At 45.1% G+C, this 288,358-nt stretch overlaps 7 protein-coding genes across 13 annotated transcripts; 1 reads left to right on the plus strand and 6 right to left on the minus strand.

The window, feature by feature from the left end:
- Positions 1 to 4,424: 4,424 nt before the first annotated feature.
- Positions 4,425 to 72,066, minus strand: bmpr1bb (bone morphogenetic protein receptor, type IBb). The gene is made up of 14 exons (XM_010895666.5): positions 71,846 to 72,066; positions 68,066 to 68,130; positions 40,271 to 40,428; positions 27,444 to 27,711; positions 10,063 to 10,222; positions 9,250 to 9,352; positions 8,833 to 8,935; positions 7,463 to 7,559; positions 7,210 to 7,348; positions 6,822 to 7,014; positions 6,413 to 6,710; positions 6,101 to 6,276; positions 5,710 to 5,840; positions 4,425 to 5,576 (listed from the first exon to the last, which is right to left on the minus strand). The coding sequence occupies exons 4-14, from the start codon at positions 27,535 to 27,537 to the stop codon at positions 5,451 to 5,453; spliced, it is 1,620 nt and encodes a 539-aa protein (XP_010893968.1). The 5' UTR covers positions 27,538 to 27,711; positions 40,271 to 40,428; positions 68,066 to 68,130; positions 71,846 to 72,066; the 3' UTR covers positions 4,425 to 5,450.
- A 1,799-nt stretch (positions 72,067 to 73,865) lies between these two features.
- pdlim5b (PDZ and LIM domain 5b) lies at positions 73,866 to 129,837 on the minus strand. 6 transcript variants are annotated; one of them, XM_020053342.3, is made up of 15 exons: positions 129,721 to 129,837; positions 123,674 to 123,779; positions 103,591 to 103,742; positions 87,713 to 87,746; positions 86,777 to 87,366; positions 82,842 to 82,883; positions 82,655 to 82,681; positions 82,175 to 82,329; positions 81,205 to 81,235; positions 78,070 to 78,236; positions 75,559 to 75,742; positions 74,782 to 74,962; positions 74,499 to 74,619; positions 74,286 to 74,401; positions 73,866 to 74,176 (listed from the first exon to the last, which is right to left on the minus strand). In XM_020053342.3, the coding sequence occupies exons 2-15, from the start codon at positions 123,770 to 123,772 to the stop codon at positions 74,087 to 74,089; spliced, it is 1,989 nt and encodes a 662-aa protein (XP_019908901.1). In that variant the 5' UTR covers positions 123,773 to 123,779; positions 129,721 to 129,837; the 3' UTR covers positions 73,866 to 74,086. The 6 variants fall into 6 exon arrangements, with proteins under 6 accessions (XP_019908901.1, XP_010893964.1, XP_019908902.1 ...); XM_010895662.5 differs by lacking the exon at positions 86,777 to 87,366 and adding an exon at positions 85,173 to 85,225 and having other exon boundaries at positions 129,721 to 129,836; XM_020053343.3 differs by having other exon boundaries at positions 86,777 to 86,907; positions 129,721 to 129,836.
- Positions 129,838 to 142,292: 12,455 nt separating this feature from the next.
- opn4xa (opsin 4xa) lies at positions 142,293 to 180,361 on the minus strand. The gene is made up of 10 exons (XM_020053195.2): positions 180,296 to 180,361; positions 159,903 to 160,050; positions 150,906 to 151,039; positions 150,604 to 150,807; positions 149,023 to 149,194; positions 147,923 to 148,084; positions 146,427 to 146,534; positions 145,992 to 146,166; positions 143,400 to 143,543; positions 142,293 to 143,128 (listed from the first exon to the last, which is right to left on the minus strand). Exons 2-10 carry the CDS (start codon positions 160,046 to 160,048, stop codon positions 142,754 to 142,756), a joined length of 1,620 nt encoding a protein of 539 aa, XP_019908754.1. The 5' UTR covers positions 160,049 to 160,050; positions 180,296 to 180,361; the 3' UTR covers positions 142,293 to 142,753.
- A 20,414-nt stretch (positions 180,362 to 200,775) lies between these two features.
- Positions 200,776 to 209,550, plus strand: gdnfa (glial cell derived neurotrophic factor a). The gene is made up of 3 exons (XM_010895695.3): positions 200,776 to 201,595; positions 202,638 to 202,862; positions 206,139 to 209,550. Exons 2-3 carry the CDS (start codon positions 202,664 to 202,666, stop codon positions 206,723 to 206,725), a joined length of 786 nt encoding a protein of 261 aa, XP_010893997.1. The 5' UTR covers positions 200,776 to 201,595; positions 202,638 to 202,663; the 3' UTR covers positions 206,726 to 209,550.
- A 2,777-nt stretch (positions 209,551 to 212,327) lies between these two features.
- Positions 212,328 to 253,334, minus strand: LOC105025156 (WD repeat-containing protein 70). The gene is made up of 18 exons (XM_010895659.4): positions 253,231 to 253,334; positions 252,657 to 252,710; positions 252,464 to 252,547; positions 252,314 to 252,383; positions 252,004 to 252,196; positions 251,122 to 251,181; positions 250,636 to 250,769; positions 248,165 to 248,318; positions 247,286 to 247,362; positions 239,797 to 239,971; positions 230,449 to 230,548; positions 229,402 to 229,486; positions 229,063 to 229,201; positions 218,196 to 218,296; positions 217,801 to 217,880; positions 215,565 to 215,681; positions 214,242 to 214,404; positions 212,328 to 212,568 (listed from the first exon to the last, which is right to left on the minus strand). The coding sequence occupies exons 1-18, from the start codon at positions 253,310 to 253,312 to the stop codon at positions 212,481 to 212,483; spliced, it is 1,956 nt and encodes a 651-aa protein (XP_010893961.3). The 5' UTR covers positions 253,313 to 253,334; the 3' UTR covers positions 212,328 to 212,480.
- Positions 253,335 to 254,836: 1,502 nt separating this feature from the next.
- On the minus strand, positions 254,837 to 272,658 carry cplane1 (ciliogenesis and planar polarity effector 1). The gene is made up of 43 exons (XM_029125221.2): positions 272,100 to 272,658; positions 271,835 to 271,970; positions 271,624 to 271,743; positions 271,289 to 271,521; positions 271,075 to 271,181; positions 270,810 to 270,966; positions 270,579 to 270,682; positions 270,292 to 270,474; positions 269,464 to 269,716; positions 269,126 to 269,302; positions 268,263 to 269,038; positions 267,949 to 268,139; positions 267,786 to 267,866; positions 267,543 to 267,707; positions 267,285 to 267,452; positions 266,947 to 267,178; positions 266,727 to 266,857; positions 266,403 to 266,620; positions 266,104 to 266,268; positions 265,804 to 265,945; positions 265,618 to 265,727; positions 265,347 to 265,499; positions 265,121 to 265,232; positions 264,651 to 265,002; positions 263,569 to 264,559; positions 263,295 to 263,449; positions 262,648 to 262,999; positions 262,484 to 262,542; positions 261,178 to 261,403; positions 259,568 to 261,091; positions 259,248 to 259,452; positions 258,930 to 259,156; positions 258,742 to 258,832; positions 258,465 to 258,650; positions 257,462 to 257,521; positions 257,047 to 257,080; positions 256,804 to 256,935; positions 256,540 to 256,720; positions 256,397 to 256,452; positions 256,104 to 256,271; positions 255,834 to 255,994; positions 255,601 to 255,705; positions 254,837 to 255,497 (listed from the first exon to the last, which is right to left on the minus strand). Exons 1-43 carry the CDS (start codon positions 272,178 to 272,180, stop codon positions 255,193 to 255,195), a joined length of 9,765 nt encoding a protein of 3,254 aa, XP_028981054.2. The 5' UTR covers positions 272,181 to 272,658; the 3' UTR covers positions 254,837 to 255,192.
- A 10,205-nt stretch (positions 272,659 to 282,863) lies between these two features.
- LOC114840878 lies at positions 282,864 to 286,546 on the minus strand. 2 transcript variants are annotated; one of them, XM_029125267.2, is made up of 12 exons: positions 286,257 to 286,546; positions 285,758 to 285,871; positions 285,584 to 285,605; positions 285,405 to 285,493; positions 285,229 to 285,306; positions 284,965 to 285,061; positions 284,776 to 284,831; positions 284,530 to 284,621; positions 283,809 to 283,922; positions 283,451 to 283,563; positions 283,147 to 283,347; positions 282,864 to 283,061 (listed from the first exon to the last, which is right to left on the minus strand). In XM_029125267.2, the coding sequence occupies exons 1-12, from the start codon at positions 286,389 to 286,391 to the stop codon at positions 282,919 to 282,921; spliced, it is 1,254 nt and encodes a 417-aa protein (XP_028981100.2). In that variant the 5' UTR covers positions 286,392 to 286,546; the 3' UTR covers positions 282,864 to 282,918. The 2 variants fall into 2 exon arrangements, with proteins under 2 accessions (XP_028981100.2, XP_028981099.2); XM_029125266.2 differs by having other exon boundaries at positions 285,755 to 285,871.
- Positions 286,547 to 288,358: the final 1,812 nt, after the last annotated feature.

Below are 288,358 nucleotides of genomic sequence, written 5' to 3' on the forward strand. Positions count from 1 at the left end.
ACAATGCTAATTGCTTTAGGCGATTATACAGTAACATACAAGTAAAATATAATGCCGTCCAGTTGTACAAATACGATGGGAAGAGGATTGCAGCCTCTGGCATGATGCGTTCATATTTAAATAGCATGGCGCGAATAGGACACCATCAAGGATCATTAACAACGTTGCCTGGAGTTGACAGAAATTAAAATAACGTTTTCCGGCTAAACAAGATTGATTCCGAGGAAGTTGTATATGGACAGATGGAGTGTGTGGTACATACGAAGAGAAAAGACAAAGGAAAGTTAAGATGGCCGAGAAAGGACAACAATCGAAAGGCGGGAAAGGAGACAATCATAATGGACAAAGATTCATTCTGTTTGACCACCTGGCTGACTGACAGTAGTCTCAAGATGGAGTCTCTTATGGGATCCTGGAATCATGGACGATAGGAACTGATGTGAGCTTTCATAATCTTTGATTCAGAGTTCTTAAATGTTTATTTCCTAATATTTATCGTACCTAACCATTAAATGAAGCTGGAGCTTATCAAGGAAACCTGATCACCTTCCTCGGTAACAGCCAAGCTTATTTAAATGAATATTACATGTAGTTCGAAAACTGTTTTGTTCTGTCATACTTGAACGTGTTTTAATGGGTATTCAAGAAATAACCTGTTTTGTTGTGCTTTGTCATGTGTACTTATGTAGTCAAACTTATTTATTGCGTTGATGATAATGTTTAAAACCGTAAGGCTTCAAGCGGGGTCTCATGACAATGTAGGTAGGCCTTAACCAAGGCCCACCACGTGGTACCTGTCTGTTGCGTGCTGAGCTGTTCGCTAGCACAAGTGGGTACGTCTGAAACCTAGTGATGAATTCGAATTTGGTACAATGATTTTCTAAGCTGGTAAAATAGTCTCATGGTTGTCTTACAAAAGGTTAATGTATTGTGTTTTCTCTCTCCTTATATATTGTATAAGTGGTAAAATGAAGAATACACGTGGTGATAGTCTAACGTTAAAGAGACACGCTGTGTCCCATGAGGACTGAATTTGAATCCAATATAGTCATAGCCTTAAAAAAGGGTAATACAGATAAAGCGAGTTTACTGCCCACAATACAATTAGATGCTAAATTGAGTTTGGTTAAATAATACAGTTTCTCTTATAGTTACCAATGAAAACTGGGATAATACTTGTGTTTTAAAACCAATGCCTGATACTTGTTAATGGAGTTTAAATTCTAAAATGGTAAATTGACTAATGAACAAATAGGGTATTGATGTAACAGTGTTTAAGGCCTACATTGAGTTTCCTTTGGATTATTTATTGTACCTTGATTTTGGTGACGTCATACATCTGTTTTCTGTCTGGATTGCCATTCTTAAGTGTTTTCTTAATTTCCACCCTAATGTTGAGTTTTATGTGTAAATAATGATAAGCACATTTTTACAAACTGCAAAAGTATTAGATGGTTTGGACTCTAAATCTAAATATTCAGTTAATGAACAATGTCGGCTAAATTGGATAGTCTGAGGACCATATCAGATTTTTTATGTGTGGGAATTTAAATCTCATATACTTTACAAACATGTGGCCTTTTTAATGGCTCACCATATGTGGGTGGAGCTCAGAGCTTCAGGAAGGGTGGCAGACCCACTGGGATGGCCTCTACCAACCTTTCCCATTACATCAGAGTAGTAACCCTATTACTAAGGGTTAAATTTGAGTGTTCAGACTGGTCTCATCTGTGGTAATTTTACCAACACAAGCATATTCAGTTTTGGGATAATCAAACATTAAGTGAAAGCTAAATATATTTTCCTCTCATTAGCTTCAATGTTGAAATTTATGATTTTGAAACCAACTGAAGTGAGGGTAGAGACCTAAAGTCATCCCCCATTGTTGATGATAAAACAAAGAAAATGCATAATGTTGTGATTTAGGGTTTGGCTGACCGCCACTATTTGGAATAAAAATGAATCTAACTTTGCGAGTTCCCTAAAATTTAGGAGGTTAATCAAGACACTGTTTTTCATGAGGCAGTTTGGCCGTTGCCTATAAAAAATGCTTTTTTTTGCGCAGCTTATCCCCTGAGGGCCAAACAATTTAGTTAGGCATGTGCCAAGAAACTACAGGATATTGTAAATGCATGATAGCCAATTTCACCTGTGTGATGGTGCTGTGGTAAAGTCAAATTTGAGAGCTGACAAATTTATCTTATCGAATGGATTATAGATCCATCCCTATTACCAATTCTCTGTTTTTTATTTCTGTCCTGAAAAGATGGCCAGTGCGGGTACAGGATGGCGCCTCCTGTGGCTGTATTTGTCATTGTTCTGCATTCACTCATGGTGTCATTTTCCATTGACTTAATGAAGTGAAGGCAGGGGGGATATATAATATAATTGATTATGATTGGAAAGAGTTGAGCTTAGGGCTCAAGGCAAATCAAATTGGTATTTATAAGGAGCTACGTAAAAAAAAATAAGTTTTTTGATGTAATGTCTAACATTTTAATGGTTGAATAGAATAGATCTAACCATTTCTGATTTGGCTAAGCAAAGTCAAGTCTGACAATCTTATTCCACTGCTAGTTGCTATCAGGCATTAATATAGCACAAGGAGTCAAACAACAACCATACCCAGTGGATGAAAGTCTGATGGACTGTTGAACCACACTTATCGTTGTTTTGCAGATATACTTTCAACAGATCAGGACATCACAACCCCTTTACTGATGATACATCACGTCACTGACTGGACACAGACAACTGAGTGTGTGAGTACCAGCAACATGTTCAAGAAGGATTTCTACAACCACACTGGTCAAATCTGTTCCAAATCTTCCTGACCACTCACATGGCAGAACGATGCCAGGGTCAGATCACTTGGCTTCACACTCCATTTATAGATAATCATCGACAGCGAGATGAGAGGACAATCCACCTGAGTCCTGAAGGACTCCACATACTACAAGTCAGAGTACCACGGGCCAGTTGACTGGAAAGGTCACATGGTCCCAACACAGTGGAAGACACTGTTGTGGTGTTAATCTTGAATTAGTGAAGTGTTGGAAACTCACTGTTCCATTATACACTTACACTGACTTGTTAGGACAACCAGGCAATTTACTGGGTCCATATCACACTGACTGCAATAACTGATATTGGAACTTTAATCACTGATGCAAGACAAAGAAAACTGAAAACATGAACTGAAGGACACTTGTTGGAAACTAACTTCTTTCCTTACAATCTAAGATTTTCCTAAATTAACTGATATGGTGATTTCGTATGTATGAAGGTTTGTTTCTTGCAAGACAGGTGGGAAACTCTGTACGATGACAATCCCAGTATTGGACTTTGGCGTATTTGTAATGATGCTTAATGATCTACATTATGATGGCTATCATGATATGCTTGGACCGTGAATTGTTTCCTATTATAGATGGTTCCTGTCAAAGGTACATGTTTTCCCTATTTAAAGGTAGAATCTTTCACAGGTACAACAGGATATGCATACATCTTTTGTATGATATTGTAGCATGGATCATGATATGGACAAGGGGGGTTTTGATTGTTCAATGGACTTTGGGGGAAATGTATTAATCATGATGTCAGATTTTCTGCTGAACACCGTTAACACTGATAATAACCTGTTGATGTCAAAACATTTCTCGACCCTTATAATCTGAGGTGGGGACGGGTTTGATGACTGTCATACATTGAGTTATGTGTCAGAGTGTGGTGTGTAAATTCTCTTGTTTACATTCATTTTCATTAGAGGAACAATAAGACCTGATTGGTCAGATACTCTTTTTGTTGTTTCATCTTAGTCATTTGTAACATAAGTGTGTGGGCCTTTTCTTTTCATTAGGAATTGAATTGTCTTTGTAATGTTTTATCACACGTATGGTTTTTCTTTAAATGTTTGATAGGGGGGGAGTGTGGAATCTGAGCATTAACAATGACAATATGAATGTACGTTTCATTGGAAGTGCATGTGATTAATAATGAGACAACAAAAACATCTCTGTTTAGATTATCTCTCTGTAGGTTGCGCTCTGATAACCACAGGAATGTTTACAGTGACCATCTGGCATGGGGGGTTAACTTCTAGAAACATGATCTGTGCTAGGTAGAAAGGCCCTTAATGTACAGGCTAGCTGGCAACTAACATTACAGTGAGAAGATAATGGAACGTTCACCGAATGACATCTGTGCTGCAATTTTCCAATAAACGTGAGCGAACTTCTCCCTCGATTTGATACGGGTTCTACATTATTTGACCACTACCGCTCTCTTATAACCGCTGATTTCTAACACCACTAACACTAAAAGTCCCCACCCTGATTCCACACCTAGCAATACCACAAACACTAACCCTGGTTTTCCCTGCTTGGTCTTTTCGTTCTGGGTGTGAAAGCATCTAGAGACACATGGAGACTGACAGCATTTTATTGGGGAATGTCTAGCTGGGCCACCCCCTCTCTTATACACAAACGTACAGATTAAATAAGGCACAAGCCATAGTGGTGGAGGGACGGCTGGGGGACATTCTGTACAAACAACCAAAACACACATTTAACATTGTTAGTGAGTCGCTCATTATCAATACATTTCAACATATATATTTACAATGCAAGAAATGTTGACTATTACAGTAGCAAGACAACCACGAGCAAAACCCTCTTATTGACACGACCTCACGTAGATTATCCACGAGAATAAAACTCATTATTTTCTATGTAGTCCTAAATGCAGAGACATTTCAGGCGATTTTGACTGACTCCTTTGGACAGCTAAATGGTCCCAAAAGTAATTTTGTCATGTATTAATAATAACTATAGCCAGGGTTTCTAAGGAAGTGATGCAGCAGCCTTGTAAATCTGGCTCTGAACAAAAGGACAATGGGGCTAGCTGCTACAGCACAACATTTTGTTTCAACTAGCCACCACAACGCTGTCATAACCCTACACAACAGTGCTGTTAACATGTAATTACACTTCCTGAACACTGACATTGTTCCGCAGGGTTTTGAAGGGGTTATACTTCGAAAATGTTAAAGTGAAGATGAACAAACAATACTGTTTTATGGCTTCAGATGGACAGAGCATGAACTCCATTCTCTCTCCCTCTCTTCGTCACAAGGGACGGAGCGTCTCCTCTCCTGTAGAGGGCGCTGTCTGTCCTTACGTTTCTCCCTCAGACAGCCACTCCGCTTTCACAGAAAGCAATGCCGGACCAGACCGGTTCAAACCAGACTAGAAACTGCCCACTGGGACTCTTCAACTTGACAATGGCACAGCCAAAGAGAAAACAGAACCCCAAACCTGACAAAACATATCTCTCTCTCTCTGTCTCTTTATCTCTGTCTGTAATTTCCTTCTGTCAACCTTTCTCCTGGCAGTGGCACGGACACGTCTCCAGGGGATGAATGTCTCCAGGCGGCGGACGGCCACGGTGTGTCACAGCTTGATGTCCTGAGACTCGGACATCTTGGCCAGGGTCTTCTTCACTCTCAGAGCGGTGAGACGAGACGCGGGGTTGTGGGCCCAACACTCCGTCATCAGCTTGCCCATCTGTCTGAGACACTAGGGCGACACACAAACACACAAGGTCTTAAACCGAGTGGCGTATGCGCGAGGAGTGCACCGTGTTAGCACCGTGTTAGCACCGTGTCAGCACCGTGTTAGCACCGTGTTAGCACCATGTTAGCCTGCTTACCTCATCACTGCTCCAGCGGTTGGCAAACGAGGGCCTCTGTCTCCTGATGCACACCAGGTCCCTCATGTCCTCATAGGAGGGGTCAGAGGGCACCATGTCATGGTAAGGCAGCTGGTACTCCTCTACAATGCCTAGACGGAGAGGCAGAGACGTTACACACCTCCTGCGTGCTACACTGGATCTCATAGCCAAGGGGGGGGGGGTCTAAGATCAAATGCCAAATGTTAGTGTATAAAATAAAGATAAAACTGGATTCCCGACAAAAATCCTCGTTAACAACATGGAATGAGAATAGTTTTTTACATCGGACCTGGATTTGGTCAAGGTTCACATCAGGTCAATTTACATCTAGATGATATCTGACACTGTGAACCAGGACACGGTGTCTGACCTCCAGAGATACAGCGCCGGGCAATCTCCCAGAGGATGAGGCCAAAGCTGTACATGTCGGCCATGATGTAGGACTGAAAGTGGTTCCTGTTTAGGGTCTCGTCCAGGACCTCGGGGGGCATGTAGCGCTTAGTCCCCACCCTGGTGTTGGGAGGGATGTCTACCTCGTTGGTGTCACTGTGGAAACAAGTAGGTGTAGACCACAATTTGAATACTTGGCATTTGGATTTTTCGGTTAAAAGGAAGGAAACATCAGCTCCATGAGCACGTTTCGTATCGCGACCTTCATACTTCACATCCGTTCCCTTCCTACCTGATGAATTTAACGGCCAGACCCAGGTCGGCGATGCAACAGGCGCCGTTCTTCTTCACCAGGATGTTCTTGCTCTTCAGGTCCCGATGAGCGATGGCCGGCTTGCCCTGTGTGCCGAAGATCTCTGTGTGGAGGTGACACAGGCCTGACACGGAGGAGTAGGCCAGCCGGAGCAGGGCCTTGATGTCCAGCGTGGTGGACTTGAGGTAGTCGTACAGGGAGCCGCTCTCATGGTAGTCGGTGATCAGGTAGAGCTGGGTCCACGACCCCGTGCCCTTGATGTCAGCCGCTATGAAGCCTGGGTAGGGAGGAAATGGAGATGAGAACTTTGTGGAGATGCGAACATATAGAGAGCTGCACGGATGCATACCGACACACAAACAACACACACACTACTTGCTGTCCTCACCCAGGATGTTCTGGTGTCTCATGAGAACCGTCTGGTAGATCTCCGTCTCTCTGAACCAACTGGCCTCCTCTGTGGTGATGAACACCTTGACCGCCACCCTCTCTCCCCGCCAGCGCCCCATCCACACCTCCCCGTAGCGGCCTTTACCAATCTGCTTCACCATCTGGATCTGCTTGGCTATGGTCCTTTGCACCTGAGCACAAGAAAACCCGCCATCCTCATAATCATAAACTGCAGCGTTTTTTCCACATCCTGTTTCGTTTCACGTCGTAATCCTGAACGTCTTATTCAACACAGAGAGAGTGAGGTGTCACTGTAACAATCTGTTCCTGCACTGATTGCTCTGTTGGTTCGTTGTGTGTGCGGTTTGTGCTGTGCAAGGTCTCACCAGCAGGGGGAGTCCTGATCCTGATCCAGAGCTCTGGGACTGCTCTATCAGGTCCTTTAGGGACTCTCCAGGGGGGATGTAGGTGTCGTCCTGCTCCAGACCAATGGTGTAGCGAGGCCGCGACTCCTGTCGCCGATACCTGGAAGACAGGCAGACCAAAGCCCTCTGTAAGACAACGCTACCGTTCTGCTGGAAGCATCACACTGGCATTTTTGTGTCATCAATCTGCCACGGGGTTGTTGGTTTTTTTCACCTGAAGTAATAGAAGACGATGACGAAGGCCAGGATGATGATGCAAAATGTGACCGAGATGACAAGAGCCATGTGGTGGATACTGCTGTCCACATAATCTAGAGAGAGAGAGAGAGAGAGAGAGAGGGACAGAGAGTAACAGACAGAGAGCAGCCGATCAGTCAGGTTAACCCTACCACTGGGGTCAACTCAACAGCACCAGGTTCCCATGTGTTTTTTCCTAACAGTTTGCTAACACACCCTGCTACAGATGGGGACAAACTCGTTTTCCACTCTCTGTCCCTTCCTTCTCCACTACACTGTGGCCCCTGCCTGCCCGCCCCCCACCCCCCCCCGCTCTGTGTGATCGATCGCATATCCTTCCTGTATCCCACAGATCGGATGTCACACTGACATCGCCACAGCAACCCCGAGGCCCAGCGCTGCTGTGGAGCTCTAGCCTTTCTGGCAGCCTGCTGTCATTCATTTACGCACACATAGACAGACACACAAACACTTAGACACACAGGGAAATTCTCATTTTACAATTTGACACGTTTGACAAATCAATTTGTCTTTGACTAATCTTCTTGATAGACTTGACACACACAGAGCACAGCAGGTTTTGGGCCCGTTGTGTGTGTGTGTGTGTGGTTGGAGTTGCCTAGCTAGCAGAGTGACAGATGGACAGATATCTCACATCCACTGTGGGGCAGGAAACTCAAGCAGGCCCTGGGGAGACGCTGTCCTTTTCATTAGAGGGTGAGAGAACATGCCAAGCCTGCCAGCTCCATTTCACCTGCCTCCCCTGTCTCTCCCCTCCCTCCCATGACTCCCCCTGTCTCCCTCCTCCCTCCCATAACTCCCCTGTCTCTCCCCTCTCTCCCATAACTCCCCTGTCTCTCCCCTCTCTCCCATGACTCCCCCTGTCTCTCCCCTCCCTCCCATGACTCCCCCTGTCTCTCCCCTCCCTCCCATAACTCCCCTCTCTCCCATGACTCCCCCCCCGTCCTTCCCCTGCCCCCTGTGACTCCCCCGGTCTCCCCCAGTCTCCCCCTACTTTCTCCATCTTCCCCTGACTGCTACGGTCTCTCCCCTACCTCCTCCTGCCTCCTCCATCTTCCCCTGACCGCCACTGTCTCTGCCCTAACTCCTCCTGACTCCCCCATCTCCACCTGACATCCGGTCTCCCCCCTGCCTCCCTGTCTTCCCCCAGGCCTAGGGCCGCACGCTCCACTTCAGCCAGAGTTATGCTGTGGTTGGTTAACACTTCGCTGCAGCCAGAGGGAGCCCACTCTGAACACTGCTCACGCACACCAGGACAGTGTATCACTGTTGACTGGGTGGAATTCACTGTGTGTGTGTGTGTGTGTGTGTGTGTGAGTGTCTTACCAGGTGTCCTCAGTGGTGGTAGTGTTGGATGCAGGTCTTTATTGCAGTAGTCCTGGTCAGTACAGCACTCTAGAGTTCTCCTCAGACGGGCATTCCCTGTGTCCTGTCACCACAAACAGACGTTTACATCTACACAACTCTACTGACCAGACACGGGTTTGAACAACCTTATGTTTTTCTACAATATTGCGTACCGACCGTGATTATTCTGTATTGTACACGAGGCTCTAGCATGCCACTTTCATTTTACAGAGGCAGAAGGTTTGTGAGGTCTCATTTTAAGAGACTCCTCTGAGAACCACAGTGACTCATAGAGGGTTTATAAGGACTTAAAAAGAGCTTATAAAGCTGACTTAACTGTAGCCCTTCACTGACCGCCAGCCTGTCACATTAACACCACATTGACGGCCACCTTACCCGACACTGGAACTCAGACCCCGTCATCCCCAGACATCCAGAGGAGAACATAGGAACACTGCCCTCTTCTTCCTCCACCATGGTGAAACAATAACCATCAGTCCTGAGGAGATACCATCATCATCATCATCATCATCTGGGACCATCTGTTCCATTGGTAATAATCATATTAGATATTATGAGGAACAATATGAATAATGACACAATAGATGGTGCAGAGAAGGTTATAGCTAAATCTACTGTAATAAATAGTAATATATCAGTTAAATTAAGTGTAATAAACACAAATACTAGATGCTGTTATTTCTAAATGTACTACAATGGATGCTAATATATTACAATACATTTTTTGTAATAAACAAATGAGGTGGACAAAAATAAGTCTGTTATTATGTTTATTTAAATATCATCTTCATGCGGTCCCAGGTAATAGCTCATCATCTACAGTGACTAGGACACACTGGATGGCGATTTCCTGATATATCCACCAATTTATTTTAGATAATTAGTGTTTAACGAGATATGAACAGATAACAGTAATTGCCATGGCTACATACCAATGACTGCAAGGTAATTCGTTTCTACAGTTCAGATATGGCTGATTTAAAGACAGTCTGAACACAGTACAAACCCAGTACTATTTGTGTATGTTTACAGTATGTGTGCGTGTGAGAGACTGTATGTACAGTACCAGTCAAAAGTTTGGACACACCCATTCAGGTGAATGCAGAAGTATGTTCAAACTTTTGACTGGTCCTGTATGATCATGTGTGCCGTGTTTAAGTACTCTGTGTGTGTGTGTGTGTGTCCTACCAGCAGGTACTGTTGATAGAGTAGTCAGGACAGAGAGGGGAGCAGTGACACCAGATGATCTTCTGTGCAGGTCCGGGGGCTGCACTTCCCCCCTCCTCCCTCCTGCTGTCTGGGCGCTCTCTCCCCGGGCTCCGGAGCAACATGCTGTCCAACACGTTGGCTACAGGGACGGAGACACAGGAAGGGCAGGCTTAGACCCAGGACACCACAGTACAGTTCATAATAAGGACGCCGTGTCCCGTAAGTGGCCGGGCCTACCCGCTAGTAAAACCTAACGGCACACATAACTGAGGTAAATTACAGTTGAGGGTAAATCAAATCCACCAGTAGTGATGTTTGCTCCACTCATCAACTCACCCTTTCCAGGCAGACTTGAAAAAACTAAATGCCTTGGCACTGTCGCCATAGCAACGTAGCCACAGAAACGGTGAGAGCGCCTGGTGAAAGCTACCCTGCTGTGCTGTTCTGGCCTCGACGCTGTGTACCTGGCTGAGACTGGAACAGCCCAGCAGTGCTGGAGATACACTTAATACACTCACATCAACACTGGAGAGCTCGGACAAGAAAGACCTTTTTGTTTGTACAAGTGAGTGTTTGTGTGTGTGTGTGTTTATGTGTGCGCACAAGTGAGTGTGTGTGTGTGTGTGTGTCTCTTGAGAGCAGTTCTGGAACAAGTGCCCTGTAAATTTCCGAGGCCATATATCTCACAGTGGTTTGGCAGAGGAGCCTGGGTGTTTGTGCGTTTCAATGTTTCGTGACAATGTGTTTACGATGGAAGTCATCTGAAGTGCACGTACAGTCCACTGTCAGTGGGAATGGTATCTCCAACACAGTAATGAACACAGCCCACAACGGCTCTTAAAACATTCCCCGTATTTACACGGCAGTCAATGTTGTTAGAGACCGCCTCGTCAAGCTGCCAATGCACCTGCACACGGCCACTGTAATGTTTCAGCACAACACGAGACTCATTCATACGAACTCACCAGAGAGAGACACGTAAACCGGCCGGAAGCAGTTCTCTCACACACACACACACACACACACACACACAGTCATCCCCAGTACAAAAGCTCAGCACAGGTCAGAGACTCCTCCCATGCGCTTTACCAGACAGCATTGCCTTTTTCCTTCCCAAGAGTTTGACCCATCCAGCCAGGGTCACCACAGAGCCAGGCAGATGGCTGTACGCTCAGAGAACCTGGGCGGGTCGCTGCTCCAACCTTGATCATTAAGAAAGGATTACGCTGGCATAGAAGTGCCTTAACACAAAGATGCCTTGACTTGACACCTGAATATGCAGATTTGTTTGTTTGGTAAAGTAAAACAGCTGCCATTATAAATTCAACAAGCATGACAAAGCAATATTGCCAAAGCATCAATGTGACTCAGTAGTGTGTATGGCCCCCACGTGCCTGTATGCACTCCTGACAACGTCTGGGCATGCTCCTGATGAGACGGCGGATGGTGTCCTGGGGGATCTCCTCCCAGACCTGGACCAGGGCATCAGGGAGCTCCTGGACTGTCTGTGGCGCTACTTGGCGGAGTCCGATGCACTGACACATAACGTCCCAGAGGTTCTCAATTGCATTCAGGTCTGGGGAACGTAAGGGCCAGTCAATGGCATCAATGCCTTCTTCATCCAGGAACTACCTACACACTCTGGTCACATGAGGCCGGGTATTGTCCTGGACCAGGAGGAACACAGGGCCCACTGCACCAGCATAAGGTCTGACAATGGATTTCATCTTGGTACCTAACAGCAGCCAGGATACCGTTGGCTAGCACATGGAGGTCTGTGCGACCCTCCAAGGATATGCCTCCCCAGGCCATCACTGACCCACCGCCAAACCGGTCATGCTGGATGATGTTGCAGGCAGCATAACGTTCACCACGGGGTCTCCAGACTCTTTAAAGTCTGTCACGTGCTCAGTGTGAACCTGCTCTCATCTGTGAAGAGAACAGGGTGCCAGTGACAGACCTGCCAATTCTGGTGTTCTCTGGTGAATGCCAATCGAGCTGCACGGTGCTGTGAGCACTGGTCCCACTAGAGGACGTAGGGCCCCCATACCACCCTCATGAAGTCTGTTTCTGACAGCTTGGTCAGAAAAATGCACACCAGTAGTCATTTTTTAGGGCTCTGGCAGTGCTGAGCTGATACCGGTCATGCTGCTGGGTTGATACCCTTCAACAACAGACAATTAAACACAAAACTAGAGAAGAATAAGTCAGGATGGATAAGGAGAGAGGAATTGTCTGATCACCATCTGCAAAACCATTCCCTTTTTGGGGGTAGTCTTGCTGCCTCTCCAGTGCACCTTTTGTTACTTTCATTTGCACCAAAACAGGTGACACTGATTCACAATCACTTATGCTTCCTAACTGGACAGACTGACATCCCTGCAGTTGAATTGACTGTGATTATGATTCCTAACTGGACAGACTGACATCCCTGCAGTTGAATTGACTGTGATTATGATTCCTAACTGGACAGACTGACGTCCCTGAAGTTTAATTGACTGTGATTATGATTCCTAACTGGACAGACTGACGTCCCTGCAGTTGAATTGACTGTGATTATGATTCCTAACTGGACAGACTGACATCCCTGAAGTTTAATTGACTGTGATTATGATTCCTAACTGGACAGACTGACATCCCTGAAGTTGAATTGACTGTGATTATGATTCCTGACTGGACAGATTGACGTCCCTGAAGTTGAATTGACTGTGATTATGATTCCTGACTGGACAGATTGACGTCCCTGAAGTTTAACTGACTGTGATGACTATGGGTTCCCTTGATGTTTTTGAGCAGTGTCTCTCTTTTCTGAAATGACTGAAAATGTTGTGACGCGTGGCTGTCTGGTATTGTTTTTCAATAAAACATTTAAAAACGGACTCAAATCACTCAATTGAAGATGGCAGTGAAGGATAACTACGACCTCAAATGAAAGCGAAAATGTTTACCTTAAAAATTATTGACCTGTTTCGATGTCAATGGAACTATCCTCAGTTCCCGGCCAGAGAGGACAAATGTGTGTCTTTTTACAAAGGCACTGACAACTTTTGCAAACAATCCCCGACCAGCCATGCCAATAGCAAACAGCACCTGGTCAGCATTGCAGCCAAGCGAGTGGCAGACAATCTGTCTTCAGGGCCCTTGGTTTCATCAGGAATTTAAATACAGATGCCCATTGGGTGATTGCACGACATAACCACATACCTAGTAACTGACGGACCAGATGTATTTGGTTCTATGTTGTAACACTGATAAATGACAACTTTTGGAACGAGGGACAGTAAAAAAAAGTATATATATTGGGCCACTAATTGAATGTTAATGTTGAGCCCTGATGTTGAAGGAATAATACATTGTTAATGCATTTTTAGTATTGCATGAATGAAAATGAATGCACACCAACTGTTCTTGTAGACATCAATAAGGATGCTACTCTCTGCTACTGGCAAATTGGCCAATATTTCAGCAAGAAACATATTTAATTTTGCAATGTTAAAGAGTTAGCCTCCATCAATAGGTTATACTGTACCTTGTAGAGCTTATATGATTAAAGATTGGATCAAATGCCAGCACACCCAGCAGCTCTCCAGATACGAGGGGCTCATATGTTTTTATACAGTAGCAAAATGTCACAATTATTGTACGTGAGAGCATAATTGTAGGAGATGGTAGAACTATGGGATCAGAGACCAGCAACCTTGTATTTACATTTGCATGGGCTAATAGACATTGCCAGGTATTGTGGTACGTTGGGGGTTGACATTTATGAGCAGCGACACCCTGGTCTAATAGACTCACTAGGGAAAAGGCAGCTCCTGCATTTATTTCCAATTCAAGCACAGTCAACAGTCTACAATAAAACAAAAAAATATTTGAAATGAATGTGTGTATTTAAACCTATTCTAAATTAAAACAAATCAAAATTTTTACACTTTCTAAAATTGCTATTAATCTCAATTGACTACAGAAGACAATGCGACCAATCACAATTTATTTTTTGAGTTCAATCATTTGACAACACCAATGATTCCTTCCATTAAATGGTAATGTTTTGTGCTCTATGATAATGCTATTAGGAGGAAGAGGAAGCTCAGACCAGACCATGAATTACTGCACCACATGCTTCCTTCTAGAGCCCAAACCAACACCTCTACTCCAACCAGCCAGTTACTGTCACAACTGTATTCACTTACACTGAGGTAAATATTGTGTTTCACACTACATCAACCCTGAAAGTGTTAACAGAATAGCTTACAGCTGTTATTTTTTTTTGTTACACAGCTGCTCATACCCAAATCGAATCAATCCAGTTTTGATTATGAGAGATTTCCAGTTCTATGTGCCAGTATTATAGTCTTCGGGGTTTGCTTCTCGTCCTGAATAGACACCAGACAGAAACAAAATCCAAATCCGTTCTTCAACATTTCCCGACACAATTAAATACCACTTTGTTCTATTGTGTATCAAAGCCCATTATTGTACTGAATCGAAAGTACACCTGGACCATAGGGGAAAGAGATTTCTGCAAGTTTGCACGCACGGTCCAACTGAGATTTGGCTTCCACATTTCTCTCCTGTTAATTGGAGATGTGTGGGGAGCAATTACTGCTCAGAGACAGAATGACAAATCTTCCATGTTGCCAGTTAAGGGATTTGATCTGGCAACCTCTAATTTACTGGTTAGATGGTCTAACCAGTATGTTTATAGCAATTCATTACTTTGACCATTACTCTGTCACGGCAATTCATTACTCTGGTCAATGGCAGGGTAAAGAGTCAAAGGAACACTTTTGAACACCATTTTCCCAAGTCAGTACGGTCGTAATGTTTCGTAAACAGGTAACTGGATGAACGCCAGTCCACATCAGTGCTGTTGAACAACCCCCACGCCCAGGATGTTGTGCCTTAAAGACTAACTGGAACCGTTGAAAGCAGCTCGTAAGTGTTCCAAAGTGTGTGTGATTTGTGAGTGCTGAGTCAGAGCAGACACATCCCGACACATCTTGCCAGTGTGTTCATTTAAGAGCAGTACACTGCGTCCACGCTAACCGACCAGCCCAGTGAGAGGAGGGCCCTTGGCCTGGGGGTCCAGCCTTGGCTCCTCCCACTGTCACACATTCCTTTTCATGTGTGTTTCAGTTGTGCGCATGCGGAAAAACACATAAGAAGGGACCCTTTCACCAGTTTATCAGTGGTGTAGTTCTGTCCAGATCGTTTATTTTTTCAGGTTTTATACAAACTTATGTAAAGGCAGAGAAAGGGGGAGGAGCCGACTGAACCCAGGTTCCTTTTTTCCACATCAGCGGGCCAGGCTGCAGGAAAGCTCCATCCATTCCAAGTCACTGTTGTCATTTTTCTTGGTAGGGAAAGAGAACCCCCCACCCCACCCCCACCCAATAAAAAAAGGGAAAATCCCAGACGCTGGGGCCAGAGCCATATTGTAAATCCAGAAGTTGGAGAGCTGCTTATTCTCATTAGAAGACAATCATTAGAACACCACATCTCCCCATGTAGACCTAGATCCTCTCAAGCTCCTGGACTCGGACAGGAAGACACAGCACACCGACCCCTAGCTCCCTAACCAGCCTCGCTGCCCTCTGGGATACACTGCTCTGTCCCCATACAGCAGACCCTTGGCCGGGTACGAGACAAACTGACTCAGTACCATAAAGGGTCAAATGTTTGCTCTCCCGGCCTCTGGTGTAGTTCATCGACAAAGCCGGTTGAGTCTGGTTCACCTCGCCTGGGATCATCAGCAGATGGAGATTTGTATTTTGCATCAGCTGTGTTGTGTAGGTATGTTTATCACTGGTCACTGTAAGAGTGTTGAGCCCCATACGAGCTGTTAACACAGCAGGGGGGTGGGGAGATTCCATCTCTGTACGCACTAAACTGTTTTAAAACACACTCCGCTAACAAAGACCTTTTTCTTCCAGCACATCGTTGTTTTCACACATGCTTATAGTGTACGACAACTGAGGGAACCCAGAGTCTTCTGAGCACTAACAACTAATATCTCAATGTGTTCATACCGGTCCATCTAACACCTCAAAGTGTTCATACCGGTCCATCTAACACCTCAAAGTGTTCATACCGGTCCATCTAACACCTCAACGTGTTCATACCGGTCCATCTAACACCTCAACGTGTTCATACCGGTCCATCTAACACCTCAATGTGTTCATACCGGTCCATCTAACACCTCAACGTGTTCATACCGGTCCATCTAACACCTCAACGTGTTCATACCGGTCCATCTAACACCTCAACGTGTTCATACCGGTCCATCTAACACCTCAACGTGTTCATACCGGTCCATCTAACACCTCAACGTGTTCATACCGGTCCATCTAACACCTCAACGTGTTCATACCGGTCCATCTAACACCTCAACGTGTTCATACCGGTCCATCTAACACCTCAACGTGTTCATACCGGTCCATCTAACACCTCAACGTGTTCATACCGGTCCATCTAACACCTCAACGTGTTCATACCGGTCCATCTAACACCTCAACGTGTTCATACCGGTCCATCTAACACCTCAACGTGTTCATACCGGTCCATCTAACACCTCAACGTGTTCTTACCGGTCCATCTAACACCTCAAAGTGTTCATACCGGTCCATCTAACACCTCAACGTGTTCATACCGGTCCATCTAACACCTCAAAGTGTTCATACCGGTCCATCTAACACCTCAACGTGTTCTTACCGGTCCATCTAACACCTCAACGTGTTCATACCGGTCCATCTAACACCTCAACGTGTTCATACCGGTCCATCTAACACCTCAACGTGTTCATACCGGTCCATCTAACACCTCAATGTGTTCATACCGGTCCATCTAACACCTCAACGTGTTCATACCGGTCCATCTAACACCTCAACGTGTTCATACCGGTCCATCTAACACCTCAACGTGTTCATACCGGTCCATCTAACACCTCAACGTGTTCATACCGGTCCATCTAACACCTCAATGTGTTCATACCGGTCCATCTAACACCTCAACGTGTTCATACCGGTCCATCTAACACCTCAAAGTGTTCATACCGGTCCATCTAACACCTCAACGTGTTCTTACCGGTCCATCTAACACCTCAACGTGTTCATACCGGTCCATCTAACACCTCAACGTGTTCATACCGGTCCATCTAACACCTCAATGTGTTCATACCGGTCCATCTAACACCTCAACGTGTTCATACCGGTCCATCTAACACCTCAAAGTGTTCATACCGGTCCATCTAACACCTCAACGTGTTCTTACCGGTCCATCTAACACCTCAACGTGTTCATACCGGTCCATCTAACACCTCAATGTGTTCATACCGGTCCATCTAACACCTCAATGTGTTCATACCTGTCTAATACCTCAATGTGTTCATACTGGTCTCTAATACCTCTCTATTCTGGTAGATCTAATACCTCTCCGGCACGCATGCAGGTACCCTGTATGTGCGTTTGTGTTTTCCCCTCCTGCCGTTTCCCCAGGTGTCCCTTATGTTCCTGACTGTACTCGTTGGTGTTTCCCACCTGGCAGCCATGAGTGCATCGCCTGACTGCTGAGGTGGAACAATCAGTGGACACTCCTCCTAATTGCACCACCTCATCCTTTTTTCCTGTACCCAATCACATCACACATCCCTGGTTTAAAAACCCAGTCAGTTGGTTCTCCCAGAGAGACTCTTTTGCTTTACCCCACATAGACACTCTTGAGATACATACACTTTTGATAGACAAACACTTTGTTCATTCAAACATCACTTAGTTTAGCACATACATCTCACTTTGTCCTGTTTCATGTGAGTATGTATTGCTGTGGTGTTTTGTTTGGTGTTGTCTAGTCAATTGGGTGATGTTTAGTACCTGTTCAACATGTGTTTTGTTTGTCCCTGTGTCCCTGGGAATTAGTTTTTTAGCAAGTCGCCCTTGGGCATAGACAACCTGTAGGAAAACGTTGTCTAAAAACAACGGTTAGAACTGAGCGGACCACCCACTTTATTTTTGTATTGGTTAGTAGTCAGCTAAGCGGTTCTTGAGGCAGGCAAGTTCAGTTTAGGCATGTTTGGACTATATTATTTCATTTCTTGGGTCCCGCTCAGCCCCTTTTCCCAACCCCTTTACTGTGTGTTTATAATAAACGTTTTATGTTTGACGGTAGCTTTGGTTGTCTGTGTCGTTTGTTCTCCCTGTGCCTTTACACTACACTATTTTGCATGGGTTTTGTTACGGGTCTCTGTACTATCCACCCTAGACTGCTTTGGCCACAGGGTTCGTAACACAACGTGGGGGCTCGTCCAGGATTCGAACCGGGTACATCTCGTACCCCAAGCTATTCTGGTAGATCTAATACCTCTCTATTCTGGTAGATCCAATACCTCTCTATTCTGGTTGATCCAATACCTCTCTATTCTGGTTGATCCAATACCTCTCTATTCTGGTTGATCCAATACCTCTCTATTCTGGTTGATCCAATACCTCTATATTATGGTAGATCCAATACCTCTCTATTCTGGTTGATCCAATGTATTATCCACATACTGTTCTCTACAGTCATGATCCGTCTAATACCACGTGTTCATAATGGGATGATAGTCACAACAGGTTCTCAGTAGACTTCACTCAAAACTCCAAACTCTGACCTAACAGAAGCAGACAGTAATAAAGGTTGAATACAAATACATTTAAAGTAGTTCATTCTTTCACACACACACACACACACACACACACAACAAAAGTCTGTTTGTTGTATCAGCCGCGAGCCGCTCCCAAGGTCACCCCGAAACTTGATCTGCATCCCCCACACATTCCAGAGTCTATTCCTCTAATGAGATACACACACACTAACACTTTAACTCACATCCCCACTGATACACATACATACCCCAACACTTAATACTGCATTACACACATACAGACTGACAAAGACACAAACACATAAAGTTTTACTAGCAAATGAAACGTGCTCAAGCCTGCAGCCATGCTGTTATTTGGTGTGTGGTGCTTTATTACAAGCAAAAGTCCATACGAAAGGCTAATGAAGCTAATGATTCCCTTTCTTTACAAACATTTATTTGTGATTACGGTTCTGCTTGATCGTAGCAACTTCCAGCAGTCTGGGGATAGTCCAGTTATGTGTCTTTCAAAGCACATCCAATGCGGTTTTGGTTCTTATCACGCTGCTTGCTGCACCGGAATTCTTACATGCCAGAACAATCACCCTCTCTGGACAACTACCTTGACTGAGCTCACAGACGCCCAAGCCATCACAAAAAGTCTCTAGAGACAAATTTGATTCATAGCATACAAAAACCTGAAATATCAAACAACATCAAACATATTTTTACCTCCTTTAAAAGCCCTTTTTCTCCCTTTCCAAATTTCCCAAACGATACGGGTTGAAGACTGAAGCAAGCCATGCTGTGTTTTCTCCACCCTGCCCTTCCAATCTGTCAGAAGTGTCAACACGCAACCATCTTTGCAGATGACTAAACTGCCTGTCGGAGGCGCTAGAGAATGAAGAGACACAGAAATCTCTGTTGACAATGCCTCCCCCAACCCTGGGCAATTCGTGTGCCCCATGCCACTTGTCAACCAGCGGCAAGTCAAGGCTGGAATCTGAACTCTGAGCTTCAGCTCGGGATCCTTTGTCTTTCAATGTGACAATTGCCAGAACAATCTGAGACACCTAAAATATGTCTGGCCGCTCTAGCATGAAAATCACCCAGTGAACAAGACAGACAGACCAACAGAGAGACCCTGACTGAGACCGTTGCAGAGAGAGAGAGAAATAGGATACAGTACAGAGAGTGGGAGAGCGGAGACAGAGAAAGATAAGTTCCTCCAGGTGGCCATAGTAAATTAGCTCCTCAAAGGAGCCATCTTCATCTTCCCTTGTTTTTCCAGAACGCCCTCTGACCCCGTAGGGGGCGGGTCACCAACGCACGGCTGCGCTGCCACACTGTCATACATCATCCTGATCCCCCAACCTTCAAGCCCATCCGCCTCCTCTTAAAACCCTAACCTCTATCGGCTTCAGAAGGATCCTGACACAAACCACAGTGGAACGACATCAAACCCTGCCACGGTATCACGGTATTCTGGACCCCCACGACCTGCCCCACCTCCTCAGGGAGTGCCGTTTCCATGCCTGATGTATGAAACCTTCCAGAATGGAGAAAAGAAGAGCATCCATTGCACACCCATGTGTTTGGGCCTACCCAGAGAGAAGTTCCACCCAGGGACTAAAGGGACTGAAGGGACTAGAAAGAAATGAGGTTAAAAAGGATTGGAAGGACAAGAAGGTTTACATTTGTGAATAGAGTTGTTAGTGTGCTATGTGTAATCTGTGCAGGTCTTGGTGACTAGCTCCATCAACATCCTGATCCAGGTTGGTCCCTCATGGAAGACCAACTTTCATTATGACACCGCTTTGGCTGAACCGTCCAGGTCTTTGCATGTATGCGTGACACCATCTCAGCCATGTTTTCCATTTCCCACTCAAAACAAAACTGGGAAACGGGCTGCTTATCACACAGGAACACCTGTAGGCCGAGGCCAGGGCATAGCCCGTAGCTATCTCAATGTCATGGACAGAAACCCACAGACACACACACACACAAAACACCTGTACCCAGAGGCCAGGACACAGCCCTCTGCTATCTCTCTGGACAGAAACACACACACACACACACACGACACCTGTACCCAGAGGCCAGGACACAGCCCTCTGCTATCTCTCTGGACAGAAACACACACACACACACGACACCTGTAGCCAGAGGCCAGGACACAGCCCTCTGCTATCTCTCTGGACAGAAGCACACGCAGTAACTGATGTTGAGCCATGTGGCTCTGATTTATCTGGTGTTGACTAGTGAATGACAGTAAAGCCCCATCTGATAAGAGCGGTGAGTGGCACAGAAAGCGGTCGGTCAACAAAGCCCAAGCCTGTCTCAGTTTCCCATTGACATGCCACTGTGACAGTAACCATGCTAACAACAGTAACAGGACAATTTACCTACCTAGCTCCGCCTGGACAGATTTACCGTTTTCTAGATGATGCCAGATATCGATAAACCGTTCACATTTATTCAAGCAAGTAATCAATTGAGAAAATAATGTAATTTACAGCGACGAGACGGCCAAAGGCGTGAAGATAGTAAGACAGCACTCATCTTTAGATTACTTTAAAGAATATTGTCAACGCCAAACCATTGCTGAAAGGGAAAGAAATGTGAAGAGCACACACACAAAAACAAAAGCAGACACATACATGAAGACACATACCCTGGGAACCCAAGACAAAGCCCCATGGTTTCCTAACATGCCAGCTACAGACCCACCTGTTTGTCAGTGTGTGGACTCTGTCTATTTGAGGCCCATGTGGTGTGTGTGTCTTTCTGTGTGTGTTTGTGTGTGAGATCCAGATTTTGTTTTTTATATGGGCACCCCGAAGACCCCACAAATATAGTAAAACCTGACAGTTGCGTCTCCACACATCTTTTTGTTGCTAGACCCCACAGGGATAGAGACTGTTTAGGTTTAGGGTAGGATTTACAATTCCAGAACAGACCACTAGACTTTCCTTTGGTTTATATTAATCTCTCCAATATCAGAGAAGAGGCTGTACTGTTACAGATCATTTTGAATTAAGTTTAGATAATAATGACAAGCAAAGTGTTCTGTTCCTCCCTGTTTCTTTCTCTCTCTCTGTCTCTTGGTCATCCTCTCTCTGTCTTCTTTCTGTCTAAACTGTCATCCCCTTCTGTCCCACTCTGTCACGTCCTACCTGTCTTTCTGTCTAAACTGTCGTCCTCTGTGACTCTGTCCCACATTGTCATCCTCTATCTCTTTGTCTATACTGTCATTATCTCGCTGTTCAAACTGCCATCCTCTTGAACCCAGCAATCACTCTAACATTCCCATCCCTCCCTGACACTTCCTCTAAAACCACAGGTGCAACCTTAAGCCTCATTTCCCTCCATCAAAAGCTCACACACACACACACACACACACACACACATCCACAGCCGATCTCTCTGTGGTTCCTAGTCTCATGTAGTCCCACCTCTGTAGCAGCACATCTGTTCTAGGATCAGGTTCAGTGTGAGGAACATAATACACATCCTGACAGGAAGCAGAGAGGGACAGACTTGTTGCTGAACCTCAGACTATATAGAACTATAGTCCTACCGCTGGACCTCAGACTATATAGAACTATAGTCCTACCGCTGGACCTCAGACTATATAGAACTATAGTCCTACCGCTGGACCTCAGACTATATAGAACTATAGTCCTACCGCTGGACCTCAGACTATATAGAACTATAGTCCTACCGCTGGACCTCAGACTATATAGAACTATAGTCCTACCGCTGGACCTCAGACTATATAGAACTATAGTCCTACCGCTGGACCTCAGACTATATAGAACTATAGTCCTACCGCTGGACCTCAGACTATATAGAACTATAGTCCTACCGCTGGACCTCAGACTATATAGAACTATAGTCCTACCGCTGAACCTCAGACTATATAGAACTACAGTCCTACTGCTGAACCTCAGACTATATAGAACTACAGTCCTACCGCTGGACCTCAGACTATATAGAACTATAGTCCTACCGCTGGACATCAGACTATATAGAACTACAGTCCTACTGTTGGACCTCAGACTATATAGAACTACAGTCCTACCGCTGGACCTTAGACTATATAGAACTATTGTCCTACCGCTGGACCTCAGACTATATAGAACTATAGTCCTACTGCTGGACCTCAGTCTATATAGAACTATGGACACTGTACTGCAGAATAGAAAAAGGTTGTTTATGTGTAATCAGGTTGAGCTGTAGCTCTCCCATACAGTAAAGCAGTGGTTCTCAATCATAGGGCCTGTGCCTCCCGGGGTACCTGGCCCAAATACAGGGGATACTTCATCGGTATTCCAGTCAGAGCATAATGTTGATGGCGGTAGAGTATTGAAAAAGGGTTGACACGGAAGAACCCCTACAGTACAGCATGGAAGGTGGGATCTAGGATAGGGAGAGGGTGTGCTGACCTTGTTTACATTGCTGAGTCTAGATGATTATAACGCTGGTACTTTTCCACTACTTGTGGCCTTGTGCCGTCTCCCCACCATCTCTAATGGGATTTGCTATGTTCTGTTTATCTGAAATGGATATGTTTTTTTGTGACCTCAGTGCGGCCATGTCTTTCACCGACTGGCTTTGACTTCTATCCTACATGGCGCCTGAGGACTCAAGGACTTTCAGCAGTCATGTCACAAACACTGTCCACTATGGAAAAAAAAAGATCATATAAAGTGCCGGGCCTATTCAGAAAATAGCCAAGCATCATTACTGGCTGTAAGAAAGAAGTATGTCCATCTATTCTTTGAGAACTTTACATCAGTCTAAATAACAGGTGGCAAATTATCCACAGTGTGAAGATTTATGAGTGACCTCCCATGTGTGGTACCGTCATTTAGAGAACCATGCCTGATCCGTACCAGCAGTACTGAGAGGGAGAGAGTAGAACAAGAGGGGGAACAAGGGAGAGGGTAAGCTAGCACATAACTCTGTCTCTCTGAGACACCATACCCAAGTAGTCTTCATTCACTGCTCCTACTAAAACATCAGTTTGGGTTGGCAGGGCCAGTGTTTTAAACATGACTGGAAACGAGAAGCAGCTGGTCTCCTGTCCTCCCTGCTTGGACGCCACGTCTGTCTCTCTGTCCGTGCAAGCTTCCCCTGTGCTTGAGAAAAACTGGTGCCCACACGATACACAAAGTTGAATGTTTTCACTGTTACAGAAAGACAGGGACTGACTGACTTTAGGGTATAAGGGTTCACTGTCCTGCAAAGTCAGGTGATACACCTGATAAAACTGGGTAGATGTCTCCAACTACAACACTGATCAGAAGCCAGACAACCTGCATGGATTTGGCTTCATCCGGCCACTACTACAGCTTGTGTTGGCTTTCAAGTCTGGCCTTGGTACTTTATAAACACTGTAGCCACCGAGTGTCAGCCCTTCATCAGTCCACAGTATCAGAATCAGAAGCTCAGTGGGACCACTCTCTCCCTGCCAGAGACGCCTGGAACATTCCGTGGAGTCCAGGGACTTACAGTGTCAGCCATTCAAGGCCATTATTGCTCAATCTGAAAAAAATGATGGATGTTTATAGGACATTTCTCCAGAATGTGGACAAAATAGGTACACCCCCTGGAAATGTTTCCTTTTTTTATTTTTTTTACAATTGATATGTATATATACACATTCCAACTACATTAATTGTTAAAGGGAACCCAGTTTCACAAACCAGACAAAAGATGTCTAGAATTAAAATCAGTGGCACCAAAATCATTAGAGCGTTAGAGACTAACTTGTGAAGGTTCATTCTTCCATAAAGATTGGAAACTTGGTCAGGTTGTGGTAACACATCATGCCAAGATCAAAAGACCTATCTAAGGCCCTCAGAAATATGATTATTGAAGCCCCTGAGTCGGGATGGGTTACAAAACCATTTCCAAGCAATTTGAAGTACATCATTGTATAGTAGATCATCTATAAATGGTGAACACTCCAGACCACTGGCAATCTACATAGGACCACACAATAAGCCCCACCCGAAAGACGCTCATAGAAGTCAAAAAGAAAGAGAGGGTTATGGAATGGTCAAGTCAAAGCCCTCAGTGCTATCAAAATACTGTGGGGTTGTTAAAGCGTGGTCATGTAATAAGACAGCTCTTGAACATGACATTTGAAACAATACTGTGAAGAGTGCACAGAAATATATCAATGTAAAATATTGATAGTTACAAGAAACAGCATTAAATTATTTCAGCCAAATGATTCCAAATTATAATCTTTCAGCGTCATTTGTAAATGTTAAATATTATTATGTAAGTTGCAAAATAGCCTTATTGATCCTAAAAGCATTTCACAGTTTGCATCGGATTGTGTCTCACGTGATATTTAAATATGTGCCGGGGGTGAAGCCTCCTTCAGCCACTATGGTCCAGTCCTTTGAAACAGCCTGCCTGAACATTTCATTTAAAGAATAGTGAAGTAGAAATACTAGACACTTCTAAGAAGGCTATTGAGATGCAGCTTTTCATCCTCACTTTCACACAGTGTGATTTCATTTTGTTTTATTTGATGTGTAATTTGTATTTTGTTTGATGCTTTTTACATTACATTTACATTACATTTTATGTAGGAATTGTGCTTTATGAAATAACGACTGATTGAAATATGAAAAAGAATATATGTAAGAAAACAGTCCAGGGTGAACTTTTTCACACAACTGTATTTCTGCTCCAGAATCCACATTCATTCATTCAAGTGAAAGATAATATAGTATGAAATATAAAGGCTGGGCTGATTACCTATAATCCCCCCATTTGCGATGCAATGCCAAATAGCATGTGGAAGGAACACACAAAAACTACGCTGTATTTAGTTATCTTTCACATGAGAGGAAATCCAGTCCCAGGAGCCAGAGAGGGAAGCAGGGACTTTACAGACTGTGATTACACCCCCCATCCCCACAGGCAATCATCTTCTTTTTATCAAGACGGTCACAGCCATTTTAGATTTGCGAGTGTGAGCGTGTGTGTGTGCCTTTTGGGACAGAGCGATGGTTTTACCACTTGACACCCAACAGTGCTCGTCAACTGTGTGATGACGGAGCCCTTCCACTCAGGTCAACCCTGCTGTATTTCAAGGCTTTCAATAGTAGCCTTTTAGCAGATGTTCTTATGCCAAGGGATTTCCATTAGAAGTTAGGGTTAAGAGCCTTGCTCAAAGGCACAGTGACACATTGTTCAGCTTGAAAGGCTCTCCATTCTAACCAGTCTCAAAATCCAACACTCAAATCAATCAATCAATCAAGAAAATGCATTTTATAAATCTCTTTTTACCACAGCAGTTGTCACCGAGTGCTTATACAAATAGTCCAAAGAGCAAGCCACAAGGAATCGATTCCATATCATTACATCCACGGAACAAACAACAGAAGTTCTATGGCCTAAATAAAAGAAAGGCTTCCCATACAAAAGACACAATCTATAGTAGAAGCAAGCACATGCATCCATTATGTAAGCCAGGTTTGCTTCAAGTGATTGACACGTGTTGTTCTGTGCAAACAATTGCAAATATCCGGGACTAACTCCACATAATCAATCTCTGTCTCGAAGCTGAGAGCCTTTGAAAGCGCGGTGATGATAGAGAGTGGTATCTTCGTCTCTTCTAAACCTCCCCTGCAGTCCATTACAAAGGTTCTGGAGCACCAAGGCACTGTGGGCCGTTCATTGTGGAGGACAACTGGCTGTCCATCTTAAAACAATTCAAAACATGAGATGTGGGGGGGGGGAACTAACACTCACATGCTAGGCCCAGTGGATGCAGATGATAATAGCTTTGCCCATCATAAATACCGCTGGGCAAAAAATAGATCCACCACCAACCACCCAGTTTGTTCCTGCTCTTCCTTGCCCATCAGTACACGCAGTAAACCCACATGCAGTTATGGGGGAGAACCAGACCTGGCTCTATAAATCAAAGTGACTAACACTTGAGCCCTGCCACTAATTTTGCTGAGCATAAAAGATATAAACAGTATGTATGTTATCCATCTAAATTCATAGAGTGAGATTATTTTAAGTGTGGGCAGCAGAAATATCTATCATTCACATTTATTAGTTATCAAACAGTAAAGCCATCTTTCAGATTATAGAACTAAAAAGCTCATTAAATACAGACGGCAGGGAGTACTCAGGTAAATGCAGGCTAACATCATTTTGCAGAAATAAACGTTCAATGAACAGAAAACCTATTTTTTCACACAACTAAGTCCCCCCCACCATTATTTAGAGAGTTTTACCACTACATTTGTATATGCCGACCATGCTGAAGTTTCGGCCACACAGCAGCCAGACAGACAGGCAGGTTTTGGGGTACTCAACCTCAGTTACACAGCAGATAGACAGACAGGCAGGTTTTGGGGTACTCAACCTCAGTCACACAGCAGATAGACAGACAGGCAGGTTTTGGGGTACTCAACCTCAGTCACACAGCAGATAGACAGACAGGCAGGTTTTGGGGTACTCAACCACAGTCACACAACAGACAGACAGGCAGGTTTTGGAGTACTCAACCTCAGTCACACAACAGACAGACAGGCAGGTTTTGGGGTACTCAACCTCAGTCACACAGCAGATAGACAGGCAGGTTTTTGGGGTACTCAACCTCAGTCCCACAGCAGATAGACAGACAGGCAGGTTTTTGGGGTACTCAACCTCAGTCACACAGCAGACAGACAGACAGGCAGCTTTTTGGGGTACTCACCGTCAGCTCCGGGGTTTAGCGAAGCCAGTCCAGTCACCAGCAGCACAGTTCTCCAGGCCCATCCCCACGGCAACCACACAGTCACCATCTCCATAAACTGCGGCACACCAAATCCCTGGCTCCGCAGCCTCACACGCTGGCAGGTCTGACCGCGTGCGTTTGCCTCTACGGTGAACAAGTGCCAGTCCCCCTCTCTCTTCTCCGCGATGTCAGGAACTCCCCAGTACACACAGCCACCCTGCAGCCTCCAGCGCTACACACTGACAGCCTGGTGGAGAGGCAGAGAGACGGAGGGAGGGAGGGGGGGGTTACTCAGTTTCTCTCCCTCGCAGTGTTTTTTGGCCGGCCTTCTCTCGGAACACCCTCGTGGGGTGAACAACAAAACAGCTGAGCCCTGCCTGGATCCCACGACGCGCACACTCACATGCACGCACCCGCACGCGCACTGACACACGCAGGCACACATACACTCCCGCTCAAACAGAAGGACCCTGGCAGAAGAGCAACGGTAGGCAAGAGGAGGCAACGTTGAGCGAGGGCAGGCGGGAAGGGACCTGAAAGCGGGCACACGGGACACCGGTCTGACCTCTGATGCCAGGTACATAGAGGACACACAGGGACAACAGGATGTGTTGCAGTGCAGTTCAGAAGTCAACCACAAGCAGCATTCAATTAGCTAAGTCAGTGCTAATTCAGCATCCTAAAAGAAGGCTCAACTTTAGCACAGCAATAGCCCTCCTATGTCTGTGTGAGTGTGTGTGTGTGAGTTGTGTGTGTGTGTGTGTGTAAGAGTTTGTGTGTGTGAGTTTGTGTGTGTGTCTGTGTGAGTGTGTGTGTATTGGTAGAGAGCGGAATGCAGAGTGTAAAAAAAACACAGCCAGACACGCGCGCACACAGACACAGGCACAAAAGCTCTTCACACGTCAGGTGATTACGCCCCACACCTCGGGGCAGCAACACGCCCTCTCGCTGGAACACACACAACCTCACAACGGGGACACATTCCAGCGGGGAGCACAATCCATTCTGTGGGTTCCAACCTTAAGAGGATTAGACCAGCTATTACCAAGATTACGTCAAGTTTGCTAGAGTACCCCTCAAAACAGTTAGCCGTGGTGCAACCGGGCAGAATGACATACAATGACATACAATACTGTGATTGGGCGAAGGCTGTGTGAGTGGCAACCGGCTTCCAAATGGTAGGAAGCAGATGAGAGGCAGACCAAACAGAGACAAAACAGCTGTGAAACTGTCCCGATGGCAGTAAAACAATGAGTGGGTAGAGCTACAACAACAAAGTGGAAACAAACACTAAGCCAAATGGGCTTCTCCTCCACCTGTTCCTTCCCCATTTGGGACTACGTCAACTGCTCCCAGAGTCCGCGTCCTTCCGCCCCGGCCGGGCCAGAGGACGAGGGGGCTTGGGGGGGGGGGGCTTGGTTTTGGTCTGGCTCTCTGCAGGGCCGGGTGTCAATCTGTCACTCCTGATTTGCGCCGTGCTCCGGATTAAAGGCGAAAAGTCGGCCTTCCCCGGAGCACGAGTGCATGGGGTGAGCCGAGAACGGTTCATCGCTCCTCACACACCCCCTCTGAGCAGCATCAAACGCCCAGCAGGGGGTCCCCCTGCCCTGCTCAAGCAGCCACGGAGACCCGGAGAGATGGGGGGAGGGGGTGGTGGCAGGGGCGCAGCGGGTAGGGGTGGCTGGTAGGGGTCTGTCCGGGTGGATAAAGGGGTTGTCGAAGTGGGGGTGGGCAAGTCAACCGGGGGACTTTGTGAGGTGGTTCAATTCACCCCATACGCCCTGAGCTCCCACGTTATCGGTTGCCCAGGTTCCTCTTTGTGAAAGAGCTGCCGACTGTTGGGCTCCACACCCCTGAGTGATCTAACACAGCTTCTGTTGATTGGCTTTCCTGACGCTCTCCAAGCTAAACCGGAGAAACGGGAGTGTTCGTGACTCACTTGGCTGGTACTTGCTGTATTTGTGGGTTATCACTACCACCCACAAGTGTGCTGTGAGAACAAATTCTAAAAAGCTATAATGTGGCACAGAGATAAGCCACACTCCCTTGAAAGGTGAAGGACACCTTTGAGGCGAAGCACCTTAAATCGCCCTGCCGGAGAAATTGCGAAGGATGGCGGCCGAAACCGCTAAGCCATGAAACAAAAGGCCGTGACAACAACCCAGATGACGAAATTATTAATGGCCAGTTAAGGAATGCGTGTCATGACAAATGTTCCGCCGTTCTGTGAGAAACAGTGGGAATTTGAGCAGTTCAGCGGGTAAACCTGCTGTCACAGAACCTTGGATAGAGGGCCATTTATTACCGTGGCAACACAGCTGCCTGGAGCAGGAAGCCCAATCAGGGAGTACAGGGGTGGAGAAGACCGTGACATCATGTTTATCCCCAGGCCAGACAGTGAGATGCTCTTACCCCTGTGTGGAGTGCTCATCAACTTCCTTATTTCACATTAGGAACACTGACATCTTTCTCACAGTTAAATACACCCAGCTCTCCCTCCCAGCAGAGCTCATGGCTCCTCTAAAACATACTAAACATGAACAATCTCCTCAGTTAGCTACCAGGAAACAGCTCAGTGAAGGTGCAAATTAACAAACCAACAGTAATGTTCATTGTAAAACCTTTCCAATGGCTTTGGCAGTTGGACACGACACTGAAGCCATTTCTGACCAACCACTCTGAATAATTACCTGAGGACAGCACCATATACAAGACCCTAATAGCACCACACAGGTTCAGATCTCTATATAACACCATTGAATCGGTGTCAAACCATTTGACTGGTACTGTGTATATATCTATAAAATGCCCCCCCAACCCCCACAGCGTGGGACGGTACCTTGAAAAGTCCAGAGGAGCTGATGCCTCTTTTCTAGCCCCTGACTCTCCAGCAGTCTCCTCCAGAGGAAGAAGAAAGAAAGAAAAAGCCTTATGAATATTCAATCTCCCCACAATGGGACAGCTCAGAGATTTTGTTCCGATATAAAGCTTTGAAGTCCAGAAGAATGCTGAACGAGTCGAAAGAAAAGAAAAACTTTATTCAAGGAGAGTAAAAGACTGTCACAGCAAGGTTCTCTCTCCCTGTGACTCCGTGTGGGAGGCGAGACATGAGCAGCTGAAAGCACTGGGACGCACTCATTTCTATTGCAGCAGATGAAGATGGATAAGGATCATTAAACAAGATAACAATGTTAACCAGCTTTAATTCTGAGACTCTGCATACACCCATTACAAAAGAAAAACACAACAGAGTTTAGGAGAAAAAAGGTCTTGGTATTCAGTATTTAATTTTTTTGATAATAAACCGTAAAGCCACAAACATTAAGTACAACTCAATGAACTGGTTACAGAGAGGAAATAAACCTAATCGTAAACCGTTGTGGTATATCAGATGAGAGAGCAACATGGTCAACATTTCACAACACGTCTACAATTTGAGATGGAGTCTGATACGGCACGGTCCAAACGACAACACAATCGAGGATCTCTCTGTGCTCTCCACGGATAGAATCTACCTGTCACTTAATGGCATGTTTAGTGACATCCATGAAGATGTGCAAGTTCGGATGAACTGAACAGTGCAGTCAGTGCTGACAGACAGACAGACAGACAGACAGACAGACAGTCAGACAGACCGTGCTGATCCTGGAGGCTGGGTGTCTACATGCGGTCTTACGTTGGTTGGTGACGCACATTAACATCTCGGCTGCACACACACTGACCCTGACCGTACTCCTTATACCTCACCAAACAGGCGTCCGGCACCAACACTGACCCTGACCGTACTCCTTCTACCTCACCAAACAGGCGTCCGGCACCAACACTGACCCTGACCGTACTCCTTCTACCTCACCAAACAGGCGTCCGGCGCCTACACTGACCCTGACCGTACTCCTTCTACCTCACCAAACAGGCGTCCGGCGCCTACACTGACCCTGACCGTCCTCCTTCTACCTCACCAAACAGGTGTCCGGCGCCAACACTGACCCTGACCGTACTCCTCCATCCTCACCAAACTGGCGCCTGGCGCCAACACTGACCCTGACCTTACTCCTCCATCCTCACCAAACTGGCGCCTGGCGCCAACACTGACCCTGACCTTACTCCTCCTTCCTCACCAAACAGGCGTCCGGCGCCAACACTGACCCTGACCTTACTCCTTATACCTCACCAAACAGGCGTCCGGCGCCAACACTGACCCTGACCGTACTCCTCCATCCTCACCAAACAGGCGTCCGGCGCCAACACTGACCCTGACCGTACTCCTCCATCCTCACCAAACTGGCGCCTGGCGCCAACACTGACCCTGACCTTACTCCTCCATCCTCACCAAACTGGCGCCTGGCGCCAACACTGACCCTGACCGTACTCCTCCCTCCTCACCAAACAGGCGTCCGGCGCCAACACTGAGAAAACCAACACAGGCTCACCCTTTCACAACTGAGTAAGCGTTCAGTAAAGGTAGAGGATGTTGGAAGTCATTTCAGCAACTTATCAACGATGCCACAGGGAAAGTGCTATTATGAGTTACATGTTTGTCAAAGGTCTTTCACTGGAACAGAATGGGTTTCACCACGGCAACCAAAAGATTGAGCAGATCCTGGCACGCTGTGGTTTTTTTCTGTTCATCTGTGTAATTTTATTTGTGGCTCCAACAATAGTTGGAATACGTAATGTTTGGTCAGCGTTATCAACATTCAAGGGTACACTGTGTGTATGGCAATATGCTGGCTGACAGATTTCTGCAGCCCAGGACAACACAGTCCATGGAGTCAGACTGTCTCAGGCTGTCTCTGTAGGCAGTAGTGTACGTGGGCAGCTGTAAAGAACCTCTGGCGTGGCCCAGTCTACTGTGAATTATGACACGTCTGCATCTCCTGGCACTTTAACAACACACCTACATTTGAGTTAACTACGCTACTTAAATATCTTGATTAACAGACATGTCTGGGTCGTAAAGGCTCTGCTATTTTTGGGCAAATACAAACATAACTTCAATAGACAACTTTACTAAGACTAAGTCAATAAATACAGGGTGTCATTTTATTTGGGGGAATTTCTCACTATTTTTTATCAAAAGGTGCAATTGTTCCATGGTGTGACGAATCCAAGTAGTGTTGTGGAAGAGTATATTAATGAAAAGACAAATAAAAAGATACCTTGACCTACTCTTATGGATATTATGACTGTATATTTGTTTTTGTCATTGTTTTAAGAATCAATAGCTCCAAAGTTCATTCATGATATTTCACAATAGTTCTGATGCACTACCATCCAATTGCGCATCAAACATCAAGCAAGAATTTAGCAAACATCACGCGGGGGAGTGTTCTCTGTTACAGATGAAACACATTGCCTAAACAGATTGTAAGCTTTGTCAGAAATGTTTATCAAAGTATCAGACTTCCAAATCACTTTCATAAATCGTGTGGAACTTTTGAATCCATTCATGAAAATAATTATTTCTTACAAATCAAAGAATAAAAAAATACATTAAATGTGTGAAATTAAATGTTATACTGTTAACAAGTGAGGTCCAAAATGGACCACACAACCTGAGATGTCCAATGTTAATAGTTCTGGCCCTAGGTGTAATATGTAAATGGTGATACAGGGATGACAAAACCAATTATTAAACTTTTCCAGACAAATATTTCAAAGTCATTTTTCAACAAGTAATTATTATTAAGTAATTAGATCATAATTAGACCTATTGCATTGATCATTTGAGTTATTCTGTCTGAACGGACTTAGCCACCTGGCATGGAGCATGGCATGGCTCAGCACAGAGGCCACACTGGTGCCATCCTACCACAACCTGGTGTCAGAGATACACTGCGTTTGTAAGACCTTATTGGCTGTCTCTGTCGTTAATTATGAAAAACGTTTGTGGTGAACCTTTGTGATGTTTCTGAATTAGCATGTGTATCAAGGGTTTTGATTCAGGATCAGAAGTCTAAGAAATGGCCACACCCAAGGAAATCAGCAAGTCCCAAAATTCCCTTCTGATTTAGGGAGGCAGTGATGAACAACCACAATAAAGTACTATTTTGAGACTAATTGAAATGAATACACTTTAAATCCCAGGTATATTGTTAAACATGAGGCATGTTATCATGTCGGAATGTTTAAAGTCTACAGAAAGTATAAAGAGCCCGACCCACAGGATATCGGAAATGAAAAGTCCCAAGTCTGTGTGTGTTAGAACAACGTATTATTCCATAATTTGCTCTCCATTTGTTTACTTGTCCATTTGTTCAGGAGGAATGGGTTTGTTGTTCCAAGACTGAGGAAACTACGGAAGAGTGAGACGAGTGGAAGATGGAAAGGGGAAGTTATTTCACATTGAGCTGACAGTAGTGACATTCCAGTCCTTCCAAACACTGACTCAGGAATTCCTCAGAACAAGCTGTCAATGAGCCCTATTTCTCAATCATAAACTGTTGTTATTCCATGGAGTATAGCCTAGATACTAAACGAAACAGTATGTCACACTAAAACATTCAGTTGGTTTGAACGGTCACACCACAAATGATCTAAATCATTTGGATATGTGAGGTGTCAGCTGATTTTGTCAGCTCTCTCGAATTCCCCAGCCACCCAGCCCCCCACCCCCCCCAACAAGGTAGTCGTTTATTATTGCTGACCACTAATCTATCAAGCAACTGAAAAACTATAGGTCACTGGATAATAGTAACGAAAAAGGCGATAGCTACAGTAGTTAGACAAACAAACATGCCGCCAATCTCCTTATCTCGGCATTGAGCTCCAGTGAAAGGCTGTTATTGTAGTGCCGTACAAGGTCTTTTCACTGGATCTACTAAACCACAGCGCACCTGAAAGACACCTGTGTTGTAACACCTTGGTTACAGCACAGCCCAACAACCCGGGTGATGGATTTCATCTACCCGGTAAAAAGTGTCACTGGCCTCTTAAGGTGCCCGGGAAATCTTGTGATTTTCCATGGCCAAGGCCGGCAACCCCAGGGCACTGGCCAAGAACAGCACAAATGGCTCTCTTTCCCTGCATCTCTCTGACTTTGCCCTCTCTCTCTGTCAGCGTGTCCTGCCCACAGGGCCGGCTCCTGCTTGGAGCCTGGGTCTTTCCACTGAGAGGGCCGCCTTGTTAGTGTCAGCGGCAGGCCTGCCAGAGGGTCATACCTCAGCCCCCTCCCTCTGTAACCATGCCTACATTCAATCCAAGAACACCTGATTATTTCCCACCGGTGCCGTCTGCAAGGTATGTACCCTGTACATCATCCAATCAACTAAGGCGAAATCTGCCTACAATTAGAACACAGAGCACATCACCCTGTCAAGCCAGTAGGAGAGGACATGTCTCGCAGTCATGGGTAATGAGAAACCTACAGTAAGTTCAATTAGCCTCCAACATTCTGATAGAGACCAGAGGCTACGGGACAGGAACCTCTGAATAGCTTTTGGGCATTTCCACTAAGACCCAGGAGCACCTACATGTTAAGTCCATAGGAGCACATCCAATTTGGTGTCAAAGGAAAGCTAACAGTCTGTATGTTTTAGAAATTAAGGCAAACAGACCCCTTTCCATACTGAACTTAGGGATTTCATTTCTAGCTGAATGGAAAAGTGTGATCTAGTTAGGAGGCCAATGCCTGGCTCATTTGAATAACAGCCAATATTTGCTGAACATGCATTTGTCTAGCCCCACCCTGAATCTCTTCAGGATATATCACAATAAAACCTAGTATCTACAATTATGCATTTCTATGAATAAAAGATCAGGACCTCTTATCCACTCAGTAGAAATCGAAGACTCTGTGTTACTCTGTTATGGAACTGTTTTTATCTACACTAGATGTGCAGAATGTTTAACGTAAAACCTCACATCCATTATTGACTAAGAGAGCAATGCCAATCCCATATAACCAAACTGTACACTTAATGTCAGGGGTTGTAGTGAATCCGGGATTGCTTCGGAGCCAAGCTGTGCAGAGAGGAGGACGATGTGTCTATAGGTTGAACACTGTAGCCTAAGTTGGTCAGTTCACCCTAAGCCTTTCATTAATCGCTGAAACAGACTGAAACCCAGAGGATCCTAGGAGCCGTTCTTCCACACACTTGGAAAACAATTTTGCTGAAAAATTTAGCAGTCAACACTCCCTGTGCGCTCAACCACGTCTCTCAAACCTGCCACGGAAAACTTGGCGGCGCCACCAGGAATACTGTACAAGACGGGGAGAGCAATTTTCAAACCAAAGAGAGAAAGTCCTTCAGCACTAATGACAAACCTGCCAAGAGGAGCTGAACATAAATAAATATTTGGACTGTAGCTGAGAACAGGTGTTTTCAATTAAAACAGAAGAATTAAGAACCTGGGAAGTTCCTCACACGGTTGTTGTGAGGACCGGCTGCCTTGCCAAGTCAACCAGGAGCGTTTAATGAAGGGCTCGTTGCCGATGTCAGGGCTGCAGTGTGTTGGGCTGACTAACTGAGTGGACACTGGAAAGGCTCTAATTAAGAGGCTCCTCTGACGGTCAGACAAAGTTGAGCTGACAGCAGGGGTCACTACACTGGCCCACAAACCCCCTGTGACCCCCACACCTGGCTGTCTGTATTAGCCCAGATGTGACCAAGTGATGTAGACACCCCGAGTCTGAGACATGGGTAATGATTCTACCTACCACACACCGGACCTGCAGTACTGACACCACAATACCTACCACACACCGGACCTGCAGTACTGACACCACAATACTTACCACACACCAGACCTGCAGTACTGACACCACAATACCAACCACACACCGGACCTGCAGTACTGACACCACAATACCTACCACACACCGGACCTGCAGTACTGACACCACAATACCTACCACACACCAGACCTGCAGTACTGACACCACAATACCTACCACACACCGGACCTGCAGTACTGACACCACAATACCTACCACACACCGGACCTGCAGTACTGACACCACAATACTTACCACACACCAGACCTGCAGTACTGACACCACAATACCTACCACACACCGGACCTGCAGTACTGACACCACAATACTTACCACACACCGGACCTGCAGTACTGACACCACACTACCTACCACACACGGGACCTGCAGAACCGACACCACACTACGCAATACTGACACCACACTACCTACCACACACCGGACCTGCAATACTGACACCACAATACCTACCACACACCGGACCGGCAGTACTGACACCACACTACCTACCACACACCGGACCTGCAGTACTGACACCACAATACTTACCACACACCAGACCTGCAGTACTGACACCACAATACTTACCACACACCGGACCTGCAATACTGACACCACAATACTTACCACACACCAGACCTGCAGTACTGACACCACAATATCTACCACACACCGGACCTGCAATACTGACACCACAATACCTACCACACACCGGACCTGCAATACTGACACCACAATACTTACCACACACCGGACCTGCAGTACTGACACCACACTACCTACCACACACGGGACCTGCAGAACCGACACCACACTACGCAATACTGACACCACACTACCTACCACACACCGGACCTGCAATACTGACACCACAATACCTACCACACACCGGACCGGCAGTACTGACACCACACTACCTACCACACACCAGACCTGCAGAACCGACACCAGACCACCTACCACACAGGACCTGCAGTACTGACACCACACTACCTGCACTGTAGTGGACCTACTGTGCAAAAAAAAGAAAAAAGAAACTGCAGTGGTAATATCCTCACAATACACTTTCAACTTCAGTCTAAATGACTAAACTGAACACTGTAGTGAAACTCTGTCCCAGACACCTGGATCTCCTAAATCAACCGTGTTCTCAGACAGACAGAGGCATGTTTTGTCTGGGCTGTTTGGGGTTGGTAGCAGCGCTGCGTTGTACAAAGAGCCTTGCCACTCGTTACAATAACAGAAGCTTAGTGTGGCCTGCGAGGGGTCGGGGGAGGGGGCTCTTCTCTGGGCGAGCCGGGCCGGCCTGGTGGACTGGACACAGCAGCGTCAGGAGTTCATGCCCTCCCCGGGGCATTCACACAGTAACAACAAAGAGATCACACAGGCTGTGTTAGCCAGCCCCACGCTAACGAGGCTGATCGTTACATGGTGGCGCCACCTGTCTCCCTCCTCCAATTAGACCCAATAAGACTTAGGTGCTAATCAACTGGATGTCCAGTGGGGAGGGAAGAGGATAGAGGGCACGGGAAGAGGGGGGGGGGGGGGGGGGGGGGGGACAGCGCAAACAATAGGATCAAAGAGAAGAGAATCAGAGAGAGAGGGAGAGAGAAGGGGGGAGAATGGAAGAAAAAGAGAGGAAAGGGGAGAAAGAGAGAGAGGGAGAGAGAAAAAGAGGGAGACTGGGAGAGAGACTGGGAGAGAGACTGTGAGAAGAGCCAGGACATATTTACAGACACCTTTTTCTCTATTCACAGTTCCGGGCAAACAGCGAAAACATCCAAAGTTCAAATGTTTCATCATGAAATATGTAAGTACCACTGAAGTAGGCCAGACCTGATTGGCTCCCCGGTGGACGAGCAGATAAACGGTCCAGTGAGAGCAGGAGGAGGTCGAGAGGGGAGGGACAAAGCAGACCGGCTGCAGAGGAAAGGGAGCAAGGCGCTCACAAGGGCTGGGTGTTCTCTGAGGTTCACAGAAGCTGTAATTATGGAAAAGACGGGTGTGTTTACAATATCACACTCTTCCTAACAAGCACTAATTGCGTGTGTGCAGTGAACGCGTGTAGGAATGTCTCAGCACAGCCAGAGTGCAGATAGAGTTCAGTGAGGAGTCTGGTCAACGGACGACGTGGTTTGTGTCAAACCTGTCAAAAACAATATACACACCGACATACTTTATAAGACTGGGGCCATCAGAGCTTGTTAGAACACCCGGATAAATAAAACAGAAATTGGTTCAATTTTCAAACACTTCAAGTTGTAAACCAATTGTAACAATCAGGCTGAAGAATAGTACTGCGGCCCAAAATAACTTCTAATGAGGGAAACTGGCTCATAAAGAAAATTACTCCTAATGAGGGAGAGCAGCTCAGCAAAATAGTTTTTTTCGGTTGGTAAATGCATTCATATCCCGACAAGTAGTGTCTAGATGTATGGATGGGACTAAGCAAAAACAGAGATTGAGATCGAGTGACTGTCCTGTAAGATAGACTGACATATTAAGATTAAGAAGAAAAAATATGGAGAGAATGAGAGCCAGAGAGAGAAACAGAAAGCGAAAATATTCCCAATATGGCCTTGCTATCAAGAAAGGCTGCCAAAGGCAGACCTGTCTCTCAAAAAGACATGATAGGCGCATAGTCCACAAAACAAGGTGGAAACTGAGCTGCACCGTCTAACCTAATGCCATGTTCGAACACATTAAGGACACTTTTTATTTTTCAGATCATACTGTTCAGAAATACTGATAGACTTCCAGACCTTTACCTATATGTTCCTTTGTCATCTTAACGATTTTCAATTTCTTTACAACACTGTACATAGCTTATAATTGTTAAAATGTTCCTTTTAAAACATTTCCCATTCTGATAAAGCCCTTTAAATGTAATTGAATTGAGAGGCAATACGATAGAGAGGCAGAGAGAAAATTACTTTCTGCACCCGACCACAAAACAGTCTCATCCCTGTGGCCTAGTAGGTGTACAACTGTCCATCACGCTTGGCTTCCCAAACACAGTTTAGCCTCTGTCGTTTAAAAAGGACACTAATATCTCTGAGCAACAGCCTTGCCCTACAACACAGACTGGGTCCTGTCCTTCTCTCTCACCAGACATAGTCTTTGTTACAGTGGCAGCTAACACAAAATAAAAAAGTTTAAAGTGCGAAGTAAAGCTTTACCCCAGAAAACCAGAATGTTTTGATGTCATCTGACACCATTAAGGGGGCAGCAGGACTAGCGTATAAACATCTCAACAGTACAGCCGCTGTCTAGTCTACCTCCTCAGTCTTCCTCCCCGGCCTCGGCACCGTAAAGGCCGTGCCTTCGCCAAACACAGGCCGGCCACAGTCAGAAGGACTAGTCCACATCCTCCGTATATAGCTCTGACTGGCAAACACAGACAGGTGGAGTTTAATGGCACATTAAGTAGCCGTGTACTCTGTCCCGCGGGGAAGAAAATGACCCATTCTTGAAAACAGACAAGGCGTTGTGATTAATAGTGTTTTCACCCATTTGGTTTTATGGCTCTGTAATGTCTATGGTATTAATAGGCCACATCCTACAGCCAGCCAGTGTGGAGAGACTATGTACTTGCTGTATGTTATGTGGACTTTGATTGAGGGGGAAAGCCTGGGGAAAAGAGTCTCCTGTGACTATTCCTGCATGTTCAGCGAGCTGAACCACTCCCTCCCTCCCACTGCCAATCTGAAGCCCTCCCTCCCTCCCACTGCCAATCTGAAGCCCTCCCTCCCTCCCACTGCCAATCTGAAGCCCTCACTCCTTCCCACAGCCAATCTGAAGCCCTCCCTCCCTCCCACAGCCAATCTGAAGCCCTCCCTCCCTCCCACAGCCAATCTGAAGCCCTCCCTCCTTCCCACAGCCAATCTGAAGCCCTCCCTCCCTCCCACAGCCAATCTGAAGCCCTCCCTCCCACAGCCAATCTGAAGCCCTCCCTCCCACAGCCAATCTGAAGCCCTCCCTCCCACAGCCAAGTTGAAGCCCTCCCTCCTTCCCATAGTCAAGCTGCTGAAAGCTCCTCTGTGTGTTAGTGGCACAAAGGCCACAGTGATGTTGAGTTCCTACACCTTACCTCCTTGACCGCTCGTTGAATTGTTTTGTCTCTTCACTACACGACTCCACCGCTAGTCCCCTATCCTCTGTAGAGCGAAGACAGAGAGTAGAGTTCACGGTCCGTGTAGCTTCCAGCTACTCCACATGACCCAGATGTAGAACGTGGGTTCCAGTCAACTGCCCAGAACGAGAGAGAGAATATGACACTTCAGAAATGATAAAGCCATTTATCAGAAGTTCCTTTTTGAAAAACAAAGTAATTCAATTCAGTCTTAACAGGTGTAAAACCAACTGGGACAGACAGCAGAGGGAAAGGGGGAGAAGACAGAGGAAACCCATTCAGAAGACAGAGGAAACCCATTCAGAAGACAGATGAAACCCATTCAGAAGACAGATGAAACCCATTCAGAAGACAGATGAAACCCATTCAGAAGACAGAGGAAACCCATTCAGAAGACAGAGGAAACCCATTCAGAAGACAGATGAAACCCATTCAGAAGACAGATGAAACCCATTCAGAAGACATAGGAAACCCATTCAGAAGACAGAGGAAACCCATTCAAAAGACAGAGGAAACCCATTCAAAAGACAGAGGAAACCCATTCAAAAGACAGAGGAAACCCATTCAAAAGACAGAGGAAATCCATTCAAAAGACAGAGGAAACCCAATCAAAAGACAGAGGAAACCCAATCAAAAGACAGAGGAAATCCAATCAAAAGACAGAGGAAACCCATTCAAATGAAAGAGGATACCCATTCAAAAGACAATAACAGACAGTTCAGGTGCCGAACAAGCAGAAACTCAGTTGCTGACAACTATCATCAAGTCAAACAAGACACACTTAATATTTTTGAACAATCCACTTGATTCCCTGCTCTTCCAACGAGAAATTTTTATTTTTGTGTTAGATGCGGCAATAAGGCCATGTTTGAACTGGGCCCGACTAACATGGAAGGGCAGTGAAAGAGAGAGAGCCAGTGGGACAAAGGAGGAAGTATATTTAGCATGCGCTGCACATGACCGACTGTCACTTGCTAAAATAATGATGTGCCATAAGGTATGGTTCTGTTTTCCATGGCTCTGGCCTGGACTAACCCAGCTGTTGTGGCTTTGGCTGTGTGACACTGTGACAGACACTTTATCACGACAACACCAGCTAGAAATGACAGAGGAGGGAAAAACTGTGTTCTGGCTTGTTCCCTTTTCATCAATCAAGCGACAATTAATCAATTCCATTTCATATTTCATCTAACACCTTTTTCAGATCAGCTTCTGACATGTTTTTCTGTTGTTTTTTGGTTTACAGTAACCTGAGAGCTAGCAGAAGCTGCTCCTTCTGATCTCATCCGGTCATCACTCACCTCTCCAAACCACAGTAAAGTCACAACCTTAATGGTCACTTAACCTCTGACACGTCCCTGTCACCCTGACCTCAATGCGGAACCACCTTAATGACTAAAAGGTGACAGGGAGCAGACTGGCCTGACCAAAGACACGACTGATAACACCCCTCATTCCTTCTCTGGAATCCGGCCAGAAAACACAGAGATGGACGATGAAGATAGGACCATTCCGCTGTGTGGCCGTGTTGTTTCGGTTTGAGCGAGGATTACGGACACACGGCACATCTCCCAACACCCCACGGGGGTGGAGGGAGGTCACAGTCCTTCCTGAATTTTCCCAGCTGTCCCCAGGCTCTCTCTCGGCAGAGCAGAACCTTCTCCAGGTCCGCAGCTTGGGAGCCCTGGGGCTCATTAGATCGGGCCACAGATAAGAGGCCTGGCCAGGGCTGCCTCAGAGGTCCATCTGCTGAACTCCTTCTGAACCAAGCAGCGTGAACCAGCCCAGCTCCCTGGAGGATGACAAAATCAACAAACACACTCTGCGGCTCGGTATTGACCAACCCAGCAACAGCACCCTAAGCCTAATGTTACTGTATGTCGTCATCCCCATCTTGACTGAGCAGTACACCCCTGACTCACGCCTGCTCATAGCTCCCGTTGAGTGGTTACTGCTGTGGTGGGCGGGGGTGAAGCTTAGGGCTGTGTACAAACAGGTTAGGTAACCATCCCCGACTCACACCTCTCCCCTGCCCGCTCCGCAGACCCTGTCTCAGTGTTAAACCATATGTTGCAGTGTTTGCTTAAAAGGGAAGCCTGTGGGCTCTGTAATCCTGGCAGGGAAACCCAGTCTCCGGTGCCGCTGGCTGACTCACGGCTCATTCATCAATCAGACACTGCTTTCTTTAATTAGGAGAAACAGTCCAAGGGTTCTGGGGTCGGGCCCCGGCCTTCCATTTGGAAAAGATGTGTTGTCCGTACATCAAATCACAATAATTAGTCCTGAAGTCACAGCTAATATGCAGAGTTGTCAGCACGAAAAACAATGAAGTCAGCAGCCTACAGCCTCTTAACAGAGATATTGTCAGTCGCTGCCTGCTCTGGCCCAGTCCTCCAAACTGTCTGAACGAAAGGACACATGGTGGAAAAACAGACAGCTACTCTCCGGCGTACGTTCACCAATAAACAATGTCGGCCAGCAGCGCTGATCTGAAACGGAACAAATGTTTGGCAACAATTATAACAACCCTCAGCTCAGATTATTTAGACATTTTACAATTCATAACTCCTCACAATTTCAAAAAGACATACATTAAATAGTAATGAAACCACAAATGGTTCAGTGCAGCAGACATCAGGCATTGTCTTAGTGTGGTATGTCCATAATTCAATTAGATTTCTGTACCCTTCTGAGGTGAATTGCTGGGCATCTACATAACCCAGTGAATGACTTTAAGCCTGCCATCCTTTGAAATATATCATCCATATCCTCACCATCAAATTGTGATTTGTTTTAATTTAGAATAGGTTTAAATACACACATTTATTTTAAAGAATTGTTTGTTTTATTGTAGACTGTTGACTGTGCTTGAATTGGAAATAAATGCAGGAGCTGCCTTTTCCCTATTGAGTCTATTAGACCAGGGTGTCGTCAACCCCCAACGTACCACAATACCTGGCAATGTCTATTGGCCCATGCAAATGTAAATACAAGGTTTCTGGTCTCTGATCCCATAGTTCTACCATCTCCTACAATTATGCTCTCACGTACAATAATTGTGACATTTTGCTACTGTATAAAAACATATGAGCCCCTCGTATCTGGAGAGCTGCTGGGTGTGCTGGCATTTGATCCAACCTTTAATCATATAAGCTCTACAAGGTATAGTGGGGAGAACAAGTATTTGATACACTGCCGATTTAGCAGGTTTTCCTACTTACAAAGCATGTAAAAGTCTGTAATTTTTATCATAGGTACACTTCAACTGTGAGAGAATCTAAAACAAAAATCCAGAAAATCACATTGTCAGATTTTTTTATTATTAATTTGCCGGAATTCTTACTGGTTGGTAGGTGATCAAATACTTATGTCATGCAATAATGACATAAGTATTTGAACACCTACCAACCAGTAAGAATTACGGCTCACACAGACCTGTTAGTTTTTCTTTAAGACTCATTACACTCATTAACTGTATTAACTGCACCTGTTTGAACTCGTTACCTGTATAAAAGACACCTGTCCACACACTCAATCAAACAGACTCCAACCTCTCCACAATGGCCAAGACCAGAGAGCTGTGTAAGGACATCAGGGATACAATTGTAGACCTGCACAAGGCTGGGATGGGCTACAGTACAATAGGCAAGCAGCTTGGTGAGAAGGCAACAACTGTTGGCGCAATTATTAGAAAATGGAAGAAGTTCAAGATGACGGTCAATCTCCTTCGGTCTGGGGCCCCATGCAAGATCTCACCTCGTGGGGCATCAATGATCATGAGGAAGGTGAGGGATCAGCCCAGAACTACACGGCAGGACCTGTTCAATGACCTGAAGAGAGCTGGGACCACCGTCTCAAAGAATCCAGAGGAGGAATGGGAGAAGGTAATGTGGTCTGATGAGACAAAAATATAGCTTTTTGGTCTAAACTCCACTCGCTGTGTTTGGAGGAAGAAGAAGGATGAGTACAACCCCAAGAACACTATCCCAACCGTGAAGCATGAGGTGGAAACATAATGTTTTGGGGATGCTTTTCTGCAAAGGGGACAGGACGACTGCACCGTATTGAGGGGAGGATGGATGGGGCCATGTATCATGAGATCTTGGCCAACAACCAGTAAGAGCCTTCCCTCAGTAAGAGCATTGAAGATGGGTCGTGGCTGGGTCTTCCAGCATGACAACGACCCGAAACACACAGGCAGGGCAACTAAGGAGTAGCTCCGTAACAACCATCTCAAGGTCTTGGAGTGGCCTAGCCAGTCTCCAGACCTGAACCCAATAGAAAATCTTTGGAGGGAGCTGAAAGTCTGTATTGCCCAGCGACAGCCCCGAATCCTGAAGGCTCTGGAGAAGGTCTGTTTAGAGGAGTGGGCCAAAATCCCTGCTGCAGTGTGTGCAAACCTGGTCAAGAACTATAGGAAACGTATGATCTATGTAATTGCAAACAAAGGTTTCTGTACCAAATATTAAGTTCTGATGTATCAAATACTTATGTCATGCAATAGAATGCAAACTAATTACTTAAAAATCATACAATGTGATTTTCTGGATTTTTTTTTTTATTCCGTCACTCACAGTTGAAGAGTACCTATGATAAAAATTACAGACTTCTACATGTTTGTAAGGGGGAAAACCTGCAAAAACGGCAGTGTATCAAATTCTTGTTCTCCCCACTATAGGTATGTTTTTTTTGTCTGTAGGTAAGTTGTGGAACATGAATGCTGAAATGAACAACACTGTTATATGTCTTCATATTCGTCAGGCCATTTTGACATAACAGATATACAGTGTTGGTCACTAAAGTTAAAGAGCTCCTTCTCCCCTGGCTTCATAGAGGAACAGTGCCCTCTGATGCTGTGCTTTAACACTGATTCATGTCTAATGCAGGCCTTGCTCCTAAATCACTGGCCACAGCTAGAAATGGCCAAACCATGCATGAACAAAAAAAGAAAGTCCCCTGTGCAAATCACAGTGACGTGTGTCTTCATCAGTCAAAGAAAGCTGTCAGCTAAATGTAGAATGGGTCAGACGGCCAGCGTGGTATGAATAACGCAGACACACTTCCATGACCAATAGATCATGAATTATAACAACAGGCTTTAACTACATTTTTATTGGATAAGAGTGTGAGGCTGAACCGCATGTGATCAGGTGAGATCACGGGTTCACACCTAAACACCAGGGGCAAAAATTTGATATCAAGTTTGGAGGGGACAATTACATAACATTTTCTCAAGAGCAATTTTTGAGGGGGACTCCAAAAATATTGCTGTAATACTGTTTAAGTTTGCACCATTGGTTTGCATACTACAGTAGCTCTGCAAATTCAGCTATTGTGTGTGAACCCTACCAACATAAAACACATTTATTGGATTAGCCCACGTTAGCTACGTGCACTGAGAGCCTTTCAGACGGCAGACACGAACACTGTCACCTGCCAGCTAAGGAACTATACACACACTGGAAGCTTCTCTCAGTGACTCGAATTCAAACAGCTGCAAAAGCTGGTTGATGTTACTGCAGCTTGCTAGCAAACATTAGCTAACCGCTAGCTAACATAATGAGTGACCTGTAATTCAAAGCAGAGAAAATGAACGCTGGTGACGGTTAGACATGTTTTTTTTATTGTATTGAGTAGTAGAAGTAAAGAAATGTATCCTTTGTTTGAATTACTTACTGAAAGTCAGCCACCAATACTTACTTACTGAAAGTCAGATTCACATACATGCACTATACCCAGGATTGCCAGATTTTAGTGACTCCATACTGCACAATTTCCTGCTACTCAACAAAAACCCACCCAAATGGCATTTTTTCTATATAACCCTATCTGTGAATCAACCCACCCAAGCCAATTTTTGCCCGCACACTGTCATAAAAAATAGCCCAATTTTGCGGGAAACCGCCTCATCTGGCATCTGCTGAGGACTGGGGGACAGTAGATCAAACCAGTGTGCGGCAAAGGGCGGGGGTATTGTAATTTTTTAAAACTTAAACGCGCTATTAAATGTCTATAATAGGCATAATTGCTTTCATTGCGTCTTATTACTATTATTGAATGTACATAGTTATGTTTACATTTATATATTGGGGGGGACAAATCATACAGGAAACCTTGTGTCAGTAGACCCTGGATGTACACCTAGACACAGAAGCCGATTAAGCTATCAGCTACCAGATCTCTGCCTTGTTCCACAACATGATTTGACATCATGCGTGTGTACACAAAGGGGTTATTTGTAATGGCTGTTAGTAAGTAAGTAGTCAGTTGAACCTGTTACATCCAATGTTACTGGAAATAAATACTGCAAATAAGGGACCATTATTTAACACCAAAAAAATTATCCAGGACATTTTCTTCTCATCAGAAAGGTATGTAGGATGTATGGAGCAAACAGAGATAGTTTTTTTTTACACAGTATTCACGTTACAATCTACTTTTGCAATCTACAGGCCAAACATTCCAATCTCAATTTTCTAAAATGTTTTGCACTTTGGCAAGCAGACCCATTCCCGCCATACGATGGAATATTCACAAGAATTCAGCATTAGATGCACTGTTAATTCTCCTCCTTGGGGATGGTAATGCATTAGGCATGAAGCCATCAGTAGCTTTTCCCCCTGACAGTGTTGTTTGCTCTCTCCCAATGATAGCTCCGATGAAAACACAGGAAGTGGGCTGCATGGCGTTGGAGCGCCCATCGATCGGTAGGCCTGGTTGTCTCTCTGTATAAGCTGTGTGATTCTTTACTTCCTTCCCTCCTCTCGTTCCATCCCGTCCTTCCCTCCTCTCCCCCCCCCCCCCCCCGGCCGTCAAGATCCTCTGCTGCTAATGTATATCAATATGCCCCCGGCACAGTTCACCTCGGCTTGGAGCAGTCGATAAGTCCTGGAAATGTTATCCATCTCTGTAACATCACTCCTTCACTTACTGTAAGAGCGCATCACTGTGGCCAGCACTCCTCACATTGCTGACATGGAGGAAGAAAAAATACAAATTCAGCCAGCCCAGTTATCTGGACGGATCAGATACAGCCAGCCAACCACTGGTCTGGTACACTTCAACCGAAGAAAGGTCCCAGAGAATGTGCGCCTGGATTCAATATTTCTCATAATATAGGATATGACATACTGTAAGCTGATCATTAACGTTGACAAGCTCTATCCAATCCCAGCTATCAATCAGAACCCAGTACATCTTTTCTGTGGAAAAAAATTATGCTGCAAGTTGATTTATAATGGCTACTGATACTGCTTAAACTGACTGACACAGACTGATACAGGGTAATGCAGGTGGTTTAGCATTCGGTTAATTTGACTCCCTTTTAAAAGTCCCATTTAGAGTCATTGAATTTCACTACCTTTCATGATGGGTAAACCTAGCTATCATGAAATGCAATCCACTTTCAGGAGAGATTTAGGTATTCTTGATGGAATACACTACTTCACTGAGCTAAAGTATTTCACATTTAAAATACACAATAACTGGAAGCAGGTGAAAAGACCCGGGTCATACAACTTTAAACTGTGAAGGGCCTTTGTTCAGGCTTTTGTTTCTTCTTGGCATTTCATTGATTAGTCCTTGCAGGCCAACCTTAATTAGTGGTCAATTAGAATGTACACAGCAACAATGACCGGAGCTGTGCTCATTTCCTGGATTATCGTTCTAGTGTAATTTCAATTCTTGATTTTATTACTTGTTTGACATTCTACTGCACTGTACATTTCATGCTAAACTGTGTACTTGGTTTCCTCTGCCCCTCCTCACACAAGGAACCTTTCAATCACATCATTTTATAATTTCTTTACCATTATTTTACTAAGTGTGCTAAGAACATGTTCCTATTTACCAACAGCGACCTGGGAGTTAACAGGTTTGCTCAGAGGCAGAAAGTCCGGGTTGGGGATTAGAAAAGGGAACCTTCCGCTTACTGGCCCAACGCCCTTTACTACTTGGCTACCTTGCTGCCACAAAAAGATGAAAAGGGACATGATGAGTGAAACATAACGTGATAACCAGCACTTGAGAAACAAATCCCATTCAAGGTAAATCCCATTCAAGGTAAATCCCATTCAAGGTAAATCCCATTCAAGTCAACATAAGCATTCTTCACGCGTGTTCAAATCTTCCATTAGATGAGATACTTTTGTAACAGTGCCTTGGAAGGAACACCAAAAAAGGTCTGTGTCAGACTTATCTTTAAACTGCTCACACGGTGAGGAAACCAGCATTGTGTAATTTGGGTGAACAACCCCTTCATTGGAGGTTAGCAGCTTGCGTTGGTTTGACGGTTTCTTGACGTTTCGACAGCAAGGCTGTACAGAAATTAGATTAAAAGACAAATGCCTGTGTCTGTTGTGCCATGTGAGAACACAGCCCACAGGCAAAATGCTAATTGCATTAGCATTGACATTTCCCCACGGTAGAGTGAGTGTGCAGCAGTACAGAGGTCTGCCTGGGCACTGTTTACAGAACCTGGGTAATTATTCTGTCAAAGACTAAATCAGTCACAAAAGGACAGACAGAAATACGGACGGACGGACAGAAGACCAGGTAGGAGAGCAGGTTTTTCCAGTCTAGAAGTCAACCACTTCTCCCTTCCGCAGTGCGCGGCCGAACAGGCAGATCAACCAACTAATAAAACAACAATAAATCCATAGAACGATGTCATAAATCTCTCTATGGCTGTTATCAGGTTACCCCACCGCCGTCACATGCCCCCCTCCTAACACTGCCTCTATTGTTCTAACACATTCTTCAAGTCGGTCTATACGTCATCCTAACTTTCACTTACTTTTAACACTACTGTCTTGCTATTGAAATGACTATGTCATTGTTTCACAAAGGCATCTTGGTAGGAATTAGGAAATGATATGCTTTATGTAATGTTTGAACACACGTTGTTATATATTTGAAAGGTTTCCCGCTAGGTGGTATAGTGTGTGAAAACTAGATAAGTTTCAAGTTTGCTTTCTCTAATACTCTGATCAACCTCGGTTAAATGATCAAAACCTGGCAAGCATTTTATATAAAGTCCCTTGACAATGCCACTGTTTCTGAGAGCTTTTTCCAAAACAGAACCTCCTATTGGTGTGCTGTCATGGCAATCCAGTTCTGACTGACACCTTTCTATTGAAGTTCACCTCTCTTTACCTCTGGTTTTGGCAGAATCTCTCCCCAATCCAGGCACCACTTGAGTGAGTACGTGAGTATGGGTGCTTTGAGTCAGGAATACTCGTAAACCCATTCTGATTCAATGGAAAACTGTTGAATTTCTCAAAAATAATTGTTTTCTGTTGTTTTCTGCACTTTCGACTCAGGCAGTTGGCTGTGATGGCTGGAAAATGGCTGGCATGAGCGTCTGGTTAATTTCTCTATACACCACCATGCATGCTGAATTATAATGCAACACAAAGCCAAGAGCCCACAGTATCCTGCTGTGTCTGTGTTTCAGCAAACAACAACGTTACAGGAACATGTGAAGAACCTGTATGTTCACAGAGGATTTGTACTCTTCTGAAAGCCACTGTGAGTGCACTTCAGGTAATGTTTCAGACAAAATATCTTGGCCTTGAAGGAAACAAGACGATACTCCAAATCAATATGAGGCAAAGATATATATATATTTTTTTATCTTTCTGCATTAGGAGCAGCAGAGAGTAAGAGAGTAGTGGGAACCGTTACAAATGCTAAACATATGGTCCACGGTCATTTTGTCCACAGTTCTCTTGCCCATTACCGTACAATCCTTCGCCCAAGTTAAAGAAAAGTGCCGGCACTGAATACTCCCATGTGTATGGAAAAATAACATCAAACTGCAGGTATAGTAACTTGGAAGAAACACAAAGAGGTTCATTAATAAATCAATACAATGAATGGCGATGTGAAAACATATGGGAACAAGCTGTCTGAACGTTGCACTGAGTTTGTCTACTTCACACAGCTCTCTGTCCACCCTTCCCTTACAATCTATCACAGAGCAAACCCACAGAGGACGCCTACTGCAGGGCCTCATGACAAACAAGTTGTATCTCACGTACGGAACAGCATGGGCTTTTGACAGATATGGGAGGATCCAGTCTAATCTTTTATTTTTATTAAAATAATGAGGAAAATCTGACCAGACCCGGTGCAGCCAGGCAAGTACCGACCTGTAAGGGAATGCAATGCTCCTGTAGACAATACACAGGCCCTGTGAGTCAGGAAGCAGACCCAACCACATGGGCAGGACAGACCCAACCACATGGGCAGGACCGTAGGACAGAAGCAGACCCAACCACATGGGCAGGACCATAGGACGGAAGCAGACCCAACCACATGGGCAGGACCATAGGACGGAAGCAGACCCAACCACATGGGCAGAAACAGACCCAACCACATGGGCAGGACCGCAGGACGGAAGCAGACCAAACCACATGGGTGGGACAAACCCAACCACATGGGCGGAACAGACCCAAGCACATGGGCAGGACAGAACCAAGCACACGGGCCGGACAGAACCAAGCACACGGGCAGGACAGAACCAAGCACACGGGCCGGACAGAACCAAGCACACGGGCAGGACCGCAGGACGGAAGTAGACCCAACCACAAGGGCGGGACAGACCCAACCACACGGACGGGACCGCATGACGGAAGCAGACCCAACCACCTGGGCAGAAACAGACCCAACCACATGGGCAGGACCGCAGGACGGAAGCAGACCAAACCACATGGGTGGGACAAACCCAACCACATGGGCGGAACAGACCCAAGCACATGGGCAGGGCAGAACCAAGCACACGGGCAGGACAGAACCAAGCACACGGGCCGGACAGAACCAAGCACACGGGCAGGACCGCAGGACGGAAGTAGACCCAACCACAAGGGCGGGACAGACCCAACCACACGGACGGGACCGCATGACGGAAGCAGACCCAACCACCTGGGTGGAGCAGACCCAACCACATGGGTGGGACAGACCCAACCACATAGGCAGGACCGCAGGACGGAAGCAGACCGAACCACCTGGGCGGGGCAGACCCAACCACATGGGCGGGGCTGACCCAACCACATGGGCGGGGCTGACCCAACCACATGGGCAGGACCGCAGTACGGAAGCAGACCCAACCACCTGGGCGGGGCAGACCCAACCACCTGGGCGGGGCAGACCCAACCACCTGGGCGGGGCAGACCCAACCACCTGGGCGGGGCAGACCCAACCACCTGGGCGGGGCAGACCCAACCACATGGGCGGGGCAGACCCAACCACATGGGCGGGGCAGACCCAACCACATGGGCGGGGCAGACCCAACCACATGGGCAGGACCGCAGGACGGAAGCAGACCCAACCACATGGGCTGCACAGACCCAACCACATGGGCTGCACAGACCCAACCACATGGGAGGGACAGACCCAACCACATGGGCAGGACCGCAGGACGGAAGCAGACCGAACCACCTGGGCGGGGCAGACCCAACCACCTGGGCGGGGCAGACCCAACCACCTGGGCGGGGCAGACCCAACCACCTGGGTGGGGCAGACCCAACCACCTGGGCGGGGCAGACCCAACCACCTGGGCGGGGCAGACCCAACCACATGGGCTGCACAGACCCAATCACATGGGCGGGACAGACCCAATCACATGGGCGGGACAGACCCAACCACATGGGCGGGACCGCAGGCTAGATGAGCAGAAGTGCCAATGGGCAGGAGGCTGGCACTCCCGGTTCCCATAGGTACGGTAAAGCTCAGGTGCCGGTCAGACACAGTGTAAACCTACATATGATGTGTTATTATCATCAGGTGTTCACACAGAAATTGTGATTGAAATGCCGTCAACACTGCCGATATAATACAGACTGCCGCCACGGCGCTAAGGCCTCGCAGTACAGATCCCGGGCCTGACTCTCTCACACCTCCTCCCCATACTTGTGTCACGCCTCCTCTCACCTCTCCTGTGTTGCCATGGGAGAGTTCCACTGCGTCTACAGTGCCCACGTGAATGCCAAACCTAACCCGCCCTAAACGTTCCCTTACAGGAGAGCTCAGCCAACTGGTAACCGCAGAGACCCCAACTGCTGTGGCCAGGACATACCTCCCTACGCATCTGCCCCAAACCATGATCTCATGGGACATAGCTAGAATGCAATCAACCGCTCTGACTCAGTCCCCAGTCACAGTCCTGACATTGTCCAGCCCCACCCCAATCTCTGTCTCTATCTGCTCATCTAACAGGATCTACAGCCAATCAGCTGTTTGGTCCATGCACAAAAAAAAGTAAGTGAAAAAAAAAACACTACTGATTGGCTGTTTTAGGTCTTCATCAATAGGCCGTGGGCCACAAAGTTATTGTGCAATTATGCCATCATAAACCCGTCAAGGCGGTGACAGCTCCTTCTGACAGGACACCCAAGAGGAGCTCCCTGAAAGACTCCTCTCTCTCCTGACAGACTTGTCGAGTGACAGGCAGCAGTTGAAGCTGTAAGCCGGCGGCGTGTTTGATGAATCAGGCGCTACTCCTGCACCGAGCAGAGCACAACACTCGTCCTACCTCGTGGAAACGGGAACCCCGTCAGAACCTAAGGTACACACAGGCTCTGACCCAAACACTCCAACGCACACTTCACGTCAGGTCTCCTCAGTGTCTGTGTCACGTGTAGCACCGTCACGTCCCTGTTACAGCAGCCCAGAGCCTCAGCCCCCCCCCCCCACCACCACCACCCCAACCACACCCAAATCGCAAACACCGGAGGCGTCCTCAAACGCCTACAGTTAGTGGGTGGAAGTCATTCAGCCTCTCACCTAACAGTGTAACTAGTGGATAACCAACCCCTCAGCACGGCTCCGGTCCCCAAAACACCCCTATCAGGTGTCGATTGACTTTCAAGAGGGGGGGGTGGATGAACTGGAGCACGGGTTACACCGGAGTCTGACTGAGCTGGATCTGAGTTACTGACAATGAAATACCAGGTCGCTCCCTCCTGTAAGTCTGTCACCGCCTCGCTGCGCACATCACGGTTTCCTTGGAGACACCTTGAGATATGTTTGGTGTGTCGATGCGTGTCTGTGTCTGAGCCTGCATGCTTGCATGGGTGTTAATGTGCGTGCTTGCTTGTGTACGTGTAGATGCGAGTGTGTGCATGTGTGTGCGTGTGATCGCGTGAATGTGGATCTGTGTCTGTGTGCGCGTGCGTGCGTGCGTGTGTGTGTCAGATTACACCAGTGAGACTGGACACTATGAATACACAGCAAGGGTTAGGGTTAGGCCCTGCCTCTGTTTGACAACACTGAGGAAGAGGTTGACTCTCTAAACTCCTGGGTCTCTCCCTCGTCTCTAAAGCACATTACTGACAGAATGATGGACTGAAGCCCAGGGGCCACCTCCATCTGCCTGGTGCACGTCTGGAGCTGGGAACAGAGGTATTCGGATATAACAGGACCGAGCAGTTATTAATGGCCCCGTCTAAGGAAAACAGAGTCCTAGAAAAGACACCTGTGTTCAAAACCTATACTAAAATTAGGGGTTCAACAATTGGGTTATTCTAAGATCTTCACAGGTCCTTGAAGAACGTTACGATTCTTGGCTCTAAAAATGCCCTCGAAAGGTTTTTCAAGAAGTGGGGTTCATTAAGGAAACCCCATAGCTGCCAGGGGTTCTTACAGGAACCAAACAGCCCAACTGACAATTTGTTTTATGCGAAATGGACAGCAGGTGCAGGCAAATAACTGAACATGTAATGATTTAAATGTTAAGAGATCTCCTTGTTTTATGATCATATAATTTTTTAATCCCTTTTAAATACTGCAAATGGCAACATACCAATTATCAGTAATAATAATATCAATGAGCCCTGCATGGAGCAGTTAGCGGTGTCATTGTGAGCTCAGGATTTAAACACTGCTCACAGATTGGCCCAAGGGCCCCTCAGAGGGCTGTGCAATTGGTCAACACCATCTGGGTAGCAGGGGATTGTATATCAAATGTATTTGCCCTGTCAAGAGACTCCTTGTGGCAGCATGGGCACCTGTAAGCATTCCTTCCAGCACAATTCCAGTCTAGATAACTGGCTTAAGTAAGCAGCGTGATGAGAACCCGAATGGCATCAGATGTTCTCCATAGGACCCTCGACTTGTCTAAGAGTAGCTGCAATGAAAAAGGGCATGAATCATAACTTGAATGGGGTGAAAAACAAGCTAAAAGTAATTTGGTCTGCTTCATAACGTAATGCAGATCATTACAAATTAATTTCAATTAATGTCTTATCTAAAACCTTATAAGTCAGAGCAGCCATCCCTCTCTCCCAGATGCCTCTACTGCTGTATTTCACACAGGATACAGTATATTTATGGCATCACAGCAATACATCAACAGCTGGAAAGACTGTAAAATCACCAGAAATTAAACAGAGAGTAATCATCATCTCCACAAATGAAATAGTAGAAATTGTGTGTCAGTGTAATAAAGATATACAATTATGTTCAAATATAATCTCTATCTGTACTAATACTAATTACGTTTAGAATTAAGTTTCGGCCCCCAGGCCATTCGCTTCGACCACAATGGGCCCATGGTCAAATTTAGTTACCTATTGCTGCATGAAAGGTTCCATTATGAATATTTAGATCTCTCTTTCACACACACACACAAATCAGACATGCTTTGTTGATGCAATAGTTCCATTCACACATCTAATCATGAGATGAGGCTCAATCATTCCATACTAGCTGGTTCATAGATGCAACATTTGGATTCCATTACTCCCCCGGGGCCATCCCACCCTGCCAACATGATGATGAATTCAGACATGGACCAGCAGTGAAACTAGCATTGGTTTTCCATTCTGTTTTAATACGCTGTTTTCACAACATGTAGTGACAGTTATTAGACTGTTCAAATCCAGACCTTCATGGAGTCACTTCTCTGTTGTAGTAGCTGCCCTGCTGGACCTTGATGAAGTAACTTGTAGGATGTGCTGGTGGGAGAGGAGCACTTCCTTGCATGGTTTATGAAATCTCTTTGATCCCGTTCCAGATCACTGCGCTTTTCGCTTGACAACCGAAAATAAAAACACTCACACAAACACGGACAAGTAGAAATGATGTAATCTTTTTCAGGGGGCCCTCCATGAGAAACACAGAGATAGAAACATTAACGCACACACACACACACACACACACACGCGCGCGCATGTAGACACGCGTAGACAGTCTTTCAGGCTAGTAGTAACATAGGTCTCAAAAAGACTAACTGGCCTTCCATATGATACAGTCTGATCTTGGCTCACTAATCCCCAGCCTTTGAAATCATAACACTTGCAGACTATTGGGATCAAAGAACACAGCTCTATCAACACATCATTACAGAGCCAGTGCGGTGAGACAGGCAGCAGTGGTTCTCGGCAGACAGACGGGCCGGCGGAGGTTTCAGGCAGACAGACGGGCCGGCGGAGGGCTCAGGCAGACAGATGGGCCGGCGGAGGTTTCAGGCAGACAGACGGGCCGGCGGAGGGCTCAGGCAGACAGACGGGCCGGCCGAGGGCTCAGGCAGACAGACGGGCCGGCGGAGGGCTCAGGCAGACAGACGGGCCGGCGGAAGGCTCAGGCAGACAGACGGGCCGGCGGAGGGCTCAGGCAGACAGACGGGCCGGCGGAGGGCTCAGGCAGACAGACGGGCCGGCGGAGGGCTCAGGAAGACAGACGGGCCGGCGGAGGGCTCAGGAAGACAGACGGGCCGGCGGAGGTTTCAGGAAGACAGACGGGCCGGCGGAGGGCTCAGGAAGACAGACGGGCCGGCGGAGGGCTCAGGAAGACAGACGGGCCGGCGGAGGGCTCAGGAAGACAGACGGGCCGGCGGAGGGCTCAGGAAGACAGACGGGCCGGCGGAGGGGTCAGGCAGACAGACGGGCCGGCGGAGGGGTCAGGCAGACAGACGGGCCGGCGGAGGGGTCAGGCAGACAGACGGGCCGGCGGAGGTCCATTCTTTCCAGGTCTACCCTCTAACCCAACGCCCCTGGGAAACTATGCCACGCAGGGCAACCTGAAACCCATGATGTCATCCTCAGGGGGGGAACACTGGCCTAACGGCAGTCAGTGAGAAAGCGTCCCAACCCCAAAATCAACATCACACAATTACTGGGGTTAACTGTATTTACAGTACAGCAGCTGGCTTGGATTAGGAAGTCCACTGATAGAGTAGGAGAGAAGTGCAGCGTGGGTAAAAGACCTAACGTGACATGCGCCCGGTGAAGAAGTGTGGGGGAGGTGTGTGGGAAGAAAATGCAGGGACTGTATGGAGATAGGGGCCCAGCTAAAGGGGGAGTGTCAATGTCAAGGTTTGACTGAAACACCACATGTTCCATAAGCTCACTGCACCTTCTACATCCTCTCATGTTACATCTGCAATTAACGGAAAATATCTTTCCAGCCAGCCCATGCCTACGGGTTCACTTGATAAATATTATTATATATAATTGTCTCTCAGCCTCTCTCTGCTGGCAGCTATTTTCTGAAATGTTCATGAGGTAATATACAGTGCACACATTTGCTCAAAAACACAATGGCCAAAAGACGAGCCACGGAATGGACAACTGGTCGAAGCGTTCCTTTTCTCAGGAGCACAAAGCTGTTCTGTTGATTTGATTGAGATGGTCTATAAGCCGGTTGGCTGGCTGAGCCCATTCATTTTTCTGCTCCCACATGTGTCTGTGACGGAGCTGGAGAACAGAGCGGTGTCATGGTCATCATCAGATCCAGGAGGGATCCTCTGTACTCCACAAAGCTCACTGAGCACTGTTCTATCAATCAGCCAACCAGAGCAGGTGTCAGACCGGGAGTTGAGCTTGACGGTCATCCAGATTGACCTCTTATGAGCTCTCACCCATCTTATAGCGGAGCGTTAACAACTATACACCGATAAGCCGGGGAGGAGATGGGTCTTTACATTATAAAGAGCAATGGTTAAATTTGGAGAGTGGCTAATTTTAGGCTTTATACTTGATAGTAAACCAACCTTTAGTAAACCAACCTTTAACCGTTTAAAAACTCAAGCACACGCAAGTATGCTCCATCACTAAATCAGCCACCGCAGCCAACCCTGCACCCCTAATGGACAGAGCGGGGGCGATCAAAGGCGTCCCAAATCCCTCCGTGATTACCCCGTGGGTCGAGTGTCAGCCCGACCCTCCTGGCCCAGTCAGTAAAACTAAACACATGACACGCGTTCTCCACGCCCAACACGTTACACGCAGACAGCCAGCCCAGAGCAGAGCAGTATTCAGACAGCCAGCCCAGAGCAGAGCAGTATTCAGACAGCTGCCCCTCGCCCTGTGTCTAATGCTCAAAGACAGCGGAGGATGAACCGATTGGATGCACTGAGATACGCCTCTGTGTCTGATGGGGGGGGGGTTAGCTTGTCAGGACCACAGTGACCCCGCTCTAACCGTGCCACATACGTGCCCCCACATCAGGGGAGATGGGTCGGTGGCGAGTCAGGGCACTCGGATTACTTCTGCAGAACATTTAACGGATCAGTTGCTCGGTCTCCACAAATGCCCCATGTTCTGCAGCCATTCATCCATTTACAAAGTTAGGGGTTCTACAGTTTGGCATTTCCACTTCCTAATTTCTCCTAGCAAGTAAAAATGATTCCAATTTCCCAATGCTGATGGAGTCTAAAATGTCTGACCACAATACGAGCGTGACAGCTGGGAATGGGGTTCCTTTGGAAATACACACACAGGAACATATACAATCACATACCAACAGGAGTGATATTCCAGATCTGTTTACACAGACAGGCTAGGAACCCAGTACCAGAATCCAAGGGGGTTTCAGTAGATAAAAGAGGTAGATCCACCTCTACCTCTTTTATGCACCCCATTCCGCAGGACCACAGAATGGAGGTAACATTTTAGGCTTGCGCTCCATTTAAATCCCCCAGGACTATCTAGTCAGGCTCAAGACCAAGTCACAGTTAGTAGACATCTTGGCTGGCTGGTTCACAGGCTGGCTGGTTAGGAGTGAAGGAGGCTTGTCGGTTGGATGTTTCGGAGGGAGGCTGGCTGACTGGCGGGGAGGGAGGGAGGCGGGCTGGCTGGTTGAGAGAGAGGAAGGGAGGAAGACTGGTTGGCAGGTTGGATGGGAAGGAGGCTGGCTGGCTGGTTGGAAGGGATGGAGGCTGGTTTGATGGATGGGAAGGACGCTGGCTGGCTGGGAGGGAGACTGGCAGGCGGGTTGGGAGGGAGGCTGGCTGGTTGGATGGGAGGGAAGGCTGGTTGGGGGACCGTGTCCACTATTTACAGAACTGGTGGACTCTTTCTCCAACTGTGGCCCACAGGTCCTAGTGGTTCCATGCAGATCATTTGATAGAATATTGGAGTTTAAACAGGCAGGGTTGTGGGGTCAATACACACAGGGGGCCAATACAAAAATGGCAAACTGCAAGTAGCTCTGGATAAGAGCATGCGTAAAATGACTTCAATGAAAATGTCTTCAAGAACCACCAACTGAACTCATTGTTGTTGTAGCCTTTAGGCAAACACACCTGACTTAACCACTCAAGGGCTCAACGATGAGCATTTTCCCAGGCTACACTACTTGAGGTCAAGGGTTGTCAAGCTGCCAAATACGGCCCACTGACCAGCAGGGGACTTTAAATCGTTCAAACACAAGTCTAGTCAAGTTAATACATTATGGAGCCGGGCATAAGACACACAAGCGGGCTCCTTCCCCAAGCCCAGAATAACACCAGCACCCACCAGCACCCACCCATCATAAGGGCAGACAGCCCATTCCAGTACAGTTCAGCCGAGTGCAGCCCTCCACCTCCCGCCGCCGGCCTTGTCAGCAGTGACTGACGCCTTAAAGCCTGTGATGAATGACCAGGTTTCAGTAAAGCGCTGTGCTTTTCTACAGCGGACACGTGTTGGCCTTCAGACACGAGGGGAGGGCGAGTGTTCTCCCTTGTATTTAGTTAACATTATTCTTATTATTTCTCGGGGTTTAAAAGTCTGACCAGCCCAGCTGCTGCTCAGGGGTGTGGAGGAAGCGTGCCCGCGGTTGTGTTGCGTGCGTGTGTGTTCTCGAAATGTTGCGTGTGAGTGTACCCGTGTGTGTGTGTGTGTGTGTGTGTGAGAGTTTGTGTGTTTGCAGCCTGGATCGGGGAGTGGTTTTTCCATGCTCTCAGTTGTCCAGGTATGTATAAGGCTTGTTTTGAAAACCCTGGGAGTTCCACTCATGCTCACATTGGAGGCTTTTCTGTGGACCTCAGCCCGACCCATGGCCCTCTCCCCATCCCCTCACCTTGCCTCCCACTCTGCTCTGGTTCCAGGGACCTGCCCAGCCCAGCTCAGTTAGGGCATCATTTGGGAGTGTGTTATAGATGTAAAATAATGAACAGCCACCAGATCCTGTCCAAAGTGCCTTAACACTGAGACAGCCCCTGACACCTTAACACTGAGACAGCCCCTGTCACCTTAACACTGAGACAGCCCCTGTCACCTTAACACTGAGACAGCCCCTGTCACCTTAACACTGAGACAGGCCCCTGTCACCTTAATACTAACAAAACTCTGTAAGTGGGGGGGATAACACATCTAATGGCAGCAGTGTGTGTGTGCGTGTGTGTGTGTGTGTGTCGGTTCAGGTACCCAGCTCAAATGAGAATGAGGAAACCAATAAACCCACAGAATGTTGGCCCTTTGACACAAAAGCAGCTTATCCTCCAATTTCCTGCCAGCGAGACTCCCAGGCCCAGCGCTGAGATGCTCATTAATTGAAGCTGATCTTTAAGGAAAGTACAAGAGGACTACTGTACTGCAGCCCTACGGTGCTGCAGCCGGAGCTACAGAACGCAGGTGGAGGGAGAGGGCAGAGCAGCTGTTCAGACACTTCCCCTCCACACTTAACAGAAACACAGCAGAAAGCCAAAAGTTCCCAGGTGATTCCTTTAGGTCAGCGGCTCCCAACTGATTTTGTTTTGGGCCCCGAATGTAATAAGGTATCCCCAGTCAAGACTTATTTTCTTCTTCTTTTACAGAAATACTATCTGGAACATAATGATATGCTATATTGACTGTAGCAATTTTATTACACAAGTAAACCATATTCCCACTTTTTAAATAATTCCATTTGCTCTTATTCTTGATTAATTTTAGCGAAGGTATGCTGCTTGGGACCTCAAACTATGCTAAATGCCATTGCTAATACATGTAGCTCTACATCGAAAAGGAAGTTAAAGAAAATGTTTTTCAGAGAATTCATTGAATTAAAAATCCTAATAATCAAAAAAATGCAGAGACCATAATCAAGTCTAACGGTTGTGTCACACAAAACTTTGTGAAATAAAAATGTGTCACTTTTTTACTTTTACATTATCAGTTAAGAAAAAAATATCTCCTTTACTTGTGAAAACCAACACTTTCTGAAACATTCTTAACTCCTGTAGAACACTATTATAAGCAGAACAGATGTAGAACACAGTAGGAGTTGCTAAGGACGGCTGTCATGGTAATCTATGATAATGAAGTGACACCCCTCTTCAGCGTGTTTCCAGTAGGTGATCAGTGACATCTCGCGTCTTCCACATGAGTAGACCAAACACATTTCCCAATAGATCAAAATCACAACTTAAATTACTATTCTTTTTCAAAGACCACAACAGTGATATGAACCCCATGTAAAAGAGTGTATTTCTCAGCTGTATCCTGATGTGTCACCTGGAGTAACCAGCCAGGCTTCAGACTGTGCCAGCCATACAGAATGTGAGTCATACGTAATCTGAAACCTGGCTCCTATACTCTACCTAGGCACTCGTACGGCAGTCCAGCAATCAGAGAGAGAGTGAAAGACAGAGAGAGAGTGAGGGAGGGAGAGAGAAAGCAGGAGAAGAAAGGCCAACTGGCACAGCTGGACGGAGGATTAGTACGTGGTAGGAAAGTACAAAGACGTAACGAAAGACAAATGAAGGATTGATCTGGTCAGCTTGGCTCCTAGCTCTGAATCAGCGAACATGCAGGTGGGGAAGATGGGTGGATTGAGAGACAGGCAGACAGACATAAATGAGGGAGAGAAACACACAGGGGGACGCACTGCTGTTTAGTTGGTGCGTCATGCGGATTTGTGTTCCAGGAATATGATGATTGGGGATTATTCTGTGTTACTGTAAGAAATATCTGAAGCTTTATAGCTTCCTTTCCTTCAGCCCTGGCAAAGAGACAGAGAGACAGAAAGAGACCGAAAATAGAAACATAAAAGGACAGCCTCTATGATAAATGGGGCTAAAAAGCAGCCAAAGAACATCTCAAATCTCAGGCAGCAGAGATACCACTTTACTTGGAGCGTGTCAGTAGGGCCTAATCGCAAAAGAACATGACTGTCCTTTGGTACTGGTCACAAGGCCGTAACCACACTTAAGGGGTCATATGACTTAAGGACAGTCATTAGAGTGTCCATGCTGGACTGTAGGCAAGACACACTTGTCTTTTTACTCCTTTCCTGGTTGCCGCCACACACACCACACATGCTTGACACCATCTGAACCAAATAAGTTTATCTTGGTCTCATCAGACCACTGGACATGGTTCCAGTAATCCATGTCCTTAGTCTGCTTGTCTTCAGCAAAGTGTTTGCAGGCTTTCTTGTGCATCATCTTTAGAAGAGGCTTCCTTCTGGGACGACAGCCATGCAGACCAATTTGATGCAGTGTGCGGCATATGGTCTTAACACTGACAGGCTGACACCCCACCCCTTCAACCTCTGCAGCAATGCTGGCAGCACTCATACGTCTATTTCCCAAAGACAACCTCTGGATATGACGCTAAGCACGTGAACTCAACGTCTTTGGTCGGCCATGACGAGGCCTGTTCTGAGTGGAACCTGTCCTGTTAAACAACATCTTTATGTAGAGCAACAATACTTTTTTTCAGATCCTCAGAGAGTTCTTTGCCATGTGGTACCATGTTGAACTTCCAGTGACCAGTGAGAACGATAACACCAAATTTAACACACCTGCTCACGATTCACACCTGAGACCTTGTAACACTAACGAGTCACATGACACTGGGGAGGGAAAATGGCTAATTGGGCCCAATTTGGAAATTTTCACTTAGGGGTGTACTCACCTTTGTTGCCAGCGGTTTAGACATTAATGGCTGTGTGTTGTGTTATTTTGAGGGGACAGCAAATGTACACTGTTATACAGGCTGTACACTCACTACTTTACATTGTAGCAAAGTGTCATTTCTTCAGTGTTGTCACATGAAAAGATATAATCAAATATTTGCAAAAATGTGAGGGGTGGACTCACTTTTGTGAGATACTGTATACGTTTTATGATTTGGTCAAATGGTCATCAGAATCAATCTTGTCCTGATATTGCTCTCTCATTAACCCCTCCTCCAGAGGGAATAACTTGGACAACAGCCGTTTAAAGGTCAAATCAGAGATCCTTCCACAAAAAACAAGCTACCTCACAAGCAAGCATATACTCCAGTTTATTGGCAGCATTGAAGACAATATAAAAAAATACAGAGGATCAAGTGGCCTGGCCCCCTACCTACTGACACAGACCTCTCTCCCCAAACTCATGTGAGATCAGAGGGCATAGGAAACCTTTCCATTTCATTATTACATTTTGTGAAATTCTCTGTGAATTGTGCTGCTCAGCCTCACAGCTGTCAAGGGAAACACTTCAATGCTGCAACTAGAAATTACTGTAGTTTAAAATGCATTAACATATAAAATGTTTATACCAAATAGTTATAAATCTACCCCATTTAAACTACACCTTTTAAAAGTCTAAAACATGTCAACATTTGCCAGGGCCATAGCTAACATGGGGAAAGGTGGGTATGATTCACAGATCCCATAGCTTGGGGGGCCCCAAAGTACATAGGAATATCAAACCTGACTATACACAGACAATATCAATGTTGTCTATATGTTAGGGGGCCCGGACAACAGCCTTGTATTCTGAAGGAAATGTTGGTAGGTAAAATGATGATTTTAGTTTTCAGTTTATTGTTCACCAGCTGTGGGTCAAGGGGTGCTCTGGGCATTACTGATTCAAACTAATGAAATCAGTCGAAGGATCTGTGCTTTCCACTGAACGACTCAAAGATCTGAGACAGGAAAAACAGTCAAATTTCCCATCACTAGTCCTTACCGGCCAGGCTGAATTCTACCCTGCCAAAGGACAAGGCATACTAAAACGTAAGATAATTTCTCAATCAACCCAAGGACAAAACACTGTTCTCTACAAATGTATTGCTGTAAATAATATTTGTTTTCTTGTCATACTTAGTTTACTTAGCTGGTGAAACAACTGTAAATATGTGCTCTATTAGGTGAAGGCATCATTTCATTGTCAACAAAAAGAAACTGAGACCCAATGATAGTAGTCAGAACATCTTAAGAAATCTAATAAAATGTATGTTCACAAAAATTCAGGAAAGTGTTTCCAGTTTGGAGTGACATGAGGAGACTCATGGATAGAGTGATATCGGGACAGTGCCCAGGTTAGAGAGATATCGGGACAGTGCCCAGGTTAGAGAGATATCGGGACAGTGCCCAGGTAAGAGTGATATCGGGACAGTGCCCAGGTAAGAGTGATATCGGGACAGTGCCCAGGTTAGAGAGATATCGGGACAGTGCCCAGGATAGAGAGATATCGGGACAGTGCCCAGGTTAGAGAGATATCGGGACAGTGCCCAGGTTAGAGAGATATCGGGACAGTGCCCAGGTTAGAGAGATATCGGGACAGTGCCCAGGTTAGAGTGATATCGGGACAGTGCCCAGGTTAGAGTGATATCGGGACAGTGCCCAGGTTAGAGTGATATCGGGACAGTGCCCAGGTTAGAGAGATATCGGGACAGTGCCCAGGTTAGAGTGATATCGGGACAGTGCCCAGGTTAGAGTGATATCGGGACAGTGCCCAGGTTAGAGTGATATCGGGACAGTGCCCACGTTAGAGTGATATCGGGACAGTGATATCGGGACAGTGCCAAGGTTAGAGCGATATCAGGAGTGTACTTAAATTAGTGGATTAAATTACCTGAACGACACACAGACACCTGAACACCTAACGACACACAGACAGTCCTCTGATTACACAGAGACCTGAACAACTGACAACACCCAGACAGTCCTCTGATTACACAGAGACTTGAACAACTGACAACACCCAGACAGTCCTCTGATTACACAGAGACTTGAACAACTGACAACACCCAGACAGTCCTCTGATTACACAGAGACCTGAACAACTGACAACACCCAGACAGTCCTCTGATTACACAGACACTTGAACAACTGACAACACCCAGACAGTCCTCTGATTACACAGAGACCTGAACAACTGACAACACCCAGACAGTCCTATGATTACACAGACACCAGAAAAACTGACAACACAAAGCCACCTGAACATCTCCATCCCACACGTTAGCCGAGTAGAACTTTCTATAGGGTTGCATATCTGGGTGTGTTTCATTCTGCATTGTTAGTAACCAGCATTGAAGTCAGGCTGTGAATAATAGATTAACCAGAGCAGACAGGGATAAAACGGACGGTGAACCCGAGATAGCATCCATGCAAAAGCAGCTCTCTGGGTCTCCTCCAGAACAGAAGAGCGGGAATGGACTTCAGTATGCAAACCTTTGATGTAGGCACCCTTCACATTTCAACGCAGAAACCCGTGGCTCAGGTCACCCTAGACCCTGTATCTATATAAAAAGCACACGTGAAATCCATTTGGTGTCATCAAAAACAGAGAGGTTTGGCAGGCGAAACAACATGAGCCGGGGTGAAATACTGTAGATGTTATCTGTTTTTCCGTCCACTTCAGTCAGAATGGCACTTGCTGTCAAAAGCAGTTAGCGGACAAGCGCCGGGGTCGGTTGCAACTACAGCCCAAGACAGTGAGGAATTTAGAGCCGTATTGGTTCTTCAAAGGCCGTTCAACGTCAGACGTGATGCATGTGTTTTCAGAGGGGGGAAATCCACAGGAATGAAAAACCTTCCCAGTCGTGATTTGAAAATAAATGAGGGAAGTCAAATCTTCAGGGTGGGGGTCGGTGTTTGTTTAGGGGGGTGGGGGTATGTCAGATAAGACACAAGCTAAAAAATAAACACAAAACATATCATGGTATTTCTGATATGTAATGATTAGACTGAAATAACAGTGTAGGGTTACAGCCGGGTCCATCAATCCTACTGAAACAACACAGAGACTTTAACAGCTCTTCTCCAGTTGCAATTTAAACAGGTGCCCTGAAAGGTGGTCACTGTCTGTCTGTCTGTCTGTCTGTCTATTTCAATAACCCACTGAGTTAGAGCATATATAAACAAAGTGTGTGTGTGCGCAATTCAACATCAATTAAATCAATCTCAATTTGACTACCGTCACTTTCTCCTTTGCCCCAGGTCTCTCAGATACAGCTGTCTCCCATTTGCCATGATCTACCCACAGATAGAGATGCAGTGTGAACTTTAACACACAGATTCCTGGCATTCTTAAACGCTTCACCGCCACAGCGCACTTTGCTTTCATGACACCAGGTTCCTCTACCGGTCCAATCTGCACCCCACAGCCTCTCAGCAGCGACTGTCACTTAACTGACCCCGGATCAGATCATGACAGTTGGAGCAGCGTCTTGGTCCACACCCCACAGCTGCTCACCGACACAAACAGCTATTGTCTCTTTAAAGACTACAGAACAGAGTCTGACTGCTGGATCGCTGTCAAAGGGTTGTCAGCACATTGCGTTGTTTACGACAGTTCTGTAGCGGCACGTCTCGTTGCTTAAGGAATGCTCATTAAACTCCACGGAATCAACAAGTGTGCAAATCAAGGAGAGAGAGGACATTCAGGCCTGCACTGTCAAATACAGACATATATTGTGTTGGTTAAAGGCATATGAAATAATTGATACCATTAGCGTTAAACCTTTTTTTGCGCTGAGCTACGGCGGACCATTAAGTGACATGTAATCCTACATCCAGCTGTTCTGGGAGCTCCATACAACCCGCAACGGAACTGGGGCTAGCTCAGCGACCGGTTCAACTAGCTGGTGCTAGTGGCTCAACTGTCAACGCCATGTCACCTTCTGGTCAGTCACGCCAGTTCCCATGGCGGGCTGAACTCTAGACAGAGGGTCAGCTCACACCCCTCCATCACACAGCCTGAAGGATCCATCTGATCAGCAGTGGAGCCCGGCTGCTATGTATTTCTTTTTTTTTAAATATAGTTTGTGTTTTCTTAATATTGTCCAGTGCTCTATTCAAAACAACTTCAAATAGCAGTTATATCATTTTAGAATGTATCCATAATGCCACAGTGTGCATAATGAACCGGTAAAATGTAGACTGTAATAGAGGTAAAAAAAACAATAGAGAACGGTGAAACATCACAGAGACTTTCATAGCAGGCGGCCTTAACTGAAATATTCAGACAACATTACACAATACTATTGAATTCTTTTTTTTCACTGGGGATGTATTGTCCTCAAAGATTCTATTGCAGAGAAATATAGAATTCACAAATTGACACTCATGGCATGATCAATCAGTAAGAGTAATGCTTTTAAATACAGCATCCGGTGCGGCTCAACTATTGACAAACTCCACATGCTCAAATAGACCACAGGCTTGTTGTTGCGTCAGGTCAATGCCCAGCTCAATCAAGCATTCAAAATGACCAATGTCTCACGTCAAAACACAACACGTCATGAAGTCACACTAAAACGTACACTCTGAAAAGCAGATGATGGCACACTTGTCTCAGATTAACATATAGCGCTGGGCCCTCTTCAACCTGAAACTGTCTTCATGGTCTTCTCTTAAGTGTGCGTTTATCAGTCATGATTCCATGCCCTATGGGTTCATCTGTGCTCATTCTTCCACAAACTGCCTTTTTTGTTTTAAGTTTGAGAACTGAGTGACACACGTCACTCTACTGGTGTAGCCACAGCCTACGCCATTTAAAAAAAAAAAAAAATGTTTTTGACATTGTCCATTCATTGTTTCAGCCCTAAGTTCAGTAGCATGTCAGAGAACCAGACACCAGGGCTAGTTGAAGACCAGACACACACTTGTTCCCCACCCACATTTTTTCACCATCATTGCAGAAAGAGTTCCTAGGGGAAACACTGGCCAGAAACAGTCAGCCCTGTGTTAACGCCACAAACAGCTGGTCACACAAACGGAAACCCAGCGAACAACAGACTGAGCAGGATTGTCCTTGGAGCATTGATCTGCATGACTGTGGAACTGCCTGCCGTGTACACAGAGCTGGCTCCATGGGCACCGCTGGGGTTTCTCTTACATCCTCATCAATATGCTCAGCTGTTAGTCAATTAGTTGCTTCTCTGGAGGGTGATCAATGAGCTTTCTATACTTACCACCCAAATACGACACACGGCACCCAAACACTAAACACGCCACCCAAGCACAACAAAGGGCAACCGACCGCACCACGCAAACACTAAATACAGCACCTAAACACTACAAACAGCATCCAGAAACTACAAGACCCAAATGTTACACACCCCCCAAGACAACATCCCAACAAGACAACATCAAAACAATAAACTCACCACACTTACATAAAACCACACTAATAAATTACAAACCAACACCTAAACACTACACACCAACCAATTACAACAGAGCAAACCAAACACTAAAAACCTCACAACCGCAACACACAGCAACCAAATTACTACAACACCCAACTTAGTAAAACAAAGCAGAAAAATACATTCACATCTGACTCACCATCCAAGAAGGGGACAGAGTACTGTCTGTCCTCATGGTCATCCAGTCACTGCTGCTCTTCTCTCCTGGAAGAGAATGGGACAATTCATACAAAAGACTTGCATTTTCAGATATTCCCAATTTAAGCCTAGACGTTTTATACACTTTGTCAGAATATATGCAAAGCACAAGACAGTTCCCCACCAGGGATGTCAACAAATGCCTCTCCCTTCGTTCCGTCATCATCAGTTACTTCATCAATAAAAAGAGGATTGTTTCTCTCAACGTGTTAAATATCTTCCAGCCAATGAGCGCACTGCAAGCAGCTTGAAGTAATTCCTCCTTCCCTCCTCCTTTCATTAATAACAACAGAAGGAGAAAGTGAGGGAGAATGAGGAGACGGAGAGAAACAGGAAGGAGAGACCGAGAGAGACAGAGAGAGAGAGAGAGAGACAGCGAGAGGGAGGGAGAGAGAGAGAGAGAGAGAGAGAGAGAGGGAGAGAGAGAGAGAGGGAGAGAGGCTGGAAATCTTCACAGTGAAACTGGGGGGTGGAGTGGATTACTACTAATTATCAAAGACCAACTTGAACCTAAAGGAAAGGAGAGGATTACTAGAAAGTGGAACAAGATGAGGGAGGCCTCCTCTTCCCCCCAATCTCCTCCCCAACCTACACCTCCCCTCTCCTCACTGCTGATCTGAAGCAGACAGAGGTTGACCAGAGACCATAAGGCTTTCCTTCAGGAATACTAGTATTGTCAATATTACACCGGTCCAGAAACATTCATTCAGCGCTGATGTCCACATCTGAACATTTCAATGACCCGATGTAGAAATCTCAGTCATCCAGACAGGACAGATGTCACTTGCAGGAATCAGAGGGGATTTAAGTTCCTCCACAGAGACTAACAGAAAGGCAGGAGAAAGTGAAGCTGAGGTTTCTGTCGAAGCTAAGTTCTTTACCTCCTTGTCCCAATAATGAAACTCAATGCCTTTCATTTATCTGTCCTCTTCTCTATGTCCAGCAGGCTCTTAGAGGTCCTGTGGGAGGACAGTCTGGTGCAGACCAAGGCGGAGCCCAGTATCATTGGGCTTGGGACGTGACATGGGGAAAGGAATATTGTTTTTCCTTCACATTGTCTGGGGACTAAAGCCAGCAACAGTATTGGCGCTGAGAAGGAAAAAGGATTGTGGGATGAATGGAAAAGCCATACCTGCGTAAAGCTTCGGTATCAAATGCTCCTGAGCTCTGAAGTGTGTGTATGCGTACGTGCATACTCGCACAAGAGATACATTAAATCTACTCCCACACCCCTCGTCAACAGCAGAAAGAGCAGGAACTGAGGGGAATCGTAAAGACACTGTGATGTTTCAGTGGCTGGTAAAGACATTGAAAGAGGCCTGATATCGTCCTTCACCTTCTGCTGTCCTCTCCTCTGAGACATAGCAGCTCAGGAAGCTGTATGGCCTCTGTCTGGCTGTCTGGACCCCTGGCTGCCTTACACAAAAACCACGGCACAACACACAATCAAATCGGACTTTCTCTGTTCAAAACATCCGGAACACTTTTATGCAGTAGCCTAGTTATGGGACCAACGCGTATGTCGCTCTATAACCTGACACTCCGAGATGACCACCGGTTGAACACATTTCCCACCCCCTCTCCCCATCTCTGTCAAAGACAAGCAGCTTGTTATTATGCGCCCAGGAACTCATCCGATTGGCTGAGCTCACTTCCTGTAATTATAAGAGAGGAAGTCAGGGTGAGGGGTTGCAGCGTGCTAAGCTTAGCCCTAAGGACAGACCCGAATTCAGACCCACGACTACCATATGTGTGCGGTGGAGGTTTTAATGGAACAGGGTTTGTATTAGCCCAGACACTTGGGAATCTGTCGAACAGTATTTAGCACAGGTTATTGTCACACACAGGCTCTGCAGACATCCATATTAACAAAGTTGACCTACTTCTGTCTTATACGGCATAACAGTTGATTAGATGGGAGACACTAATCAATTAGCCTACAGCGTGTGGCCATGAGACACTATGTAAATCAATCTTTCAGCTTAACCGGACAACTGCCTCCTCATCATCCCTTTTCCTCCACAGGAAATACATGTAAAACAAATCCTGATCATCACCGCTGTGGCTGTGCCATTCAGCCTGAATCGCTCTGTCATTTTCACACGGCAGTCCACTGCCTTTATAGGACAAGACCTCCCAAGTTAAACTCCAGACACACACACACGCACACGCCAGAGTCCAACACTGAAACACTCCCAGTCTGTGGTAGGCCACAAAAACACAGGCTTGCCAACGGCCCTCCAGCTCTACATCTACATAGGCTATTGGTGTGTGTGTGTGTGTGTGTGGGGGGGGGGGGGGGGGGGCTGCCAGTCTTGGGTGTTGGTGGGATCTTTGTGGCTAGCCCACACACATTCACACTCACTCAGCACTCCATCAATGACCCTCTCTGTACAGAATGAGACTGTATTCTGGCTTCCAAATGGCACCCTATTCATTAGAATGGGCACTACTTCTGAAGAGACCCTTTTGGGCCCCAGTCTACAGTAGTGTACCACACAGTGAACGAGGCGGCGTTTTGAACGACCATCTCCAAGGTGAAGGGAAATATGAAATCTAAGGCTGGGCATGGATGGCAGAGCTGGGTGTTCTGGCCCGGCCCAACATCAGGAGCCGGAGGCCTATGTTGTAATGACATCCGATCTGATCCAGTGGCGTCCTCTGATAGACTGGAGAACAGAGAAAAGCACTGTGGCACAAACTTTGCCTTTGAAAAGGGTTTCAGTCCAGTCGAATATTACCTCTGACCCTGTGCCACTGTGCTGACAGTGTACCCAGACTACAGCCTCACGGCCATGGCAGCGGTTCACATGCAAACATAACACGCAAACGCACGCAGAGACACACAAACACCCACACACAGACACACCCATGCATGCACATGCTGTGACCAAACAGTAGAGTTGGCCAATATCCTATCCTAAAGCCGGGTCCACCCTGTTTTAGTCACTCAAGCCTTTCTGATCTAACCATCAATATCAGGCCGTTTCAACATCACAAAGTTCATTTGTTAGCACACACTTTGAATGAGACAGTTAACAAGGTGTATATTGTCTACTGGCACTGTATTTTACTAGAGAAGATATATAACAAGGTGTGTTTATGGTCATTGAAGAATGAGTGTTTGTAGACAGCAAACAAGATCACAGATTAACCACAAACACCCAATAAGCTCTACACATCTATGGCCATGGCTGGTAACTTGTCGTCATAATCATTACCATCAAGATGACGCATAGATCAAGTATAATTTTGCGTTATTTCTTTTCTAGGATTGCGGTTCTATATGTATTTAAATAGTAGGCCATTACATCACGCTATATTTTCATAGTTTGTGAAATTCTGTTTGGTTTGTCATAAATGAACGTCTGAGTTGTTTTCCAGCGAAACTTGGCTATCTCAGTAGATCGTAAGTGGCATTTAGATTTATTGTGCCTTGATAATTGAACCAATTGCTGATAAGCATCAACAGCTCCGGAAAACTCGGAAACAGAGGAAGCAGACAAATCAGTCAGTCGGTAGCGAGTGATGGAGCAAAGCAGTGTCCCTTAAACAAATCACAGAATACGATCTGAGCATCTCGACCGAAGTAAATTAACCACAAGCGTAACGCCACTTAAATTCTGATAGAAATGATGGAAACTCGCGACCATAAGAATTGACGCTGCTAAAACTTCGCGCTCTCTACAATAGCCTACCTAGGTTTTCTAAACACACCTACCTTTTCCTCGCGTTTAAAGTGAAATGGCAGGATTCCGATGTGATGAATTGCTCACAAAACGTCTGAGAAATACATCTAGGCTTCGTAAATTGTTCTACGTGTGTGTTGTTGTTTCCGACTTCTGACTTTTTCAAGTGAACGAGGTCTGCCTGTTCGCTGCGTCTTTGCAGTCCCGTATAGGGCTCCCACCTCCGACGTCTTGGAGAAGTACAGGGCCCCCGCTGCTCCAAGTGTCCCTTCAAATTTTACTTCTAATATCTACCGATGGAAATCTTTATTGCATAACAAGAAATCACTTGACATTTTACACTATAACCCTTTTCAGTCATTGTTTATTCAAAATACAAATTCTATTCCGCACTGTTGAAGTTCATAAGCCCACCTAATTGAGGCGATTCGTTATGTAAATAAGCTGTCATCATTGGAGACAAGACAGGACACTTGAGAGGTGTTGTCGGCCGATCTCCTTGGAGACTGTATACTTTTCCCGCTTACAGTAGGTGAATGTGTGCGGGTGCAAGATCGTGCCTGTCTGCATACTGTAATAGAACGCATCATTGTTTTTTATTGTATGCTTATTTTACCACGTAAGATGACCGAAAGGCATTTTCATTTCCAGCAACCTGCAATGAACTGGGAACAGAACAGACTTTTCACCGACCAGGTTTACAATTCGATATAGGAACTGGTGGGGCCTGACGTGCACCCACCCTTTTGTAAAGATACATTTGGCTTAAATGCCAACAACCACGACTGAACATCTTATTACTACCAAAACTTTGATAAAAATGTACTGTATGTCCATCCCACAGGTCTTTTTAACCTTTCTTGATTAACACCATGGCAAATATGATGGGAAATTAAATGAATTATACCAGTACACACTACATTGAAAACCAATTTTTTGGTAGAAAAAGCTAAATACATTTAAAAAGCTATACCCCATAATGACAGCTGTCTGTCCTGACCGACTTTGTAAGGGAACCACTCAGTGCAATAGCCTGTAGAAAGCCCCAAAAACTGTATACCTCTATTCCCAATAAATATACTAGCAGGATAAATACCCTCACACCTGACCCAAGCACAACAACAAAGAGACAGATAGGACAGGAAGAGCAGGAGTAAAAGTAAAAAGGATCTGGGGAGCCATTTTCCAAACAGGTGTTTAATTGATTTTAATCCGTCCACCAATTTATGCTCATTTAATGAAGCCCTCATATATTAAAACAACACACATTGGATTTTAACTACATACATTCTAAGACATATTGGATTGTCATTTGTTGAATTAATTCTTAGACATCTACAAGAGAAGGCATGATGAGCAAACATGTCCCCTGGCCAGCGACTTGAAGATAACACTACCTTCTACATTCACACATGTAGACCATCCAAATCATATCCTGGACGTCCCTTGCTTGCTAGGGAGAAACCTTAAACATCTCAATCTCATGAAATGTACACCTCCCTTCAAGTCAACATCCTATCTCCCATCATACACTTTACCTAACCTCCAACAAATGTTTTTAAATAACAACCTAAATGGTAGAAAAGCCCCTAGTGCCGTTTTCATACCTAAATATGAGCAAAATATGTTTTGCCTTATACGTCACAAGCAGTGAATAGTAAACTAACGTACACACTCTGTCAACACACACACACACACACACACACACACAGTCAACACACACACACACACACACACACACACACACACACACACACACACACACACACACACACACACACACAGTCAACACACACACACAGTCAACACACACACACACACACACAGTCAACACACACACACACACACACACAGTCAACACACACAGTCAACACACACACACACACACACACACACACACACACACAGTCAACACACACACACACACACACACAGTCAACACACACACACACACACACACACACACACAGTCAACACACACACACACACACACAGTCACACACACACACACACACACACAGTCAACACACACACACACACACACAGTCAACACACACACAGACACACTGTCAACACACACACACACACACACACACAGTCAACACACACACAGTCAACACACACACACGAGAAAGTCTAGCTTAAACCCCAAATACCAAATCTCTGATAAACATTTATCAGATAAATCTTTTTTTTTTTAACAACCCAAAATATCAACAACTGATCGGGTAAATTCTTTCGGCTTTCCTCTGTCTGTGGTTCTGGGGGTGGGGTCAGATCTTGACTGTGTTCGCGTGCTTCTTGCACAGAGCCTTGTCCTTTTTAGAGAAGAAGGCCTGACCCTCCAAACTTGTGCTGCAGACCTATAAGGAAAGACAGCAGATTAGTGCCAGTGGGTTACAGTCCTCCTATGTTGTGTTTGACTCCATCTCTCCCTTCTTCACTCGCTCCTTGGGGAGGGGTCTGACTCACAGCACACACGAAGCAGGTATCATGCCAGGTGAATCCCAACGCCTCTAGGAACTTGTCCCCGGCCTCAATGGGAAAGTCACAACCATGGCAACTGGTACCAAAGAGTTGGTAGTAGTCTGGGTGAAAAAAATAAAAATAAAAGAATGGTATCAAAAGACGTCAATCATTTCAGAGTCACCTTCACTCAAACACCTTGCTTCCAATGACCCTCACCTCTTTCACAGTATGGCAGACCGTCCTCCATGTGGAACGTGTTGTTTCTGATTGGCTGGCGGCAGGACGCACACAGGAAGCAGTTCACATGCCAGGTTTGCTTCAGGGCATTGATGACTTCCTGTAAGGACATTAAGAGATAGTTAATTGTATTACCCTCACAATGTCCTCATTTGCTTGCAATTTGTCTGTGGATTTGAAAAGAAAGATACCAGGGGATAAGATAATGTTGCAGAGTGGACAAACCCAGATACTATATTACGTCCTGAAGTAAGAAACTCACCCCCAAGACCTTCTGCTTGCAGCCGGTGCAGGTAGGAGCAAAGAACTCCTCATAGCAGTGTGCACAGTACACAGTCCCCCTCTCCTCCACAAAGCCTGACTCCACCAGAGACGTGCGGCAGTGGGAACAGTTGAACTCCTCAGGGTGCCAGGACATGCCCATGGCCACCAGGAATGGACCCCTGGGGAAGGCAAGAAAGGTCACAGGTCCAGATAAGCAACACTAATTAACTTTCAACTCAACTACTGCTGGGACTCTTCCCAGCAGTAGGGCCTAATCTTAAGTGAACCCTTAAGATTAGGCCCAAAATGCCCAATACACTGGTCATGGTGTCCTATACTGACCATAAGGCAATGTAATGGAGTCCTGTACTGACCATTAGGTAACATCATGGCTTCCTATACTGACCATAAGGCAATGTAATGGAGTCCTGTACTGACCATTAGGTAACATCATGGTGTCCTATACTGACCATAAGGCAATGTAATGGAGTCCTGTACTGACCATTAGGTAACATCATGGCTTCCTATACTGCCCAGAAAGTAATTTCATGGTGTCCTATACTGACCACAAGGTAATTTCATGGTGTCCTATACTGACCACAAGGTAATTTCATGGTATCCTATACTGACCACAAGGTAATTTCATGGTGTCCTATACTGACCATAAGGCAGCGTTATTGCTGGCTTCCTATACTGACCACAAGGTAATTTCATGGTGTCCTATATTGACCATAACGCAACATCATGTTTCCTTATACTGACGGTGGCTACTGACCTAATGACCTTATCACAGTGGCCACACATGGGTGTGCGTGTCCCTGCGGCGATATGTTCGGCCCGCTGCACCAACGTATCCTGGTCCTTGGGGTGAGCCTGGGGTGTGGGTCGGTCAGGACCTTTGGGTACCGGTGCAGCGTTGCTGATTAGGCCATAAGAGGGCGCCACTCCACCTTTAGGACCTAAAGCAGCGGAATATACAGAATATATAGTTCATCACCAGCCGGAGATAAAGAGAAACACACTGAGCTGTGTAAAGAAGACACCCCCAAGCGGATGTATCATGTGATCTAACACAGACAGGGAAAATCGCAGAATGGTCCTGGTCGGATGGTGGTCAATGAGAACCGGGGCTGAATCCACTGGTGACTACCTCACTAGCACCCTAACCATAAACACAGCCCAGCTCAGGTGTGACTGGACCACAGAATGCATTGGTGTCCTCCTTGTCTTCATAATAGGCCAGCTGTATCAGGCACATCCACTCCACACCACCCAAACAAAGGATAAATTTTTCCCACTGGGATTTTTTCCCCCTCATTCCCAAGGCAAGAGGAGACACCTGGCAAAATAAACCACCCCTATCCCTCCCTCTTTTCCTCCCAGAAAGACACAGCCCCCCCCCCCCTCTCCGGCTGCACAGATACATCCATAGGGGAGGTCAAAGATGGTGGCCTTCAGAGTCGGGGGAGGGTGGGGGGGGGCAGTGAAAAGGAGCACTCGAATCAAAGACTGGGGGACTGAGGGGTCAGGGAGCAAGCGGCCCTTCGATTTCCTCGTAACTGAGAGCAAACGAGCTGAATAAACAGGGCTGGGGACTGGCAGGGAAGTGAGAGGAGACGGGAGAGGACATCCATGGGAAAGAACGAGAGAGAGCAATAAAGATGAAGACGGAAAGACGGAGAAAGTAAGAGAGGAAAAAGAAACAGAAAGACAGTAGACAGAGAAACCGAGAAAGACGGAGAGAGAAAGAATGGAGAGAAAGACAGAGGAGAGAGAGCTGAAGCAGGAAGAGCAAGTAACTGCATATGACATTGTCACTGTGGGTTAGCTCTGTACTCCAACTAACCACTGAAAATGCTTTGGGCAAGAGAACACTGGAGATCTGGATCTCTGTTTCACTTGAACCGCAACTGGGGCTGCCAATCAAGCAGCCCATCAAACGCTTGCTGCACCCTCTGTAACCTCCGGCTAAGTTGGTATTTTTAACGTCCTGCCGAGTAAGTCGAGGACAGTAGCGGTGGGCCGGGCCGCAGGGGTTGGGGACAGGAAGGCATGGAGAGAGGGAGGCTGGAGAAGTCATTACCCCAACACTCCTCTCTGGCTGATAAACATCTAGGAGATGTATCCGCTTCTGTCAGCAGGACTCCCCGGCTTTTTACACAGATCGCTTCCAGTCCGTCTTTCATCATTACTGATACGTCACCCCACCCCCGAATTCACAAGAGAAGATTTCCAGCCTCTGTCTTCTTCAATCTCTTTCACACGCTCGTTCTTTTGCTCTCTAATTCCAATTGAATTATCTTTGGGCCAGTGACGGCCAGAAACACACACAGTCACCTGGAACACACCACCAAACCTCTATATTCAGCTAAGGGCAGACAGACCCAGACAATCTCCCAACCGGCTGCCGTAAAAAATAAGAAATGTTTCCAAACTCAACAATGCACTATCAGTGCTAGCAAAGGGGGAGACACAGACACACACACACACACACACACACACACACACACACACACAGAGACAGACAGACAGACACACCCGCACAGCATGAGCTGTGTGTTTGTAAACGCCGGGTCGAGTCAGTGGAATGCTGACACTTACAGTGTATCTAACAGAGAGCTACCTGTGGTCTCTCGTACGCCTTTTAGCAGCTCCCACTTAAGAGGTCCCCAGAGGCTGTAGGTAAGCACAGGAGCCCTTTAGTGCACACACTGCTGTGTAAGCCACGTTTATTCATATATGTATAAAAGCATACTGCCGTCTCAGTAACGGCCCCCAACCTGAAGGCCGTTCAGAAAATATTTACACGGAGACAGCTACAGTTGTCTCAGTGTAAACCCTGAACATAGTCCGTCTTAAAGACTCTCGTGTGTCATTTTCAATTTCACCATTTATTTTGCTCAGGAGCCGCGGAAAAGTGAAATTTTTGCTAATTGGCTTAACGGCACTGGTCATGCAGACGTGAGAATGGAAAAAGGGCGCTGTGGAACTGAGGCGTTATGCTGCTCTATTGAAAGCACCGGTTCCAATGAGCAACAGTGGTCACCTGCCCCCTGCAGGTCAAAGGAAGCTCCTACAGATGCCAACACGACGGCCTAGCCGTGTACATTCAAGCTTCCATTGAAGAGACGGTTGTATCTTATCACCAGGACACATTGCAGAAACAAGCAAAATATGAACAGGGTGTTGAATGCTGGGTGAAACCAGCCGCAGAACCCTGACAGGAAGACTGAGTGGGTACCGTCAGTGGGGGGTGGAACAGGAAGGAGGGTAGGAACAGGAGTACCTGCGGGACCTCCTCCAGCCGGCCAGGAGGGTTTACCATGGGCCGGGGGTGTCTTAAACGTGGGCGGTGGGACACTGTTGCCATTCCTGGGGCCTGCAGGGGCTTTGACCATGGTCTTCACTGATGTTGTGTTGTGGGCAGCGGGCAGGGCCTCCTCAACGACCTCACTGGAGAACCGAAAAAACAGATTAGAGATCATTTTCACAGACACACAAGCATGCAGCGAAATGCAGCGAAAACACACAAAGAACCCCCCCCCCCCCCCCCCCAAACACACACAATCCATGCTTTGTGGGGGCACAAAAAGTTCCTCCCGTTATTCACACTTCATCTGGATTACCAACAATCTGGGGTTGCTCGGTCACACCAACACATCGAGGAAAAAGGCCACAGCTCGGCTCGTAATGAGCTGGCTAGCACTGACGTCCCTTGGGTCTGGGAGTGCGGGGTCACGATGACGCTGCGCCAACCTCACACAGGCGCGGGCCGTCCGTTGGGTCAACCCGGGTTCAGAGGGACGCGTCTACGCTGCTGAAATGTCATTCAATCTCAAAACACCTCACCACTAAAAGCTACCCACCTTCTGCAAAGGTTCCTTCACATCCGCATTGTCGCCACTCCATGTCCTCAATATAAACTGTAATCCCTCCGTTCCACTACATATTATACCACATGAATGGTTGGAAGTACCAGTGTTGTATTGGCATAGCTGTTTTAAAGACGTAACACCAGGCTGAGCATGATACTCATGTCAGGTCCAGCCCAGACACTAACCATTACAATCAATTAGCAGGAAGCTCAGTGACACACTCAACCAATCAGAACAATTAACGGGACAGCTAATTGGAAATAAAGCTGTGTGTGATGAAAACCATGGCCAGATTGATCCAATAAGGATACGTGATACAACCCAGTGTCCAGATGGCACATCAATAAGGGAAAGGGGAAAGCAATTAGAGTTGGCACAGCTTCTCCCCCCACCTCTCTCTCTAACCCCCCCCTCCCTCGTAAAGGCTGTTCAGGACAAGGTGGTCAGGTGTCTGTTTTGCACTGTAGATAAAGTATTTATACTACAGATGTCATTGACACGGACATGTTAGATGGTTCTATAACTGGATTCACTGGTAAACAATGCTTACAGTGTGTCTGCGCAATCAATTGCCATCATCTATCTGGACAATCAACTACAGTCAGTAAGGAAACACTGTTTTTCAAGCCACTTCTAACCCCAGGGGAGAATCCCTTGCCTGAGCTTGGATAATTTAGGGAATTTGATTTGACCCAGGTCCTGTCCAGTTGTATGAATGCATGTCAGCTACACTGTATTACACATTGTTAGAGAACACTGCCCTCTACTGGTAGAAATATAAACTACTGTATGTCAAGCAGAACATTACTTTGAGTGGTGCGAAGACATTAGCAGCCACTTTGTGCCCTTTCTCCAAACAGGGATCTCTAGTTTTTAGATCATTTCTGAATCCACAGGAACAGACCAAGGAGAGAACAGGAAATAAAGAACAGCTGAGAGAAAGGAAAACAACTTTATTAAGCATCAAGTAGTCAAACAAATTGTGTTAGTGTATAAAACAAAACAGAATGAAGGTAAATACAAAGACAGTTGTGGAGAAGGACAGTGACATCACAGAGTTATGGGACAGTGAAGCAAAGGAAAATAAAATAACCAAATAAACACAAAAATAAAGAAAACCTATGCTATATTCATGAGAGTAAAGCCATTTTATATCAATGTGACTGAAATCCTGAATGCTGATTGGCTGAAAAATGTGTTTTATATATGTATGCCACATGTATGACATCATGTCACGATGTACAGTTCTAGTTGTGTTAGTAACCAGTGCATGATAGCAATAAGGCATCTCAGTGGTTAGGAGAATAATGTCAATATCACTGTGATGCTTAAAAACAGCACGTAGCAGAACTGTGGTATACGGGTCATATTTCACACACCCTTGTCTTATTGGTTAAATCTACACATATCAAATATATTACAGAGACGTACAGCAGAAACAGGAAAGATCCGTACAGGAGAGATATGTAAAGTAGAAACAGGATAGATACGTACAGTAGAAACAGGATAGATACTGCAAGTTGTTAAATAAGGTGTTAAGTTGTTTAACTCTTTAGCAGTCACACACACCGTAACATGTCATTTAGGAGTCATTCCTGTACGTAAGTGTGTGTGATATGGGACAGAAGAGGTGAGTCTGGAACCGGAGACTCAGAGAGACTAAATAACCCACAGACAGACACAGTCTACTGGACGTTGAGAGTGCGTGCTGAAACACCATGGTGCCAGTCTCGCAGCTTGTTGTACTGTTGTCCCACAACCTCTGGGTCCAGTTTATGGCCCCTGACACACCCCACCACAGGCACAGAGAAGGAGTAAAAGGGAGGGAGGGAGGTGGACAGGCAGGAGGAAGAGGGAGAGTGGAGGAGGGAAGTGGGGGAAAAAGGAAAAGAAAGACATTGGAAAAAGTAATACACAAGAAGTGTCAATGGCATACAGGAAAGGTGCTGTACTAATGTATTCAGTGGATTAATGGGCCCTAGAGCTCTGTGCCTCAGTGTGTTCTGTCTGTCTGAGGAGGGGGAGAGTTCTCTTGGCAGGCCATGATTACCCATAATCCCATAATAACCTACGATCCCACCATGACTTTCTGTTTGGCTGGGTCTTTAGACGGGAATGGAGGGGGGGGGGGTCCTGAAGATGAAGATGAATGGAAGCAAAACGCAGAACTCAGATTCCCAGATTCTCCTGCTCTGAAGGCAGGCCAGTCATGCCTGGATAATCTGGACTGAGGTGCTTGCATTAGGGTTTCCATCACTAAGAACTCCCTCTAATGTGGCTTCCAGTAATGGAGCCTTAAGCTAAGCGTGATACTGAGCATCTCACGGATCAGGAAGTATGGGCTAAACACAGAACACAAGTAATGAGAAACTCCTGGGACAGGCGAGACACGGATACATGGTGCACCAGAAAGACAACATAGTAACAGTAACAACAACAACAACAACAACAACAACATGGCACCGCACAAACACACACACACACACCATGAAACTGGCACCACACCAGATCACACAGGACCACAATAATGAACGGCTACTACTCACTTCTTTACAGGGTTGTTCTCCTGGGCTTGGTCTGTGAACAGAGGAGAAAAACAACAACCCATGAACATCGTTGCGGAGATCGTTTGGGGTATGTCTAACAATTGGTGAGGACGGCCATGGAGTGACCAGCCAAAAAACTCCCCATTTTAATGAAATTCACAGCTATGAATGGAACTATAACTCGACAAGCAATGTTCCACAATGGCCCTCCTCCAGTAGCAGTGCTCCATGTGAGGGCTAGTTGACAGGGCTGAACAGTATCACATGGCAGATATCAACCCTGCCGGCTGACCTCAGTCCTGCAGGGAGCTACGGCCTTTCATCCACCTCTACAGCTGTACAAAGCTCCCTCTAGAACCATTTGCATAAGATCAACAGTATTGCATGTTTTAAACACAGTAGATGTAACCAAATCCTCTGTCTGGAGCGAAGGAAGGCCTTCTAATGCCCAGACTCTTGTCTGCTCCATGTCAGCTAGCGTTAGCAGAGCCAGTCCAACACAAACACATTTCATTCATTTATTTATTCATCCAACCCTTTTTAATCCAAAAGGTTGACACATAGCTTAGGTGATGACAAAGAGATGGATGCTGAGGCCCAAAACAGAACTGCGCCAGGGGGACCAGAACATGGACACAGTGCTGCACCACAGGGAGGAACATGCAGCATGGTTTGTATTTAATATTACTCTCCTTACTTGTCATTCAGCGTGCGCTCTTATCCAGAAACATAGGCACACACTACTTTAAGTCCCTCCAACATTTTTGTACGAGCACCAAGGTCTAAAAACTGAGCCACACAAGATACAAAGGGAAAACTCAAACGGTGGCTTCACAGGGATACAGTAAGATGTACGTGTGATAGATTTCTACTTCCTGGTGACTAGTGGCTCTGCGTGTGTTAGCCCAGCATGCCAGTCACTAGGGTGTCATTATGGATCAGTGTACAGAGGGCGAGAGGGGGAACCCACCATTCTCCGTGCCGGTGATCTGAGCCAGGATCCGGAAGGACCTGGACTGAGAGGTGCCAGTACGAGGGTGCCAGTCCTCCGTGTCCTCAATCAGACGCTTCTTACTGGCCTCGCTGAGGGGTGAGGGATGGGTCAGCTCTGGTTCCATCCTGTTCCTGAGACCACACAGGGAGAAAGGGGCATTACTACCATCACTGACTACCAGCATTCATCTTGTTCATCTACTCAGATATTATTCAGATTCATTTATGAAGTGACTTTAATATGTAGACACCCTCTCTCACACCAGGTCATACTATGACACTTACATGCAAGTCATTTAGCAGGAGCATTTATCCAGGGCAACATTCCATACTTTTTCACACTAGATGAGCAAAAAGCACCATTTTGCTCGAGCCAAACACATATAACACACATTCCCTCAGTTTGGGGACACACACATTCGGTCAAGTGTCCCCTACTAAATCCTTTGTACTGTACCTCCGGGGGGCAGTCTTTGGGGGGACTCTGCATACAGAAATGAGGAAGGCAAGGAAAATAGAAGAACAGAAGAATCAGACCGTTGAAATGATTGAGAGTAAGAATGGTGTACCCCCCCAGGCACTAAACCATACGGAAAACTATTTGGATGTGAAGTAAGAGCATAGCTGTCACAGATTATACTTACTTAAGAATTCTGGGAGGCCCACTATCAGAAACAGCAGCTACACTAAAAATGGCAGAACAGCAATCAGCTACAGCACCACACGACGAACGGCATTCTGGGACGTCAGGGAGATTTATTTGTATTCAAATGAACTGCACTTATCATTTCCACAGGCCGTGAAGAGAACATTACTCAGTCGGGGTATTAACACAGCAAGACAATGACATCATGCTTTTCTACCAGGCCAAATAGTCTTTATGGATCATTGATCAATTGTTGATGTTGATTAGGCTATGGGGAATTGACCGCACACTTTATTAAATAATGATGTTACAAGATTAATACATTATATACCAACGTGAATGCTACCATTTCTCACCACAAGAGGGAACCAATGCAGCTCATACTACAGTAAGCTCAGGACCAGAAAAGATCCATCGCTTGTATTCCCGTCCTGAATAAAAACCAATGTCGACACACATCTCAAGATGTATTTTTATTGCATAACAAATCTTTCTGAACCTGAGGCAGATGGAATGTGTGCTGAATAATGTGTGTGAGCTCTCCAGCCAATGTCCTGTTGTGTTATACTGCGTCTGCGAGAGTATTCTAAGTGACGTTCCGATTACTAGAGCCACAGGGGAGTAACTGGCTGGTAATGAATTAGTGACCATCGGTAAACAGTGTTCCACACATAAAGACAGAGAGGGACAGTCAAAGGGGCCAGGAGCCCGCTGAGTAGGGACAGGTCTAGCCTGGAACCTGAGGCATTTCAAATAGAAGGGACCCTTTATAATGCCTATAGGGCTCTTATCAAAAGTATTTTTGACAGAAACTGAGGGTTAATAAATGAGTTAACATGTAGACCAAGCTGGAAATATTAAGCGGAAAGAAGTATTTATATACTACTATCTGTTGCTGATATTGCCTTTATATTATTATGCTTATATTATTATTGTCAAATGTTAATATAACTGCAGCCACTGTATAAATCATTCATATTATTTTTGGTAGAAACCTGCAAGAAAGTATGTTGCAGTGTAGTTTACCTTGTGTACTGTGAATATGACTATTAAAAGGTAAAACACTTACAGGCTGTTGTCCATGTGTTTTATAACAGTGACTTTACGGGCTGCTGTATGTGTTTTATAATGGTGTCTTTACATGCTGTTGTCTGTGTGTTTTATAACAGTGACTTTACAGGCTGCTGTACGTGTTTTATAATGGTGTCTTTACATGCTGTTGTCTGTGTGTTATATAACAGTGACTTTACGGGCTGCTGTACATGTTTTATAATGGTGTCTTTACAGGCTGTTGTCCGTGTGTTATATAACAGTGACTTTACGGGCTGCTGTACGTGTTTTATAATGGTGTCTTTACATGCTGTTGTCTGTGTGTTTTATAACAGTGACTTTACGGGCTGCTGTACGTGTTTTATAATGGTGTCTTTACATGCTGTTGTCTGTGTGTTATATAACAGTGACTTTACGGGCTGCTGTACATGTTTTATAATGGTGTCTTTACAGGCTGTTGTCCGTGTGTTATATAACAGTGACTTTACGGGCTGCTGTACGAGTTTTATAATGGTGTCTTTACATGCTGTTGTCTGTGTGTTTTATAACAGTGACTTTACGGGCTGCTGTACGTGTTTTATAATGGTGTCTTTACATGCTGTTGTCTGTGTGTTTTATAACAGTGACTTTACGGGCTGCTGTACGTGTTTTATAATGGTGTCTTTACAGGCTGTTGTCTGTGTGTTTTATAACAGTGACTTTACGGGCTGCTGTACGTGTTTTATAATGGTGTCTTTACAGGCTGTTGTCCATGTGTTTTATAACGGTGTCTTTACAGGCTGTTGTCTGTGTGTTTTATAACAGTGACTTTACGGGCTGCTGTACGTGTTTTATAATGGTGTCTTTACAGGCTGTTGTCCATGTGTTTTATAACGGTGTCTTTACAGGCTGTTGTCTGTGTGTTTTATAACAGGGACTTTACGGGCTGCTGTACGTGTTTTATAATGGTGTCTTTACAGGTTGTTGTCCATGTGTTTTATAACGGTGTCTTTACAGGCTGTTGTCTGTGTGTTTTATAACAGTGACTTTACAGGCTGTAGTCCTTGTTTTATAATGGTGTCTTTACAGCCTGTTGTCCATGTGTTTTATAATGGTTTCTTTACAGGCTTTTGTTAAAGTGTTTTAAATGGTGTCTTTACAGTCTGTGTCTGTGTATGCTAATTAGTGCTGTGAGATGAGCATGCTAAGTAGGTGAGTTGATGTTATTGTACTGTGGTTATCACGCCCAGCAGCACATCCCTGACCGTCACGTCATCACTGCAGAGCTAGCCTAGCTTACAGCGCAACAAATGACGGGGGGAACACTAACTTGGTCTCTTCCACTTGCCACTCCTACAGAAAGAGAAGAAGAAGAAGCAAAGGACAACTGCAAGATGAGAGCACTGATTCACCTTGTTCCTAAAAACACAGATGTTTCTGAGACGATGTGCAAGCAGACAACCAGGGAAAGACAGACACATACACACTTGTATTACTTTACCTGTGAGGAACTTTAGGGGACCATAATTACTACCATTACAAACCCCTTTTCCTTTATTCATAATGCTAAAACTAACCCTAACTTTATCTGAACCTCACCTTTTAACCCTAAACCAAACTACTAACCCCAAATATAACCCACTAACCCTAAAATAGTCCGGAAAAAGGCCCTCTCTCTCTGATTTGCCATGCCATATTATAACAGTGGGCACTGGTCTGGACTTCTCATCCTCACAAGTATAGTAAAATGTGTACAACAAACACACACAGGACACAACTAAACCCACACACATGCTGTTACTGTACCTGTAAAGACACAGGGCCGTCCAGGGGGTTTAGAGGGGGCAGTTCATTGGTCAAATAATAACTTAGGAAATATGTAGTGAATGCAGACTGAGGGGACCCCAGGGACACAGGAAAGCTACGGACCGAGGGGTCTCCCTCATTTGTCTTTTACCGCTTGGTCTCGCTAGTTTGAGATATTGTGAATACATCTGTCCTGAGAAGCACCCTGCCAGAATGCTGAGCTAATTGGAAACAAACGTTGGTATTAACAAAACCAAACATACAGGCCACACAGACTCAGAGCCAGACTACTGGATGTTTGGCAATTAACTCTACTATCATTTAGAGGGAGGGGCAGTGCTGGGCTTTCCTGGCACCCGACCCACATACTGGGTCAAGTTGGGCTGCCCCACCTGGTCATCCATTATGTTAACACAAACAGGCACTTTCAGGATACAGGGTTCTCAACAGTTCTTCCCAGGAACCCTGTTTTTGAAATGACATTTTTGGCCTAAAATATACTGCATTCATACGTTGTTTTAGATTCACATAAGCAATTGTGCAAATAAATTAGGACATGCATATACAGCCCCGGAAACAAGAGAGACCAAGAGACCACTGCATCTTTTCTTTCCTTTCCCAAAATAGTTGAAACACACACAAACATTTCTTGACTTTAAAAATGTGCCCCGGCCTGAGGCAGACTGAGAAAGACTGATGGAAAATGTACTACTGAGTATGTCCTGTCAAAGATCTGTTGGTAAACTGAAAATGGACACCAGCTACTGGCCAAACAGCATCATCCAGACAGGCAGTGGAGTGAACCACACATCTCTGTAGACCTGCTAACAACACGATTTATGGGAGGTGAGACAGAAACGCGTTCATGCCCAATTACCACATTCCTGTTGCCCTGCACCAGTCCAAGCGGACACATCTACCATGCACTTTCTGTTATTTTCAGCTGAAAATAAAATGGCGGTTACTTCGAGGCACTTTTAATCATCTTGGAAAGTGAAGGAGTCAAAGGAGGGAGGAGAGGTCTGAGGTTTGGCAGAAGGAGAGTTAACATGGGAGGAGGCGAAGTGAGGGGTGGGGTTTGACGTCAGCGGTGCTTACCCATTCAGCGGCTCTTTGACCGGGTCAACCGACACACCATGGGCTTCCAATAGGCCACGCCTCTGTCCAATCGCCACCTCGCAGGCATTGGCGTTGGAGTACAGGTGGATGGGCGTGTTATAGCAGGATGACTGCAGAGCACCGGGATTGGAGGAGGGGGCTGTCACTCTGGCCGGGGAGGATGACGTGGAGGAGGAAGGGGTGCTGAAGGGGGAGCGGCCAGAGTTGGGTTTGGGAGGTGCGGCTGAGGAAGATTGGGTGGAGCCGGGCGGGGCTGGGGAGGGTTGGGTGGAGCTGGGCGGGGCTAAGCTGGGTGGGGCTGGTGAGCGGGAGCGGCTAGCCAATGGGAAGGGAGGCTGGGGCTGCTGGGAGGAGGGGGCAGCGGGGGTGAAAGCAGAAGAAGCTGAAGGGATGGAGGCCACCTTCGGAGCCACCAGGGAGGAAGCGACCGCACCCGTATTGCTGTCCCCGCCAAAGGGGCGGGCCGTCTTGTTGTAGGCAGCACCCGATTGTGGGGAGGGGCTGGTGAAGGTGGGAGGGGTGGCAGGGTGGGTGATTGGCACGGGCTTAATGATCTCCTGTGGTTTGTCCTGAAATGGACACACATGCACAACACTGACACACTACACACACCTCAGACACATGCAGGGCCAACTTTCCCCAAACATCGCTGTAAGCCGTAGGTAACGTCCTCACAAGGGTAAATTCCTCACAAGCTCTGCACAGTGCTCACAACAGCCAATCAAGAGGTGGCGTAACATCGTCTCAGAAGGGCACAATGAGCATGCTCGGACACATCCACAAACTCTCTAGCACGCGTGTTTTAGCTAACGATCCCTGTGACTGTTAACACATGCCCCTTAAACAGTAATCGCCATCGTTCGGTCCATGTTAAGAGAGGGATTTGATGCGTGCGATTCACAGGAGGGTGCTTACCTTTGGCGTCTCAACCTTGGGAACACTGGAAGCTCTGCGAAGTGAGAGAAAACATCATGAGAAAAAAAAAAAAAAGCCCATCTGATCATCTGTCTGTAGTAGCAGAAAGGCAAGCACACCCTAACAGAATACCATCAGACTCGCTACCTATAAGTCGCTCGGGAAACAGCGTCTGCTAAACGACTCAAACGTAATGACGTAAACATGCAGTGAGGCCCTAGAGACTCCCTGACAACTCTACATCATCTAGGCAGGAACCTATGGATAAAGACACGTCGGCCTTGATTGAATGGTTACCATCTCTCTATGGACCAGCCTCTTGGGAGAGGAGATCGGGAGTGGGGCACAGGTGGGAGAAGGAAAACTCGGGAAGGAGGGGAACAAACCGCACAGGGGAAAAACATCTACAGAGCCAGACTACACACACTATCAAAGAGCGTTGTGGCTGGGCTCTACTACACCGCCTGTTTCCATTTGGCTTGGAGCACAGTGCCTCAGCTGCATATAGCGCCACGGCGGTAGAGACACGTGGGGAAAGACACCGGCCTCTAATACTCTGGTATGTTTCCCCAACGTTGGCTATGTTTCCCCTGGATCCTAATTTCACTCAATCATCCACTCGTGCTTGGTGAGCTCTGGAATATCCATATGGCTGCAAATTCTGAGATATAATTTACTGATATTAGTTTCTTAAATGAGGCCAAAGCCTCTTTACAGGCTAACCAGTCCCTGAAGAAAGCAGATGGCAGACAGTGTTAGCTAGCTACCTGCTGCCAGTCAATTGATGAGATGTTCAGGTCGGAAAGTCACTGTTTAGGACTGAGGGTTTTTGTCTAGATCCATTACAACTGACTCCTTCACCTGTGTTAAAGAATACTGCAGTCTTATGGGAAAAACAGGCTAAAAAAACAGCTGTAAAACAGTTTTACCGGTACAAAATCTGTCACTGAATACTTAGAAACTCCCAGTTGTTATAGATAGTAACAAAAGATCTAGAGAATCCATTACCCTTTTCATTCACGCACAACAAATAGGCCAATCATCTGCAGCAATGTTTAACAGATGTTTAGTTTAGACAGAAAAGACGTTCGAGCCTGACATCTGAAAATGCCAGTATAGTGTTAACAGTATGACCTGTACGTTTTCTTATTTTCTTATTCTGTGTTTTATTATTATGATGTTTTGAAGTTTTCATCTGAGTATTTGTTTTTATGCAATTGTATTTTTATATATATATATTTTTTTTAAAGCACATTGAATGTATGTATGAATTGTGCTAAATGAACTTGCTTGCTTGCTAAGTGCCTCTGTATCAATCCTGTCAGTATGCCACAAAGAGAAACAGCACTGTGACCACAGCCCAGAGCACAAGAAGACTGCATGTGGACACGCCCAGAGCTACAGGTGGACACGCCCAGAGCTACAGGTGGACACGCCCAGAGCTACAGGTGGACACGCCCAGAGCTACAGGTGGACACGCCCAGAGCTACAGGTGGACAAGCCCAGAGCTACAGGTGGACAAGCCCAGAGCTACAGGTGGACACGCTAAAAAGTCTAGAAGATACAGCAGCAGCTCTTTAATCACATCAGGAAGTGGAGGGTGGTTCTATTGACAATACTGCGGGAGTCAACCGCACTGTTAGGGGAACGGACTTCCGGTCGTGACCAGGAAGTGAGCCAAAAACTCAGCTCTTTATATCCGCTAGGATGAAGGCTATCTTCATAACTTTCCCTATTCTGTCCCTATTCGAGTAGCCAAAACACCATGCAACAAAGAATGTAGCCTAATGAAGAAAAAAACTCAAGGCACATCAAGGATGCAAAACATCATTCCAGGAAAAATAAGCACATGCTCTCCATTCCTCCAGCCATGCTTTGCCCCTCATCCATGGCGTGAGCCCATTATGACCTTAGTCTGCTGGACACAATTATTCCAGGCTCCGTCTGCTTCACGTTTTCTCATTAACGTCACTCTCAACAAACTCTCCGTCCATGCCTCTCGTCTGGCTTCCCAACCCACTGTGTCCTCCTCCTGTGTTACCCGGGCCAAGCCTCCCCTTTCCCCCATAACCCCACAGTGACTCAGCAGAACAGAATGGCCGTCTCTGAAATCAGGGGCATGTTCTCTGCTATTCCGTCTATCCCATTCTGCCATATTAGGAAGAGTTAGAATCTGGGTAGCGGACCGGCACAAAGCTTACTGCTCTCCGGGAGATTACCCAGCCCCACCCTGCCACATGTTGATGTCACTTCTACTTCATCCCCATTTCAGGGGGCATATTTCTCTTATGCATTTAACAGGGCATATTTTCCAACATGTGTGCGCTTGACGGAAGCAGCAGCACGCATGTAGAGGCCTGGGACACCAACACGAGATGGTGATGGGCTAAATGGAGCAAGCTGCGCCATTAGAAACAACATGGAGTCCAAACTGTATAACTGGCGTCAGAGGACCCGGGCTCCAGGGTGGAAACCCCATCCTCCATCGTCTGTCTGAGTGTCCAGGCCTGACAGATCCAACACACGCCAGGGTGGTCGTAGGAACATCTGTTCAGCCCACTGTCCTGTCTCTCACTGCGTCGCCTGCTGGCCTCTCAAGGCAGACCGGCAGTGTGTGTGTGTCTGTGTGCCGGGGGGGGGGGGTTAGGGGTGGACAGCTGTGTGTGGGAGAATGGGAGGAAAATTAGTAGTATGGCAGAATCAGAATCCCTTTTAATCGCTAAGTAATTGTACACATACTCAGAATGTGACTGGGTGTGATAGTGTTGCCAGTTGTAGACAGCGTGTACACAGAGACAGAATGTGACTGGGGATGATAGTGTTGCCAGTTGTAGACAGCGTGTACACAGAGACAGAATGTGACTGGGGATGATAGTGTTGCCAGTTGTAGACAGCGTGTACACAGAGACAGAATGTGACTGGGTGTGATAGTGTTGCCAGTTGTAGACAGCGTGTACACAGAGACAGAATGTGACTGGGTGTGATAGTGTTGCCAGTTGTAGACAGCGTGTACACAGAGACAGAATGTGACTGGGTGTGATAGTGTTGCCAGTTGTAGACAGCGTGTACACAGAGACAGAATGTGACTGGGTGTGATAGTGTTGCCAGTTGTAGACAGCGTGTACACAGAGACAGAATGTGACTGGGTGTGATAGTGTTGCCAGTTGTAGACAGCGTGTACACAGAGACAGAATGTGACTGGGTGTGATAGTGTTGCCAGTTGTAGACAGCGTGTACACAGAGACAGAATGTGACTGGGTGTGATAGTGTTGCCAGTTGTAGACAGCGTGTACACAGACAGAAGACAAAAACTTTGTTGGCATATAATTACTGTAAAAACAAAGACTGCAGGGCTCTACACCATTGCACTCGCATATGCACCTAAAAAGTTCTGAACTAAAATAAAGTTTTCACATGGCCCAAATTCAATCCCAAAACTCCAGCTAAGACAATGTTTCATACCACCCTGCACAATTAAAACAAATCTCACACAAACTCCTAGTACCCATCTAATCAACTCATCATTGAAATGATTCCACCATAAAACCTAAACATAGCCCCGTGTCTGGGAAATTCATTTTCATCATGTTTCTTGCCCTGTCTTTGGTCCGTGCATGTGATTATTACCGGATTTTTGGAGGATGACACATTTCATTTCTTAAAAGTATCTCTCTTACCAAGAAAGGTTGGAGACCAAGAAATATGTATAGTGTGTTTTCAGCTCCGTTTTGTCCATAATTGTTGTGGTTAATTGTGAGCACAAATCCACATTTTCAGCTTAGGAGCACATGCACCTAAGCTGAAACTGGTCTGGTGACCATATAAGATAATGGAATGTAAGGATGTTGTAGAAATGGATTTACAGTTGATGTACACAACGACACTATGCAGAGGCGTTGCTAGGATCACAATTGAATTGGGGCTTAGGCCTACATTAGTTCTCACTGGAACCCGAAATATTCCCAAACAACAGAAGATGAATAATCTTTCGGCACCAAATCATCCCTAATTTCAATCACATTGTCCTCTGGGTTCAACTGAACAATAAAACTGAAGGAGTCAGTCATTCACAAGTCTTTTTTCTTATGCTAAGGCTCGGTGTATGATTTAGTGAGTTTATCGTTACAATCGAAAAATCAACTACTACATTAGCCTAATTATTTTAGACCTAAGCCTACCATGTGTCCAGTTATTTGTTACAAACATGTCTTTATAATGCTACTGTCTTGATCTATTTTTCTTTACAAGGGTTAAACTAACAGCCCATTCCATGGTTGGGAAGAACTCTGCCATTTAAATGAACGGAATAACCAATTGAACGATAAAAACTGAACAAATCAGTTGTTCTTGAGTCTTTTTACTTAGGCAAAGGCAGTGGCTCCATGCTTGTTTTCATCTTTGTTTTCGTTGACATCAATATTCAACTAACTATTTTAATTATTATAGTCTGCATTTAATAATATTGTCTTTATGATGCTCCTGCCTTGATCTATTTTTCACATTCATGTTTGTTTGGGTTTGAAGTTAATCTATTGCAATGCATTCTTTTCAGAGAAAGGGAGACCAGGTCGTTAGATTTTTTATTTTTTTTGATGATTAAAAAGAAAGATATATGTCTTTATTCCAAGATGAATGGGCTAATGATTAAATCAGTTTCTGAAATGATTCAGAATGATTCATCGAAATCTTGCTTAGAAACAGAATACAATGTAGATTTTCATTTACTATGAACTATAGTTGACAAAAGTAATTTGGCTACATAGTAAAGCTGTTTGTGTGACCTTTGTAGATGTTGGATGGATGAAGACAAGTGCCAAATGCAGGTAGATTTTCCATTTGGCGAGTACATTTCTAAACTGGCGGGTGAATGTTTGTACTAAAATAGTAATGTAATAAACTATGTCATGAAGGCTCTAAGGAAATTATTCATGTTTGCATTACATTGAAATCCACCCGTAACTTTGGAGAGAAAATGTGTGCATTCTTTGTAGGAATATGGTACTAAAGGAGCCAAGTTTGCTGTCCGATACCCAAACCGCTCTTAAACTTGTTCTTCGGCAGTATTGTCCGGTAGCTACTCACTAGTGCCATAGTAAGATCATGTCTGTACTGACAGTGGTAAGGATATTTGAAGTGAGAGAAATCTCCCAGACTATCTATAAGCTGCGTTGTCTATAAGTTAAAAGGTTTGCTATGGTTATGCGGCCGCATGCGTTTTAGATTTGTAAATAATTAGACAGGTAGGTAAATAATGGGTTCATATTTTGATTGTAAAGCCATGGAAAACAGTGTAATTCTTCAGCCCTCAAAGTTAGAGGCGACCCATAGAAACTACGTTAGCAAGGTGACCACAAGGCTTAAACATTTTACTGACAAAACATTTTAATAAAATGTTAAACAGTAATAATAACCTTGTGCAACTGCTTTATACAATTCAAGTACGTATTTAGTTTTGGAAAATGGATTGTAGAGCCAGTGACTGAAGCTAGGGTAGAGGTGCTGGAGGAGTACCAGCATGAGATGGAAGACAGTGGCCCAGAGAGTAGTGAGACAGTGACTGAACCAACAGAGAGACAGCAAGAATCTAGGAATAAAATCCTGACCCATGGCCATTATGTATATATTGTTAATATAAGTGTAGGTTATTATAAAGCCTTTAATAGGCCATTGTTCTTCAGTTTCATGGGACTTTTTTTTTGAATTTCAGGAAATTAGGTTTAAAAATATTATTAAGATAGGGAGGGGCCAAATCACAAAGAAATTTTAGTTGTGTGAGAAATGGGGGTTTAGAAATAGAGGAGTTTCAAGGAGTTTCAGACAGTGACCAGCCAGAGGCCTCTTCTCACACAGAACCTAATTTACACTGCCAGCCTCCCTGGTACACTCACATGACCACATAAATCAACCTATATAAATTCCACCCACTCCAATCATGCCTTCATTTAATAACAACCAGAGGTGGGCTGACGGTTATGCAACTAAGGAGTATCGGAGCAGTCTCACCTATTTCGTAGTCTTACGGACAGAGTGGGGTTTAAAAGTACAATTTCTAGCATGAGTACTGACTTTCCAATTTTATGTGGGTGTCCATTAAATCAGTCACACAAGATAACTCACAGGGTTGTGATTCACACTACACACCCTTGGAATACTACTGAAGCTAATGGACACTGCTGGGAAATGTGCACATGACATATGACCCACACACATCTGCAGGGTAAGGAGACCGGAGGAATGGGCCCGAGGGCAAAACTGTTTCAGTCAGGGTAGGAAATATACACCCGCTACCCACCACTGTGGCCAGTGGACATTAGCCAAACAGACAGTTCAGAAAATGCCTACCAAAACGTGTTCATCTTAAAAAACTAAAACAAATCAACTCCAGTTTATCCGTCCAGATCCGGCCTAACTCTCACTGATTGGACATTCAACTACGTAGGCCTATACCATGAGCGCACCCCTTGGTTGCTTGGCAAGAACATCGGCTCAAAAGCTATCGGCGGGTTGCAAAACAAGTGGTGTTGCGGCGAGCATTTATAGCTACATACAGGCGGTGATAAAGCCTTTCTAGCAAGCTTGATAGCAGAAATGCGCTGGCATATTGCTGGGGGAAAAAAAGGCCAGCGACAGTAAAAGTAACACTGGACAAAGAAAACTAACCCTGATTAAGCAAAGAAGAAACATTTCTTTTCTGAAAAGTGGTGACAGGATAATACCGGAAAGTGTGGTATTGGCTAGTATATGATGAACAAACAGAAAAAAAATGTAGCCTACTGGTTGCACTGTTGTTCGCATTTATCAGACAAAGAGCAGACTAGACCATTTATTGTGAGAACTTAATAGTTGTACACGCTGCTCAAAATGTTTAAGGGAACATGTAATCATGCCAGAATAACACCCAGTCATTCAACTTCAGGGAAGTCAATCTGTCCAGTTAGGAAGCATAGAGCTTGTGAATCAATATCACCTGTTTTGGTGCAAATGAAAGTAACAACAGATGTACTGGAGAGGCAACAGCAAGACAACCCCCAAAAAGGGAATGGTTTTGCAGGTGGTGACCAAAGACAATTGCTCTTTCCTTATCCATTCTGACTGCTTCTTCTCTAGCTTGGTGTTTTGCTAGTGTCCTTATCACTGCTGGTAGCATGAGGTGGTACCTCCTTTCTGGTTGCACAGGAAGTCCAGCTCCTGCAGGATGGCACATCCATACATGCCATTGCCTAAATGCTTGCTGTGTCTCCCTGTGCAGTCTCAGGCGCATGGAGGAGATACCAGGAGTCAGGCCTGTTATACGAGGAGTACTGAACAGGGCCGTAAAAGAGCATCAACACAGCAGCTGGATCAGTATCAGCTCCTTTGTGGGAGGAGGAACAGGAGGAGCACTGCCAGAGCCCTATAAAATGACCTCCAGCGGGCTACTGGTGTGCATGTTTCTGACCAAGCTGTCAGAAACAGACTCCATGAGGGCCCGATGTCCTCTAGTGGGACCTGTTCTCATAGTCCAGCACCGTGCTGATTGACTGGCATTCACCAGAGAACACCAGAATTGGCAGGTCTGCCATTGGCGCACCGTTCTCTTGAAAGCCAGTTCACACTGAGCACATGACAGACGTGAGTCTGGAGACACCATGGTGAACATTATGATGCCTGCAACATCATCCAGCATGACCGGTTTGGCGGTGGGTCAGTTATGGTCTGGGGAGGCATATCCTTGGAGAGTTGCACAGACCTCCACATGCTGTTAGGTACCGGGATGAAATCCTCAGACCCATCGTCAGACCTTATGCTGGTGCAGTGGGCCCTGGGTTCCTCTAGGTGCAGGACAATGCCCTGCCTCATGCAGCCAGAGTGTGTAGGCAGTTCCTGGATGACAAAGACATTGATGCCATTGACTGGCCCTCACATTCCCCAGACCTGAATCCAATTGAGAACCCCTGGGACATTATGTATCGGTGCATCCCACGCCGCCAAGTAACACCACGGACTGTCCAGAAGCTCACTAATGCACTGATCCAGGTCTGGGAGGAGATTCCCCAAGACACCATCTGCCATCTCATCAGGAGCATGCCCACACATTGTCAGGAGTGCATACAGGTACATGGGGGCCATACACACTACGGAGTCACATTATGAGTTGCCGTGATGAAATTCACACAAGTTAACAGCCTGTGATTTCAATAGTTAACTTAGATTTTTGGTGTGAGTTTGAATCCAGCCTTCAATTGGTTAGTAATTTTGGTTGCCATTGACCGCTGTTACATCATTTTGTTCTCAGCGTATTACACAATGTACAGTATCCCATTCCCAGAAATGTTGTGACACTGTGTAACATTCAAATAAACACCAATCATTAATCCATATACTTCATTGAAAATAGTACAAAGGCAACATATCAAATGTAGAAACTAAGAAATCTTATTGTTGTTGCCCATTTTGAATTTGATGGCAGCAACATGTCAAAAAGGTTGGGACAAGGCCATGTTTACCAATGTGTTGCATCACCTCTTATTTTAACAACACTCTGTAAGCATTTGTGAATTGAGGAGACCAAATGCTGTAGTTTTGAAAGTGGAATGTTGTCCCATTCCAAATATTTTCAATGGGTGACAAGTCTGGACTGCAGGCAGGCCAGTTTAGCACTCAGACTCTTACTACAGAGCCATGCTGTTGTGATACACGCAGAATGTGGTTGGCAGCGGTTTGGGATCTTGGTCATATATGCTTTCTTCTTTGCATGGTAGAGTTTTAACTTTAGTGGCTCAATTTGGACATTTTCACTACAGGGGTGTACTCACTTTTGTTGCCAGCGGTTTAGACATTAATGGCTGTGTGTTGTGTTATTTTGAGGGGACAGCAAATTTACTCTGTTATACAAGCTGTACACTCACTACTTTCCATTGCAGCAAAGTGTCATTTCTTCAGTGTTGTCACTTTTATGAGATACTGTGTGTGTGTTATATATATACACATACACACACATATATACATACACACATATATACATACATATACACACACACACACACACACATCCCCATTAGGCTTATATATAAAATGTTTGTCCGATGACTGCTGATGATTGTCGTCCTTTGAAATACAGCACATGTTCAATACCTGTTTTTTGTCATTTATTTTGAGGTGAAAATGTGTCTGGTAAAAATGTTGAGTGGCTGGAAAAATGTGGGCATCCACCATCCACTGGCTGGTGAACCAAAGGTTTTAGTCCTCCGGGAATGCCCGGGAATAGCAAGTGAATGAACAGGGGAAAGGGGTATTCTCTTAGAGCTTCATTAATCTGAGACAGTGGAGGGGAAGGTGGAGACAGGAAGGAGAACAGGCAGAAAACATATTGGAAAGAGAGGAGACAGAGGAAGAGCAGAGAGGAGACAGAGGAAGAGCAGAGAGGAGACAGAGGAAGAGCAGAGAGGAGACAGAGGAAGAGATAGAGATGAAGAAGAGAAAGGGGACAGTAGGATGTAACAAAGAGGAGATCGAGAAGACGATAAATAAGGAGTGATATTTTTAGGGACAGCCAGGAGAGAGAGAGATCGTACAGGGGGATATTTTGATTTGATTTTGTGGAACATCTCGTTCACATTCTGAATCTTCGCTTACCAATTTAAGGAGGCCAGTTTCCTGTTACACACAGGGTTCTTCCACAAGCACACACAAATGTAGTAACTTGCACAAAAACATCCACACCAACACACACACACACTAACAACCATGAGCAGATGTGTTATAATGTCTCTGCCAGAACATCCTCTGAATAACAGAAGGCCAAGGAGCAGTCCATTTTGAGGACAGGATAATTCATACCATCACACGCACGCACGCGCACACAGATAATGAACCCCAGACTAAAAGGTTATTTGGAACAGTCTTTTCACTGTGGATCAGTACATGTCATTTAATGTAAGATAAACTCACTTCCAAAGGATTAGAAAATGTCCCATCCATTACTCTGACAACTAGGTTGGCTTGCCTTGGGTCCCACAGCACAGTCCATGCATTTACAGACTACTTGCACACCTGATAGTGAAATAGTGACCGCTTGTAAAAACACTTGATCAGGGGGAAAAAAGATTACATCAACCTGCCAAAACTCTGACTTCAAGACTAGTTATCAGGAAAATAAAAATGGTGAGCAGCAAGCAGTGAACAGATGTTCTTATGCAGTTGAATACTATTGCACGGCATGACACGGTCTATAACATTCATTATGAGGTCCATCATGCAGGTTACACGTCTCCTTGGGCTCTAATTTAGGAACAATGGCACTCAGGAAAAAAAACAAAACTAAAAAAACATTCAAAGCACGTCAACATGCCTGAATAAGAAACTCAGAAAAGGAAACCCTGAAAACCAAATTAAGTTCCAGAAAGGCAATCAAAATGTTCGAGCTAGAAATTGCCATGTAACAGCGACGGCGGCTAAATGCTCGTTTCAAGTTGAGTCCCCGGGGCCAAAGTAGTTAACCACTCCAACAGACCGACCACACGCTCCCCTTCCGCTCAACATCTGGCTACATCGAGACAGAAATACATTCGTTCAGTATTCCAATTACAATGTCCTTTGCATTTACACTTCAGTCTACCAAGAACATGTTAGTCCATCTGACAGTTAGTCCATCTGTCTGTGTGTTTCGTTATGGAGCTCCAGCGGGTATCCTCTCCTAACACACTGCCTTTCCTCTCCCCAGTTTTAAGACATACTACACATGGAGTCTGTGTAACAGTGGGGTCACAGAGGCCTTTTCAGATGAATAGACAGGCAGGTGAAGGGACTGCAATGTGTTCCCCCACTGACGTTTACACTGATACCCACGTATCTCAAAAACATGAGGGGTATTTATCTTCCTTTTGTCTGACATCTGAGCTCAAGGAAAAAGTAGTGAGAGACAGGGAGAGAAGAGTGAGGGGTATGTAGTGAGAGACAGGGAGAGAAGAGTGAGGGGTATGTAGTGAGAGACAGGGAGAGAAGAGTGAGGGGTATGTAGTGAGAGACAGGGAGAGAAGAGTGAGGGGTATGTAGTGAGAGACAGGGAGAGAAGAGTGAGGGGTATGTAGTGAGAGACAGGGAGAGAAGAGTGAGGGGTATGTAGTGAGAGAAGAGTGAGGGGTATGTAGTGAGAGACAGGGAGAGAAGAGTGAGGGGTATGTAGTGAGAGACAGGGAGAGAAGAGTGAGGGGTATGTAGTGAGAGAAGAGTGAGGGGTATGTAGTGAGAGACAGGGAGAGAAGAGTGAGGGGTATGTAGTGAGAGACAGGGAGAGAAGAGTGAGGGGGAAAGTAGTGAGAGACAGGGAGAGAGGGGTGAGGGGTGAGTGTTTCTGTGAATCGACCAGACAGAGTGAAGACAGGAAAAATACATGCTCTGTGGTTTGATATCTTTGATATGTTGAAGCTCTGTTGTTAATACATTGGTATGTCGATTCCACTTAGTTTCCAGTGGGATTGCCTGTTTGCCTGGGTTAAGACGGAGTTAAAGAGAGTCGATGAGAGGCCAGTCTCTACTGTCAGGCCTGGTAGCAGATGGATTGAAGCTGACAGAGAAACACAGGGAATGCACACTGAAGCCTTTCAAAAGACTAAACCCACAACAGTTTACGCGCAAACTGAAATTAATGCTCCCTGTCAATCAACTCGATTTCAGTGAAATTTATTGGAACAAAAAAAGTTGACATTGCCAAAGCAGGTGCAAAAAAAGTTACATTCAAATAAATTGCGAAAGAGGAAATAAAACGGTCCGTCAGTCTCGCTATGTCAGTCTGTCTTGCTTACCTTTAGAGAATGAGAGGTTCTGTTAACTGACGTCCTGTTTAGTTTGTTTTGGACCTAGGTGCAGCAGCCACATTCACAGACGTTTTTTTTTTTTTATTTGACTGAAAAACACACTACATATATAGCTTTGCTACAATTACCCTCCAACTAGAGCCATGTCTGTCAACACTGGACCATGAACTGCTGGCAAGAAACAAGACATCAAAGTTTTTTTAGATGGCCTGTCACTATCACTATGGAAAGTGTGTTAATCTAAGCAGCAAGCTAGACTATCCTGGTTAGCGTGCGCTTCTCTGTATTTCATCTAACATTTGATAGAAGTACAGTAAAGATGCAGCGGCAATGGTATGGTACTGGTTTGTGTATTAGAAGACGAACGGCTGCTCTTTGTTCATCCTCAAAATAGCCCCTGTTGTCCACTCTGATCTGAGCTGCTTTATATAATGATAAAACAACTTAATTGGATCAGACTTTAAACCAATAATCTGTCCATGTGGTAAATATGTTCTCCCAAAATAGACCCCAAGTGCCAGAACCCCATGTATTTAGTGGTGACAGAAAACCTAGTGGTTATAGGATCTGATCAGTACCCAAAAGGTTGCTAGATTGAATCCCAAGCCAAAACCTCGGTCATCCTCTCCCTGAGCAAAAGCGCTAAGCCTCATTTCACCAAGGCCGTTGTTGTAAATAAAAGAGTTGTCCAGTTATCTGGTAATCTTTGGGTATTTGTAAACTAAAAAAAGTCAATGTGACTTCATCAAACAACAAAACAACGTCCCAGGGCCTTGTTTGACTGTAATCAATCATCGCCCCTGTTGTTTCATCATATCTATTACAGACGTCACATCAGTCAACAGTGTCAAACTCATAAACCCAACAGGAATGTGAAGAGGGTTGTGTTGACATGTAGATGTACCTACTGTTGAACTGGGCCCATTCAGCTGCTCAACAGAGTGAAGCACCAAGGGATCGATTTTCTCCAAATTGAAAACACCACAGAGTTCAGTGAATAACTGTAGACCCATCTTTCTGAACCAATCCTCTGGCACTATACTCCACTGAGTTTCAGCAAAAACAGTACATCCTCCCTGCCTGTTAACTAACAATAAGAAAATGCAGCTGGGAAGTGAATGCGGTCTGAAACGATTGGATTTTCTTCGCATTGCTGAACTGACAAGGGGCACAACATTTGGTTTGGATGACGTGGGGAGCAGAAGGATCCGAGTGGGGTGGAAATAATGAGCGTTGGTTCCACCCTGACAGAGCGTTGGTCCCACCCTGACAGAGCGTTGGTCCCACCCTGACAGAGCGTTGGTCCCACCCTGACAGAGCGTTGGTCCCACCCTGACAGAGCGTTGGTTCCCACCCTGACAGAGCGTTGGTTCCCACCCTGACAGAGCGTTGGTCCCACCCTGACAGAGCGTTGGTCCCACCCTGACAGAGCGTTGGTCCCACCCTGACAGAGCGTTGGTTCCCACCCTGACAGAGCGTTGGTTCCCACCCTGACAGAGAGAAAGCACATACTGCACCATTAAACACAGGGATGACATGGCACCGCCCCTTTACATGCCTTGTTCGCTGGATCTAAACAAGGCAAACCAAAACCAGACCAACTTCCTCATTTTAAATGGTACCTTTAGTTTTCACCACAGTACCATTAATTATGCATTTCCTTGAACGGGCTATCCCCCGTAACCCTCACAATTGCCATGCACTTAGATGTGTTATTTCAGACCAAGAAACACATGTCCTCCCCAGTGCGGAACAGATGAATTAGGGGTTACTGCACGAAACCCGTGCTTGTTGTCGAGCGTGGCGTGACTGTTTGATATTTCACTGAGTTTATTACACTTTCTAGATTACAGAGTCATGAGATGGGCGCTATTTTTGGCCAGTTTCCTTTCCATTCCATCAAAAAGTCTTCACTGTGTACAGTTGTCGTGTCAGGGTTTAAGGACATGTGAACCAGGCTCTGTGCTACTGTTTCTGATGGGGGGTTTTTACAACTGGGGAGGAATATCACAGTGGATGTGATGGTGTTTCCTTAGGTCTGTCACATAGCTGTAGGACTACCCAGACCGCCTCTATGGAACAACGAAACATCGGAGCTGATGCTTTGAACAAACAAGGAATAAGCCGTCCATTCACTCTCTACATGGAGCAGATGGATCCAATGACAGTCCAGTTTGACTCTGCTTTGGAAACACTCCCATGCATCAAACAGAACTGAATCTATAGAAACAAGCAGAAGTAGAATCTGCGAGGCCTGAATTAATTGTTGGTCTGGTTTCAGACAGACTGCGTTTGAGTTTGATGAGTTTCTATTTAAATGCATTTTTCCCCCATCTGTTATATTCAATCACCTATAAGAAACGTATTTTCATCAGGGATCATAAGGTCAGGCTCCACGCCAGGGCTTGGGGGCGCTATAGCCCCGTCGCAAATCTGCATAGGCCCCTCAAGAATATTAGTATTTTTTATTTTGAAATAAAGAAGTAAGGAAGAGTAATAAGTAACCAGCCATTCCGTTAGTAACCCCACGTGTTGTTCAAGCTTCCCATTAGCACCAGGGGAACCTAAAATCCTGGTGCTGTGCCGGTTTGGGGTACCTCAGTATAATAGCTTTCCAAAGAACATATTCAAATGTACTGTAAGCAAACTGCACTGACTTATATTTGCCCTCTCCTCTGAAGGAGGTGTCAATGTTATAGCATGTTCCGGGTATTTTAAGAATTTTCCTTACAAGGAAAGTTCTTAAACCCGGGAACAGCCTGGCATAGGCAGACCTTTGCTAAGTGAAATGCATTGACTGTCAGTTCTTAGGAAACACGGTGACCTGTTAGTGTTATGGGTGCATGGGTGCGGTTCAACACAGCTGAGCAGCCATGCGTGTGTGAAACCTTGATAAAGAAATCTGACTGTGACTGTATCACAATCAGACTTCCCTCTGCCTCCTTTGATTCCATGCACTGAATCCAATCACTCCCACTCATAACGAAAACAAAAGCGGGCCAAAACTGTTATGGGGTTTTCAAATCCTCTTGCCTGTATATTTTGAAGCTAGACAGAATCAGACCACCCACACACACTATGTCTTTATAGAGAAAGTCTTTGGCATCATGCAGACCTTCCTCTGTACAGTACAGCACGTCACTGCTTTTCGAACATATTGGGTTTGAATAGAAAACTACACGTCTTTTACTTTGAAATGTCTCCTGGGTGTTTTTGACTGCCTCTTGACCTGACTGGACCCCATGTTGTCAAGGTCGTTGTCCCAAATCCCGTAAAACAGCCCTCCTAGGGTTCCCTGAAGAGAACCAACTACATTAACGATTGTGAGATGAATGTCCCTACCAGCCACTGGGACTGACGCCTTTCCTGTCCACCCTTCAGTAGTATCTCCATGAAGGGCGGCCATACGGCCCTAACCTTCTCACCTTCAATGTGTCTCGGCTGTTGAAATCCACACAGCCTGGATTTATAGTGTCTAGAGAGGGACGATTCTTACCAGTTCCATCACAACATCTAAGACAAAACCAGTTAAACAGTGATCGATCTCTACAGCTTAATAATTTACTTGGAAATGTTTGTTGCATGAAGAGAACAGGCCAAATACCTAGGGAGTTTAAAGTACACGACGACTAGGTTGATTACCATGAAAGACAATGTATTCACTTAATCGAGGAAAAACACATGGAATGTGGTTTAACTCTGACATGACACTGACCTGTTACTAATTAATGCATGTTATTTTAATATTTTGGTTTAATGGTCCAGTAAGGCGTAAACAGACATGTTTTACCACAAAAACCTATAACATTTAATTCACTTCCCTGAAATGTGCCCTAAATATAGTTTGAGAAAGAATCAACAAAGCAACGCAAAGTCTGCCAAGCTTGAAGAAAGACACTCCGGCACTGCTTCTGTGGTCTTAAATAAACACAGTGAAACCCTCTGGAAGGAGCACTACACACACTCAGTTCTACTGCTGCTGTTAAATGGTTTGAGTGCCAGTTCTTTCTGAAAGATAAGACATGCATGACCGAGTTTTTGGGTGTGGGTGTGGGTGTAGTGGGCTGGAGTCAAGCCTCTTACTTCTGCAGGGTGAGGTTGAGGTTGCCTATGCAGGCTTTGATCTTGTTCTGGGCCTCCAGGTGGTTCATTCCATTAGTGGCAACACCATCGATGGACAGAACTACATCTCCCACACTGATGTTGGCTTTGGCTGCCTTGCCCCCGTCGGTCAGCTAAAAAGACAAAGCCACACACATGAAATTAAAGTCAAACAAAAACAGATACATGTACAGTATGCATTCCTTTACTGAAACACCTTAACAGACAACTGGGCAGCAATTCTGCAGGACTAGGGACAAACTGCAGTGGGGCGAATAAATAAATGATATCTTGATTTCTTATTTTCTGTTGGCATTGTGTTTTACCCCTGGTATGTCACAGCATGTAGCCTTGGTTACATAACACAGATGTTTTCTCTTTTCCCAGTGCTACACACTTATCAGCTGGGCCCAGAATAGACCCGGAAAACACTCCGGGGACGAAGAGAGAGGCCCTAGACATATTCTGTGTGTGCTGGCCTTTTAAAATCACAGAATAGAAGCAGGTCATTAATCTCTATATCCCAACCTTAAAACATGTCCGGGCAGCTAATGACTGAACAGCGTAGGTGGCATGAATGACTAAATCAAGCAGCACACAGACGAACACATTGAACGATTACTAATGCGCATTGTTCAAACCTACTTGTCTTTAAATTAGAAAGGTCTCCCCAAAGCACATTACAGGTTAAGAGCTGAATCATTATCACCTTTCGTAATCGAAGAGTGACCATATCATTGTAGTGTGCCCACAGTGGAGGTCAAATGATCGTGGGAGACATAATCCACCAGATATCTGGACCCTCAGTCCGTCTCCTGAGAAAGCAACTTAGGGTAAATTACAACAGTTTACCTCATCAGGTCAGGACGAGGAGGATGTTGTGGAGGCCAGTAGGACTATGAGTGCAGTTGCTCTTAGAGGAAGGATGTGATCGTATCTGAGCTCGAGTAATGGACTAAGAGTCTTTAAGCTGGATCATAGTATGAGCCTGTGTTGCTATCTAAGACAATTTAAAGAGATATATTGAATCAATGTTCCCTCTTAGCTACTCCTCCCCCAGGACTGTTGTGCCAAAGATTGCCAGCTCCCACAAGCCCTATTAGACTACTATGAAGGAAATATATAGTTTATTAGTTTTGATTAAATCTAAAACGTAAGATTAGGTGTTTCACTGTAACCAGAGCCAACAGGCAATGGAGTGGAATTATATTAACAGTAGCATTTTTTTTCTACCCGCTTCTCAGAATTGTTGACATTCTTTGGCAGTTAATGAGTTATTATTAGACCGGTAGTTGCAAGAAAAAAAACAGGACAGCAATGGTGGACTTAAGGCTTCCTATAACAGCACCAAACACAGCCTGCGTGTCAGGAGAAAGGGCATTCTTGATTAAACGGGTAATGCTGAATTTTAAGACACGGGTAGCCTACACTGTCTAATACTCTACAGGATCTATGGCAATAATACATATGACCAGAAGGGGTAGATTCCTTACAATTTGAAATCAAGACAGGATCACACATGCAATTACTGTTATAATGATAGCTGTTTAAAGTTCTCAGCCGAAAGAAAACGGGGGAACTTACTGGCTCAAGTACTGTCAACTAATTTTTGTAGGAAATACCTGTTTTTTTTTTTTTAACCCTAACCCTTTTTTTTTTTTTTAGCAAGTTTTACCCTATACTTGACCCTCTCAGAGTGGTTTGTGGTGGTTCGCCTTTGGTCTGGTGCTTGGCAAAGTGGGTGAGTATCCTGCCTGGTTTAGTGTCCAGAGACCAGCCCATCTTAGTTGCTAGTTTCACATTGCAATAGTATGGTGACGGGGGGGCAAGGGTCAGCCGGTACTCTCTAGGGTCAGCCGGCACTCTCTAGGGTCAGCCGGCACTCTCTCTGTCCCGATCTGTTACATCTGTCAGTCTGGATAACATGTTGAGGGATCCAAGGAAAGTTATTTTTTCATTTCTCTGGTGTCAGGTTGAATCTCAGAAGGGCCAATGTCCTCGGACCGCAACTTCGGACTACCTGGCCCTGACGAATCTTAGATGTCCCTGGCCAAAGCCCTCCTAGTTGGTTTGCAGATAAAGCTGCTGCCTGATGATGTCTTCTGTCATTGCTCACAGCCCACCAGGTCGTTCATGCCCACACTTGTTGTGCAGCTGATCCGGATTCCATCTAAAGATTCAGGTCAAAGCCCACTTATATTTATTGACCTGCTGGTCTTCTGTACATGCAAAAACATTCATGTAGAAGAGGACTGGCCACCCCTTAGAGTGTGGCAGCTCTCTAGTTTCCTTCCTAGGTTCCCATCCTACTAGGGAGGTTTTCCATCACAATCTCATAAACTTGAACTTGCACCTACACACGATAGTACCCAGTAACGTGTTCTGTTACCCGTATATAAGTCGTAACGGGTTCATGAAGCGGACTCCCAAATGCAAATGTACGCTGAGGGAAGTGCTGCAGATATTACAGTGTGATTAAGGTTAGGATTAAGGTAATAAATATGGGAAAGGTTTGAAAACGCTTCCAGAAAACAAAAACATCTGTCGTGATTCAGACTCACAAGCATTGGGGTCTGAGTCAGTGGCGTTTTGGGCCACCATCCCCGATTATGACTCCCGAGCAAAACCTTACTTCATTTAAAGCTACACGCGTGTACTTCTGCATAACACCGTGATACTGCCAAAATGCGCAAATTCGACGGGAATTACACGTTTCCAATATGCGACTGCCCTGAGATTTGTTCTTGTTGTTGCATGCTCTTGTGGTTTCAGGCTGGGTATTAGTGACACTTTGAGACAACTGCTGTTATAAAAAAAGGCTTCATAAAATGTATTTGTTACAGTATGCATTAAAATACTTTAATATGATATAAAATACTGATACAGTAGGTTTTAAAAGCCTCTAATGATATACTAGTCGTCATTAACCCCTAATACACAACAGAAGTACCAGATGTGTTCTTCAGACAACAGGTGAGGCCTGTGCGTCACATCTTCCATTCCACCCAGACAGGCACTAACACCTTAGTACAGGATACGTCCTGACAGGAAACCGACTAATAAAACCATGACAACAGGAATTACGCTTTCCAAAGCCTGCCTGGCATTCAGCTAGTCAATCACTCAACACCTAACATGAACAAACAGTACTCAGGACAGGCTGAGTCTATAAATTTAACTGGCGAGCTCATTATGCAAGGACACTAACCACACACATCTACCGATTGGTTTAAACGCATATGGTTTAACAAGTAACACCCTCATCAAAGCCTCCTTTAACATGCTAGACATCACATGGAATGACTTGAGGCACCCCAGCCGGTTAGAGAGGGAGAACCTCGCCCAGTCATAGTCTTGACTATATAAGATTCAGTACTTGAGGTTTCTTACATTTGTGATTACGTCACAACATTTCTGAGGGGAAAAAAGCACTTGAAAACATTACCAGAGACTGAGCGATGACTTATGTCAAAGAGACAGCAGCCACCTCTTCCCAAACTGTCAGGACAGTGACTACTCAGCCAGAGGAGAGCCACAGCTTGGGCTGCCACAAACTCTGGTCACTTCATCCCCTGCATTGTGTTGGAGACAGCTTAAAGCCTGCGGTTTGCCAAGCATGACGATGTAATGAACAGAACAAACAGGATGTTTTCTCGCTCACTCACTCCAGCTCTGCTGCCCAGAAATCCCTCAGATCCGGGTAGTGAGGTAAACTAAGTAGATAGACACTAAGGAGTCAAGAGCATTCTGTAGTGACTTGGCTGGGACACAGGGTGATACAGAGTACTGTAGGCTTCATTATGAAAGACAGGAAAAAGTTGTGTGTGAAGGAAGAGAGAAACAATTAGAGTGAGGACAGGACAGCCTGTCTTCGTTTCGAAACGTTGCAGTTGAGACCAGAAATAAGGAGCTACATTCAGCTACAGTAGAGTAGATTCAGCAATGGGCAGATTTCTGTCAGAGCAGATGGTCAGGGAACATAATTATAATAATTACCAAAGATGTCATGAACTGCAAATTGTCCACAATTAAGCCCAAAACAAGGTTATAATTTAAAAGAACAATAATTTCATACTAAACCAACATTGAGCACCCGTCAGCTCCTCTATGCAGTACAAGACAATTATGCACACTGACACACAAGCGCATTATATATTTTCCTTTTTAAGAAAACATTTTCTTTGTTCTTTTCCTGAATTCCTCATTTTAAATGTTTTCTTTTTAAACCATCCCTCACCAAAAGAAAAAAAGTTAACAATAGGCAAATAGGAGCCACACAGCCCACACTTAGTCTTGAAGACCGACAAGTGAAAATACTTAAACTGCTTTCTAGGGTTTAATTGGGGTCCATTATAAGCAATGGCAACTAGCATCACAAACTCCTTTACTCGGAGTCGGAGAATCCTCTGGAGAACGACTACACTTCATTCCTGAGGAACAGAGGAGAGGCAGTCAGGCCTCAGTCGGACCCTCCATCAGCCCCATGTGCCATGGGGAGGGGAACAGCCATACGTGCCTTGTGCGGACAGGGGTCAAACGTTGTACTTTCAGATCTCCTTAACCTTCCAGAATCCCTACATGAAGGGGAAACAGAACACCACAGACCACAGTGTATGTTCAGTTAGGGACTTCCACTATCGTGATCATCTCCTGACACAATGCTTTTCACAGTGACACCATGTTTCCTTGATCTTTCCTTTAAACAAAGTCTGTTCAGTTTTCTGTTTAGTAAATAATGCAGCAGTGAATAGCCATCAGTTTATCAGCCAGCCATCTCATGGACACACACAGTCGCTCTCACACACATAACCCAATACACACCATGCTAAAAAATCTCCAGGATCTCCTCGCTCCAAAGAACACAAAGTAGAAGGAGCCTAGACACTGATGGATAACAGATCACCAAAAAACCTGAACTCTGCGCTTCAGTGTGATACTCTGCTGTATAGTATAATGTTCCCACAGTACAGTACTACAAATTAAACGCTCATTAACAGACTCGTTGTGAATTGTCAAATTATTTGTTTGCATAATGAACAGCTATATAATACCCAATTAGCAAAATTATAAAAAGATAACTGGTTTTGAAAACATTTTTGCCCAATTGTCTTCCCTTTTTAGTCTCTTTAAATCACACTCTCTTAAAAAAGTCCAGAGTGATACTGTATTTAAATCACTTTTCTGCTCTGGCTAGATAATACAGTGCACCAGCAGGTCACATTGGTTAATGATGTCTCTCCAGCTCAAAATGGCCTCTGCTTCTATTGAATTTAGAATCAATTTAGAATCAGAGCTAATGGCTACAGTGTAAAACATGTGAACACCACAGACAGAGAGAGCATGACAGACAGAGCCCTGGACTCTGAACGTTGCAGGAAAATATCAATCACCCAATCATTTTGTTCATGACTTTTCATGATGGCTCCAATATGTCTCCTATGCTTGATTTACTACAGAGTTCAATAGATTTGAACACTGCTGAATTTAGTTTTATTGTCTGGATTCCATGAGTCTGGCTGTGTTTTACACATATGGCCCTAGCTGGTGTGTAGCTGTGGTACAGCCTTTAGTACACCATCACGACACTACAGTTGTGTGTTTGACTTGAACCATTTAGACTGGAGTACACCATCACATTCCACAGTATCTGGCATGTCCCTGTGGGCTGAAATTGAACAGGGCCAAGGAGCCAGGACTGGTTAGTAGTTAGTGGTTGGAATCAATTATAGATGAGGTTCAAGTGGTAGTACCAAGTTAAACAGTGGAAATCCTCTTCCCTCTGATCTAATGAGAGGAACACTTGACAAAATATAACCAACCATCTACTGCATACTCTTTAGATGATTTAATCTCTGTTATTAAATTTGAGAATAGTGCCTCTTTGAAAGTGGAAAAATAGTAAACTCTAAGCTGTGGTTTCGGACAGTCATCACAAACGGGGTAAATTAAAAGACTTAATGAAGTTGAAATAATGGGAGTGAAGCGGTATCTCTCAACCACTGTGACTCTCCACCACTGTGACTCTCCACCACTGTGACTCTCCACCACTGTGACTCTCCACCACAGAGAGACGCCCTCCCTCCCTTCAATAAGCCACCACCAATTGTTTCCATACGCCTCCCATCGGTCTTGAACAAAGCAATTAGCCCCTCTCCTCAAATATTCAAAAAATGACAACATAATCATACAAATCTAATGCAGTCTGAAAGGGCTCAGATTAAAACATTGACTAATCAAGCATTTTATAATTACGAAGATAATTGGGAGATTAGAACTGCAGGGTATAATGATAATAACGGAATGGTAAAAACAGGACCACAATTCTCAAACCAAGAGGACAGGGAGTGAGAGACGGGGAAGATGAGTTAACCCCAGTTTCCTGAAGTGGAGAAGAAGCAACGATTTAGGACAGATTGATATTCCCTTGATTTTACTGCTCTTCAAGTCTTGTCAGAAATACTATTGGCACAGCAGCCTGTGACCCCGTTTCAAATTTCTCAAACCCATTGCCCAAATATATTTATCAAACCATTAGACGGAAACTAACAGTCAAATGGGGTTGATGATCTAAGAGTCCGGCACATGAAAGTAGTTTTTTCTTGTTTTTATCTAACCCCCCCCCCCCCCCCCGATATTCTTATTCCATTATTTATATTGCATACCAGCAATGCAGACATGAGTCGACACCTCCCAAAACACACCTCCCAAGCCAACACAGTACAACACAACGAGACATAGATTATCTGAAGCAACAACTTGAGCAACTCTAAATGACGCAATAACCAATTGCCTTTGGAATTGAGAAAAGCCTATAAACATTACGATGTTACCACAGTGTCCTCAAGAACAGCCCATATTAACAACTGAGACGGATGGGATGTTGTAGCATTTCTGAGGAGACGAGTCAAAGGAAGTGAGTGCGGTAAGCGGTTCAGAGTGCATGTGAAACGCCTGTGACGTCTGAGGCAATGCGAGTGGCTGACAGAAAGCGTCCATATATGGGGATGTTATTATCAGCCTCTTATTTACCCGCTGGAGACAATGCTGTCTGTGACAGACAACCCCATGTCCCCAAAATAGAAAGTGCGGCAAACATTCCATGAAGCCGTACCAAAAAAAGTTTCTGGGTCGAAAGAAGAGAACATTTGTATTCGTTAACAATGGCTTAAAGATATGTACTGTGTGTAAACAAGGCACCTGCCCAGCTTGTCTCGATGAGAACACAAGGCCCAGTGATTTCACTCGACTGGAGCCCTGGAGGCAGGAGTGACCTGCGGTCAAACTCCAACCCGCTGTTCAGTACCACGGAGGGGAGAAACGGACGGGAAATGATAGCCCTGAAAATAACGTGCAGGCGGCGTCTCACCTTTTACACCTGCGCAGCAACAACACAATGAGAACAGGATAGGAACCGTATTGCAACATAAAAATAAAATAAAAAAATACACAACAGGAAAGTTACAGTAGAGGACCATATGAAAGCAGAACAGTTAGAGGACCATAAAAATACAAGCGGAGAGGAAAGAGAATGAATAACAATCATTGGTTGTCGTTCTGAGAAAATGTGACATCCGATTAACAGTCCCTGGATCAGGGCAGGCTCTTGTCTGTCAGTCTTCAGATTAGTTATCATGGTCTGGTTCCAGCCATCACCTACATCAAATCCACAGCTGCTGCTGAAAGCCTAATGCCAGAATCCAGTAGATACTCCATGGCTGGCCCAAGGCTGGCATTCAGGACTAACGCCATGACAACACTAAACAAAACATTTCAGTGTGTAGTACCACACACTGAATACTCAACGCCCTACTCTGTCCAGATACCAAATGCCAATGTAGAGTGGTGATATTAATATCACTGTGTCGATGTCATTCATCATGTTTTGACCTTTTGCCAGTCCCAGGAAGGAAAAAGCCTATTTCTGTCTTTGGGATTACGTTTAGGGTAAAAGTTACAATCAAAGTTAAGGTTAGAGTTTGGGGAAAACTAAAAGGCACGATGCAACACAAGTACACCTTATGTCCCCAAACTGGATGCATGGTCAGTTTGTTAGCAACAACAGTTGCAGGTCTGCTCCTGTCAGCGGAGGAGAAGCCACTCGGAAAGGCCCGGAGTACTTCCAACGGGTAGAAAGAAACGCAGTCAGCGTCGGACAGAGTAACTTGATGGATATTTTCAGGAAAGAAACAGTTAAGACATTTATTGTGTTAACTTTATTCATGAAAGAGAAAAAAGTCAGCTGTTTAAAAGGTTCAGATTCGGATAATATTCTGATAATATTCAGATTTGAGACTACCGGATTTCTCCACGGCAGACATTCTTGTCCTCGTGCCCGATGACTTGATCAAAAACGTTATACATTTTTCAAACAAACAATAAAACAGTCAGGGGATTGAAGTAAATCCCAACAGACTGATGCCCTACGGGAACCATAGATATTCCTTTTTCTTGTGCCATGCCATCAGGAGAGATTAGAAGCAGCTGCCCGGCAAGGCAATACTCACATTTACAGACCTTACAGATCTCATCTGCATTGCTATAAAACCCACAGATATAAGCAAGCATAGGAAAACGGACTTTAGGGCCAGTCCCTTAAACATCACCCTTTGTTGTCAGGAAGATGGGTGAATCGCGAATGACGCTGGATTAATTGACACTGTCACAACCAGACAGCCCATTGAGAAACATTTCATTCACACCACATTCCAATAATATGATATTATTCCATCATGACTAACTGGCTGACTGGCAGAATGGTTGGTCGGCTGGCTGGCTGACTGACTGACTGACTGACAGCCCTTTCCACACCATCTGTCATTCATCATTAGCCGCAGACATGTTGTGTTTTTGGCCTTTTAAAGTAGCTGATTTGAACAGGAATACAGGAAGGTCTGCTTTTACTCAAATTCCTGCTGCTGATCCCATCCGGGCAAAAGTAGGATTCTGGGTAAATCGTAATGAAAATGGAATAGTAGATTCTCGTTTTATGAAGACCGTAGGACTTCAAAGCAGTCTGGTTTTCTTGATAAGATGAAAGATGGACCAGACCATCATTGGTTCACAGGTTCATAAGACAACACTCATTAGAATGGCTGGAGAGAAGAGGGGACTCCACTTCCCTGTAAACAATGAAATATTAGGAAAGCATCTAAAGAATAGAAGACTATGATATTTGATCCAAGAAAACATATCTAAGACTCATGTTAAAATGAAAACAATTTCCTCCCAGCATTATGCATTTCAGTTTAATATGGAGAGCACAAAAAAACACAACACCACCACTTAAGCTCCTAGTCATGAGAAAGACAAAGCTGGTTATGAAATCCCAAACTAGCTCTTTGGGTGCATTTGGCTTTCATGCAGGGAGACCAGACCAACATAGTGCCTAAGGCTAGGTAAACGTGGGGTGTAAAAACCACTGAAGCCGACCTAAAACCAACAGTCCATGGTGTTTAACTTGACATCCATTCACCGTGTCGATGATGTACTTGTTCTACATAGAATTACCTGAATGGATAGAAACGGAACCACGTAGATCATTTAATAATGCCACAACCACAAACCAGTAGACCTTCATGTAAGATTGAAACAATGTTGTTTCCAGGCCACTGCACTTCCAATCGCAAGGAATCACCATCTTTCCCAAATGGGTCTCTTTCTTTGTCTCTCTGCAGCTCTCTGTACCTCAGCATCTCGCTCTTTTGGTTTCTATTTATCCCCCCTATCTAAGATCCCACCAGGGGCACATCATAGATTGCTAAAGATGCACAGAAACAACAGACACACAGAAACTAAAGACACATAGTATATATTACAGATGCATAGATACTACAGATCCTTAGAAGATATCACAGCGCACATGAGTCCATCCACACCCAGATACCCTGCACCAACAGAGAGACCATTAATCATTATGTTCTCCAACAAAAGAGCCAACACAGTCCTATCAAGAGTAAGGAAGACAGGAAGCCAAAGCTTTCATTGGGTCAATATGGCATAGTATCTGTAGAAGGATTCTACTTTTCCCATTTGTCTGAAAAAATATAATATAAACCCTGACAGACCCCATTAAATCATAATAAGGAAGGAATGAAGAAAGAAACATTATTAAGAAAACTTAACCATTTGGATTTAATCCCATTTGGCCCATATACTGGACAAACCATTATCAGTGTTTATGGTTTCCTCAAATACCAAAGGGAGTTTTTGGTGTTTTGATTTCTTATTTCTGGACCAGGACTTTGGTCAGAATCAGTGAAGTCCAGGCAGCTCTCCACAAAGGACAGTTTGAGTCAAGTCTTCTCTATTCCTGGCAACTTTTAATAAACATTAAAATAGTTTCATTTTTAATGCACCTGGGTTCAAATTCATTCATATTTGAATAACTGCGGTAAAGAAGATTGAACATTTCAAATATACATTGGTCTGTGGGCAGTGATCCAGACCAAAGTAACTACTCCGAGGACCAGTAACAACAGCCCTGAATGGCCCAAAGTCTACTGCGCTGAAAATAGCCCCTGTGGTTCCTGAACTCCGCTCTAATAACTGACCCCAAAGTCCAAAATGAAATGAAAGAATGCCATCTAAATCATGTCACTGTTCTGAAGCCAAATCCATACAACTCATTGCAGACATCTTGAGAGTAAACCTCATATACGATTTAGTGGGAAATCGGATTGTAAACGGATTCCCTCTGATTGTCTGACCTGAAGAAAATGTTTACATTGATGTGCTTCACCAATTTATTTACGGGACAGCGGGGGCTAGAAATAGATCAGACAATTTAAATTGAATAAATTGTTGCATTCATTCTTTTAATTGGCAAATCTTGATTAAAAACATATTCCAACCTGATATAAATGTTTAAAGAATCCTGTAAGGACTTGTTTACTCAACCTGAAATTAATACCCAATAAGTCAGCAAGATACGTGTGTTTAGCACTGCAGGTCTGTGAGCTTGACACATGATTAGACAGTTTGCCCTGGGAGTTCCTGTTGACCTTCAAAGAAGAACTCATCACCATATATCAGATTTTCTTTGGTTGGAGAAAAGCAATTGAGAAAACAACAGCTTTCATGAATGTGTTTTTGTGAATCTAGGTTGTGCAATATCTTCAACTAATTTATCGCTCAAAACATAGTTTTTGTAAATAAAAGATCCAAACCCACGCCCTTGTTCCACAATAAAAGACAAATCCATTGGTAAAACTCACAAGTCTGTACTTCTAATAACAATAATACGTTCTAATAATTTTACAGATAAGGAAAATGCCCACATTTTATATGACCTAAATAGTAAAGTAATTCCATGTAAGGTTATAACAATGTGACTGAATTAGACAGATTACTTCACATGCTATTAGTCTCGCAGCCACAAACGACTGTGAAACCTGAGAATCTGTTGAAGCTTGTACGTTTTTGGATCAGGTCCATTTCACCCAAAGCGCTCATCTGCTATCATGAGTGCCTTTGAAATGGAATGGAATAGTACAGCAGGTCGGACTTCTCTCTTTAGAAACAGATGCTGTCAACAAAGTACACACATTATAACAGTAGACCTACAAAATAACATGGAATGAAATTACCTGAACAAACAAAATCATATCATATGGAATAAAGAGAGCACATCAGGGAGGTCTGACACAAATACAAACCGGTAGCTCCAATTAGTTTGAATATGTTCACTAAATGCATTACAGGCCCTGGATAAAGGAAAAACTATGGGGATTGAGTTGTTTTGAGTTGGAACAGAGTGGGAGGGATTGGGGGACGGAAAGGCAACAAGGGACAGGCAGAAAGAGAGCAAGACTGATAGAGAGAGACAGACATATACTGTAGAGACTGAGAGAAACACGCAGTGTGCTGACCGTTAACTAACCAGCAGCAAACCGGTAGGAGACGCATGGAAATGAATACAGCCAATGTTAAGCCTGCATTGTCCTGCACGACAGGAACAGGAGTTCTGGCCCCAACTTGCTCTCCCACTGTAATTAATGACCTAATTACTCAATGGAACTGGACCTTGACTAGAAGCTGAGTTGATATGCCCTAAAAAGGAGAATGCACAGATTAGTGTGACAGAGAAGAATGGAGGTCTCAAGACGCTGAAATGCTCCCTTGGTCTTCTAATCACTACGGGCACATTAACTCAGACAGCAGTCCAGCCAGCAGCAGATTCAGTTACACCGCCCTGACGCCGAGCACAGATCTCTGGACTACACGGACACAGTGTGCAACTTCCTGCTTGAACATGCACTTCAACGAACACTCCATCACTTCTGCACATCACCTCAGACCAGACGCCCAGTTTGCATTTCACCCAGGGGGCCCAACTGACATCTGATGTGATCACTTTCATCCAGGGAGCAAGTCAATGGACAAGTCTCGCCATTGGACATCCACCCGGCAAACCAGACAACGCAAACTGTGGAAATACACCTTTAAACCCATCCCATCCAGACTCCGTCACCAGACCAGAGACGCGGGACGAGTCCAAAGACAACCGTGGGTCGACCAGTGGCGTGGCCGTTCTCGATTGTCTCCAAGATTAGGACTTGCCGCGTTTAGGACTGGTTTAGGACTCGCCTCTGAGATTAGGACTCGTATTTCGCCGCTTTATAACGAAGCCAAAGCCTTGCCCCGGTCTCGGTGAGGTCCCACGGACAAGTTACAACGTTCAACCTGCGAACGCTTATGAAAAGACAGAATGTGGCTAGTAAGAGCCAAGGAAAACAGAGTTGTATGTACACACATACAAAGACAGGCACAGGTGTAGCTAGGGGCTGGACCCGATGTCAAACCGATCCAGCGATTGAGCTCGGCACTTCCAACTGGACCTCTCTGATCGTGTGCGATAGCCGTGTGCGAAAAAGAACATAGCGGTCACGCTCATAATGTCAGATAAAGGAAGGAATAGCTTCCATCAGGAAAACAACAGATGGTGTGGTGTTTAGAATGGAAGCAACCTTGGCATGTTAGCCCTCTTTCATTATCTCCTGATTGGACAGGATGTAACCAAAACTGGAATCATAACGCAGTTTCATCGTGATTGCCGTATCAAAGGCAAATGTGCACAATCTAACCAATTAGACTCATTAGGCCGGAGGAGTTTCGGGTCAGTCAATTGCTCTCAGACTCTCCTGTGATATTTGAATGATGTTTTCTCTGCAATCTTTTCCTAATAGAGCAACCCCTGGTACTGAAGCCATGTCTGTCTGCTGAACGGGCTTGTTTCACGGCTCTGGAATGACACACCGACCAGATTTCTATTCTGGTACGGAATATGTTCACTTACGAAGAAAAACAATATAATGACTATCGTCAATGATACACTAAACATTAGACCACATCAATTTTCAATAGCTGCAATATTTTGGGTACCATAACAACCTGCAATTTGATCCAGTCAGGGTAAAGTGGGCAGGAAAGGTTACAAGAAGATAACTACAGTCACAACAGCAAGGGCGTCTGTAACTCCCAGCTAATCTGTCGCCGGGCAGAACAGTGAAGGAGTGATGGGAAAGTGTTTGGGCGGGGGCGGGGTACAGACAGACGATAACCCTTGTGAACCAGTCTGCACTATGTTTGTTTTAAATAAATAGTTGACTTATACTGACATTCCTCTGGGGAGGGGGGGGAGAGACAGAGAGAGAGAGACAGAGACAGAGAGAGAGAGACAGAGAGAGAGAGACAGAGACAGAGAGAGAGAGAGAGAGAGAGACAGAGACCGAGACAGAGACAGAGAGAGAGACCGAGACAGAGACAGAGAGAGAGACAGAGACAGAGAGAGAGACAGAGACAGAGAGAGAGACAGAGACAGAGAGAGAGACAGAGAGAGAGCTGGGCAAGCAAATAGATGGAGACAGGCCATTGGGGGGTAAAATGTTTCCCACAAACTCTATCTACATGCCAATCAATCAACCATTATTATTTTAAGCCCTTTTTTTTAACTCAAGCAGGAGTCACCATATGCTTATACCTAGCCTAAAACCCTAAGCATCAAATAAGATCTTGATCCACAGTGGCTAAGAGAAACTCTCTGGAAAGGTAAAAATTTAAGAAAACACCTGCAGAGGAGAGGGGCTCCGGGGGGTGTCTGTCCCAACACTAGTTCTAACCTGGCAAAGGTTATAAGGGTTTATGTACTTTTAAGACTATATCGTTAATCAAGATATTCAAACATTTAGATCAGTACAGCAAGTCAATCAGTCACTATGAATCTCCATCATAAATCACATTCAATTAAGAAAAAGCCTCCTGAGTGTGTCCAGAGTCTAGTGTTCCTATGAGTTCCTGTAAATGAGCATGTTCTCAGTCAACATACCTGGTAAAATAGAGTAAAGACGAAAACAGAAAATAAAACATCGAAGCTGAAAATAAGACTAACCACTGCATTCCGTTGTACTTGTACTGTTCAATGACAATAACGTTTAAACAGTTTAGACTGCTAACTAATTTGTCATTCAGTCTCCCAAATGACCAAACCCTACTCTGACCAGCCCGTCCGTCTCCTTAAGCCATAGGATGATGTTTATTTTCAGAATGCTGTGTTCACATAGCCATAGGAGAGCATTTTTTCTTTTGTCCATTTAATCTCAGATAAGAAGTACGAGACGTGAGCTTCATTATCAGGTGGATCATATCAGAGCAGCATGCGTGAAGAGAGGGTAGTTATTCAGCAGCGGTTCAGCAGCAAGCACACACCATGACACACGCATGGAGTAAACACCTGCAGAACGCCGCCGGTACACGGGTAGAAGCTTCTGGATCTTTAGCGATAGAGATACTTGGTCATTTTAATGGCGAGTGGCTCACAGATTTGACCCTGGGAAACCAGTGCCGATGGTATTACAGGCCCAATGTTTGCATCGGACGTCCAACCCCAGCTCCCCTACGCACCACTGTTCAAGAACCACCCAGCCGGACCACAGGGGGAAATGCTGTCCCCCTCCTACAGCAGTTGAAACATGGGTGCCATCCACATTCACACCAAGGCTCCAGCAAAAGCAGCGGCAATCTCAAGCGGCGTAGGCTGGTCGCCTGCCACTACTCTTAGTCAAAGAGGCGAGAGTGGAACACGGAGCCCAGGACCCCTAACGTCTGGGAGAAGGTCTGGAAACCAGACCCACTCATGTGTTCACGCCGTCGCCAACCCTGTGGTGGTGTGGGGGGGAGGGGGGAACATGCCCCAGGAACCTCGCTGTCACTGGTGGTGCTGAAAAGAGTTCGGAGCAGTTCCACGCTTTGCTCAGCGATCTTGTGGTGTTCCTTTGACCAGCAGTGACGCATCGTGCGGCTTTTCATCATGGTTATGATGGTCACAGGAGGTGTACTTTTACACGCTGCGAAACAGCTACCACATAATAATAACCCACAGGGTCAAATACACATTTCACAGTGGCTGAACCTGGTGATTTTATAGGCATTCATGGCTATCTAAAACTAGTTTCGACACTCACTTGGAATGACGTTCAGAGGCATGCCTTAACTTTACTGAGGGAGTCAATATGTTCTGGCTTAATGACTCAAAAGCGTAAATCAGATGTTTATTTCACTAAAAACATGTCATAGCAGTGCATAAGCCAGGTGACAAAGCTGGTTATTTATTGTCTCCTAACATTCAGCACTCTGGCCCACTTTGGTTGTGCAGGGGAAGAGATAATGTCTGTTTTGTATTTACTGAAAGTGTACCATTTAAGTCCACATGCCAAGATCAAAAAACATTGTTTATCTTGGAGCTTCTAGGAGTTTCCGTACAACAGATGCAGCATAATTCAAAATGACTTGTTTTCAAATGGACGGATGTTAAAAAGCTGGAACTTAGAATGGGGGAGAAAAACTACTTTCAGTGTCAGCACACCACCTCCAAAACACACAGTCACTTCCACAGACCATATATAGCCTATTGTGAAATCCTTGAGACTGAGGCCTTTCTCCTTGATGTCATCGTAACAGGAAATGGTAATGGCACTGCACTGTATTTTGGCACAGTGCAGCCACAAAGCACACATGCTCCTGAAATGACCAGGAGTGGAACAGTTACGGCAGAATATTCATCTCCACACAATAAGTCTCAGGGCCCTTAGTGTTTTATACAGAATGTTTCACATACCTACTGTACCTTCACCCACAAGCCCTTTCAGAGTGGTGATATCATGCCAGTCTACTACTCCAGAGAACTAGGCACCGCCCCCCTACTCTCCTTTTCTCATTCCTAGATAAACAAGCATCAATCCATCACCTGGGTTTCTCTCTTTCACCCCATCTGCTCCATCTGACTGCCATGACTCTTTCTCTCAGTTTGAATACAGTATAAATAACTCCCTCGGACAGGAAGAAACATTATCTCCCAGAAAGCCATGCGGCAGTAAGCATGGCTGTGAAGCTGCGGAAGGGGGGGGGGGGGGGGTGGGGGGGGGGGTGGAGGAGACGGCCTAGCACGTGTCCCCGGCGTGGACAGCACAGAGACCTGGTCCAGGGACACCGAGTGCCCTAAGGCACGGCCGCCAGCCAGCGGACCACTTCAAACTGCCGGCTGGGCAGCTCACCACTCAGCGTGCCATGGACATTCTGTTACACAAGTCAGGACGCTGCGTGTCTCTTGTGCGGGCGGTGAGAAAAAATAAGGACCCCCCCCCCCCCCCCCCCCTCGCCTTTTAAAGACTCTAGAGAGTTGACAAACATCTAAGTGGATTTAATGACAAGGCACTGAAGTGTGACTGCATGTGTTTCAGTGACATTGCGTGCAGGTGGGCTGGGGCTGGTCATGTTGTCATGCGCTCCCTGGATGGGTACCGTCATGTTTCCCATTCCTGTCATCACATTATCTCCTGACAGGAATTTGGAGAGGTCAGAACACTACACACTTTTTCCACACTGGACCTGACAATGCTGATATCAGAGCTTGTCCTCCTTAGCACTAGAAAGGACCACGCCTCCAGAGACCTCCCGGCCAACAAGTCATTTTGACACAAACATTCTATTAAATTATGGAAATATATATATTGTCGCAAAATGATAATTTTGTTGTGCCGATGAAGGTCTTCGGTATTATTAGAATCCAAATAATATTTTTTTAATTCAAATAGCATCCTCATACAGTATCTGCTGAAGTGTGCTTGTGAGACAACGGAAAACATTTAGTAAGGTGCTCCCAGGAGGCGGTGTTCTAGGGTGATGCTTCACCACCCAACTGACCACTGCAGTTTGAAATTGCAAGCTTTGTCTGTGACATGAGCTGACGATGTGTAACAGGAGGAAGATTTGAAAAAGGATTTTTGGCATCACAGGCAAAGAAAGACTGCGCAGGACAAATTCTGACAAATTCTACTCATGCGTTAAATAGAAATAAATAGGAAAGTCAAGGAAACACAGGGGTTAAACCCTTTAAATATAGCTTCTTCAATTTGCTACAATGGATCTGTTGATCACCAAGGTACTGTATGCATTACATACACAAAATGCCTCCAGATGTAAACATTTTCCTGAAAACAAATGCCTCTTGGTTTCAATGTGCTTTTCAGAGGTATGAAATCATATACACCATTTTTCTAAGCCTTTGCATAACTTGGCATAACCTTTAAGAGTTCTAGATCAGTATCAAAACATGTGCATGCCCCAACAGACCCAGCCAGACATTCGCTACGGGCATATAACTTTATTTGATGTACATTTATGGAATTGTCTGTGAAGTGGATGATTTATTAAATACCATATTCATTTCTGTTCAGACTTAAACATCCATTTCTTTGCACAAAAACAGGATTCAGAGAGAGTTGGACAATGTTGAAAGTTAGACAAACCTACAGTAATGCTGCCAAACCACCAAGCTCAAAGCTGACATTTTGGATTTAGGTGTGTATCAATCTTTGAAGTGGCCAGACACATTCCCAAAATATTTATTCCCAATTGATTTATTAAAATGGGTGCTAGAATAAACATGTAAAGACTTGAAAAGTAAATCAATCTAACTTGGTACTAAGGCAAACTCTTTACTGCTCTGGTTATCTTATTATAAACACTGGCATATTGTGGGTATTCATGATTGGATTACATGGACATGCCCCATGAGGGTCACAAGACACAGGCCTCCATACAGTACCTAGAATTTCTAAACAGCTGGAGGCAGGGCTGAATCCCATAGAGCTCCATTACTGCGGAATAATCTCCCAAATAACATGCGAGAAGTAGACTGAACCCTTGCTCCTGTGTCAACCCTTTAATGAAGACCCGTCTCCACAGTAGGATCTTCAATTAGGTGTAGTTTGGGTTTTATGCCTTCTGCTGGAAGGACTGTCTTCTAACCCAAACCAGGGGGTAGGATGCCTTCTTAGCTGCTGGATTCTGCTTAAAGACTCATGGGACAACCCACAATTTATTGACGTGGCCCAAAAAGGTGATGTACTTTTATAATCTTCACCCGGCACAGCCAGACAAGGACTGGCCAGCCCTAAGAGTCCTGCTCCTCTCTAGATTTCTATCTAGGTTCCGACCCTACTACGGACGTTTTCCTAGCCACTGTGGATCAATATCTTGTTGCTGCTGCTTCTTTGGGGTTTTAGGATGGGTATCTGTAGAAGTAATTTCTGAAAACTGCCAGATATCTCGGTAACATTAAATAAACTATAACCACGCATGGTTACAACCACATTTCCATTAGTTTCTATCTATTGTTTTACATCCATACTAGGAATTCAGCCTCCTTCCTCAAGAAGACAACATGCTGCTGTGCTATTGATCATGGGATTTCAACAGACATTCACCTATTTAATAGCAGTATGAATGGGAAACTGTTACCCACTGCACTTTGCCAAGCAGTCACCATCAATTCACCAGTGATTGTCGGGACAGAATCCCTCAAACAAAAATAGTGCGTTACTACGGTAAATATGCGATGCAGCAGAACAGCGGTTCAGAACCATCTGTCACTAGCAAAGCCGGTCTTCACACACCAGGACTGCCAGGACTTCACCTCTCTCCTATCCCAGAACAGACTTGGCCAGACCCAAATAATCCCAAAAGAACACAGACCAGCGCCAGATTTCAGCCTTATTTATGGGGTCCATGCTCCAAAGCACACAGAACCACTGCTTCTCATCAAGGTTCCGGAGAAATGAATTGAGTTCCTGGTTTGACCTCCATAAATAGACAGATTCCTGTAGGGGTTCTGGGAGAGGCAGTATTGGCCCCCTGTGTACAAACCCAGAGACATGTGAGGAGAGACCCAAAGTAAAGATCCAGCTCTGCACAATCTCATCAGATGAAGTAAAGCCTATACCATAGGCTTCACAGGGAAACTGAAAAGTTCTGGGAACACTATGTAAATTCATTGGTTGCCATTTTGGCAAAATCAGATGCCTGTGAGCAGTCAGAGGGGACTTGTAGTTAAAGCAGTCAGCAGGGATTGAAAGCAGGGCTTTCTCCCATAGAGCTCTCCAAATGTGAGATGCAGACTAAGCATTTACAGAAGACTCATCTCTTCAGTAGGGACTATGATTAAGTGCAGTCTGTGGTTTGTGTGTTCCACTGGGAGGACTGCCCTCTGCCCCAATGCAGGGGGAGGACACCTAGCTGCTACTACGCTGCTCCTTTGACAGGCCCGCAGTGTCTCTGGTTCTTGCTCTTTGGGGTTTTAGGTTGGGTATCTGTGGGAGCACTTTGATAATTGCTCATAAAAAAAGGGCTTTAGAACATAAATGGGATTGATTGATTGACTTTGTACTTAAAGCTGTCAGAGGGTTCTTTGTAGTAAAGCTGTCAGGTTCTGTGGTTGAAAACAGCGGTAAGTGACACATACAGGATATATGACCCAGGCTCTTTCATCCCTCTGCATCCAGATGGCATAGTGAGCATGACTTTCATTCCTGTGAGGCCAGTGTCATGGCTCTAAGGAACTGAGGGATAACACTGTCCTCAGACTACTGCCTGCAAGACATAATAAGCATGGCAAAATGCGCCTAATAATGGAGGTGACCTTACCGAGTAAAGTTTTCGTCATCATTTCATTTTAGCAAATGAGGTGACAGAACGTGTGACTTGAGAGAGGGCAGGAGACAAAGGGACTCACCCGTGAGATCGTGAGGGGTAGACAGAAGTCCTTTCCACCCTGCAGCCTGAAGCCCCAGGGGCCAGGGCCAACCAGGGAGACATTGAAGTTGCTGCTCATGATTCTCCTGGAGAAACAAAAACATTGTTTGACACGAAACATGACATTTTTTATTCCACACTTCTTTTCTCAAAAATATACTAAAATTGGATGAAAACCATTAAACATGTGCAAAATCTAGTCTCAGCTGTTCACAGTGGCTAAGCAAAAAGACAAGACTTGCATGTGCAAGTACAAGAATATGTATATACAAGTGGACTGAATAGGTGTGCAATTAATGCAAATGCCTTACATATGGCAATTCTAAATGTGCAGTGGGAAATTCACAAAATCACAGAAAATGTACAGGTATTAAGTATAACGTATGTACAAGTAAGATAAATAGTTGCGTCAATTCTCAGTGGCATTCTGAATTTGCAATTGAGGCAAATGACACGTTGCTTGTTTTTTCATCAGCTTAACCACAGTCAACACTGCTATTCAAAGAAGGGAAGCAGGTTTCTCACTGACAGATAAATGAGTGTGGTTAACGTTAAAGAAAAGGGGGATTACAACTGTACACTGTAACAACCAAAACACATCCTTTCTTAATGCCTGCGTATTTCTGACAGCAGGAAACGTCACGTAGCAAGGTCACTGACAGAATAACAAAACAGACCGATAAGAAACACTTGCTGTGTCAACAATCTGTCCGAGGATAAAAGAGAGACGATTCATTTTACCTGACAAAGGTGTTTTCTTAGTGACGTGCCAGAGAACAAACAATCCACAACAAAAATATCCAGAGGGGGTAAAAACTGACTATATTGTGTGTTTAGTGTTCATCTGGTCAGACAGGGTGCAGCATGCAGCCAAGTATTTCAAGTGTGATAAGTTGGACAAGGCTAAGGTAGTGGAGGACGATCCTATGTACTGTACAGCCAGTAGCCCAAACATTAACATTCCTTCTCAGCAACAGATTAGCAGCTATCGGAGGAAAGCCACCAAAAATTTAAAAACATTCAAAAGACAACTTTCCCGCGTATTTACAGCCAGAAAGACGCCTTTTCAACCAGACAGATGTCTTTTCAACGACCTTTAATAAGAAGGTGATCAGTTCTAGCTCACGCGGAATTCATGTTTTCCGCTGTTTGTCATTTATATTCTCTGTTTTGTCCGACTACCAGTTCCATCCGAAAACAAGGCTATATTCCTAACCAAATAGTCTTCTAGAGGCTCTTTGTATGGAAAGCATTAAAGGGGACTGGAGTTTAGCATAGATCTCAGATTCCCCAACTGTAAAATAGACAGGGCACATTACATATGTCAAAGGGCACGTGTCTAGTGGGGACTGTGGGCCAAAAGCATCCCAGTGATGATCCCATCACCCCCCCGCTCCTCCCTGAGGGTTAACAAAAGAAAAAGCCTGACCCATAGGCAACAGAGTTGAATCTTCAGTTACTGCCAGAAATGTAACATGAAACAGTTGTGTTTAGTGTGAACTTGAAGTTTACTTTAAACCTTGCCTGGGAGAGTTTCGCTCCACTGAACACACTAGTGAGTTTAAACAGTGCTAGGTCTGACAAGTGAAGCCTCCCGGACTTGCCCCTTGATAATAAGATATCATGTGAAACCCCTCCAAATGAGTTCCCACATTGTTATGGACTAATCAGCTTAAACATCCTACTGATTACCTTCCCTCACAATAAGAATTACTTTCAATAGGCATCTCAGATATAGTACCCCCGTGACAAATTGTCACTGTGTCAAAACGTATGTTTGCGAAAGTGGTCAGGACAGAGATATGGAGTTGTTACAGCATCGTTACACCTCACTGAAACGACAGGTTACAACACCCCCAAGAAGTGACCCAGGGGGAGGAGTTGGTCCGAACCCGGGGGAGGAGTTGGTCCGAACCCGGGGGAGGAGTTGGTCCGAACCCGGGGGAGGAGTTGGTCCGAACCCGGGGGAGGAGTTGGTCCGAACCCGGGGGAGGAGTTGGTCCGAACCCGGGGGAGGAGTTGGTCCGAACCCGGGGGAGGAGTTGGTCCGAACCCGGGGGAGGAGGGAGAGACTCATACTGTATCCATCATCTCAATCGACAATTCCTGGCCCCCAACATTTTGCCAATGTAAGGCCTCAGAGTGACCCATTAGCTCGAACAACATGCCCCAAGACACAAGGCTAGGCTAAGCTTACTGCTGTGTTTCCCAACTATATCCATTAACAAGTGAACCTCTGGCGTGGAACAGTGTAGATGCAATCATGTCTTTAGACTAAACTGTCAATAGGGAATTTGACTGCAGGGTGACACAGGCATCACAGTGCCTGGCAGGAAGAGAGCAGCAGCGTCAGGCAGAGCCAGAGACCCGCTCTGGAAGCCCAGGGACACATTGGAACCCAACACCACCGCTTACTGAGTCTTTGACAGGATGCCCGTGGGCTTGACTGGCTGGTGCTACCACGTTTCTCAAGCACCTAGCGAGTATGTACCCCACCGCAAAACCTGAGGTGCTTTTCCTGCATTTACAATACCAATATTCCCAGACACAGAGTATGGCACGCATGGTGAAAGTGAAGCCTTTCATGCTCTGCTGAATTTCATTGGTTTCGACAATGCCTATTTATTTTACATTCCTTTTCCATTGAAAATGAGCAGAAGTATAATTATAGAACAACTAAATCATTGTGAGTTGAGACATGAGTAAGCTAGCAGAAGTACAGGCAAAAAAAAATAAAAAATGAATGTCTAGGATGGAATAAATAGGAACAAAACAGTCAATCGTTCAAATCCCAGAGCAGAAAATTTGCCAGTGAGTCTAATCACTCATGCAAGTTGCTCTAGTTAAGACAATCGGCTTAATCAGAGGTTACCAACTTTTGCCAAAACTCTGACTGGCAATAAGATAGTTCAGTTATGTCTCAACACACACAATTCAAAAAGGGAAAAGTTATTTCAAATAGTTGGATTCTGTCAAAGCAGAGATCCTTATCAAGATAAATGTGCTGAATTATCAAGATAAACCCTAAGTTAAAAAAATACAGTAAACACCAATAAACACCCTTTAAACTACTACTCATGATTTCTGCTTGCCGTTGACACAAAAACACATTGACAAAAGACCAATTAGTCAAATAGCCCGTTAGGCAGGTGAGATTACATTTTAGATAAAGACAGCGTGACATCAGATTTGTATTGCTTCCAGTCTTGAATTGTCCTTAGAGGGTTTCTTCATTCTAATGAGCATTGGTGTTAGCTATTTGCCTGGGACATTAGAAACCAAACTAAAAGATAACAGGTTGGATATGACACAGACCACATGATTCACCACATTTCACAACAGTATCTTAAACAGACATTGACATTTAATCTGACCCGTATCCTACAGGGACACGTGACAAGAGGAGATAACAAATGTCCAGGTGAGGCTTTCATTAGTAGCATCTGCCTAGTCATCCTAAAACATAATGTGACTGTGTTGTCAGTCCCATTTACACCCTGAGGCCCAGGTCACCACCTGATCCAACACACGACCTGACCTCTAAACCTGTCTCCTCCACAGGCACAATCCATAGGCTAGAAGTCCCATCATAAACCTCAGCTATTTCTGCTATTTGACTTACTAACCCAATCCACACGGTAAACCTGTCAAAACCGTATTCCTCCGAATTTTTTTTTTTAAACGAGTCATAACATCGTATACTAGCCCATAAATAACCCTTCAGTTTGGTAAGCCTATACATCATACAAACACATACAGGACGCCAACATGGGAAAGAACAGCGTAGGATTCTAATACACTGCTACAGATCTTGCAATGCAACAGTTCAATGTCCTACAATACTCCCAAACTTTGTGTACCCCACACAACTTATCACCTGCTCGTAATTAACCTTATGCACAAACTGAATTTCAACTTGGCGGCGGTGGATTCTGACTCGGTGGCTTTTAGATCTGGTGGAAACTGACTTTCTTCCCACTTTCTCCAGCACTGGAGTGCTCTTAAACGGCACTTTTACACTAGCAGCTGGGAAACAACAGCCGATAGGTGAGGGAGGAGTATGGAAGAGAAAGAGGGAGGGGAGGGAGTGACAGAGAGAAGGAGGAGTTGGAGGCGGAGGAGTCACACACCTTAACACTGCATTCAGTTCATTTTTACGTTCTGTAACATTTCATTCAAAAGAATGTGTGCTGTACTTAGTAAACATCTAAACAAGGGGAGGGTTGTGGTCGGGTCAAGGAACACAGTCAGAATGGCCACTAGCCTTTAACTACCTGTTACTTTTAATTCCCACCACGTTAAACCCCACTACTGTAACAGGAGAAGACAAACTGGCTGAGGGAACATTCAGAGCCGTGAAGGTATATCTCCATCTTCAACTCTCACAAATCAGCTGAGGACTCTCTGCACTGAGGCAAGGACATCATCTTGAATTGGACATCAGGAAATTGGTAGGGGAGAAAATAATAATTATATGAAATACTGAAAATGTTGTGGATCAGCTCATAGTGCCACTGGTACTACTTGGAGATTGTTCAATGAAGCGTTTGTTGTCATCAAATAAAAGACCAATGAAATACACTTATCACATGAATAATTCTGCACCAAGCACCTTAGCTAGCTTTTATAAACATCAAAATGAATTAGTCCTAGTAACTTATCTTTGATTAACTCAAACTAGTGTGACCAACAGTAGGTCTTTTTAGGAACTGAACCTAGTATTCAGGCACCTTTCTAAGAAGACAACCCCTCTATCTACGTGACCTAGGGTTGAGGGGAGCTAAAAATCTCAAAGGCTTAAGGGACAATCTGACAGAATGAACCTAGAGTTCACAAAGAGGACAACAGGGCACGAAGCATCCGGTAATCAACATGTTTTAAAAGTATATTCTGGCGAATGCTAATTATATGGGACTGACTGAGGAAAAAGAAAACTACAGCAACAATGGGGACCAAGCTTTCTTGGACTTCCTTCCTGACCTCTGAGTGTATTACATCTCCTAATCAATAATAATGGGTCAAGGATCAGATCTTTCACACGGCATATCTGAATAGGTCACGGTCTGCTGCTTCGGTTCAGTTTGCACAGCTGATGCTAGGATTATTTACAAAGCACGCCAACAAATGAACACAACGGAGAACTAAAGTTCTATAACTTGAGGACAATGTTTTTTCCCAGGTGATGAAAAACACACCATTATCCACTCAGAAATGTCAGTAGACACTTAGTGAACAGAAGTAAATCATTAGTTAGTCCTAAACAAATCTATGCTCTATACTGACTCCTCGTTATACACAAATGTGTCTTTACACTTTTGAAAAGGCTATTTTAATAGTTCTCTCTAAACTTTACTGAATAGATATTTCATAAGAACTATAGACCAAAATTATAGTTTACGTTAACAGAACAGTTACCTTAAATGGAGTAGAGACAGCTAACAAAGTGTTGGAAACTAAGCATTGGCAGTACCCAAAATAAACTATGATGTGTTTAATACTGAATAAAGCTTTTCTTCATGTTGATGCATGCCTGTCTTACACACCCTGCTGGTACGATGTACAGGAAAAACCTTTCACAACTTTCACACAGATGACAACATGCTCCTTTTTCTTGCCAAGTATTAGGCTACAGTACTGTACTTGACTAGTTGCATGTACAATTTAATTACAACAAAAAGTGGTTTATTAGTAAGTAGTAAAAGAAATCCACAATACATAACTTCCTCACTGTGCTGTACGTTATATAGTGTCATAAGAACACTATAAAATGTTATTTCAATTTTTTTGAATGACTGCAAACGAAAAGTTACTTTAAAACACCTTGTTAGGATTAATGTGGCAAACCTGGCTACAGTTTCACCTTTGATTTAGGGGCAAGTGCCATGAGTTGTACTTGCCTCGCGCATTGTTTGCTAGTAACTTTAAAGGTGAAATAAAAGTACCCTAACAAATACCCTTACGTTGAATCGAATAGTTTTCCTAATTTAATGGATTGATTTGTCTGTCCCCTGTACTAACTGCACTTACCTTTTTGTGGATTAGGCAAAGCCGGTTTAGTTGAGGTGTTGAGCTGTGAAAGCGTGTGACCGTTCTTCTGACTGCGACTACCACAAGACTAAACTGAACGGAACTGTGACTTCCGCATCGCCCTATCTCCTCTGACTAGGTAGGAGGGGGTTTGTCGCAAGACTTTTTAACATTATTCTCTGGAATTCACTTGTTAAGAATAATAACAATTCTTTAAACACTATTGACTATTCCAATCGTTAACAACTTTTTACATTTTACTAGTAAATATTAAAAAAATACTAGTACGTACTCCAGTTACAGTAATAGTATACATTCTAATTGTTATTTGCTATTCCGTTTTCAATAGTCACTGATTTCCCCTTTTGTATGTTTAGCTCAATGGGCACTGCAATTCAGAGTACATACTGATGTTACTATTTCAATTCTTACTAGACAGTATTGCAATTTTATTGTGCTTATTCACAATGACTAGGCCCTAGTGCAGTTTCAAATTCAATAGCAACTATTGAAGATTAAAATGTTACTATTCCAATTTGATTATTGACTAGTACACGCGGTTTAAAAGACGAGTGAGAGCTAAATAGATTAATAGAATAACATTATGGATATTACTAGGCACATCTCTTTTCGATATCTCCAACTTGGATTAATCTACTCTATATTCAAATGAACCTAATGCATAAACATTAGCCTTCCCCCCGCAATTTCCATATGCGTTCAGATATTGTGGTTTACAAAATTAGAAAAAAAGATTTTGCATATGGGCCAATATCCATCAAACCTGAATAGCAATATTTACGCAGTAGCTACATTTTCCAATTGTCTAATTAACTTACAGCCTGTTCCTGGGTAGCAGAGCTTATTGTAGACCTATAACTAATCCCATGGCGCAAGCATGAACTTTCCATAGAAGTGCAGTGGGCACGGGACAAATATTGCAAATGCACTGCGTAAACATTGCTACAGCCGGCTGGAATGAATCCCAGCAAATGTCTCCAAAAGCTGTGCCTAAGTATTATGTGGCTTTTCAAATCATCTGCAATTGTGGAAAATTGCTTTATATGGCAACTTGCACGCTTCTTAAATATTTCCCCTTTTCTTCTAAAATAGGTACATTGAAAAACATCTCTTCACCTTGTTATATATGTTCAGCATTGCATATTTGAATACAGTATATTTTGTAATTTTTATGTTTTATTTATCAGTAACTGTGGTTTAAGATAACTGAAAGAGTAATGGCTTTTTTCTAACCCAAGCTATAGCTGGGATCCGCTTAGACCACTAGACGATGAGCTACTTTATGATGAAATTCCCCTTTAAGCTCAACAAGGTTTTAAACATTACCCGGTACCAGGATAATTAGGCAACACCATGTTGCCTCTGACAGGAGGATGAAACTTGTCTGCAAATGGATCTAATAAAAATCTCATAACAATATATAGGACATGGCTCAGTGCCAGTGTCCTTGCAATGGAAACCACTTGAAAACCACTTTTACACCTAATTTTAGGGGCAATACAATTTGTAATGGAATTTTGTTGATTTCCTTAAACCATCATTGAAATACAATGCATTCCACGTGTTGAGAATTGATTCTGCTGCTGCTGTCTACAGTCAGATCAGTGAAGATGTATACTAAAGCCAGTTTAAGAAGTGAGCTGTTTCCAATTGTAACCATACATACCAAGCCATGACTCTACCTCAACAATGTTTAATATACAAGGGGGAGTTCATTGAATCATGCAAGGTTCCTTTCCATACCCTTTAACACATCTATGTCTGTATAATGGGGAGTGTTCCTTCGACACATCTATGTCTACATAATGGAGAGTGTTCCACTGACACATCTATGTCTACACAATGGAGAGTGTTCCTTTGACACATCTATGTCTACACAATGGAGAGTGTTCCTTTGACACATCTATGTCTACACAATGGAGAGTGTTCCTTTGACACATCTATGTCTACATAATGGAGAGTGTTCCTTTGACACATCCATGTCTACGTAATGGAGAGTGTTCCTTTGTCGTTGATGAAGGAACTTGGTCTAGGTTTAGCAAATATTCAATGCTTTATGTTGTCCCTAAGAACACCTCTTTGCCGTGGAATGTTGTCCATATAACTCACCCCCTTGCGCCTTCTTTATTTAATATCATCATAAACTGCAATAATTCAGAATCTACAATGAGCTGAATTAAAAACAGCATATTTATGCTTAGGAACATATTGTATCTAATAACAATTGACTTAGAAGTATGCTAGATAGTGCCACATCTATAATGTCAATCTAAGGTTTCTCCATGCAGGTCTAAAAGAGAAATAACTTGCAAAGAAAGGAAAAAAAATTATCATAGTTTTACTGCAAGATATCATCATTCTGCAGGAATCAATATTATATTTGGTCAGTCTAGATGGGAGTTGTGATAGGCCTACAGCCAGTGAGCTATGAGTTACTGTTCCTAACTCAATTGTCATGACAGTTATTGCATCTTATAGATACTTCCAAGTAGGCCTGAAAAGACCATGGCTATTTACAATTACAGTAATCTGGCGTTCTAGAACCCAGAGCTTCTTTTCCCTTATAAGCATCAAGAGCACCAAGGGATGGTTCAAGAAGAAACACTGGACAGTTTTCGAGTGGCCAGCAAGGAGTCCAGGTCTAACTCACATCTATAACAACAGTTTGCAGGAGAACTCTACAATATTAAAGAATCAATGCAGTCTGCTTATAAAAGGTGGGGCTGATTGCCAGCCTAAAAGAGAGGCTGATAGCTGGATAATATAAGTATTTGTTAGCAATTGTCTTGGCCAAAGGGTGTTTAATTAAATAATTCTGTACAAGTTAACTCTTCCAATGATTTTGTCCATAACATTCCTGGTTTTGGTCTTAATCATAATACATTCAACTTTATAAAATGTAATTGGTTGTGCTATGTGGAAGATCCACTTGTAAGGTGTGGAGACTAAACATTCAACTTGTGTGGTCTGGTCGTTACTGGAGTGGGCTTATATTCCAGTCATGGCTGCTTGTCTGCTGGATGGTATCGTTATTTAAAATATATTTGAGAAGTCGGACCATCTGTCAACTTTTTAGTAATTCGGCAGATGCATATATCCAGCGTGATGTACAATTAATGCATTAATCTAAAGATAACTGGGTGGAACAACCACATAACTCCAAATTTAACAATGATCTGTCATGATACTTTTTTAAATGTCACTTTCACATTAGGTTTCATTGTAACTTTGTGCTCATTAGATTGAATGGTCATAATGATGTGTTGTGAATTTCTAACTCTCCATTTCAAAATGTCCACAAAGAAGCCAAAGTATTTTATGTTCCATCCCTGTGGAAGGCAGTTAAACCTAATTGCTCCCAGATCATTGCTGTACTTTAAAATGTGTTTTACGATAACTTACCTGGTTAAATGAAAGTAAAAAAAGGTCACGAGGGATAGAAATAGTATAGAAATAACAAAGACAGCATGAGTAAAATGTGACCAAATATGGCAAATGGCATATTCTCTTTCAGTCAGAAATGTATGCATTGGGGAATGTTTGTCATGTCAGTCTGTGACCATGTTTTTCAGCAGCATTAGTAGCCATGGATCCTTGGGATGCCTGTGGTCGGCAGGGCAGCAAGAGCCTCATGTCAGCAGATATAGAGGTTTAGTTGAACCGCAATGGAAATAGTAACATCTGAGAGCACCCTTTCTGATTGGGTAAAAATAGACTACGATTGACATTTAAAGGACTAAAAAGGATGCGTTTTGTCGAGAGGTACCCATGCTTGGTTCAGTACAGCTAAGTAGAGTGCATTACACAATACTGTTATTTTTACCAGTTAGCCTTAATATCAGGATAACGATATAACAAAAAGGTGTTGTTTTCAGCTGACTCAAAATGTGCTATTTATCATTTCCGTTTTGAAAGTGATAGTTTCCAGCTGAAGGTTAGGGCCTTTCATATAGGACAATGTTTAAATGTTTTCTGGTCGTTGTTTTGCATATTTGACAATGATTTGCAGTTCATGTGTGCCCCCTAGTGGTCAAATAGAAAAGGTAACATTTGTGGTACATTATGTTGCCCCTATTTATAGCGTCTACAAAGGCATTTAGTGAACAGAGGCCCATAAAAGGCTACTCTGACTACATTTTAGTCATTTAGCAGACACTCTTATCCAAAGCAACTTGATAATTTATGAGGAAAGTCAGCTGCCTAATTAGTTTCTCCCCAAACAGCAGTGCCAACAAAGGAGGCACAGCCTGCCCCGAAGTGACATTTCTAAACTGTTGGTGAAGACTAGAGTCATATAACCCCTGTCTGCCCCACAAGTATATGACATGGGAACAGAAATAAGTGCCTGATAAGGCTAAACTGTGCACAATTTGTTTCCAACTGACCTTCTATGAAGGCTTGACTTGTTTCTCTGCGTCTTTTACTCAAAATTGCTTTTCTTTCTCTTCACTGTTGACGGGAATTATTGTTTTGTTACACAAGCAGTGAAGACCACTATCTTCAGAGTTTTCCCCTTACGCCCGCTGAGATATTCAACATCAGTACTCTGACTATAGTTGAAGAAAGTAAATATAATCGCATAACAGTGGTATATGGGCTAATCGTTTTTTTCATGCAATGTAATGTATTTGTAGGTTGTTCTAGATCACAAGGCACACCCTTAAATGGAATGAATTAATCACAGAAATAAAAAGGAACATTAACCTAATTCATTGGAAGAGCTCCAGGAGTATTTATTAAGAGGTTTATAGATCGGAGCTGAGTACGGGGGATGAGAGGAGTGTAAGCTTTTAGTGGCAAAATACACTTAAAGAGGACTAGTGGTTGTTGAGAGGGTAATATACTGTTAAGAGTTGAAATTGAGGTCATCAGCTGATAAAGTCATGTGCTATAACTTCAGCAGTGTCTGACCTTGATTAAAAAGAATGTTTCAGCTGATTTCTCCTACAATATGTACTGTACTAAACAAATGAATGGGAGTTACATTATTTGTATCAGCATAGCAGTATATTGGAATCAGCATCCTACTGTAACAATTGTTCCAAATAAAGTGGTATCTCTGTAATTGTGCTTAATCCTGAAAAGGACTTAATGATCAATATGCACTGCTCGACATTTATTCAATATTGCTCTGTGGGGATTCAGGTTTATCGAACATGATTCAAGGAATTGGCTAGGTGTGTCTGTACCACTGTCTGGTTGAATGAACTGAACTAAGCATACCTGAGAGAACTGTCTAAAAACTCTTCATCTCAACTACAATCAATTGATACTGACCAGCACAGATACTTATAAAAGAATGGTTTGAAGGTAAGATTTATATAACCTGATTATGTCAAATGAACGCAGACAAGACATGTGTAAATTGTTTGGAATTTGTACCTTAGTAACATTTTCAGATCTTACGCACAGATCAATGTTATATCCAATTTCTTATAAAAAATGTTTTAATAAAAAATAAGTATTAACCACATTCTTTAAAGTATATTTTTGGTTTAAATGGAATATGTATCCAACATACACTCACCTAAAGGATTATTAGGAACACCATACTAATACTGTGTTTGACCCCCTTTCGCCTTCAGAACTGCCTTTATTCTACGTGGCATTGATTCAACAAGGTGCTGAAAGCATTCTTTAGAAATGTTGGCCCATATTGATAGGATAGCATCTTGCAGTTGATGGAGATTTGTGGGATGCACATCTAGGGCACGAAGCTCCCGTTCCACCACATCACAAAGATGCTCTATTGGGTTGAGATCTGGTGACTGTGGGGGCCATTTCAGTACAGTGAACTCATTGCCATGTTCAAGAAACCAATTTGAAATGATTCGAGCTTTGTGACAAGGTGCATTATCCTGCTGGAAGTAGCCATCAGAGGATGGGTACATGGTGGTCATAAAGGGATGGACATGGTCAGAAACAATGCTCAGGTAGGCCGTGGCATTTAAATGATGCCCAATTGGCACTAAGGGGCCAAAGTGTGCCAAGAAAACGTCCCCCACACCATTACACCACCACCACCACCAGCCTGCACAGTGGTAACAAGGCATGATGGATCCATGTTCTCATTCTGTTTACGCCAAATTCTGAATCTACCATCTGAATGTCTCAACAGAAATCGAGACTCATCAGACCAGGCAACATTCTTCCAGTCTTCAACTGTCCAATTTTGGTGAGCTCGTGCAAATTGTAGCCTCTTTTTCCTATTTGTAGCGGAGATGAGTGGTACCCGGTGGGGTCTTCTGCTGTTGTAGCCCATCCGCCTCAAGGTTGTGCGTGTTGTGGCTTCACAAATGCTTTGCTGCATACCTTGGTTGTAACAAGTGGTTATTTCAGTCAAAGTTGCTCTTCTATCAGCTTGAATCAGTCTGCCCATTCTCCTCTGACCTCTAGCATCAACAAGGCATTTTCACCCACAGGATTGCCGCATACTGGATGTTTTTCCCTTTTCACACCATTCTTTGTAAACCCTAGAAATGGTTGTACGTGAAAATCCCAGTAACTGAGCAGATTGCGAAATACTCAGACCGGCCCGTCTGGCACCAAAAACCATGCCACGCTCAAAATTGCTTAAATCACCTTTCTTTCCCATTCTGACATTCAGTTTGAAGTTCAGGAGAATGTCTTGACCAGGACCACACCCCTAAATGCATTGAAGCAACTGCCATGTGATTGGTTGATTAGATAATTGCATTAATGAGAAATTGAACAGGTGTTCCTAATAATCCTTTAGGTGAGTGTATATTATCAATTATTTATTTGTTGAGAAACTAAATATTTAATGGTTTGGTTGTCAATACAACCAAATATCAAGAAATAAAGAAAATGTATGTCTAAATCACAACCAAAATCTATGTTAAAGAATGTGTTTTTTTTATTTGATCCAATTCTTTAACATTGATTTGAAGTTACAAGATGGAGATGTTGATGAGTAATTCATTTCTAAACATACTGGTATAAAAGCCAGACTAGGTCAAATGGCACAAAATTCTTTATACGTGGTTATGTTGACAACCAAAACCAATATTACTCAGTATAACTTCTTCAAACCTGTAAACAGTCTTAACTTGTCAAGATGTTAATAAATGCAATGTGAATCATGTTACCAACTAAACAAGTCTAAGAATATCAAATAAAACGTTATTTATATAACACATTTATTACTTAAGATGCATTGCAAAGTGCTTAACAGGTAAAAGAAAGGATGTCGAAAGAGTTTTTATATCAAGTCATGATTTAGTGTAAATAAAATGATGCAATACATGTAAATGAAACATATAGTGAAAAAATGATTGAGACCAATCCAACAGAGTAAAAATAAATAAATACAAATCAAAAAGTTAAATAAATGTTTTTGATTAAAACAACTTAAAACACCATTGAAAACTTTGAAACTATCCAAGCACAATATATGTAAATCTCCTTTAAATGCATTGTCAACTAACACAATTACTTGTTTAATTCTGTAAACAGTGTTTATCAAAAAAAAGGTGAGACTCTCATGGCCACATTTTAGTGTAATAATGATAAAACATGTGAATGTGCAAGACACCATGTAAAAGTTGCAGGTGGAGTTCTATAATAATCTGCATACAATTTGACTCACATGCACAATGTCCTTTTAATGTTTGTAATTTAACAGTCTTCTAGGTTATTTGGTTATGCTATTAGCTGAAGCACAGTGATAAAACCTTAAGTTGTATAGACACAAAATTTGATAATGTATTCCCATTTGTAGTAGACAACCATCAGGCTCTATATGATGACCACGAAATAGTTATGTTGGGGGGAAGTATTGTTACATTATGTCATTAGGCTTGACACAATGTCACACATTAAAAATCTCACACACATATATACACATATATACACATATATACACACACACATGTATACACATATATACACACACACATGTTCACTTAGCTATTTAAATAGAGACTAAACGGACTGTCATTTTCAAATGTCAAATTCTTCTGATGTAACAACAGCTTGGAGACATTTAGACAATACACACACACAATGTATACACACATGCCTACAGACACAGTAAACACACTATATTACCTGTGAAAAACAGTGTTGTCTGGGCCTCTCCTATCTCTTATAATCCACTGAGGTGGATTCTTACATTCCTCTGAATGAGGTTGGAACCATTAATCTGCTGACATCATCCAAGGTGGGAAGCTCTCGTACAACGAACAATGTAATTACATGACTGTTTCAGCTATAAAGTGTTCAATAAATCCTGGTGCAAAAAGTTCAAAGAAGTCCTAAGAGAATGTGAATGAAAAGGGGCAAACTAATCCCAGTACTGTAGGTGCCTCTAATCTGTAGGTTTTATTTGTACCATGCTTTATTGAATATATGGGACTGCAAAAAAATAAGCATCCACCTGAAAAGAACTGTTACAGCTATTACAATTACTATTATCACTATGATCATTATTATCATATACTTTAAGTAATGTCAAGGAAGCCATTGTAGTTGTAATTAGAGATAATGCAAAACAAGCATTGTTTCACTAAAATAAAATGTATCCAAATGGCAAGAATACCCCAATAAAATATCACTAGGTTCTTGAGTTCTCTTTATATAACATTAGGGTTTGGTTAGTGTTACTCACGACAAAGAGACAGATGATGAAGAAATAATCTAAAATGTGCCTGGTTTTACCCCATTGTAATGTATTTAAAAAGTGTTAAAATGAAATTAATTTAATCCCATACAGAATACACTATAAACATTTTAATGTAATTATTCAATTTTGACTCACAAAAATTCACAGCATTGTCCATTGTCTACATTCCATGAAAGTGTACCCTAAAGTATGTGGGAACATGCTAAGGTCAGATTAGGATTTTGAATATTTATGTGGCTTGTAGTGATGTGCTGCTTGGTTTTAGAATGTGTTCTTATAGAAAGACCCTGAAAACAACAACAAATCAATCCCAGCTGCCATACAACTCACGATTAAACAGTAAGAGATAAAGTCAAATCTATTAGTAAGCCTTCTGAAGGAGACTATAAATTGTCTTAAACTATTCATTAGACATACAGTACGTACTTAGACGTGTGAGAGAATCATAAATAACATACTACCATCATGTAAATTACTAGACAGTTATGAAGACATTAAAGTTGATTGGCTACACAAGACTATCAGGTGATTAGGAGGCAAGTGCAAGAATGATCTTCTACTTGATTATATTTAAAGCTGATTGTAGAGCCTAATGTGAATACAGTAATGATAAAAGCTGATTGTGTTTACATCTTATTGTATGGATGATCTGAAACTGCTGTCACAGATCAGTTGTGCTTATGGCTGACAGTTGTGTTTACGGGTTGTATTCAGGGTTGGGTACAGTAGGTTACGTTGTAAATGTAATCTGTTAGTTAATAGTTACCTGTCCAAACTTGTAATAAATTGTGGAAGTTTAGGATTATGCAGTCACCTGATCTGATTACTTTTCCCATAAGAGGCACTAAAAAAAAGACAGAAAGGATCCAGTAAAAACATTGTATGTTGTCAGTGGTGTCTGATTAGTGGTCAGTCTCGGTCAGGTGGAACAAATTCAAATGTTCGCCTTAATTGAATGTCATAAAAAAAACCTTTGTTAACCTACAAAGCATGAACTGTATGTCCATGCTCTTACTCATCTCCCTGAATCTTTCCTGTTGTACATTCCTACATTTTTATTACAGTCAAAAGATGAAGGCCTCATGGTTCCTAGAATTTCTAAAGTCAAAATATATTCTACATGTACATGTCCACTAAAAGCATTTATGGTACAGATATATAAAATTATTATGCTAATAATATGCTAATACAATTATTTTATAGTAGACTAGTTTCCCAAAGCACTAAGATGGTTGTAAGATGCACGTAAGTGCCTCGTTATTTTATCAGTGCGTTTCCAGAAAGCATTGTTACTTAAGTGGCACGTAACATCGGTCGTTAATTAACGAGCGCTCCGGACCACTCGTTACTCCATTTCAACCGATCATAACAGGCATTTTACTGGTTTTGTAAAACAGCGCCTCCTTCAACAATTAACCACGCACAAGTCTGAAACCCTGCATCGTACGGGTAGGCCTACTATATTTGATGGGTATGTGCTTGTGCCTTTTTCTCGCCAAGAAGAACATTGCTTTATTCAGGTCTGATCTGCTTGTTTTCTCTTCCGTTCCATTTTTATTTCAAACTATTAGAATAGATTTTTCCAACAATGCTTTATATTCCCAGTTAACCAATCATGTGTTGATTACTATGTGATTTAGGTAACATACACTCACCTAAAGGATTATTAGGAACACCTGTTCAATTTCTCATTAATGCAATTATCTAATCAACCAATCACATGGCAGTTGCTTCAATGCATTTAGGGGTGTGGTCCTGGTCAAGACAATCTCCTGAACTCCAAACTGAATGTCAGAATGGGAAAGAAAGGTGATTTAAGCAATTTTGAGCGTGGCATGGTTGTTGGTGCCAGACGGGCCGGTCTGAGTATTTCACAATCTGCTCAGTTACTGGGATTTTCACGCACAACCATTTCTAGGGTTTACAAAGCTCACCAAAATTGGACAGTTGAAGACTGGAAGAATGTTGCCTGGTCTGATGAGTCTCGATTTCTGTTGAGACATTCAGATGGTAGATTCAGAATTTGGCTTAAACAGAATGAGAACATGGATCCATCATGCCTTGTTACCACTGTGCAGGCTGATGGTGGTGGTGTAATGGTGTGGGGGATGTTTTCTTGGCACACTTTAGGCCCCTTAGTGCCAATTGGGCATCATTTACATGCCATGGCCTACCTGAGCATTGTTTCTGACCATGTCCATCCCTTTATGACCACCATGTACCCATCCTCTGATGGCTACTTCCAGCAGGACAATGCACCATGTCACAAAGCTCGAATCATTTCAAATTGGTTTCTTGAACATGACAATGAGTTCACTGTACTGAAATGGCCCCCACAGTCACCAGATCTCAACCCAATAGAGCATCTTTGTGATGTGGTGGAACAGGAGCTTCGTGCCCTAGATGTGCATCCCACAAATCTCCATCAACTGCAAGATGCTATCCTATCAATATGGGCCAACATTTCTAAAGAATGCTTTCAGCACCTTGTTAAATTAATGCCACGTAGAATTAAGGCAGTTCTGAAGGCAAAAGGGGGTCAAACACAGTATTAGTATGGTGTTCCTAATAATCATTTAGGTGAGTGTATATTCTGTATAGCTACAGGAGAAACTGATAATTGGATGTCACATGACCAATTTCCAGAGATATCATTTTGATTGGCTGAAGTTCACCCCATTGGTTGCAATTAACAGTTTCGTCCAACATACATTTCACTACTTCTTCGAGTTTTACATTTTCTCATTGATGCCTAGTAGTAGTTCAATACATCGCCAGCGATATTATATGCTTCTGATAAGTAAGCAAGCTATATCAAAATGCGATAGGCTATATTTCAAAACGTATTCATGGCATAATTCCATTTCAAGCTCCAAAGATGGCCTAATTCCCTTCCAAACGGCCGTAACGTGGAACTTACGATGCATTTTATAAAGAGCTATCTACGTGGTGATTTGGCAAACACGCATAGGTCCTTCGTAACAAAGTCCATCTTAGGTCGTTAAACCATCGTAAGTGCTACGTTATCGGGAAACTGGGCTTAGGCCATTTATATCCATAAATGTGTATATTTAAAATGTCCATGTTATTGAAGCCAAAATGCGATAATAAACTGAAATGTTTGTATATTTCATAGTGGTTTTAGGATTATTGAGATTTGTATTTAGTTATCTGCTTATTTCTGTGCATCTGCTCTGAAACACTCTTCCTGTCAAGGAAAATGGGATGTCAAATTAAAACTACACATCTTGAAGTGAGCCGTGCTTCGCAAACAATGCTTTGATTTGGGATGTAGCATCTCTCTGTACTCACCGTTTGATCTGTCTTGGTTTTGGTCTAGTTTAACCATAAGAGTGTGAATTGTGTTTTTCCAGGCATTTCACCATGCTCGACTTGAGGGGGTTGAGTCACTGACCAAATACTTCTGTCAGATTGTTCTGTGCGGTGGGAGAGAACTCTCTGGGCTATACTCAGCCTTGTCCACAGGTAGTTAGTGGGCTGTTGTGTCTCCTTTTGTGTCCAAGGGCTATTTCCTGCCTAATTGGCTTTGTCAGGGTGTCTTCGGATGTGCTGGGGGTATACGGTCAGTGTTTTCTGTTTGGTGAAATTTCTCCATATTAAGTGTCCAGTTTCATCTTAAGTATGCTGGCCGTTATTCTCCTGGGTCACTCTATCACTCACTCACTCAGAGTACTCACTCACACACCAACTAGAGGTCGACCTGAGCCCTAGGACAATACCATTGGACAATAACTGGCCTGATAACTACTAGCTTTCGGAATTCACTTGGACAGGTCATGAATTTTGCCTTTTTAACACTTGTCAAAAAAGCCAACAGACATTTACATTTTCTTCAGAGGATCTGACTTACAGCACCCTCTGTAACCACATAGTGTATTTTTGAATTCTTGGTTTCAAAAAGCCAACAAACATCTGTTTTGAAAAAAATATCTGTAGGTTCATATATTTCTATGGAGCACTTACTTCAACATATCTTTTCTTGCTCTTTGGGTTTTTAGGCTGGCCATCTGCCTAAGCACTTTCTGAACACTACTGATGTAAAAAGGGATTCATAATAATTTTTTGTTGCAAAAACCTACTTTGAAGTAATCCTCTAGTTTTTCTAAATTCATATTTTGCTGGTAGTGTAACGTATTACAGTAACTGATTACATGTAACTGATAAGGCCTATGTGTAGTCCCCAACCCTGATTGGATTTATATTCTCTACCTCTTTGGAGGATAACAATCCTTGCTTGCTCTCTCCTGTTTTATATACAATATTGCGACACCAACCTATCCACATCCACACATCATTTATACACCCAGACCTCAGACAACCAAATGATTGTTGTGTGTTTCACAACAATCATTTTTCCACCCATTCCAGCAGTTCGGTGGAGCAGTTTAAGGTTGTGAGGCCCGGTAACAGGTTCTCCTCACGGGTTGGTGCTCTAGGCTCCTCCCCCTTATAGTCCCCCATCGTCTGTGACAAGGGCCTGATGATGATGTGGGGAATTGCTGAGTATTTGTGTTTGATGTGGATCAGGTTTATGGGGAGTCCTATTTGTGGGGTCCTGGGAGGTGACATTAGCTGGGGGGCTTCCTCCTGGGTCTCCTCTAGCCACCCGTTCTCAGATTCCTCCTCCCTGGTTATAAGAAGTGGCACGGTGGCGATGTTGATAGATTCAGACACCAGGTCATGGTCACAGCTGCTTAGTAAGTCCTTATCAGGGACGGAAGCCTAAGGGCCACAAAACACTATTAGAGCACCAAAATAAATATGACATTATTACATTTAAATGGCATGTACTGTACTTTTATGTGTTTCAAGTGAAACAGTTTTTTATTACAATTTTAGAATCCTCGGTGAACCAACACCAGCTGTTATGTTATTTTATTTATAATGCTGTCAGTATGATTACTATGTTTTGGATAAGCATTTACATTGTCTCTGATACGTCCTTTTGAGGTTGCCACAGAAACATCAAGTTCTCCTGGAACACATACCTTACCTTTTCCAGGCTGTTGCTGTCCCTTATGTTGACCTGTAGCTGGTCCAACTGTCTGCACTCTTTTACCCTCAGAGTTCCAGAGCAGTGAGTGCTCCTTAGAGACTGAGAAGACATGGGGTCCAGCTCCACGTCACTCCATATCTGCTGTCAAGGTTACACAGCACACCATAATCTGCACAATCCGTTTCAATAAAGTATGCTTGCATAACTCTTGGGCTAAGGAAAGCCTTTGTGTGTGGTGTACACAACTGTCTCAGGGCAAGAACGTGCACAAGTAGAAGTTTCCGTAGGTCCAGGATAGAAAACCTCCCACTGTTCAGCTGGGACTGTGGCATCTAAAGGACAGTCCAAAACAGGACCAGCAGAGACAGTGGTACTGAGTCATCCCATGGCTACCCTGGGCCATGCTGCCCCCCTGTTCCGGTGGCTACCCTGGGCCATGCTGCCCCCCTGCCCCGGTGGCTACCCTGGGCCATGCTGCCCCCCTGCCCCGGTGGCTACCCTGGGCCATGCTGCCCCCCTGCCCCGGTGGCTACCCTGGGCCATGCTGCCCCCCTGCCCCGGTGGCTACCCTGGGCCATGCTGCCCAGGTGGACCACTTGACAGCTACGGGTTCAGATGTAATGTGAGTGGACACCTGTTTCCCCATGGGTCCACAACATCAAACACACACAGCCCACTGGAAGAACATCCGACCCAGAGCTCCTGTTGTGCTGCTGGATGTGTGTTAGCCAGGAGCCCTGTGTCAGAGTGTGTTTTGGAGAGTGTGTTTCGGAGAGTGTGCGTGAGAGAGTGTGCGTCAGAGAGTGTGTTTCAGAGAGTGTGTTTCAGAGAGTGTGTGTCAGAGAGTATGTGTCAGAGAGTATGTGTCAGATAATGTGCGTAAGAGTGTGCGTAAGAGAGTGTACGTCAGAGAGTGTGCGTCAGAGAGTGCGTCTTATACCCCAGAGGGCTGTCATAACTTTGTCCCAACTCAGTGTTGTACAGTATTGCCTCCAGACATTATGGCTTAGCAGGGCTCCAGACCTATATTTTCCCCTGGTACCACTGAGTCTCAGATGTGTGGCACCAGTATATGATTTGGTTACACCCCAAAAAAGAATATTATTAGAGTAAAACTAATAATTTCCATAGTAGTTTATCATCACATTATGTATAGATTGCTGTTCCTAACATTCATGATTAGGCTACTAGCACTGGGCCATTGTTCTAAGAATGCAATTCTAAGAATCCAATTTTCTAAGAATGCAATTTTTCCTTCATCTTATAAAGCACTTTTTACTGTTTAACAGTAAGCATGCAAAAATGGTAAGCATGCCCAAAATACAAGTATGCCAAGAGCACATTCTTTCATCCTGCTTCTTCAGTGCTTAATTTACGAACATTGTGTAGGTCAGTATCAGACTGCCAAAATGTAGCTTATTCTGACCATTGTACAGTACAGATAAACTGCCACCGAAACAAATGTCTCCTGCTACTGTAAGTGCAGAATTGATTTAAATGGTAACTACACCCTCCTAAAAACTATTTTATAGACTTTTCCCAGACCTAAAAATGGTTGACGGCTGTGGTTTAAGCATTGTTGTGGGCTTGCAACATCCAATTTTCTTGTGTAAAAACTGTGAGTTGGGGATAAAAAACAAAATGCTGCAACCTGGAATAACTAAACCAGGAAAACTGAATGTTGGCAAAAAGAACAACTGAGTTCTTACGTATTTATGAAATAGCCAACACATTTAATATAATTAATCATGTCACAATATCTAGAGTTACAGTCAAATCGCTTCATTGAACAATAATGGGTCGAAATGCAAGTCCCAGAGAGTAATTCCTCTGAACTACTTACACTTTCCACACATCTGTTAAACCTATTAGGACTTTTAAAACAGCTAAAGTTGGTGGAACTGTTCTCATTCCTTAAAATGGGCTAAATTATAGGATAATTAGTGTCATTAGCAAAAACACTACTGTTATTCTTTGTACTTCAGTTTTTTCACTTCGGTTTTGCTGGTGCAACTACTTTCCGTAGACATTGCTTTAAGTTATAAACTGAATTGACAAGACATTTGAAATGCCATTTGATTATCCTGTTTTAAACTTTTAGTAGTTCAAGCCAAGTTGGCAATATTTTAATGTTTATTCAACATTTAACATATCCTGTGACAAACAACTTTCCCCAGTGTCTCTAATCATAAAGCAAACAATGTATCTTTAAAAAAAAAACTTACAAAAACAAAACCATGCTTTTGAATAAAACTTTATATTTGATTTCTATTCCTCCCTCTTAATTGGCTTAAGCCTCCCACTAGTTCTCAGAATGTGTTATTAACCACCGATATGACAAAAACCTCTCCATGCAAGGGAACATCACAGATCAAAATGACCCAAAAAATGACACAGGACATTATGTATGTCACTATGCTGGTACCAATCGATTTATCTTTTTGTTAATATTTCCCCATATTCGATAAAAGTTCATGGAGGAAAAATATGGTAAAATATTATTTTGGTCTTTTCAAACACTGTTTGTGTTCAGTTTTGTTAAATCATGCAGCATCTGGCCCTCAACCCGCACCTTCCACAACAACTCACTGTGTCTCTGGTGGACATGGAGGAAACTCTGTAGAACTTAGTTTTGGAAATGGACGACTGTCTGCTCAGCATGGAGTCCCTGATGGAGGACTCACTGTTGGACACAGAGATACAGTCCTTCCTTGGGGGCTGGCCCAGACAGTGCAGACAGGGAACATTCACTGCCAGAGTGTCTCTGCATGGTTGATTAACAAAGGGAATGGGGAAGGAAAAGGGGAAAGAGGGATGCATTGTTGGTAAAGTCCCAAAAAAAATCCTACTGTTTCTACTGACACCAGTTATAACTAGTCAGTACCGGAGTCTCACCTGGACACTCAAGCCCAATCACACCAAAGTATCCTACGGCCACTCCCCCAAAACTATCCTTAGACTAGGACAGAACACAACAAGGTGTTCTATTTCCTACAAAGAGAGACTTTTAGAGGACATACCCACCTGTATTTGGAGTGGATGATGGCATAGATGAATGGGTTATAAATGGCTGAGGCTTTGGCTATGACAGCAGGGACTGCCTTGGAGTAGGGGCTGAGGGAACTTCCATAGCTGAAAGGAGAAATAAGATGAATACATGAAGATGAAGTAATCTGAAGAAGTTAGGTTTTGTAAACACAGTGAACCCCAAAAGCACATTTTTCTTTCCTTTCCAAAAAAGTCGAAAAGGATCAAGCACTGGTGAGCTCTGCAATGGCAACCTGGTAGACCAGGAAAGACCACTACAGTGGATAAACAAAGAATGCCCACCAAAATCAAGTAAAACAAATGACACACTTGAGAAGGTATTACAGAATATTAACTGCAAGGTGAAAAAACACCAGATAGCCTCAAAAACAGGCTGGCCTAAATAGTATAGTTTGGGAAAAAGGTACTGTGGAGAGAAGGTACAGAGATTAACAGGTTCCAGGGAGATGGCAAGAGGAAAGGGTGGAGAAAAAAAGAAACTGCCCCCACCATGTTTTCTTTGAGGTACGGTGTATGTTTTGGGAGATATGGCTGCCATTGGAACTGGCTCACTTGTTTTCATTGATGATGTAACTGCTGACGGCAGCAGTAGTGTGAATATTAAGTGTAGTATTACATTCCAGCACTTTGAAACATTGTCTTCTCCAATACAACCAAATGGCTCCAAACTAATTGGAAAGCGCTTGGTTTTGATGCTGGACAATGACCTCAAACATCAAGGAGTTTTTCAGGGCCGAAAGGGCAAAGAAAAAAAAGGCCCAGAAAGAAGCAGGAACTGTAAATGGCTGCAGGACAGGGCTGGTATAGCATCACCAGTTTGTCAGTGGATAGTCAGTCATGTGTCAGATCCTGCCTGTCTGTGCCCTGGTCAGTTAGCAGGTGTCTATTTCCACTGCCTGCCTAGCCGGCTCCTGTGCAATCTGCAATGACCTGAAGGTGTTGTGGAGTGAGCAGAAGAAATCATATGCTTGATTATTTCTCCTCTTCAGCAGACTGCACACCATCACATCCAATGCTAAAGGGTTCTCCAGGCCTTAACAGGACATTCCCCTGAAAAAATGCACATACTGAACACTTCATGCTGTCTCTGACAGCGTCTCACTAACTCCAACCTACAAACTATAACTTCATCAAGCCCTGTTCTTGTGCTGGCCACCCCAAAGCAATAACAGCCTTAAATGCAAAACACATTTTGAGGAATTTCAAAATAATATATAACAGATTTTTATTGTTTTATACATTTCTTATCCAAATTCCCACAAACTCCTAAATTACATTTATAATAATATCCTGATTACGTTCCGGCTAAATTTAAACACAACAAGTCCAGAGTACTAATCTGGGATCCGTTCCGTCTGTCCATGTCATCTTAATCAAAATAATAAAAAAACGGGCCAAACTGATTAATCGTCAGCCTGAGAGTTTATGAAAATGGGAACATTATTCAAACCCATCTGTAAGTCTATAATTACCCAGCCCAGGCGATCAGGGTGACACAGGCGTAGGGAGACCAGGACATCACATACACAATGATGACCACAAAGGCAATCTTGGCCAGCTTCCACTCTGTCTTGATGGACTGCTGTTGGATCAGGGTGGACTTCCTCACCTGACTGCCCAGCTTCTCCATATCTCTGTGGGCATTGGAGATTGGTTTAGGTGGTAGAAACTAGACATGTGGGCGTGTGTATGGGGAAAATGTATAACGTACACTATATGTATGTGACAGGGCTGAACAATGTGACTGACAATGTGAACATTTTATTTTCCCGGACATTTGAAAAATTTACTAGACACAGCCTACAGCATGATGAACTATGAACTATGGAAATGCTGTTATATGGAATCAGTTTAAAATGTTAGCCAAGTTGTCCATACAATACATTTTAAAGCAAACAATATCCTTATAACATAATAGGTTTTAGTGGAGTGTAAAACATTTCTCATTGCGTCTTCACTGCTAAATGTTGGAATAGTTTTGAAAAGTAATAAATACTGGGTGTTTGAAAAAACTAAAGTGAGCATGTTGTACAAAGTACGTAGGAATAATTGAGGCAGACTTTGCCAGTTTTGCCTTTATGGGAACAGTTTATAAGTTTAGGAAACTTAAAGCTGGAATAAGTAACATAATGAAAATATTTCAAACAGTGACCCCAATTCTCCCCTCTCCTCCCCCTCTCCCCCCCAGATTTTGATTGACAGCTGAGTTTCTCTTTCCTAATCACATGAATGAGCATGCAGGTGATCTGATGCAATTTTTAGACTCAGCGAAACAAAAAATGAATCAACATAGAACTCGCTAAATGCAATTGCAACAACGTGGATAAGAAATGTAAGCTATCTACTTACATGTGTTTCTTTAGACAAATGTATATTTTATGTAAACTGGGTAAAATTAGACTAGCCAGTTAACTAAACAATTTGTATAATAATGTGAATAAATCAAACCTGCCTAGAAGAAAAAGCGCTAAATCAGAGTTGAACATGCCTTTTAATGCCATTCGTTATTTTTTTCTGCCAATAGCCGGCTAATGGAAGCCCTATATGTTTATGTGTGGATGTACTAGCTTACCTACTGGCAGTGCGTATGGCGAGGAACATGCAGAGATAGCAGTATGAGATGATACCCAGCGGGATGAAGAAAACAAAGACGCAGAGCATCAGAGTGTAGCTCCTATTTGCTGGTGTGGATGTCACATAATCCCATGTACAGGATGTCATCAGGCCCTCAGGGATATAGGAACCTGGAGATGCAGAGAGTGGTAGGGGATAAGGAACCCTTTTGTAAGACTCACACATTCATTGTATCAGTACTAATTTTTTCACAGAAAATATTCTGTAATGATGGTAATTACTTGAACATCTGTGGCAATCTAAACATGGCAATTTATACTTTAATACTTTTTCATTTACATTTTCTACCGTATATAGTATTTATTCTTAATATTGGTGTCCATATTAATTCCAGTGTGTTTCCAGTCAACCAAATGTTCATGCAGAGATTCTCACAAACCAATGATTTTAACTAAAACTATGTTTTTTATTTAGGATAATGTTTTACACTTTTGTCAATTGATTTCATTTAGTTTTATTGAAGACTCAAAAGTGACATTCAGAAATATACCCTAATCAATAATCCTGCACAGAAGATGTAACGGCTGCCCCACGTGGAGCTGCGCACTCTCTCACTCCAGCGCTCCACCTCACCAGCGTACTAACCGCCGCCCAGAGACTGATGGCAGCATTTCACTCCATGGACACACCTCCTCCCCATCACTAATGATGTCGTCTATATGTATATCACTGTTTCGCCTGCACCTCAAAGATTTTTGTTCTGTCTATGTCACTGACCGTGAGGTGCTGCTACCTTTGTCAATATATAAAGAACATACTATAATTGTAACTGTCATTTGTCGTTGTTTGGTTCTCCTTTCTTTCTTGCCACTCATTTTATCGCACTGGCTACCCTCGCACTTCACAAAGGAGGAATAACGGCAGGATAGTGTGTTAAGAGTGTTTAAGTGATACAATAACGGCAGGATAGTGTGTTAAGAGTGTTTAAGTGATACAATAACGGCAGGATAGTGTGTTAAGAGTGTTTCAGTGATACAATAACGGCAGGATAGTGTGTTAAGAGTGTTTAAGTGATACAATAACGGCAGGATAGTGTGTTAAGAGTGTTTAAGTGATACAATAACGGCAGGATAGTGTGTTAAGAGTGTTTAAGTGATACAATAACGGCAGGATAGTGTGTTAAGAGTGTTTAAGTGATACAATAACGGCAGGATAGTGTGTTAAGAGTGTTTCAGTGATACAATAACGGCAGGATAGTGTGTTAAGAGTGTTTAAGTGATACAATAACGGCAGGATAGTGTGTTAAGAGTGTTTCAGTGATACAATAACGGCAGGATAGTGTGTTAAGAGTGTTTAAGTGATACAATAACGGCAGGATAGTGTGTTAAGAGTGTTTAAGCGATACAATAACGGCAGGATAGTGTGTTTAGAGTGTTTAAGTGATACAATCTTTTCTTGGGCTCTTGCCAACTACCTTGTGATGTTATAATAATAAAACATGACAATTTCACACAGAGTTTGGAGCAGCAACAGTCAGAAAACTGGCCCCCAAAAGGACTGTGTCGGTGGGAGCACTCACTCCAACCCAAGAGGGGGGCCAGGCTCCAGGCCAGCGAGTAGAGCCAGACGATGACGATGATCCCAGTGGTGCGGCGTTTAGACGTCCAATGGAGGACCTGCAGGGGCTTGGTGATCACCACGTAGCGGTCAATAGAGATAGCCAGCAGGTTGATCATGGAGGTGATCCCAAATAATGCCCCACAGAAGGCGTACATTTTACAGCCTGAACAGAAACCATTTCAGAAAATAGAGAGATAACAGTCCAAGTAATCTCAGGATAAAAACAAGTGGTCCGAACTCACAGGATGAATGTCAAAGTACCTGTTTCTCCAAATATCCACTCCTTGTAGAGACAGTTGACAAAGAAGATGGGGGACTGGGTGATGGCCATGAGGAAGTCACTCACCGCCAGATTCATGATGAAATAGTTGGGAGGAGTCTGAAGTTTCTTATTACTGAAACAAATAACATACTGCTTGGAGCTACATTATAGTATAGTGTTTGTGTTCTCAAAATAAATACAAAATATTATTAGCTTACTATATATTTAAACATTTAAACTAAGCTTTATCTATGTTTATTTTTGTAAGCTGTATACAATATTTACATACAAATCTATTATTTTCTTTAATGCAAATAAAAAAGACATATACAGTGGATATAAAAAGTCTACACACCCCTGTTAAAATGCCATGTTTTTGTGATGTAAAGATAAATCCTGTCAGAACTTTTTCCATTTTTAATGTGACCTATAATGTGAACAATTAAATTGAAAAAAAACGAGAAATCATCAAGGGGGAAAAATGAAAAATAAAAAACTTACAATAACTGGGTTGCATAAGTGTGCACACCCTCTTATAACTGGGGATGTGGCTGTGTTCAGAATTGACCAATCACATTCAAACCCTTGTTAAATAGAAGTCATTACACACCTGCCATCATTTAAAGTGACTCTGTTTAATCACGAATAAAGTTCAGCTGTAGGATTTCCCTGACATTTTCTTAGTTGCATCTCAGAGCAAAAGCCATGGTCCGCAGAGAGCTTCCAAAGCATCAGAGGGATCTCATTGTTGAAAGATATCAGTCAGGAGAAGGGTATAAAATAATTTCCAAAGCATTAGATATACCATGGAACACAGTGAAGACAGTCATCATCAAGTGGAGAAAATATGGCACAACAGAGACATTACCAAGAATGGGACGTCCCTCACATATGTATGAAAAGACGAGAAGAAAACTGGTTAGGGAGACTTCCAAGAGGCCTACAGCAACATCAAAGGAACTGCAGGAATTTCTGGCAAGTACTGGCTGTGTGCTACATGAGACAACACTCTCCTGTATTCTTCATATGAATGGGCTATGGAAAAATATCCAAGCCCGGCTGAAGTTTGCAAAAACAAACATCAAGTCCCCCAAAAGCACATGTGAAAATGTGTTATGGTCTTATGAAACCAAGGTTTGGCCATAATTCCAAAAGGTATGTTTGGTGCAAAAACAGCACTGCACATCACCTTAAGAACACCATACCCACAGTGAAGCATGGTGGTGGCAGCATCATGCTTTGGGGCGGTTTTTCTTCAGCTGGAACCGGGACCTTAGTCAGGGTGGAGGGAATTATGAACAGTTCCAAATACCAGGCACTTTTGGCACAAAACCTTCAGGCATCGTTTAGAAAGCTGAAGATGAAGTTCACCTTTCAGCATGACAATGAACCAAAGCACACATCCAAATCCACAAAAGCATGGCTTCACCAGAAGAAGATAAATGTTTTGGAATGGTCCAGCCCAGAACTGAATCCAATTGAACATCTGTGGGGTGATCTGAAGAGGGCTGTGCACAGGAAATGTCCTCACAATCTGACAGATTTGGAATGCTTTTGCATAGAAGAGTGGACAATTATTGCCACGTCAGGAAGTGCCATGCTAATAAACTTGTACCCAAAAAGACTGAGTGCTGTAATAAAATCAAAAGGTGCTTCAACAAAGTATTAGTTTAAGGGTGTGCACACCTACGCAACCAGTTTATTGTGATTTATTTAATTTTTTTCTCAAAGATTTCAGTTTGTTTTCCAATTGAATTATTCACGTTATAGGTCACATTAAAGGTGAAAAGAACCTGGCATTTTAACAGGGGTGTGTATACTTTTTATATCCACAGTACACATCTAACTTTGAACAAGACAGTATCAGCACACCAATAAAAAATCAGATTTTTGGCAAAACGTAGTTTTCAAGCTTATGCTAACATTTCACAGGTAAGCTAAGAAAATCAGACATGAAAGCTTGGATTCTAAGCAGCCTTCACATTGTTTGTAGTACAATAGACTAATGAAGCTACTGTAAGTCAAAGCTATGTGCTGGCAGGGCCAGTTCTAGGTGTAAGTGATATAAACGGCTGCTTAGGACCCGACCGCTAGGGGGCCAACAACTGCTAGGTAGCCTCCGACCAATATGGTAGCTTCAGATATTGGTCAGGGCCCCAGAAAGGATAGAGCTGGCACTGTGTGCTGGACTTCCTAGGTAGAACATGGGTGACCTAGGTAGAGCATGGGTGAGTGACCATTGTGATGCTCAACATACTTGTCTCTTTGATATTTGGTTAACACTTTACAATAAGGGTACATTAATTGACATTAGTTAATGTTGTAGTAAATATTAACACACATTAATTATAGGTTTTAATAAAGTAGTTATACAGGTAAGTATTAGTTGTTATGTAATAGTTAAAAGGTATTAACATTTACTACAAGGGATTGTTCTGTTAACATAAACAACTACAGCTTCTGGAAAAATTAAGAGACCACTGCACCTTGTTCTTTCCTTTCCAAAAAGGTTGAAAAGGAAAGTTCTGAGTGAGGAACAGAAGCGTTCAAGTTGCAGTGGTCTCTTAATTTTAACCCTTCTGTTCCTCACAGAAAACATTCCTTTTTGACTTTTTTGGAAAGGAACTTTATTCTCCGGAGCTTTATACATAGATGTATTACTTAACCTAGCTTTTTTTGGACTCGGCGCATTTAACTTACTTATTCTTCTTCCAGCGTCACATCTGCATCTAGAGAACAGGTGCAGAACAGACAAACTGGAATGTAGTCATCTTTGATTTACTTCTATTCCTTATAAATGCTTGTGTGCACACATGGTAAAATTACTAAAAACTGAAGAAATTAGGGCTGTAACAACTAATTGATTAAAATCAATAATAGAAATAGTCCTTATCGATCAGTTGGGTCTAAATGAGACGGAGCAATAAATAAATAAACATTTTGAAAGATGGCACAGGCTACATTGGGCTACACCGGAGGGAAGTCGCGTATGACCAAAAACATCATAAGTAATATATGGGACCACTTCACCTTTAAGAATAGCATGGCGAGTTAATATAATGCAAATTCGTCATTCATTATAATTTGTATTCACGGAGTTACGTTTTTAATTGAGAAATACTTCATCTTGAATGCAAGGCTGAGTTAATGTTAACGTCGTTTTTCACCAACAAACCGGTGATCTACTTGAGCACGTTGAGTTTAAGTATGGTTGAGTAGCTCGGGTTAGCTAACCAATTCATTAACCCATTATTGTCAAATTTGGTGAGTTCTGTATTTCTCCACAACAGAAAAGTTGTGGCATTTAAATGCATTACAATTTCCATTAACATTTACAGAATCAGTCAAAAGACTCTCAGCCAGCGTCATGGAATGCTTGAAAATTGTATTAAGATAACCATTTAATTTTTGCACCTTTTTATTTGCTTTACTACTACTGTCTACAGTTGTTTTATTGAAGGCATTGTAAAAGGATAAGAAAAACAATGAACACTTTCATTTATTTTAAATAAAACACTTTTATTTAATTCTGGAATTGATGTATTTTGTTCGAATTAGTAATCAACATATTAATCAATTATCAAAATATTTATTGGTTGCAGCCCTAGAGAAAATTTCCACCAAATATACTGTATGCATGACCATGATATATTTGAAAGCAACAGCAATACATGTATTACTAACGCTTGTGGGCTATTCATTTGCAAGACTTAAACCATTAATTAAATGCAAGTGTGAGCCTTATTGTAAAGTGTAAACTATATGAATAATAATTAATGGATAATTAACTTTTGTTAACATATAACATATTTAGTAATCACACTTTACATACAGATCACACTTTACAATAAGGAACACAAATGCTGTTAATTAATCTATTACTGCTTAGCTAATACATTTACTAACATTAATACGTACATGTATAACTGCTTTAGTTAATATTAACAAAAACTAATATATGTGGTAAAAATCAGCTGTTTGTCTAGTGGTGAAATAATGATTGTATAACCGGTCGTCAAGGGAGAGCGTAATTCAATTATTTATTGCAGCATTTGATATTCTACTGTTGATGATGTTATAGACTCAATCTTACAAACTTGATCTTACAAACTTGATTTCAAAGAAACCTCCGGTCGTCCTCTGCTTTATAGACATCATATTCCAGAATACACAACACAGTACTTTAAGCCCATTGGCTGATTACCTTTGCTTTGACTGAACATGACTTCCTGTGTACTGATAAAGGGATGTTCTGTTGTAATCTAAACATAATAAGCATACATTCATACAATTCTATACGTTTATTAAGACCTATAATTAATGTTTGTTAAAATGTACTATATCATTAACTAATGTCAATTAATGTACCCTTATTGTAAAGTGTTACCAATATTTGTTAAAAAATTTAAATTAGGTCTAAAGACATTGATGCAATGCTGTCCTTTCATGTTAGTCAAAAAGTGCAATGACTGAAACACAACACTTTGCTAGCTGCCTCCCTAAAACCGCTATGCTCCGACCGCAACCCGGCCAACCATTCAGGACATGCAGTCTACAGTATGTGTGAAAACTAACATTAAATGCATGACTGTTACCAGCATTACAGTTGCTAATTGATCCCAGGACAAACACAGTTCATCATAAGACATGTTCAATAATCAACCATCCCTTGTTGACAGCTGCTGTAGCCTCCTACCCAGACCCCCACCAGACCAAACCCCCGGTATCTGGTCTCACCTCACTCGCTGTCCATACCCTCACCATTATCGCTCCTAGCAGGAGCTCATCCCCTGCCTAGAATTACCGTACCTTTCGATTTCTAGGAAACTAGACAGGCTCACAGCATGAGAGCCAATCAGACATACCCGAAACAAAAATAGAGGCTCAAAGTATTTCTGAAGAAATGTTTTATATCCAGAGCTTGTGTGTCAACATGGCCTGATTGTTCTAGCTAAATAATAGAAATCAGGTTTAGATAGGAGAGTGACATGTTGGTTTAGTGAAACATTTTAATGCAGTCAGTAATATTTCAGTAGGAGGAAGCTGTGCATGTAGAAAACAAATCTTGTTTGATATGCACAAATCAAGGAAGAGATGTGATCAAATCATTTCAATAGTCTCCAGGTATCTCTCTGAGGTCCTTCACTGAACATGAAGGAACATTACTGAGAGAAACAAGAGAGGACCAGGAGAGATGGTGATAATGAAAACAAATAAGGAGAGAAAAGAGGAAGGGAGGGACGATGAGGAGACGAGGGACTTACTGTTCAGTGTTCAGTTATTTAGTGTGTATGTCTATGAAAACAGCCTATATTGCTACGGTCATGAATCACTTCTGTTTAATATCACTTCCTAATATGCTTTTTCTCTTTAAACAATTTTTAAATCCACATCTATCAGATAAGGAACAAAGGAAATGAATACATACACAATTTCTATACATTTCCATACACAATGTATAGTACATTAAGTGGACATAGACATTTTCTAATAATTGATGCTTTTGCAAACCATAATTTGTCTTGAGTGTATAGTATTCTGATTGAATTATTATTGTATGAAAGTACTGTATGTTTTATTACAATTAAGCTCATCTAGATAAGTTAAGGAACAAGAGAACATCTGTGCTTAGAGTCTCTCTCAGAAAGTCATGCTCTGTCAACCTCAGGAATGTGTGATTGACCATTTGGCTTCGGGGGTAGAGTGATCTGTGGGTCACAGAATGAATGCATTGTTCTAGGTAGACATGCCTATCTTGTATATATGTGAGAGAACAACCATCTAATGATTAGGTCATGTATGAAACATTCATGAAGACAAATATACTGCAATTCCAATAAATACCTGAATGTATCTCTCTCTTGACTCAACCGGTACTATTTTTCCACTATAGGTAAAATAGTGCTAGCTTTTACCTGTTCTTCCACCTTGATGAACACCAATAACAACCATAGTAAAAAAAGTCTCATTTAAAAACTCAAAATTCATTAAATTAAAGCTTTCCAGAACACAGAAGTAATTTAAAGGAATAAGCTGAAAATAAACATTTAGTACACCATACTGAGTTTCCAATGTCCAGATCTCCACTGCCTGGGTTCTCACACATGCAAAACTCTGGGAACACCTAACCCCTACACTGGACCACCTTTACTGGGAACTCCGTACCCCTACATAAACCCCTACACTGGACCACCTTTACTGGGAACTCCGTACCCCTACATAAACCCCTACACTGGACCACCTTTACTGGGAACTTCGTACCCCTACATAAACCCCTACACTGGACCACCTTTATTGGGAACTCCGTACCCCTACATAAACCCCTACACTGCACCACATTTACTGGGAACTTCGTACCCCTACATAAACCCCTACACTGGACCACCTTTATTGGGAACTCCGTACCCCTACATAAACCCCTACACTGGACCACATTTACTGGGAACTCTATACCCCCACATAAAACCCTACACTGCACCACCTTTACTGGGAACTCTATACCCCCACATAAAACCCTACACTGCACCACCTTTACTGGGAACTCCATACCCCTACATAAACCTCTACACTGCACCACATTTACTGGGAACTTCAGACCCCTACATAAACCCCTACACTGCACCACATTTACTGGGAACTCCATACCCCTACATAAACCCCTACACTGCACCACATTTACTGGGAACTCCGTACCCCTACATAAACCCCTACACTGCACCACATTTACTGGGAACTCCATACCCCTACATAAACCCCTACACTGCACCACATTTACTGGGAACTCCGTACCCCTACATAAACCCCTACACTGTACCACATTTACTGGGAACTCCGTACCCATACATAAACCCCTACACTGCACCACATTTACTGGGAACTCCATACCCCTACATAAACCCCTACACTGCACAACATTTACTGGGAACTCCATACCCCTACATAAACCCCTACACTGCACCACATTTACTGGGAACTCCATACCCCTACATAAACCCCATATACTGCGCCAACTTCCTTCTCATGTTCTACATTTCCAAGTTTCGCACTTCTTCATTTCCTTTCCTCACTTACAAGGCCCTCCACAGCCTTGCCCCCTTTTGTCTGTCCAACCTCTGCCATATTGACACCCCCTCCCATAGTCTCCCCTCATCTGACTCTGGACTGATCACCCAGAAATCCCACTCTACCACGGGGGATCGGGCATTCAGCTGGCTCGTCCAGACTGGCTTTCCTCTAATTGCTCGGTCCTTAGTGGGCTCTAACTAAGCTTCATAGTTAGATTTTCTGTTATTTTCTTGTTGTTTCTCTTTGTCTTCTGTTGCTTTACGGTGTCCTTGGGTTTCTTGAAAGGGACTTTAAATACCACGCATTATAATTTTTTTCACACACTGTCCACGCAAAGAAGCCAATGATGATAGTCATCCTTAATGTGTGCAGTTCGTCCTGCCCACCGGACAAATCTCTGTCAGTGAGGATTAAGAAGACGGCACCTTACTTGGTTTTCCCTTTGATGTAAAATGCCAAACAGTTGCACACGCACGCGCACGCACCACACACAGTTTCTATAGTGTAGTAATAACACAGTTTCTGTGTGTTGTATTTCTATAGTGTAGTAATAACACAGTTTCTGTGTGTTGTATTTCTATAGCATAGTAACATGGTTTAATGGTAATGGTAATGGCAGTGTGACTTCAGCAGAGATTGAATGGTGACAGGGGAGTGGTGTGTCACAGCCTTAGTGAAGGATCTTCTTAACGCATAAAAGCATGTCAGCAGAACACCCAGAGGGCCTGGCTATCTCTTTCCGATGGCTCTACTAACAGGTACAGCCGGCTACTCTGACAGATAGTAGCCTCTAGGTAGAAAACCCCTAGGTTTGAATCCTAGATAAGATACAAATCATTTCATTGTAGTATCAAGGTTATGCCCTGGAGGAGGAAGGGTCTCAGCCTTTGTATCGAATGCACATTTCCTTCATTGAATGCGCTTGGCTTTTGGTCAAACTAGATTTGTCAGAGTAGTGTGTTAAACAGTATACCTGACTACTACATCAGCTCTGTAATAGGTCTGCTGTTATCGAATGCTAAGCACCACAAATGACCATAATTGCACTATTATCACACATAATTCTTCCCTGTAGCTACTTTGACCAGGTGTGTAATATATCCAGACAATTCATTTCCTTCTTTATGAAGAGTTGCAGTATCTAGAGGAATGTTTCCTCTCCCTGGTACCAAGTCCGCACTAAAAACCAGGGCACTGTAAAACACTTCCTGATTCAAGCCTAAGGGTAAGAACCAAAGACCCTTGAGGACTCAACAGTTGAGTTACTTAACACTCCTTTCATTTTAGATGTTTGTAAACTAAGTCACATTGCTTGACATGTTATCCATACGTGCATCTGTGCTGTGTCATTGAAGTGACAAGCTAGCCAGCTGAACAATGCTCACCTTCTGTCTGCCACCTATCATTAGTGAGCTTTGTTCTGTTGCTCCCAGCACCATCGAAAATAAGTCTTAGAACAGTACCATGTCAGAGCACATAACACTCAAGAGCGTAACACCAACCCTTATTGTTAAATCAAACATGAGAAAACAACACACGTTATCCAGCTGCAAATTGGCTGGTGAATAATAAGACAGAACGTGACAACTTTTTTTAGAAAGAAGGACAACGGTTACTGAAGAACATTTCTTAGAAATTTTAGAAGGACAGAATAAAAAAAAAACACCACAAACATCATGACATATCAGTGCAGATCAGAGCTAAAAATCTGTTTTCAAATTCCCCACTAATCTTCAATTATCCAAAGATGTTCACACAGCCAGATATGTTTACACAGCCTGCAATAAATAGCCTGTACATAAATAAACACAAAGAAATAACTTTGGTAAATAAAATTAACTGGTTTAGGTGGGGGTGGGGAGGCAGAAACACTTGTCATCTGTCTTCCAAACCATTATCTTCTCTCCTTCGAGAACTTAACCATGGCTTACCTGAAGAAGGCGTACATCACCAGGGCGTTCCCGCCTACCCCAACAGCTCCAATGACCAGGACAAAACAGGCCACGATGTAGTGAGCATGGTCCGGCACATCCACCTTCCGAAATAAGCTTTGCTCCATGTTGTCCATGCCTGACATGACTGGGACCAAGACAGAAGCAGATCAGACTCAGTGATCCTAATGGACCATAACAACACGTTCACTAAAGCATTTTCCACTCTCTCTCTTTCACATGACCCCTTCTCTCTTTCTCTCTCTCTCTCTGTCTTGCTCTCTCCCTCCTCCCTCTTTATATTTATCGTTTTCTCTCTTTCTCTCTGCGCTTTCTCTCCCCCCTGAGAACTCACCCATGACACCCTCAGAGGTACAATAATGCAAAGACACCAAGAGCAGCCATTCAAATATCTGTGGCTACAATTCATAAACACCTTGAACGCATTTGCCTTCCCAAAATTCAGGCCATTATTTATTTTCTTCAGTTCATAATCCATGAAACATTTACTCCTTTTTCTCAATGTACCTTCCTCTTTTTAGACAGGCTGATTAGGATTTTTTTAAATCTCTGTTCAGTAGAAATATCACACCATAAGTTCCAAGGCTGCAGAATAATACATACACACAAAAACAATAATTTATACACATTCAAAATTAATCAGGCCTGTGGAATAGAGCCTTGTTTGATGCCTGACCATGTGACCTGGATTTCAAGCTTTACTTGGAATGTTTGCAACATTTGACATAAAAAGAAGAACATTTAACACTAGGTCAATAAAAAAAAGGTTAATATTTGAGTCATGTGACATGGTCAATCCAAGCACTGACACGAGTACAGCACACATAAGGAGTGTGAAAACATCTGTTTCCAGGTAACTGTGCCACAGCATTTGTTTTAGTTCAACAGGTCAACAGTGAACGCTGACAGGTTTCCAACTCATACCAAATGGAAAATGATGCTATGTCCACAGTTCGTGTGAACTGGTGCTATGTCTACAGTCTGTATGAACTAGTGCTATTTCTACAGTCCGTGTGAACTGGTGCTATGTCTACAGTCTGTATGAACTGGTGCTATTTCTACAGTCCGTGTGAACTGGTGCTATGTCTACAGTCTGTATGAACTGGTGCTATTTCTACAGTTCGTGTGAACTGGTGCTATTTCTACAGTCCGTGTGAACTGGTGCTATTTCTACAGTCTGTATGAACTGGTGCTATTTCTACAGTCTGTATGAACTGGTGCTATTTCTACAGTCTGTATGAACTGGTGCTATTTCTACAGTCTGTATGAACTGGTGCTATTTCTACAGTCCGTATGAACTGGTGCTATTTCTACAGTCCGTATGAACTGGTGCTATTTCTACAGTCTGTATGAACTGGTGCTATGTCTACAGTCTGTATGAACTGGTGCTATTTCTACAGTCTGTATGAACTGGTGCTATTTCTACAGTCTGTATGAACTGGTGCTATTTCTACAGTATATCCGCCCACATTGGCGCAAAGACATACAATAAAAAGAATATATTATGAAACCCGTCTGTTACAACAGTGAACCCAACGAGCTGAGGTCTGACCATGGCCTGCACCCATACAGTGTTCTTGATTCAGCATGTGATTCAGGACTTGATTCAGCACTTGATTCTGCACAGGTTGAAGTCAGAGACACACAAACATTGACGCTTTCTTTCTCCAAATTCCTCAGAATAAAACATTTAGCAAGCCAGCCAAAACACCAGCTAAAGATGAAAAACGTAGAAATGTGTGTAGAACAGAGACTAAAGGCCAAAATACTCAGAAAGCATGTGTAAAATAGAGAGTAAAGGCCAAAACCTTTAGCAAGTTAGTCTAAATGCAGAATAAAGACCAAAATATTTTGCAAGCCAGTCAAAAAAACACAGTGTAAAGGCAAATCCCAACAGTGAGTATTTTTTTAAGAACATATTCCAATGTTAAGATACTCTCAAAATGAAATGAACGGAAATTGAAGAAAGCTTATAACCTTGAAGTCGCTCTCTTTGATGTACAATCCATGAAAATCTACAGTATGTTGTGATATCAAATATCAGACCATCTTTGTCTCATCACAGCAACTCCCAGTTTAAGATTATTACGTCCTCTGAAATAATTTCACACTGTGTGCTCAACCAGGAAGTTAGCCAGCCGCTTCAAGGAGAAAGCACATTTCTGCTCACCACCACAATTAGCTTGCTCATCCCCAACCAGCCTCACTGACCTTATCTCTTCCCAACCCATACGATGCTGAGCTTATTTGCACTGGCCTTTGTGGGACACCTGGTGATGGTTAGTATGGCACAACAATTAAATTAACTGGTAAAATAACTGCACCACATTGTAGAGCCTTAAGAGAGTTGCAACACTTGGGGGACCCAAAATGTAATTTTGCAAATAATAATTTGCTGTCAAATGGCATTCGAGAAATGTATAAATTCCTTGAAATCGTATCCTACAATCAAGTAGCCTAATTCATGTTTCATTATGATTCTCAGTAAATACTTGGTCATTTTTTCTAAATGAAACCACTTTTTTCTATTTTAAATGCACTAAACATATTTGATTGCTTTGGGCAATTTCATCAGGTCAGATATTTGTAAACAAGTCCAATCAGTCACATGTTTTCCAAGAAAAATCTAGTACAATGAAATATTAAAGTCCTATCATGTGAGTTCTGGGATCCTGGGAGTATAATATTAATAATATAATTTAAGTCATTAAAGACTTATTTAGTATTATTTTTAGAAGGGAAGCCCTGTGTTATGTTGAATCAAAAAGTTTTATAGAGCCACCATAGACTTCAACGCATAATAATTTAAAGTTAAACAATTTGAAATCCATTTGGAATACTGTCAAAATATCCAAGCAAGAGCCATTTTTAAATAACATAATCTATCAATATTAGCAAAGATAAAATGCTAAATCAGAATTAAGTCATCTGCATATACTTGGTGTTCCCTGTGTTTTCATCCCTACCCAATACCCCTTCATCCATTCAACTTTCATCCCTCCCCAATACCCCTTCATCCACTCAACTTTCATCCCTCCCCAATACCCCTTCATCCATTCAACTTTCATCCCTCCAAATACCCCTTCATCCACTCAACTTTCATCCCTCCCCAATACCCCTTCATCCACTCAACTTTCATCCCTCCCCAATACCCCTTCATCCACTCAACTTTCATCCCTCCCCAATACCCCTTCATCCACTCAACTTTCATCCCTCCCCAATACCCCTTCATCCACTCAACTTTCATCCCTCCCCAATACCCCTTCATCTACTCAACTTTCATCCCTCCCCAATACCCCTTCATCCACTCAACTTTCATCCCTCCCCAATACCCCTTCATCCACTCAACTTTCATCCCTCCCCAATCTCTCTTCCTCCACCACCTTCCATCCCCCCCCAATCCCGCTTGCCTTCACCCAGCATCCATCTCTCCTCCATTCTCCCTGCCTTCACCCAGCATCCATCTCTCCTCCATTCTCCCTGCCTTCACCCACCTTCCATCCCTCCCAAATCTCCCTGCCTCCAACAGCTTCCATCCCATCACTCTCACGTCTTCTCAAACCCTGTTGTCTTCTCAAACCCTGCATGCCTTAATCAGATGTGAGTGCACACAAAGCTCCTGGGCCTAATGTACCTGGGAGGTGGGAGCAGAGTGTGACCCAGCCCTGCTGTCCAAGGAAGCCTGCATTGGGATACAGGAAGAATCAGACCTTTTAAACAAGCATTGGGGCTGTTAAGTGAGAGGCCATGTGTAAGGGAGTGAGAGTCTTGGGAGAGGACCAGATAAAAGCCTCCTCACTTTCATCATTTTATGCCCAAGTGAGCAGACAGATGCCCTCCAATCCCCTACGCTCCGAGACCCAATTCAGACCGCTTTGCTCAAACATCAAATCACTAAGCTCAATCAGAACACTCTACATGCTGTAAAGATGCAGTCTCCACCACTTCTTGAGCCACTGAAATAGCAAGTTCCCTCCGTGCAGAATTCTGGCAGGAAATATGATATTGTGTATGAAGAGAATGAGAGCAATAATAGCTTTAATAAATGCATTTCTCGAGGGATTTAGTCCAATATATATTGGACTACAACAAGTACTGAATGTATCTGTATTAAAAAATATATACAGTGGGTATAGAAAATAATCACCCCCTTTACCTCTGTGTGGTCAGTTTTGTTGTTTGCTTTGGGTCATTGTCATGTTGGAAGGCAAATCTTCTTCCCATTGACAATAGAGAGCAGCAGATTATTCTCAAGTATTTGACAGTATTTTGCCCCATCCATTTTGAGGCCAAATAATTCAATTTTAGTCTCATCTGACCATAACACCTTTTTCCACGTGGCCTTAGAATCTTCAAGGTGCGTTTTGGCAAAGCTCAGTCGTGACTGCATGTGGCCTTTCTTGAGGAGTGGCTTTTTTCTTGCAACCCTCCCATACAAGCCACATTTGTGGAGAATTTGTGATATTGTTGTCACATGCACACAATGACCACTCTTTGTCATGAATTCCTGCAACTGCTTCAGAGTTGTTGTAGGCCTCTTGGTAGCCTCTCTGACCAGTTTCTTCCTGGCTCTTTTATCCAGTTTGGAGCGACGTCCTGACCCAGGGAAGGTCTGTGTTGTACCAAATACCTTTCACTTCTTAATAATGTGCTTATAGGCACTGATAAAGCCTTTTACATTTTTTTTTATCCATCTCCTGACTTGTGCCTGTCCACAACTTTATCCCGGAGATCTTTTGACAATGCCTTGCCTAGTTGATTGTTTTCTTCAGTTGCACTACCAAGGACTGAAATGCTTCAGGAAAAGCTTGCTTCATGCTGAGCTAATCCAAATGACCACAGCTGATTACAGTTGAAAGTCAATTGGCTTTGTGTGCTATTGAGAAGGTGATTAACTACATCTGGTTGGGTTTACAAGTCATTTTTAGGAGGGGGGTGATTCTTTTTCCAACTCAGTGATTCTGTTTTTTAATTTGTACTTTTTTTGCCTGATAAGTTGGTATTATATCTTTCATTTGAATGTTATAAGTTGAAAATACAGCTGAATAAAACAAAAATAGTTTTTGTCCGTTTTCATTTCAGGCTGTAAAGCAACAAAATGTGATTATTTTAAAGGGGGGTGATTATTTTCTATACCCACTGTATATTAGATTTATGTTATCATCCACAGCTCAGCTGAGGTTTTAGTTAAATTTGTGCTCTGTGGATTGGTTTATTTCAGGTCAAACAGCCAGTCCACGGTTTTGATCAGCAGAGATCAGCGGATGTACTGGCAGAGATGTATCACTGCTGAAACAAAGTTGTCAGCAGTTCCTGGACTTAACTCAGACTGATGTATCATGGAAGGAGAATCTCACACACAAACATGTCTTTCTTATTGATGAAATGAATTAATCAATGATGAAATTGATAGAGTTCTATAGACTGAGTTTGGGTAAGATATCTTGCATTTACAAAATTACCGTTATTGGCCCAAGTGTCTCCTCTATGGTCCTGAAATCACTTTGAGAACAGGGGAAGACTTCAATAGGGAGGGCCCATATGGTAGATGAACCCTTTGAAGGAGAGTAATGCAGGGGAGGGGCTATATGGGGAGGTGGAGCTCTATGTGGAGGGCTGTTTTATGGGGGAGGAGCTTTATGGACAGGAGAAGCCCAAATGCGAAGGAAGGTCATATGGAGGTGGGGCTATAAGGGAAATGAAATAGCAATAAAATGCAAATGAATTACTTAAAAATCATACAATGTGATTTTCTGGATTTTTTAGATTCCGTCACTCACAGTTGAAGAGCACATATGATACAAATTACAGACTTCAACATGCTTTGTAAGTGGGAAAACCTGCAAAATAGGCAGTGTATCAAATACTTGTTCTCCCCACTGATGTTGGAGTTCAAGGTTAATTAATGAAGGAAATGACTCTCATCTCTGATAGTAACATATTGTATGCAGTGGTAACAGCCTGAGGTGGATGTTCCTCCCTGATGTATCTGCCGTGGGTAACAGGCCTGCTGATTGGTCTGTCACCCACTGCTCTGGAGCTAGGTGTGAAAGGACAGCTACAGCCCCCCCACACACACACGCACACACATACACACATACATACATACACGGGCGTGCACGAACACAAGCACACACACACACACACACACACATCACCTACATTAGTGGTTCCCAACCCGGGGTACTAGGACCCCTGGGGGTACTTGTCCTCTGCACAGGGAGTACTTGAAAACACTCATTACACCATAGCCTTACTAGGGGGTAGTTCAGGGGTACTCCAAGCAGAGCTAAATTCTGTCGGTGGTACAGGAACTGAAAAGGGTTGGGAACACTAGACCACTATAGAGGACAGGTCTAAGAAATGCACTGACTGACTTAGGCTGTTGTAGTTGTTCTTAATGCTTGTCTGTTAGATTAAGGTTAGGGTTACATTTAGGATTGAGAAATATGGAACATAAATTTCTCTGTCAAGGTTACAAATGGGATAAAACAAATTTGTGTGATTGTGACATTTGGTGTATGTGTGTGTGTTTGTGTGTGTGTGTGAGAGGGGGGGGGTCACACAGGATTTTGGGTGTGATTTCTAGGAATAAGACCATATTCTGAGAAGAGGCTGCAAGACGGAGTTTCTGAGAAGAAGCATTGTTACTTCTACATGTTGTGATGTGTGTAAGTCTCCTTATTTTAGACCAACTGAGGGTAGGTATGTAGGTAGGTAGGTAGGTAGGTAGGTATGTAGATATGTAGGTATGTAGGTAGGTAGGTAGGTAGGTATGTAGGTATGTAGGTATGTAGATATGTAGGTATGTAGGTAAGTATGTAGGTAGGCATGTAGGTAGGTAGGTATGTAGGTAAGTATGTAGGTAGCTATGTAGGTATGTAGGTAGGTAGGCATACAGTGGGGAGGACAAATATTTGATACACTGACGATTTTGCAGGTTTTCCTACTTACAAACCGTGTAGAGGTCTGTAATTTTTATCATAGGTACACTTCAACTGTGAGAGACGGAATCTAAAACAAAAATCCAGAAAATCACATTGTATGATTTTTTAAAAATGAATCTGCATTTTATTGCATGACATAAGTATTTGATCACCTACCAACCAGTAAGAATTCTGGTTCTCAAAGACCTGTTCGTTTTTCTTTTCTCCACTCATTGCCTGTATTAACTGCACCTGTTTGAACTCATTACCTGTTTAAAAGACACATGTCCACACACTCAATCAAACAGACTCCAACCTCTCCACAATGGCGAAGAACAGAGAGCTGTGTAAGGACATCAGGGATACAACTGTAGACCTGCACAAGGCTGGGATGGGCTACAGGACAATAGGCAAGCAGCTTAGTGAGAAGGCAACAAGTGTTGGCGCAATTATTAGAAAATGGAAGAAGTTCAAGATGACGTTCAATCTCCCTCAGTCTGGGGCTCCATGCAAGATCTCACCTCGGGGGGCATCAATGATCAAGAGGAAGGTGAGGGATCAGCCCAGAACTACATGGCAGGACCTGGTCAATGACCTGAAGAGAGCTGGGACCACAGTCTCAAAGAAAACCATTAGTTACACATTACGCCGTCATGGATTAAAATCCTACAGCGCACGCAAGGTCACCCTGCTCAAGCCAGCGCATGTTCAGGCCCGTCTGAAGTTGGCCAATGACCATCTGCATGATCCAGAGGAGGAATGGGAGAAGGTCATGTGGTCTGATGAGACAAAAATAGAGCTTTTTGGTCTAAACTCCACTAGCCGTGTTTGGAGGAAGAAGAAGGATGAGTACAACCCCAAGAACACCATCCCAACCGTGAAGCATGGAGGTGGAAACATCATTCTTTGGGGATGCTTGCACTCCATTCTTTGGACGACTGCACCGTATTGAGGGGAGGATGGATGGGGCCATGTATCGAGAGATCTTGGCAAACAACCTCCTTCCCTCAGTAAGGGCATTGACAATGGGTCGTGGATGGGTCTTCCAGCATGACAACGACCCGAAACACACAGCCAGGGCAACTAAGGAGTGGCTCCATAAGAAGCATCTCAAGGTCCTGGAGTGGCCTAGCCAGTCTCCAGACCTGAACCCAATAGAAAATCTTTGGAGGGAGCTGAGAGTCTGTATTGTCCAGCGACAGCCCTGAAACCTGAAGGATCTGGAGAAGGTCTGTATGGAGGAGTGGGCCAAAATCCCTGCCTCAGTGTGTGCACACCTGGTCAAGAACTACAGGAAACATATGATCTCTGTAATTGCAAACAAAGGTTTCTGTACAATATATTAAGTTCTGCTTTTCTGATGTATCAAATACATTTCATGCAATTAAATGCAAATTAATTACTTAAAAATCATACAATGTTATTTTGTGAATTTTTGATTCCGTCACTCACAGTTGAAGAGTACCTATGATACAAATTACAGACTTCTACATGCTTTGTAAGTGGGAAAACCTGCAAAATAGGCAGTGTATCAAATACTTGTTCTCCCCACTGTATGTAGGTAGGTATGTAAGTATGTAGGTAGGTATGTCGGTAGGTAGGTGGGTATGTATGTAGGTAGGTAGGTGGGTAGGTATGGGTGTGATGTTCAAGGACAGGAACCTCTGATTCATTTATCACATTGCCCAAAGCTTCTGAAGGTGAGAAATACTAAAAAGAACTGACTGGCCAGGCACTGAAAATGCCTGATGAAAAAATAAATGTCTTAGTCTACTGGAAATTGCACTGTATATGGTGTCAAGAATTCTGTTCAGAGCCTGTGACCAGTGACCAAAAAATTGCTGGATCAAATCTCGGAGCCAATAGTAATGTGAAACAAAATGGCTGTTAATGACCAATAAATACTGCCATGGGTGTGTTCTGGCAAATTAATGCATATTAGTCAGTCAATGACTCATATGAATGATTTGGGACTCATGTTCAAGACGTTGAGTCTCACGGACTCCCGTGAAATATCCTCTGGCATTAGCAGGATTCCACTTGGTTCAATGACGTGTTGTGTCAGAAAGATCAGGCGATTACAAATTGACACGGACTGGCCAAGTTGCAACATTCTTAGAGAAGGAAATGTTTGCTGTTAATTTGTTTCTACCTGAAGGGGATATAATCTCTGACAAGACTGCACATATAAACATCTTGATTAAAAACCATGACACAATTCAGAAGAACTCCCATCATGCACCTTTTAATGGTGTGCTAGAGAGGGTGGGTTAGGAGGGGTGAGTTAATTTAAGGTGGAAGCTGGCTAACATGGGGAACTAGGCCAAATAAGTCATAGCCAGGGAAAACAGGGGTTGGATATAAACAACAACAGAGAAATAGGAGAAATAGGAAATGATCCAGAGGTAAAAGGCTGGAGAACAGAGGAACATCTTGTGAAAAGGGGATGAAGGAAAGTTTAACAAGAGTTTCAATATGTTTCATATTTTTCAGTCTGATCTCATGAGATGTTTGCATCACATGCTTGAGTGTGTGAATATAATTACATGAAGGATAATAAAAAGCATTGTATGCTCGCTGTACAGTAGAGTAGTTCACATCCCAGGGCAAAGTCTTTAACCTTCAACAGTCTCTTGATTAAATGTTTTCATTGTAGTCGGTCTTTTCTTAATGGGTGGGTAGCATGTATTTTGCTCTGCAAAATGCAGTTTGGTCAAAATAGTAGTATTGCTGTTGTGGTCACATTCAGGTTCCCTATAACAAGCCATGTTGTCACAGTTGTGCTCACATTCAGGTTACCTATAACAAGTCATGTTGTCACAGTTGTGGTCACGTTCAGGTTCCCTATAACAAGCCATGTTGTTACAGTTGTGGTCACGTTCAGGTTCCTTATAACAAGTCATGTTGTCACAGTTGTGGTCACGTTCAGGTTCCTTATAACAAGCCATGTTGTCACAGTTGTGGCGGATGGTGGAGGTAGGCGCAGGCAGGGTGGTGGTTCAAAAGGAAAACAAAGGGACACGAGACCTCAAACCAACCAATGTCTCCTCATGACAAACAATAACCTACAACCTAAAAAAACAAAACAAGAACCTGAACAGGATCCCCAATTTTAGACAACGCAGGCCAGCTGCCTCTAATTGGAGTCACCTGACACAAAACACAGATGCCTAGAGGCATCTATTCCCTGCTAGGTTCTGACTACGGCCCCCAGACCAGTGTAGAGACCTGACACATATGTTTTGGGGATTGGATTTGATTTTTGTATATCTTCAGTACAACCCACAATGCACTATTGTCAAGATATTAAGCAACCAAACTTAAGATGGCTAATCTACGCTATCAACTGTGTGGTTGTGAACTGTACTTTGTACTTAGAATATACCTACTTTAGCCATCTGGATACTAGGAAAATGATTAATGTGCCTAAGAGAACATGTTCTAAATAATTCTGCCTCCCTTTGTCTGCATCTCTTCATTGATGTCCCATCTAAATCTGGTATGTGTGACAGGTCTGTCCCCAGGTATTGTGTGGGCTGAGAAGGGGCTTGTGCACCTTTCTGTTCATGGGAGGATCCTAAAGGCTCCTGAGTCCTCAGCTGACAGTCTGTCTCCCTCCATCTTGACTCAGTGGTAGGGGTCAACAAAGCAGTTTTAGAGCAGACCCAACATTACTGCCGAACAGACCTTACCAGACCAAGTCTTTACCAGCTGAAATACACAACCTCTTATTTAACTGTATCAGTCTGCTTGAGGACAGTCAGTGACAAGAGGTTGCTGACATACACACCTTGTCAACAGTGGAGCTGGGTTGTCATGACAAAAAGCACTGTGCATTTTTATCCAGTCATTTTCTTCACATAATTATCTAGTGCTGGGTTTGAGGCATTGTTTATCTGGACACAGGACCTTTCTCGTACAGCAGTGAGTCAGTGAGCAGCGCAGGGACGTCTTGTAGTTCCATATAAACGGTACAGAACACAACACCTCTGACCTGGAAAAGGCATTAAGAAAAGAAAATACAAAAACCCAGAGAACAATAACCCTTCTCAGAAAGAACATTCTATTTTCAGACAGACTAGGACAGACAATACAACAAGGGCAGTAGAAAGGTTTCTATGGGGGAGCCTGGCTGGCTGTTTCAGTCCCAAACCGTTGCTGGCCAGGAGCAACAACAGAAGAACAGAAATGACCAAACATTTGGTTAGACAAATTATGTTTCTATTCAAAAACAAAAAATTCAAAAACAAAAAATTGGAACACCTGGCAGTTTTAACACATTTGCAATGAAGGTAGATTCATACAACCAAATAATAATACACACGTATGCGTATGATGCAAAATAGAACATTTAAAATGTGAAGGGTTAGAAATATTCTGTACATTGCAATACCTACAGTTGTGCTCAAAAGTTGGCATACCCTTGGAGAATTGGTAATATATGAAAAGAAAATATATGTGAAGAAAACATGAGTGAGCAGACAAAACACATTTCTTTATTTCTTATGGGATTCACATTCAACTGTAGGTTATAACAGAATGGCACAATTATAAAACAAAACATGGCAACAAAGAAAAAAATTTAATGACCCCTGTTCCAAAGTCTGCATACCCTTAGTCCTTAATACTGTGTATTGCCTCCTTTAGCATCAATGACAGCGTGCAGTCTATTATAAAAGTTGTCTATGAGGCCCCGAATTCTTGCAGGTGGTATAGCTGCCCATTTGTCTTGGCCAAATGCCTCCAGGTCATTCAAAGTCTTTGGTCGTCTTGCATGAACCGTAAGTTTGAGATCTCCCCAGATTGGCTCGATGATATTAAGGTCAGGAGACTGTGATGGCCACATCAGAACCTTCACCTTTTTCTTCTGTAACCACTGGAGGATCAATTTGGCCTTGTACATGGAGTCACTGTCGTGCTGGAAAGTCCAGCTTTTGTGCAAAAGACGTCTGCCAGTATTCTCTGATAACATGCGGCATTCATCTTGTCATAAATTTTCACAAGATTCCCTGTGCCTTTAGAGTTCACACACCCCCAAAAAATCAGTGAGCCACCACCATGCTTCACAGTAGGGATGGTTTCTGTTCACTATAGGCCTTGTTGACCCCTCTCCAAACATAGCGCTTATGGTTGGGACTATAAAGCTCTTTTTGGTCTCGTCACTCCAAATTACAGTGTGCCAGATGCTGTGAGGCGTGTCAAGGTGTTGTCAGGCATATTGTAACCAGGCTTTTTTGTGGCATTGGCGCAGTAAAGGCTTCTTTCTGGCAACTCGACCATGCCGCTCATTTTTGTTCAAGTTATGTCGTATTGTGCTCTTTGAAACAACCACACCGTCTTTTTTCAGTCTGTATTTCTCCTGAGGTTACCTGTGGGGTTATCTTCTTTCTTCTTCTGCCAGTTATGGTAGTTAAGGCTTGGTATCAAAAGATCACTTCTTAAGAAGTGATTGAACAATACTAACAGGCATTTGCAAGGCTTTGGATATAGGCTTTTTATATCATTTTCCACCTTCATAAAGTTCTATTACCTGATTACGCAGGTCTTTTGACAATTCCTTTCTGCTCACCATGGCTCGGTATCTAGCCTGCTCAGTGCATCCACGTGAGAGCTAAAAAACACATTGTCTATTTATACACAGACACTAACTGCAATTCAAAAAGCCACAGGTGTGGGAAATAAACCTTTAATTGCCATTTGAACCTGTGTGTGTCACTTTGTGTGTCTGTAACAAGGCCAAACATTCAAGGGTAGGTACATTTTTGATCAGGGCCATTTGGGTGATTTCTGTTATCATTATGATTTAAAAAGGAGCCAAACAACTATGTGAATATAAATGGCTTCATATGATCACTATCCTTAAAGAAATAAATGCATGATCAGTCATTTCTTCTAAATCAATGTCAACATTTCACAATTTCTGACAGGGTATGCAAACTTATGAGCACAAGTGTGTACAGTATATCTGAGACATTACCTTCCACAAAAGAGAGTTCCCTAACAACATGCCTATTCAAATGAATGACAATTAGTTAAAGGTAAAGATGTATATTGTCAAGTTAATCGCCTTTTGACTTTGTTTGGGTTCATCCCAAGACATAAATATGAACATGGTTATTAACTGTACAGACAAATCATGTTAGTACTGTCTGTCCCACCTGCAAACATTTCACAATGAGAACCAGAGGTGCCTTTCAGTGCCTGTCTGTTCTGATGTTGTTTCTAGAGGCTGCGTCCTCTACCAGAGCCAGATGGTCGTCAGTAGAGAGGGTGATCTGGGAGACACAGCCCTGGTACGGTCCACGGTAAGAGAAACCAAAGCATCCCCAACCGTTACCAGTATCATCATACCACCAGTAACTATTTTTATCAATGGAACTACAGATACTGACTGAGGAGCAGCACGTCGTTGGTGTTGAGTAGCCTCATGTTGCCTTGGCGATCTCCCTCTAACAGTCTCAAAGGGGTCCACACTCAGCCTTCCGTCCTGCCATCTCTACTGGACGCCACTTGATTACAACACACCACCAAGGGCTAGACTTCTGTGTCCACGCAGATAGCCAAAAGAGAATGACTGAAGGAGGTCATCTAATTGACTTGACCCACTGACGTTTCCTCTGAAGTTACCAAGGCAACACCGCTACCAAGGTTATGGCTGAGTGGAAAGGGTCGGTATGAGAGAGGTGTGCTTTTACACACACATATACACAAACAGCAGAGGGTCTTACATTGTTTGTGAGTATACTTGTTCCTTAAGGTGAAAGTCCAGAAAAACTCAGGGGAGTACAGCCTTGTGATAATAGGCCATCCTGAGCTGAACTTCGCAGTTCCATGAATCCTTGATGCATAAGAAAAGTGAGAAGAGAATTCTTATCCACTGTTCCCAGCTGATAAATATTGAAGAATGTCAGTTAAAGAGGAATACCTTTTTAAAATGTCCTTGCTGTAAGTGAGGTAGCTTTGTCCAATGAACTGACTAGCCTCTGTAACTAGAAGATATAAAACAGAAGCTGCACTTCCACATAATATCCACTAGGTGGTACTACAATGTTTAACATGGACATTCCTTTAATTAGGAAACAGCTTCCATAAATTTGGATAGACAGATCAATCACTCATAGAGATGAATTAACAAGTCATAAAGATAGGTGGATCAACAATTAATAGAGGTAAATGGATTGACAATTCATAGAGAGCCTTTTTCTATGGTCGTTGTGGTCACATAACGACCATCCCAAAAAGAATTTGGGATGCTGCCAGTGAAGTGTTGGAGCCTCAGGGTAGGTCTTAATCCCGGGGCTGGTGTGGTCAGGAATGCCCCTGGTGTACAGACAACTGTTCCACCTGATCAGAAGAGCAATCAGGTTTCCTTCCAACTGAAGCCTGGTCCAAAACATATAGGGGACAAAGGGAACGGCATTTGTTAGTGGGACTGTGTGTTAGTGTGTGGAATACAATCATGTCAAAATGTGAGCTTGGGAAGTGTGGTTGCTACACACACTCGTGGGTTAAAGGACCCCTCTAACCCAATGGGCACATGGTACAGACGACCCCTTCACAGACATTCGCAGTGTGTTCACCTACAGGCAGAAACCCATAAAACACCGTCTCATACCACACTCTACACATCAATCATTTAAACTGATCAGACTTTCCCTGGACTCCAATCTCAAAGCAAACAGCCCCTAAACCCCACACCCTACGCCCTTAAACAACGTTTTGCAGCATCACACAGAAGTGTACCTGCGCGTTGACTGAAGCTGCTGAGTTCAGGAACTAGTTACACACCGCGCTTAGAGACTGACCCGTGAGTTTAGGGTCCGACAGAAACCTGTGGCTGCGTACATCAGACGCTTCATGACCACCGGCGTCGGTCACATGACCACAGTTTGCATTTCATTGTGGGTGATTTCACCACTTGAAGTGAGTAAAGGTTCTTCGGTCGTTCACTTGTCCACATAAAACGACAGGAAGGGCCAGGTGACAATCTTTGTAAACTGGACTGCACTTAAGATGGCAGTCAAAACCACGGCCGCTGTTATTGGGGATTCACAGAAGGAAAGTGGGATGACTGTCTAGGGGCTGTTCACTTTGTCCCTGACATTGAAGAGGCCTACAGAACAGAGTTAGATAGAGGTGTCGAGAGCGTTAAGCAAAGTGAAGAAACTGAGGGAGGGATTTAAAGTCTACAAGAACACACCAAAGAAATGTTAGAATACGTTTATTTTCCTCAACTCAGTTCAACAGGGACTGTGTGACCATTCTGGCATGTCTTATTCCTTCTGGCATTCATCAAATCCTATTGAAGAAGAACACAGGCCTCCTCTCTGTCTCTCTGAACGATAGGAGTTATGAGAAAAAAGCATTCCAGAGGCTGCCATTGAAAAGCATCTGCCCAACCCCCGACACAGACTCACACATCAAAGCTTCTTCTGCCAACGGTCCTAATGTTTGACTGTTGTACACAACAAGGCCTGCTGTATTCAGGACATTAAAACCAAACATCACAAGGAAGGAAGCCCAATGGGCTAGTGACCAGTGGGTTGTTGGTTCCAAAAGCAAAACGTGAAAAGGGCATTAGGTGCAAAGACATGCATATCATCTACTTTAATTTGTCCCTTTTATGTCATTAACTGATGTGTTACTGGCTGTGTTACTTACACAAATTACCAGGGCTAAACTCAGCCACAAGAGAGCAGATGAGGAGAGGGTTCTGATTGTGATCTTAGTTTAGTTGTCCTGTAGTGGCAGAGATTAGGAGATCAGGAGATTAGGGGGTGCACACCCACACTACTATAGGGCCAATCCACTTGGCAGTATCTGCAGGGGATTATTTTCTACAACCTACTTCCTATATATGAAGGGTCCAAACTGGTGTCTGTCCTATGACAGTTGAGTTGTTCAGTCGTAGCTAGCCAATTGCACCCTCCCTGCAGACAATGACACTCTGCCATTGGCTCACTGGCACCATACACCCCCTCACTATCTGGGCACCGCTCATGCCACAGTTAAACCTGCTCCCAAAGCAGGAGTAGACATGGTTAGTAAATACGTTAACAAGAATCTGATCGAGTGAGCGAAACCCCAACCCCCAAGTGGAACTTCCAATGGATGAGAGTCACACTGAGGGGGAAAAAAACAGGAAACAGCATCCATTTGTTTTATATTGTTCAGAAATACCATTAACTTTAGGGTATAAGAAATATCTCTACAGCCTAGTATAAAGTACTATGTAAAGTATAATGGACTTTCAACACATTAAGGATAAAAATGACACGTTGACTATAAATTCAAAGAATCAACTGAACTGAGTTCTTCAAAAGTTCAAGGGCAATATATGAGAAGCCGTAAAACTGGGGATATTTCACCCCTACAACGGAAGGGCCAAAATAAATAAGCTCAAATTCAGTACATACTGTGGGGACTCCACGGTGGCAGTCAATGAGCCAATTAGTCAATTACAGAGAGTCTTCTACCCCACCCTATAAGAAGGCTACCTGTCCTAGCCCCATGACACGGTCAAAGCAAGAGCCACGACTCTGGCCGTCATCTATACCCAAACTGCCAGGGCAACATCCTCACAGGACAGGTCAGACAGCGCCTGGGCCTGGGGCTGGAAGGGACGGGACAGGGGGCAGACTCAAAGAGGGGGTTTGGCCTGGGGGCCTGGGGGCCTGGGGCTGGAAGGGACGGGACAGGGGGCAGACTCAAAGAGGGGGTTTGGCCTGGGGGCCTGGGGGCCTGGGGCTGGAAGGGACGGGACAGGGGGCAGACTCAAAGAGGGGTTTGGCCTGGGGGCCTGGGGCTGGAAGGGGACGGGACAGTGGGCAGAGCCACAGAGGGGGCCTGAGGCTGGAATAGCAGATGGCAGGGGACTGAGAATGCCAACAAGGCCTGGAGACATGGTGAGGCACGCTGGGCTAATGGGAGCACTGGGAAGGAATGGATGTGGTAAAGACTGTTGTGTCTGACTTGGTGGAAATAGTGCCAGAATCAACAGCGATATCTACAGGAGATCCTCCTCCACCAGCTCCATGTTGGGGACCTCAGCTGATTCAACAGCCTTTTTCCAGAGAGAAAATTGGCTACTGAGAAGGAAGTAGGACACATTAAAGATACACAACTATTTAAGAAATAGAACTAGAATCATAGTGATTGTAAAAAAGTGCTTGACAGATTAGATATGGGGTTACAGGTAAAGACAGATTAGATATATGGAGATACAGGTAGAGACAGATTAGATCTATGGGGATACAGGTAGGGACAGATTAGATATCTGGGGATACAGGTAGAGACAGATTAGATCTATGGGGATACAGGTAGGGACAGATTAGATCTATGGGGATACAGGTAGAGACAGATTAGATCTATGGAGATAAAGGTAGAGACAGATTAGATCTATGGGGATACAGGTAGAGACAGATTAGATATATGGGGATACAGGTAGGGACAGATTAGATCTCTGGGGATACAGGTAGAGACAGATTAGATCTATGGGGATACAGGTAGAGACAGATTAGATCTATGGGGATACAGGTAGAGACAGATTAGATCTATGGGGATACAGGTAGAGACAGATTAGATCTATGGGGATACAGGTAGAGACAGATTAGATCTATGGGGATACAGGTAGGGATAGATTAGATCTATGGGGATACAGGTAGAGACAGATTAGATCTATGGGGATACAGGTAAAGACACACAGATTAGATATATGGGGATACAGATAAAGACGGATTAGATTTATGGGTTTACAGGTAGAGTCAGATTAGATTAATGGGATTACATGTAGAGACCGACATTAGATTAATGGGGTTACATGTAGAGACTGATTAGATTTATGGGGTTACAGGTAACTAGTAATGTGGGAGTATATGAGGCAGGGTGGCTTTGTATTTCATATCTTCTACATAGTGTTCAGTGCTGAAAACAGCCAGTGTAAATACTATGGTAGCTAATCTGGGAGTGCTAATTGCTCTAGCTTCTTTGCTTGCAGTAATTGTCTTCATATGGTCCGTGTAACAATTATGTACATAAATCCATGCTGCCTAGAACATGTTAGAACTTGTACTGCCTTTTTCACAATCTTTCAATTCAGGCTGTGTTCAAAAATGGAGCCATACAGCATCCGTCTCCTATTCATGGCAGATTCAGAAGCTAAGAAAACAGATGTTTGGTGATTCAACTAGTTTCCTAGAATATGAATGTGTTTCAAGCCCCCTAGTCATCTATTTAATGAAGAAATTACTATCAGGATCCAGATAAAGACACAACCTCATGTCCCTGGTCAGTCTGTGTGTGGTCTGTCCCTGTTCAGTCTGTGCGGTCTGTCCCTTGTCAGTCTGTGTGTGGTCTGTCCCTGGTCAATCTATGTGTGTTCTGTCCCTGGTCAATCTATGTGTGTTCTGTCCCTGGTCAATCTATGTGTGTTCTGTCCATGGTCAATCTATGTGTGTTCTGTCCCTGGTCAATCTATGTGTGTTCTGTCCCTGGTCAATCTATGTGTGGTCTGTCCCTGGTCAATCTATGTGTGTTCTGTCCCTGGTCAATCTATGTGTGGTCTGTCCCTGGTCAATCTATGTGTGTTCTGTCCCTGGTCAATCTATGTGTGTTCTGTCCCTGGTCAATCTATGTGTGGTCTGTCCCTGGTCAATATATGTGTGTTCTGTCCCTGGTCAATCTATGTGTGTTCTGTCCCTGGTCAATCTATGTGTGTTCTGTCCATGGTCAATCTATGTGTGTTCTGTCCCTGGTCAATCTATGTGTGTTCTGTCCCTGGTCAATCTATGTGTGTTCTGTCCATGGTCAATCTATGTGTGTTCTGTCCCTGGTCAATCTATGTGTGTTCTGTCCCTGGTCAATCTATGTGTGCTCTGTCCCTGGTCAATCTGTGTGTAGTCTGTCCCTGATCAGTCAGTGTATGGTCTGTCCCTGGTCAGTCTGTCTGTGGTCTGTCCTTGGTCAGTCTGTGTGTGGTCTGTCCCTGGTCAGTCCATGTGCGGTCTGTCCCTGATCAGTCTGTGTGTGGTCTGTCCCTGATCAATCTGTCTGTGATCTGTCCTTGGTCAGTCTGTGTGTGGTCTGTCCCTGGTCAGTCCATGTGCGGTCTGTCCCTGGTCAGTCTGTGTGTCGTCTGTCCCTGGTCAATCTATGTGTGGTCTGTCCCTGGTCAATCTATGTGTGTTCTGTCCCTGGTCAATCTATGTGTGGTCTGTCCCTGGTCAATCTATGTGTGTTCTGTCCCTGGTCAATCTATGTGTGTTCTGTCCCTGGTCAATCTATGTGTGTTCTGTCCCTGGTCAATCTATGTGTGGTCTGTCCCTGGTCAATCTATGTGTGGTCTGTCCCTGGTCAATATATGTGTGTTCTGTCCCTGGTCAATCTATGTGTGTTCTGTCCCTGGTCAATCTATGTGTGTTCTGTCCATGGTCAATCTATGTGTGTTCTGTCCCTGGTCAATCTATGTGTGTTCTGTCCCTGGTCAATCTATGTGTGTTCTGTCCATGGTCAATCTATGTGTGTTCTGTCCCTGGTCAATCTATGTGTGTTCTGTCCCTGGTCAATCTATGTGTGCTCTGTCCCTGGTCAATCTGTGTGTAGTCTGTCCCTGATCAGTCAGTGTATGGTCTGTCCCTGGTCAGTCTGTCTGTGGTCTGTCCTTGGTCAGTCTGTGTGTGGTCTGTCCCTGGTCAGTCCATGTGCGGTCTGTCCCTGATCAGTCTGTGTGTGGTCTGTCCCTGATCAATCTGTCTGTGATCTGTCCTTGGTCAGTCTGTGTGTGGTCTGTCCCTGGTCAGTCCATGTGCGGTCTGTCCCTGGTCAGTCTGTGTGTCGTCTGTCCCTGGTCAGTCTGTGTGTGGTTTGTCCCTCGTCAATCAGTCTGTGTGTGGTCTGTACCTGGTCAGTCTGTGTGTGGTCTGTCCCTGGCTCTGGATATCTTTTTTCTGGCCATTTTGCCAGCACAGATGAGTAACTCAATAAAATGGCACTTTACAAGATAATTAACATTCCATGTTAGGCCCATGCTTCACGGTATGCAAACAGTTCTTTGGTTTCTGTTTAAATACAGTAAAAGGACATAAAACTCAATTTAACTCAATTGTATCTTTCCTGGTTGATGACAAAATCAAATGAAGGACAGAGGAGATTTTTTCACAGGGTTTCTACCACAAATTATTTTTAGTTTCCGTAGCCGGTTGTGAGGGTTCGGAGACGGGCATGCACATCTCTGTCGGAGGGAGCAGTGAAGGATACAAAAACATATTTAACTTATTTAGGGGACAATGGAGCAAAGATCCATACAGAAGGTTCCATGGCACTTCAACCCTGCTTTGACACACATCAAATAACCTACCCAGAACTCATTTCTTCTCAACTTAATTAATCTTCAACCATTCCACTCCTTTCGGTAATATCAATTTGTAATTCATTATAAATTCAACCTACATTTCAGGGCTGCATGAACATCACAGGTTTTCCGTCGTACTGGATGAACAGACTGGTCAAGGTCTGGTCAAGCTCCTTTCTTGATCCACTCCCCTGATAAGAAAGTGCTGACTTTGTGTGGCATGCTGGGTCGTCCCTCTCCTGACCATCCATACACATCACCAGGGAAAACATTCAAACAGTGCTGCAGTCTTCAGCCAGCCAACATGTTATCCTTTGTGTACTTACAGACACAAAAAGATAAAATACCCAACAAACTCCAAACTCCAAACAAACACTGAACAGAAAGATACAACACCCAGCAAACACTGAACAGAAAGATATAATTACCAACAAACTCCAAACAAAAAGATAAAACACCGAACAAACACTCGACAAAAAGATACAACACCCGTCTCGGTTGAATGGAACCAGTTAAACAGACATTGCACAAAGCACTAACAAAAGCGATGTGCTTATTGAACTTCACCTAAGGGAAAAAGAAAAGGGGAGGGTCTGGAGGAACTGTGGAAAGAACATTCACTTGTATACTGTGGTTGCAACCATTTACTGTGTACAAAAGATTAACCTCATGGTAGAAATGTTAAAGAACATTCACTGCTACTAATCTGTATAATAATCAATGTTGAATGGAGATCTCTCCATCGGTCACAAAACACCTCTGTGAAATCACAAGTGATCCCTTCCCTCAGTGCCGGCTATTACCTTTTGGGAGCCCTTAGCAACATTTTATCAGGGGCCCCCTCTCCCCTATCGGTCGAGGGCACCCTAGCTGTCAGGGAACCTTAGCGACCTGCCTGGAGTGGGCCCTGCCTTCCCTGTTCATCTTTGTGCGGAGTATCAATGTATTGAGGGCTCCAAGCTGACTGTTCAGGCAGCTGGCACACAGTCTGGATCATACATCAATAAAACGTGTAACCAGAGGTTTCCTCTTTGTCCAGGACAGAAGCTGGCAGGTGCACCATACTAAATAGAGCCATGACCAGAGGACACTGTCTGAAGGAGTTTTAACTAGCAATAAAAGAAATAACTTCCAACTGTCCTAGTATGTGACTGTGAAGAAACATTATTGTGCCTTATGTATTTTTTTATGTTTTATTTTAGCATAATAGGTTTTATATTTTATTGTTATGTACATTATTATACTGTAAACATTTTTTTTAGATGTCTGTTCAGACCACAGCAAGAGTAGCCGTAGGCTGAGCCTAATAAATACTAAATGAAATAAATCTGTGATAATTTCTTCTCTAAAACTATCAAGAAAACCATGTGGCTGTCTTTATATAAAAGGCTCTTTAAGGCTCTTGGGATAGTAGATGATAGAAAAGCACAAACAAGAGCCTATTAGAGAAGAACACAAAAAAGAACCAAGTCTAATGGTTACCGAACATTCCGACTGAAGTCTACTTAACTGTGTAACAGATGTCTGGGCGGATTTAGCTCAATGTTTACCAATGTGGCCCATTACCATGAAAAGCCAGGGTCAAAGATAAAACACTAACTGTAAGTTGTTTAATGGCAGAACAATTACTGAACAGGATCAACCCAAGCAAGACATAAATTCTGTCACACTGAACATTCTGTCTCACCATGAAAAACAAATGAAACAAAAGCGCATGACCAAACACCAAGCTGCAATGTAACTCAGTGTCTGTTCAGATTAATTAGCATCTTGTCACAACCAGCTCCTCACTGACTGCAGTGCAATTCTACTGTATGCATCTCTGTCAAAGCGCATCAGCATAGCCAAATGGCCAGCAGGAGACTCGTGTGTTTAAAAGGATGGAAGTGTTAATTATCTTTTTTACCAGCAAACATTCTCCCCAAGCCTCTGTGGCTGCACTGAACAATGCTGGCTAACCCTATCGAGGGAACTTTATCCAACACACTGTAGCTCAATAAAGAGCTGCCAGTTAAGGATAGTGAAATAGTTACAAACAAATATACTGCTGTCTTTTTATAACTCTGGCTTTAGGATTGTCATTGTTGTGACATCTTTCATTGACAATAGTAAATGTTAAGAAATAAAACAAATTTTTCAGTTTCAGTTGACATGTTTCTCCTCATTAGAAGTGTAAAGAGACTTAATGGCTTGCCTTCCTCGTGCTACATATATGATTCACAATTCAACATGTAAAAATCCAATAAGCAGAAGACAGTCTTGTTTGAGTACTCTGAGGTAGGCATGACTATAAAGCTGTCGGGCAAATTTGGACACTTTCATAAAGGCATTGCTTCTTTGAAAACTCTGGCCTTAAATAGACTAAAACAACGTTGACTACAAAATTGAACAGGCTGTCATGTGAATTGGTAAGCTTGGATTGCTAATTGAATCATGTCCTCCCAAGCTCAGAGACTTCATTCTATATCACCACTATGAGAATATCACAAACCAAAATTGAAAACAGACATACCATCCCTGGTTTTCCCTTGGGGGAACTGTTGGGTATGGGAAGCAACTCTCATTCACAGTTTGACAAGACAATGGGGGTTTGTGTACAAAAGATATACAGACGGTGGAAATTAGTTTAGCAAACAAACGGTTTCTTGTGATCCATGAAGAAAGCTGGACAGAATCAGTACATCCCTCTTCAGAAGAACTTTACTGAGAATCTTAAGAACACAATACATAGATGGGCTTCCTTACAGTTACAGGACTCCAGCGTGGCAAAGTTATCCCAAAACTGAGACACATAGGTATTCTCTTGTAACCTGTGACATTACTAACACATCTCCATGAAATCCTCTGAAAATGTTTACATATTGTGTTTTCAAGTGTAAAAAGGTTTTAGTGATGCAGCTGCTAAACTATATGACATCATTAAATGTTCCTAGTTTGGCCTTTTTCATCTGAGTGGTGTGGTTCTTGAATTTATCTGGTTACCAAATGTGTTGACAGGGCCCAGCAGTGAAAAGATGGTTTTGTATGAGGTACACCATGGCCATATCAAAACACCACAGCTTAAAATGTAGGTTTACAAATATATTTTTTTTAAATCAATTTCTGTTTACACTAATGTTGGATTATTTTACGGGGGTTGTTATTTTTGGTCTTACTGTTGGAGAGCAGAATGAGTGGAATTAGTCGTAGAATAGAAAAGTTAGTGACTATAGCTTGCAAATTCAGATTTGAAAACCACTGGTGTAGGGTATAGGAGGGTTTTGGGGGAATGATAAATTGGGGGATAGGAGGTATTTTCGGTACAGAGGTAATTGTTGAATGATAAATAGTAATCTGTGACTTTGTACCAACTGTCACAGGGTGCGGGAGTTAGGAACCAGGCGCAGGCGGAATGGGGTCGGTTTTGACTTTTAATAAACTACATCATGCACGACCAAACAACAAAAGTAAAGGGCTGACTTAAGCAGCAAAACGACTGTACGAAACGGTTCTAAAGAAACATACACTTAGCAACGACAGCAAACACAACAATGATCCACAAATGCGGGGAGCAGAGGGGAAACATTTAAACACCTACAAACGATGTGATGGGGACCTGGTGTGCATGGTTAAAGACATGTGACACAAAACAAGTCCGGGATGTGTTCATGGGTGATGGGAACTGAGGGTGCAAGGAACGGTGGCGCTGCTGCTCACCGCACCGCGACACCACACAGAAAGTCATCCATCCAAAAATTCATCCACTTTCGTATGCACCAATGAATGTGTTTTGTCTTGTTTTCTGTCAATGGTCATTTGTGGATATCTTCACCAGCTCCGTGTTGGTACCCCTCCAACCAACATTGACAGTGGTGAGACGGTTTCTTAAGTGAGTGTTTCAACTAGCATTCTTACCATCTGTGACAGAATCTAAGTGTGTGCTCTTCAAGACACAGGATAGACCATACTGTCAGAGGGGCCCACTGTCCAGTGACCCTTGGCTGGTATTTCACGCAGCAGCACCATGCCCTAATGGATATTAGCAAGGGACAGCTGTGGGTCTAAATTGTCATCTGCTCAAGCTCAGTCACTGATGTTCTTCTTCAGAAGTACACCGATGTCTTCGGCGAGGGTTCACATCACTTGCTGTATTGACATTCCAGAGGCAAATAGAGACGTACTGCAGGCTCGGCCATGGGTAACCTGCCCCTGTCTGTCTGGATGATGTTCTCATCTACAGCCATACCTTCAAGAAGCATCTGCCACCTCCAGAGGAAATCCTCCCTAGATTCCATGTCAGCGGCTTCAAACTGAATCCCGGCAAGGGCTGTCTCCAGCAGACATCCAGGACTCAATCAGTGCCACGACCACTTCAGTCAGCCCCAAGGGAGACACCTCAGCCTGATTCCTCTCCTGCCTTTGCCCACCAACTCTCCAATACGGGGCAAGAAATGCAGCAACAACAGCAGCAGGACCACACTGTCTTTATAGGATAGAAAACCACCCTGCCTCCAAGTCAGTTTTCTAGTAGGTCACTTGCGCTCAGTTTTTGCTTCAAGATGCAACCCGCTGGCTGGCCGCCTGTCAGCAGTCAAGGTGTTGCGACGTGCTCACCAACTCATCAGGTGTTTTATGTCACATGAAATGTGGCAATTGTGTTTTAACAGTACATCCCATGTGATCCCTGGAGGGCCACTAAACCACTAATTCAGGCACCTAGGATTTCTTAACTGAATATCAAAATAGACATTACATTTGTTTTGCATGGTTTAAATGATAACCGCCCAATAAACACCATATCATATACAAATAAAAAGCACACAATTGGAGACATACATAATACAAGACTTACATAACTTTGAAAAGTTGGGAACAAAGCATTCAGAGTGTAAAATGGCTGACAGGTTTGAGTAAGTCCGTCTCACTAAAAGGTGTGCGTAGCATGCGAGAAGTACCACCTCGCTATCAGCATTTATATGATGGTAGGGACAGTCTCCTCTACAGCGTATCTGAGTCAATGAATTCATTGGCGAGAGTCAGTGGGCGTGCACAAGGGTATTCCAGTGTCACCCGGTGCAGTTTGATAACATTGTCTGTCAGCGTAGCTAGAGCAGGTATAGGCCGAGGGGGAACAAAGGGTTAATGGTGTAATGTTGACCAGATGTGATCACTCACAGGCTAGCACTAGCTTACAGAATGACCCACCAGGCAGTAATTCTCCTGCCAGCAGAAACAATGTCGGTTTGTGGTGCCTCTGGAATCCACAAAATTCAACAATAAAAAGTCCTGTCATGCATCCAGCGTACAGCACGCTGATGTATAATGACCAGACGTTGAACAAGGGCTAATGACTATGAGCAGACTAATTACAGTTTAGACTAGATTACACCACACAGGTTTGGTAATACAACAGTAATTATGATATAACGTAAGAATGATTGATAAATATGTTTAATACAAAATAAGAAATAGGAATAAAGTGTTAACAGGCCGAATCACGCGGCTTATAGAGCTGATATAATGTGTTGGATACATTGAGGAGCATCAGGTGGCCTACAGGAATGGAGAGAATGGAGAGTTTTCCTGGTGACACGTCCAGTGGGCCTTTACACGTGCAGTAGATTTTTCACTGAGATTTTTATTTCAGCCTCTATAAGACTCCATATCTCTGTCAAAATGCACCCTCCTTTATACTGTCCAAATCTTAGCCAGTGTCACTGCTCAAGATTCCACCATTGATGGGGCTCTTTCTATTTCAGAATATGTACATGAAAGCTTGGTATTAAGTATCACTTGATTCTAAAATTATCTGACCGCTTGCTTACTTAATATAGTCCCAGTAGTGACACATATTTACAAGTAAACTGGATATGTTCATTGATACATTCAACCCGCTTATTGCAATATTACAGAGAATGTTTGGGATTCAAGCCTGCAGTAGAACGGAGGCAACTAGTACCACATTCACTGGGTCTATCAGTAAAGGTATTTGTCACCATGGTTAGAAAAGGCACTCTTTGGCAGTGTATGTGTAACCTCAGTTCCTCAGCGCGTAGACTAAGCACTGCAACACATCCACAGCAGTGGAACAAGAGATGGCGTTCTCACATTGCTCTCTTGGTTTTTTCTATTTCGGGTATTTGAATGACAAATGTAGTATCTGGAACCTATAGCTCCAGGCCACTCAAACGCATTCCATATCTATTACCCACACATTGACCCTGTCCTAAACTCCCACCCAGCCGGGAACAAGAAATCCAAAGGTTATGGACCCTTTTCAAATAAAGGTGAAGTTATGCACACACGCGTGCGCAGACACTGACACAGCCCCACCCACGCATATTACATACATCAAAACTCACCAGCCGAGACTTTCTGCTGCTCGAAAACGCAGATAAGGGAAGACCCCAAAACATATTTCACCAAATGATACAAAAACAACAGCATGCATGACTTTAATGACTTTCATGGCTGGGTTCGCGGCACAAAGGAGCAAGTACCTTCATACAATACTAACCGCGGCAAAAGGATGGAGCAGGTAAGACCACTCCAGCACTGTGATACCTTGATGTTTACTCCCACCTAGTGGACCCGGGAGGGAAACACTCTCAGTGGGTCGGATATGGTGACAGCGGAGTAGAGGGCTGGTCATCTGGGGTGGGCTTCTGCAGCTGTAAATGAGGCCCCCACACGTGTGACCGCTCCCGTCTCTGACTCCTGAAAGCTTAGCTTATCCAACCGGTGGAAGGCTGCTCTCCGTCTGACATCACCTCCCTCACGCTGACAGACCGCCGGAGAGCTTACTCGCCCTTCCGTCGAAGAATCACGACCTCAACCTTTGACCACACTCGGAGTTATGACAGATACACATTGGGCAAAACATTGCCATGCTAGCCTCAGAAAATGACCAGGTTTGTTGGGTAGTACAACGCATCTTCCACCTTAAAGGGCGTCGTGCGTCTAAGTAGTCCACGCGTGTGCATGAAAACTTTGTTTCTCAGGTTTGTTGTAAAACCTAAGTAACTACGTACAACACGGTCACAATCAATTAGACAAGAGTTTTGGTCCCACGCAACAAACATAATAGGATGCCTGGAGGGTATGTCTCTCATATGGTCCAGATCCTGTCCCTATCATTCATTACTTATCACTCTTCATCATCGAGGTGTGTTCAGTGATAGCTTTCCCCCTCCCATGACCTGTATTTTGCTCAGTCAATCTGTAAACCTATTTTTATACATCATGGTAAACTGGCCTAACAAACGTAATGGGCTGTAGGAGCTACTCATTTTGAACTTAAAGCACATCTGGGGTATATTACCACTAAGCAGGCCCTCTTACTATCAAATCAACTGAAGCACATACATGCACGGACACGCACACACATAGAAAGGTTTCAAATGAAACGGTTATAAGACCTCCCTGTGTTTGTTTAGGGGCAGGTGACGGTATAAGCAGGTTTAGCGATGTAATTTGACCTCTATGTACTTTTGTGTTTAGGTGTCTTAGCTATTATCTATAAGATTCATGTTCTTGTTATTATTAATCTTCCCAGAGAGGTTTAATAGCATGACTAGGATGGAAAGCCACATGTGTGACAGGAGCTGTTCAAATGGCTTTGGCATAACATAAAATAAGTAAATCCATGAACAACCCCACTTCCAAAAAAGTTAAGACGCTGCGTGAAATGTAAATAAAAACAGAATGCAATGATGTGCAAATCATGTAAACCCTGTATTCAATAAATAATAGTACAAAGACAACATAAACATTGAAACTAAGGCATTTTATTGTTTCTTGAAAAATATATCCCCTCTTTGAATTTGAAGCCAGCAACACATTTTAAAAAAGTTGGGACAGGGGCAACAAAAGAATAGAAAAGTTGTATAATGCTAAAAACCAAACCTGACGGAATATCACACAACTAATTTGGTCAATTGGCAACAGGTCTGTAACATGGTTGGGTATTAAAAGATCGTTCCAGAGAGGATGGGTCTGTCAGAAGTAAAGATGGGGAGAGGTTCACCACTCTAAAAGACCACACAGGCAAATAGTACAACAATTTAGGAATAACGTTTCTCAATGTAAAATTGCAAAGGCTTTGGGGATTTCATCATCTATGGTACATAATATCATTAAAAGATTCAGAGAATCCAGAGAAATCTCTGTATGCAAGGAACAAGGTCAAAAACCAATATTGAATGACCATGATCTTCAGGCCCTCAGGCGGCACTGCATTAAAAAGAGACATGATTCTGTAGTGTAAATCCATGCATGGGCTCAGGAACACTTCCAAAAACCATTGTCTGTGAACACAATACATCAGTGCATCCATAAATGCAAGTTAAAACTCTACCATGCAAAGAAGAAACCATATATAAACAAGATACAGGACCGCCATCACCTTCTTTGGGCCCAAGCTCATTTTAGATGGACTGAGGCAAATCAAAATATGAAATTCGTTTTGGGAATCATGGACACTGTATCCTCCGGACTAAATAAGAGAGGGACCATCTGGCTTATTATCAGTGCACAGTTCAAAAGCCAGCATCTGTGATGGTATGGGGGTGCATTAGGGCACATGACATGGGTGACTTGCAAATCTGTGAAGGCACCATGAATGCTGAACAATATATACAGATACACAATGTCTTTTTCAAGGAAGGCCTTGCTTATTTCAGTAAGACAATGCCAAACCACATTCTGCACATATTAAAACAGCATGGCTCTGTAGTAAAAAGAGTCCAGGCGCTAAATAGACCTGCCTGCAGTCCAGACCTGTCACCCATTAAAAACATGTGGAGCATTATGAAACAAAAATATGACAAAGGAGCAGCTGAAATCTAATATCAAGCAAGAATGGGAAAACATTTCACTTTAAAAATTACAGCAATTGGTCTCCTCAGTTCCCAAATGCTTACAGAGTGTTGTTAAAAGAAGAGGTGACGCAACACAGTGGTAAACATGCCCGTCCCTGCTTTTTTTTAAACGTGTTCCTGGCATTAAATTCGAAATGGGCATGTATTTTTTTTTAAGAATAAAATGTCTCCATTTCAGCTGGTATGTTGTTTTAGCACTATTTTCAATTAAATATAGGGATACATTATTTGCACATCATTGTATTCTGTTTTTGTTTGCATTGTACGCAGCGTCCCTACACTTTTGGAAACGGGGGTTGTTTCGCAGCAATAAGAGGTGTTTCTAAAAAATAAACATGTATTTTTAATGAGACTCCTGCATGAATGCAATATAGGAATGAGTCTGGATTCTCCATTTCTCTGAATACAGTAAGACGGTAAATAACAGGTGCTTAAAAGTCAAGAGAAAGCCTGGGTTCAAGCTGTCAGCACGGTGCGGCCATGAACTTGAAGCTGTAGGTGTCGCTTTGTCCGCTGCCGCTGTAGATACAAAAGGATGAATGAAGGGCCATTTATCAATTTTCAACTCCTACATACCCTGCACGGCCCCTTGGTCGCTTCAAACGAACGACACCTACGCCATTCGACCTGTGCAGGGGCGTGCAGCCATTCGATCGGCTTTATCTCCTGGTTTATTAGGAGATACATTAGCCACAACGGGGTCACGCTCACTCCCACTGCCTCTTCTATTATCCCGACCATTGTCTTGTCTCTTTTATTAGGGAGCCCACATACACCACGCCACAATACGTTGCAGAGGAGGACGGCTCTTTACAAGGCTTGTAATGTGATAACACTCCAAAGGAGAGGCAAGAAAAAGCCCCTTGTGTCCCAGTCCAGTCCCATCTCCACCTTTCTTGTGGTCTCCTGTCGACCCCCCCCCCCCCCCCTCGTGTCTTCTTGCCCTCCGGCCACCACCGTATAACACCCATCTGCTCAGAAGACTCAGGCCTTTCTCTCTCCGTAATGATCCCTTACAGCGCATTCCCTTTGTCACACACACACACACACACAGATCAGGTTTCACATTTCAAATGTCACGATTTTGGCATGCGGGCAGTTGAAGGTGTACCATAGCCCTTTCAGTTGAAATAGCGACAATTAGATATCGCTTCGATACCAGGGCAAGAGCGGCGTCGCTCTCCAAAGCCTTTGCCTGTGGCCAGTGGTGACACCAATCTCTGGAGAAAACACACAACACTGACATGCAGAAGAAAGGTCGTGAAGGATGCCTCAATACAGCATGTTGACCCTCGTTGAGAGCTGCATCATTTGCCCCTTGCTTGGATGATGTACACCGAAATGAAGATTTCGAGTTACATAATTTTCTGAAACACCAGTGCAGTAGCTCTGAATGCCCGCTAACATGGATCCAGATTGCTCCTGGAGAACACAAATGGCTGCTCCAGTGTCAACAAGCGTTTTGACGGGCTGAGCAGAACTGTCTATTCTATCCGACGGTTAATCCACTCATCCATCCATTTCTGGACCACAGAATGACGACGGGTCAAAGGACATTTTCATCAACGTTATTCAGCTGTTTCTACATGCCACAGGACAGCTGTGTTGTAGGTTACATCCAGACGCGCCCTTGATTGGATGGGACGACATGTGTTCAGGCCGCCGCCCTCCACCGCAGACACCGATAGGTTGTTACATGAGAGGACTGTTGTGACCCTCCATCAGTCGGAGGACAGGTCGGCGAAACAGACAGGTGTGCCAGCCTGGTTGATTGTGGAGATGGACTGGTTCAAAAAAACTGTCACCTGCTTTGGGGCGAATGAAAGTGACAACAGGTGCACTGGAGAAGCAACCACAAGACAACCCCTAAAAAGGGAATTATTTTGCAGGTGGTGGCCACAGACAACTGCTCCCTCCTTAGTTTTGCATTTTGCTAGTGTTCTTGTCACTACTGGTAGCATGAGGCAGTACCTACAGCTCCTCCAGGTTGGCACATCCCTACGTGCTGTCACAAGAAAGTTGACTGTGTCTCCCAGTACAGTCTCAAGAGCATGGAGGAGATACCAGGAGACGGGCCATTACATGAGGAGAGCTGGACAGGGCCATAAAAGGGCATCAACCCAGCAGCAGGACCGGTATCTGCTCCTTTGTGTGAGGCGGAAAAAGATCAGCACTGTCTGAGCCCTACAAAATTACCTCCAGTGGTCTACTGCTGTGCATGTTTCTAACCAAATTGGCATGACAGCCCAATGTCCTCTGACCAAACTGGCATGACAGCCCAGAACTGTGCAGCTTGATTGGAATTCGCCAGAGAACACCAGAATTGGCAGGTCTATTAGCACCCGGTTCTCTTCACAGATGAGAGCAGGTTCACACTGAGCACATGTGACATGTGAAAGAGCCTGCAGACGCCATGGTGAACGTTATGCTGCCTGCAACATCATCCAGCATGACCGGTGGGTCAGTTGTGGTCTGGGGAGGCATGTCCTTGGAGGGTTGCACAGACCTTCACGTGCTAGCCCTGACTACTGTTAGGTACCAGGATGAAATCCTCAGACCCATCATCAGATCTTATGCTGGTGCAGTAGGCCCTGGGTTCCTCCTGGTCCAGGACAATGCCCGGCCACATGTGGCCAGGGTGTGTAGGCAGTTCCTGGATGACAAAGGTATTGATGCCATTGATTGGCCCTCATGTTCCCCAGTCCTGAATCTAACTGAGAACTTCTGGGACATCACGTATTGGTGCATTGGTGCACGCTGCCAAGTAGCACCACAGACTGTCCAGGAGCTCACTGATGCTCTGATCCAGGTCTGGGAGGAGATCCCCCAGGACACCATCAGCTGTCTCATCAGGAGCATGCCCAGACGTTGTCAGGAGTGCATACAGGCACGTGGGGGCCATACACATTACTGAGTCACATTATGAGTTGCTGTGATGAAATTCACAAAAGTTGGAACAGCCTGTGATTTCATTTGTTTACTTAGATTTTTTTACTTAGAGTCTGAAATCCAGCCCTCAGTCGGTTTGTGATTTTGGTTTCCATCAGGCATTTTGTTCTCAAGGAATTACACAATGTACAGTACTGTAAAGATATTGCTCTTTAAAATATTTCCTCGTCAAGACCCGATGCGTGTTTTAAATGTTCCCCCAATTTTTTTGAGCAGAGTACATTGTCAAGTTACGCCGTAAAAGTTCAGAACTTTAGATCCGCCCCACTTACTCACCACAAGTAATCTGTGACACCTCAACCTTGACCCCTGAACCTACGTCCCTGAGAACCTGAGGTTTGCATGTTTATCCTTCATGGTCATTCCCTCCAGCTACGTATAGGCAGTCAGAGAACATGCAACGATCAGCCAGACCTCCGTGTTCCAATAACGTAAACAGAGGAAGCAATAAACCCACACCGCGTCCCCTGCATTTACCTGATTTACCAGGGAGCATTGTGTTTGCTGTTCTTCTCATCGACACCTGTATTCACGTTGTTCGCTGTTGACAACCTAATCCCCGGTAAGACCCAGACCAGGCTACTGTGGTTTAACTCCATGTCTAAATATTATCCATGTAAAGGGGTTTTATGTTTCCCAGTGCATTGTTTGCACAGGGCTGGTTGGTGTGAGAGCACATTAGCAGCCTGGCTGCTGGCCAGCTCTTATTGCCAGATATAATTAGGCCACACCTAATCCTTCCATTACAGGTGATGTACAAGAGTACAACTACACCCTCCAGATTAATAGGGGCCTCTTGGAGAGAGGCCCATCAAAGCAGTAGTCACTAATTCCCCTTTACTGACCTTGGAATTAAATTAGCATTGATGTTTATATCTAGATTAACAGTTCCAGTCCCAAAGGTAATAAATTTGATTATCAAGGTTGACTTTAATTGTCTCATTGAAAACTTAAATGTTTTGAATGTGACCTACTTGTTGTTTGGATTTCAGAAAGCAAAGTTCAAGGCTGAGGTAATGTTTGATAACTGAACAGGAGGTCTGATGATAGCTGCTGAGCTGCTGTAAGGGTTCATAACATGATAACATCACTGTTTTGAAACGTTATTTATATTCAATAAAGCGATTTATTTATATTCAAATTCAAGTCTGCATCTCAAATATTTTCCCCATTCCAATTGTAGCTAACTGACTCGTAGCATCTTATTGCTGAGAATGGGAAAATCCGGCACTGGCAGATTTTTCTAATTAATTCCTCAGCTCTTTTCCTATTATGTAATTTCCCATAATTGTTGTTCACCTAATTTGAATGTGTAAAACAACATTCTCATCATAGCTTCTGCCAGGATATATACAGAGGGAAAATGCATCCAGCTGTAACAATTCTGGCATCATGTACCTTTTTGTCTGGGATCAAAGTGTGCGTAGGTTTCTCTATTTAGTCTCTATTTCATAGATATGACTGGTCCCAGAGGGTTGACTCACTGAGGGGCCACTCTAACTCGCTGCTGTTGTTCTGCGTCAGCAATTGATGTGTTGCTAGTGACCCTTTTGGATCGGTGTCAGTCTTCAACGTGATACTGAGGCAAATTTAGCCCTGTTATTAATATCCTATCGTGGATAAAAACTGATCCAAACGAGACCAGTAGCAACGATATACAGATGTGCAGGGCAGGCCAAGAGTCTGACCACACTGGTGGTCCTAGGTTCTACTATCGGCTGCAGAAGGAATAAATCACACATTCCCAAAGATTGAAGGCAAGCAGGTTCAGAACAAGCAAAAACTAAAACTGTATATTTTTTATAATTTATTCTGCATTTATAGAAATTACATGATTATACACACACCCATATATATGTATATACAACATTTAACTGAAATCATTACTACCCTTATTATTATTTGCTGAGATTTTGATTATATTCATACTACAGAAAGTATAGTAACAGTAACAGTGAATGTAAGCAGAATGTAAGCTGATTGACACAGAGTTACTGCCAGGCTGTCAGGGCTTGGGGAGCCAGCTGCTTAGTCTATTGAGTCAGAGACATAATATCCTCTGGGTAGAAACTGACATGGAGGTTTTGTCAGTGTCTGTGAGTGTGTGTGTGTGTGTGCTGACATAGATCCATCAGGTGCCCTCTGCTCTGTGTGGCTGGAGGAAGTGTGGAGTTAGCGACCTGCTTTGCGCTGCCCCCCGGATGGAAGCGCATGGCCCTCACCCTGCTCCAAACACATACCGAGCCGGATTAGAACAGAGAACCAGAGCAGAGGAGCGCAGAAACAGGATCCGACCCCCTCTCTGATCGCTCGCCGGCCCCCGCTACCACCTCCCCCAAAAAAAGATCCTTGGCACTTCCGTGACCAATTAGTGCGACCTTGTTACGTTCGGGACGGGTACGCGTCGTGAAAGTCAAGATCGTGCCCACAGCCTGTACCGAGCAGCGCCAAGCCAGCCAAGCCTGAAGGCTAGAGGTTATCGTGAAAATAGCAAGGCCCCGGCTCTGTGAAGCGACAGCGTACCACGCTGCAGGACAAGGAGCAGCGTAGTCGTTTCCCATCCCCGGGGAGCTGCTCAGCAGACGCCCGTCCGTGTTTGTTTAGTAACAGGAGTAGTTGGGGCCGCCCAGGCCCCCGGCTGACTCTCTTTGAATGGTCAAAGCCGTAAAGCCGGCAACGGTTCTGACCCGGCGGCACCTCGGGGGACCGTAACCACGTGTCGCCTCTGAGATGGCCCCTCGCAACGACAGCTGCTGAAGGTCAGACGTCACGGCCGTCACAGGTACCGTATCAGCCCAAAGGCATGCCGGCAGCCCGCAAAGACCCTCTCAGGGCTGGCTGCGGGATGAGTTAAAAGGCCCTGCTGGGACACTATCAGCTCCACCACAGACACTGTGGCCATGACCGCAGGCGCTGGCCGGTGTGTCTGACGGCCAGATGAAAGGCTCAGAGAGACCACGCTCACACTCAGTACATTGGCGGCCTCCAGTACACACCCTGCGGAAACCTGCAATTCTTTGTTAGGTTATGCAGCCAGCTGACACAGAGACTCCAGGAAGCATGTAGTATTCCGGGAGCTAGCCAGGCCCCTAGAGCTTGCCTGACCACACAAACTGAAGTCTCCATCTGCGCTATCGTTGGCTGTACATTTCAGTCTGGCTCATTCTGTGGCATTCGTTTAGGTGATTTTTAGATAAGTCTCTTGTGTGAAACGATTCGTTGATCGGATGATCTCTTACCAACCCGACTATTAAAGTGTTCAGATGGTTCGATCGTTTTTGCAATCTAGGAATAGTGATAGAGGTACTCTGATTCTGACTCCTTTCTCCAGCCAATTACTCCACTACACTACTGCACTGCATCTACACTACATCACACTGGGTTGAGATCTTGTGGCTGAGATGGCCATGTGTGAAACATCAGCAAGTTTAGCAGTTCTTGTCACCGGAGCTCCTGCCAAACAATCATTTCTCTTTCAAAGTGAGTGAGATCTTTTCTTCTAGCCATGGTAGCATACAACAACATACCTCTGCTCACAGTCGCCCCATCCAAGCAGGTTAGTGTAAACACAATTGCTTATGCTCCTACAGTGTTGCCAAATACTCCTACAATAGCAGAGCAATGTTTTTAAAAAGGCTGAAAATGTACTGACATTTTATTTATATTTGAGATGTTTTATTGAACTTAACCATATTTGCCTGTTGCCTGGTTGCCGAGGCTTTATGAAACTCTGGTAAAAATGCATGTAAGTGAGTCAGCATTATTGGCACTCAAGCAAGATAACAAGAACAATGTGAGGCCCTTCACTTAGCAATAAACCCTATGTTATGATTGGAAAGGACTGCATAGCATAGGTAATATCTCACATTAAATCTACAGAATATTGCTCTTTTAGAGTATTTTATAATTTTTTTAATGATCTCTTTATAAAATATGTACTGATTTAACCTGCACTTCCTCTCTTCTATTAATAACAGAGTCAAAGTCCGGCCATGGTGTGTTCACACTCACTCTTGCTTTCTCACACACACACATCCACAGATAGTGTGTCAGTATCTTCTTCTCTCTGCAACACCTCAGCTGTTTCAGCAAAGTAAAGATATAGCGTGGTGCCTTAGAAAAACCCCTGTACAGGAGATTGTGTCAGTAATGCCTGTCCGCCATTTTGTGTGTACGAATAAAAATGGGAGCGATAACAGGTGGAGATGCTGCACTCGATGTCCACAGATTAGAATGACAAATCAGTCCAAGCTGAGCGGTATCGCTAACTGCTCTATGTTACACACTTCTATCTGAACAGGAACCTGTCGGCTCCACGGGTTATCCGGGCCGGGTGCCTGTGGGATCTGGGTATTAGTTGAGCAGAGACACTGACCTCAAGGGCATCGGTGCCAGGCACACCGCAGAGGATAGAGACCCAAATACCTCCCCTGTTCTGGCTGATCAAGAGCTCCAGAGGGGATATAAAGACAGGACCACTACGCAATGCAATGTGACCGCCTGACCCGCCAAATCAAACAGAGCAGGGTGGGATTTGGTCGGGGGTTCGGCTCGCTCAGCAGCCTCGGGGAGGAGATTGTGAATGGTGCTGCTGGTGGTCATATGCCACATGGTTTCACAGGCATGTAGTTCGAATGAAGCCTAGCACGCGATATGCTGTAGCTCCCAAACTGTTCATTCGGTATAACCTGATACAGTTTCTGCTTGCAGGTCAATACACCTGTTCCAACTGATTCATCATCATGATCATCAAAGGGCTCCATGAAGAGGTTGGGACAGAAATGTATACAGTGCCTCGGCCTCAAGTTCTGTCACCGTATACATTGTCACAGATCATGTCACAATAACACCGTCCATTCCATGGGTGTAGTTTGAGCGCCGTGGGGCTGTAATGTGTGTGAGGTCCATGTGCTAGCCTGCTAATCCTGCTAACATGCTGACCTTTCAGATATGCCCCCATATCACTGGGGTGGTTGCTCTGCCCAGGACCATAAAACACACCAGACCAGGCGTAGGTTTATGTCCATAACTCCTGTTCCCTAAAGGAGGGAATGAGGTTCCACATCACTACATCACATTCACTAAATAGCATGCACAGTCACACCGTGAAACCGTAAAACACATATGCTATAAATGATGCGCCGCATTGATTTGGATTCATGCGTTCTGTCCGTGTATGTCTTTAATGCCAGCCTGAAACAATGCAGGAAGGGAAGAAAAAGGAACCAGCTCAAAAGCCAGGTTGAGTTAACCATGAAGAACTGTTGCCTTTTCTGATAGAAGGTCCCCACGTCCCGATTTCATTATGGTTAGAGGGTCTGCTTCAACTGTGGTAGAGAGCGGGTCAACACAGCATGTTGTCGGTCCGTACCAGCACATGCTGGCCCATTAGCCTCAAACTGAATCACTTGAGCGTAAAAAAAAAAATGTCAACAGCTTCTGGTGATTGATGTGCAGTAGGCTCTGTGACTAGTGTCTTCTTCACTGCCCATGTGGTGGTGATTCATTCATGTTAGTCCTCCAAACCAATTCATACAAACACTTGAGAAATGTAGCCTTGGGGGTGAGAATGACACCCTCAGTGTGTACTGGGTTGTCATACAAAGGAGCTTTCTGAAACATGGACTATTTTGGGGGAGTCATAACCACCTCAAAGTCCAGAGAGAGGGCAGTATGGGGGGAATCTTTGTAGTCACCCCAGTCTAGCCCTAGTCTAGCCCAGATAACAATACTGACTCTGTCTGAGATATGAGCTGGTTCTGCTCAACTAGTCTGACATCAGAGCTCTACGATAAATCTCCTTTCTGAACACTGCCAACATTAGATGACCCAACCGTCACTGGAAGCTTCGTGATGATGCTGATTCACATTATCTGAATCACTCGCCCTCTCTACTATTGAAGTTGTTGTTGGTAAGATTCGTTTTTCCTCACTCCCTTTTCCACAGGGTCCTGACTCTCCAACCATAGCCAGTGTTGGTTGTCCTGCCAGCAAAGAGAGCCAGCAGGGTAGGCGGACAGTAAGGCAAGGTTTTGACACTTCTCAGTGCCAGCCAGAGGAAGCTGATGCCCTGTTCTCCAAATACATGGTTCACTTCCTGGTTTCTCAGTACTCTACATATCAGTGGTTACAGACCTCAGCTCATTCAAGAAGCTCCACGGTTCTGACCCCCTAACCCCCCCCCCCCCCACACACACACACACACACACACACACACACACACCCATACACACACACAGGAGACAGTTCCCCTCTCCAGTTCCCCCGCCTGTGGAATTCTCAGCCCCTCCCTGTCAAAATTGCACTCAATGTCAGCACTTTAAATCACTTTTAAAGACCCAACTATCTATAAAGGCTTTAGTTCAGGACCACTGTTCATTGTAAATCGGTATGTTGTCCGTCTGTAACCGGACTGCACTGGGACGGTGCTTCCTGGTAGGACACAGTACTGTATTAATCATTGTTGATGTTACTGTTGATATTCCCATTGACCGTAAAAGGAGAAAACAGGCATCATTGTGATCCTGTTTATTCTTTTTTTAATGGTAATGTTTGTTTGCCCTGGTTTGTTGGTAACCACTAGTAACTGTCTCTTCCATAAAGGACATGGGAAGCATCTAGATGTCCATGGCCAATGGGCAAGAGTCTTCAACGCAAAAACACCAACACAAATGTTTGGCCGAACCCTGAGAAGCACACACACAAGCGCACACAGCTTTTACACTCAGTAACAACCACAGGAAATAGAGCAAGAAACAGACAGTTCAAATGATTCCTCAAAGCAATACCTAAATGAGGGACCAGGCAGCGTGCCAATTGACAGCACAGCTTAAATATAACCCGCTCACATATCTCAATGGAGAAACAGGAGACAGGACATCACTACAGAATGAGTGCCTCCCTGCAAATGTCAACTGATTCACCGACAGCAGACACGTACTTCTATCAGCCGTAGTCAAATGGTTTACGCCATCTTCACATTGTCAGTATTGGTACTAGTTGTTGTTCAGTAACCTGACCATGGTCCATGTCCACCAGTAACAGGACAAATACCAGTCACTGACTGATGGCATCTAATAAGCATATTGATACCTTCATGCTGATTGGCTCATTTTGCAGAGCTAGGGGATGGCACACTGAACGGTTAAGGACCATCGTAATGACCCCAGGGTGCGGACGAACGCCATGACCCTATCTCAGGATCAGAGTAAGCATGGGCAGATTGGGTCACATTTGACCCCTTTCCATGAAATCTTACATGTAAAAAGTACCAAATGACGAAGGCAAAACAGGTCATCGTGGGGTGTGGAAATGCTCCTAGTTAACACCAAGAGTGGACGTATGATTGCCAGGGTGGAAGGCCCTATACAGGAAATGTAAGAGAAAAAAAGTAACCCTAAAGTTTCTGTTAAAACATTTTTATAATCCATCAATCAGGAATCTACTCCTTTAGCCTCCACTTGCAATTATAAACTAGTAGCTCTTTAAGGTTTGAGTGTACTATAGATCAAAATATGAAATCAACAGTATTGGCTTTTTAAACATCCTACTTTCTTACATAGACAATTAGTGATTCATAGAGCAAATATCGTTATGTTGTGGTTTAGGCATAATTGGGAGCTTCATCAGCAAACAGGCAATATAGATGTCTTTAAAGACATTACATGCACATAGAGAAGTGCATTACTCCTGACATGATATGAGTGCATCAATTGCTTTCAGTCTGTTAATGATACATTAACAATGAAGAGCATAGCTTCAGAAGAAAACATGACAGTGAGGAATCTACAGTATTGTAAAGAAGAAGCAATGCCAAGGCAAACACACAAAGAAACATATTAGAGAACACATGTATTAACATGCTATGCTTGTCCTGGAGCTAACAAATATGCACCTTTAGTACAAAAAATGAATGATCCAAACAAGCTAAATCATATCCCAAGTCAGCTTGGGTTTATGGTGTCAACAGTAGCAATCTGCATCCCTTTTGTGGAAGAACTTTGTAATTTACCTGTCAAACAGAAATAAAATAATTAAAAATAAAATAACAAATTAGTTATATCATTCAAACTCTCAGTTAACCTATGAGGACTGTAGCTCTCCTAAAGATGAAAGGAGATCTGGAGTGTACATTACAACTGCTAGAGGACCAGGCCTCTCAGTTGCCACATCACAGAGGACTGTGCGGGTCCTTTGTGGTCCACATACACCCTTACAGGCATAATGACACTGAACACTGGCAATCAAGTGACTATTTGCTGCGAGCAATAGTGTGCATCTGAATAGGGCTACTTATGTAATGAGCGTTCTAGAGCTGGTACAGTGATATAGAATAACTCTAATCCTCCATATGCATAAAATGTTAAAAATTAAATATATTTTCACCTTTTCCCTCCAAATGCCAAAGACACTTATTTACAAGCATGTCCTAGTAAATACGTGTTGTGGGCATCCTAATTTGAGCTATGTGTAGCCACTAGAGGAACCCGACACCGTGCGTGAGCGGTAAATATCAGATTAGGCAGGGAACATGTATCGCAACCGAACGTCTCCAAATCGCCTTCAGCATTTTGAAAGCTAACCCGAGGACATCAGGATAGTGACATAATCCTCAAGTCATTCCAAAACTGCGACCCTACAAATGGAGTGCCAGGGGTGGTTTGGAGATGTGTGTTGGAGCTGTTTGGTAGTGCAGAGGTCGAGAAAAGGGCGGACACTTCGATACGTCAGCGCCCTCAAAGCTATAAATCTATCTAAACCGCCTTCTGCGTCCAGTACTGCGTTATGCACAGACAGCTGCACATCTGTAATGCTAGTGCCAGTCTGGAGAGCCTGCATGTGGACAACCACCTCACTCCTCGCTCGGACACCGCTTGGATATAATGGAGAATACACATTGCCCTAATCTGCTGTTAGAATACAAGTCCATTGGGGGTATGAAAACGTCGAGTAAATCTTGATAATCATACATGTTGATGTGGAGGACGTTACGGACGTATTTGATTTGATTTTGTGCCATGAAAAAGGTCAAAGGTAACACTTAACTTTATTTCAAAAGCGCATTTCTGTGCGTTTCCACGCGCCTCGGCTTTTGGCGTTCCTCTCAGCTCCCTGCGTGGGGAAAGCTGATGTCTTCATTTGACTCTTTGCAGTTGGTGATGGTGGATCTCTCTCGGATTTCCAATGTGGAAACCAGCATCCAATTAGTTTGCGACTGAGCGCCTGGAGAGAGAGAGAGCGCGCAGCGGCACATAGAACAACCAGTCACTCCAGCGCGCAGTCTACCTGTGGGCAGACGCATAGTTTTGGCGCTCTGTACAGAGGTGTACAGAGGGAAGATAATACGCTCATCAAGCCTTGTTTCGTTCATTTTAATGGGGATTTTTACTAGATCTACCTTTTTTGATATTGTAAATTACGGAATAACGCATCGGATCTTGTTTATGTCGCCGTTATCAGATACAACTGTTTATTCTGAATATTTCGTTTGGATACAACAACTTCTGACTCACCAGGGAACATTAAATGCATCGCTGTGAGCTGGATTATAATACTGATAGCAATTGCAGGTCTGCAAGGGCCAGATTTAAGGTAAGCAAGCACCTTACGTTCAGTTATTGATTGCGCAATATTGTTGAGATGCGTTTAGGCTATTGAGGCTATCATATTCACTAAAGCACATGTAGGGACATCAAACATATTCTTGATAACCTTTAGTCTACACCGTAAGCTAATCTTTTGAAAGGTAATATGCATCAACCATGCAAAAAATGATATACATTAGCAGTGTGTCAATATATGTATATCGGAAGCAATTGATTCAATATATTATCCAAAGCCTATTTGAACCATCTCACCCTATGGACATACTTTAGCTGCAGCCTATCCTGTATTAATCAGAGTCAGATATGAACATCTTGTATTTACAATCTGCTGAATACATGCCAACATTTAGGCTGTCTAATGGAAAGCAGCCAAAGCGTCCACGAACGAAGTTTTGGCACACCCATGCCTATGGCAGCCATCCATTTCAGTAACACGCTATAGTAATATATCGCTGAAGTAGAACTGCAATTAGTTGTAATCGTCGTTGTTTTTGGATAAAAATGTATCAGGAATGCATAGATCGAAGTACCTGTACACGGAAACAAATTAAAAATATTAACAACAGTTAGCATCAACATTATTCATGTTCATATCTTTCATAGGACCCATTTGACATTATATTTGAACATTTGGTACAATGTAAAGTTAAATCATTTGGATAACCAGTAGTGTGCCTACATACAAATAACTTAATTGACACTAACAAATAATGTAGGCTTGTGTCACTTGTTGAATTGGCAAAAACTCTTCATATAAGGGATGGTTGATTTAGCTAAATTGTCATCATTGTCCCACAGAGCTTTCTGGCCATTTCTGCAAATAAGGTCAATATTAAATGCAGTCAATGTGTTTACATTATATACATATTCCCACTACTCACAGAATCAATCTCGAGTCGTTATGCTTCAGTAGTGAGTTCTGTCTTCTGCACAGTGTCCAGTCCACATCCTACGTATGTTTACATTGCAATTTCAAAAGGTTATTTCAAAGCTTGATGCAACTCCCAATCCCGCCTGGCTTTCCGCAGCTTCCTTCATAGGAACTGAGTCTAAGATGAAGTTATGGGATGTTCTGGCCACGTGTTTGTTGCTCCTGAGCTCCGTCTCCACACGCCCCCTCTATCAAAACCTTCAGCCAGCCAAGCGAGCTCACCACTCAGATCGGTACGCTGATTCCCGGTCCGTGTACGTGGAGGAACCAGAGCTCCAGTCCGAGTCTCACGGCCTGCAGGAGATCTCCATTGAGGATAAATGTAAGTCAAGACCACCGCACGCCATACGACCTGTTAAAGTGAGAGTAAACCCTTTTGATTAAGATCCGGCGTCTGCGTTCTAGATAGTGATTATTTCTTACAGGGATCGATTATGTCTTAACAGAGTTGTTTGACGAGACTGTTGCAAGAGTGTGGCAACACAGTGACTAATGTCGTTCCATGGTTCTCAGTTCTGAAGTGTATGTGGGTTTGAAGAGGGCTGACACACACCATACATTAACATACCCACTGGAAAAGGCACATACAACCTGCCATTTATGGTTTGGTACTCAGTTTCTTCAAAGGCCTTATTACCAAAACAAATGTGGTGTGCTCAGGCCAAACATGTAACCCAAGGCCCAGAGAGGATTCATATCTGTTTATGTGGTGGCCTTGCAATGTGTTCTGTATTGCACATATCATGTGTTTTAAATAGTCCGGAGTGCTGCCCTCTTTGAGTTCAACAGTGTATTTTGGTGAGATAAAGGATTAAGAACCATGTCCGGCCTTTCGCCCATGATTCATACACTGTTGCGAGCTTTTCATCAATAAAGGGACTGCAGTCAATGTAATATATGGCTTTTTTACATTGGTTTTCGCAGGGATATTGCACAATAATAGTCTGTAAAAATGGTTTCAGACAGCCAGCATCGTTTTTACTGTAGTTCCTGTGCAGGTTTATTAAAGACACTTAAAGTTGTGTTACAGGTGCAGACGCTGTCTGACAGAAACGCACTTAGCTTAGACGACTGAAGACCAGGGCTCAAATGCCTGTTCCAATTCATCATGCCCATCTGTATCTACGCTGTCATTTCCTCTCCATAAACTGTTGAGAAAGAGCAGAATATATCTCAATATAAAAACGTGATACAGATGGTGTTTACATACAGAGCAGTGCTCAATGAAACGGAAAGATAGAACATGTCTACACACCAAACTGACAACATAGTGAGCCGCTATGCACAGCTAATCACCGGGGTTTGTGTCCACACACCTGATTGTCCTTCAACCGTGTCTTTACGTTAGCGTACATGTGAATGAGCGGTATGTGGTAGGCAGTGTGTTCCCGGCTCTAACAGAGAAAGATTTCTGTTTGAAAGGGCTTTTCTTCAGGGTAACTGTGCAGTCAGCTGTGCAGCGGTGAAGACCATTTAGAATCTTGAATACAAAACACGAGTCTCAGGCTATTCCCAGCTCAGGAGTGCACGGCTTTAGGGAATCTAACAGTAATTAATATTGAACTACTGGGCTTTCTATGAAGCACTTTCAGGGCCTGTGTAGCCAGACTGAATGTGTTTTAATGTTGTGCAGGAAACCTAGCCAAGAAAGATAGTGTGCTCCATGCAAGGTGTCCATGCCACCGCAGTAGTTGGTCTAACAGTAGGTTTAAACACCTTTCTTTACTGCTGTGGCAACATCGCACCGCCATAAAAACCTCCATGTTTCAGAAGGAGCAAAGAAATAGCGCCAAATACAGAGGCTAGCGCCCGAAATTCCTTGTCCTGGCTTGTTTAACCTCATCCCCGTCTCTCTGGGACTGCAGGACCTGTGCTCTCACCCTGTCAGAAAAACATAGCGTGTTCCCCTACTAACCAAGTTAAGAGTAGTGGAACCTTGAAACAGATGGCGGTCACAGGAGAAGGACCGGACACTACTACTACACAACACTAGTGAGAATCAACAACAGAGTGCACAATTGAGTGTTTATGTTCATTTAGCAGCTGGCAGAGCACGGAATTCCATTTGTTTGAAAGAACATGACACTGTCATGTCTTTGCACAGTAGTAAACTGGGCAGAACTCTAGATAAGGCATGGAACGCTTAGACCGGGGGAAATGTTTTTCCTCTCACCTCATATTCGGCTAGCGTAGGTGAATGACATCAACTAGGCCTGTTCTGTAACTTAAAGCCATTAACAATTCACCAAGGTGTAAACAACCAAGGATCACAGTGGGAGGTTTGGCCTTATGAATCGGCTGAGATGTCTGTGGTAAGCGATTCATCTCATACCCGTTCCAAGTAACCTTTGGAGGCCAGGTTGTCTGCAGTTGATCCACTGCCTATGGATACAGAACCTCTGGAGGCCAGGGTGTCTGGTCTCCATGTGCACGCTCCACTAGGCTACACAGAGTGACTGATGTTTTTATTAGAACAATAATGCATTGACCCCTGCCAGAGCCTTGTCGGGACTTCACATTTGACTCTGTGGCGCTGTACAGTGGTAGGCTTCAGTGTTATCTAAATCATAACCAGAAACATTAACGGGAGAATATTTAAAAAATAAGGGGAACAGAAGAGCGGGAAGGTGTTGCTGTGGAACTCTTCTCCTGTCTAGAATAGGATCCTGTTCTATTGTCTACTGTCTGTTCTTTGGCCAGTTGATAGACACACAATATGAGACGTCAACATCAAAGGACACAGAGTGTCTATACAGATTGGCCCCTCGGTCACCTGATACAGCTGCAATGGCCCAATCAACCGCAGAGCTGGGTGAATCACATGACTTGTAGCCTGGCACAGGGACAGGTGAGACTGGTGGCACCCGGTGCCACAGAGAGGTCCAGTTTCTGACACCGTCACCTGCCAAACAGACACGCCACACAACACGGCCCACTCTGTGCCCAGTCAACTGGCGCCTGGAGTAATCATGGCAAGGCAACTTCCCAGCATTCCCGCTCCACTTACCCCCCAACCGAACAAACATGAAAACATGTCATCATACACCTGACATCGCTGCGGGGTAATATGATTAGTGTCATGTTAATTGAGTCATTTTACAATGTTTTCTGTGATCTTCTGAGTGGCTCGCCAGACATTTACGCGCCGGAGAAGAAGCAGGAGAGAGTTTATACTATAATGGAATCAATATGTATTACATGAGGATCAAAGGGCTCTCAAGGTCTCTTTTTGTTTCCCTCGGCAGATGTTGGGGGGGCTTCCTGCATGTTTAGAATTTGAAGAAGAATAAGTGCTCAGAGATAAAATCTGCTCTAACTCAATGTCACAATCCGTATGATTCCCTTCTAGTTGTGCTTTGAAGCTCCAATTCAGTATTTTAAGAACAGAGTAGGCCGTTCCAAGACTAATAAGATTATAGACAAAGACTACGCACTGTCAACTGTCACAGGTGGTGAAGCATTGCTACTCAACATTGATTTACCATTGAAATTGTAAAAAAAAATATATATTATATTGTTAATTACAACTGGGTGTCTGTCATCAACCATACCACTGAGTCACCAATAATGACCCCTTTGCATCCTCTGTATCTTACAGATGACATCACCGGCCCATATCCGGACCAGTTTGATGATGTAATGGATTTCATCAAGGCTACCATTGGCAGACTCAGGAGGTCATCAGAGCCCACTGGTGGCACAAAGGGAAGGAGGGAGCAGAGAGAGCAGGAGAGACAGAGAGGAACAGCAAACACAGGCCGAGGAGGAGGAGGGAGAGGAGAGGGGAGAGGAGGGGCTAGAGGAGGACGTGGGGAGAAGAAGGGTCGGGGACGAGGGGGCAAAGGAAGGAGCAGTGAAAGAGGCGAGCAGCGGACGAAGCCGGTCGAAGGACGAGGCTGCTTGCTAAAAGAGGTCCATCTCAACGTTACAGACTTGGGTCTGGGATACCGGACCAAAGAGGAGTTGATCTTCCGGTACTGCAGTGGCCCGTGTTCAGATGCAGAGACCAACTACGACAAGATCCTCAACAACCTCACCCACAGCAAGAAGCTAGTCAAGGACACGCCCTCCCGCACCTGCTGCCGACCAATCGCCTTTGATGATGACCTGTCGTTCCTGGATGACAATAACGAGGACTACCACATTCTGCAGAAGCATTCCGCCCGAAAATGTGGCTGTGTCTAACTCGAGGAGAGACGAAAGAAAGGCTGACAGACAGACCTGGATAAGTGGGAGCAGTCGGCCAGTCAGAGGGACGGAACCGAGTGGAGAAGTCAGCAACATCAGAGACATTTTCTGCCCAGTGTCGTCTTACAACCCATGGCCAGTGTTAGCTTATCCTGTGACCTACTCCAGAAAAGTTACAATGGGGTGAATCTCCAGTGATTAGGCTGATCCAGGGTCCAGGTCAGCTCACCTTGGAGAAGGTTCTCCTCTGTGCTCCTGTGACAGTTTATGACTGACATTGATTACCTAGAAATTCAGCCTAACCGCTTATAAAAGAGGCATTCGGAATTAATGAATGATTGGATCTGGTCCTTGGGGGCCTGCATGGATGCTGCTTCATGTGAGGAACCCGAGGAACCTGAGGAACCACGGTGTTAGACTCTTAGGCTTCAGTGGAGTTGGTGAGATGAAACGAGGCTCCGGATATGGCAAACTGGTCCGTGCCTCCATACATCAGTTATTTCTGGGAACATCAGTTTTCCGTCATCAGCTCCTGAGGCTAACTGTGAGAGCAGGCCCTGTCCTGACGAGTATTACCAGCTGTAGTCCAGTGTTCTGGTTCCACGGCACAGACTGGATCTTGAAGTTTACATTCACAATGAACGAGGGAACCAGAGGGAGGAAAAAAGTAGAGAGTACTCTTGAACCTGCCTACAGCAGAGAGACATTGTCTTGTACGACACATCCAATGTAAAATCCATGATATTTAGAATTATATATAAGATGTATTTATTAAGATGGAATTAACTTATTGTTATTTATTGCAGTCAATGTTATGAAATGTTTGTTTTTCTTATTTATTTGAGCTTTGTTTTGTCCTGGATAGTGCCAAAGCGGAGCATTTGTTTTCAAAGGGAAATCAGATTGTGCTGAAACAACCAGATTCAAGGTGCAGCCATAGCTAATCAAATTCAACCTTCAGCTTCAAAATGCTTTACAGTTCGATCTCAAATCCATGGTAGTTAATCCTAAACCCACTGCTGATTCCAAAACATCATGGATTTAGGAGAATAACAGAAGGTTTCAGGTTTTGGGAAGGAGAACAGAGAGTAGAAACAGGGCAGAGTGGACCAATTTTAACCTTTTTCACCAAAAACAGAGAAACTTATCTCTGCTTACAATCATTTTGAAAGATGCCAGGTTTGAGCGTCTTTGACAGTGTTTCCCATTTGTCACTAATGGAAAGCAGAAAGAATTGAGTGGCCTGGGAGTTTAGGTTCTGACGACCTGAGAGAGACCGGTCGACTGCTCCTTACTTTTAACTCCAAGTCGAGGGGTAAACAGACTTCTGGCAAAACCAGGGCGTAAACCATATGTTTACAAAGGAGCATACAAACCCGGCTTTCTCAGTTTATTTTCAAGACATAATGAAGTTTAACTGCCAGTGGTTTTCCCAGTGAGCTTTGTCTTTCCATACAGTACTCTTTTTAACATTAATTCAAGAAATCCTCTTCTAGATAGATTAACAAAAATCTCTCATTGGTAGAGAGATGGTGCCCGACAGATTGGATATGGGCAGCCTCCAGGTACATTATCTTCAACTCACTCTTTTACATTCTGGAAAGTAATGTGTTCACAGCTCACAAAAAAAAAGCTAGAAAGGAAAAATGCAATAGAAGCAGTCGGTAAACACCTTTGACAGCCTAGCCTATGGAGAAGGGACCCGTAGTACTTGGGTCACCACAGTGCAGAAGTTGATGGTATGCCTGTACGCTTGGCTGCCAGGGTCTTATACCTCAACCATTCAGATGGGTCCTTGGCTCCACACCAAGTCTAGGCAAAGGCTTTGTAGTGGTTATAGTCCCAGTAGGCTTTAACGTTCCTGGGAGTCTCTGGGTCTCGATCGGCCCTGACAGACACACAGGTCTTTCTCACTCATCTGGGGTTAGTCAGAACACCATCCTCTGACATGCAGTTTAGCCCCGCTACTCCTCCTGGCAAAGGCTGTTTAATACCATTTAAGGGAGACCTGGCTGCAGGCAGGACAACAGAAACAGACCGACTCGGTGACATCACTGAGGGAGAGACAGGGGAGAGCTGTGGGATCCAGGCCTTCTCAGTGTGAACTCTACACAGCATACTGTCAATAACAACCCCAAATTCCTACTAAACAGAAAGAACACTAAGAGGAATCTTTCAAAGCACAACACTGCCAAGCCCTTATTCCACGCTCGTAGAGAAGAGCTTTAAGTGAAGCCCAGAAATAGGAAGCCCCACGGCAGGTCTTGATGTTAGCATGGATTACGGAGCAGAGTATCTGTGCTCACTCAACAGCAACCAAGCCAGCTTTAGTCCCATAATCCCTCCCCTGAACACAGAACAAATCCACGGCCTCAAGCTGAATTTAGGCCAAACACTGTCAGAGAAGAAAAAACAAAGCTTTATCACAGCATACTTTTATCAATTGGATCATCTTTCCCATTAATAACCTATTTCCACTTTTCCAGATAAGAAATGTGCATTCTGGAGAATTCCCAAAAGCCTCTTGGGGACTTGCCCACCCATACCTTAGAATTGTGTGTGAACTGTGACTGACCACTTCCCCTGTCTTTACATACTGTTAGCGAAACGGTCAGTGTACTTTCCCCGTGTGTTCCAAAGCCCAGCAGGTATTCTGTCAAGGTGACACGTGTCTAAATGTAGAGGACTCGCCAGTGCAAACACCCAGCAGGAGGACCGGACTGCATCGTTGTTTTCAGATCCATGTTGTGATTACCTCTGTGAAAGAAAAGGTGTGATGTCTCATTTGTTTTGTGTTACTGAACCAAAGCTCTCAAACTTTATTTTTGTACAATATTCATTTTATAACTTTTTACAGAATTAAACTTGTTTTTATCAAAAGAAAAACTAGTCTCTTGACGGGTCTTGAATGCCAAATGCTGGTTCCTTCAGGGAGCTGATTAATCTGAAGAAATATTGCCAGGTGCTCGCTTGTAAGAAAGTTATTTCATAACAGGAAGAGGGCAAAAATTATTCTCATGATGGAAGAACTGCTTGTTGGATGGGTTTAGGGCAGAGGTGAGGGTTGTAGGTTGTAAGTTGCTAGGGAAAGGGGGTGGGACGAGAGCAGGAGTGTGCGTGTGTTGTGCAGGGGTTGTAGGTCTGGATTAGAGAGGAGAGAGCCCCCTCCAATACATTCCTGAGAGCTGTACGGTAAACAGAAGATTGCCGTGAAGAGACACCCCACTGTAAATCGAGGCACTTAGGCAGAATGTTTCCACCATGCCGAGAAGATATGTAAACGCTGATGAGAAAATGGCACAGTTGGCCTTGCCGTGTGAGGCAGTCAACTTCTGCCGATGTGTACCCGACTCAAGGTTTATGTGCTCCCATTTTTTCCAGCGGCTGAAATGACAGGACTAGTCGTGTACACAATGTAGTCCATCAAGCCATGCCAGGAAGACGACTTGATACCATCGTCCGGTCCAAAGACATTCCTCTCTCACAAACTCAAAAAACAGGCCAAATATTGGGGCAAGGAGATGAGGACAAACTTGAGACCAAGACAGAAGAGAGATTTGATCCTCTCACAGTTTCACCTACACACACACACACACACACACACAAATTACCTTTGCACACAACTATAGGAGGCTGACGATCATAGTGGACATGGGTGGACTGTGACATCAGCCTCTTCAGCGTTCTAACATTCTGTCATTCCGGGCTGGTAACAGACACGGCTGTAGCCAGGGGCTGGTGACATCACCACCCCGAATAGTAGCGCTGTGCTGGGGGATTAGGCCTTAGGAGTTTGCGGTTGGCTAAGCCAAACTCTTTTGGGACTCATTATGGTTTTTCAGGACGTTTGAGGCTTTTTTCATGAACTGGCCACAGCCCAGACGATGAGCAGCTTTCGAGGGATTGTGTTTTAGAACAGGCTTTCTAGTCTGGATCTCTTGGGATGATTGTTTGTGTAGGGTAAAGCACCAGTGCATCCTGTGTTATTACATTCTCTGTAAGGGAAAGACAGAGCTAATTGATTTTCTTCTAAGTGAACACAACATGGCATGAGGAACGGGTATTCAGAACGGTGAAAGAAAACTGCCACTTTTAAAGACACTACTAGCGTTCGTCAATATTGAGCGGTCATCTCAATCCATCGCAAGTGTTTTGGTAGGTTAGCCAGAGGCTACATTCCCGGAGATCGTATTAAATGAAATCAAGCATGTGATCCATAGAGTTTATAGCGTCTTCTGTCACTAACATAATTACAGGGTGTTTTCAAACCCGTTCGCTTTCAGACAATTTTTTGGAGAACTCTGCGCGGTTTTAAAAAAAAAATTCTGCAGTGCAAATGTTCTGAATGAACTCCCCTCAAAGGAGCCCCCAAAGGAAAGCGTCCTGACACCATCTGGAGAGTTGGTCTGAGTTGATGGAAGTCCTTGTTTCAGTTCCCTCTTTAGTTCAATATGAACACAAAGCTTGCCAGGTTCACATCATTATTCCGTGGATTACTGAAACACTCTTTACCACACACTGCCTCTCACTAAACGGGACAACAATCAGCAGTTAATACTCAGCCCAAGTTGTCACCAATTTTACCTTGAATATGGTAATCATCTTTAACAAATTTCGAAATAAAGTGGTGTCAGTTGATCCCCAGCCGTCCAATACGTTTTGATAGTATGACTTGTCCTGCGCTGTCCATTTACCCAATGAGTAAATGTTGGAAAAAAACAACCTTGGTTCTCTTTTGAATAAAGCAAAGCACACACAAAAGGTCTCAGACCACAAAAATGCTGGCGCGGCCGGCAAGCCCCCACTGAAAGACAAGAGCAGCAGGGACACAGAGCCGTTTTCCACTCCACCCCAGAGCTCCATTTAAAGAGCACTGAAATCAGTCACTTTATAAAGAGGACTGACTTAATGTAAAAAAATTAAATTGAGACACACTACAATAGATTTAGGAGATCACTGCTGATGGCACTTGTAGTTGTGGGGTTTAGGCGAAAGCAGCTATTAAAAGGACTTTTAAAAAATGCCTAACTAGGCAGCAATAAGAGTTTCAGGAGGCCATGAGCTACATATGGGGTAACTCTTTACCAGTACAGTTGTAGAGTATAAGAAACACACACATGACCTGTTCATGGACACAAAAATAACCTTCAGGCAGTTCTTAAAAACACGCTCTTCTATAAATAATAGATTGTAAGTTTTCATGATTTGGAGTGGTTTTTCTGAATGCAATCATACTGTACATTTCCAGAAAAGAAAATCACTTTCCGCCATCAATATTTAGGAATGTTTGAGTCCCGCAAATGAAAATGTGCAACTGAAATAACATCTAAATAAATATTTACTTGAAGGAGTGACTCACCAGAGGAAACACATGTATGCCCTTCAGTTTATGACTAACACGAGGAGACTCTTAGAGGGTGAAGCCTGACAGAACGAGATGGATTCTATCTGGCTTTGGCCAAGGTCGCGCAACAATACTGTCCAGCTGAACGTCTTGACCTGGAAATACAGCTCATAAGACAATGCTACAGGCATCCATGTGATGGGATAAAGTTAGATGGGGTCCATGCAAACACACAAACCAAACATATAATTCGGATGAACTATCCCTTTAATGGCTCCGGAATAACATGACATTTGATTTGAGTACAAAAGCATTCACAAATGCATATAGAAACACACCGACACAGCATACAGACAACAGAAAGAGACAGACGAACGCAAACACAGAAATACACAGACGGGCCGCGGCTCAGATCTTGCGTTTCTTCCACTCTGGTTCCTTGTCAGCCTCTTCATCTGACTCTTCCTCCTCTTGAAATATCGCATCTGGTTGGGTCCTGGTGGAACACAGCGAGGAAAGGGATTTTTTTTAAAGAAACAAGTAACGAAACATCTTTGACTTCATCATTAAAACATTAAAGAGACGGAGACAAAGCAAGGAGGGACAATGTGACCAGATGAATGAGAGACAAAGGCAGAGGGAGAAAGGGAGACAACAGCCAGGAAGGACAGGATGAGATTAAATCATTTCCAGGTTTTTCATCACTCCATTCTGAGCAGTGATTAAAATCAAACATCTGTCCTGGAAGAAGCACGACACCAGCAGACAAACAAAAGTGATGAGCATGCCCACAAGGGGGATGGATTTTAGGAACTTCTGAGTAGGGAATATTTCCAGAAGTTCCAGAAAACACCTGCAGCGCGTCGTCTCCCTGAGGACGGTTTACAGACAACACCCTTCAGGTCATCCAATGAGCAGAAGAGAAAGGTGTAACCTAATATGTACTCTGTTGTATGTGTGTGTGTGTGTGTGTGTGACAGCCCAACAACAGGGGTAACCGGATAATTTGGCCAAGTTGCTACAACGCCTGTCGTAAGTGTCACGTTCCAATTAGCCATGGGAATTAATGACCGAGGTAGCCGGGCCGAGCCAAGACAAACTCCTCTGGCACGGTCCCATTCATAGGGAGCCTGTCGCTCGTGAACCACAGACAACGTCCTAAAAGCACACACCTGGACGGAGGACGAGGACAAAGATAATGAGGTCATTGGACGGTCCACTGGGATTGTGTTGCCAAAATCAGACAGATGCATAATGCATATGAACATGACACAGGTGCCAGGAAAGGTGTGACTGGCTTCTGTTACTCAGAGGGCCCGAACCAGAATCTGACCACAATCTGTTCCACCGGGCCACGTTCCATAATCCAGCCTTCAAATGTAGGATTGAGCCTTGTACAAATGGGACGATAAACAAAACGGCACATGTAAGCACTGTGTTTATTAACGCATTAAGTCAATGCGTTAATAAACACATTACTTCCTGTGCCAACTACATGAACGGAGGGATTATCTCCTGCCATGAACGACGCTCATATGAAGCTGCTAGTACCATCAATGGGGTCGGCGTGTCTACAAACGCTGATGTTTCCCTTCAACACCTTTGGATCAGAAGTGTTCCGTGTCAGAAGGGACAATGAGGTGGAACACGAGTCCTCTCAGGTAGCTCCCTGTCAGTCCTCCAGACCTGGGGCTCAGCACGCAGCTTTTCAAACATTAATGTCTCATCCAGCCTGCAACCTAAGCACAGCCCAACAGATTACAAACTAGACCTGCTGAAGACTCACCTTACTGTCTGTCCATCTGTCTGTCCGGTCTGTTTGCCTGGCTAACAGACCTGCTGGCCCGGCTGGCTAACAGACCGGCTGGGGGGCTAACAGACCGGCTGGGGGGCTAACAGACCGGCTGGGGGGCTAACAGACCGGCTGGGGGGCTAACAGACCGGCTGGGGGGCTAACAGACCAGCTGGGGGGCTAACAGACCGGCTGGGGGGCTAACAGACCGGCTGGGGGGCTAACAGACCGGCTGGCTAACTGACCTCCCATCAGGTTAGGTCAGGGTGTTAGGGTTGATGTTTGGTTAAGGAGAAGACAGAGTAAATATTATTGTTAATACATTTTTAGTCCTCACAAGGAAAGTAAAAACAAGGTGTTTGTGTAGTGGATCTTACTTGCTGTAGGCCGGGGCGACCCAGTAGGGGTTTTCAGAGGCCTCCTTGGCATGTCGGAGGATGGCCTGACGAGGGTTGCTGTCGTCGGTTTTGTCCAGAGCAATGTTCTTGACAATGAAGGAGGACAGAGTGCCTCCATGGGCAGCCACACGTCCTCCACGACCTGAGAACAAAAAAGGATCCCTGGGTCAGACACGCACACACACACAAACGTACACACACGCGCACGCTCAAGTCTGTTAGAAAAGGGGGTGAGTGGGACCAGTGTTCTTAATTGAGTTAGTGATTATTGCACTTCACATTTTGATGTCTCTTATGTTAGGTAACCTTCCCAAAAAAGGTCCAGGTTTTCCAGAAACCATGGTCGAGATTTTCGGGAAAGTTACCATCAGTTTGCAACCTTACTCTGTCTTCTTGCTTACCTTCTCACGTGCCCGCCCACCCGCCCCCCTCCCCCAAACATCTCAGGCCTTTTTTTAGAGTCCTCTAATCCAGTTAATAAACAAAGGAAAGTGACTCGTTCCACTTCATCTTCAGCGGAGCACACACAGTCATGTATGGGAGCAGACGGATCTCAGAGCGTGACTGCTGAACACACAGCTGGGAAACATCCCGTCAGGAGAAGTGGGGCAGCACCTCAGCTTATTGAGTGAGAGCTCCGGTAAAGTGTGACTGCGTAATAGAAGCAGACAGTACAGAGAGGACAGAGGACTCCTTAGGGCAGCTGTGTGGTAAGAAATGAGACAACAGCTAAAGCCAACAGCTAAAGCCAGCAGCTAGCCAAAACCCTTAAGAGTCATACAGTTAAATGGATTTATCATAGACTGAAAATATATTCTGTTGTTTGACCCCAAACCGCAGCTGTGTAACGTTACAGCATCTGTTAGTGTAAGAGGGGCTTTGGATTCATCTGTCTGGTTAAGAAAGAATAATTGCGTCCATTTCTTTCAAGAGGGAAGACACTGATCCAACAAGACCTTGGTTTGGATGCACCTGCCTTGATTCATACCATATTTCAATTTTTTTTTTCTCTTACAAATATTTCCCAACATAAAACCAATATCAACATGCAATAAGAGATTTCTAGTGCCAGTGTTTGAAAATAAAATATCAAACAGAAACAAATGTCAGTGTATCATCTGGAATCCAGGAAAAATAAGAATTGTGGGTGTTGGATTGGTGAGGGGTCTGAACACTTTTACAAGGCACTACAAAAAATATGAACAGTGTGTACGGAGTGTGTGTGTGTATATGTGTGTGTACATACACACACGCATATAAAAAGTTGTTTGAGACAAGATTCAGTGGTGTGTTGGCCATCACCTGGTCCAGTGACGGGAGGCTCAGGCTTGTGGGACTTCAAGGGGTCCAGCCTGTCTTTCTCCAGCTGTTTCTTGGTGCTGCGTTGCCGGGCCTCACGGAACATGGGAAGCGCATGAGCTGGAAGGACAGAAGAGCCAGACGTTAAACAGAAAAGTCAGACACCCCGCTTCTCCCACGCGAGCAGGCTTTCTGGCACGTTGCACACCAACAGGGTCCTTAACACTTCCGTGTTTATATTTACACATCGACATTTCACAGATTGCTGAACACCACCACAATAAATGCCTTGGACACTTTATAGGGCAAGTGTGTGTTCTGTGTCTATATGAGTTATTGTGTTTGTGTCCAGCGTGTGTACTCTTGTATAACTAAGTACCCGTGTGTGTGTGTGTGTGTGTGTCATGCATGCATGTGTCTTCTCAGGGGTTACAGACTCTTAGTGTAGGGCTAGATGAAGTGATTTTCCATTCAGGAGCCTGTGTTGTCAGTGTTCAGTGTTAAATCCACTCCTCCACGCTACATTAAACAAAAAGGTTACTGTTAACAGATTCCCACTCCTTTGTCAATGGGCCATCACCACTCTTCCTGTCCCCGCTAATTTTCCAGCACTGGGGCACAAGTGCGTCAGTCAGCGATGGCAGCCCCGCCTCTCCAGGGCCCATTGCCGTGGCGTTGAAATCACATGATGGATATTAGAAAGGGTGTCGTTGCCTAAACAATAAGCGGCATTTCCCTCGTGGTCTGACGCCGGCCAGGTGCCGGGGGGGCGGGGGTGGCAGGCGTCGACCACGCGCGGGGTCAGCGCAGAGACACGTGCACCGACAGACAGGCCGGGTTAAAGACTGGTCAAGTGGGCAAGTTTGTGTGTGTGTGTGTGTGTGTGTGGACACGGGAGAGGGTTGGGTGGGAGTGCGGAAGCGGAGCTTATCACGCCGTCTCTGGTGGGAGAGGTGGCTGTCCCCGGCGTGACCGGGGACTTGGCGGCTGATGCGTGGTTCACTCCCCCTGACCGCACGCCATCGTGACAACGCCGGCTGCCGACATGCTCAGTGTGTGTGTGTGTGTGTGTGTGTGTGTGTGTGTGTGTGTGTCCGATTCTGCTCGACACCGTTGATAAACGCTCGCCGCGCTTGATGAGTGTTTGTGTGTGTTGCGAGTTGCGATTGTCCGACAGGCTTCTCACGAGCAGTAATGGCTTCCTGTGTGGTGGCGCAGTGTGTTATTCACAGCTAGCAGGGATGTTCTTCAGGGCACATGATGACATGCAGGGAGGTCACTGGTGACCAGATGATTGGAGCTGGTTCACGGTGCCTCGTAGAGCCTTCTGAATAGCCACTTAACCTACATTACCCTAGTAATTGTGCAGTGGACTTGGATATGTATATGTAGCCTAACAGCTACAGTGGATATAAAAAGTCCACACACCCCTGTTAAAATGCCAGGTCCTTGTGATGTAAAATAATGTGACAAAGATAAATCATGTCAAAACTTTTTCCACCTTTAATGTGACCTATAACATGAACAATTCAATTGAAAAACAAACTGAAATCTTGGAGCAGGAAACATTTAAAACTCACAATAACCTGGTTGCATAAGTGTGCCTCTTGGAAGCCTCCCTGACCAGTTTTCTTCTCGTCTTCTCATCAATTTTGGAGGGACGTCCAGTTCTTGGTAATGTCTCTGTTGTGTCATATTTTCGCCACTTTGTGGTGACTGTCTTCACTGTGTTCCATGGTATATCTAATGCTTTAGAAATTATTTTGTCCCCTTCTCCTGACTGATATCTTTCAATAATGAGATCCCTCTGATGCTTTGGAAGCTCTCTGCAGACCATGGCTTTTGCTCTGAGATGCAACTAAATGATGGCAGGTGTGTAATGACTTCTATTTAACATGAGTTTGGATGTGATTGGTTAATTGTGAACACAGCCACATCCCCAGTTATAAGAGGGTGTGCACACTAATGCAACCAGTTTATTGTAAGGTTTCATTTTTAACCCTTGAAGATATCAGTTTGTTTTTCAATTGAATTGTTCACATTATAGGTCACAATAACAGTGGGAAAAGTTCTGATATGATTTCTCTTTGTCTCATTCTTTACAGACCAAAAACCTGGCATTTTAACAGGGGTGTGTAGACTTTTTATATCCACTGTATCTAGCCTAACAGCTACCTGAAGGCCCAATCAACATTGTGACCAATCTGTCAGTGTGTGCGAGAGACAGAGAGTAACTTACGTGTGATGATGTAGTCTTGCGTTAGTGTCTCGGCTTGCCTCTCTTTCCTCTTACTCTTCACCACACACAGCATAGCTCCCCTACACACACAGACACACAGACAGACACCTTAAAGTTCACATTCCATCTGCGGTAGACACAGTGGGCTTTTTACACAGGGGTCAAACATGTCTGCCCGTAGCTCAGCTGTAAAACGGGCTTCAGCTCCGCATAGAACGTCATGGAGGGTAGACAATCCATTTCCTCATCATCATCATCATCATCACTACATACAGACTACCGTATCACTGGGAGTTAGTTCAGTGCAGAGAGAAAATGGGTGGTTTAAAGGGCAGCTACAAATAAATCCAACAACCGCAGGTTCCGTGAAAGTCAACGGTGTCGGCTCAGCGTACCTGTGACTTTTGACTGGGTCATAGTAGACCTTCGCAAGTCCGTTTCCAGTCCCCACCATGATCTGATTCAGCTTGGGATGCCAGAGACAGCGAACCACACTCTGAAGGAGGCACAAAACAGACAGGGACAACACACGAGGCAGGTTATAAACAGTAGACTGTAGTGGTAGAGGGCCAGGCAGGTTATAAACAGACTGTAGTGGTAGAGGGCCAGGCAGGTTTTAAACAGTAGACTGTAGTGGTAGAGGGCCAGGCAGGTTATAAACAGACTGTAGTGGTAGAGGGCCAGGCAGGTTTTAAACAGTAGACTGTAGTGGTAGAGGGCCAGGCAGGTTTTAAACAGTAGACTGTAGTGGTAGAGGGCCAGGCAGGTTATAAACAGACTGTAGTGGTAGAGGGCCAGGCAGGTTTTAAACAGTAGACTGTAGTGGTAGAGGGCCAGGCAGGTTATAAACAGTAGACTGTAGTGGTAGAGGGCCAGGCAGGTTATAAACAGTAGACTGTAGTGGTAGAGGGCCAGGCAGGTTATAAACAGTAGACTGTAGTGGTAGAGGGCCAGGCAGGTTATAAACAGTAGACTGTAGTGGTAGAGGGCCAGGCAGGTTATAAACAGTAGACTGTAGTGGTAGAGGGCCAGGCAGCCATCCAAATAAACCCTGGTTACAGTAATAATAATATATTTATATTAAATAAATGCTCTCCTTTTCTTCGCTGAATGTTTTCAGTGTTTTGACCAATATCCAAAATTAAATTAACAGAACCTGAGTGAACAAAAAAATATTAGATTTGTATAGTAATTTATTTTGTTAGAAACATTCAGTAACACCCAATGTTCAACTGCCCCCTTACACTCAATAACCAAGTTGTGTTTTGGCCAACCCTATCAAGTCAACTTGAACTCAGAAATGTGTCAATTATCTGTCAATTGACATTGAATAGGTCATTTCAAAACCTTACATGAATTTCTTTTCAGCCATGCTGATGTTAGGCGGTTTGCCGGTGAGCTAAATCGGAAGTGCGCCTGGGTGTGCAGCAAGACGTTTTTGCGCGCGTGCATGAAAAAGTGAGGGGAAAATATTTCTTAGTTCAGAAAAGCATAAAAAGGAATTATGTTGAGACCTGACACGGACACGTACAGGGTCTGTGAGGATGGAACCTCATCCGTTAGATACCAAACACAGCACACCAGCCTGGCAGAAAAACTCAGTGGGAGATACCGTATCATTCTGCGGATGGCTTCACTGAGTAAAGTATGTCAACTTAAGATTTCAGCGATAAACTGCAAGATGTGGCTCAACATTTTTGTGATTTTTTGTAGCCCAACCTGAGCCAGCCCATTCATATTACAAAACCAAAAGAGAAGCTAACAAGCAAGTAGCCTACAAAATTAAATGCTTATTAAATGTTTATTTGGTAAGTTAGCTAGCTAACATTCACTTTGTCGCAGTGAACAAGCTCTAGTGAAGCAGTAACTGCCAATATCAGTTCAACATTGAGACAGCTCAACTGGCGTATAGACATGGGTCGTTCGTGAACGAACGGCTCTTTTGAACAGCTGTTAAACTCTGAGAATCGAATCGCATTGGGAAAAGAAAACGTTCCTTTGGACCCTTAATTTCCTAAATTATTTAGCTTGGACAATGATTATCTACAGGTGAAAAATGATTCACCAAAGACGGCATATCCGCACTGGAGAAACAATGAATAGTGGAATGAGTGAATCTGTGTTCTATGCAAATGTTTCCAGTAAGGTAATGTCAGTAAAACAAATGGCAGGCCATCTAACATTTAGTACAAGATCAATCTGATTGTACATTTCACATGCTAACATAATTGTAGCCTACTTTTTCTCCATTAGAAATATGCTCTATTTTCATTGTTCCGGAGTTATTTTGAAGTATTTTGAATCATCAGCCATTCACAAGCCAAATAAGATGGTTCACTGAATAGACTCAGAATGCCCAACACCTGTGAGGTGCAATCAGAAGTCCAAAAACCACATCACAACTTCACAATTGGTGCTTGGGTGCCTTAGACACATTTGGAAAGGTGTTTGGGTGACGACTGGCTTCGTAGCCAAAGCCGACTAAGCCGAAGCCCATCGCACCAGGAATTTCCCACAACTTCCTTATGGTCTAATGAAGACCATGTGTGACGGATCGTTCCACTGGACCTTCTGGACCGTTGGGAAGTGGTGACTGGGTGGGTGAGTGTGCGTGTGTGGCTGTAGCGAGGGTCTGTATGGTGTGTTGTGTGGGCGTGGCGTGCCCAGGGCCTGCGTGTGGATCAGCCCTGTGGGGGGTGGGCCTAGATGGGAGGGACCGCGGGGCGTTGTGCTGTGGGGAGGGGTCTGTGACATGGTGAAAGCTGCTTAACGCCCAGCTGTTCAGCTTCCCACACACACACACACACACACTTGTTTTTATATCCCACACACACACAAAGAGTTATGAACTCACACACACACACACACACACACACGTCTGTTTTTATATCCCACACACACACACAGAGTTATGAACTCACACACAATAACTAGGAATTACATGTATTCAGTCAGCCAAACCCATCCCACCCCAAACCACGACAAGCTCACCACCCTGACCGCCCACAAACCCACCGCCTGGCAACAACAACCCCAGATCCCTCAACAGTCCAAAGGCTCCGCCGACAGCTCTGCGTGTGTGACGGGTGAGAGAGTGTGCCGGACAAACCAGGGTTAATCTGCACCACCAACCATGTGGTGAAGTAATTGATGATTTAGAAAGATCTAGAAAACGCTCCCAATCAGACTATGTGGATAATCTCCACTACAACGAATGACTTGTGTCACACTCCAGTGGATCTCAATCAGAGCTCAGAGACTAGACCCAGCGGCACACAGGGCAGAAACAGGCCCATCCCACATAATCTTAGTCATCCACCAATTAAATCATCTTGAAATAGTTGGTCATTTCCTGCTTCAGTTCTGTCGTTAATAATTGGGATCAGTGTTGGTTACAGAAAGGGAGCGAAGTCTTCTCTAGGGCAAAGGGAAAGTCTAATAACGCCAGTTTCAACCTGGTTTATCAAGACCAAAAAGCATTTTCAAGTGCTTATGCTTTTTTTTTTATATATTATAAAATCGGGTGCATATAGCACTGTATATCACTTTGACTGCTATAACTTAGTTGGAAACCAATTTATAAAAACAAGGCATCTTGGAGGTTTGTGGTATGTTGCCAATATAACACGGCTAAGCATTGTGCCTAATAACAGCTCTTAGCCGTGGTTTATTGGCCAAATACCACAACCCCTTGTGCTTTACTGCGAAAATATGCAACGTTGATTTTGTGGCAACTGTTTACAGGTCTGAAATCCCGCCCTAGTGTGAGCGCCGCCTTCGTCCGACCCTGACTGGTCCAAATAATAAATTACAAAAACCACAAATCAAGAACCCCCGCTGCTCGTAAATCACCAACCAACATGGGCCATGACGGATTCTTGCAGTTCAACCTGTCCAAGTGAAATTAGACGCAACTCAACTGACCGGGGGCCAGCCAAGTACGGCCCACTCAGAGCTATGCAGCGGCCTCACCCAGGGGTAAGGCCCCCACCGTGGATATTCATGGCTGTGTGTTTATTGCGGGGAACACAGAGTCTACACGACGTAACGCCACTCTGACGAGGACAGGGGAGAAGCTCTTTAATCAGCCATTCAATAGCCTTTCCCCTCTCCGCCTCTCGTCGGATGAAAAGAGACAGAGTGAATATTATCTATCAATGTGCGACTGATGAAGAGAAACAAACACACCTCGGATCGGACGGGAAATCTGTTATGCGGGAATAATGAGTATGCGAACCGAGTCAAGCGGAGCACGGTTTTTATTCTTCGGAAAGAACTCCCTGGCTCTTGGTTGGTTGCCCGCGAGCGGGTTTCAAAAGGAGAGTGTTGACAGGGAGACAGCGAGCCACAAAAGGTTAGCCACGCAGACCCAGAAAGGAGGAGGGACTTAGCACCCCAGCTACACTGTAATTAAGAACACTTTTACACACAGCCTAATTCACATTACCCATGAACCAATGCCACATCTGACTATGGACAGATGACTTGGATTGTTCCCCTGCGTGCCACTAAATGGGAAAATCATGTCAGTTTGCTTCACGAACCAATAACTGAAAGACCATCACATAAGACATTGTGGAGGAGCAGCATAAAAGAGACTGACTACCTCCGAATTGTTATTTGAAGATACATTTTACTGAGAAATTTTGAATTAAACAGGCTGGAGAGGACTGGTGGCAGAGCTTGAAAGATGGAATTGAACCCCTGTCTCCAGGGGAACAATCCAAGTGTATAGACATTTGGGCGTTACCGCTAGAGCTACCACAGGCTCCCCACTACCACAGGCTCCCCACTACCACAGGCTCCCCACTACCACAGGCTCCCCACTACCACAGGCTCCGCACTACCACAGGCTCAGCACTACCACAGGCTCAGCACTACCACAGGCTCAGCACTACCACAGGCTCCGCACTACCACAGGCTCCGCACTACCACAGGCTCCGCACTACCACAGGCTCCGCACTACCACAGGCTCCGCACTACCACAGGCTCCGCACTACCACAGGCTCCGCACTACCACAGGCTCCGCATTACCACAGGCTCCGCATTACCACAGGCTCCGCACTACCACAGGCTCCGCACTACCACAGGCTCCGCATTACCACAGGCTCCGCATTACCACAGGCTCCGCATTACCACAGGCTCCGCATTACCACAGGCTCTGCACTCAATAACAGTAAAGTCAGGGGCCTCTGCAGAAACGCAGACAGCTGCAGGACACACACTTATTACTGGAATCCAGAGGATCAAACAGTTCCACATTTAAAAATAACCTGGGTGTAATTTGTCCTGAAAGTGACTGTTTGGACTGAGGTGGCCATGTAGTATTAGCAGCTTGAACTAGTGAGACCAACGACAAATGACTCACAAACTGGAAATTAATGTCACAATCTGGAAACGCATGTCACAATCTGAAACCCTTTAAAGAAAACGGTCCATTGGCCACTGTCCCAGCCCCTCTTCTCCTTCTCCCCCTCCACATGGAGATGAAAGCCTGAGCCTCCATTAAAGCTAGCGTGGGAGGGGGAGGCAGGTTACTGTTGGAAACCCATCAAGCGTTCCAAGTCAAGTGTAGCGAGCGCAAACATCAACACAGATGTGACACACACTGAAGGAATGACAGGCCGGGACGAAGCCTCCAGCAACCAGCTCCCCGGGAGAAATCTCCTGGTCTGGGACCGCTATGTCCACTAGTACTCTCCCTTAGAGGGTGACTCTCAGTCCCTCAGCAGGCGTAAGCCTGGGACTTCTCACCTGGTTCACGTCCGGTGACGGACAGAGATGAGCTGATAAGCCCAGACTTGGCGGTGTATTTACCCATCCCAGGGGGAGGACTCCTCGGCTCCGCTGCCCGGGCCCCAGGTCCAGGGTTATGTAGACTGTTTAGTTGAAGATGATTGGTAGCCGTGCCTTTCACTCGACCGCCCGGTGCACCACTCGGTGGAGACGGCACTATATTTCAGGCCATCTCCGAGCAGGACGTCTGGCGTAAACACGGTAAATAGCTCATTCGTCAGGTCCTCTGAGTGCACATCACCCCAGACATAACGACACGGGCTGCAAAAACAAACCTTTAGCACCTCGCAGCTCCACTCAGGGATGGGAACCAGGGTGTGTATACACACACGGGTGCCTGCACTTAGGTGTCTCTGTAGGCCGTGCCAGGCCTGCTGTCAGACAGACGAGGAGGGCAGCCGGCTGGCGGCGGGGGGAGGTTTACAGGGCCTGGGGGGGGGGGTTTGGTGGGGGACGGGACGACCTGGCTGTTAGGCCTGGGCCGGGCAGATGCTGAGTTTGAAGCTATTAGCCTCTGTCAGACTTCACTGTTATGACTGCACATAAACTCTACTAAATCCACTGGAGAGGGCCGAGTTAGGGGGAGAAGAGCAAAAGATGCTTATTTAGAAATCCTGATTTAATATGTTTAAATTGTTATTCATTTAATTTTTCTTATTTTCTACTTTGGCAATATAACAACATTTCCCATGCCAATAAAGCCCCTTTCCCGTGACAGTGTTACTGAGGAAGAATGAAGGATTTCGAGAGAGAGTGAGGGATTTCAGTGGAAGATGGGAAAAAGACAGCAGTTCCATGTACATTGTTTTTTTTTTTTTTTTTTCAAGCAACAGGGAGCACATTCTTCCAACAACAGACTGGTGGTGTGGTTTCAATTTTAACCAGACAGACGACGTCTCTCTGGAACAGATGAGGAGAACATCAGCCCCCCACCAATCTTTCAGTGCACCTTTTCAACCTGCAGCATAGGTTCTCAAACTGCAACATTTAAAGTTTCTCAAACTGCAGCATGTAAAGGTTCTCAACATGCTACCTTGTGGAATACATGACTTTGTGGAAAAATGTGCGTGTGAATGGACTAGTTGTACCAGTTAATTCTATATCCAATGTTTACTAAACCATTTGGAAAAGCCTCTCCTGCCAACACTTGATCAGGATGATTGGCAGACAGTCGGGGTACATTTCTCCCCTTTTTGCTGGGTAGACTTGGGCCTTAAACTGAATGGTTTATCCTGTCCATGCTTGGCTCTGTTAAGTAGGGTTTTATAGTTCACCCTGGACTGAAAGATGAGCGCGCTACTGGCAAACCGCAGTGTCGGGGAAACATCGGTACTCAGTTCTTATTCAGAGGAGCCCCACAAGTAGCACAGGTGGCAATGTTGAGACCAACAGCCATAACTCAAATCAGATGCTTCAATGAAAGGCTAACACTATTCAAACACTATTCCAATGTGGCAGTGACACATGCTGGCAAGACCCCAGGTTTGACACAGATGCATGGCATGAATTAATATGTGATAAAAAGCCTTCCAAATGTTTCCTGCCTGGGGCATGTTCATAATCAAATCTACATTTCATTAAACCTACAAGAAGGCAAAATGCAGAGCAAGGCATATTATCATATTAGTATCAGTGTGGGCCTTTTTAATAATAATACCAGCAGGACTCGGCTGAAATGCAAGATAAAAAAAACATCAACTTCCATTGCAGACAGGCCAGAGGACTGAGGGATTCAATTCAGTAGCGTCGGACCCGACTGTGTTCAGCAGCATCTGCAGTGTATCAGACCTGACTGTGTTCAGCAGTATACAAGACCTGACTGTGTTCAGCAGTATACAAGACCTGACTGTGTTCAGCAGTATACAAGACCTGACTGTGTTCAGCAGTATACAAGACCTGACAGTGTTCAGCAGTATACAAGACCTGACTGTGTTCAGCAGGATATCAGACATGACTATGTTCAGCAGGATATCAGACTGCGTTCAGCTTTATCAGACCTTACCGCGTTCAGCAGTATCTACAGTATCAGACCTTACTGTGTTCAGCAGGATATCAGACATGACTATGTTCAGCAGGATATCAGACATGACTATGTTCAGCTTTATCAGACCTTACCGCGTTCAGCAGTATCTACAGTATCAGACCTTACTGTGTTCAGCAGAATTCCAAGCTCAAATGTTTTACTGCTCTAATTGCATTGGTTTATAAGAACAATAAGGCATCTTGTGGGGTTGAGATATACTGCTCAGGCAACTTAATATTTCATGCCCAGCACATCAGACACCTTTCATGTACCCGTTCTTGCTCTTGCGCACATATATATGTGCAAGATTATTGATCAACAGGACAGAAAGGAAACATAACACAGATGTCACCCTGAGGCCATTGATTATTTTACAACAGCAAACACATTCAATTTTTGTGAGAAAACTGAGAATGGACACCATTGTAGTGAAATAATTTTTAAGAGCAGAGGTTTCTTTCATTCTTGACTTCCCATGTAGGCAAAGTCTGTGGCAGTCAGCATTGTTTTTACCGAACCACTCAAAAAGATCTGAGTCTGTAAAAAAACGACTTCCTAGCACAAGCTGACACAGTGTCCACAGAGCAACACAGAAACAACACGACTTGGTCTCTCCAAGGTATTCCAGCAGCCCTCAGCAGTCTAATCAGCCTAAAGAAATAACAAGAGCAGTGGGTGTGTGTGTGTGTGGCTGCAGATACGCGCCGTACTACGGCTGGAACAGAGTTTCAGCACTATTTCAGAAAACTAATGATAGTTTTAATATCATATGGGTACTATGTTTGTGTCCTGTTTACACATTGCACTTAATTTTAGATTATGCTCTCAACAGGCATTATGTATTATATATTTTTCCTGAAATAGTGTTGGGTCTTCTGCCACATAAACAGTAACTGTTGACAATAAATATCTGCGCTGTGGCCGAAAATGTACTGAACTGGGACCCTCAAACCACAATATGGATCATGGATAGCTGCACTGTTATACCCATAGAACGCTCTATATCGCTATGTCTCTTAATTAAACCTATGTCATGTTATACACATTTTAAATGCTTATAATAATAAAAAAAAGAACACCAATAGTATCAAAAAATCGGAACGGAATCAAAGTTAATTTGGGCCAGTCTGATTATATCACACTGGTTTGGAGTTGAACTCTTCAACAGTGTAAGAGGCTATGCATCTAGAATGTTTGGTTCTGTCCCAATTCAAGCGTAAGGCTCCTTTTCCCATTATCATGCATTGGGAGCTCATTCAAATAGTTATTGTTTAAAAGCAATCTTGTCATGCAACCCGAGTAGTGGCAGTCTGGACGGTTGAAAGTTAGTTTCATGTTGATAACTTTTATAATTAAGGCTGTAAAGCAGGCTAAAGAAATTGGAATAATACCAATAATAATAAGAATATGAGAGAAATCTAGAGAATATACAGAATACATTCATTCCAAACCATGTATCTTCTTAGGACTAAGGCACCAATCAAAAACTGAAAGAAAAAAAAAAACATTTAAAAGTTTCAGCCAAAATGCAAAGCCTTAAGTTTGGGAGAAAACCCAAACAACACATCGCTGAGTAACTGCCTCAATTTCCAAACATGGTGGTGACTGCATTTTGGTATGGGTATGCTTGACATTGGCAAAGACTGGGGAGAGTTTCTTCAGACAGAAAGAAAATGAGATGCAGATAAGCAGAGGCAGAATAGTAAAACAATTTGGCTTTCAGAAGGACAATAACCAACCAAACAAGGTAAAAACATATCTGAATTTGCTTATCAGGAACACAGTGAATTCTACACATAATCCCCAAACCTTTGAAAACGGTTGAAAAACCTGGGATAGAGAGACTTAATTGTCGAAAAGGTCATCACAGCAATAGGTGTTTCAAAAAATGTATTCAATCAGAAATAATATTTAATATAGTCTTATTTAAATTATTAAAGAATACAGCGCCTTCAAAAAGTAGTTAGACATCTTCACATTCTCCACATGTTGTGTTAATGATTTAGACACCTATGCTCCCAATCCAATCTGCCAATGCTTAAGTGGATCTACAAGAAAGAATGAGAGAAACTGTCCGAATTCAGCTGTAAAGTGGATAGAGGGATACCCATGAAGACAAGGCTAACACTGCCAAAGTCGCTTCTGTGAAGTACTGCATAAAGGCTCTAAATACTTAACATACAAAACATTACATAACATATTTTAGATGTTCAATAAATTGGCGCAAATTTCAAAAATGTTGGTTTATTGTGTGTAGAGTGATGGCAAAACATACATAGTCATGCAAAAAAAGTACTCTTCCTGTAAAGTTGTCTTGTCCTTTCATGATGAGACCTGTTTCGGTGCACCTGGGTTTTTATTTCAGCCAATTTATGTGATGGTACTAACTGAATTGGTTTTTAGGGTTGTACTTAATTCAGAATGAGTAAAAGTATGTCTATAACACAACAAAATGTGGCAAAAGTGTCTGAATACTTCGAAGGTACTGTAATAAAACACAGCAAGGCACTTGACAAAAAAAACAAAAAACATCAACAGAGTTCAGCAGTCTCAACGCTATCAGACCTTACTAATAGAGTTCAGCAGTACGCTATCAGACCATACTAATAGAGTTCAGCAGCATCAACAGTACCAATACTTGAATTCAGCTGTTGTATCAGACCTTACAAATTCAGTTCAGTAGTATTCCATATTCCCCAGGCAGACTCAGTCTGAAGTTTCAGTAGTGGCTGTACTCTAGGTCTAATCCCTGCTGGGGATAATTAAGCTCTGTTTGAATGGAAGATTAAAGACATTACCTTAAACCCCTTTATCTGAAAGACTTCTTTCCTGCTCAAATGAGAGCTTAGACGGTTATAGTAGAGTTTTAGAATACAACAAAGACATCTCAAACCCTCAAATTCTAGCGACTTTCTTTGGAAGTCTGCAATATTGCCTCTGTTGCAATGTTTTCCATTTTATTTTGAGATGTACAATAATGTTCAATTATCATTGTGCATGTTCCATAATAATGTGTGTGTGCAAACTAACCCTAACTCTAATACACTGGACATTTTCGAGTTAGTCCAGTTAGGTTCACGCAGTATTTCAACAGATACCAGACACTTGTGTTCCTGTGTATAAACAGAGAGGATCTGCTGCTGGGCAGCTCAGTCTTACTGTGTGTTCTGCCTTAAACGGTTGACAGGTTGCCATCACGGCAGCTGTTAATCCTGTGCAAGTGGACATTGTCAGAATCAAAAGCCCACCCTCATGCAAGTCATAGACTCTTGTTTGCAGAAAACTCTGTCTTGGACAATACTGATGCTGTCAGCGAAAGTACCCTACTTGAACTTTAGTTTGGTAAATTTTGCCATTAGAAGAAATGTTTCTGGGATTTCATATACACAGTTTTGAAAACAAAGTTCTCGAGTTACATTCTGATTTAAAATGATGTTACTCACAGCGTTGGTGACCTCGATTTCATAAACCTTCTGGAAGGTGGCTCTGTCGAAGAACACCAACTTCCCGTTGCCCTGGTCCTTCTTCACGGAGGTGCCCGTCACTAGCAGCTTGTCATCAGGGCTGAAGCAGCAGTCGGTCCTGTAGAGGACAATCACACAACACAGTTCAGCCAGTGGTCAACAAAAAGCATGCTCGTGCAAAACGCAAATTGTCATTGGTGACTGTACCTGGCACATGTACAGAGTGGCAGCTATTAGGTTAAAGCGATTAAGAAATCCACAAAAGGAAGTTCCATCGCCAACATTTACAGTCATTGTGATAATGAGACCAGTACTCACATGGGGAAGAAGGTGGAAAGACCTGTAGCAACATTCAGAGGCTTCTTGAAGTTCCTTATGTCCCAGGTCTTCAGAGTGTCGTCACCTGGCGAAGGGAAACATTGGAATCAAGGGAGTTATGGAAGAGACATGGTAATCCAAGTCCCAGTGTGGAGTATTGGTTCCAAGTACAGCGGTGTCACTGCGTTTACTGCCCGGGGGTCCAGCAGAGGGCAGACTGGCTCAGGGTCGCTCGGACTGAATGTCTGACACAGCCTTTTGGTTGTGCACCAGTAACTCCTTCTGGTAAGTCACGCCATCGCAAGCTCAAATATGGTTGTTGTCGGGAGAACGCATTCTCCTCGAGTGAGAGTGAACATTTCCTTGTTTGCGACATGTGCATTTGACTATCCTGTGAAGTTGCTCTAAGGAGGCAAGGCCACACTCAGGTGTCAAATGTCAGCAGCCTTTTACTCGTACCGTGGGCTTGATTGAGGTGCCTAATTGGATAGGATCTCCCCTCACCAGGATGTATAGGCCTTAATTGGACACCAAATGACAGGAAAAAACAAGAACCAGCAAGACACTAGGCCCTCCGCGGAATCAGTTACCATTTGAGTAATTGTAATTCTGTATCATACCCAGTTTTATTTATTTGTCCTGCTTTCATCATTTCTTTTTAAATTAAAGCACACCTGATAGCTATCATTCCGTGGAAGAGATAAGCTCTTTCACTGCTGCAACAACAGAGATTTTTGGATGAGGGTTACAGCTCCCCTGAAAGTACTAGGTCAGGGCTGGAGCCGAAAGACTCGCTCCAATGTACACACACACACAGAGACCTAAAGTACACTGTTGTTGAATGTTGATGTTCATGTTGACAGAAGTGAATTACCATTGTGGTTTTTCCTGAACACACTGGTCCACTAATTATCAAGCTAATTATAAGTGACTACTTGTAGCCTTTTTATGGCTACAAAAAAAATGTAGACAGCTGGGGTTCCCCAGGAAATACTTGAGAACCAGAGAATTTCCCTACATCAGCAGAGACGGTTTGATAGATCTCACCTCCTCGAGAAGCCAGGACTTTCCCGTCGTAGGAGAAGGTGAGACAGGAGGGGTCTGTTCCCGGGTCGTGGGCCTGGCGACAGTGGAATTTGGTGTGAACCTGGTAGGAAAGAAGGGAAAAGAGGGCTAAAGAATGACACATGAAGATGCCCCAATATTCACATATAGTCTGCATTAGAAAAAGTCCCAGGATATATTGTCACAGTGACTAAGGTAGCAAGCGCGTGTTCTTAAGACCGCCAATAGCCTTTGGTGAACTTCTAAATGCTCTGCTTGAGGTTGTTTCACCAACAGAAGCTGAAGCTCTCAAAAACAGTACAAAAACATGAAGACATTTTCATGCTCCATCTCTTCAAAAACAACATACGCTTTCCATTTCCTCTCAGAACACCATACCCTCAAAACCACCATGCTTCCCGAAACCCTTGGGCCTGGCTGACAGAACACACACACACACAGCCATTTCACACTCCAGGGGTTTACATTGGCAAGCTGATATGCCTGACTACTAGTTCAGAGATTTTTTTCATTTCAGATCTAAAACATACTCCAGTTATCAAAACTCAGACCTTACGTCCCACACTGCAATACAAAGCAGACAAAACCCTGTTCTGACACTTTTAGGACGTTTAAACATGCTAGGGTTGGAAACATTACAAGTTTGGCCCAGTCAAAGGAATGTCAATAACACTGTAAGCAACAAGCTTCACCAATACACATAGATCTATAAATCTCAAAATTAAAACATGGCCGAAAATACAGAAACACGTGCCACTCACACTACGGAAGCCAAAGGACAGTTCGGCCGAGAGTCAAATCTATGGAGCTCCCACAGACGACGAGACAGCGCTAATCTGGGTAGACTCACTGACAGGTTAAAAAGCCAATGCAAACAGAACCACTTTAGAGAGTGATGGTTTCAGAGACCAAGTAGGGAAAATAGATAAAGGTCTCAAGGGGGTGTTATGGAGAAGTGATGTTAACATGTTAACATGTAGTACAGTTAGGCTACAGATAGAGATAGAAGCCTGGCTGACTGGCAAATTGCCACAGAAGTAAAAATCATCCATCATCCATCTCAACTCCCTGAACACAACCACTCAGAACAGAAGCAGCCAGCAGCACCAAGCCCGAAGACCTTAACAAGTTTTTCAAAGATGGCCTGTTGTCAGTGACTTTCTTCTGTGCACAGCGCTCCCTCAGCGTGTTGCCCGGCAGCAGCTCCTGTGACGATACAGAGGCTGTGTGAGAGCCAAGGTCAACCAGCAGGTACTGTTGGCATTAACCCACTGGGCCTTCAGCGAGGAATGGCAGAGAGTAATGCCCTTGAGCTCTACAGAACAAAACCACAGCTTGGCGTATGAGAAACAAAATGGAGGAACAAATCTGCCCAGCCCAGTCCATATACACAGAGCTGACAATCTAACATTAAAACTGTAGATAACCAGATTGTAATGCTACTTTATTAATATATGTAATGTATTCTAGATTAGACAACGGTGAATCTCTATTTACTATAACAAAGACCAGATCTGCCTCTACCCCCCAAACTCAGGGAAGGGAAACTGGTGGTCCATTTTTTTTTTCACTCTATGACAACATTGAGTTCGCTTAGAAAGTGTCAATACAATTTAATATATTCTGCCCCATGGTAACATGTTTAGAATTTCAGCAAACTTTTAAATTGTTGATGTTCACCCCATGGCAAAATATGTGGCATCACAGAAAATACTATAAAAGAACTATAAAATTCTAGATACATTCAGATTGCTTTGTAGCCTCCACCTAAGTTGTGTATCCCTGCCCCAGCGTCTCCATCCCTGCCCCAGCGTCTCCATCCCTGCCCCAGCGTCTCCATCCCTGCCCCAGCGTCTCCATCCCAGCCCCAGCGTCGCCATCCCAGCCCCAGCGTCTCCATCCCTGCCCCAGCGTCTCCATCCCTGCCCCAGCGTCTCCATCCCTGCCCCAGCGTCCTCACCCCTGCTCTAAAGGACTTCCCAACACTCAAACACACACAACCCAGATTCATTGAGGAAAACCTTAATGAACTCTGAACAATAACCACACAATGTATGTAAATGGTAAATGAAATACAGTAAGATAGCAGGAGATGGAATTTGAAACAAAGGAGATGAAGGATGAAGCATGGCGGAAAGATGAGACAGAACTAGAGAACCACCAGGAAAACAGACAGGAGTGGAATGAGTAGTGGTTCACTGATGACAGAGGCTACAAGGCTGTAAGCACTTCCATAGTAGGTGGTGGGGGGGAAGTTATTAGGCTGGAGGAGAGAGATAACACCGCTACAGACCTGTGGACAACCTCCACTCACTCTGTTTATCACTCAAGTTCTCTCTCTGCCAATTTTAGGTCTCTCTGCCACTTGGCGTGGTACAACCTAATTTTCTTTTGCATTATAGCTCTCCCTCACATTGCTTAGCTACTCGTTTTATCTCCCAATTCTCTCCCGTTTTCCAGGGGAAACGGTTCGGTAATAGTGATTGCTAAAAACTTCAAAAGATGTTGGTGTTCAAAAAGTTTAATGAAAAACTGGGAGCAAATAGCTCCTTCACCACCGCACACAGAGGAATGACGAAGACAACATCTGGTAGTACTCACTTAACCTACAAATAATTCATTTTTGCATTCCACGCAGGTTTTGTAGCTGTGATAAATGCGAAAACCAAGAACCAAGTTCATATTTTGGGTCAATGGTCTCGTTTTCCAGAGATCCTAAGTATTCTAGCAAATCAGTGAGAACTGGGGTGTATTTTTTTTTGTTCCCCCAACCCAAAACACAGACATGAGGTAAGCTTTGTTATAGGGAGATTTGATTACTGTGGACATGACATATTCAGCCCTTCTATACCCCCTCATCAGCAGGACACAGGGAGGTGAGTGCCCGGGAGAGAGTCAGTGGTAGAGGTTAGCCATGTTAGAGAGAAACAGAGATTAGAGGGGAAACACTGGAGACAGAGAGAGGGAGAGTAGCTGAGAGATGAAGAGGAATGAAGGGAGACTAAAAATAAGAGTGTCTTCGCACAGTCAAGGCTCCAATCACCAGGAAAAGCTGTTCTGAGAACTGGGAACTCTGCTGGCTCTCTGCTGACAGACTGCAGAGCACCACATTCTTCTGACATCGCTCCTGGAGGCTAGAGAATGAACCTTCTCGATATTCACCTAGAATCCCACACAGACTCATGGCCGCTGAACCAAAGTCATGGCGCGTGTCAACCGGCGTCACATGACTTTGGTTCAGGTCACATTCCGACAAAATCCGGGCGCATTCGTCTCCTATAGGTTGGCAAGCGGCCTCCGCGTTCGTTTGCTTCCTGTGTTAAGCCGAGCGTATCCTGACCAACACCAGTCAGTGAAACTGGACGCCAAGGCTTCGTTTGATGCACGTCTCACACCTCTCACACTCCTCTTCCTCATCAAGTAGCAGTAAGCAGCCCGTGGGCCTCTCCCTCACTCGCCCCCATTTACACACACTCGCACACAGAGACCGTCATACATGAATGGACGAATACAGATTGAGGGGGCTCGCAGCTCATAACGCTGATCCCTGGGAAATGTCACACATCTTCATGGAGCGAGGGGGATGGCTGAGGTGCATGACCGAGCTTAGGGCTAGTCTGCCATCAGACTGGTTTCATCCCTGGGAGAGTCTGATAAACATCTACCACAGGCACAACTGTTCCCGACCATGTTATCTGAGTAACATAATATCAATATAACACGCACACACCTGAGCCAGTTTTTATGATGACCTCTGTACGGGCCGACCTTACGACCACGCTCTGAACTCTAGCCGGTTCTGAGGATCAAGTGACCCAACAACTCCATTCCCGAACAGCTGCTCTGATCCTTCATGGAAATCAACAAGTGCTGAGCTTTCTCCCTCTGCGTGTTATGTCAGTGTCTCTAACAATGCCGCGAGTGTGTTTCTCATGGCCCCTCCCCCTCTCCCAAACACACACAATTCTCAAAGTCATAAAACCTTAGTCCAAAAGCACAGAGTGAAACCTCTCTCCGCTTTAGGATGGACAAACTGGTAAGTATCCGTATTTGCGACTCGCTGTGGCATTCTTTTGCCAAATCTTTTGGCAAACCTCCAAGTTTCCTGGCTGGCTGCTGGTCTCTCAGTCCCAGCTGTGACGGAGGCTGTGGTATTGTGGTATTGGGTCTGTAGGAGGCAGATTGCATTCAGCCAGCCAAGAAGGCCCAGCTGGGCCAGTTTGTTCACACTCTAAAGGGTTCCCTGAAGACAAGATCGTAAAGAAGGCAGAGAGGCTAGCTGCTCTAGTTTGCTGTCAAGCAGGGCCGAGCTTCTCCTGTACACGTTCTTACTGGGGCCTGTGTTTTTAGAAGTCTGAAGCAAAACCCCATCTTTTATGGTCCAGGGATTTACTGGTTTACAGTGACACTGTGCAGAGTCACACGGCTGCTGGCTAGGGTTCAGTTAGACCGGGAACAGGAACTAGGAAATAAAACACAGCGAGACCAAATAGGAACTAAAACACGGCGAGACCGACTAGGAACTAAAACACGGCGAGACCGACTAGGAACTAAGACACGGCGAGACCGACTAGGAACTAAGACACGGCGAGACCGACTAGGAACTAAGACACGGCGAGACCGACTAGGAACTAAGACACGGCGAGACCGACTAGGAACTGAGACACGGCGAGACCGACTAGGAACTGAGACACGGCGAGACCGACTAGGAACTAAGACACGGCGAGACCGACTAGGAACTAAGACACGGCGAGACCGACTAGGAACTAAGACACGGCGAGACCGACTAGGAACTAAGACACGGCGAGACCGACTAGGAACTAAGACACGGCGAGACCGACTAGGAACTAAGACACGGCGAGACCGACTAGGAACTAAGACACGGCGAGACCGACTAGGAACTAAGACACGGCGAGACCGACTAGGAACTAAGACACGGCGAGACCGACTAGGAACTAAGACACGGCGAGACCGACTAGGAACTAAGACACGGCGAGACCGACTAGGAACTAAGACACGGCGAGACCGACTAGGAACTAAGACACGGCGAGACCGACTAGGAACTAAGACACGGCGAGACCGACTAGGAACTAAGACACGGCGAGACCGACTAGGAACTAAGACACGGCGAGACCGACTAGGAACTAAGACACGGCGAGACCGACTAGGAACTAAAACACGGAGAGACCGACTAGGAACTAAAACACGGAGAGACCGACTAGGAACTAAAACACAGAGAGACCAACTAGGAAATAAAAAACCGTCCTGATACGAACTGCAGTATTGACATAAGAAGCTCGAAGAGCTGTGTTCCCTCTCATTACGGCGGGTTGAACTTCACACAACGTCTCAGCATTAGGCTGAACACTGAACATGAACCTGACCCCACAGTTGGAGAAGTGGATTGAAACCCCCTCTGCTGAGTGGGTAGCTCTCCAGTTGGTGCTGTAGTCTGAAGTGCCCTCTCCCCGGAGAACTATGACCACACAGCATTCCGCACGTCGCCCTGGAGATGTTCCGGAACGGAGGCCGACGGCGCCGAGCACGTCTCCCTCCCCGACGTCACCCGCTCCTACCGAGAAAGGGATCCGCAGCACCTTGGCAACCCCGGACGTAGAGCCGGGTCGAGCCGGCACGAATCGGATGGGAGACGTTAAGAGAACAAGCCGCGCAATCACTGGCTACCGGGCAGCAGCAGGAGGGGGCGGAGAGACCTCACCGACTCCTCACGCAGGATCAATCAAACCCTCAGAGGCAGGTCTGTCATCCTCAATAATCTTTCTGCAGCCCAAACAACGGATCAAGCCCCGCGGGGTAAATGATGTTGTCTGCGGACATTTTCTGTCCATGAGTAATAAAGGGGATCGGGTTGGAGACGGACGGGTTCCCAACCTCTTCGGAGTGTCAGCCGAGAAAAATCCTTCGCTTGCAATGAGGTGGATATGTGTTCCTTCGTTTTTCCGGGGACATATACTCTAATCCCGTGTCCTGGGTTTGTCCCGTAGACTGGGGCTCCTGCATGCAGGTTCCAAATCGTGGCAGAGGGTCAATTTCGTGGGGCATTAGGGCATCCAGTGAATCCGCGCCACTTCAGCCCAGGCACTGAAGGCCAAGGAACACAATGTTATTGTCAGCAGCTATGGGATGCTGGGTAAATATTTAGTCTGGGGGAAGAAGCAGTAATAAATTAGAGAGCTTTTACTCAATCTGTGTGAGCTTGCCGTTACAGCCACAAAGGGGGAGTGGGTGGGTGGGTGGGGGGGGGGGGGCAAGGCTCTGGGTTCTGAGGCTTCTGGCAGGACCGGAATCTAGCAAGAGAAAAACTCACATCGCTCAAGTCACCGACACTCTGGCACACTCAGTGAGAAAACGTCTACTAGCAGTGACAAATTAGAAAACCGAAAGCATGACTGCTGTAGAGATCACCAAAGGTCCGTGGACCATAATAATATTAAAAATAGGAAAGAAAGAAAAAATAAAGAGTACTGGCAAGTAAGGGACAAAGCAGTGTCTAAACAGATGCATGCTGTAGTGACTCAAAGCATTAAGATCCTAGACAAAACAGGCTTCCCCGTCACAGTCTCACAGACCGGCTTTCACCGTAACTGTCAGGTCACATGCACACGAATACCGACACACATTCGAACCCTGTCCACAGGAAGCTCCTCGGACGAAGGCACGGGTGGATGAGCTGCTGGAGGTAAGGGAGAACCCATATGCTCTTTATTATCTTCTGACATTCCACCAGCCAATTACGACTCGCCAGGATTTAGCTGTTAGCAAGGCAGAACAGCCTGAATGATGGAGACTAATCATCGTCATCTGGCTTAATGTTGTCCTGATTTTGTTTTGGTTATGCGGAAATACAAGGGGGGAAAGAAAAGGCAAAAGCTATGAGGAAAAATAAACAAGAGTGCCTTATGAACAGCTTACTTTTGGACTTAAACCCCATCAATAAACACCATGGAAACGGCCCCACTAGCAGAAAGAGGAAATCAAACTTGGGATTTCCTGACATTCTGACACCTCCACATACTGGTTTAATTGGTTCCAAGTGGCCTTCCTCATCGCCTCTCGGAGGGTGAGGGTCGTGTGGCACAGCTGTGGGAGGAAGCAGCGGGCATCAGGCTGCCAAACCAGCTCTCACCACCGATCCGTCCACAGGAAGCTACCACGTGTCATTTCCTCCCGCCGCCCCGACACTGACAAGAGACATGTCGACAGTTAAAGCATCCAGGCAGGGAGGATCATGGTTTGTTACGGTCGGACAGGAAAGGGCTAGGTGAGCCCAAGGAAAGTGCAAACGTGTCTGGCCATCTAAGCCGAAGGACGAGGCCTGTTTCTCCTCCAGCAGGAGTCTCTCAGTTTGATCTATTCTTAGGCCTTGTCACATACATCCAAAGAAAAACTGAACGGAACAGCCAGGGAAATGTGAAAAACCTACACCCGGGAGCCAAAATACACAATAAGCCGTGCATTCGGGATCAGAGAGAAGGAATGCACGTTTTGATTACTTAATTGCATAATTAAGTAACAGTGGAAAAGTACTGAAACTGAGTGGCTGTGATTAGGCCTCCCCCGCGACCTCCATGCCAGCCCACTCAATCATCACACCCCACCAGACTGGCAGCCTGTGACGTCACTAGGCCAGGGGTTTGGGTCAGGTTGAGGGCTAGCGTGTGGGGCCCAGACCGGCCTCCAAACTACGGCTCGGGCGTTGCGTCACACAGAGGGCTCGCCTGGAGCAGTACATGTTCCCTTGAAATACCCAGCTCTCTGTTAGTGATTTCAGGTTAAACTCCAAGTCCACACAAACAAGGTGTGCAATAAGTCCCCGTACTAAGCCGGGAGTTGATTTACTGAGGGCATCAGAGGACGCCACCTCGCACCAGCTAGCTAGTAATTCACATTATCCTCTCCCTCTCTCTTTTACAAGCTGTTCACAGCGTCAGCTGAACACATAAAAACACAGGAATTCTCCCCAGGTGGAGCAACAATGGGATCCCTGCCTAAATCACAACTACAGTCCAAAACTGCTCTTCATTGTAAGGTGAAACATCTAAGGTGAACCATTATCACTTCTGGTGACCAAACATTACGGACACCCTTCTCTTGACCAGCCATGACCCATCTCAACAATGAAAATCAACCCCACCAATCAATCCCCTCAAAAACATGCACATTCTTCCCCACCATGTCCCCCACCACACACGGCATACCTGACCGTTCATCCAGACCTAGACAACACAGACGCCCCCCTATATCACACCAGACGCCAGGGAGATGGACAAAAACAAACAGAAGGAGGGTTTAAATTGAGTCCGTTGACCAAACACATGCACCACTTTCCCACCTACGGTTTTATTTACTGTGGGGTCCTGCATAGTGTCTGTGACCTCTTTGACAGGATGAGACCATGTTGTCTTCCTGGTTTTACATCCCAGGGCTGTGACCTCAACCAGACAGGGTTCACTACTCAGTGGAGACAGACAGACAGAGTAGTAAATTTAGAGACAAGACTGAGAGACTGAGAATAATGCATGCAGGGCAGAATTAGACCAATATCCATTATTAACCAAATACAATGAGGCCCTCCTCATTCCTACGACTCTAAAGCAACAAATACCAAGTACTTAATATAGAGAAAATTCCCCACTGACAACCAAACTCAACCTGGGCCAAACAGATAATAAGCCCAAAAAAATGATTGGGAAAACATTACAAAATCTGAAAACAACTCGTGTTATTCGGTTCAAAACAGAACGCACACATCGGCTAACTACCTGACCACTGTGACTGAGGAAAATGACAATGGGACTGAGCCATCCCAACCTGGCCATAGGACTGCTCATCACATGGGGACCAGAGAAGGCAGGCTGTGAACACTCTGAGACACGGCTGCACTTCCTATTAACATCAGCACCAAAGAGAAGCTTTCCTCAGCAAAATGAACAGTCACGATAAAGAATTTAAAACCATAAACGAGGAAGAGAAAATCTATTATGTTTTGGGTAAAAAAGTTGAAAAAGTGTTTATTCGGACCCCAATTATGAGGCTTGCTGCCACAATCTGATGGACAATGATACAGTATGTTTGGTTTCTCATGTCAAACTGAGGGTAGCATTGCAGCATTATAGTATTACATTTCCTTGTACACTACTCTCATTACTATGGACGATTTAACAGTGGAAATGGTTTCATATTATCATAATAACTGCCTGTCAGCTATTGGTCTGACTGCTCTCATTTCATGTTTTCTCTGACAGAGTAAGTAACCTAAATGTCCATGTCAGCAATGTGCACTGCACTGAGACAGATATAGAGGCTCACACTGAGGTTCCTGTCCCAGATCTGGATGCTTCCGTCTTGGCAGCCGGCTGCGACCAGCTTCCCGTCTCGGCTGTAGGTGCAGCAGGTGGGGGTGACCTTCTTGCCCTGAAGGGAACGGGGTTTGAAGCACATCTTGTGTTTCTTGTCCGAGCTCAGGTCCCAGGTGCGGACGGTCCTGATAACAGGGAAAGAGGGGAGACTAAGTAACAGACTCCCTAAAAACTCAATAATACATCCAGGCTGAACCTCCTCGAATCAGAGACCCAACCGATAATTCCTCAAATCCACGGGCCAACACCATCATTCGGTCATTTATCACCCAAGTATTCTAAAAGCTCTCCGATTACAGTTTTTATAACCCAAAAACACCATCACATAGAGTGGGTGAGCCATCTCCCCATAGGACCAGATTCATATCAGCCAGATATGTGTTGAGGGGTGAGAGGTTATGGAACGGAGCAAAGAGAGAGACACTAGATCAACCTGACAGGCGTGTCTGAAGCATGAAATCCTGGTTTTCTTCCCTACATCTGCTCAACATATTATGGAGCCGAACCGCAGAATGAGCAAGTGGGATGGGTTCGGGGGAAATAAAACACAAACAGACACACATATTTCCTAACACAGATATGCAGACAACACAGCTGAGCTGGTCGCATCATGCGCTGCGGGTGAGTCAGTTCTAATGGTACCAGGCGAACCGAACCGGCGGAGAGGCCTGACGAAGACAGGGGGCGCTCAAGGTCAATGGAGGTAGGGCGAGCCATCGCATACGCTCACTGTCAGTCAGGCCTGAGGTAAAGCGGGTGCTCTGACCCATTTCAACATACCAGAGTGGACACTGGACAGTCCAGTAACCAGGACTACCGGCGCATGTGGGGTCAGAGGGGGAAGGAAGTGTAACCTTTAACCTCTCCTAGGCGGTGTGGTGGGTTCCCGTCTTTATCATGGCGTAGGGAGGTAGGGCTCCACACTTAACACTTCAGCATTAGAACCCACACCTCACTGAGCTTGGACGATCGGCTCTTCACACCCATCTCAAGGACAGGGGCTAAGGACAGACCGAGGGTTTAGAGCACGGAATGAGATGAGAGGGAAGGTGGACGGGGACGGGGACAGGGGGGGGGTGGGGACAGGGGGGGAGCAGGGGTCAGCGGAGGCCGACTGGCTCAAAGATGAATGGTGGAGGGCAGACAATAAGGACGCCTGGTGCTATGTATCAGCCAGGCAGACCAGCCGTGTCCACCTCTCTGACACACACACACACACACTCCAGTGTGTATCTAATGCCCTGCCTACTTGAACAGGCCTGACATCGGGGGTCACAGGGTCAGAAGAGCAGCATAAACACACAGGCCGACAGAGCTGCTACTAAGAGCCAGGCGTGGATTCCTCCACGGTTCACAGCACACCACGACAGTCAGACACACACTCAACTGTGTTTAGATACGTTTGACAAGGTGACACAGATGCCAGCCGAAGACAGATGGTGGGAGGGAGAACTGGCAGAGGTTTAATAAACCTCAGCGTTTTAAAAAGGTTTAATAAATCCGCCGCTACAAAGCGCATTCAGGTCCATCCCTGTGTTCAGAGACAAAACATTTGACGAGCGCACTGCAAGTTTGTTTGCTTCTGTATATGTGTTGCATACTAGCGTCCGTGACAGGACAGGGCACCGTGACAGACCGTGGCACCTGCCTGCTCGCAGACATCTACTCTGTTTATTTAGGAGCAAAGGCGTCTGACCGGACACTAAAGACAACATAACCTTCCATGCAGTCACACAACACCGGGAACTCAATTCATCTCAGCCACACTCTTTCCAAAACAGGGCGGTGACCGACAGGGGAGGAGCAGAGAGGCCCCTCCTGCCAGTCAGGGGCTTCGCTGCAAACTGGGCGGGAAGGTTGTGCCGGGAAGTCCACTGCAAAGAAATGGCAACACCACGGCCAACTACAGATTCCAAGGTGCATTCGATGTATTGAGGAGCCGCGCCTCGCGTCAGTAGGAATACATTCCATCCCGTGAACCTCTAACCTGCCAGCAATACGCTTCGCTGTGATGAATGAAACACTCGGCAATAGTTTAACAAGTCACAAGTCAAATCTATTCAATGAAGTGACAAAACATTCGTATAGAGCGTACAAAACCAATCAAAACACAGAGGGGCACAAAGTCCAGCTCCACCCATCCTTTCCCTTCCCTGACTAGACGGTTTCCCCCTCAATAGGCACTATCCTCCTCAGCCGGGAGGGCTCCAAGACCCAGAGCTGAACGACAAGAACCATGCAGCCTCAATCATCCGTGAGGTTTACGAGCTAACACAGCCTTTCACACATCAACTGGATGGTGAGGGGGGCCTCCTCAGCGCCTTCAGATGCTATCTTCGGGACAGTCTTCAGGCCTGCCAGGGACGGGTGGCCTCCCAGATGCAGGGATAAGGTGGGAAGGAAGAAAGGACATGCTGATCAAAGCGCCGGGGGCCTCTGTGTGTGTCAGAGCGGAGGGGCCAGCCGTGGGGCACCGCTGACAGGGCTCAGACTCCGTTAGCTCTGACAGGGATTACGGAGGAAGCAGGAGGCTGCTCTGTCTCAGGGAGGTGGAAAAGATCGGGAGACGGATGAAACGGGGAAGGAGAGTGGAAAAACGTCCAAACATAGGGAACTTTACTGAGCCGTTACAGGTTGAAACAGACACCCAGATGAGGCCGACCGTTGATGAGAAGATGGCTTATAGCTTATTTAGTCCTGAAATATAGCATTCAGAGTACAACAGCAAATTGCTATTCAATACTATTAGTGTATGCACTGTAAATTGGACATTGAATACACAATATTGCTTGGTTTTAATCATTCATTTACGTAAGGACAGCAGTTAAGTACATTTGCAAAAAAAAAAAAACAGGATAAAGCGACCGCACCTCTGAGTCTTATCAAAAAGACACATTTGTCAAACAAAAAAAACACCAATAGCCTACAGCCCTTGAAACAGCGAAGGAGAAAGTGGCTTTAATAATAGGCTGAACTCCCATAAAAATGACTGCTGTCTTGTGCTGTCCAAGCAAAGCGGAAGCTGGTTGTACTCTTGTGCTGCAAGGAGACAGAAGAGTCCTGACTGGGCTCAGGGGAGCTGTTCTCCAGTAGAGTTGGGACGGTCAAGAGACCAAAGGTGGAAAAACAAAGAGCCCTGGTAGGGAATGAAGGATTTGAACAGTGCATGAAGGTAGGGAGGGGCAGGCGCAGTGGTAGGTGAACTGTAGTTTCGAGGAATTCCCCATGATACGTTGAAGTCTGCCAAGTGGCCACTGTGTAGTCAACCGTTTTAGAAAGTCTTGGAATAAACAGGCCTTTCCACAGAGAAAGAGCAACTTTGTCTCGTCAAGGTGCTGGGCCGACATCCGGGCAGAGATTTATCAGTTGGACACACAGAGATGTACGTTGCCACCTGGCTGTCAGGAAGGGAGAAAGAGAAGAGTGTTAGCACCAGACAGAGCCCTTCTCTCTTTCATCCTCCTCCAGAGAAAAGGGTTAGGTCTGGGGTAGGACCCCCCAGAGAGGGAGCCAGACTGACTGACACACAGCAAAGACAGTAAAACCTGTGTGAGAATATGATGGAGCATACTCATGTGTTTCGGGGAAAGGAAGACAGATGGGATATTACTGATGTTTTTGACATCAGAGGGGGTCAAGTGTTGTTTTGTTGAGAAGCAGGAAGGATGAAGAAGGAGAAGGAGGAGGGAAGAGGGACAAGAAGCATGAGGAATGCAGGAGGGATGAGTTGATGAGGGAAGTGAAACGGGGACGTCTTCAGAGATGGTCTGTAGGACGGAAGAAGGTGTTGGGCAAGCAGGCGTAACTAGTGTCAGGATTGTATCTTAACAGACCACTGAAAAAGAGGTTAATGCACAGACAGTTTGGTGTGTAAAGAACACACAGACTCAATAGGCTAAGAGAGATGTGGATGTCATCAACCACCTTCTCAAAGGGGTTGACAAAGTAATCTGCAGACAGGGGAGATGAAGGGAAAGGAGGGGGAGGATTAAGGGGATGGGGGTGGAAGAGTCTCCTGGAGGGGGGAGATGTGAGATTAGCCAACAAACTGTATCTAGCGAAGATCAGGTCCAGAGCATCCTTCCTTGTCAGTGGGAGGGATTTGGAAAAGGTGAGGTCAAAAGAGAAGAAGAAAGAAAACTAATTAAACGAATCAAAGACAGACGTGGGGAGGATGAGGACAGGCAGGTGAACACGATCAGAGTTCCAGGCGTCGGCGTCGGGGCACTGGGGATACCAGCTCTGTTTGGCCCAAAGTGTAGAACTTGGAAGAAAATACAGTCGCTTGACAACAGAGCCTCTGCCGCAGAAAGACGAGTGACCCTGACTGATGACTGTCAGGTAGAGGTGAAACCTCGACGCACCGACTGCCAAAACAATGACAAGACAGACAGCAGGTAGTATAGCACCGACTATGGACAGACCTCAGCACGATGTACTTAGTATATCGTTGTGGTATGAAGGATCTTCCATGGAAGATGTGGAACCCAAGTAGTGTCAGATAAACGGGCCGCTGGAAGACTTTCTGGACTGTGGGTGAACCTGGTGTGTCTTCCCGGACACTCACTCCCTGCACAATGTCCGTATCGCCACAGAGATCGCGCTAAACAGCCCCGGCGTCCCTCTTCAGGCCCTCCAAAAATATCAAACAAGGTTATGTTCAGCTTCAGGGCCCAGGCTGAGAGCGTCGGGTTACGCATGGAAAAACAGGGGAAACGCTCAGTTGACAGCCACTGCATGCCAGAAATTAACAATTAAGAGATAGTAGGATTATCTCCCAGGCAGGGGGGAGTGTCAGCTTACAGCCGGGTCGGACAAAAACACTCAGCGTGAGGGACCCCCACTCAGAGCATGTTACAGTTTGAGTGCAATGATTTACGGGGTCCCCTAGGTTCACATCTTCCATCATGATTACATCACGGGTTTGACCGGAGAGCTCGACGGCGCTTCAAAATGGTGTCCGCTGCCGGAAAGATATTTCACTGTGGTGATTCGTCAATGTGCCGTATAGATCATCTATGTTTGGTTAGCGCATGGCGTGGTGGCCGGTGTCCTGTATGATAGAGACGGCAAACCTTGGCCTCCAGCGGGGACGACCTGCTGATCACTGGGACCGGTCCTGCAGGCCAGACCGAGCCAACATGTAGGGAATCCCTGGCATCCAGGCTGCAGCAAAACATTCCTCACAATGTGTGTGTGTGTGTGTGTGTGTGTGTGTGTCCACATTCCCATTACTCTGTGTAAGAAAATGTCAGACTTATAATAAATAAAAGTATCTTTTGACAAGAAATACTCCCTGAGCGCAAGAGGGACAAAATCTTTTCACCTTCAGGGGGCAAATGGTTTGGCCTGAAATATATGTCCCTAAGTCATCCACTCTAAGTTTTGAACCAGCTACATTTCAGTAACTGGTCTAATGCTATAACTACAGCAGGCTAACTGCTACCCCGACAAGGCTAAACAGGTGTTTTTCAGTAGAGTATTAGTTTAAGAATCTCAGCACTTAGCGGCTTTTTGGCCCCTATTCTTCAAATGTGAGTCATTAGTTACAGTACTTTGTGTTCAGCTAAATAGCTTGGCATGTATGCAAACCTTAATCACAAACAACAGATTGAGAATGTTGAAAGGAGCTTCGACAACTGCTGCTTGGTGTTTACCAATTAAACATGTCAACAGCATCAGAGATTCACGCACTAAAGCCTCTCACCCCAACAGCACCCAGGACACACACAATCTGACGGCAGGCACCCGCGGAACAAACCTCAACGCTGCCATTTAATCAGCAGCAGCATCTCCTTTACACATTCCTTTGATAGAAACATGTCAGGATAGTTTAAACACTTACGGAGGTCAGCCAAAGGCCATGAGAAGATGGGAATACGCAGCCTGTGACAGGCAGAGAATCGGTTCTGTATATTACGCCCAATTAAATAGCTGGCACGTGCAATAAAGCATGGAGAGTCTTTAGGACAATAGATACGGAGAATGTAGGCAGCCTAATCTGGGTGGCCATTCCATTCAGTCGGACGCAGGACCAGTTCGGGCTGCGCCGGATACCGTTGATAAGACCTCCTCTGGACCTCAGAAATACCAGCTCTGTTCCATCTAGCCTATTGTTAGACAGAACCTCCCAGCCACCTGAGAGAGTCGCCCAGACCTCCAGGCAGGCCCCAGAACGTCCCCCACCGGGAATGAAACGTGCAGGTGTGGGGGGGGGGGGGTGAACGGGAGATGTGGTGAAATAGAGGGACAAGCCCTTTGGAATCACTGGACCGTTGGAGAACAGCCTTGTCCTCTGTGACCCGGTGCCTCCCGTGATTGGGGTGACCCGATAACTACGACTGAGCCGTTTCTCTGTCAGCAGCGGTTTACCTCACCCGACACTTGCCCACATGGCTCAGTGAACAGAGCGCTTTGCTCCCAAGGAAGCAATAGAAAATCCCAAACTTCCCCTTCCGAAACCTCTGCTCCACAGATCGTCTATTCCCAGAGACTGAAGTAGACCGTGGACCCTGGGGGCCGAAATGACCCCCCCCCCCCACTCCGACCCCTCCGACCGAGGACCCTCTACAACTACAGCTGGCTGTCTGGGTCGGCCGATTCGCTCCCAGACCGGGGCCGGTAACACCCAGCGCTAAAGTGCCACGGGAGGATTTCCAGAACCTCGGGTGAAGCTAAATAAACCCTCCGTCCCCCAGGCCACATCTGGGAGGGACAGCTGCAGCGGTAAACAACGGCCCTCCTCCGCCTGGTTTTCCCGTCGCGATCACGGTGTCGGGTTTCCGCCCCACTGCCCTGTCACACTCACTCAGGCTCACCGCCGCGGTTCTCCGCCGCACAAGTTTCCGAGAAACGGACTCAGGCGGCCGCCGCCCCTAAACGCGCCCCTGGGGTTGGGCTTCGTGCTTTCCCACCCGTTCTGAGGACAACCTCTGCGGATGTCATCGTGTGGACAGGACAACACTCCCCCAGTGAGAGCCGCAGAGGTGAAGTCCGGCTGACGCCACGTGACCGGATGGGGAACTTCAACCCGAGACACTGAAGCACCAGCACAGATCAGCCACAGAGCCCGAAACAGAGACCCAGTAGTACCTCACGGATCCACGCTCTTAGTGATGCGGAAACAGACCCACCATGCTGTTTACTTTCCGCACCATTTCACTGAGTGAACCTTTAAGGGGTCTCTTAGTTGAGGTGACCCAGCCAGGAACACGGCCCCCTCCTCCTTCCATGTCGGCAGGCTTAAGACTACCCCAACCGGTGTCTTCCCTGCTAGCGTCGTTTAGCGTCGTCTTCTCCGCCGGGGGTTCGGAGACGACTAATCCCGGTGTTAGGAGGATTAGTCAAGCCAGCGGGAGGGATGAAGCCCCACCTTCCCGGCCCGATCGCTCACTATCGCGATCCTGTTCGGACGGTCAAACGCACGCAAACAAACTCACCCGTCGTTGGAGCACGTCATGAACTCGTCCTTAATCTTGGGGTGCCAGCATCCGCTGTTCAGCATGGCGGTGTGACCCTTCAATGGAAGAGAGAGAGATGCACTGTTATGTCGTTTTCCATTCGCCACTGAGGAGTCCAGATCAAAACGGACAACGGTCAAAACATCTCTTTGAGAGTGGCATATGCAGCCCCCTGTCAGTGCTCCCAGCTAGCCTTACGACCGTCTCCAGAGAAAAGGGCTAGGTCTGGGTTCAGATACGCCCCCAGAGAGGGAACCAGACTGACTGACCCCTCCACCCCAGAAGCAGCCCAGCCTGGCGGATCTCCCTCTGCCTCCAGGCTCTGAGCTCGGCGGCCTCTCCTCCTGTTAACCAGCATGCGCGGAATTAGCCGTAACAAATAACATGCCACTGCCTGGACAGGCCTCTCGCACTGGGAGGGCAGAGGACATGTCAGGGGCGAGGGGGTTCCGACGTGACATGTCTCAATCCGACAGGGCGGTTAGGAAGGACCGGGCGACATGGACAGGAGTTGAGCAGGATGACATCAGTGCGTGGGTTCTAAAGGCGGGACTGCCGGGGAACCGTCAGAACCACTTTACCCGGTGCTTTAATTTAGGAACCGGACACCTCCAGGGAGTTAGGCTCGCAGTCACCAGGACTTCTCAAACCCAAACTGTCCATCACAGCGTTTTAACGGGATATGCTATACCATACTGAACTAAACAAGAACTACTGCCAACGTTCACAGATCACAAGCAAAGAGGAATTATACCTATATCTTTAATATTTAAGGAACGGTTCACAAATATCATTGGATGTAAAATAGTCTGGACATTTCAGTTTTTCAGATCCAGGGGGGGATCAGACGTTGCTTACCTTGGTGTTGGCCATGTCCACGATATATTGGTCTCCCTTGGGACACTCCATGACCGGGAAGCCGTCTCGGTCCAACACCTTGGCCTGGGCATTGCCGGACACCACGAGGATGACGTCGCCGGTGATGCTGTACTGCAGGGACCTGATCTGGTGGCTGAGAGGGGACACAAAGTGAAGGTGTGAGAAAGGCAAAGCTTTTTACGCATCACTCTCGGGCCGCCATTAGACACGGCATGTTTCGCTAAACTGCTGACAGACATCTGACAGGTCTGATTTGTTGTTTAATTTGAATTAGCTGTAGCCAGACCAAAACAACCGCTCGAGACAACCACCTGTTACCGTAGGAACGTGGGACAACACACATCACAAACAATAAGCGGAGAAAGGGAAATGTTTGGTCCATTTTATTAGGACTGTGGAGATATCTAGGTCTGGGACAACCTCTGCCTTCACGCTGAGAGCCAAACCAACTAAGCCAGGTTAGCAAAACACACCCAGAGCTAGCAACATGATAGGGAGATAAAAGGGGTTCAAATAGGAGCCCAAGTGCTGGGATTAAACCACACCAGCAGCCCTCCCACAGCAACAGTCTGAAGTGTTACCCCAGAACACACACGCCATACATGTCACGCACACACAAAACCACTCTCCCAAAGTGCAGACAGCAATTCAGGTCAATATCAAACCGCATTAACACAGCAGGGGGTTGAGGGGCCAGTCATGTCTCAGTGCAGGGAGCAGCATGATTGGGGAGCAGGGGCCGCGGCCAAACAGAAGTGGTCTGGCATCTCGGCTCCTCTCCCAAGAGGTCGGAGAACACACATCCACCTCTGGTTATCCTTTAAAGGAAGAGGCAACGGCACAGGGACGATCGAGGTCCCTCAGAACACCAGTGGGCCGTACAGGTTGATGGGGGAACAGTGGGCTTCGCACGGCTCTCCAAATATGGCCCAGTGTGTCAGTGACCGCGGAAGGCTAATGGATGAGTCTGTAATCGGACTAAATGTGGCGTAGAGTTCTGCTAATAAGATTCAGGGAAAGCCTGGTCTGGCTCAGCCAATTGGTTCTTAAAAACCCCTAGAGAACACATTCCCTGATGGGTTCCAGGAAATGAACATTAGGCATACAACGATACACATGTAGAAAGCCATACACAAAGGCTTCCTCTCGTCTGCATATGGGTATACAGTATTTAGATTAGGTCCATTTAATTAGCGAAAGAGGATCCAGTCCTCTGATAAGGTACCACCAAGTGCATGCAGTCCATGCGTGTGAGCACTTCGTTAGGTATGTGTATATTGTGGTGCGGTCGGGAAAGTACCACAAAAACTACACGACTTGGTCCCAAACAGGCGCCGCAACAGGCCAGTTCTGTGACTACCTAAACCCAACACACCTGGTCTTCCAGGTCGGGGACTACCTAAAGCCAACACACCTGGTCTTCCAGGTCGGGGACTACCTAAAGCCAACACACCTGGTCTTCCAGGTCGGGGACTACCTAAAGCCAACACACCTGGTCTTCCAGGTCGGGGACTACCTAAAGCCAACACACCTGGTCTTCCAGGTCGGGGACTACCTAAAGCCAACACACCTGGTCTTCCAGGTCGGGGACTACCTAAAGCCAACACACCTGGTCTTCCAGGTCGGGGACTACCTAAAGCCAACACACCTGGTCTTCCAGGTCGGTGACTACCTAAACCCAACACACCTGGTCTCCCAGGTCGGTGACTACCTAAACCCAACACACCTGGTCTCCCAGGTCGGGGATTACCTAAACCCAACACACCTGGTCTTCCAGGTCGGTGACTACCTAAACCCAACACACCTGGTCTTCCAGGTCGGGGACTACCTAAACCCAACACACCTGGTCTTCCAGGTCGGGGACTACCTAAACCCAACCCACCTGGTCTTCCAGGTCGGGGACTACCTAAACCCAACCCACCTGGTCTTCCAGGTCGGGGACTACCTAAACCCAACACACCTGGTCTTCCAGGTCGGGGACTACCTAAACCCAACACACCTGGTCTTCCAGGTCGGTGACTACCTAAACCCAACACACCTGGTCTTCCAGGTCGGGGATTACCTAAACCCAACACACCTGGTCTTCCAGGTCGTTGACTACCTAAACCCAACACACCTGGTCTTCCAGGTCGGTGACTACTTAAACCCAACACACCTGGTCTTCCAGGTCGGTGACTACTTAAACCCAACACACCTGGTCTTCCAGGTCGGTGACTACCTAAACCCAACACACCTGGTCTTCCAGGTCGGTGACTACCTAAACCCAACACACCTGGTCTTCCAGGTCGGTGACTACCTAAACCCAACCCACCTGGTCTTCCAGGTCGGTGACTACTTAAACCCAACACACCTGGTCTTCCAGGTCGGTGACTACCTAAACCCAACACACCTGATCTTCCAGGTCAGTGAAAACAAAAACTTAGTGCCAGGTCTTAGTGCCGGACACTCACCATTCACAGGGCTGTATTGTTCTGAAGGCGTTCAAAGCTGCATCCATCCCAGCAAAGTCCCAGAAGCGCACGTCAAAGTCGTAGCCACCCGTAACCAGGCGGGCTCCGGAGGGGTCCAAAGCCAGGGCAGACACCTGAGGGGGAAGATAGATTTAAGCAGGTTCCTCCACCTGCCAGGGGCATCAAACACGACCAACACATTCCAGCTCCTAGGCTACTAGTACACCTTCAAACCATCCAAGGAACACTGACTCAGCTTAAAGCACAATGGAAATACTTGGCTGTGTGGGCACTAGCTAGCCTTTTAATGAGTCCTGAGAACGGTAAACTGAGAAGTATGCTAATTAAAGGGTGCTATGTTCTAAACGTGCTCACAAACGCAATAAGTAACAATGAGCAGTTTGGAATGCACTTCGGAAAGGTGTTATAAAATCCTGATTGATAATCGGGGGAAGTTTAATCAGTGGCAAGGAGAAAAATGCTTACGGATTTGCAGCCGTGCTGGAGCGTGATCTCATGAGTGTCTGGAATCTTCTTCAGTGGATTCTGAGAGGGAGCAGAGAGGAAGACTATGATACAAGTGAGGTCGTTGATGGTGGTGGGATGCCTGGCAATCAGTCCTGCACAATATTACAGCTTTAATGAGCTGTATGATAGGTTACGGCCTAGTGTTCTAACAGAGCTGTGTACACTAGCCACACCTGCAACCAATGGGAGGGCTACACTGCGCCTGACAGCCGTGTATTTACCACAGATCGACCCCTCACTGGCTACAATCCATTATATAGGCTTGCGGCAGCGTCATATCACACCTGCACTGAGATGTTAACAGTGTGCAGGGTGTCTGGACTATATCAACCATTGTGCACACAAAGAAAAGAGACATTTACTACTATTTTTGAGAGAGAATGTGGAAGAGAGAAAACGTTTTTGATGAGAAAACCACATGGAAAAGTGTCTTTAGGCAGTACATTTCAGTGGCCTGCATTTATTAGGGTTGGTGTGGGAAAGCCAACTCAAGCATTCAATGCTTCTGTGTATAGTAATAGTACATCCAGAGTGCACTTGGCTGGTGAATTGTGTAAAATGGAACAATAAAGCAAGTCTCTGGAAATGCTAAGCCTGTGCTGCCCTCTGGTGGTGCAGCAATAAAAACTAGAAAATAATTACAGTAGGCGGCATTCAGGTCTGTAAATTGTGTTGTAGACCAAAACGTATGAAGAAATTTGCCTTGCTCAGGTAAAATCACTAGTCACAGACACACATACAGGTTTGAGAACAGTACGGGGATAGATGTTTTCACCACAAATACGTCTATTTGACATTTGTAGTCTTTTCCTTGTGTAATGGGAACAGAAATACACTCACGTCATCATCATCATCCTGTACATCCTCATCGTCATCATCCTCTTCAACGTCAGCTGTGCTTCCTCTGTACCCAGGCGGTAGCGGGGGACCCACTAAGTCATCATCCTCATCCAGACCAGTTGACTGTTTGGGCACTGGGGGGCCGATGAGCTCTGAATCTGAGTCACTGCTACTACTGCTCTCCTTCTTCCTCCTGGATACAGTGGGACAGTCCAATGGCTTTCAAATTCAGCCAATCACATTTTGTCTTACTTTCAGCATGGGAAAGACATCAATCTATTAGGATTGGTTGTGTTTGCTTGTGTGTCACCTTGGTGCCGGAGCGGGAGGTCTGTCTCTTTGTTGGGAGTTCTCCCCAGTTTCCTCCTTCTGCCTTCCCTCTGAAAAAGACAAATGGGAGGTTAGACACCACCAACACCACGGAACTGGGCTGGAAGACACAGAGCTGCTCATCACTCACCCAACACCTGCTGACTCCTTTCTATTGCTGTTCTTCGGGTCTGCTCAAAGATGGCATCCAGGTCAAAGGTGCGAGCTTTCTTTCCTTGAGTGATGAGGGAAAGGTTTGTATAAACATGTTGTACCCACCTTTGAAATTAGATTTAAATGTATATTGTTGACATCAGGTTATATGGGAGGAGAGTAAATCTTACCAAAGCCAGAGAAACCCATGACAGAGGCCATATCGCCATCACTCTGGTCTGACGCTAAAAGACGGGAAAAGTTTAAGTACAGTACTGTAGATTTATTCAGCACGTTGTCAACTTGAAATAGATATCTACAGTTGTCAATCCAAGGACTAACCAAACATCTGTGTTTATACACTGATAAGATGCGGTTGTAGAGAGTGAGTAATATTTAAACTATCAACTACCCTCTGCTACAGTAACTTTTTACCTACTACTGCTGCGTATTGTGTGTATATTAGGTTTCACGAGAACACACACAGGTTAAGCTGAGTTACTTTCCAGATCTGAAACACGTTTAATTCAAAAAACTTTTCAGATTGCAGTATCCATTGAAATACTGACTATATATAGCCACTAGCCAGAAATGCTGTTGTAGTGGCTAGCTGAGTTAGCTACCAGCATAGCTAGTAATACTAGGATGATTCCGCGAACTGTTTTTATTAAGCACACAGAAAAAGCATGGTTGCTGGAAACATTGACTGACTTCAAGCAATAATGTAGCTAATCATAACACAGCTCATAACAACGTAAAACGTACCATGTCCCGTTTTGTTAGGATCCATGTTTTGAAAGTTACTTAAACTATGACCCCGGAAGCTACTTCGGTATTTCAAGCGCATAAATGACTGCCACCTAGTGGCCATTTCTTTGTTACAGACACATTTGTTCACTTCATTGCAGTATTAAAGTAATGCCAAAATGCTGTATCTTAAAAGAAGCATGTCATGTTACACATCAGTGTTTATCAAAAACATGCAATGCACCAAGACTACATTTTAAACATGTATATTTTTCTTGAGTGGAAATTAACATCAGCTGGTCATGTACCTACAACCCCTTATCCAAAAAATGTGGGACACTGCATAAAATACAAATAAAAACAGAATGCAATGATGAGCAAATCATTTATCCCATTATTTCAATGCAAATAGTACAAAGACAACATATCAATTGTTAAAATGTTCTTGTTTTTGTAAATTTGATGCCAGCAAAACGTGAGATGGGACAGGGGCATGTTTACCACTGTTGCATCCCCTCTTTCAACAATGCTCTGTAAGCGTTTTGGAACTGAGAGCAATTGCCGTAGTTTTTCAAATGTATTCCCATTCTTGCTTGATATAGGATTGCAGCTGCTCAACATTTCGATGTCTCCTTTTGTTTTTTCATAATGACGTTTTCAATGGGTGACATGTCTGGACTGCAGGCAAGCCAGTTTAGCACAGCTGGTCTTTTACTATGGAGCCATGCTGTTGTAATACATACAGAATGTGGTTTGGCATATGTTGCTCCAAAACATGTATGTTTTGTTCAGCTTTAATAGTGCCTTCACAAAGGTGCAAGTCACCCATGACATGTGTGCACAAATGCGCCCCCATACCATCATGGATGCTGGCTTTTGAATTGTGTGCTGATAACAAGCTGAATGGTCCCTCTCCTCTTTAGCCTGGAGGACACGGCGTCTATGGTTCCCAAAAATAATTTCAGATTTTGCTTCGTCAGACCACAAGACAGTTTTCCACCTCGTCTCAGTCCATCTTAAATGAGCTTGGACCCAGAGAAGGCATCAGTGTTTCTAGATCCTGTATATGTAAGGCTTCTTTGCACGGTTGAGTTTTAACTTGCATTTGTGGATGCAGCGAGGTATTGTGTCCACAGACAATGGGTTTTGGGAGTGTTCTGAACCCATGCAGTGATGTCCACTACAGAATCGTGTCCGTTTTTAATGCAGTGCCGCCTGAGGGCCCGATTTTTTGGTTTTTCTCCATGTTTGTCCCTTGCATACAGAGATTTCTCCGGATTCTCTGAATCTTTAAATGTGTACCATAGATTTTCAGATCTCCAAACTCTTTGGAATTTTACATTGAGGAAGGTAATTCTTAAAATGTTGCACTATTTGCCCACATGGTGTACATATCCTCTCTGGGATGCTCTTTTTATATCCATTCATGTTACTGACCTGTTGCCAATTGACCTGATTAGTTATTTTTTAAAACGTGTTTGCATCAAATTCAAAGTGGGCATACATTTTTCAAGAAACAATAACATTTCTCAGTTTCAACATTTGATATGTTGTCTTTGTCCTAATTTCTATTGAATTTAGGGTTTAAATGATTTGCACATCATTGCATTCTGCCTTTATTTATTTTACACAGCATGCCAACTGTATTGGAAACATGGTTGTATATGAACAATAATAAATATAAAAGGAATTTAAGAAATGCAGCAAAAGAAAATAACACACAAAGTCATTCAGAAAAGATGTGGCTGGAGTAAAGACAATATTGTGATGCTGATTCTCTGGTACAAGCTGCTATCAAAGACATGACGAGACAGAATTATGTTACAGACTGAACTCTACATGCTACGTTGAACAGTTGAAACGCTTCAAAGTAAATATCCCAGTATATAGGCACATAAATGGTTTTAATGTGTTCCTCGTCCTCGCTCATCATGATAGGAGCTGCTGCAAATTGACAAATGTAATGATGCCTTCAGCCAGTCAGATGGACCCTTCTGCAGCCACAATGCTTTCAATCGCAGCCCAGTCTAGTTTGCTTAGAATACTTCCGGTGCTTTCTGACAGGGTGTCTGGGAAGTCCATCCCTTCTCTCCCAGCGCTGGCATCTGCCCCGGCATCTGCCCCATCCCGGCACTCTGTTCCCTCGAGCCCCAGCAACCTGCGGATCTCCGGTGGGGGGTTCCATGGGCTCACCACCTCCTCCTCCCTCTCCTCGGTCTCCCTCTGCTCTCTCGCTCCTCCACCTCTCCGTCCAGGAGGGGACTGGCTCATTTCCCGTCTCTGCTCTACGGGGGGAACAGGAGTACAAATTGTAATCTATAATAACTGAACATGGCAGGTAAGACTTGTCAAAGGCGTAGTCGAAATGCCATGTGGGGGGTTTCTAACCTGGCCGGGTGGGTGTCTTAGGTCCAGTCACACTCCTGCCCCTCGGGGATGTGATCATGCCCCTCCGGGTCACCTGAGAGAGACGGTCCCCTGGCAGAGCACTCGCTAACACCCAAGAGACAGACCCACTTGTCAGTCATTCAGACAGAAATCCTACCAAACGTGAATACGATCCCAGTTCACCATATTACCTAGATTTTTCAGAACACTTTGGAGATAGACAATGCCCTAACCTGGTCTGTGTAGTCCCAGTCTGACACTCAGTGTCTCCTGCCCCCCTGAGGACACAGGCATTCTCAGGGCCCGTGGTATCGCCCCTGGGGAGGAGCGGGCTCTACCCGCCTGGGATTTGGGACTGGTCCTCTCCTTCCCTCCTACAGACAGGCTACGACCCCTGGAAGATCACAGAAGGGCAAGGGACATCCACCCAACCAGAACCATTTAGGTGTCAGCCACATCCATGGAAACAGAAAGGCAGTATGACCCAGCCAGAGGAGGCGTACCTGGGGCTGCTCCCGGCAGTCTGGCCAGGAAGGGGTCGTGTGGAGGTGGAGGGTAGGGTCAGTGTTCGGTTGGCGTTAGCGGGAAGAGTCAGTGGGGTGGTGAGAAGGTCTGCGATCAGACTGCAGGCATCGCGGGCCCTCTGATTGTGGTGTTCCAGCAGGATCATCCTGACAGTCAAAACACACAACGTCAGCACGCAGGCACGCACACACACGCACGCACACAGCATCAGCACGCACGCGCACGCACACCATTCTGATACTTGGAACAATATATTGGTAGGTGTGCGTACTTGTCCTTCTCTTCCTTGATTTTCTTACTGATGTTTATGTCTTTGGAAGTTGGTTTCTGTAGAAACAAAGAAACAGTGATGTGAATGAAGGCCCTGGGAACATTCCAGAACACAAAGCAGATGTTCCCTGAAGCGCATCTCACCAGTGCAGCCGGGGCTGAGAACGGCTTCCGCTCCCCCTGCCTCTGCTCCTCCTTCTGTCTGCGGTACTCGACCAGTCGCTCCCTCTGTTTCCTTCTCATCCAAACCCTCAGTTCTCTCCTCTCCTCCTCCGCTTTCGACCCCCGCTGTCCCGCCATGCCGGTCTCCTGCTGGTCCAACCTGCTGCCAATCACAAGCAAGTCATTGCCGAAAGCCAATAAGAGTGCCTGGGGCTATCCCACCCAGAAGTGGAGCGGGTTTACTACCTGTTGAGGCGGGCAGCTTGTGTGTGGGACAGCCCGAGGGCCGTGGGGGAGATGCCTCCCTCCCTCACCAACTCCCCCAAAATGTCCGCCACATCACTCAGCCCACTGAGACCCAGAGTCTCGTCTGCCCACCTGAGTACAAGATGGAGGGCATGAATAGGACTTCCACTCACACAGAGGGGAACATATAACAGCAAAAATATAGCATCAAGTTAAATGATCACAGCTGGTTTTCAGACTTACTTTCCCGGCTGTCCGTCCATGCTTTCCGTAAAATCTGCAAGAGAAAAACATCATCAGTCCGCTTACTGTGGACAATGTCACATCTGATTAACGCAGGAAGAAAGCGGTGCAACTGTTCAGTGTCTGAACACAAGTCAAACTGGAGACGTAAGAGCTCTCTCCCAAACGATCTGCCACTGGGTAAAAAACAGCATGTTTAGATGAATACAAAAGTTAGATGAGTCTGCCCTCAAAAGGATGTCCCACACAGCTACCTTAATGTCCCCATAATAATAAAAGTACATTGTACACAGAGCTTTCAGCTTTGCGGCCTATCCTACATACGGAGTCGTGACCAGTACAGAGGAACATGACAGCGCTGGGCGAGGACCAGGTGTGTGTCTTCTCTCACAGTGTGTGTTGAGACGGCTCTTACCTTGACCGAGCTCCGTCACACGCTGCTCTGCTTCCGGTCGAACGGGAGACCGCCCCTGGCCTGCCACACAACACACAGGTCACATTCAACCACAGACAGGAGGCCTCCAACCGCACCCAACACACATAAAACCCAGCCGATACAATGTCCGGCTCAGACGACAGCGTCGCGCAAGAACGCGCCCGGTTCTGGGGCAGCTGGACACTAGAGTTACACCTGCGGTGATTCAGTAACACGAGTGTTCGGCGGTACTCTCTGGAAACCGGAGACGGACCACCTTTTACCGCCTCCTGGCCCACTACGGGGGAATTAAAGGGACTACAGTTACGCTGACATCACTGACACTCACATGTCAGCTCCCTAGTGAGAGGTTCCTATCGGATCCCATGACCAGGGTGGAATCTGAGCATTAACAATGACAATATGAATGTACGTTTCATTGGAAGTGAATGTGTCTAGATAATGAGAACAACAGAAACATCTCTGTTTAGATGATCTCTCTGTAGGTTGTGCTCTAATGACCATAGGAACTTTTATGATGACCATATGGCATGGGGGTTACTGTCTTGGAAACCTGATCTTTGCTATGTAGAAATGCCCTTAATGTATAGGCTAGCTGGCAACCAACATTACAGTGAGAAGAAGAACGTTCACCGAATGACATCTGTGCTGCAATTTTCCAATAAACGTGAGCAAACTTCTCCCTCGATTTGATACGGGTTCTACATTATTTGACCACTATAAGAAACACCGGTGACTTATCCACCGTGCCGTGACCGCTCGTTTCATAGCCAGACGGCGACGATGTTAAGAATGAGCTCATGGATATATTCCCCCAATTACAAAGCCGGCTTGCCGTTGCCTAGTGGATGGCCCATATACTGCTGAAGCGCGGTGGGGTTATTTCAGCACACAGCCTCTCCTCTCTCGGTGAAAGCTGGAATGCCGTAAAATGGATGCAATAAACAATGAGACAGGAGTGCTTGGGAGGGCCGGCGTCCACCTGTTGGTGTGAGTGGGTGCAGAGAAGAGGTGTTCCGGATGGCAGGGGCGGGGGGTGAGAGGGGCTGTTTCACACCTCCAGGAGGTTGGCTGACTAACGGACCGTGGCCTACTTCCTCCTCCTGCTCCTTCTTTTCCTCTCTCAGCTCAGTGCCAAGGTGCTCGGAGAGACCTGGTCTCCACCCTTCTACAAAGGACAAGACAGAGTTAGGGGGCCGGTTTGGGAGTTGTCCGGGGCAGGGGTTTGGTCTGTCGGAGGGCTTTATTGTAGCTCTGACCTCGCGGTGAGATGGCCAGAGTGACAGTCTTGTTCAGCAGTGTTCTTCTCACCAACACGTCAGGAGCCAGAGTCTCAATAGTGCTCACCAGCTAGAAGGGACATACATCACGTCATGTTGACCGGCCAAACATCAGACAGGCAAAGGGGAAACGAGGAGTACAAATGTGAAAGAGAAAGGGACTTTACCAGTCGGGTGTTTGCGAACTCTCTCTCCATGTGATCCGCGATGTCCTGTAAGGCTGCGAGCTGGACGTCCATCTCGGACAGACGTGCGGTCACTTGGATCCCGCGAGGGGCCCCCGGAGTCCTGGTCCCCAGGGGTCGGCCTGGGCTTCTGTCCTGCAGCAGGCGGAGCGTCTCCGGGTCTCCGCTGGGCTCAGGACGGGCTGACGGAGGGGACGACACAGAGAAGCCTGGAGGACGTATTACAGACAAGGACAGATCATAGACTGGAACCCCACCGCCACTTAAGCCGGGTGGATAGGCGTTTCCCACTCGGGCTACCTGGCGGGGCTGGGCGCGGGTCCACCCCCGGACTGGTGCCTGCAGTGACGGAGGCAGCCAGCAGGTGGAGCTGTGCGTAGGTCGGGGGAGAGGGCGGAACAGGGGCGGCGTCCTGGTCCACTGGTTCGGGGCACGACGGCAACTCCTGCAACAGAGCGTCGTCCTCCAGATCGATCACGCTGATGAACTGGCGACCCGGCACATCCTGAGGCAGAGAGAGACCAGCCGGCGCAGTGATTAAAGGTGAAAAATAGGATGAATGGTCTCTGCTGGTGGACTGAACATCTTCCATTAGGGCTGTCAACGAAAGGTCCTCTCACCGCGTTCCTCCCTGCCGGAGTCGCCCCAGGGTTCCCTGAGGCCGGGACGAGAGGTTCTCCGGGGAACCGCAGATTCAGGAACAGCTCAGGGGGGAGGGCGGCAGGTCTCGAAGCGGCGGAAGCGACAGCAGTTTGGGCAAACGCATCTTCAGCTGAGTGAGGAGTGGGGTCTGTGTTGGTGCAGGCGTCATGGCTCTCTGGGGGTCTTTTGTGCGTGGAGGCAAAGGCATGGAGCTCAGCCGTTGTGGACCAATATCTGTCCACCAGTCCCTGACCCGTCAGCTTGGAGTCAAAGGTGCCCAGGGGGAAGACTAAGTCCTCACCAGGAGCTGAATCAGCAGGCTCCTCCTTACTGGACTCTTGAGGGGGTATGATGGACTCCTCCGGTCTGAACGTGACCTCCTTCCTCTCTCCCTCTCTCCTCGACCTCTCCTCTCTCCGCTTCCCCCTCTTGCTGGAGAGGGTGACGGTGGAGGGCGTTGCACGGGTGTGGTTCTGTGCCTGTGTCCCCACTCTGAGGAGTTGGAGCCTGGACTCCGTCCCGCCCCGTTGTCCTCTGGCCCAGCCCATTAGCTCCTCTGGGGGGATGAGACGCGGCAAAGGAGCCTGGCGGGTGGCGTGGGGCAACACCATCCTCGGAGGCTCCAGGCCTCCCTGTAGTAGCTGTAGTCTGGGCTGGTGGCCAGCGGCTACCGGGAAGATGGTCAGTGGTATTGAGGACAGGGGCAGGGGGATGTGGGGGATTTGGGGACGCGGGTCGGGGTGGAAGCGGAGGAGGGGGAGGCCATGAACAGGCGGAGGTCTGTGTGCCGGGAGGGCCAGGGGATGGTGAACCGGCTCATCCCTTCTAGGAGCCTCCACCCGGGTCCTGGGGGCCCGGTCGGGGGGGTGTTGGGGGGCGTACTGTGCCAGATTGAGGGACGACGTCGGAGCGGTGGACTCTCTCTCCCTTCTCTGAGCAGCGGGGTCGTACTGGCTGGGGTTGAGGTGGGGGGGCGGCGTAGTGCTGGGCCTCCTCTCAGGCAAGGGGGCCCAGGCTTCACGTACGGGGCCCGTATCGCTGGGCCGGCCCTGGGACAGCAGAGGGGGCAGCTGAAGCAGCTTCAGTCCTGAGCTGTAGGGAGCGGCGTGTGGCGGGCCACCACCAGGGGGCAGTATGACAGGGACACTGAAGGCGGTCTGTGTCGGCTCCACAGTGGTCAGCAGGCCGTGAGAGGACGAGATCAGCATCCTGGGTGCCCCCTGGATATCTCTGGACGGCTCATGACGGATGGTTAAAGGCTGCATTTCCTGAATTTGTGGTTGGTCCGCGGTTCTGTCTCGCCCGGGATGGGGCTCCGAGGCCAGGCTCGCCCGAGCTGAGGTCTGGGGAGCTGGTACGCCGGCCTGGGACTGGGGGAAGAGGGACGTGTCGTTCTGGGACGGAATCATATTGGGGTGAGGGGGGGGCGCATTGCTCTGTGAGAGGTTGACAAACGACGCCCCCACCACCTGCATCAGACTCATGAAATTGACCTGCTGCAACTGATGAGAGGAAGCACAGTCACGGAACACGTTGTTGCCACGACAACACACACTCTACATACACGTTTCTATTGCCACATATTAACCTGGACAAGTTTGAACAGCTCATCCTGCAGCAGCTGTCTGACCGGGTCAGTCTGGGCAGGCAAGGCGTGGCCGGAAGCGGAGGCAGGAAGAGGGGTAGTATTGACGTTGCTCTGGGCCGGTGCTACGTTAGGGTCACAGGCTGCTGTCTGAGCCCCAGCCTGAGGTCCTGCCCTGGGGATGGGCCGGGGTCTGGCCTGGGGAGAGCTGGCGGATCCTGGACCGTCACTGAAAGGCATGAGGTGAAACGGAAACACAAGTGAATGTCACAAAGGCTGCTTTTCATGTCAGCGATCCAAAGTACCCTCGCCAAATCTGTCCCACAACAACAATGGAAAATAATAATTTGGGGGGGGTTGCGGTTGGTGGGTGTCCCTTTGGTTGATGCCTGGCAATGTGGGTGGATTGATTTCCTGCTTGTTGGGCCCTGTCCGGGGCCTCCCCCGGGTAGGGCCACAGTGTTGCCGGACCCCCCCGTCTCAGTTCCAAGGTGTTACGCTGCTATATTATTGTGCTGGGGGATATGAGGAATGCGATTTTCTAACTTTTCTCAGTCTCCTCCAGTTTTACATTTTAGGAGATGAGGTCCTGGTCCACACCTGCGGAGTACCTGGTTTGGGTGGCCCGTTGCTGTCCTTGTCCACCTGGTCATACTTTTGACCTAGTCTAGAATCAAATAGACTCTGGATTTAGCCCAGAGAAAAAATATATTATTCCAATTGGACTCTTAATATCTCACCCGGCACAGCCAGAAGAGGACTGGTCACCCCTCTGAGCCTGGGTCCTCTCTAGGTTTCTTCCTAAAATTCGGCCTTCTTAGGGAGTTTTTCCTAGCCACTGAAATTCAACACTACTGTTGTTTGCTCCATGGGGTTTAAGGCCGGGTGTTTCTGTAAAGCACTTTGTGACAACTGCTGTTGTAAAAAGGGCTTTATAAATAAATGTGATTGATTGATTGAAAAAGTAAACAGCGTTTTGGGGGTTTTGGGCTCACTCATTTCTTATCAGTTCTTAGGGAACCATGAGACAGGAGACGGTTCACCATAGTCTCTACAACACACACGACCGGTCATGTAAATAATATACATCGTCAAACTATTTCAAAGGCCCGGCACAGAAAACAGGTGCTGTAGTAACTGGCTGCTCCAATCCCGTGTCTGTAATACCACACTGTGGCTTCAGTTTACCATCAGTAGTAATAGTATCCTACCAACTCACCTCAGACAACACGCCATTGTTGCCATTGGCACTGATGTCAAATACTAAATAACTACATTTTCCCCTGTGTTTCTTCCAGTCATTACTCACTGTGAGTTCACACTGTCCTCTACTCTCTCTGAGCACTGCAGGTCATCTAGTGTTAAGGCCTGGGGAGGAGACAGGACAGACACACTTAGAGATGTTTTAACCAAACATTAAAGCCAGGAACCAAGAGAAATGCTACTGGTGTGTTTCTGATGGGCACAGCGCACCTGGTGTTGGGGGCTCGGTGTCTGACGGGGGCTCGGTGTCTGGCGGGGGCTCGCTGTCTGGCGGGGGCTCGCTGTCTGGCGGGGGCTCGGGGTCTGACGGGGGCTCGCTGTCTGGCGGGGGCTCGGGGTCTGACGGGGGCAGTTGATGTGGACGCAGATGTTGGGGACCGCCAAAGAGTCTGACGACCTTGAGACCTCATCACAATTGCTGTCATCTCCTTCATTTTCAGGAGAAAGGTCTAGCTTGTCTGGGAAGTCTGTCACACCGCTCCCAGGGTTAAAGGTAAATCCTTCATGGTCACGTGAGGTCTCCAGGGATGTCTCTGGCTCCAGGCCCTCAGTCTCTGACTCACTGGAGAATAAGAGAGATATTAAGATCCCACCTTATCCAGAAGAAAATTATATAACCCACTCCCTTTCTTTCACACTATCACTCCCTTTCTTTCACACACTCACTCCCTTTCTTTCACACACTCACTCCCTTTCTTTCACTCTCACTCCTTTTCTTTCACTCTCACTCCTTTTCTTTCACTCTCACTCCTTTTCTTTCACTCTCACTCCTTTTCTTTCACACTCTCTCCCACACACTCTCTCCCACACACTCTCTCCCACACACTCTCTCCCACACGCATGCCTCTGTCACTCACTCAGACAGCTGGCAGTGCTGTGGGTCTGGTTCTGGCACAGTAACAGGTGTGTCAGCTGACCCAGGATAACCAGTATCCACACTACTCTCTCTCTCCATCTTCCAGCCCATCTCAGGCTGCAGCACCGGAGCCACAGTCCACTGCCTGTCCCGAACCTGGGGGGAGACGGGGATGATCATAAAGGACATTCAGTGGAGGTTCTGGTCTCTGGGGATTTGGCTTATTTAGTCCGCCATATTACTACTTCATAGAGAGTCATGATGCCTGTGGTCACCTGTAGGTGTCTGCTGTAGCAGTCCTTCCCCAGCAGGGCAGTGGTGTACCTGCTCTCCAACATGCTGAGGGCTGTGAGCACTGCAGGAGCCGACACCTTGACCCGGATCACCGGCCCACCCCTCCCTCTGTCCACCCCTCCCCTGCCTGCCCCCCTCTCCTTCCCCTGGCCCCTGTGTCCCAGGAGCACCCTCTTATCAGCCCAGCGCACCATCCACTCCAGCAGCCGGGCCAGACCAGGAAACCGGGCCTCCAGTTGGGGATCCAGCTCACACTGAAGCTCCACATCCTCCGCGGAAGCCGGGGACCCGAAGGCCCAGCGCTCGGATGGCTGCTCCCAGGGGACCGTGCTCTGACTGGGACTACACTCAGAGCCAAGCTGGCCTCTTTGAGGTGTGGCTCCTGGAGTCAGGCCCGCCCTTATTCTGACGCCGAACAAGCCCTGCTGCTTGGCAGGGCCGAGCCCAGGGAGAGACAGGGCGCTGGCAGACCCGCTGGGTCTGGACGTGGGAAGCTCACCGCGGAGGAACGTAGCGGGCGGTTCCAGCGTGGAAACAAGGTCTGGCTTGAAGCACCTCCCGGCTCGGAACACGGGGGAATCAACCCCCCCTGGCCTCCGGGTCACGTGACGTCCGTCTCTCTGGCGGCGGCGCAGGGTGGTGAGAACATCGAACGTGAGGGAGTGAAGCTCCTTCTCTCTCAGCTGGCCACAGAAGGACCTGAGCAGGGGAGGGTCACAGTCCGGGTCCGGGCCGTCCTTCTCCAACACGAAGCTAAAGAAGAGCTCCAGGAAACTCAGGTACTCCTCATCCTCCAGCTCGAACTCCCAGGTTCCCACCACGGGCAGAGCCGGGCAGGGGCCGTCCCCCGCAGCGGGGTCATGGGCAGGGCCGGCACGGTTCCGGCCCCCCTCCCGGGCCCTCTGATCCGTTGGGACTTCTCTCTTTCCGGGCTTGTCGGCTACGTCTGGCAACTTCGCTGTCTTGCTGCCGCTGAAAACATAACGGGTAACTGAAAGATATGTTGTAGATGAAAAGATTTTCCGATGTAGCTCACCAATCTAAGCCTCGGGGGCCAGCCTACCTGTGACGAGGCCTGCTGAGGAGGTCAGAGGAGAGAGCCTCGGAGTTGTCCGTGGTGTTCTCCGCCGTGTCTCCCTCGCTACACAGTGGGGGGCTCCCGCAGTCGGTCACGGTGCTGTTGCTCAGGCTGGTACCCAGGGAGAACCTCCCAAGCGTGGCCGCAGCCCCCTGGTCTGCTCCCCCCCTCTCCTCCTCCTCCTCCCACTCCCACAGATAGAGCTCCGTGGGAGCCAGGTGCCTGGCCAGACGCTTCAGGTTCTTCCTCCTCCGGCCGAGTCGCTCCTGCATCAAAATCGCCAACGTCTCCTCCCCCTCCTCCTTCTCCCTGCTCTTCTGGCTGTCATGTCTCGACGCTGGAAGCCAGAGAGAAAAATAGAGAGGGGAGAGGACTGTAAAAATGGGGATGAGACATTTGCGATACATTCTGATTTTTGAAGCGGGAAGCTGAAGCCCAGAGACGGCGGTAACTACCTGGGACAGGACATGACCTCAGTCTCTGCAGCAATGAGTTGTACTTCTCCCTCAGAGGAACCCTGACTGACTCCTCCCCCTCGGGGAAGACCCTCACCAGAGACTCTGCCACCTGGAGACAGACAACATCCTGGCGTCAGACACACCCAGCCATGTGTGCGAGGACCGGGCGGGGACTGAACAGGAAGGCCTGCGTGTGAGCGAGGCGAGAGCGGCTGGGGTTTACCAGGGGTCCGGGGGGCAACTCAGACACCAGGCTGAGGATGATGTCCTGGAGTATCTCCTCAGCGTTCAGGAAGCGGGAGAAGGGTAGGTAACGACAGGTCCAGCGAAGAACCTCCTGGCCCGCAGCTGTCACCTCCCCGTCACCTGCAGGGACCTGCGGGGTTGAAACACACACGCCAACACGTTGCTGACCGGCTACGGAACGATAGAGGACAACACACGCATGCGCACAAACACACACACACACACTAAAAAACAGCTTTGCGTTGTACCTGGGCATTTTTCCCACAGTTCCTTGCGGCCTGATACGTCCGGCAAGACATCGAGAGCTTGTCCCTGACATGGAGCATCCAGCAGAGGCCACACAGCTCTCTGAAGCAGACTGGCAGAAAGCTCTGGAATTAGGCTACGATTCAAAGGTTGACAGAACATGAGACCAACAGCAGACAGTGTCTTACTGATAGTTTGAATGGTGACAGAGTCCAGGTTTCCATCTCCACTGGGTCCCAGCCCGAAGAATCCACGGCGGTTCACAAACTTCAACAGGCCCCCCGGAAAGGAGTCAGCCTCCCGCTGCCGCCGGAAGTACTTCTGATGGATCTGAAGACCAAACGCCAAATTAGCCACAGATGTCGGCATCACGAAAGTGACTGTCAGAGAGTTCTACAGTTGGGGGGGGGGGGTGTGTACAGATAGGAGGGGGTGGAGCCTGGGGAGGGGGGTGGGGTCTAGGGAAGAGGGACGGCAGGGTGAGGAACCTTTTGTTGGAGGCGTCGGGAGCGTCGCAGACGGCTGAGGTACCACTGGGCAGCGGGGCGGGAGCAGCGGGCAGACCTCAGGAGGAGCAGCGCCCCCTGGAGGAGCCCTGACACCCTGTGACGGGACGCCTCCTCCAACTGTTGCCCCAACGCCCCAGACAGGTCCTAGGTATAGGGAACACTGTATTTACAACCCCTTCCTGTAAAAAGGACACCCCAAGATTCAACATCCGTTATTAGATATTGAAGTTTTTCTACGGTGATCCGTGGTCTCAGCGCCCGGGTGTCCTCCGTGGTACCTGCGTGTTGGCTGCAGGCTGGGGACAGTAGAGCGGGGGGGCGGGCAGATACAGCCCCAGGGGCACCAGGGCGGGGAGACCGGAGGCCAGGTCTTTGGCCGAGTCCAGCAGAGCTCCCAGGGGCTGAGACAACACATCAACCCCGGCCATGACAGATGCCTTCAGGATCTCCTGCACCGAACCCTGCAACAACTCCGTGTCCTCCCCCTCCAGAGAGTCTGACGGGGGGGAAGGTAAGAATGATGAGCGAGGCGAGGACAAAAAGCCCAGACGGAGAGAGGAGAGGAGGCAGACTGCACTGTCACACAGCCAGGTGCAACACACCTGTGAAGCTCTTGTAGCTCTCCTTGTCTTCTTCAGCCCCAGGCTTCCTGCCCAGTAGACGTTCCAGCTGACTCTGAAAGATGCTCCCAGGCTCAAGGGCCGCTGGTAACTGTAGTTCTCTCCACCTGAGCCTGAGGCGGCAACAGACGGCCATTAGAAAACAAACAGAGGTGCGGTGTGGTGAAACGGTGAGTGCATACAGATGCTTAACCCCACTGACCCGGTGAAGTCATAGTGCTCGGTGCAGTAGGTTTTGTAGGCCAGGCCCAGGGAGGCCGCCGTCTTCCAGTCCCCCAGACGATGGGCCAGCCAGGTGGCCTCAGGAAGCAGCCCCCCCTGAAGCAGCAGGTCCTGGGCATAGCCCACCGTCCACACCCCTGACAGCTGCTGGGCCCGTACCGCCCCCGACACCCCCTCCTGGCACAGGGGTACCAGACGTCCAACGCCCGGGGCTGGGGGAGCGGACACACAGGTTAACACACCGGCCTGTAGAGACAAACACTGACATGTGTGCGCGCGTGCGTGTGTGTGTGTGTGTGTTGAGGGAGAGGTTCTTACAATGAGGCAGGTGTATGGGGGGCAGTACGTCCACACTGTGGGGGGGCAGGATGAGAAGGGGCTGGTTGGTGAAATAGGAGGCCATGAAGCGGCCCAGGGTCTGGACTACGGCACAGGCAGCCTCAGGGTGGATATCGGCGGGCAGCCAGGAGACAGGTTCAGCCTCATCTACAACCAACACACGACCGCTTCAGCTGATACAGACAACATGATATTAACCCCACGTCCCTCCAGCCTCAGGGACTACCGCCAACATACCGGTGCTGCGGTGCGGGTCGTCCCTGTGCGGTCCGGCCCGGTGGAGTAAAACACGGGCCATGTGGTCGCCAAGCGCCTGGGCTTCTTTCAGACAGTACCTGAACAGCAGGCCGTACAGCAGAGACAGACAAAGACGCGTCTCAGCGAACGCACTCCGAGGCCCGCCTGGAATGACAGGAGGTGAAGCGTTTGGTTAGCGACTGTTCCTCAAACACCGCACACCGACCGCACCATCCCTCTCACCTCTCTCTCTCTCCGCCCACAGCTCCGCCCTCCAAACCTGGGCGCTCTCCGGGTAGGAACCAAGCAGGAAGTGCTCTTCCCCTGGGTAACCAAAACACAGTTTGAATCGTCGCGTACCGTGTCGCATCAGTGTACAGAAGTCCGACACCCGCCCAGCTCCTACCCGTGTAGCTCCGCAGAACGGGCCCATCCCCCAGCCTGTCTCCCACCCGCTGCAGCGCTGCCTGGATCTGGGACAGGACGACAGACACGCGGCCACGCTCTTCCTCCCGGCCCGGAGCTCTCCGGCGGTACTTCAGCTCCTCCCAGCGCTGTAGGGCGTGTCTGTACACCTCACGCCACACTCCCCGCAGCCTGGAGGAGAACCACGTCAGAGCAATAGGACGCAGATCAGACTGAAGGAACCCAAAATGGCCGCTGGTGTTGACTGATCACACACGCTCTCATGGACGCACATTTGCGCTAGAGAATGACTACCTGCTGGAGGGCCTCTGGGAGGTGTCCCGTTGTCCTGGTCCGGAAACCCCTCCCTCCTCCTCCTCCTCCTCCTCCTCCTCTTGCAGGAAAGGCACACAGTAGACATCTGTGAAGGAGGATTTCTGCTGGAGGCCGTACGTGTGGTCCAGACTTTTGGAGGTCAGCTGCAGAAGGAGCAGGGCTGTTGACAGGGTCTGGGAGGAGGGCTCGGAGCCAGTCTGACCAGGGGGCGAGGAGAGGAGCAGGCCCACTAGCTGTTGGGTGAGCTCCACCACCACGCCCAAGCAGCTCCTTCCCCCCGTGAGAGGGCTATCCCAGGGGAGGAACGAGAGAAGAGTCCTGAGGAAAAGGAGGAGGTGGGAGGAGAAGGGAACAGCAGTCTTCTTTTTTCTCCTCCCCGCGCGGGAGCTGGGGACGGAGGTCATACGGAGGAGAGCGGCGAAACGTACAGCACAGCAGACTGCGTACCTCAGCAGGGCCTCTCTCTGCTCCACGGCACCACCTAGTGACACGCCGAGGGCCCACGCTGTCAGCAGGCTGCCTTGGACCCCCCGGAGCTCAGGAGGGAAGGCTCGGGGTCTCCTCTCGGAGTCCACAGAGGTAGCATTAGGGTCAGGTGGAGGACTGGGGTCAGGAGGACAGGTGTCAGGGTCAACCGGGGTGTCGGAGAGGGCATGCAGGGTGTCAAACATGGAGGCGAACAACAGCCGACCCCCGTCCTCCGCATGCGACCCAGGAGGCGGTCCTTCGAGATCCGAGTCGTCGTCGAACAGAGCCTGAGGAAGCATGACAAACAACCCCTAAATGGATTTAACAGAAACCATGACCCAGGAGACGGGACCAGTGTGTGTCAGTCAGCTGACCTGAACTCTCTGGACCAGCTCCCCGGTGTCTCCAAGGCCTCCCCGGTCCTGTAGGAAGAGAGGCAGGGTGGACGCAGCTGCCGGGGTTGGGACCGGTGTGAGCCTGGCTCTCAGCTCCTGCAGACTGCTCCCAGGCTTCAGACAGGACATGGACTCCAGCCACTCCCTGGCGCAGGGCTGAAACAGGAGTGGGAGGACGTGAATCCAGGTCAAAAGGAACAGCAGACATCAGACCACACAGAGTGACACGCGCAGTCAGAGGAGGTGGCCAAAGCGGAGATGTGAAGGCGTGAAAGGGAGCGGTCTAAAATCCAAACCCAGGCGGGGCCACCTCTCACCTGTATTCTCTCCAGAGCCCTGCTGGCCTCCTCCAGGCCTCGGGAGGCGTGGCGGAGCAGAGCCCCGAGGAGGGCGCCGGGGGCGGGCGGCTCCGGGACCCGCAGCACCGTGGCCACGTAGCCGTCGGACACGATGAGGTAGGGCAGCCGGGGGTGCCAGGTCACAGAGTAGCGCTGCCGCAGGGTGTCCCGCGCGGACTGACTGGAGCTGGACAGGGGGTCAACCCCGGCCGCGCCCGCAGAGACTGGAGGTCTGAGGACGGGCGACGAGGAGGAGAGAAGCGGTCGGAGGAGAGTGACAGGAGACGAGTAAGCTTATTATTAGTATTGCCTATGACACCAGAACAACACTTCATCATTCCCCAGTATGGCACGGTAGTACAGTCACATGCAGACAACAGGCATGTAAGTCAAGGTAGAAAGGATCTGCAGACACGTCAGTGATTTAACTGGATTTCAAGTGCCATCAAGCCGGTGAGAACGTTGAGTTACGGCCTAGTAGAAGTGTGTTGTGCAGAATATCAAGACCAGAATGTGCTCGTCCCTGAAGTACTTACATGAGAACAATGACACAATGACCATGTTGGAAGAGAAGAGAGAGAGAGACAGATGACTCCAGATGACAGAGAAGAAAGGAATCGAGAATAAAAGCAGTAATGGATCTAGACACATGGAAAATAATCCAGAGTGAGTTTTGGAAAAGCCCTGTTGGAAAGAATAACAATCCACAGGCGGACTGCTGATGACAAAGCATCTCCAACTGACGGAGAAACATAAACCAGAACATTTTGGACGATCAAAACCGTGTGGAAACCCTGCCACGCTCACCTATAGGTGACTAATGGATGCAGGGGCAGGAAGTGGGCCGGTCCAAAGTCCACGTTACACCCCGATGTAGACAGAGAGAGCAGCGCCCCCAGACGAACCAGCATGAGGAAGGAGCCCCTCTTCAGCACACAGGCCAGGTGGAGGCCTCCAGCAGCCCAGCTCACACCGCCCACCCAGTAGGACCTGCGGGACAAGGGAAGGGTCATCACTAACACACCCAGGTGGGTGCTACCCCTCCGTGCTGTTCTCCCAACGCTAGTCACGTAGCACGCTGTGCTGACACATACCTCATGTACCTGGCAGGGACGTTGGCATTCCTGTTGCCGCACCCCCCCAGTCCGCTGGACACAGTCACAAAGTTCTGGGTGCTCACAAACAGAACCTGGGTAGCCTGAAGACACACAGGGAGCCGACACGAACGGCGGGCTAGTCACAGATTGCGGCAGATTTGCGTTTCTTTTTTCGACCGGATGACTTGGTCACTTAGTGGAATGTCATGAGGACACGCGTGCTCTTACCCTGGGGTCTCTCTGGTTCAGGACTACGGCTAACAGCAGGCCCTCGGGGGAGAATGCCCCCACCAGCGCCCCTCTGGACTTCACCGGGCGACAGGGTGGGGTGAGGCGGGACATGGCGTACGTCTTGGTGACCCAATGTACCCTGTACCCAACAGGACTGCAGGGAAACAGACCACGCAATGAAAGCTGTGAATCACGACAGTGAAAGTACAGAGCCCTTGACCTGGAGCACTCTTTCCCTGGAGCACTCTTTCCCAACACTCACCTGACACTGGTCTTCTGGCCTTCCTCCCATTGGATCTTCAGGAAAGTGACACAGAGCTCCACGCCCACGGTGAAAACAAACGCAGACAGGCAGACATCCCCCACTGCCTGATAGAGAGAGAGAAACGAGGAGGTCAAAAAACGTCAAAGACAGGAAGGAGAAACGAGGGCATGGTCGGAACGTTTGCCACCAGATCATTACGATCCCAACTCACCTCCCCCTTGATGAAGATGCTGTGTGGCGACGTCTCCTTGTCCGTTAGGGACGGCAGAGAGATGTGGTCAGGATGTTGTATCTGAGCCCAGCGCCCTCTGGCAGGGCCGTCGCGCAGGCCTGCCAGGTCCCGCACATCCACACACTCCCACAGGAACACCTGCCCAGTCACAGACAGCAGCAACGCCCGCATCCCATCCGCAGAAACCCCTAAAGAAAGGCGCACGCCAGAACCTGTATACACACACAGACACACATGTGTGCAGTAAGAACATGGAGCTGTTTAGGCAAGCTTGAAAATGGCTCGTTCTGGTACTGGTCTAAGCACATACAGACCTTGGGCCACACTGATGAGCTGAGCTACTGTAGGAACAGCTGATGCCGTTTTTAACAAGTCTTTGTCCCTGTTCCATAGAAACATCTCTCCTGAGACCAGCAATCCTGCAAGCCACACACCTACAAATGGAAAGAAATCATGGGAATGAGGATTGCTGCCGTGTCCATGGAATGAAATGGTGTTGAAATGAGAAGGAACCCGAAAGTGTACCGTTCTGGGATGCAGCCATTGTTACTACCCTGGGGAGCATAGTGTGCAGCTTGGGGGTCTTCTTCTTGGTCCGCCCAGAGACCATGTTGATCTCACTGATCCTCTTGTCATCCAGTAGGAAAACAGACTCATTCTCCTGGAAAAAGCAAGCAAAGCACAAAATGCATAAATAATACGTGTTTTTAATAGTTAATTGTACGTTCATTGTCTGCAATCATACATTGCTAATATCCACACATAAATGTCAATATATCAGTGCCCTCACCAATCCGAGCCAACAGAACCGTGGCCATGGTTTCTTTCGTTTGATGCTGGACGACAACACAACCTCCAGCTTCAGTTCCATTTAATCAGTAATATTATTCACGTAAACCCCCTTTAAGGTCGATGGGGATTTCATCGACAATCATCTCACTGTCAGCTCGAGTTGGTGCTTCATAATGGTATTGGTAGGGACTAGCTAAACGAAATTGGGAAAATAATGCACAACTTCACATCGATCGGACAGTAACATGTAAAACAAAAATGATAACACAACGCTGATTTAGCTTCTGTCTAGGTAGCTTTTTATGCTAATGTGGCGTCCACAGCAACAAGCCCGGGTTGGCTAGCTATGCTGTTCGTTAACGTTAGCGGATGCTAACAACAACAACAAAGAAAACTAGTGGCATTTCATTTTAAATATCATGAATATCAATCAAATATTATTCTTGTTTATGATCACTGCAATAGTGTGAACTACTGAAATAATGACAATTCATACTTTTAATACTATAATATCGAAATATTTCAAATTTCCCTCCGCTTCCTGAGTAGGGAAAGAGTTTCCCATGATCCTAAGTCCGAGTGACGCTAAGGCGTTGCCTTGGAGCTGCCTTGGAAAGGGAGGTAAAGTTAGTTTTGTAATGGACATTTAGTGGATATTCGTTTTCTCTAGTCAATAGCTGTGAAGTGAAGCATTCCATGACTATGAAAATGACAGATTTTGAATCTGGATAGGATGGGCAAAAGAAACAAAAACATAATAGTATCTTATTTATACACGATATTGATTTATTCAGATCTGTAAAAACAGGACATAAACTCCATATGTCCATAAGCAAAGCGACATCAATTAATATAAAAACATAGCCTAAAGCTCGTTGATTAAACAATTGCAGCTTCTTAATTTCCCTTTGAACTCTTTAGGAGTGTTTAGTCGTCACAAGCAACTTAGAAGCGCATACAGAGGTGAACACACAGAGAGTGTGCAACTGTGAAACTGAGTATGCGTTTATCCAGAGGCGATTCTAGAGCATTTAAGGGTGCTCAGCCCCTAATGAGAATGTGACACGGATACAGTGCCTTGCAAAAGTGTTAAACCCTCTTGCTAAATCAATAATTTCACTGGATAACTATTTATTTATAATTATGCAAAATATAGAATAAATGAAAAAAAAGAATGTAACTTTCTTCATGAACTACCAGCATCAAATTAAAGGATAATGAAGCCAACAATAAATGAATCATAAATAAACATTGTTTTAACATTGGCTCAACGCACCCCAAAACCCAACCCAGCTTAACCTAAGGAACATTCTCACTTAACCATTCTCTCCCCTTTTGGCTTAAAACATCTCTGCAGATGATTCTTTCTACATTGGGAAAATGAAGCTGTGTTGCCTCACCTTGAGGGTGGCAAATATATCACTCTCTATTGACTCTCTCAAGCACCTCCTTCTCAACTGACATCACAGCCAGGTGCTGGAGTCTGCTTTGCCCCATGGTCCTCCTGAGCCATTTATGGAGCAGACGCAAGGCACTAAAAGTCCATTCACAGCTACAGCTGCTAACTGGTATAGTCAAGGCAACCTGAATAACAGCTTTCAGTGAAGGGAACATATCAGAGTCCAGCAGGTTGTATACTGGGAGCATGTATTGAACAGCACCAGCCTTTCTTGCGCCTCAGACAGTTTTTGGCAACCATCACTTCCTCTGTCTTCAGGTCAATATGGTAATGTAGTGCCAGTTCTGACAAATAAGGCTCAGACAAGAAGTGTCTGAATTCCATTAAATAATTCTTCATTTACATCAGAAAAATACACATATAACAGTGCACATATATCGCTTCAGGATGCTGTTCTCGAAAATGGGCTTGCACACCCCCAACTGCCCCACTCATGACAGCTGGCCCGTCATAGGTCTGTGCCACACATTCTGACTGGCAGACAAGAAGTATGTGCTATTTGATGGGGGTGTATACCTCTGCAAGAAAGGATCAAACTGCCTCAAAAGTGTCATGCACTCTAGGAAATTGTCTTTATTTTGACTTTCAATGGTTTTGTCATGACCTCAAAATGGTATTCCTTGCTTCCCCAACATGTAGGCCACCGACACAACACGTTTCAGGAATCAGTCAATCATCAATCATCAATTTTATTTGCTTAGGCTTCAACTTGTGTTCTTCATCTGCGCCATGAAATGAACTACCTACTTCTTCTCCTTCTTGGTTTTACTGGCGGACTACCAACGTTAAAGGTGAATGGCGACATAGGACATTAAACCTCTTCAAAGCCCTTTCAACCTGTAATGGACACATGTGCTAACTCTAATGATAGAGCACTAAAAATGATTTCAGAATATAATCCATCCATCCATCTATCTTCTTCCGCTTATCCGGGGCCGGGTCGCGGGGGCAGCAGTCTAAGCAGGGATGCCCAGACTTCCCTCTCCCCAGACACTTCCTCTAGCTCTTCCGGGGGGACACCGAGGCGTTCCCAGGCCAGCCGGGAGACATAGTCCCTCCAGCGTGTCCTAGGTCTTCCCCGGGGTCTCCTCCCGGTGGGACGGGACCGGAACACCTTCCCAGGAAGGCGTTCCGGAGGCATCCGAAAAAGATGCCCAAGCCACCTCAGCTGACCCCTCTCGATGTGGAGGAGATCTTGTCCTTTCGGTCATGACCCAAAGCTCATGACCATAGGTGAGAGTAGGAACATAGATTGACTGGTAAATCGAGACCTTCGCCTTGCGGCTCAGCTCTTTCTTCACCACGACAGACCGATACATCGACTGCATTACTGCAGAAGCTGCACCGATCCGTCTGTCAATCTCCCGTTCCATCCTTCCCTCACTCGTGAACAAGACCCCTAGATACTTAAACTCCTCCACTTGAGGCAGGCACTCTCCACCAACCTGAAGTGGGCAAGCCACCCTTTTCCAACTGAGGACCATGGCCTCGGATTTGGAGGTACTGATTTTCATCCCCACCGCTTCACACTCGGCTGCAAACCGTCCCAGTGCATGCTGAAGGTCCTGGTTAGAAGGGGCCAACACGACAACATCATCTGCAAAGAGCAGAGACGAAATTGTGTGGTCCCCAAACCTGACACCCTCCGGCCCCTGGCTGCGCCTAGAAATTCTGTCCATAAAAAGAGATTCTGGCAAACCGGCACCTCAGGAGAGGGAAACAGTGCCCTTCCAACGCTGTTTACAGTAGAGGTGGGCAGCTGTTGACCTCAACTGAGGATGTCGTCGGGCGGTGGAAGGAGTACTTCGAGGATCTCCTCAATCCCGCTGTCACTTCTTCCATTGAGGAAGCAGAGGATGAGGGCTCAGAGGTGGACTCGTTCATCACCCGGGCTGAAGTCACTGAGGTGGTCAAGAAACTCCTCGGTGGCAAGGCACCGGGGGTGGATGAGATCCGCCCTGAGTACCTCAAGTCTCTGGATGTTGTGGGGCTGTCTTGGTTGACACGCCTGTGCAACATCGCGTGGCGGTCGGGGACAGTGCCTCTGGGATGGGAGACCGGGTGGTGGTCCCTCTTTTTAAGAAGGGGGACCGGAGGGTGTGTTCCAACTATAGGGGGATCACACTTCTCAGCATCCCCGGGAAAGTCTATGCCAGGGTTCTGGAGAGGAGAATACGGCCGATAGTAGAACCTCGGATTCAGGAGGAACAGTGTGGTTTTCGTCCGGGGCGTGGAACACTGGACCAGCTCTATACCCTCTACGGGGTGTTGGAGGGTTCATGGGAGTTTGCCCAACCAATCCACATGTGTTTTGTGGATTTGGAGAAGGCATTCGACTGTGTCCCTCGCGGCATCTTGTGGAGGGTGCTTGGGGAATATGGGGTCCTGGGTCCTTTGCTAAGGGCTGTCAGGTCCCTGTACAACCGAAGCAGGAGCTTGGTCCGCATTGCCGGCAGTAAGTCAGACTTGTTCCCAGTGCATGTTGGACCCCGGCAGGGCTGCCCTTTGTCACCGGTTCTGTTCAGAATATAATAAGAATGAATAATCATTCTAATTATTAGAGTTTTATTATTATTTTTAGGGGTGCTGAGATGAAATGTAGGTGTGCTTGAGCACCCCTAAAACGTGTCTAAAATCGCCACTGCGTTTATCCCATCCGGGCTGTCCTTCCTCCGGGGGAAGCCGGGAGCAGTGAGCAGCCTCCTCTTCTATCGGCGCTCAGGGACCAGTTCCATGTAGTTGTCAAGTCGTGGTCAGGGACAGCACAGGAGAGCGTTCTGCATGTTTTATGGGGTCCTTTATGGAGGATACCCATGTCACCATGGGAGCACATGCAAACCCCACAGAAAGGGGGTCAATATCTTAAAATACACTAACTTAGCTCTGAAATGAGCTTTCTCCGCAGGGTGGCTGGGCGATCCCTTAGAGATAGGGTGAGAAGCTCAGTCACCCGGGAGGAGCTTGGAGTAGAGCCGCTGCTCCTCCACATCGAGAGGGGTCAGCTGAGGTGGCTTGGGCATCTGTTTCGGATGCCTCCGGAACGCCTTCCTGGGAAGGTGTTCCGGTCCCGTCCCACCGGGAGGAGACCCCGGGGAAGACCTAGGACACGCTGGAGGGACTATGTCTCCCGGCTGGCCTGGGAACGCCTCGGTGTCCCCCCGGAAGAGCTAGAGGAAGTGTCTGGGGAGAGGGAAGTCTGGGCATCCCTGCTTAGACTGCTGCCCCCCGCGACCCGGCCCCGGATAAGCGGAAGATGATGGATGGATGGATGGGAAATCGGAACTTTTTCTTCGCCTCCCACAAATTCCACACATTCCACACAAGCCACTTGCTCGACACGCTTCCTTTCAATGAAATGACTTCAGCCATCGCTCCCATCGAGAATAGTGTGAATGCACCGTTAGGCAAGATTTGGCAGACGCCTATAGGCTATGTGTAAACTTGTGCGTAAACCTAACATTGGTACCTGTGCCTAAACCTAACCGCAGCTGTGCCAACATTAAGTATGATGTCGTAGGAACTACACCAACATGGCGATATCAGATTGGTCATCTATATTTGCTCCTTTTCTCACTCACCTCCATGTCACCTGCTCTCCCTGCCCTGTTGGAATCCTCATGCTCTCTCTCTCTTTATGCCCCCCCCAAATCTTTTCAGAGTAATCATAGAATCACATACATAATAGGAGCATATTCCTATTCCCCACAAGTATGCTATCCATAGATGTTGGTATAGCCAAACACTCCACTTTCTGATGCACTGATTAAATACCTCGTGCCTGGTAAGGGCTTGGTGTGTTTGATTAAAACCAGGGCTCGAATTGAGTGAGGATATCACATTCCCTTTGTTAAAGAAAAGGGCAAAAGGGAAATCTAACGAGCTCTAAAATGCCAGCGAAAGACTTGATTTTGATGCATACAAAATCAAGTCTTGCCTTGGGCGCCAGAACGTCCTGGGCGGGCCCTGGTAAGCGCAACAAGCAAACTGTTTTTTCGCAATAATTTTCTGTGGAGATCGAATGTTTGATTCCTAAAGAATGTAGTACAGATTGCTAGGGGGATTAGTTTGCGCCAATAAGAATTACAGTTACAGCACTCGTCTTATTTTGTGTTAAGTCATTTTCCCCCCCTAAAATAATAATGGATATTTACATCATACAGGGTGCCTTTTTGGATCTGCACCAATAAGTGAAGCTATTATCTTATTTCAATTGTAATCCTAAATTGTGTGCGGTATACAAAAATCTTAACTGAATGCTTAACTGAATTTGCCTATTACAAAGAAACGGTCAAATCCACTTAACACCCACATTGGCTACATGATTTGTCTTGCTGAAAGATCTGCTGACGCAGTTTCTGGTTCTCCAGAGCCAAGGTTTCCAGAGCTCTGTTCCTCCCCACATCATCGTGGAGGACACGAGTGACTGGCTTGTTGAGAAAAAGTCCCAGGAGCCGTGAGTAACAATAGACTCTCTAGCATCTCTGATCACTGTCAAAGGCTCCGCTGGAAGTCTATTTGAGATTATTGAAAGGGATAGAAAAGCGTCAAGGAAGCTGAGTTGCTCTGTGTTTGATTTGAAGGATCAAAAAACAAGCAGAGAAAGGGAACAGGATAGTGGACCTGACAAGAGATTACAAATAAGTACAATACCTAGAGTGTAAGTGGAGATAGCATACAATATGTCAACTGCTTCATCTAATAAACAATTGCATCATTGTAGATCAGTTCATGGACACCATATATTATCATCTAAATGCCACTGGCATTCACAGCCCTTCTGTTTCCTGTAACAGACCTGGGAGGTGGACATCAGAATGCGGGTACTTGAACGTCAGGCTTTCACTGAGTTGACTACAAACTTCACTCAGCTGACTGAATCTCTTGATTCTTCTAATGACCCATCTTACCTGTGAGTCCCATTCATTATTTAACAGTTGTCTATGGATTATTCCACTCAGTATTCTATGATCCTCTAATGCTGTATGAAATGACTTGGGCAGGATCTTACGGTTTATTTAGTAGTGTGTGTTGGTCTGTCTGGCATGTATATTTTAGAAAACCTGAGGTCTTCAATGAGGTCCTTAAGAGCTTTGTGGAGCATTTCCCAGAGGCTGACCTTCCAGACCTGCCCCACGTTTTGCTGTCCCTCTAAAGCGGCGGTGGACTGGTTGTTTCCAGGCTGCCCCTGGCCCTGTGTCCCTGCCTGGTGGAAGGCCCCTGTGACCAGCCCTCCATGACCCTGAGTGACATGGTTATCACCATTGTGCCAACGGTGGAGAAACTCTTCAGCACTCTGAAGGCCCTTCCTAACCCTCCAGTTTCTTACTCCCAGTCCACTGGTGACAGGATGGTCCACTCACTTCATCTATGAATTCTGTGCGTAAGTAGCCCAGAATCACTAAGGAGGGCCGTTTTCATCAAAAGTCCCATCTTAGTCAGCATTATCTTTGGAGCTGTGAGCACCAAAGATCAGAGGCTGTTTGAAGCTCCACCTGATTACATTCCATTGAGCTCTGCAGGCTATCAGTGACTAAGATGATTGAGGTTCGTCCAAATGGCCCTAAGCAGCTGGTGATCTCCTCAGAGAAGACTAGGGATGTGCATTGGACCATATTTTACTATCCGAATAGTATGTGTTGTTATTCGAATAGTATTCGGTCAACCGAAATACATGTTTTTAAAAACTACCAATACCACATGAGTGCTACTACATAAAGTGCGAAGGACAGGGTTTTGTTCTCATGTAACATCGGTTCAATGACCGATTGACTAAAAAGCAACTGTGTTCTTGGAGGAAGCCATGTGGTTGACACGCTAAACTACAGAACTAGAAGACACTCTTAAATCAACACACAACATTGAGATAGTTGGATGGAAGAGTCTAGAGAAGCTAGTTTGGGCCATTTGCTTAACTTACCGTTTTCTGCAATCTCAACTGCCTTTCTATTCCACAGGTGAACTTTACATAGCGTTTTGTGGCCAAATATTTTTTCCGGGGGTAACATTAATTCATTTTAATGAATTCTTCCCTTGAATTAGTTGACTTTCATCCACTTGCTAACAGTAGGCGAAGAAATGTATATTGCGTCATTCTGACTGACTGGGCCCAACCACACTACTACGGCTTTGATTGAGGAACGTAAATAACAAACATGTGTGAAAGAGTGCATGTTATAAAAACGACTTAAAACTGTATACTTTTTTTGAAATGTCATGGTATATCGTCATATGTAAAAAATTTTGATAGGATTTTTAAAAGTATTTAGAAAAATATTCAAGGTTAATTGAATTCACATACAAGTAATCAAATACTAAATACATTTTGGGTATTCTATACTATCCGTGCCCATCCCTAGTGAAGACCATCATAAGTCTGATCATAAACACAGTTTTTGAAGGACACCTAAATGGAAACATCATGACTGGCCCCTGAGAGGACATAATCCACCAGGTTTCACTGTGTGGGGTCCAAGTCATGATGCACGAGAGCAAGGTCACCTGGCATCTGGGCTTTGAACAGATCTTGAAAATGGTGATGAAAGTCCATACCCATCTTCTCCGTTACGGCTCACAGTGGGCACTTCAGTGTGCAACAACATAAAGGGCCGCCATGTTAACCAGTCACCTGGTTCACCGTGTGGTCAAGCAGCTGGTGAATCTGAAGGATGGAGTGGATGAAGGGACAACAGCTTCAGGATTTGAAGGTAAAGACACTTCTCACTGCAATCTAACTTCATGACTAATGTTTTACAACTAGACAGTTTCATAATTGGTTGTTGAGACTGATGATCTCTCTGTATGCCACCACCAGGACTTGCCCTGTCACCCTACAAGCCACATCCAGGATTTGCCCCAGCAACCTCCATGCCACCACTAGGCTTTGTCCTGGCTCCCTCCATACAACCTCTAGGTTTCGTTCCGGCCCCCTCCATGCCACCTCTAGGCTTTGTTCTGGCCACCTCTAGGCTTTGTTCTGGCCACCTCTAGGCTTTGTTCCGGCCACCTCTAGGCTTTGTTCCGGCCACCTCTAGGCTTTGTTCCGGCCACCTCTAGGCTTTGTTCCGGCCACCTCTAGGCTTTGTTCCGGCCCCCTCCATGACACCTCTAGGCTTTGTTCTGGAGATTTTCCTGTCAGACCATGATAAACATTCAGAAATTAGTGGGTTAAGCAATGATTACAATTCTGTTTCATGAAATTCCACTAATTTAGTTATCTAGTAATGTTGTACTGTTGTCTATTTTAATTAAAAGTTAATCTGCAATGTTGCCAAAAATGGAAGTGTGTCCCTTTTGCTTTCAGTCAATCCCCTGTCAATCTCTGACAAATGTGTCCCTAATCCTGTCTGAGTGTTGGAGGAGCGTTGTCCCGTCACCGCCAGACATTGCAAACCCCTTGACAACTACCGATAACAAAGTGGACAACAACACTAGATCCCTGGATGCTGACCTTGTCAGTATGGACAACATCACGAGATGCCTGGTCACTGATCTAGCCAAAGTAAATGACAACATCTTAACAACCATGGACACTGACACAGTGAAAGTACACAACACCACTACAACACTGAGGGCTGACCAAGTCAAAATGGACGACAACACCACTAAAACCGTGATCATTGAGTGAACGACAGCACCTTAACAACCCCGGACACTGACAAAGTAAAAGTAGACAACACTACGCTGGTTTCTGACAGGGTCAATGGGGACAACATTTCAATAACCCAGGCCACTGACTCAGTCAAACTTGAGGTTAAGAATGACTGGATGTCCAGTCTGGTAAGTAATATTAAAATAGGATGTCATGGTCATCAAACCAAAGTGCTGAGAAATGATTCTTCTGTAGGCTTTTCTGCTGCTGCTGCATTTACAAAGATTATATCATGGAGTGAATTTAACCAGCAGTACAGCTTTACACAGACACACAATTTAGTGAAAATACCTATTTTACCTAAATCTAATCTACCTTAAGCTTAATAACCTCAACTTAATTCTAACCCAATTCTAAGCCAATTTCTTGGCATAGAACACTAAATGTAACCAAGACAGATAAAGTTTCTTGTCAAAGTGATGGCATAACTTCACATGACTGTCCTTGTTTTGATATAAGACTGATGGCCAAACTGACAGACAGACATGCCACATTTCTACAGTATTTGTGTGTCAGGTTAAATGTTCCTTATGAGTTTTTTTCCAATAAATTATGGAAGAAAACCTTGTTTGGCAGTATTTCATATGATTACTATTTTTACAATTTAAAGAATGAACATTTTCCTTGTCACGATTTAAAAGACGCATTTTCTTCTTACATAAACACCACTGATGTATTAGATATGTTAAGATTTTGTATATTTTTACTTTTCCAAGTCATAACTAAAATATATATTTTTTACAATAATTCTGATGGCCAACTGTCTTCCTATAGATTGAGCAGAAAAAAAAAGTAATCTACTTGTCACTCTAAGTTCACTAAAATTCTTTATGTATAGATTCTGAAAGGCCTCCTAAAATAGGCCTAGCCACGTCCCTGGTTCCTAGTATGCATTGTAGTATATATCTTGTGAACAGCAACATTGCGGATGACCTGTGGTATTAAATTGGTTATTAATCCATCTTTCCCATTTGCATAGCATTTTAGGGATAATGAGTAGCTAACCGTCTTTGTTTAACATTAAATGGGAATAATGACGAATATCAAAGATTTGTGTAAGTTCATTAACGCTGGAAGTAATTGTTGGACTGTCTATCCAAGTAACCCTCTCAGTCCGGGAGTGCAGGGTCATGCAGCTACCGCGAGTGCAGCAGGTTTTAAAGAAAGCTCTTTGGCTTGTGCAGAATATGCTAGAAAAGACAGAATTACCGTAGTCACATGAAATGTATATGACATATACCACAATCAATTAGGGCTCCCCAATTTTGTGTAACAGCTGTGATTTTTTGTTACACAGAAAGTGTTAATTCACAAAGCTCTATCAAATCGCTTTAGTGCAGGGAGCATATAACCAGGGTCAGCGCTAGCCTTTTGGAGACCCTAAGCAACATTTGATTTTGGGGCCCCTCTTCCCTACTGGTCTGGGACTCAATTTGTACAGGCGCAATGTTATTATTCTGTGTGCGACTAGAGTTAGCTAGGCCAACGTATCAGCCTGGTCATAATGGGCATCACGACATGTTAGTATTAAAGATTGCAGTCTGAAGAAGTAAGGATGGGTCATTTCCCACAAGACTATACTCATTTGAAAAAAGGAGACAGAAGAACATCATGATTTGAGAGGATTCATATTATATTAAATGGAATCAGTCCGATGTTCCAGCTGCAGGATGTCATCAGCTGTCTATAAAAGGGCACGAGAGAGAACCACTAAGGCGAGTCGACAACAAGGTGGAGCGCCTCAGGAGTTCCAGGAGGACAGACATTGACCACGGGATCTTTGCTTGAAGACTGCGGGAAAAACTTGCTCACCCGGAACCACTTCCTGAACGGGAAGCAGTACCGCCGTCGGCCTGCAGGGTTCAGACAAAGACAACAGTGAGATCTACAGACATGATGTTGCAGGAGAGCAAGTGCCAAAGACAGACGTGCTCTTACGGTCCTGATGGGTGGCAGGCTTGGAAAAGCACTGAGATCCTGGGTCTTGTCCTGTACTTTTCTCATTCTTCAATGTTGTTTTCTCATTCGTCATTGTGGCAGGTGTTTTGTTCGCTGAGGAGGTTAGATCGGTGGCTTTTGCTAACACCTCAGTCAGGTCTTGCTTGTGGTTGGAGGCGTTCATGGTTTTGGTTGGTCGGCCTGAAGGCATTAAAAAATAGAGGGTAGCGAAGCAACTTTCGTTACTTGGTCTGTAACAACAATATATTAATTTGAAGATTTACTGTCAAAGACACGTTCATACCAAACAGATCCTGGGAGGGCACGGCCTTGAAGGTATTCACGGGGGAGGTTTGGGCCACATAGGGCTTCTTGTTCCAGGAGATGTCCTTGTCCGGGTTGGTCAGTTCAAATATCCTAGCAAATCACAGTACTTAGATGACTATCTTCAACATCTGTATGAGAACAGATCCTAACTCAGTACTCAACTACACAGGAGAAAAGGGATGTTATAAATGAAGTAACACTTGCTCCAGGGTTAATGTTTTCTCACATTCACGCTGTAGCCGCTTAAGCATATGTCATTCAAAGTCAAAACCATCACCCCTATGCTAGAGTGCAGCAATGTCATTTCAGTGGAATTAACTGGCTGTTGTACTCACATCTGGCGGAGTATCTTCCCCTCCTGCTTCTCGACAGCCAGGGCATGTTCAGCAGCACAGGTCTTTAGTTGTTGAGATTGAAGGTGCTCCTCCATCTTCTCCAGGTCTTCAGAGCTGTGACAAACACAATTTTACACATCCTCCCTAACACACATATACAAACTGTTGAAACAAATAATGTGTAAAAAATAATTCCTCACATGTGAATATATATATATATATATATATATATATATATATATATATATATATATATATATATATATATATATATATATATATATATATATATATATATATATATATATATATATATATATATATATATATATATTTGTTTTGCAAGTATTTTTTACCTGACTTTTAGTTTCCCAGAATTTCCAATTTGATATTCTAAGTTTGCAGTGTCCTTTTCTATCCAGCAGGATTAGATCATGGGTCTCCCACAGGGGAAGTCTTTGACTAGACCGATAGGGCAGACACTGGGTGCTCTTTCAATTTGTTTATTACCAATTTAGGAATTCTTTAAGCAGTCAATTCAAAGTAGAGCCGTCAAAAGTTTCAATTGCTTTTACACTTATATAGTCACATTATTAAACACCACCACAAAACCTAACAATGTAAAACTGCATATTGCCTCATTTCTCTCATGAGAAGGATGTGAATTATAACAATTATCCTAACATCATCAAGATCCCATCACATAATATTATCCACTTACAGTTTTGTAAGGGTCTGCTCATACGTTTGGTTGGCTTCCTGGAGTTTACAATTTAAAACACTGTTCTTCTCTTTCAGACGTTTTGATCTGATCTGTAGAAAAGCATTTTTAAGGAACTGCAAAAGCCAGCAAACAACACATCCATTGTAAAATATACAATTTACAGTTTTGTGCTATTTACTGAATAACTGCCCTAAATACCTTTGTAAATGCATCCTAAGAATCACTGTCTCAACACTAACTTACTAAGACTGCATTCCACCTCTTATTGCCCTGTTTGATTTTTTCTTCATTCTTCACATCTGCAACAAAGGTCATGATTTGATTGACTTATCAATACATTTCGTTGAGGATATCCTAACATGCTCCTAGCCTCTGCTTCTAATTCTGACATACAGGCCTATTTGGTCTTTAAACTGTGGTTGGGAGACTCACTAGTGGGTTTAGTGTTGGTAACACTAGTGTCTATGGCATCCCCAGAGTAATGTTCCTTGACAGCACCACGGTCATTCTCAGTGTTTTTCAATCTCATCTGTTGGCAGAGGAAATGTAATGTTAACACTATGGGTCTATTATTAGACCAAAATCATTATTATTTGCTATAGTTAATGTCAGTGTATTAGCTGTGGTATTTTAGCCATGCGGTATACAGTGCATTGGTGCCACCTAAAAGGACTACAGCAGAATCTGAGTGCTAACCTTCAGTTCCTGACATTCCTGCTGTGATGACTGAAGGTTCGCTAACTGCATTTCAGCCCTTGTTTCGCATTCTCCTAACTGAACACAAAGAGATTGAAAACATACAGTGGGATCATGACAGAAGGTGATATATTCAGAATGTCCCAGGTCTAACTTGGATAGGTTCTAAAACGTACCAGTCGTTTCATATCAGACAACTCTTCCAGGGTGTTACACTTCTCCTCGAACAGCTGGGATATTCTATCAGCCATGTCTTTCTCAGTCACTTGGTCACAGTATGAAATAAGTATTGGCTTATGGAATATACAAATGCACCTGTCTTCATATTTCAGGTAAATAGTTAAAAATAACTTACATAGGTATCTCCTACTCTTTGTCTGTAATACAATAAGGCAATGGAAACAATGTTAAAACAAGGATTGCATCGTTACATTACGGAAAATATTTGCTAGGGCTTTTCCTGAATCAAACTAAATCATTAAGATTTTGAATCAAGGGTGAAAATTGTAACATGTTAAAATACTACCACCTGGACGATCCTCATTAATGCCAACACTGAAGCCACTGCCATAATGAGCTCCCATTGAACTCCGTTGCATGCACAAGGCTGCCATTGTAAGCCGACAGGTAGAGTGAAAAGACACTGGACAAACAAACACATAAACATTACAACACCAATTCACATCAGATTGGATGACTCAAAGGAGATTGCTGTCAGTCAATGAGGAGGCACCATCCATCCCAATGTAGATAAATGCATATCAAATGGAACCACTGACCCTACAGTAGGTAATTAACTAGGCATGCTACATTATTCTCAACCTGAGCACAAACAGGGAATAGAGTGCCACCTGTACTATCTATCTTTAAAATGATATATTCCAAAAGGATTCTTTCACTTAGTTTGCCTGGCTAAGTGGCTAACCCATTGATCCCTTCACAGAATAGCAAACTACGATCACAAATTATAGCCTGCAGATTCATGGATTCCTTCATGTTTAAATAAACGTCTTTTGTAGACTACTTACATCCTTTAGCCCGGAAAGAAGGCCGGTAAAGTAAAAAAACGCATATTGTAAGAAGAAAACAATTCCAGTGTTAGGCATTGATTTCACGGTGGGCCAAGGGGCACCAATCTCCAGTAGTTCTTCGTTGCAATCCATATCGATAATGGGCTCGAATCACCGCACCAGTGTATTTATTTTCATTTGGATTCTGAACGTCACAATCGTTGATCATGAGGCGACTATTGGTTCTGATTAAAGATGTTAGCCGAACATGGAACTCCCCCAAAACCAATGGAAACGCTTGGCGAAAGATGCGGACGTTCAACACCTGTTCAAAACCCTTTTCCTTTCAGTTTTTATTTACAGAAAAATATTAATTGGATCCATTCACTTAAACAGATTAGTCTGACTAAAAGCTTAAAGTCTCAATGATGGTTTATCGGAAAGAAATGGTTAGTTGTAGTTTATTTGCCTTGTCCTGAGAAAATGTAACCTACAAAATTTCTAACAATAAAAAACGGACAATCAAGAAAATTAACTGATACTTGGTCTATTAAAATAGGCTGTATACATAGACCTGGAAATGGTTCAGTGGGCTAGCCCAGGCGATATCGACTGTGCATCGGCTGTATTGATGTCGCTTATTCGCGTATGTGGCCTACAAAATTGTTCAGATTTTCAAGAATCCCTGGCTTTAGCTTTAAGACTATTTTGAAAAGAGGGAGTACGATTCTAGATCGACAGAACATACAGCAACCTAAAGACATTCATACATGAAAAAATATTTTACACAATTTCTCTTAAATATATGCACAAAGACTGGTTGGAGCTCTGTTAAAGGATGGGATTACTTTATCACAATACCTTTCAAATACCCATGTCAAAATAAAAACAATCTATAGAAAAGCTAGGAAGTTTTTATTTCTCAGTCTACAGATAATTTAAGGCGTTGTGCAGCATTATAATCTATATTTGATCTTAAAATGGGATCATAATTGTCTGCCCCCTAGTATTGTCCTCCATATCTCCCATTTTATCTATGTCTGATAATACAATAATCATTTATAATGTGCATTAGGCTACTAGACTAATACTAAAATTCACAGTTCAGCGCATAAATTGTGTGTAGAGCGCCTATGTGGACGTGATAGTGCGTGTCTGGGTATGTGTCAGGAAGTAGGGTCCCATGAATAAATGTGTCTAGACGAACCGTTCTGCGTTGTAAAATTAGCCCCACTGTTGGAAACCTTCCCAGCTCAACAAAACTTTCCAGCCCCTCTGAAATACGTAGTAAAGAAACGCGGACCGTGTAAAGGTTCAAAACGAGCGTTTTTGGTATTGGTTCCATTTTTATATTGTACAGATGGCAGCCTATAAGATTGAAGGGGTGGAAACGTAGCGTAAATATAGTACTTAATATAGTACAAAATTGTGCAATGCACAAACACATTATGTTCCTAGCAGGGACGTCACTAGAAAGTCATGGATGGGGGGGCTAAACCTCGTTTTGGGGGGTCTGGGCATACTACTCAAAATGTCTTTTCATCATGTATTTTAGAGTAACAACGGGTGTAAAATCTATCAAAATACGGTTATTTTAGTCAGGGTTGGCTAAAAGTATACCTGTCCCATAGTTTGTGTTAGACATTGATATAATATAACTTAAATTCTAAATAAAGAAATTAAAATACACTCTGTCCTCATCCAACCAACACCAACAAAAGGCACAAAAAGGGCTGTACTATGTAGCCAAAATACTCTTGTCAACTATTATTTAAATTAACACTTACATACATTATATTCTGTTTCTAAGTGAGATTTCTTTGAATCATTCTGAAACATTTCAAAAACAGATTTAGTCATTAGCCCATTCATCTCTGAATAAAGTCATTCAACATTTGATCATGAGTAAAAAAAAAAATGGACAATTAACAACCGGATCTCCCTTCCTCTGAACAGAATAGATTGCAATTTGTTTACTTCAAACCCAAACAAACATGAAACTGTGAAACACGCACAGTTTTGCAACTGTGTTCCTGATGATTATTAGTGACATAGCATGTCATTAATGGGAAATTCTTATTTTCACTTGTTCGTTAGTGTTGTCTCTAAAATATACGACC

This window comes from Esox lucius, chromosome 14, assembly GCF_011004845.1.
Source record: "Esox lucius isolate fEsoLuc1 chromosome 14, fEsoLuc1.pri, whole genome shotgun sequence".
Lineage (NCBI taxonomy): Eukaryota > Metazoa > Chordata > Actinopteri > Esociformes > Esocidae > Esox > Esox lucius.

Excerpts from the sequence above, each read along its gene's own strand:
- opn4xa (XM_020053195.2), bottom strand. The coding sequence starts at position 160,048 with ATGTCAGGCATGGACAACATGGAGCAAAGCTTATTTCGGAAGGTGGAT. Across the intron at positions 150,808-150,905 it reads GTGGATATTTGGAGAAACAG|GCTGTAAAATGTACGCCTTC; the intron begins GTACTTTGACAT and ends GTTTCTGTTCAG. Across the intron at positions 143,544-145,991 it reads CCATGTCCACCAGAGACACA|CAGATATGGAGTGACGTGGA; the intron begins GTGAGTTGTTGT and ends TAACCTTGACAG.
- gdnfa (XM_010895695.3), top strand. The coding sequence starts at position 202,664 with ATGAAGTTATGGGATGTTCTGGCCACGTGTTTGTTGCTCCTGAGCTCC. Across the intron at positions 202,863-206,138 it reads GATCTCCATTGAGGATAAAT|ATGACATCACCGGCCCATAT; the intron begins GTAAGTCAAGAC and ends TGTATCTTACAG.
- LOC114840878 (XM_029125266.2), bottom strand. The coding sequence starts at position 286,391 with ATGGATTGCAACGAAGAACTACTGGAGATTGGTGCCCCTTGGCCCACC. Across the intron at positions 285,062-285,228 it reads AGGAATGTCAGGAACTGAAG|ATGAGATTGAAAAACACTGA; the intron begins GTTAGCACTCAG and ends CTCTGCCAACAG. Across the intron at positions 284,622-284,775 it reads AGAGGTGGAATGCAGTCTTA|ATCAGATCAAAACGTCTGAA; the intron begins GTAAGTTAGTGT and ends GCTTTTCTACAG.
- LOC105025156 (XM_010895659.4), bottom strand. The coding sequence starts at position 253,312 with ATGCGCTTGAAATACCGAAGTAGCTTCCGGGGTCATAGTTTAAGTAAC. Across the intron at positions 215,682-217,800 it reads GCAAGACTACATCATCACAC|CTCATGCGCTTCCCATGTTC; the intron begins GTAAGTTACTCT and ends CTGTCCTTCCAG. Across the intron at positions 214,405-215,564 it reads GCCTCCCGTCACTGGACCAG|GTCGTGGAGGACGTGTGGCT; the intron begins GTGATGGCCAAC and ends TTTTGTTCTCAG.
- pdlim5b (XM_020053342.3), bottom strand. The coding sequence starts at position 123,772 with ATGAGCAGCAACTTCAATGTCTCCCTGGTTGGCCCTGGCCCCTGGGGC. Across the intron at positions 82,682-82,841 it reads GGGCCTCCCAGAATTCTTAA|AGTCCCCCCAAAGACTGCCC; the intron begins GTAAGTATAATC and ends TTCTGTATGCAG. Across the intron at positions 74,402-74,498 it reads TCTGCCATACTGTGAAAGAG|ACTACTACCAACTCTTTGGT; the intron begins GTGAGGGTCATT and ends TTTTTCACCCAG.
- bmpr1bb (XM_010895666.5), bottom strand. The coding sequence starts at position 27,537 with ATGGAGATGGTGACTGTGTGGTTGCCGTGGGGATGGGCCTGGAGAACT. Across the intron at positions 7,015-7,209 it reads GATCAGGACTCCCCCTGCTG|GTGCAAAGGACCATAGCCAA; the intron begins GTGAGACCTTGC and ends TCTTGTGCTCAG. Across the intron at positions 5,841-6,100 it reads CCGGCGCTGTATCTCTGGAG|GCATTGTAGAGGAGTACCAG; the intron begins GTCAGACACCGT and ends CTCTCCGTCTAG.
- cplane1 (XM_029125221.2), bottom strand. The coding sequence starts at position 272,180 with ATGGAACTGAAGCTGGAGGTTGTGTTGTCGTCCAGCATCAAACGAAAG. Across the intron at positions 271,971-272,099 it reads GGTTCTGTTGGCTCGGATTG|GAGAATGAGTCTGTTTTCCT; the intron begins GTGAGGGCACTG and ends TGCTTTTTCCAG. Across the intron at positions 262,543-262,647 it reads CACCGAGCCCCCAACACCAG|GCCTTAACACTAGATGACCT; the intron begins GTGCGCTGTGCC and ends TCTCCTCCCCAG.